This window comes from Lontra canadensis, unplaced genomic scaffold (genome assembly GCF_010015895.1).
Source record: "Lontra canadensis isolate GAN:19392208 unplaced genomic scaffold, GSC_riverotter_1.0 scaffold43, whole genome shotgun sequence".
NCBI classification, from domain to species: Eukaryota; Metazoa; Chordata; class Mammalia; order Carnivora; family Mustelidae; genus Lontra; species Lontra canadensis.
Window position 1 is genome coordinate 13,386,518 of NW_022631037.1, and position 288,358 is coordinate 13,674,875.

The 288,358-nt window shown below is 43.7% G+C and overlaps 5 protein-coding genes and 2 non-coding genes across 21 annotated transcripts in view; 3 read left to right on the forward strand and 4 right to left on the reverse strand.

Moving 5' to 3' along the window:
* Positions 1–12,903: 12,903 nt before the first annotated feature.
* On the reverse strand, positions 12,904–109,768 carry FBXL20 (F-box and leucine rich repeat protein 20). 4 transcript variants are annotated; one of them, XM_032871484.1, is made up of 15 exons: positions 109,387–109,768; positions 57,907–57,968; positions 44,893–44,947; positions 42,336–42,410; positions 40,529–40,623; positions 39,981–40,049; positions 29,848–29,943; positions 27,820–27,946; positions 26,466–26,540; positions 23,461–23,591; positions 21,399–21,459; positions 20,463–20,507; positions 18,379–18,435; positions 16,264–16,476; positions 12,904–13,744 (listed from the first exon to the last, which is right to left on the reverse strand). In XM_032871484.1, the coding sequence occupies exons 1-15, from the start codon at positions 109,432–109,434 to the stop codon at positions 13,715–13,717; spliced, it is 1,239 nt and encodes a 412-aa protein (XP_032727375.1). In that variant the 5' UTR covers positions 109,435–109,768; the 3' UTR covers positions 12,904–13,714. The 4 variants fall into 4 exon arrangements, with proteins under 4 accessions (XP_032727375.1, XP_032727372.1, XP_032727373.1 ...); XM_032871481.1 differs by lacking the exon at positions 12,904–13,744 and adding an exon at positions 13,752–14,738 and having other exon boundaries at positions 109,387–109,766; XM_032871482.1 differs by lacking the exons at positions 12,904–13,744; positions 109,387–109,768 and adding exons at positions 13,752–14,738; positions 108,567–108,893.
* Positions 66,928–67,071, forward strand: LOC116876119. Its single transcript, XR_004384338.1, has one exon. It is a non-coding gene; the product is annotated as a U4 spliceosomal RNA (small nuclear RNA).
* A 5,060-nt stretch (positions 109,769–114,828) lies between the features above and the next one.
* On the reverse strand, positions 114,829–140,598 carry MED1 (mediator complex subunit 1). 2 transcript variants are annotated; one of them, XM_032871486.1, is made up of 17 exons: positions 140,379–140,598; positions 137,784–137,890; positions 134,842–134,920; positions 132,293–132,347; positions 132,059–132,191; positions 131,332–131,360; positions 128,894–128,965; positions 128,387–128,461; positions 127,833–127,906; positions 126,373–126,462; positions 125,177–125,288; positions 123,781–123,905; positions 123,407–123,525; positions 122,410–122,611; positions 120,396–120,491; positions 120,178–120,283; positions 114,829–118,372 (listed from the first exon to the last, which is right to left on the reverse strand). In XM_032871486.1, the coding sequence occupies exons 1-17, from the start codon at positions 140,401–140,403 to the stop codon at positions 115,120–115,122; spliced, it is 4,752 nt and encodes a 1,583-aa protein (XP_032727377.1). In that variant the 5' UTR covers positions 140,404–140,598; the 3' UTR covers positions 114,829–115,119. The 2 variants fall into 2 exon arrangements, with proteins under 2 accessions (XP_032727377.1, XP_032727378.1); XM_032871487.1 differs by lacking the exons at positions 132,059–132,191; positions 134,842–134,920; positions 137,784–137,890; positions 140,379–140,598.
* A 6,290-nt stretch (positions 140,599–146,888) lies between these two features.
* CDK12 (cyclin dependent kinase 12) lies at positions 146,889–230,170 on the forward strand. 9 transcript variants are annotated; one of them, XM_032871493.1, is made up of 20 exons: positions 146,889–148,512; positions 153,517–154,401; positions 162,224–162,400; positions 164,006–164,145; positions 164,684–164,854; positions 169,691–169,880; positions 177,945–178,001; positions 178,352–178,453; positions 185,936–186,013; positions 186,924–187,040; positions 188,046–188,177; positions 190,054–190,265; positions 191,459–191,911; positions 195,759–196,176; positions 207,732–207,841; positions 208,349–208,492; positions 212,214–212,313; positions 225,538–225,632; positions 227,429–227,544; positions 229,987–230,170. In XM_032871493.1, exons 1-15 carry the CDS (start codon positions 147,464–147,466, stop codon positions 207,826–207,828), a joined length of 4,278 nt encoding a protein of 1,425 aa, XP_032727384.1. In that variant the 5' UTR covers positions 146,889–147,463; the 3' UTR covers positions 207,829–207,841; positions 208,349–208,492; positions 212,214–212,313; positions 225,538–225,632; positions 227,429–227,544; positions 229,987–230,170. The 9 variants fall into 9 exon arrangements, with proteins under 9 accessions (XP_032727384.1, XP_032727387.1, XP_032727382.1 ...); XM_032871496.1 differs by lacking the exon at positions 229,987–230,170 and having other exon boundaries at positions 212,214–212,317; positions 227,429–229,751; XM_032871491.1 differs by lacking the exon at positions 229,987–230,170 and having other exon boundaries at positions 227,429–229,751.
* LOC116876124 lies at positions 157,530–157,635 on the reverse strand. The gene has a single exon (XR_004384343.1). It is a non-coding gene; the product is annotated as a U6 spliceosomal RNA (small nuclear RNA).
* Positions 230,171–258,198: 28,028 nt separating the features above from the next.
* On the reverse strand, positions 258,199–262,587 carry NEUROD2 (neuronal differentiation 2). Its single transcript, XM_032871498.1, has 2 exons — positions 262,236–262,587; positions 258,199–261,084 (listed from the first exon to the last, which is right to left on the reverse strand). Exon 2 carries the CDS (start codon positions 261,077–261,079, stop codon positions 259,928–259,930), a length of 1,152 nt encoding a protein of 383 aa, XP_032727389.1. The 5' UTR covers positions 261,080–261,084; positions 262,236–262,587; the 3' UTR covers positions 258,199–259,927.
* Positions 262,588–280,922: 18,335 nt separating this feature from the next.
* PPP1R1B (protein phosphatase 1 regulatory inhibitor subunit 1B) overlaps positions 280,923–288,358 on the forward strand; it is an 8,936-nt gene continuing 1,500 nt past the window's right edge. The window contains exons 1-6 of one of the 3 annotated variants that reach the window (XM_032871500.1): positions 280,973–280,991; positions 281,338–281,518; positions 283,193–283,253; positions 283,582–283,604; positions 283,999–284,077; positions 287,306–287,512. In XM_032871500.1, coding sequence (XP_032727391.1) covers positions 281,438–281,518; positions 283,193–283,253; positions 283,582–283,604; positions 283,999–284,077; positions 287,306–287,512 — 451 coding nt within the window. In that variant the 5' untranslated portion in view covers positions 280,973–280,991; positions 281,338–281,437. Of the gene's footprint in view, positions 281,519–283,192; positions 283,254–283,581; positions 283,605–283,998; positions 284,078–287,305; positions 287,513–288,358 lie in introns of all 3 variants that reach the window. The other 2 variants (XM_032871499.1, XM_032871501.1) reach the window with 2 other exon arrangements.

Consider the following 288,358-nt stretch of genomic DNA (forward strand, 5'->3'; position numbering starts at 1 on the left):
CTCCACATTTTCTAGGTTGAATAGGTTTCCTTTTATAATCCAACAATATTGTCAAAATCCCCTGTGTGTCCCTCTTTTGAGTGCTCACCATGGTGTAAGCACCTGGACTGGGAGGTCAGGTGGATGTGGCACAATTTCATTTCCCCTCCTTAGTAGGCAGACCTTGCCTGGGTCACATAATCTTTGTTTCCCCATCCTTTCAAGTTCTTCTCAGGATTGTGGGAGGGTTATAGTGGGGAGTGGGGGTAAACAGAGGGGAAACCCTGCTGGCCCCTGGAATCCCAGTACCAGGCAGAACACAGGCTGTAGGCTGTGTGGAGTGCAGGCTGGGAAGGCTTCCTGGAATAGGCTCTTTGATTTAGCAAATAAAACACAGGACATTCGGTTAAATTTCTATTTTATTTTTATTCATTTATTATTTTTAAATGGATGTTTTTCTTTTTTTTAATTTAATTTCTTTTCAGTGTAACAGAATTCATTGTTTATGCACCACACCCAGTGCTCCATGCAATACGTGCCCTCCATAATGCCCACCACCAGGGTCCCCCAACCTCCCACCCTTTAAATGGATTTTTTAAAAAAGATTTTATTTCTTTATTTGTCTGAGAGAGAGAGAGAGAGAGAGAGAGAGAGAGAGAGAGAGAGACCACAAGCAGGGGGAGTGGCAGGCAGAGGGAGTGGGAGAAGGAGGCTCCTTCCTGGTTGAGCAACCAACCAGATGCTGGACTTGATCCCAGGACCCTCCCTGATCATGACCTGAGCCAAAGGCAGATGTTTAACCCACTGAGCCACCCACGCATCCCTAAATTTCCATTTTAGATAAGAACTTGTTAGTATAGGGGCGTCTGGGTGCTTCAGTGGGTTAAAGCCTCTGCCTTCGGCTCAGGTCATGATTCCAGAGCCCCGCAACTGCTCGATGCTCAGCAGGGAGCCTGCTTCCTCCTCTCTCTCTGCCTGCCTCTGTGCCTACTTGTGATCTCAGTCTGTCAAGTAAATAAATAAAATCTTTAAAAAAAAAAAAAAAAGAACTTGTTAGCATAAGAATGTCCCATGGGATGTGTGGGGGAGAATATCCCATGAAATATTTGAGATATATTTATACTAAATGATTTGTTGTTTACCTGAAATTCAAATTTAATGGGGCATCCTGTATTTTAACTGGCAATTCTACCCTGGAATGGGACATTTTGTCTTAGATAGGAGCAGGATTGCTTTCCAGGTAGAAGATTCTAGGGAGAACTATATGCAAGTGTGTTGGGAGCCATGATTAGACCGGGGAGGTGGGTCAGTGAGTTGGCTGATGAGAGAGAGAGAGATACAGAGAGAGAGAGTGCGCGCAATCATCCAAAAAGGCCTTGACTTGACTCTTTTTTTTTTTTTTTAAGATTTATTTATTTGACAGATCACAAGCAGGCAGAGAGGCAGGCAGAAAGAGGAGGAAGCAGGCTTTCTGCTGAGCAGAGAGCCCAATGCGGGGCTTGATCCCAGGATTCTGGGATCATGACCTGAGCTGGAGGCAGAGGCTTTAACCCGCTGAGCCACCCAGGCACCCCTTGACTTGACTCTTTAAGGGGCTCAAACCTGAGGGTCAGGAACTTTGCTTCTCATCCCATAACCATGGGGAGCTACTGAAGGATTTTGAGCAAGGGAAAGAAACTAATAAAGTTATGCATTAAGAAATAAACTCCAGCTGGGGTGGAAGGTTGCTGTGGTGAAAGGCTGACGGGTGACAGGTAGGTACAGTTTGTAGGTGGACTTTCCTGAATGTGGGTGGGACCTAGAGTCACCCTGCTTTCTCTTTGCTTCTTCACCTCAGATTCACTGCATCAGCACCGTGTTTGCTCCTTCCAAGATGGGTGGAGAGAAAGGTGTCCCCTTCCGCCCCCAGATCCACACCTTCAAGGCCAGCGACAAGGACCTTCTGCAGGCAGCGCACCTGCACTCTGCAGGCTGCCTCACCAAAGTGTTCAAGGTACAGGCGGGTCCCTGCCCCTCCCTCTCAGGACTGTCACCCTGCTTGGCGGCTGGGTGCACTCCCTCAGCCTGCCGCCCCCTTCCCTACATAGAGCGGGATGGAGCTCGAGCTCCTGCTTGCAGCCCCTTCCTTCCTGAGAAGGGGGCAGGTAAAGTGGGGGGCTCTGAACTCCCCTCCTCACTCTCCTGCAGCCCAAAGGAGCTGACCACAAACTGAAAACAGACCGGGAGAGGCACAGTATCAGGCTGCCCCTGAGGGCCTGGTGTTCACGGAGGTGTGGAGGTGTGTGTGTGGGGGGGCGCCGGATGGAGGAGAGCAGCTTTGGAGGAAAGATCCTTATTGTACGTGTGGGTAAATTGAGGCCTGAGTGCTGTGGCTGCTCCACGATCGTCACAGTCCTGGGTGATTGCACCTGCTTCCTGCAAGGACAAGCCGCACCGTCTGTTCCAGCCTCCCAGGCTACCTCTCCTGCACCCGCCATCGCCCCGCTGCACTTGGGCCCCCTCTGCCTGGAGCACTTCCCTTCCTGCTGCCGCTTCTGGCTGGCGGCTCCTGGAAGCTTTCCCTGGCTCCCCCAGCCAGACCAGCAGGCTAGTTGACTCTTCCTCTGAGTGGCGTTTTGTCCGAGACTCCTTAGGGCGCGGGGACCCTGGTCTGCCTCCTACCAGAAGGAGGGGAGGGAAGAGCCTCCTCTGGCTTCGGGATGTCTAGGCTGAACCTTGCGGCTTGCTTGCCCCACAGTGTTGACCATGCCCAGATCCCAGTGCAGGGCCCGACTAGCCTCTCAGCCCTCTTGCTCTGACCTCTCCGCACTCGGGCAAGCTCCTATCCCCAGAGAGGTGAGGTGGGGTGAGCGTGAAGAGCCCCTCAGCCCCGGTATCCGGGGAGGGGCAGGGTTGAGGTTGCGGCCAAGGGCAAGAGTGCTCAGTGCCCTTGGGGTAATACGCGGGGACGGGGGGAAGGGGGCGACCCCAGCAAACTCTGCCTCCCAGGGGAAGGGTGGGTGGGGCTGGGGGCCGGCTGCACTCCCCACTCTCTGCTCCCCCACAGGCTCTGCTCCTCCCCACCGTTCGCCTTGGATACCTTGCGGTTCAGCCCCGCAAGGTGCGTCTCCCATTTCCAGTCCCCCCAACCTCTAACTCAAAGCTTTCTCAGCCCCCAACCTCTATCTCAAAGACTTCTCGGGGCTTCAGTGCACTCTTCCAGAATGGGGTGGGCCTGCCCCCTGGTGGACAGAGCTTGTATGGCCACAGATGGCAAAACTGAGAGATCTGGGGTTCTTGGCTGGCAGAATGAGGCTCTGGGCTCTCAGACGTGGAGCCGCCAAGAGCGGGAGGCTGTGTTTCTCCTGCCCCTTGTTCGCACTCTGTGGGCCCATGGTGATAATCTGGACTGCCCTCCTTATGCCTCAGGACCTGAACCCTGGGGCCTCCATCCTAGCGCCGCAGCAGTGGTTGCATCAGCACCGTCCTCCAGCTACTGCGGGATGACCAACTTCACTGGTGAGGATGGGGTCTGGCAGGACCCTACCTGTAGGAGACTGAGGGCAGGAAATGTGCCTGTGGCCTGGCTTGCTCTGTGTTCTTCAGCTAACTTCTGTTTAGGACTAAGAATTGCCAGACACTATGCCTGCTTGGCTCTCTTGTCCTGTCTCACCCCATGTAATTTATATACTACCCATGAGGATAGGGCTCAGAGAGGTTAAGTGACTTGCCCAAAGACACACAACAAGCAAGGGGCAGAACTGGGGTTTGAATCCGAGTTTGATCCCCATCTGTGGACATACTAGGGCAGTCTGGAGACTAATGTTGGATTGTGTCCCTTGCCATGCTTGATTGCAGGCCTCTTTCCGCAATATGGCCCTGACTCTGCAGGTACTGATCGCTGAAGCTTACCCGCCAGGATCTCGTCCAGATCTGCAGGGCTGCGGATGGGATCTGCCCTCTCAATGCTCTTCAAGCCAATGCTCTTTCTGCTGGGCACTTTCCCTCTGTAGTTGTGTTGACCAACTCAGCTAATGGTTGTGATTCATGGCATAGTCAAGCTGTAAGGTAACTTAAAGACCATTTAGTCCCACACCCTCTTTTTACAGAGGAAGAAACTCAGCTCCCTGACAGTGACCTACCTGCTTGAGATCAAGAACAAAGCTGGCAGGGATGAGCTAAAAAGTTAAGACTCCTGTGACCTCCTTTTTCTGGACCCATCCCACCCGCATCACTCAATTTCTGAGGACAGAGATGGATTTTTCTCGTCTTCTCTTCTCCCAGGATCCACCATTCATAAAATGTCTAAGAAAGGAGTGGTGACCTCCCTCTCTGGAGACCTGGCAGGAGATGGGATCCCTCCCAGGGAGGGGCTGTTAATTTAGGTGTGAAGTGTTGATACATAAACTTCCTGGCCCAGGCCCATTAGTCACCAGCTGACTCAGGTGGTGTGGCTCAGCAGGCCTCTAGGCAAGAGAGCGAAGTTCCTAAGAACCCCAACTCAGGTGAGGTTCTGGTCTCTCTCTGCAGGTGAGACTCAGGTGTGGCTGCTCGGAACATCTTCTTGCCTGGGGAGAGGGTGATCCTCCATCATTCTTGGGACCTGAGATGCCTTAACCTGGCATTCCTCTGTCTTCCATGACCAGATTAGTCCTCTCCTTCCAAGATGTCCCCTGAGATTATTCCTCCATGTTCCATTCCCCAAACCTATCGTTGTCATTGTCGATATGCACCATTCGAACATTATAATCCTACTGCATTAGAGTTTCAGTCATTCATATGCAGGTGGCCCCCCTTTTTAAATTGGGGCTCCCCTCAGTCTGAGGCCTCCCCAAAGCTGAGAAATAGGTGAGGATTAAGTGGATTTATAAACCTTTTTCCTTTACTCCTTCCTGCCCCCGTCCTGCAAGAAGCTAATCAACTTGTCCTCTCCTTCCTTGTCTCTGGGGATCTCTCAGCCGCCCCCCGCCCCCCGCCACTGATTACCGTCCTGTGAGGTGTTCTGCTCACATCCCCAGGCTTTTATCAAGAGATCTCTCTAGATGAACTCAGCGCTGTGCCGCTGTCTGCGAAGCTGGCTGAGTTCTTGGCCCTCCCAGCCAATCAGATCTGCTGCCCCACCCTGGGGACATCTTTGTTCTCCTCAGTGACCAGGTATGGGAGCCCTGGCTCTCTGCCAGGCACCAGAGGGGCCTTGATCACAGTCCCACCAGAAGCCGAGTGTCGTCCTCCCTGCCCTGGCTTTTTCTGTTTGGCTCGAAGAACAGAACTGTCCGAATGACCCCTTCTCCCTGGCAGGTGGTTCAGAATCTTGAGAATGAGTCATACTTTGTGGCTGTGGGGAACAAAGGTAGGGGTTTTAGAGGAGAAAGAAGTCTAGCATGCCCTAGAAAGGGCAAGATTGTGTTTATTTTGTCTCCTAAATGGGACTAAAAGATGCTGTAAAGGTGCGTGTTCACTGGGGGTGGGGTGGGGCTTGTGCCGTTTTAGTCAGCTGGTAAACATCTGAATGCCCGTTTTGTTGGGACAGATCCCTGTGGCTGCAAGGCTGTTTGCTGCTCAGGGAGAAAACGTCCCAGTTTCTAGGCCACGGAATAGAACAGAGAGGAAGGTAAGGCACCCCTCTGTCTTCTGCCCCCGCCCCCCATACTACAAGACAGAAGATGCTTGCTGGACATCACCTGGCACAGAGCACCTCTGACCGGCTGCCCTGGGGTTCTCATTACTCAGAGATGCCTGCCCTCTATCCCTCCTACAGGACAGAGGGAGGCTTCCTCAAGTTGGGGGAGGAAGAACACCCGGGTGTGGGAGGCGCCCTGCCCGCTGCTTGGTTTGGGAGCAGCAGAGAAGCTGTGGTTGGCTTGTCTCACCCCAGTGGTGCCCTTCTCACTGCTTTCAGGGCAGAATCCGATAGACGGCTACTTCCTGGTTCTTACCTAGGCCCAGGGGCACACCGCTGCAAGAGCCGGAGACGGACGCCAGCCTGGTTCTTGGGGGCCCCACATTCACCAGAAGCCTTGTTTAAATCCTCAGCAGCTTCGTTGGGCTCAAGGTGAAGCGTCATGTCCAACCCCTAGAGAGGAGTGGAGCAGCCCCCAGGCCCATCTCTCTGCTGAGCTGGCCAAGGCCGAGAGGCACAGAACCTGCCCCTGTGGAGAAGGTGCCTTTGCCCCAAGCAGAGCCGCCCAAACACTGGGTGCAGGGGTTCAGGTTTGTTTAAAATTGTATTCACCATTTGCTTTTCTTAAAATTAAAAGTTAATTTAAAAAGGCATATATGTTTAATGTGCTGTTAATGCTTGCTCAGTTTTCTTGGTGTTTTGGTCCTTTTGGGGGGAAATGTTCTCTCCTTATAGATGAGGGCAAGGGATGGCGTCTGGGACACAGGAATAAATCAGCTTGGCTTTTTTTTTTTTCTTTTTTTTCCCAACTAGTTTAGACAAAAGGTAATCACTAAAGCCTCTAAAAGACCATTCAACTATCAAATCACTATGCTTATTTAAAACTTCTAGAGATGTAGGGGCGCCTGCGTGGCTCAGTCAGTTAAGCGTCTGCCTTCCACTCTGGACATGATCCTGGAGTCCTAAGACTGAGCCTCTGGTCCTGTCAGGCTCTCTGCTTGGTAGGGTATCCGCTTCCCTCTTTTCCTCTGCTCCTCTCCCTCCCCCTGCTCGTGCTCGCTCTCACTCGCAAATAAATAAAATCTAAAAGAACAAAACAAAAACCCAAACCTTCTAGGGGCGCCTGGGTGGCTCAGTTTGGTTACACATCTGTCTTCAGCTCAGGTCATGATCTCAGGGTCCTCGGATCAGACCTGCCCTGGATCACGACCTGAGTTGAAGGTAGACACTTGACTGACTGAGCCACCCAGATGCCCCTAAAAAATAAACTCTTAAAAAAAAAAAAAGGAATGGGCCATATCTTATTCTGCTTTTTTTTTTTTTTTGAAGATTTGAGAGAGCATGCATGCACACGTGCGAGAGTGGGGGTGAGGGGGTGGGCAGAGAGAGTCTTAAGCAGACTCCTTGCTGACTCTGGCTCAGGGCTTGATCTCATGTCCCTGAAATCATGACCTGAGCCGAAAACCAAGAGTCAGAAGCTTAACAGACTGTGCCACCCAGGAGCCTGCTTATTTTTTTTTTCATCCCCTTCTCTCTGAATAATATTACTATTGCTATTATTTAAGGATTTATTTGAGAGAGAGAGAGTGAGCGAGCGCATGCTAGCAGGGGAAGGAGCAGAGGGAGACTATCCAAGGCAACTCCCCTCTGAGCACGGAGCCCCACGCAGGGCTAGAGCTCACAACTCATGAGATCAGAGCCAGCACCAAAACCAAGAGTCCAATGCTCAACTGACTGAGCCACCCAGGTGCCCCTTCTCGGAATATTAATAAAAATCCCAAACACTTGAGGGGCAGTTGGTTGAGCCTCCAACTTCCGATTTTGGCTCATGATCTCAGGGTTGTGGGATTGAGTCCCATGTCGGGCTCTCTGCTTGGTGAGGAGACTGCCTCTTCCTCTCCCCCTGCCTGCTTGTGCATGTGCTCTTTCTCTCTCTCAGATAGGTGAATAAAATCTTAAAAAATTTAAAAAAAAAATTTTTAAGGCATTTCAAACACTGAGAAGAGAAAACCCCATATGCATGGAGTGGAATACAGGCCAAGGTGCCCTCTTAAAAATACCTGCTTAATTCCTTATTCATCATTTACCTCAGTGATCACGCCTGTAATTCCACAGGGTTCCCCAAGGGTGTTTCACAGCAGGGTACATAATGTGAGATTGAAATTCAGGTTGCTGACTTGGCCACTGCTCATTTCCACCAAAAGGCCTGGGACCCCACTGCATTAACCTCTGTCTCTCTCTCTCAATCTAGGAGCCCGTAGCACAGACTCAATACTAAAATATTTGGTGACGCAAAGGAAATAAAAGCAGGTAGGAAGTATCTACCATGTGGTGTTATTATCTCTTTAATCTTCACACTGTGAAGTGTAGGTACTGTTATCCCCACTTTACCAACGAAGAACAGAGACGGGAGAGTCAACCAGCCGAGGTCATCGTGTGTGGGAGAAGCCGGCCACTCTGGCTTGGAGCCTGTGTAACTATTACACTACTCTCACCATCATTCCTTCTCGTCAAGGTGAGGGCAGTGCTCTCCACAGATAGGGGACTCAGGCTGAACTGCTGCTGTCAATGAGTTAAAACAAAGGTTTTTTAGAAACTCTGATTTGTATTATGTATTCTGTTTTTCTCCGAGACAGGTGGAGTTCAGGGTATTAAGTAAAGGTATTAAAAAGGTATTAAGCCTATTAAATAGTAAAGAAAGGGTATTAATTAAAGAATACTAAAAAAATATAAGGATGCCTAAAAGGAGCGCCTTCATTCAGCCTCAGGAGCCTTTGCAGTTCTGGGGTTCAAGGAAGTTAAGAATCACAGCTCCGAGTCAGGCTATTTCCGCAGCAAAATGAAAAGTCTTCACAGCTTATTTCCTTTAATTACATCATAAAACAAAATTAGAACATACAGGAAACAGTAATAGTTACATAACAATTTACTTTATATATTTATATATAAAAAACATTTTTCTTTTAGTCCAAAGATTTTAAAGCAAAAGGAATCCTCTACTGCCACCTTGGATTTTATTTTAAATAACCCTCCCTCCCCCCTTCCTCAAGCGCCAAAAGTATGGGGTGGAAGCAGTCACGTGGACAGCTAATGGAGCCTGGTGGTCAGTCACCAAGTCGGGACCGGGTCAGCCACAGGGAGCGGCTGAGCGCAGGGGCAGGCCTGGCAGAGGAACAGGGAAGCGGCAGCTCCCCAGGCTGAAGTACTGGGGCCGGGGGGGGGGGGGGGGGGAGGCCGAGAGGCTTCAGGAGGCTTAGGCCACAGCAAGGTTTGGAATCAGGCCCTGCCAGTCAACCATCCTCTGCCTTCAGTCCCCTCAGGGGGAGAGGGGTTCAAGGGGGTTAGCTCAGGGATGGAACAGCCTGGTTTGAAGGTAAAAATTTCTCCTGCAGCACCATTTGCCCACCCAGCTCTGTCCTCAGGCAGACAGGTGGGGGTGGTCCTCCCAGCTGTCTGCCCTCTGCACAGGTCTGTGCTCTCAGGTGGGCAAGGCTGAGGAGAGCAGCCAGAAACCGCCTGAGGCAGGTTACCTGCAAACAATTCCTAGTAGGAAAGAGGAGGCAGCCAGGGTGGGAGGCAGCTGAAGGTTGAGTCATTAAACAGGAATGGAGAAAGGCAAAATGCAGAAGTCCTTTCTCCCCTGGACCGACCAATGGAAGAACTGTAACCCTTCTAACCTTCGGACTGGGCAGTCACAGATCCTCAGGGGCCAGCTCCGAGAGAGAGCAGAGGCACAGTGCAAAAACACTAACCATGTAGCTTCTGCTGAGCCCCGCCCCACGGGTCATGTGTGGTAGAGGTTAGCATGGAGTTTGGGGGTAGGGTGAGGAGGGGAGTAAGAGAAGAAATCTCAGGCTCACCTCATTCCTGCACTTATTAGAAAGTAACAGTCATCAGAGAAGCACAGGTAAGAAATTATTCTTAAGGGCAGGAAAAAACATGTAAACCCAGAAAAGCAGCAGCACAGGTTTCACTTTTTACAGATCTAGCACTAGGAAAGAAAATCATTCAAGTCTTTGGGGGCGAGGCGGGTGGGAGGTAAAGTAATTAATCAAACCATGCCAGTTAGAGATTCCTTTATCAAGTTAGGATTTTCTAAGACTTTCGGTTGTCGTTCACTAGTGCCATAAGAGAAAAAGGAAGGGAGGGAGGTAGAGAAGAAGACAGAAATAATGACTTCAGGGGCTAAGAAGGGTTAGGCTAAGGTAAGAAACACATGTGTGTGAGCAGCAGTGAGACACAGATTTGAATTAGTGAAAGTAAGTAGTTAGCAACAGTGACAAGCGGAACTTTGTGGGGCAAAGATTTCTTCTTCCACCTTAACAAAAAAGACATCACTTCAAAGATTTTCCTGGGTTTTTGAGGTGTGGCAAAAGAGAAAAGGTATGTGTCTGGACACCTCTCTTCTCCCATCACTTCTTGGGATGGGGATTCTCATTCACCACCTCTTTTGGGGTGCCCATTCCCATCTGGGAGACTCTGGTCGGGTGCAGGGTGGGTAGAAGCCCTCCGTGCCAGGGAGAAGGGCATGGAGTTCAATGGATGAGAGGAAAGCAAATCTACTCACGTGTGTGAGGCAGGTGTTTCTGCATATTCAGGACAGAGGCTTGTACCCAAAGCAAAGTGCCCCAGTTCCAGAACTGATTCTCTCCTTTACTTTCAATCTCATCTACCATTTCCCCACCCCAATTCTTCAAAACAAGACACTGAAAAACAGAAAATAGAGTCCATTGATACAGTTCTGGTTGCTCATGGTTCTTTTTCCTAGAAGGACAGTGAGACACCGTGTCTGAACTCAACCCCTTCGAACCAGACTCCACCGAGGGCTTACTCAAAGAACGCATGAGGCAGAGATGGAAGCACATTACGGAATTTCTCTTAATATCCCACATGTGAGCTTGTCCAAGACATTTTTTTTTACCCCCTGCTGAAAATTAAGTGTAACTCTGTTGGGCTCCAAAGATTCACTCAGACTCAGCTGAGAGGTTCTTACTTTCCTAAGAGTCAAAGCCTTCAGAGATGCAGATCTGATGTTCCTAAGAATAAAAATGGACAAATAGAGAGACTGGCCTTATAAGGGGGAGCTGCAGAAGCCCTGCATGCAGAAAAAGCATTTATGTGTCTCAAATGAGTTTCTGGCAAGTAGAGTTTGTCTCAAGTGAGAGGGCAAGCTTAGAGCAGCATGTTCTTTGCTGGAAAACCAAGCTGTTCAGTTAGGGCACCTGGATATAGCAAATACAGCCAAATGTTATTCCCAAATTACCTGGGTTAATTATAGCCTACCAACATGGTCTTATATAGTTTTCTGTATCTTCCAATATTACAATTAAAGTTTATGAAAGAAATAAAGGTGACGAGAGGCTTAGACTCCTATTTCCCCTCACCCTCCTACTGCTTGAGCGTTTTTTAGGTTCTTTGGTCCAAGGTCATTGTAAGGGGGAGGGTTTGCCTCAAGACCTCCAAACAAACATCCTCCCTCTTGTCTGAAACAAGTCTCGGCTCATTCACACTGCTTGGGTTTGAGGTGGTTAAAGATCCTAGAACTGGTGGGCAGATAGGAAGGCAATCTTTAAAAAAAAAAAAAAAAAAAAAAAAAGTTCCGGAAGCCCAAAGCATACCACTGAGAGAGTTCCTCAGCCAGGATGCACAATGGGGATGGAAACCTAATCACACCATGCACACAACGAAGGAAAGGCAGAATAGACCCGTTTCCTTTAAACCTCTCCTCTTGTACCGGTAGCACCTGTCATAAGCAACCCATGACTTTCAGCACAATAAACATTAAATGGCCAAGGGTCAACCACGACCCACACGCGTTCCTATTCTTCAAAACCACAGTCACCTAAAGATATGCTGCCCACACAGGCAGGCAGGCAGTCCCCTCTTCCTTCCGGTGCCACTCATACTTCCCTACAACTTCAGACCAGGACAAATTCCCACATACCTTGTTTACCCCTCATGGTAAGAGTGGGCTATCAAACCGGTAACAAAGCATTTTACAAGGCAATTAGGAGAAATAAAGGAACCTGAATGCTATAGCATCAGACCTGTATCGAACAGTTCAAATTGTTTGGAAAGCCCAAAATAAATCATCATAAAAATATTTGCCAGGTGTCCCTCTAAAATATGTGCTGGAGGTCTGCTACATCAACTTAATGAATGTGGAAATTTACAAAAGCCATTTAAGAAATACATCCACTGAAGGGCAGAGTAGGAGGAAATAATTTTTTTTTTTTTTTAACATAGAGCACAATGTGCTTTCATAGTCAAAATATTGGGGGGGGGGGAAAGGATAAAGCCTGATCCCCTTATTCCTCATATCCAACAGTATGATTTCAAATTTTGGTAAGCAAATGTCCAAGACCACCCAGTGAAAAATGACCTGAACCACACACAGTTACTGTATTCAAGGCTGCCCAGAGACTTTGCTTGGGTCAGGACAAGGGCCTAAAGAGGAAGTTAGAGACTAGAGACACTGAGAATAAATCAGCAGCATCACTGGGAGTAAGATGGAGGCTTTAAACAGAAGGCAAGATGAGTACAGGAAGAAAATGAGAGCACTGCAAAAAAAAAAAAAAAAAAAAAAAAAGAAGAAGCTGGGATCACCCTGGTAGAGCCAGTGTAGAGGCCACAAAAGATACTGATGTAGCAAATGATGCTGGAAAATGTAGAGGGAAAGGCTGCTTGGAAATAAGGAAATACTTTAATGGCCTCTACTGGCGGGCAATTTAAATCCATACTCACTAACCAATCAGGGTTTTATGGTCAATTTGTTCAGACAATACTAAAAAAACCTTAATATGTTAGAGCAGATGGCCCCTAAATATTTCTCTTTTTACTTTTGTCTGAATGAGTTACCTGGGGATCTGAATATTACCAACCACATCTGGAAGCATGTGTGCAAGTGTGTGCGTCTGTGTATGTGGGGTATAACCAGGAGGAGTCTCATTGTCCAAAGTATATCCCTATGCCAACTATACTCCAATAAGAAAAATTAAGTATATTCTTCATATGATATTTTGAAAAGAGAATAAGGGGAAGGAATAATGAAAAATGAAAGTAATTTGAGCTTTTAAAAGCACATAATAAAAATACAGGACTTAAAGTAAACTTAACATGCAAAATAATGGTGGACAGTACAGATTTCTAGCATCCTCTCATGGAACTGCTTGTGGAGAAGTCAGTCCTACTTTATTCTTACATATGCCGGTAGAGCCAGCACCTGCAGCATTATAACAAGTCTTATAACAGCCTGGATCATGCAAGAGATGATCTAAGATCATGGCAGACTGCACAAAAATGTCCTAAAGACAAAAAAAAAAAAAAAAAAAAAAAAAAAGGTGTCCTATTAAAAAACCACATAAGGTTTCTAACCTTGGGCTTTAGAAATCTACTTCTTATACTTTAGAAACTGATTTTAGTTTCCTCATCCTTTATGACTTTTTGGGGGGAAGGAAGGAAGCCTCTTCTTTGACTCTGAATCATGGGCACTGAATAGGCCTTCAGCTCTGCTGCCCATGCTGGGCAGAGACAACGAACCCCCTGCTTCCTCTCAAAGCCTTCATCTGGTTGCCCTTGTATTTCTCTCATGGGAATCCTGGAGCACAAGAGAGAGAGCGTTGACAGGTTTTGAAATGGTTCTGGTCCTTTGAGGCGCCAACATTTGAGATACACCATCAACACTGCCATACAGTTGACCAACTGTTCTAGGATCATTCTCGTATCCCTGGAAGGCTTGAACAGGGGGAAAAAAGAGAGAAACTGACCAGCTAGACGGCACAGCAACTCTAGCAGCGCTCTTACTAAAACAAAACAACCTCACAGATACCAATCAGCGATGGTACTGCTCACACCTAGATTTCAGTGAGTATTTGACATGTCTGACCTTGGGTGGGGGGTGCTTTCAGGCTCAGTTTCGGGATCTGCCATTCCACTCTTTACTAATAATGCACTTCTTTCTCCTTATTAAGTTAGGGGATTCTGATGGGAGGTGCAGGGAGAATACTGGGCATATCATGCGTATCATTATAATATCACAAGGTATAACAGAAACCAAAAGGCAAAGTTTGTTTTCATCAAAACAGTTTTAGCTCAATTTCTTCTCGTACCATATCTCGGTTTTGTGATAGTTTCCCTTCACGCTGGCAAAGATTCAGGCAGGGTCCCCTAATGGTAAAATTTAGAATTAAGAAAATATTTATTGATAATGTCTCTTTAAAAATGTTTGGTAACCCCAACTAATCATCCAAAATGCACACTGTAAACACAGCAACAGCAAAAGAGTAACAATCGAGTGTGAGTAAGCAGACAATGAACAGGTGACAGACTGAGCAAGAGTGCAGGAGGGAGCAACAAAGACCGAAAGACAGGTGCACAAGTGTGCTACAGAGAGCGACAATCTGAGTGAGTAAGTCATCACATTTGGACCACAGTGATTTCAGTGCAACCACTTAGGAAACCTCTGGGCCAAATACTTAAAACAGGAGGAGGAATGGATGAGCCTTCTTTGTGAGCATGCTCAGCATACGTTGGCATGGGAACGAGGAAGCACAGAAGCTCTGTAGTCATCTCATGATGGATGACTACCATTTATAGGATGCAAAGAAATTTTCTTTCTGGTCCCTGGATACAACATATATTGCTTTTCTATGCTTTCCTTGACCCTGGAGGACTGCAGTTGCTGTTCCAAAATCACCAAAGAAACCCCTTCACAAAATGAAGAAACTGCAGAAGCAGTAACACTGGGTTTGCTGGAATGCCCCCTTCCCTCCGCCTTGCCTATAATTTTCTTCTTGGCATGTCCAACAGGAATGGTTAAGTTTCACCAATCCACTTGATAAAGCCAGCATGGGCTTCAGTCCCCTGGTCACAGAACTAGAGTGGGTGGCGGTGAGGGTGGGTATGCATGTTATGTGCGGCTCTGGGGATCTGGACGCTGCCCTCACTTTGTAACCCTTGCCCAGAACACTGGGGTTGCTTCCACTGGAGACTCCATTGTAACTCTAGAAGTGTCATTAAATACTCAGTTCACCAAGGTTGACCACCTCCATTGTCATAGGATGATGCAGCATCTGCAGAATCGCTGTCTGCTGCCCCCTACTGATGGGGGTGGAGTGACAGGTGCGAAGTAGGCGTGGACTTTAATATTGGGCAAATGGGTCTGAAACAAGACAGAAACATTACTAAGAGAGAGGGCTTTGACAGAAAGAGCAACACTGCTTTTCAGAAAAAACAAAGGAGGTAAGTGAACATGAAAGCAAGGCAGAGGCTGAGTACCAGTCAGGATGTTGAGAGGCCTGGGTTCTGCTTTCTAGTATTCCAGGTTGTTCTAAATGACTAAATAGCTCCTAACTTTGGTATCTGCTTTTTAATAATAAAACTGGGGGTAAGACTTTATACTAATCTCTTAATCTGTCCCAAAGGGACTGCTAGTTGCATTCCCAAAATTGAAAGAAACTGTACAAGCTTAAAATGATTTTTTCCACATCACTGTGGACAACATTTCTTCTGATATTTTCTTAAAAAGTCCATTATCCTCTTTTAACAATACACTGTTTTTACTACATAAACAGTTTCTGAGTTCCTGGCACACTCAAGGCACTGTGCTAGTTACATAAGGGAGTACAAAGATGGTCAACACAGAGGTCCTGCTCTTAGGGAACTTAACAGTCTAGACATAAATAGCTAAATTAAAATGGAAAAGTGCTAAGTGATGATTTGAGAACAGATAAAAAGTCTTGAGGACTCAGAGTTGGAAGAGATTCTGTAAGGAGGCCATCCATAGGAGAGGCTCTCATTGGCCTGCGGCTCTCCTCTTTTGGTGTAGAAGGAATATGGCTGCAAGGCTTTCCCACAGCAGTTATGCTCTCAGTCCTCTAGGTCCAAAGGGAGAGGAAGAACTAAGACCACTGGAACTCAAGATGAGGTTTGGTGCTCCTTTATGTACTCAGATGCCATATGGCCAACATGGATGTTTTCAGACACTGGTTGTAAGGGCCTAACTAAGCACAGTGCCTTTCCCACAGCAGGTGTGAAACAGATGTTCCAATAAATGTCTGTTGAGCTGAATAACCTAACATATAGATTCATTCATTCTTTTATAACCTCCTTGCTGGCAACCTGTCTTCTAGTCATTTCACTATGCATGGGTCTCTTTAGTATGGAGGATGGGGCTAAAAGCAAGCATTAAAAAAACAAAAACAAAAACCCCCCAAAACCCCACCAAAACAAACAAAAAACCCTACTTAATCCATTTGTTGTCTTAAAAAAGAATCCCAGCAAAAGGGTCTGATGTGAAAGGAAATACAAATTAAATTCTTAAATCCCATTTAACTATTTTTCTTTATGTTATTTCTTTCTTTCCTGAATCTGGCATGTGTTTTTGACTGTGGGCATGTTATTAAGCCCTGGACATTACGGGAGAGACTCTGCTGGGAGAAGACCTACTTTCTTCCTCTCAGTGGGTATTTTCCCACTAAATTTCCATTTGGAACAACAGGTAAAAACTATCTACCCTTAGGTTTGCTCTCCATTTTTTTTCTCTTTGCTGAATGTCCAAGTCATAGAAATCTACATCTAAAACAAAAACAAATACAAACAAACAAAAAGGAAACGGAAGAGGGAAAAAAAGAAAGAAGGAAAGGTGCCGAGAGTATCAGAGCTGGAGAGTGTGTGGCCGTGTTTACCCTGAGTCTCTTGATCCCAGCCCGTGTGATCTGCTGGCAGTCATAGAGTTCTATCCGCTCGAGGCTGTGACAACTCTTCAAGTGCTCCAGGGAAGCATCTGTGATCAGTGGGCAGTTGTCCAGTTCAATCACCTCCAGCTGGTCATGGGCGCAGGCACCATTCCCCAGGTGACGAATTCCATCGTCTGTGATCAGCTCACAGTGAGACAGACTCTGCAGCCAAATAGAGCAAGGAAGGACACTGGAACACCTCATGGTATTTTTCTAGCCACCAGCCTGTACACAGGCAGAAAGGAAACCTTCTGGGTTGGATTGTGATGTCTATGGAGCCATCACCAGATCTACGCGGTGAAGTAAGAAAGCAAACTAGAGTTGCTGGGGTTCTGCTTTTGACTATCAGTGACTGACATTTCTGTGTGTGATTCTTTTTCAGGGAGGAAGCAGAGGGAGAGGGAGAGAGAGAATCTGAAGCAGGCTCCATGTCCAGCGTGGAGCCCGATGCGGGGCTCAATCTCACAACTCTGAGATCATGACCTGAGCTAAAATCGAGAGCTGGACGCTTAACCTACTAAGCCACCCAGAAGTCCTTCTGTGTGTGATTCTAAATATACTGTGTGAATTTATGCAAGGACTACGAAATAGTTCACGAACAAATCATGATATCCAAGCCCACATACAAATTTATACTTTTCTATAGGGATAAGAGGGGCTCAAGTTTTTTTTTTTTAAATACTTAAAAAAAAATTGGTTTATTTGACAGAGATCACAAGTAGGCAGAGAGGCAGGAGAGTGGGGGTGAGGAGGCTCCCGGCTGAGCAGAGAGCCCAATGTGGGGCTCGATCCCAGGACCCTGAGATCATGACCTGACCCGGAGGCAGAGGCTTAACCCACTGAGGCACCCAGGCACCCCTCAAGTTTTTCTTGAACAAAACCTTCTGGAATTTGGACTAAATACTGAATACCTGGTACAGGGGAATGTCCAAACAGTTAACTAACTGAAGATGATTCCTACACCTATCAGGTGTGGTCATCTCTTCACACAAATCCCTTTACTTTATCAATTTTCCTTAAATCCCTGGTTCCCCCACGTGAAACTCTGAACCCCCTTGTTCCAATTCTAATTAGTAACATACCATAAAAGACATACAAAAAATGAGCCTGGACACAAAATAATTAAGCAGAGTAGCAGACAACACCCCTAGTAAAGCCTTGATTAGTTCTGTTTTACAGGACCATTTAGTCTCAAGGTGAAGCAAATTGTATTTTGGGCTATCCTGTCTCCTGGATTGCTGAAATTTAAGATTTTTTTTTTTTTAATTTATTTGACAGACAGATCACAAGTAGGCAGAGAGGCAGGCAGAGAGAGACAGGAGGAGGCAGGCTCCCTGCTGAGCAGAGAGCCCGATATGGGACTGGATCCCAGGACCCTGAGATCATGACCTGAGCCGAAGGCAGAGGCTTTAACCACTGAGCCACCCAGGCGCCCCTGGATCGCTGAAATTTAAACATTATTCAGGCTGAAGTGTAATTCACGTGGGAGGGAGAAGTCATACCCTCCTTGTCACTTTTCAATCTCCAAGTACTGATAAATAATCCCTTGGTCCTCCGTAAGTTGGCAATTTGCAGAAATATGTTTTCCCAAAATGGTAGCCAGACACCAAGAAGGAAGTATGAGGTAGGTTTGATTACATAAAACTTGAAAAACATGACCTGAGCTAAAATCGAGAGCTGGACGCTTAACCTACTAAGCCACCCAGAAGTCCTTCTGTGTGTGATTCTAAATATACTGTGTGAATTTATGCAAGGACTACGAAATAGTTCATGAACAAATCATGACATCCAAGCCCACATACAAATTTATACTTTTCTATAGGGATAAGAGGGGCTCAAGTTTTTTTTTTTTTAAATACTTAAAAAAAAAAATTGGTTTATTTGACAGAGATCACAAGTAGGCAGAGAGGCAGGAGAGTGGGGGTGAGGAGGCTCCCGGCTGAGCAGAGAGCCCAATGTGGGGCTCGATCCCAGGACCCTGAGATCATAACCTGACCCGGAGGCAGAGGCTTAACCCACTGAGGCACCCAGTGAATACATAAAACTTTAAAAAGTCAAACTTACCAATACTTGAAGTCGAGGACAGTGTATAGAAAGTTGGATTAACGTGCTATCTGTTATCTGAAAGAAACACGTAAGTTTATTATAGGTATAATTCCAAAAAAGCTTCTTGACTATACCTCATTCTTGAATATAACTGTATTCTACACTGATATCCTGATATTAATCATAAAATAACAGATCTTAAGATTGAAAGCCCTTGAGCTACTTGAACCTGTTCTTTGAGAACCTATCTAGGCAGGCTTGAACACATCTAGTCATCTGCAGTCTTCCATCTTTGAACAGGTCTGTTGAAAATTCTCTTTTGTTTCTGAAATGAATGAAAATCTGTCCCCTTGTTACTTCTACCCACTGGACTTTGTTTTACCTCCTTAGAAAAGAATCAGGAGACACTGCTCCATTAAAAAAAAAATTTTTTTTAATGGGAAAATATCCTCAAATTATTAAGTATATCTGCCTATATTTTATAAGCCATGATAGAGCTCTGATAACCTGGGTGTCAGGTATTTTCCCAAAGACGACAGAATAGGGGCTGCTGGAATCTGGGTTAACTATGAACATTCAAGAAGGAGGAACTCTTGAAGGAAGAACAGTCTTTTAGAGTTATCTTAGGCTGGAAAGTAAATCAGTGCTTCTTTTCAAATGTTCCTCCAACTCTGAAATGATGATGATGACCGTAACACACAACTTCACAGGGGCTAAGAAATGGTGGGGGATGGAAGGCTGGGGAGAGAAGGTGTGTGCACATCACTGAGAAGGAGTAACACTGAAGAGGATGCGCTGCACACTCAAGCATGTGCGAGAGATGGATGGATGTGACCAAGTTCTAGTTTAGTAAGAACAGTTGCTAAGGAGTGTCTGGATAACAAGTAATTTAGAAAAAACTGACCTCTGCAGTTACTGGAAGTATCTTTATTGTTACCATTAAAAAGATTTACTAATCTATCTCCTTTTTAGGAGTCGCCCTTCAAAAATTTCTCTCTGATCAACTAGTAATCTTAAAGCTCTTATAATTGGTAATAAAAGAAACAGTTGCTAAGGCAATATTTGGTCTGTCTGCCCAAAGGGCAGAGTTGGATCTCCAGGGCTAATATTATAAGGGGTCCAGAGTCTCACTGAACTAAAAAAAGGGTGGGGGCAGTGCTATACTGTTCATGTGATGGGGCTTTAATTATTTACTACTGTTATAACCCTGTATGTCTTAGGAAACACTTTAACATCTTTATAACCTGAATGCTTGGACCTACTTTCTTTCCACTGGCAACCTTACTGATGGCATATATTTTCCTAGTTCCTTACCATGCATGCCACGAGTACTTCTGCCTGGATACCTGGAGGACACCTCAATAAATGAAGAATCAGTACTGCCACCAGGCACTACACTACATTGGGACAGGGAACTGAATGTTTCGATGTGTATGTATTATGTAAGTTTTTTTTTTCTTTTTTGCCAGTCTCTATCATACTGTATCTCTCTCTTTTTTTAAGAATTTGTTTATTTTAGGGGGAGATAGGTAGAGGGGGGCAGGTGAGGGAGAGAATCTCAAGCAGACTCCTCATTGAGCTTGAACCCCAGAGTCCGCAAGCCGAAACAAAGAGACTCCTAACCAACTGAGCCACCCAGGCGCCCCTATGATAATGTATTATTTTTAAACTTTTTTTTTTATGATTTTATTTATTTATGTGACAGAGATCACAAGCAGGCAGAGAGGCAGGCAGAGAGACAGAAAGGGGGAAGCAGGCCTTCCACTGAGCAGAAAGCCCGATGCGGGGCTCAATCCCAGGACCCTGAGATCATGACCTGAGCCGAAGGTAGAGGCTTAATCCACTGAGCCAGCCAAGCACCCCAATGTATTTTTTTTTTTTAAGATTTTATTTACTTATGACAGAAAGAGAGAGATCACAAGTAGGCAGAGAGGCTGGCAGAGAGAGAGGGGGAAGCAGGCTCCCTGCTGAGCAGAGAGCCCGATGCAGGGCTCCATTCCAGGATCCTGAGATCATGACTTGAGGGAAAGGCAGAGGCTTAACCCACTGAGCCACCCAGCTGCCCCGATAATGTATTTCGGAGTAGAAATCTACACTCTTACCTGAACACACTCTTCCAGGTCCATTTTTTCAAGCTCATGGCAATTCTACAGAATACAAAACCAAACATTATAGCACCAAGATTTAAAACATGGGAAAATTTAAAGCCAGAACACTAAGAAGCAGTATTAAATACATGGACAAAATCTTAAGTTTCAGAGCTGGTGTCATTCTAATGTCACTTTCTGCCTTTATTAATCACACATTTTAAAAGGCCTTGATCACATTGGAAATTTCTCAATTACGTATCTAATATCTTTTAAGTCCAAGGGAATAAATTTTCTGCACATTAATACCAAGCTAATACAGAATCCTTCCAACCATAAATAATGAAAATTATCTCTTTGAAAGAATGGAAGGTAAATTGTGTGTCCTCACTGAGTTATGCCACGTGCTGCCCCCTACCCATTAGTCTTCTATCAGTCTGCCTGAAAGCAAATGTCCCTCCCCAGAGTCCATATATGCTAAAGACAGTATAATTTTGAATACTATTATTATACAGTGATTTATAAAACTATTCCAAGTATTTATTCTGAAGAACACAATAAAATCTCTTAAACCATCTCCATTTAAAAGTAGGTCTATATGTTTCTTTCAATGTTACTCTCACCCACTAGTCACATACCAAATAACCAAGAAAGCTTTTCCACGAAGCACTAGGAAGGCCCTGCCTAGTTTACCATCTAATGAAAAAGTGGCAAATCAAGTCTCAAGAAGGAACATCATGGTCTCCAAGACACATCTGTATTTCCAGAGCAGTTCACGTTCTTTAGGCCTGTGGCTGCAGCACGAGAAGGCTCAGGCACACCAGCCAGAGAAGTGCCCTCACACTCCACACCCTCCTCCACTTTGCTGCCATTCCACGTTTCCCTTGTTGCTCACTCTTGTGAAATTAAAAAAAAAATTATTTTGTAAAGAACCTGGAGAAAATAACTTACCCTGGCCAGAGTGGTAAAGCCTACATCTGTTAATTGAGAACACCTCGCCACTTCTAATATTCTGTTGAAAAAACAAAACAAAACAAAAACAAAGTGAAAGTCAAGCCCTTGTTTTCTGAAAACTGGGTTTATTGAAACAGCAAGAATTTAAGAAAACAACCTCCTATTCCCTAAACACTGCATGATAGAGTGATATTAACAGCTAAGCAAGTCTGTATACAGATCTTGCCATTCATTTTCATGGAGTCATCATAAAGTGGTCCTGTAAATACCACATTTCAGGGTGATGCAATCAGAAGAATATAATAGAAGCTTGTAGTTAATGCCAAAATGCATTTAAAAGCCTTCTTGATGGCATACTGCTTACCCCCAGAGGGCAGCCTGCTCCTAGAAAACAAAGGAAATGGAGATAAATACTCTGCTTCAATTAATCTGTTGCTCAAGTAAATTATTCTCTTTCCCCATTTTACATGTAGGTTCACTCAAATTTAAATAGCTTTTAAAAATACTATGAAGGGACTGGTTAATTACAGGCCTGTCCCATGTATGAAATTCCACACTTATGAAAAAAATGCCCTTAAGCTTCCTGCCTCTTCCCACAGGCTCCCAGGGAGGCCCAGCGCAGAGGGGGGCTGAGCTGGCAGCCAGTCTCCTACTCAGGAACTGCTGAACACCAACAGAAATACTAACCACGGGACCTGGGAATCAAAAGTAGCTCTTTTCTGTGAAGAGTCTGGTGGTGTCTGCATGATAGTACCAAATAACATATCTTCATGTTTGCTTACGAATTACTTACTACATGAGTTGAAACAAACAAAGCTATAATAGAAGAAATCATTATCAACTAGCAATGAGAAATGAACATCTAAGGGGAAAGCAGGATCTGACTGAATCTAACTTTTGATTCTGATATTTGAGAGCCTTTCTGTCCGAACAATAAAATAAACCGTGAAGGAGTAAGAAGCTGAACACTCCTTGCTTTAAAAGAGAAAAAGGTCATGTGTAATATTTTTAGGGAGGAGTCTTGCTGCCTCCTTAGCCCCAGGCCTCTGATAGTATTAATTTTGACCAAGTCTATGATATATCAAGGAATTCTGATAATCTAGGCAACTTTTCTTTTAACAATTATGGTTAGGCCTCTGGCCAGGTGATAACAAAAAGCTTTAATAAAGTTATATGGGTTTATAGTGATTATTATATGTGGTTTCCTGGGTTCTGGACCAGACTGCCTGAGTTTGAACCCTTGCACCTGAACTCACTAGCTGTGAGACCTTGAACAGGTTACCTGACCTCTCTCTGTGCTTCAGTTTTCTCACCTGTAATATGGAGATAATAACAGTGCTTATATGCTATTATGGGGATTGAATGAATTAATATTTGCAAATCACTTAAAACAAGGGTTAACATATCTAGCATATAAGTACAATAAAGTTGTTTTAAGAACAAAAAAGGCATATGGGGATCATCCTTATTTATTACAAAACAGCATGCTGTGTGCTTTTACAGAACCAATATGGTTTTGAAAGCATGTGCATGCTAACACTGCATTCTTAGTAAATATTCAGCCAATGCTTCTTTAGGCAAAGAGGAGGAACCACAGAGAAATCAGGCTTTCTCTAAAAGACCATGAACACAAAGGAAGTATTCCTGCAGGGCTGTTTTTTTTTTTTTTTTTTTTTAAATACTTAATGCTAAGTAGCTGGCATCATTACCACAAGGTAAATAACCACAGGGTAGGCCTTTAAAAACTTTCTTCCGAAAGGAATTATATGAAGTATTAATAAGAGAAAATGCCTTTACTTCATTTCTCAAGTAGAAATAAAATGTGAATTTTTTTTTCCTAGTATGGATAGCAAGAAGTAGGAAACGGGGGACATTACCCCTTGGTTTAAGCCAATTATACACATAATCAAGTGAGGTAAAAAGCAAGCAGTTAGCACCTAAAAGGTAGTAACCTTGTAGTGTCTACCTTAAAAATCTCAAAGTTCCGAGCAATAAATTTGTGTGAAGAAGGCCTTTGTTCCTTTCCCCTGATTTTTTGAGCTAAACAAGAAATGTTTACCTAAGCCGTGGGCAGTTCTGACCTAGAGCATTCAGGATGGCATCTGTGATGTTGGAGCAGCCGGAGGCACAGAGGGACTGTAACTTATGGCACCCTCTGCATATAGTAATGAGACCTTCATCTGTGATTTGCTAAAAAATAAAAGCAAACCCCCCCATAGGTATTAGTAACTCAGCAGAAAAAAAGAAGGAAAAAACGTTACCTCTGAAAATAAGCACCAAAAAGAAATAAACCAATTTAATATTAATCAGGTAGCAAACCTAAAAGAAAATGAACACACTTTGTTTCTCCTTTTCAGTTCCTTTTGATTTAATGTGCTCATTTCTTTCTTTTTTTTTTCATTTAAGTAGGCTCAATACCCAACATCGGGCTTGAACTCACGACACTGAGATCAGAATCACATGACTGAGCCAGGCACCTCTGTGCTCATTTCTGGTGTAGACGGAAGAAGCTATAATGGGATTCTTTTAATGTAATGGGACTGCAAACAGTATGAGGTGCATCATGGGTTAGATTCAATTAAATTATTTTAAAACCCAGAAAATAGATAAGAATGGCAGTATAAACTTATTTGCAAGTTCAAAATTGACACCGACATTAAGTTAATGAAAAACTAAAACAACCTGTGGATGACAGTTTCAACTTCATATCAACCACAGATCTATTTCTTTCTTTTTTTTCCCCATTTAGTTCTTTATTTTAATTGTAATAGTGTAAAAAAAAAAATTTATGGAGATAAACAGCTGTATCCAACTCAAACATAATTTTATATGTTTTAAATTATTCTAAAATTTGAAAAGGACACACCAAAATGTTACGCTAAAAAAAAAAAAGCCATGTATAAACATCTTAACATGTTGGATGTGATTAGCAATTCAATTTGTCCTGCTAGATTCAAAAATTTTGTGTAAGCCTCAGAATAAAGCTCCCTATCATCTCTGTTCAATCAGTGTCCTTAGGTTGCCAGGACAATTAGAAAAAAAAATATCGAGCTTTAAATATTCACTGCTTAAAAAAAAAAATATTCACTGCTTAAATCAGTATATTCTCAATATTGTATAACTAAAGCAAGATACAGATAAAGAAGTGGATGCTAAGGCAGATACAAGATGTATTGTGAGGATAAATTAATGAGGATCAACACATGTGGAAGTAACTAAAAAGGTGACATGCAAGTGTGATGTATAGTTATAACTAAATGAGGATAATTGAAATGTAAAGGGGAAGCAGCAATCAATGAACATGCATATGTACCAGGTCAATGAGAATTTGTGTCACATAAGATCAGGAAAGTAAGTTGTAGGACTGTGCTGCCTTTTCCTTACCGCCCCCCCCTTTTTTTAAAGATTTTATTTCTTTATTTGACACACAGAGAGACAGCGAAAGAGGAGACACAAGCAGAGGGAGTGGCAGGCAGAGGGAGAAGCAGGCTCCCCACTGAGCAGGGAGCCCAATGTGGGGCTTGATCCCAGGACCCTGGATCACGACCTGAGCTGAAGGCAAATGCTTAACCGACTGAGCCACCCAGGTGCCCCTGCCTTTTGCTTCTTAATGTTTTCAAGTCTTTAAGGGATTACTGAGGAAGAAAGATGAGAAAAGTCATATATAACAATTCTTCAAATTTTAAAAATAGTAAAATTTACTGAACTTCTATGTTTTCAACTTAGTCAAGAAAAAGAATGGAATGAGAATGTACTTTGGTCACGTCAAGAGTTTTGGTCAGAAACGTGAAGTCTTAGGAATGAGAATCATTGCATCACATCCTACAGAAGGAATGACTTATGCCTTAAGATCTGGGTGAAAGGAAAGAGTAAAATAAACAGATGATAGAGCTGGTTCTTTGTGCTTACCCGCTGGGGTTTCTGTCTGCTGGAAAGGCCAAGGAAATGAAACTAAAACAGCAAACAGTAGGTATGGTATATATGTGTACGTAACATATATCCACACAAATACATACAGAGCATATCTGTGTGTATATACACATACGTAAGATCCAAAGATGCCAGAGAACAGTTTTTTTTTCCTGTCACTGTAAGATGATGATTTCATGCTTATAGCAGTTGTGTAAGCTCTTCCTGTCAGGTCAGATATTTCAGTTTCATAAATGAAATCAGGCAAATTCTGAGAGTTAGCAACTATGGCAATCAGAATTAAAAGGAAGCGGTGATCAGACTTAAAAGGCGTATCATTCCTTTAACTCAGTCTTTAGGAGCCTCCTAAGCAGATCATTATCAGCACCATCCCTTAAGGGCTGGAAGGGGGGTTGCTTCAATTGCACAAAACATGGCCCTATATGTGTCACCTTTCAACAACCACTACAGTCTCAAGTTTCAGGTGATTATACAAGAACAGGAGGGGATAATGAGCAGAAGTTTTAGCAAAAACAAGGCAAACCCTCATCAAGTCTTTTCACTTGCCATGAGAGGCTTTCACTCCAAGGCAACACATATTTGTAATTTTCAAGGCAAGAGAGAAAAGATAAAAGTGTATTGTTGATGTTCTAGGACCCTGAATAGTTCCAGCAAATTGAGCAAAATGCAGGGGTTTGGGGATACACACAAAAGAGGTGACAGTCTAAAAAAGCTGAATGTGAATTACAATACCACTTGGAAATACTTGAGTACATTTTGCTTGTCATCTGTTTAGATCAGTGGTTCCCAATAGTTATGACTCACTGATAGATCTTCATTGGCATAACTGCAATTAATTAACCAAAAAAATATTCTAAGTACTAAAGTCTGTGAATAATTCACTTCTAAAAGTAGAAAAGGGGTGGAGTTCTAGTTAGCTTATTTGGAAATCTGCATGGGCAATATATTCTATATTATCTATGTCAAAACCCTTAGGAGTGAGTGTCCTTAAACATGCCAAGAATCGTATCTGTGTGTCTCCTGTGTCCCCAGGGCTGAGGTGGAAAAACCACTGGTCTTGATGATGGAAGCTTGTACAATAATATTACTGCAATGAACTACTAATACAAAAGAATTGTGGGAGGGACGGCTTACTAAGCAAGTCTGCAAGTTCAAGGTTACCAGTTCAGGACAGTGTGCACCTATGTACTTCAGAGCTTCATCTTCTAGCTAGAAAAATTAAAAAGACAGAAAAAAAAAGATTACTAACACTGTTTCAAGAGATAAAGATATAGGAGTATACACATTTCGTCAACACATGCTAAATAAAGCCAACCAAGCTTCAAAGGAACAATGAACCAGAAACAATGACCCATGATCAAATAAAGGCATAATTCATGTCATTAGTATGGTTATCAGTATTTTTCATCAGTTCCAACCACGTCAAATTCACATGATCACCAAATCAAGGAAAAGATAAAATAAACACTGCTTAATGTTTATGGATTTCTCTTCTGATAAATTAAGTATGCCTCACAGCATTTTGCTCAGGGATTACGAAGCTAAAATAATTTTCACACTTCTGTACTTCCTATATAAAAAGTTTTTTTTTAAAAACAAACTTTTGGGAGCAGAAGCTGAGAAAGGAATCCGGTTTATCTGCTGCTGGAAGATGAGTGCCACGCGTACAGTGCTGAGAACAGATGGCAAGTAATTGATTATAATGGTGCATTCCAATCAATATTTTTCAGGATTCTATAAATAACCAGAAGCTCAAGCTGTTGTTTTAAGGCAGTCTTACTTCCAAAGCTCTGTTTCAAACAATGGAACTCCTCCCATCACAGTGAAGGAATAAGGGCACTTTTAACAGAAGCCAAGGCATGGTTTCAGTAACCATTAATAAAAGAATGTCATAAGAGCTTAGCCCTACTTTGTCAGTCACTTCTAAACTCACTTCTGATTATTTCCTTCGAGACACTGCCATGTCAATTCTTTTTTTCTTTTTAATCACCGTAAAATACAAAGATAGTAAAATTTTTAATAGCAAAATATGTTGGGATTTGTAATGTGACTCGCAGGAAGTAAACACCAACACTATAAAATGTAGGTTCTGTATACTTGGCACATTTAACCTGGTAGTTAAACAACTAGTGAAAACTGCTAACTAAGACTGCCTTCCTTGCCTCTCCAGTTCAAGGTCTCAGGCAGTGACGACATGGCAAGTTTTCTTCTCAGATTAAATTGTGTAAGATGCTTCCTGCCTATGGTGCATGCTCAGTGTGATCTTCTCTCCCCATCTTGCCTCCCCTCAAAAATTTTATCTTTGGTCAGATGTTAATTCTTTTCATATATATGTATTTTTTAACTCTAAGGAAGACACTTTAATTTTTGGTAAGCATGTATCCTTGGTCATTAATATACAACTACATATTCCTCCAGCCAACATCTTTGGGCTGCCTACAAAGTTCACGGTTCTTCTAAAATTCACAAGCACTACATGGAGTATTACCTGTGTGCAGCCTTTTAAGAATAAGGCCTTGAGACCCCCACAGCCTCTCACTAGTGCTTGGATGCCATCCTTGGTTACTTGGTCACACCAGGAAATGTTTAATTGCTCCAACAGTGGACATCCCTCACTTAGGACAAAACAAAATGAAACAAATATATGACTAAATCCAATTCCAAAGGCATCAAAGTCTCATTTTATTGGCTATTTAGTCAGGGAATGGCTACAGCCCCATGCTTTCCCACAAGAATACACTTATTTACTTAACATAGATTTAGAATACAGGCAATCTCACAACAAAAACAAAGCCTAGTTATCAATGTTGGTTGAGTTCATTCATGTGGGACTGTATCCTGAGGAGAGCTATCTCAAATCCAGATAAACTAATAAGCACAAAGCACAGTACTGTTTTTCAGATATATTAGACTGTTATGGAGGTTTATGCTTTTCAAATATATTCTTTTTGCACTTATCACATGTTTAAAAGGTCTCTGAAATGGAAATGGAAACTAAGTGACCTGTTCAAGTTAACAGAGTAATTAGTGAAGGGTTTAGATTCAGATTCTTTACCAAATAATTCTTTTACTTATCAAAGTAATAATGAAGAGGTTTAAATTCTTATTTAAAAAATTACAAAGGATCTATACATTTTCCTTATCTGTGAAGTCTCCTCAGTACAGTCTCCACAGGCTAAAATTAGGCTATACTATGTTTGATCTCTGCCTTCTATCAAATATCCATTTTATCTTTGATTTCACATTTGAACTATGCAAGAATCCCAAGCTCTATGATATTCTTTGGAAAATGTTGCTCTAATTGTTTTATAAAATGAAGGCAGGGGATCTTGGTTCAAGTCCATTCTTCAACATTAACAGTGTGACTTCAGACAAGTCACTTTAGGAAACCTGACTGAACTTCTCTTAATCCAAGATCAGCCATAGCCTATGCTCTTCCCAAATGGAAGCACTCACTTCTGTAATAGCACTGATCACACCGCACTATGCCGCTACAGGGCAGCAACAACAATACCTTGTTTAGTGAGGTTGAATCACATTCAAAAATGTTTTGGATTTTCTTATCTATAAGTGTCTGTCCTATCTGCCTCAGATGGTTTTCAAATAAATGAAATCATTTATGTGAAAATATTTTATAAACCATAAATGCTGTTATCTTATCCTATTTATTATCTCACCTGGCAAATGACCTTAGATACATATGTACTCAGTATTCATAAGGAAGGTCTAGAAGCCATTTTTAGATTACTTATACTCAACTAAATCTGCATTTCTTCTTTTAATAGCTTAATTTTTACTATTTATGAACATAACCAATACATGGGACCATAATTACCTGTAAAAGACTGATAAAAAAGTAAAGATACAAAGAGAATGGGCATTTCACCCTCCTTTTAAGGTATACCTTCTGTGATATGTTTTTAGAAAATAGGTTAATATTAAAACAAAACGTACTGAGTGCTTACTTAATATGCCAGAAACTCTCCTAAGTACTTTATATACATTAGGTTGAACCAATGAAGTTGTCATCTTTATACCATAAAAGCTGTTAAATACTGCCAACTTTGTATGGTTTGGCCTAATATTATCAAACAGTGATAATACTGTTTAATCCTAATCCTAAGAACAGAACTATGAGATGACAAGGAAAAGCTCATAAGGGTTATATTTGTCCAAGGTACCTGGCTAATCAATCACCTGACTCCAGAGCGCTGCTTTGATCACTAAGCTATGATATGTGGCGGTTTCAGTGGGACAACCAAGTGGGGGCAACCAAGCCTTCAGAGAAATCTAATTATTCGCATATACGCTATACCAGTCTGTTCAGAAATCCTAGTTATCCCTAGGCATTTCACCTGAATGTGTCCTGTAATTTGGGCAACTGATCTATTCTGAACTATAGTACATATCCATAAAACAGTTTCCTTCGATTCTAACTTTATTTCAGTTATTTGAAATTTTTTAAAAACTCAGTATTTGTTCCGATTATTGGATACTCTTGTTATAAGACATTTACCTCAGAGCTTTAAGAGACATGTTTGTGATTGATGTACAGGAAGCCAAGTCAAGGTGCCTGAGTTTGGAACAGAACTTGCTAAGGCTAGTACATGTACTGAAAAAAATGGAAAAAGGAGAAAATAATGAATAAACAAACAGGGACACATCTTTGTAAATCATATACGATTCTCATTAAACACATGTGTATACATAAGAACAGTAAAATTTCCATACCCCAAATAAAAGCAGTTACAAATCCTGGGATCTTTCACGCTGAGGAAGAGGCAGGTGCCATTCACAAAGAAGAAAGGCTGTGCTGTGTATGAGAACTAGCACGAGGGGATGATGATGCTTCGTTCTCGTTTGGAAATGTTTAACAGCAAACTACCTATGTGCTCACAGGAGACCTCTATGCATTTTGCAAATACAGAAATACCAGAAAGCTAGCTTAGAACTTGCTAGCAAGTGGTGCAACATGAAGACTGAAAACTGTCTCTGCTCTTTCATTTAAATCTCTACTCAAGATAACCTTTTGCATGGCAGTAATGAAATGGTTGGATTTTTGCAAGGTACATTGAAGATGGACTGGTATCAGGCTTGAACAAGTTAGTTTATGTAATAGCACTACCTACTTGTCCTTAGGACTTTTTAAAAAAAAGATTTATTTAAATTTATTTTTGAGAGAGCAAGTGAGCAAGTGTGAGTAAGGAGAGGGGCACAAGGAGAGGGAGAGAGAGAATCCTTAAGCAGACTCGGCAAGCGCAGAGCCCAACATGGGGATCTACCCAGGACCTTGAGATCATGACCTGAGCTGAAATCAAGAGGTGACCAATTAACCAACAACGCCTGCCAGGTGCCCCCTTTTTTTTTTTTTTTTTAAATAGTAATCTTGGGGCACTCAGTCGTAATCTGGGTGGCTCAGTCATTAAGTGTCTGCCTTCAGCTTAGGTCATGATCCCAGGGTCCTGGGATTGGGCCCTGCATCAGGCTCCCTGCTCAGCGGGAAGCCTGCTTCTCCCCCTCCCACTCCCCCTGCTTGTGTTCCCTCTCTCACTGTGTGTCTGTCAAATGAATAAATAAAATCTTAAAAAAAAATTAATCTCTATCCCCAATGTGGGGCTTAAACTCCTGATTCCGAAATCAAGAGCCACATGCTTCACCAACTGACCAGCCAGGTACCGCTTTATGAATTTCTTAAAGGCTTTTTTTTTTTTTTTTAAAGATTCATTTATTTATTTGTCAAAGAGAGAGAGCAAGCACAAGCAGGCAGAGGCAGAGAGAGAAGCAGGCTCCCCACTGAGAAAGGAGCCCTATTCGTGACTCGATCTCAGAACCCTGGGATCATGACCTGAGCTGAAGGCAGCCACTTAACCAATTGAGCCACCCAGGTGTCTCTTAAAGGCTCTTTTTATAAAGATTTTATTTATTTCAGAGAGAGAGAGAGATTAAGTTGGGAGCAGATGAAGAGGAAGAGGGAGAAGCAGACTCTCCGCTGAGCAGGGGGCAGGGGGCAGCTCGGTTCCAGGACCCTGAAATCACGACCTGAGCTGAGGGCAGACACTTAAACCCCCTGAGCCACTCAGACACCCATAAAGGCTCTTTCTCCACAATGGTCAAGTTCTCATTTAATTTTTTTAACTTCATTATGATGGAAAATTTCAAATATACACAAGAGTGAGAAATAGAAAATATATCTGTACCATCACTGAGCTTTGGCATTTATTAGTATTTGACTATTTCTACTTCATCTATTTTCCTCTGCTTTTTGTTCCAGTATTTATTTATTTTAAAGATTTTATTTATTTGTCAGAGAGAGAGAGAGAGCACAAGCAGGGGGAGCAGCAGGCAGAGGGAGAAACAGGCTCCCTGCTGAACAAGGAGCCCAATGTGGGACTCGATCCCAGAACCCTGGGATCATGACCATAGCCAAGGGCAGATGCTTAACCAAATGACCCACCAGGCGTCCCTGTTCCAGTATTTTATTTTATTTATTTTTTAAGATTTTATTTATTTATTTGACAGAGAGAGATCCCAAGTAGGCAGAGAGGCAGACAGAGAGAGAGGGGGAAGCAGGCACCCCACTGAGCAGAGAGCCCGACGCAGGGCTCAATCCCAGGACCCTGAGATCACGACCAGAGCCAAAGGCAGAGGCCCAACCCTCTGAGCCACCCAGGCACCCTGTTCCAGTATTTGAAAGCAAACCCACACATATTATCTCACCTATAATTACTTCAGGATATATTTCTAATAGATAAAGATTTTAATTCCTTAATATCTGATAACCCATCTGTGTTAAAGTTTCCCTGTCTTATAAATGCCTTCGTCAAGTTGATTTGTTCAAACAGGATCCAAACAGCAGCCATACATTCTATTTGGCTGATATGTGTCTTAGGTCTTTGTGTAGACCTATGTTCCCATTTCTTCTGGGTGTATGCCTAGGATTAGCACTGCCAGCTCCTACACTGTGTTTATGTTTGACTTTTTAAGAAATTACCAAACGGTTTTCCAAAGTGGCTATGCTCTTTTACATTCCCACCAGCATGCATGAAGGTCTCAGTTTCTCTACATCCTTGCTAACATTTGCACTTTTTCATTATAGCCATGTTAGTGGGTATGGATTGTAATCCTACTGTGATTTTATTCTGCAATTCTAAAATGAACACTCTTACTTGTACTTATTAGCCATTCATCTCTTTCCTTGGTGAAATGTCTAAGTGTTTAGCTCCCAGTTTCTTTTAAAAAAAGATTTTATTTATTTGACAGAGACACAGCAGGAGAGGGAACACAAGCAGGGGGAGTAGGAGAGGGAGAAGCAGGCTTTCCGCTGAGCAGGGAGCCTGATGTGATGCAGGACTCATTCCCAGGGCCCATGACCTGAGCTAAAGAGAGATGCTTAACCAACTGAGCCACCCAGGTGCCCCATGTTTAGTTCAATTTTTAACTTGATTATCTTATTGATCATAAGGGTTCTCTATACTTTTTTTTTTTAAAGATTTTATGTATTTATTTGACAGAGATCACAAGTAGGCAGAGAGAGAGAGGCGGGGGAAACAGGCTCCCTGCTGAGCAGAGAGCCTGATGCGGGGCTCGATCCCAGGACCCTGAGATCATGACCTGACTTGAAGGCAGAGGCTTGCTTAACCCACTGAGCCACCCAGGCGCCCCTATACACTCTTTTTTTTTTTTTTTAATATTTATTTATTTATTTATTTATTTATTTATTTATTTATTTGAGAGAGAGAGACAGTGAGAGAGAGCATGAGCAAGGAGAAGGTCAGAGGGAGAAGCAGACTCCCCATGGAGCTGGGAGCCCGATGCGGGACTCGATCCCGGGACTCCGGGATCATGACCTGAGCCGAAGGCAGTCGTCCAACCAACTAAGCCACCCAGGGGTCCCAACACTCTTAATACATGTCTAATTTCCTTCAGTAATGTTCTGTCATTTTCAGATACTTCTTATAGAATTATGTCATCTGAGAATATAGACAGTTTTACTTCTTTCATGTTGGTATGCCTTTTTTTTCTTTTTTGGCTTATTTCATTTGGCTAGACTCTCCAACAGAATGTTGACAGAAATGGTGACATTTAACATCCTCACCTTGCTCCTGATCCTAGGGTAAGGATTCAGTCTTTCGTCTGTAAGTATGATGTTAGCAGTAGGGTTTTTTTTTTTTTTTTAATTTTTAAAAAGATTTTTATTTATTTATTTGACAGAGACAGAGAGATCACAAGTAGGCAGAGAGACAGGCAGAGAGAGGGGGGAAGCAGGCTCCCTGCTGAGCAGATAGCCTGATGTGGGGCTCGATCCCAGGACCCTGAGATCATGACCTGAGCCGAAGGCAGAGGCTTAACCCACTGTGCTACCCAGGCGCCCCATATGTTTCACATTTTTAAATGATGCATCTAGATTTCTGCTTCTGGCTATGACAGCTTAGGTGGTATCAGAACAATTATAAAAACCAGATAAAAAAAAATTTAGTTTAGATCATGACATGAGCCAAAGGAAGAGGCTTAACCCACTGAGCCACCCAGGCGCCCCAGCAGTAGGTTTTTCATAGATGCTTTTTGATCAGATTGAGTGAACTCCTTTCTATTTCTAGTTTGTTGAGGATCTGTTTTATTATGAATGCGTGTTAGATTTTGTCACGTGTTTTTTCTGTATCTGATGATCTACTATTACTCAACAAATTACCCCAAAACTGAGCAGCTTATAACAATAAACATTTACTATCGCACAGTTTTTGTGGGACAGCAATACAGGCACAGGCAACTTTAGCAGGGTGCCTGACTCAGGATTCTTCACAAGGCTGTAATCAAGGTACTGGTCATAGCTGCATTCATCTCAAAGGTTAAATGGGTACGAACTCCCTTCCAAGCTTATTTAGGTTCCTGTTGGCAGACCTCAGAAGATCCAATTCCAAGCTCGCTCACTTGGTTTTTGGTAGGTTCCAGGTTCTTGCTGGCTGCTGGCCAGACCTCAGTTCCTTGCCACGTGGACCTCTCCACAGAGTTACTCCCAACAGGGCAGCTACCGCCCCCCACCCCCCCACCCCACCCCCGGCCCGAGCCAGAGCCCTGAGGGAAAGCAGAGCAAGACAGAATCACAGTCTCTTGGTAACCTAATCTTCAGTGTGACATCCAATCTCTTTTGCAGTATTCTATTGTTAGAAATGAGTCACTAAGTCCAGTCCACTTCAAGGGAAAAAGATTACACAAGGGTGTGAGTACTAGGAGGCAGGGGTTACTTAGGGGTCATTTTAGAGGCCACCAATCACACTGAGATGATCATGTGGTTTTTGTCCTTTATTCCAGGGGGCAATACATCTCACCAGCTGTCTATTTTCATATGGCTCACAGGTCCGGAATGGTTTGGTGTTTTTAAATGGTTGAAAAAAAATTTTTTTTTTTTTTAATTTACACTTTTTTTTTTTTTTTTTTTTAGATTTTATTTCTTTGTCAGGGACAGAGGGAGAGAGAGCGAGCGAGCACAGGCAGACAGAGAGGCAGGCAGAGGCAGAGGCAGAGGGAGAAGCAGGCTCCCTGCCGAGCAAGGAGCCCGATGTGGGACTCGATCCCAGGACCCTGAGATCATGACCTGAGCCGAAGGCAGCCGCTTAACCAACTGAGCCACCCAGGCGTCCCTGAAAAAAAATTTTTAAAGATATATCTTGCACATGTGAAAATCATATGAAATTCAAATTTCACTGCCCAGAAATAAAGTTTTATTGGAGCACAGTTATGCCTATTTGTTTATACATAGGCTATGGCTGCCTTTGGAAAACACTGGCAGGGCTGAGGAATTGTGACAGGTAACTGTACGACCAATGAAGCCCTAAAAATATTTACTTATCTGGCCCCATACAGAAAAAGTCTGCTGACTTCTACTTTATTCTACTAATTATTATGAGATATTATATTAACTGATTTTCATATATTAAGCCACACTTGTATTTCTGGGCTAAATCCCACTTGATTATGATCCAAAATCCTTTTATAAGTTGCTGGATTCAGTTTGCTAACACTCTGTCAAGTATTTCTGCAGCTGTTTCTGAGGGATCACAGTCAGCAGATTACCTTTTATTGTGATGTCTTTGGCAGCAGAAAAACACTGGCCTCATAGAATGAGTTATAAAATACTTATTATATTTTTTTTATATTTTTGGTCTATTTATCATTTACTATTTAATGTCTTCCATTTGCATTTTTCCCTGAAGTTTACATCATCTCATATTAATAACCACTCCAAGTTTCCTGTGATTAGTGATTGTGATAGTATATACTTTCTCATCCTTTTACTTCCAAGTCCGTATTATCTTTAAGTTTTCTTGCAAATTCTTGAGCACATTTGTACTTGCTATTTTTAAATGTTTTATTTCTAATCTCTATCATTTCTGGGTCTGTTTCTATTGACTAGTTTTTACTCTGGTTATCATTTCATGCTTTTTTGCATGTCTTTGTAATTCTCGCTGAATGTGGAAATTCTGTATGCTGAGTGTCTAGGTTTGTCGCCTTCTTCAAAAAAGAATGATGAATTTAAACTTACTTAGCAGATCACTAAATTAGTTATGGGTCAGTTTGGTTCTAAATTTTTTTCTTTTAACCTTTACTGGGACAGGTCTAGTCTAGCTTTACTACCAAGATGTGACCTTTCTGAAGTCTGTTATTAAATGTCCCAAGGTATTCTCTATTTGAGGTAGTAAGAACTTCTCCCAGCCTTATTTAAGCTCTGGCAATTTTTCACTTTCAACTTTTCCAGTAATTGTTCTTTCCTTATTAGATGTTCTTTGCCTGGCTCTGTGGGGTCTCAATATGTGCACTTACAGTTTACTGTCAGCCAAATCCATGTAGATTCCTATAGCCCTTTTTGAATAGATCCCTCATCTTGAGACAAAAATTCTAGTCACTTTCTGATCTCTTACTCTACAAAATATGTTTCTGATCTCTTACTCTTCAAAATATTATGTTTCTAAAGTCACTAGAACAAGCAAAAACCTGGACTAGTGGTTATTTGATGATTTTAAGACAGTAAGCTTTTTTTTTTTAATAGGAGTGATAAAGTTAACATGCTTATGTTAAAAGCTTTTATCTTCTAGAAATATATACTTACAGGTTATATAATATGATGTTTAGGACTTTTTTCAAAATAAGAAAAATTTCACGATATAGATGAAACAAGACTGGCCCTAAAGTGATTAATTTTTCGATTCTCAATTTGAAGCTGGGTGATGGGTTCATTATACACTTTTGTCTACCTTGGTATAGATTTAAAACTTTTTGTAATAATTCAGGGTGCCTGGGTGGCTCAGTGGGTTAAGCCTCTGCCTTCAGTTTGGCTCATGATCTTAGGGTCTTGGGGTCAAGCCCCACATCAGGCTCTTTGCTCAGCAGGGAGCCTGCTTCCCCCTCTCTCCCTGCCTACTTGTCATCTCTGTCAAATAAATAAATAAAATCTTAAAAAAAAAACCCCACTTTTTGTAAGAATGCAAAAATCAGGGGTGCCTGGGTGACTCAGTTGGTTAAGCGTTTGTCTTTAGTTCAGGGCATGATCCCAGGGTCTTGGGATTGAGCTGCACACTGGACTCCCTGCTCAGTGGGAAGTCTGCTTCTCAATCTCATGCTCCACTTGCTTGTGTTCCCTCTCTCTGTTAAATAAATAAATAAAATCTTAAAAAAAAATCAAAAGTCAGTAGAAGTAATTTCTCTCTGTGTGGTTATAGCTCCAACTTGATGTGATTGGGTTCACATGGTTTTTTTTTTTTTTTTATTTGACAGAGAGAGACACAGCAAGAGAGGGAACACAAGCAGGGGGGGTGCCAGAGGGAGAAGCAGGCTTCCTGATGAGCAGGGAGCCCGATGTGGGGCTCAATCCCAGGACCCTGGGATCATGACCTGAACCGAAGGCAGAGCTCAATGACTGAGCCACCCAGATGCCCCATGGGTTCACATGTTTTATTTTGTTTTCAATTTTTAGGGAGTGCTTTGATTTCTTTTTGACTTAATTAATATTTTAATTATGTAAAACATTTACATAGCTAGCTATTAAAGTAAAACTATAAAACATGACACTTCAGAGTCTCCCTTTCATCTCTCCCTGTTTTCTCTCTCACTTATAAATCACCATTTGATAAATCAACCATTTGATTATCTTTCCATTGTTTCTTTCTAAAAATGTAAATTAAGAGCACTATTTATTTATATTGTCTCCTGGCCCTACAAAAAGTATCTTTTTAAGAAGATTTTATTGACTTACTTATTTGAAAGAGAGAGCATGCACAAGTATGTGCATGAGCTATGGGAGGAGAAGGAAAAGGAGAAGCAGACCCCTCACTGAGCAGGGAGCCCAATGAGGGGCTATATCCCAGGACCCGAGATCATAACCTGAGCTAAAGGCAGAAAACAACCTATTGAGACATCCAGGCACCGCTACAAAAAACATCTTATACAAACTCCTTTGCAGTTCACTTTCTGAACAGTACGTCCTGGAGATCATTCCAGAATACTATATAGCTCCTCATTCCTTTTAATAGTGCTCTATGGAATGATATTTGGATTATTTCCCGTCTCTTGCTATTAGAAATATTGCACTATTTGGGGCACCTTGGTGGTACAGTTGCTTAAACAACTGTCTTTGGCTCAGGTCATGATGCCAGGGTCCTAGGATCAAGCCCCCACATTGGGGTCCTTATTTGGCGGGTAGCCTGCTTCTCCCTCTCCCTCTGCCTGCAGCTCCTCTGACCTGTGCTCTCCTGCTCTCTGTCAAATAAGTAAATAAAATCTTTAAAAAATATATTGCAGTATTTGTTATTACAAACAATAAAAATGAATAGCTTCGTACATAAATTATACCATATTTTTGTCAGTTTATCTTTGGTTTATGGGATAGATTCCTAGAAAAAAGTGTAAATCGTATGTCACTCATCTAGATACCAAACTGGTCAGATTCTTTATCTCTGTAACATTAAGTATTCAGGAGAAAAAAATAAACAGGTAATTTATCTGAAGTAAAGGTGGACTACTGGTATAAAGTCATAGTTAGGGGAGGAGTTAGATTTATTTCTCATGTTAAAGGGTCAAATCAATCCTCAGAAATAATACTTGCTTACTATTACAAGTATTCTTGTGATTCTACCACTGTAGAATTAATAACCATAGTTCTTGTCTTTCAGACACTTTCTTATACTAAAAGTTAACAATGTTGTGACCTCAAAGAAAGGAATGAAATAAACCGTACCCTGTGTCTGCAGTGTCTTCCACTTTATTTTATTTTTTAAAATATTTTATTTATTTATTTGACAGAGAGAAAGAGAGATCACAAGTAGGCAGAGCAGCAGGCAGAGAGAGAGGGGGAAGCAGGCTCCCCGCGGAGCAGAGAGCCCAATGCGGGGCTCAATGCGGGGCTCGGGGCTCGATCCCAGGACGCTGAGATCATGACCCGAGCCGAAGGCAGCGGCTTAACCCACTGAGCCACCCAGGCGCCCCTTCCACTTTTCTTTATTAAAGCAATTATAAAGATCCCATCTCCATGAGGCCTTTTTTCAACAGGAACATTCCCTGAATAATCCTGGCCCCACCCTGTATAAATATGCTTCCTAACTGCTTCATTTCACCTTAAAATAGAAAACAATTTCCCTATGTAATTTTAAGTGTTATCTGATACATCTTATTACCAACAGATAGCCTGGAACTGAATTTGGGAGGGGGGTGCTGAATGTTTTTTATGTCTATCTTCCATGTCTCTTATATCTGTGATAGTAAGCTCTCAAGGATGAAGGACTGATTTCATTTATACTGTAACTGAAACAGACATAGTACACTTAAAGGGTCATTTAATATATGCTCAATATTATTGCAAGTTGTTTAATTATATAAGATTTTATATCTTTTTAATAGAATTATCTGTTTACTTTTTTTTTTTTTTTTTACAAGATTTTATTTATTTACTTGAGAGAGAGAGAGAGAGAGTACAGGCGGGGAGGAGGGCAAAGGGACAAGCAGACTCCCCAGTGAGCACAGAGCCCAAAGGGTTGGGGGTAGGGGTCAATCCCAGGACCCTGAGATCAGACCAGAGGCAAAATCAATGCTCAAATGACTAAGCCATCCAGGCACTCCTGTTTACCTTGTTTTTTGAATGAAACCTACTAGTATCTTGAAATATAAATAGTCCTAGTAATTTGTATTATTAATATCTCTACTGCATGGTCTATAATTTTTAAGCTTCACTTTAAATATCAAGATAGAATTTGGGCCAGATTCCAAAACAAGTTACTTACGCCATTTCCATTTTAATGTTGTTTTTTCCTTTTAAAATATCTTCCCTCTGTAAGATGAAAATTTGCTAAATGTATTTAAGTGCCCACACTTAAAGCTAGTATAGGCAGGACACAAGGGGCTATGACTTACCCTTCTAAAACATAAAATAGGGGTGCCTGGGTGGCTCAGTGGGTTAGAGCCTCTGCCTTCGGCTCAGGTCATGATCTCAGGGTCTTGGGATCGAGCCCCGCATCGGGCTCTCTGCTCAGCGGGAAGCCTGCTTTCTCCTCTCTCTCTGCCTGCCTCTCTGCCTACTTGTGATCTCTCTCTCTGTCAAATAAATAAGTAAAATCTTAAAAAAATAAATAAATAAATTTAAAAAAAAAAACATAAAATACTTACGCATCTGTTGTCTTTGTACATCCATTTAGATTCAGTACTTCAATGTTCCTACAATTTTGTGCAAAAGTCCTTTACGGGAAAGAAACAAAGTTAAGTTAAAGATGTGAAAAGAAATGGGCATAATTCTAGACATTACAAAAAATAATAAAAGATATTACTATTGGTAATACCGGATATTTGTACAAAACTAGCTCACATTACAAATAAATTCATTTTCAACCACGAACTTTTAAATATTGACCTTTGTGTCAACCAAGGTTAAAATTACCCTAACTCTGAGTCAACAAATTAAAAAAAAATTTACTCAAGGCTCCAAAAGAGCCATTTATGATGTGAGGAATCTGGCTTTTGGTGGGGAATACTTATTCTTGTTTTATTCTCAAAACCATACCTCCCAATACTGGCTATTTTTGTGTTATAAGCAAGTATGTATGTTTGGGTTCTGAAGAGCTTAAGAATATAAAAATTATTTTAGCTTTTTCTGGGTGAAATAGTGCTGTTCCTTACTTCAGCCAAGAACATCAATTAATCAATAGTTATGTTCTTACCTTAATGCATTGTCTCCTACTCCAAGACACCCACGAAGACTTAACTTTCGTAAAAAGCCCCCACATCTTTTTGAAATATTCTCCACTACCCGGCCCTGTAAAAAAAGACAGGTAAAAAAACAAAATAGAAAATTAAGGTACCACATTGTTTTTGAAAAGAACACATCCTTGTTTTTAAATAATTTATAAGCAAAGAAAAAGCTTCTACTTGTTTTCAAAATCTAATTCAAGAAAGAAATTCCAACTTACTTTGAGAAAACTGTGATCAACTCATCTACTTGAAACAGGCTTACACCCTGTATTGTGCATTCTACTCAGTTTGAGAGACACTCTGCAGTTGAGGAAATGGTGCTCTGCACTTCCTAGGCTACTATAGTAACGCAGACTGCCCTTCTACAGCTACTGAAGGACATTAGCTATCTTTATTGCTTCTGAATCCTCCCCCAAGTGTTTACTACAGCATTCTAAACACAGCGGAAACTCAATGGACACTTAACAGAAGCTTGCTGAATGATGTTGTGGGTCATGTTGTTTTAAACATTTATATCCATGAAGATTAGGCAATTGTGAAAAACATGAGAATCTAGCAAGATATCAGTGAGGATTATTTTAAAAGCACTTTCTGTAGAAATGGAAAGTTCTGTTTTTTTCTTTTTTTTAAGATTTTATTTATTTATTTGACAGAGATCACAAGTAGGCAGAGAGGCAGGGAGAGAGAGGAAGGGAAGCAGGCTCCTCGCTGAGCAGAAAGCCCGATGTGGGGCTCAATCTCAGGATCCTGGTATCATGACCTGAGCTGAAGGCAGAGGCTTTAACCCACTGAGCCACCCAGGAGCCCCGAAAGTTCCATTTCTAATGGAAAGTTCACGTGAGGCTTTGAAAAACTTCTTATATGGATCCTCAAGACAAGTTCCCTGGAACTTAAAAATTTTTTAAATCTAAATATCATTTTATCCTTGTAATACAATGAGGAAGCTATTATTTTCACTCTGCTGACAAGAAAATCAAGGACCACAGAATTCAGGTTCATGTTAAAATAATTTAAGTTTAAGCCATTATCCTTCTCTGTTTTAGAGATAATAGGCTATACTAAGAGATGAAATAATGAGGAAGAAGTGAGGGGGGGGGGGGAAAGTCTCTCCCCAGCAAAAATACTTCATTAAGTTACTTTGGCTTTATTCTTTTTTCATTCTCCATAAAAATTGTCTGTAGGCTCCCCCAAAGCCAAATGTTCATCTCAATTAGAATTTATGCAAATACCATTCCCCAACAAACAGTTAACTCTATTCATTCTTCATCTCTCTCTCTTTTTTAAAAGATTTTATTTAATTTGACAGAGACACAGCAAGAGAGGGAACACAAGCAAGGGGACTGAAAGAGAAAGAAGCAGACACCCCACTGAACAGGAAGTCCAACATGGGGCTCAATCCCAGGACCCTGGGATCATGACCTGAGCCGAAGCCAGATGCTTAATGACTGAACCACACAGGTGCCCGTCTATTCATTCTTCAAAAAGCAAATATAAAGACTTCCTTAAAAGAGCAAATATATGTTCACATTTCCACCACAAAAAATAAAGAAAAAAATTTCTAGTCCTTTTAATACTAAATCATTTAGTATTCCATCAGTAAAATAGTTCTGCTTGTTCTCAAAATCTGAAGCTGCTGGTTCCCATGAAGTTCAGATGCACTGAAATTAATAGTTTCTCTCTCCAGGGAAAGGAGATTTATATGGTTGGGGCTAATCTGTTCCATGCTGTAATTACATTCTAACATGAGAAATGGGGCCACACATCACATAATTATACCTCAATATCCCTCTGGAAATCAAATAGGTCAATCCGCTGCCAGTTACTGCCATCCAGAGCCAGAACATTCCAGGCCTGTTTTGAAGAAAAAGAGACAAAATGAGCAGAAGCTCAAGGGGGAAAACCAGCAATATTCAAGTTCACAATTCAAGCTAATAAAAGAAATTGACCAAAAAACTTCTCAGCCCCCCCACATTAACCCCCAAAAGGTCTGCCTTGTCTCTGATTCATATTTTATTCAATTAGATTATATCATAAATGAACAGATACAGAAACCAGCAGCTGGGATGGGGGTGGGGGGGAGGGGATGTCGGAAGAGGACAGTCTGTGATAAGTATCCTAGCCAGAAACTCTTCTCTAACTGGAAAATTTAGTTTTTGATCTCCAAATGAGATACTTCTGGAGATGAAAAACAAGTCTCTTACTCCATCCTTCAACGAAAAGCAAGATGAGGTAAAACCAAAGAGTAAAACACTCTGAATATGGCCATATTCAATACACAGAGTTGCCAACCACAATCACTTGGTCAGACTTGAAACTGATACAGTGACCTGGGACTTAGATTCTGACACCCTCGTTTCTTCACATCCAAGACAGAATCTTATTGCGTTCCTCATTACCAATTTCCTCACTAAGGCATGTTTCTCAACTGGTCATCTTTCCCTCTATCTTGAGTCAGTGGAAATCTTAAAACAGTGATCATTTAAGACTTCTCATACATTTCTTCAATTAGGCTAAAGAGAGGCAAGAATTTCTACTTTTCAGGATTAGAAAAAATGACTCCAATAAGACTTGACTTGTGTATCACATTTTAATGAGAAAGCCTTTAAAAGCTTTCCTTATTAAAGTGTAAACAAAAGTCTTAATATTGTTGACTTATAAACTTAGAATATTATCTCTTACTACAATACATCAAAATGGAGTCAATACTGAGATACTAATAAGGAAACTGAATATCCTTGTAAGCTGCAGGATGTCACACAATCTGCCAGAAATATGTTAGGAGTATGAGGGTAAATAAAGTTATTATTCTGGAAATCTTAAAGGTTTTCTCAGGAGTTAATGTTGCTTTTCTTTTTGTGGTCTCATGGTTTCTTAAATGGCTAGCCATGTGAGACAAAAGATAAAACTTTTGAAGATCGCATGTTTACTAGATTCTTAGGCATAATATACTTCTGGTTTGATTTGATGTTTGCCATTTTCTTACTTTCTCCAGTAAGGAAACATGACAACCTGAGACTAAAATTAGGAATCACAAGGTCCTTTCTAGAGTCTTTGTTTTTTTAAACTAATTCGTTAAGTACTTTAAGTAGAGAACAATAGCATAACTACTGATGTACCAATTCTCCAGATTTAATGAAAACTGGGTGTTCTTTCCTTTAAGTTAAAACATTAATAGGGAAGAGGAACCTGCAAATGAAAACAATTAAAATTCGCTAAAATCAACACCCATGAGATGAGACTGCAACTAAACAAAAAAGTTAAGATACTGGCCTCGGTATTTTCTCAATGATGACCTCAGCTTCAAATGGAGATATTAAGGAAACCCTATTCATTTGTATCAGCCATATTCATAGCACAAATACAAGGGACAAAAAAGTCATGAAGAAAAAAAATCACCAAAATATTACTGACCGTTTCCAGAGTAGCTGATACACTGATTTAGTACAGCTTTTGGGATGCAGAAATTACCTTAAAGTTAGCAAGACACAGTGAATTTTCTATGGCAAGTTTTGTGGGTTTTTTTTTGAGGGGAGTAGTGTTGGTTATTTGAAAACCTGTGCACAGCTATAAAGATAAACACAGTATGGTATAAACCTGTTCCATATCCAGCACTTAGGACCATATCTCATACCCAGTAGTTTCTCAGTATTTTTTAAATGAACAAGTAAAAAGCCACTGTCTGGTTTATTAAAAAAAATGATGATTGCATGTGCTCATTCACTGTGAGTTAATCATTATAGATCTGTATTACAAAAAGAAAGCAATATTCCCACAACACAGAATCTATTCTTTGTTAGTGGCAGCCAATAAGATTATGATGTTTCAGTTTTATCATAAAAAATAGATAATTAAGTGAAATTAAAAATTGACTTTAAGAATGGAATCTGGTTTGCCCTATAATTTTAAAATAAATTATATTCTAGCTATTATCTTTTGAGGAAAGCAATATGGGGAAATAACATGAGAATTAGAGCCCTGAGCCTTCTGTGTGTGTGGGTGTGTGTGTGCACATAAAATGAACTAGAAAAACAATGAAACACTATTTTATTACAATTCTGAGTAGAGCCTATTCTTTTGATTTGCATGTTTAATACCTTTTCCTTAAAAATGTTTCCTCTGTTTGCATTTTACAAATAGTTAAGATTTCCAAAAAATTAGAGACAGTACATATTGCAGAAGGCCACTGCAGAATTTGGGAATGCCATACATAAAATACCATCCTCTGAAACATAACATACAACTAACATCTGAAGTAAACGGTTTGCCTACTAGAGAGGCTGACATCATCAGCATCAGGAAGGGGTACCCCTAGAATAATCTCAACCATTCTTACCCTGGAGACCTGAGCACAGCGACACAAAGTAACAACATCCAGAAAAGAAAATATCCTAAAAGAGAGGGAGACAAATTTTATTATATGATATAGTAGTTTCTCTTGATTTTTACCTAAAAATACCAATGTAAATACATGCATGAAAAGGGAATTCTTTTCAACAAATACAAAAAGCGGGGACAACTTACAACATAACGATGCCCACATAAAACATTGGAAGAGAAAGTAATCTTTTACTTGAGAATGTACGTATTAAGCACCACACAAGTTCAACTGAACTTGTATCAAGGGGTAATAAAATATTCTAACTCATACAATTTGTTAAAATTTGTTAAAAGTAAAAAAAAAAAACAATTTTCACACTTCTGGTCATCAAAGACGACTAGGGGAGGTAACTTTATAAAGAATTTTACAGTTATGAAGGAAAAAAGATTAAATAATATAGTAATATCTAAAAATTAATAACTATGTTAAATCTCTATATATTTAATTCTAATTCAGGAAATTATAAAACTCATCTAATCACTGTCAGGAAACACTGCCTAGAATTATTCTCAGTCTTGTAGAAGTTAAATATTTACTTTGTCGCATTATTATTTGAAATAACTAATTTGCTTAAAGTGTGATAACTCTCTAACTATAAGCAACCTGTAAACGCAGGTCAGAGAATCCTGGTAATAAGTGAATGGGTCACATCTGTTTAAAGTCCTCTTTACTCATGAGTATCCTTTAAAGGTCAGTTTAATCTGAATAATAAGTTAAAATCTTCTATAAGAGGCAATATAATATATAGCATGTGCTTCAAAGATTTAAGTAAATTAAATTTTGTCTTAAGAATTTTATAAATTCCTTGAGATAACTGGAGATACCTAGGATGTTACAAAAGGGAGGTCAGGAAACATTAATTTGGAGAATGAAGGCCAGATTTTTTCTTCCATAATACTTTAAGTGTTAAAACCTTCTGAATTAGCCTAAAAGAACAAAATTTTGTTGCTTGGTGATTAGAGGCTATCAGTCACATTTTGGAACTTGGAATAAACTCAGTTAATAATTACATCAGACAAGGGACACCTAGGTGACTCAGCCGGTTAAGCAGGACTCGTGATTTTGGCTCAGGTCATGATCTCAGAGTCATAAGAGATCCAGCTCTGGGTTGGCCTCCACACTGGACGTGGCGCCTACTTAAGATTCTCTCTGCCCCCCACCGCCTCACATGTTCCCTCTCTCTCTAAAAAAATAAAATAAAAAATAAAAAACTTAAATAGTCACATCAAATAGTGATGTGCATTTTGTAAATATATGGCTTTTTAATTTTTTTGTTATTTGGATAAATTATATACAACATAAAATTTGCTATTTTAATCTTTTTTTTTAAGATTCATTCATTCATTTATTTATTTATTTGACAGACAGAGATTACAAGTAGGCAGAGCGGCAGGCAGAGAGAGAGGAAGGGAAAGCAGGCCTCCGGCTGAGCAGAGAGCCCGATGACAGGGGGCTCGATCTCAGAACCCTGGGATCATGACCCGAGCCGAAGGCAGAGGTCCTAACCCAATGAGCCACCCAGGTGCCCCTATTTTAATCATTCTTAAGTGTACAGTTCAGTGGCATTAAGTACATTCACACCATTGTGCAACCATTACCATCATCCATCTCCAGAACTTTTTCATCTCTCCAAAATAAAACTCCATATATATTAAACAATTAACTCTTCAATCCCCTTTCTCCTAGCTCTTAGCAACTACTACTACTGTACTTTCTTTGTCTATGAATTTGGCTACTCTAGGTACATCATATGAGGGGAAACATATGGTATTTGGTCTTTTGTGTGATTTTTAAAAAAGATTTATTTATTTATTTTAAAAGATTTTATTTATTAGAGAGAGAGTAGGCAGAGAGGCAGGCAGAGAGAGAGGTGGAAGCTGGCTCCCTGCTCAGCTCCGATGCGGGGCTTGATCCCAGGACTGAGATCATTACCTGGGCCAAAGGCAGAGGCTTAACCCAATGAGCCACCGAAGTGCCCCTAAGATCTATTTATTTTAGAAAGAGACAAAGCGGGCAAAGGGAGGAGCAGAGGGAGAGGGAGACAGATAATCTGAAGCAGACTCCACATTGTCTGAGGAGTCTGCCGGGCTCGATCTCATGACTCCAAGATCATAACCTGAGCCAAAATCAGACACTCAACCAACTGAGCCATCCAGGCATCCCAGTATTTGTCCTTTTGTAACTGGCTTATTTCACTTAGCATGTAACATGTCACAGAATTTCCCTCCTAATGCTATATAATATTCTGCTGTAGGGGTGCATGGGTGGCTCAGTTGGTAAAGCAGCCAACTCTGGTTTCACTGAGCCCCACCTCAGGCTCCCTGTTCAGTGGGGAGTCCACTTGAGATTCTCTCTCCCTCTCCCTCTGCCCCCTCATGCTCTCTAAATAAACAAATCTTTTTTTTTTTTTTACCCACTGAGCCCTAAATAAACAAATCTTTAAAATAAATAAATAAAATCTTTACAAAATATTCCACTGTACTGCATATCACACTTTGTGTATCCATCCCTAGAGGGAAGACTGGATACCTTTCTTGTTCCAGCTAGCAGGTGGCCCCGCTCCCACCCAAGTAACTGGCTTTTATACAATCAATCTCCCATCTTCTTCAATACAGATTACTAACCACTTCCAAATAAATATAGATATCCCCAACTTAGGTACCTCAATTCCTAAAACAGTAAGTTTTTCTTATGCAACAAACATCCCTGAATTGCTAAAATGCCCCTGCCTTTTCCTGTCTTCTGCTATATGGTACCTTTATGTGGAATTTCATAATTGAAAGATCCTGTTTCTGTAAATTCATCACTAACCCCTGAGCAATTTGTGTAAATATAATATTACACCTGGGAGGACACAGGTGAGCAACTTTACAGGTAATGATCCCAGTTAGACTATAATAACCTTTTCCCCACTAAAGGAAGCATGATACACAGACATGGAACATCAAGGTGAAGGCCAAACGCAGACCTAGGACCCTCTGAAGCACACATCTTGGCAATCTTAATTCCATTCTTAAAAAGTACTGCCTGGGGCTCTGAATATTAAGATTTCAAATGAGTTCGGTACTTTTTTTTGACATTACAGTACATTAAATTTTGACATTACAGTACATTAAAAAGAGAGAAGACAAATAAAGCCACTATGCTCCTGTATTCAGTAAAAAGAGCTTGATCTCTCCAGTCCTGATTCAGCTCACTAGTTAGATGAATTAAGCCTCAGTGCTTAAGTTCCTTCTACCACTCCATACTAAATCCATCCATCTGAATGTCCGCTATTATTTTGTAAACTTTGATTTCTACTTATTCTACATACTTGATAGTGATGCTAATCATCTTTAGAAACCCAAATATATGGGGCACCCGAGTGGCTCAGTCATTGAGCGTCTGCCTTTAGCTCAGGTCATGATCCCAGGGTCCTGGGCTCCAGGCCCTCATCAGGCTCCCTGCTAAGCGGGAAGCATACTTCTCCTTCTCGCACTCCCCCTGCTTGTGTTCCCTCTCTCACTGTGTCTCTCTCTGTCAAATAAATAAATAAAATCTTTAAAAAAGAAAAAAGAAACCCAAATATAAGAATTGGTGGGATGGGCTGCCACGGTTTTAGCCAGAGTGATTTTTTTTTTGTTGGGGTGAGGGGCTTACAATGAGCAGTTATCCTTCCAAATATCATTATGTAAACTTAAATTAAAAAAAAATCAGCACATGTATAAATATTTACATACAGCATCTATATAATAAGCCAGCATAATAAAACTACATTATACAGAGCACCTTCCTGCTTTTCATCGTCTTCAGACTAAGTACCTTAGATCGCGTTGACAATGGTCCTTTCCAATACACTTTAACCCTTTACATAATTCCTCCTGAGATGTCTACATCCATAACCAGAATGGTTAAGTGATGCATGATAACAACACTTACTGTGGCAGGCATTTCATAATGTACGATTTGTCACATCACTATGTTGTGCTTTTTTCTTTTTTTTAAAAGTAGGCTCTGGGGGCACCTGGATGGCTCAGTGGGTTAAAGTAGGCTCCAGGCCCATGAGGCTCCAACTCCTGACCCTCATAACCACATGGTTAAGATCAAAGAGATAAGAAAACTGAGATGGAATGAAAGGTCTGCTATTGTCTAAGGATGGTCTTGATTACTTCAATAAAAGTCTTTCCCCATCTCTTATCAAGAGACTACTGAAAAACTGGGACTGGCTTTAGGCTGCCCAGGTTTAAGCAAAGTAAACCTCGCCTTCCACACACTTGATAAAGAATGCCAGGAAGTTGGGACGCGTGGGTGGCTCAGTTGGTTAAGCAGCTGCCTTCGGCTCAGGTCATGATCCCAGCGTCCTGGGATCGAGTCCCACATCGGCCTCCTTGCTCATCAGGGAGCCTGCTTCTCCCTCTGCCTCTGCCTGCCATTCTGTCTGCCTGTGCTCGCTCTCTCTCCCTCTCTCTCTCTCTGACAAATAAATAAATAAAATCTTTAAAAAAAAAAAAAAAAAAAAAAGAATGCCAGGAAGCAAAAAGACGTTATGGAAGAAAAGAGCGTCTAATTGTACATAAAACTCACTGCTGTACAAACAAACAAAACCCCTCAAATCCTTAATACTAAATCCCTGGAGAACATGGGGACTGGCTGTTAAAATCAATACTGAAAGTAGGGGCGCCTGGGTGGTTCAGTGGGTACTCCCTCTGCTCAGGTCATGATCCCAGGATCCTAGGATCGGGCCCCACATCCGGCTCTCTGCTCAGCGGGGAGCCTGCTGCCCCCACCTACCCCACTGTCTGCCTCTTTACCTACTTGTGATCTGTCTGTCAAATAAATAAATAATAAAAATCTTTAATTAAAAAAAATCTATACTGAAAGTAGATTTTGGGATGTGGATACCTACAGTATGGTTCTCTAAAAAGGATTTATTCCCAACTTCCTTTGGCTTTACAGTCTTTTTTTTTTTTTTTTTTTTTTTAAGATTTTTTATTTATTTGACAGAAGGCAGAGGCTTTAACCCACTGAGCCACCCAGGCGCCCCGGCTTTACAGTCTTATAACAAACATCCCAAACCCTCTTGAGCAACACTTCCTAATAAAATTCTCATTTAAAAAGTTAAAAAGCAAGGTTCCTCTGTGGTTAAAGGTCTGCTTTCGGCTCAGGTCATGATCCCAGGGACCTGAGATTGAGTCCTATTTTGGGTTCCCTGCTCAGTGGGGAGCCTTCTTCTCTCTCTCCCTCTGCCATTCCCCCAGCTTGTGCTCTCTGGCTCACGATCTCTCTCTCTCTCTCTGTGTCAAATTAAAAAAAAAAAAAAAAAAGTTAAAAAGCACAGGGGCACCTGGGTGGCTCAGTCAGTTAACTGTCCGACTCTTGATTTTGACTAAGGTCTTGATCTCAGGGTTGTGAGACTGACCCCCCTGTCAAGCCCTGCACTGGGAATGGAACCTGTTTAAAAGATTTCTCTCTCCCTCTCCCTCTCTTCCCTCTCTTTAAAAAAAGTTAAAAAGCATAGAGTGGCCCTGGAGAGTTTATAACTGGATAATTCCATTCCTATAATGGGGATATATCTATAAGCACAACTTTTTTGCAGAGTAATTTGACAGTGTCCATTAAAATAAAAAATATACATATTACAACCTACAGAAGCAAAAGTAGGAGTAAAAATGGTTTACAGAATGTTCACGGCAGCATTATTTGAAATAATGAAAAGAAACAAACCATACAAATAAAAATGCTTAAATGTGATACAGTCAATGAACTACTGTACATAGCTGCTTTTTTTTTTTTTTTAACATAGCTGCTTTTTAAAAGAATGAGGTAGAGGTACATAAACTGATCTAAAAAGAGGTCAATGATTATTAAATGACAGAAACAAAAACAAGTTGTGGAAGAGTATATGTTTTCATGTCCAAAAAAAATAAAATATGGATACAAGAAGACATGCATGCAAGTATTGTACATATAATATATCTAGATATAAGTGGATATATCTGCTACCTTTGGAGTAGAGAATAGGCACTTTTTGTGTGTGGGGGGGGATACTGAAAGAGCAGGGATTAGCAGCCAGCTGTTTACTTCTTTGTATTTTTCAAAGTGTTAGGCTAACGGGAAATTTATATATTATTTGTTAAAAATTTTTAAAGGCACTAGATGAAGATCTTTGGCCACAAGATGTGTTAAGGCCTGCTGAACTTAGAGTAGATTTTTTTTTTAAGATTTTATTTATTTATTTGAGAGAGAGTGAGTGAGAGATCACAAGCGGGGAGCAGCAGAGGAGAGAGAGAAGCAAGCTCCCCACTGAGCAGGGAGCCAAATGTGGGACTTGATCCCAGGACCCTGAGCAGAAGACAGACACTTAGAGTGAGGCACCCAGGCACCCCTTAATTTAGGGTTCTGATACTTACTTGCCTACTGTCTGACAGAAACTACACCAGATTTTCAAAATTGGAAACGTCTTATTCCTCACAGGAGACCATCAGTTTGCAGGAACTGTTCATTAAATCTGTATGCTAGTGTCTTTATTATCAAATTACAGATGCAGGTTTACTAGGCCCCTGCTCTAAGTGAGAGGACTTCAGGTACAATTTTAACATTACGGTTATTATCCATCGTCTGGTGGAGAATTCTGCTAAAAGCGTTGCATGTTACCTGTAGCTATCATGGACAAGAGCTTTAACTCTTTAGACAAGAATCCACTACAGATTAAATTTTAAGAGCTCTCTATACATACTTGGTTATTAACGTGAACATAAAGACCACATCTTCCATATTAGAAGTGAATCAGAATTGGCAGATATAACCACCACGAGATCAGATCATCTTCAGCATCTTAAATGAGGGCTGTGCTTTTTGGCTCCTTTTTAACCTGAATCTCAATGCAAAACTGCTCCTAAATAAACCAGATGCACACCCCTGGCCATTAAGAATAGAAAAATAAGTATCCTAGCTATTTTTTAAATGATCTTATTGTTACAAATCTGGAGAGGACGCATCAGACAACTGCTCTTCTACCCAGCTACTTACGGTTAACTATTTAACCAAAATTATACTGAGCAGAAATTATGCAAACCTAATCTACTCATATCCAGTTATCCCATGTAGCACACCAAATCACTTAGTTCCTCAGGTGTAAGAGTAACAACTACTTAAATTATTAACTAGACTGACAGGGAGGTTCTCTCTAAATGAGAAGCTCTATAAGAATTTTAATGAGGTTTTTTTGTGTATGTGACTCTGTTGAGCAACTAGCAATATCACCTTCTATGAAAACTTTCTAAACAAAAATCATCTTAGTTATGCTCCGCAGTACAGAATTTTGAGCACTTCATTAACCATTTATTGACATGTTGGAAATTTTTACACACTGGAAAGTTTGTAATTTTTCCTTGGGAAATAAAACTCAATGCGAAAGTAGGGTAGTGCTTTATTGGGGTGAAGTCATGGTTAGGCCTTTTATTTCCCATCAAAGGATGACAAATCTACTTGTTCTCCTAGTCTGAAGTACAGGACTCAATCATCCATGTGCAGCTAAAGATATTCTGAATACAGGATGTCGTAAAAAATATAATCCTTGTGCTACCCTAATCTTATGAAAATTCCAGCTAAGGTAAGTGAGATTTATAAAAGACTGAAGGACATTCATGATTCCTTTAAGTATGCTATATTCTATCTGTGGTAAGCACTGTAATTGACTCTCCAGCATCCACTTCAGCTCAGTTCATTAGTCTAAACCTGCCACAGAGATTGGTTCAGCCCTAAGCCAATTTGGGCTGATGAGATCTGAGAAGAGGCTTTATTGGAGTATAAATGGCTGCTTATCTCTCCCCTCAGAGTGAACAAAGACACATGTTGATCCAATATTCGCTGGCATCTATCCTATGCCGTGAAGAAAAGAGCTTTTAGGACCAAGCTAATGCTGATTCTAGCAGAACAGACAGAAAATTACTGATGACACTGTGGATCCCCTCAATCAATTAACCTTGGCATGTAGGCAGCCTGATCTTTTTACTTCCTTTTGTATGAAATAACTTCCCTTACTGTTTAAGCCCATTTCAGAGTTTCCATTACTTGCAGCCAAAAGCAACCTTGGATCAACTGGACTGTCAGAAGCATGAATTCATTTTTATATGTTATTATTTTGTTTTTTAACTATTACAAAGGTGCTAGAAGCCGTGACCATATGAAATCTGTGACTGGATTTTCTTTTTTTTTTTTTTTAAGATTTTATTTACTTATTTGACACACAGAGAAAGAGAGCAAGCACAAGCAGGGGGAGTGGCAGGGAGAGGGAGAAGCAGGCTCCCCAATGAGCAGGGAGCCCGATGTGGGGCTCGATCCCAGGACTCTGAGATCATGACCTGAGCTAAAGGCAGAGGCTTAACCAACTGAGCCACCCAGGTGCCCCTGTGACTGGATTTTCTATGTAACTTTATCCACAAAATATAAGCAGAGTCTCATTTGAGAAATACCTCTTAGAAAGTAGTGCTAGAAAGAGCTCTGATTTTATGGTATAATATATATATTTCTTCTTTTCTGTTAATAAAATTTCATTTACACCACCAAAAAATTCAAAGCTAAATGTGAGAATGACCTATAGTAATTGTGTAAACTCTTACAAGGCTACATGTGTTTCCTTTCTGGCTTTGGTTTTCTACTTTAAAAAAATATATGTCATGGTCCTCATAGTTTATTTTTATTTCTTATATTTGCTCCTGATCCATCTCAAGTAATCTGGAGACAAATTAAATTAATAAATAAAAATAAAATGGGTTCCAGAGTTTATAGCTGACATACTGATTTACGTATATATTAGATTAAGAGATGCCTGAAACATTGCTAAGTCAAAAGAGTTCAACTACCTTAATATAGAACATTTAAGCCAAGAGAAAGAATGTATAAGAGTACAATTATGTGGACATACGGCCAAACCTCAACATCTGCATACACAGCTCTTTTCTACACAGTTCTTACCACATCGATCGTGATCGACAGGTGGTGTCATGACTGAGCCTGGCTGGAAACCTAACCCAAAGGTTGCCATCTATAGGATACCCTCTAGGCTATATGATGTTTTGGCCCTAAACCTTTTCATTTCAGTGTCACAGAGGCTTCGTATTTTTTCCTGTTTTCTTTATTTCCATGGGCACCAGTAAATCCAAAAAGAGCTAAATATACACAATTTCTTACTCTTCTATGAATTTTAAATCATGCTGCTAAGCTTGAGAACTGTATATACATCTGCCTTTTGGCATCACCACCTGGATATCCACAGGTACCCGAACTGAACTAATTTTCATTTTCTGTCACTTAACCCTGTTCTTCCTCCTATTTTCTTTATCTTAGTGAGTATTCCCACCATCCACTTGCAGAAAGCAAAAACCTAGGGCACCATCCTTGCCTCCTTCCCAATACCCTCATTTGCAACACATCAAATCAATCAGCAATATACTGTTAATCCCAGCTCTTAAAAATCTCTTGACAGAGCCGATCACTACAGTGGGGTTCAGGCCATCAGCTTGGCCAATAAAGATTACTGTAACAATTTTCTATTTGCTGTTCTTCTCTTCAGCAAAAAACGTTTTTGTTAAATAAACAAGTATGGACTGAATTACCTGCTTCTTCAATACCACTGCATTAGAGGTAACCACTGGTAAGCTAATGGCTATGAAGAAATGCCTAAAAAGTGGGGTCACTCTTAACAGACAGAAGACTACAAATCGCCCACTTAAGAAGTCACCTATTAGTCTACCCTTCATGCTGTCTTTGGGACTGAATCTAAAGGAAGAGATACCAGCATCAAAGAAAATATCCACAAAACCTTTGCTACAATAAATCACCAAGATTGGGATACGGCTGAAGAATCAGTGAACATATACAACATAAAATAAAGCTATAGACTGTATTTGTTTATCATGGGGCTGAATTTTTTTTTGAAGGCTTTATTTATTTAAAAGAGAGAGAGAGTGAGTTGGGGAGGGGCAGAGGGAAAAGAAGACTCCCTGCTGAGAATGGAGCCCAATGCAGAATTCAATCTCAGGACACTGGGATCGCCACCTGAGCTGAAGTCAAATGTTTAACCAACTGAGCCACCCAGGTGCCCCTGCATTTTTTATTTTAAATCATATAATAAATAAAAACATATTATATAATTACATATTTTATTACAAGTGTATTATTGAAAATTTTATTATAAATTATTATAAACTGAAAATATATAAAATAATATATATATTAGAGGGAATTCACATTCCATGAAATTTACCCTTTTAAAGTACACTATTCAGTGATTTTTAGTATAACCACAATGTTGTGCAGCCATGGTCACTATCTAATTTCAGAATATTTCATCACTCCCAAAGAAACCCTATACCCATTAGCAGTCACTCCCTATCAACCCTCAACACAGCCCCTGGCAACCTCTATCTCCATGGATCTGTCTATCCTGGATATTTCATACAAGTGGAATTACATGGTATGTGGCCTTTATGTCTGTCTTCCATGGAATAAAACTCTAATAAAATATAAAAATGTAAACCATAATAGCAGGCAGCTAAATACCAAAGAATCAAATAATTTCCCTGAATCCTACTGAGTCTTTAGGTAAACTATTGTGGTCCAAATTAATGCCATTATAAAAAAATTGAAGTATGTCTTAGTGTACTCAGTTTATAATAACATTAAGAACATAACCTGTTTAAAAATATTTCTCCTTAAGATGGCTAAAATTTATCCAGGATACATTCTCCAATAGCCCTGGGTACCCTAGGGTATATTGCTGTTATTTCTACTATAGTAAACCAGCATGTACAAAAGCATTGCTTCCATGAAAAAAAATCCATTCCAAGTTCAATTCTGTTATTTTTTCTTAGTATCTCCAATGTATAAGGTATTACATGAAGATTTATAAGAAAACAGTCCCTGCTTGCAAGGTACTTGCAATATAGTGAAGGCCTTAGATGTGCAAATCCCTAGAAATGCCAGAAATTCTCTTCGTCACCAGCACTAGCACGAAATTACTTTCCACCTTGAGCAGGGACTGCGCTGGTTATGGGCTGGGGCAGTAGCAGCTAAGATTAAGAGGCAGATGCCCTTCAGTACAACTTGTTAACTCCTAACATTTGCAAAAGAAAATGTACCTTTCTTTTTTTTTTTTTTTAAGATTTTATTTATTTATTTGACAGACAGAGATCACAAGTAGGCAGAGAAGCAGGCAGAGAGAGGGGGGGATGCAGGCTCCCCGCCGAGCAGAGAACCTGATGCACAGCAGGATCCCAGGAGCCCGACCAGAGCCGAAGGCAGAGGCCTTAACCCACTGAGCCACCCAGGCACTCCTGTACCTTTCTTTCTAAGTCATCAGTGAACAAAGAAGAGCATGATTAAGTGCCCAAATAAGGGCACCTCGGTAGCTCAGTTAAGCATCTGACTCTGGTCATGATCTCGGGGTCCTGGGATGGAGCCCCGCAATGGGCTCCATGTTCTGTAGGAAGTCTGCTTCTCCCTCTGCCTCTCCCCCAACTTGTGCTCTCTCTTGCTCCCAGATAAATGAATAAAATCTTAAAAAAAAAAAAAAAAAAAAGCCCAAATAATGGGCACTGAAAATGACATCCGTAGTTTTTTTCCTAGGAAATTCTTAGGTTAGATGTATATAAATTGGGGGCTGTGTGTTTTATGTTGTGGGTGATCCCAAATGTAATTTCTACATGTTAAAAATAAGGAGGATAAAATTATAACTGTAATACAAGAAAAAGCTTCAAATAACTTTTACCGTATTACCCCCCCTTTTTAAAAAAAAGATTTTATTTTTAAGTACACCCAATATGGGGCTTGGACTTACAACTGTAACATCAAGAGTCTCATGCTCCACCAACTGAGCCAGTCATGTGTCCCTACCTTTTTAACTTTAAAGTAAAAGGCTGTAACTCTTCTCTACAGTTCCTCAGTATATGTGATATTTTGTCACAAATACAAGTCACTTCATGGACATATCTGATGTTGGGAACAGGAAACAAGGAAAAGGGATGGATTAGAATCACTTAAAAAAAAATCTGGGGTGCCTGGGTGGCTCAGTCATTAAGCGTCTGCCTTTGGCTCAGGTCATGATCCCAGGGTCCTGGGATCCAGCCCTGCATCGGGCTCCCTGCTCAGCGGGAAGCCTGCTTCTCTTTCTCTCCCATTCCCCCTACTTGTGTTCCCTCTCTCGCTGTATCTCTCTCTGCAAATAATAAATAAAATCTTAAAAAAAAAAATCAGCATTATAATAAAATAAAATATATGATCTCTTATATACATTATATACAAAAGTAAAGCAAGGGAAAACTAGTAAACAAAATCATATATAGGTACAAATCAGGTAGGAGAATTTAAACATTTAAAATTTTGATTCAGGGACGCCTGGGTGGCTCAGTTGGTTGGACGACTGCCTTCGGCTCAGGTCATGATCCTGGATTCCCGGGATCGAGTCCCGCATCGGGCTCCCAGCTCCACAGGGAGTCTGCTTCTCTCTCTGATCTTCTCCTCGCTCATGCTCTCTGTCACTGTCTCTCTCTCTCTCAAATAAATAAATAAAATCTTAAAAAAAAATTTTTGATTCATATCTAGAAAATGTAGAGTCAAGACTGTTTTTTTTTTTTTTTTTTTTTTTTTTTAAAGATTTTATTTTATTTATTTGACAGAGAGAGATCACAGTAGACAGAGGCAGGCAGAGAGAGAGAGAGGGAAGCAGGCTCCCCACTGAGCAGAGAGCCCGACGCGGGACTCGATCTCAGGATCCCGAGATCATGACCTGAGCCGAAGGCAGCGGCTTAACCCACTGAGCCACCCAGGCGTCCCGAGTCAAGACTGTTTAATAAAAGAATCAATAAATTTACAAATTCAGATAATCCAATTCCTTTACATCAAGGAAAATTAGCAGTAAGTCTAAAAATTTTTAAATAGGCAAATATGACACACACAACACACCAAATTAAAATTAGCATTCAGACTTACCGCAATAGGAGTTCTTTGGGAAGTTTTTTATTGATTACAGCTTCATCACTATTTGAGAACATCTGCAAAAACAAAATCACTTAGTGTTACTTAACATTTTATTACGTTCAACTCAAAGTTTAGAGACAGTCCTCTAAAGAGAGAGGTGAATAAGTATAGGGGATATTATAAGCTAAAGTAATATTTTTAGGGACTCTTTGGGCTGAAAAACATCTTTGAGACATTTAATTTGTTCCCTTTCTTTAGAAAAAATTAACAGCAATCAGAAGGATGACGTTAGGTAGTAGGTATTGTTTTAAGTATTTTTCATGTACTAATGTACTAAGTCTTCATACTATTCTCAATCTTCATTTTCTTGTAAAGAAACAGAATTGCAAAAGATTTATGTGCTTAAAATCACATCACTGCACAGTGACCATTTAAAAGTTAAGATGTGATTCTCCAAATCTAAGTCATATTTACTTGTTCAAGGAGGTGCTCGGAAACCATCCTAGGATAGGGAACACTCTGATTTTACTTAACATGCAGAAAACTGGTAATGCTTCATGACCACCACCACATGCATCCTTGATGCACGCAAGTGATCATTTAACAAATTAACCAAATAACCCACAATGGGTACTATTATTTATTTTTTTAAAGATTTCATTTATTTATTTACAGAGAGAGATCACAAGTAGGCAGAGGTAGGCAGGGGGATGTGGGGAGCAGGCTCCCTGCTGAGCAGAGCCCAGACGTGGGACTTGATCTAAGACCCTGAGATCATGACCTGAGCCGAAGGCAGAGGCTTAACCCACTGAGCCACCAGGCACCCAAATTAGACAATCTTTCTTTTCTTCTTTCTTTTTCTTTTTTTTTTTTTTAAGATAACTACTTTCTTTCTTTTTTTAAAAGATTATTAATTGACAGAGAGAGAGAGAGAGAGAGAGAGAACATAATCAGGGGGAGTGGGAGAGGGAGATGCAGGCTTCCCGCCAAGGAGGGATTCCAGGACCCTGGGATCATGACCTGAGCCGCAGATGGCTCTGGTGGCTCAGGCATTAAGCATCTGCTTAATGGTGCCCCAAATCAGGCACTCTTATAGGGAAAGAGATACAAAGAAAAGGAGATGATATCTCTGTATTTCAGGAGCTCTAGCTCTACAATGAACATAGAAAGTAAGTACTTTATTATTAGAGATAAATGACAAGAGCTAATATGAGAGCAAGGGAAGAAATAACAAAGTCTCCCCACACCTGACATCTTAAAGGAAGGCCAAAAGCTAATTAACAAGGAAAAAAGAGGAAGATAAGATGTATAAAAGCATGGACTCATACATGAAAGCCTTAGCATTTCATGATTCAAAGTAGAAAAAGTAAAGGGATAGGAAAGTAGTGGAAAGAATGTACTTCCCCCTCAATCTCAGACATTCAAAGAGTATTTACAATAGACTTTTAAAAAAATAACTATTAACAACCTACCCTCCAGCTACATGGAAAGCTCTATGAGAGAAGGGACCATGACTTTCATATCTGCCAACATATTTCCAGGACTGAGCACAGGACCCGACACATAGTAGGAACTTAGTACACTGAACTGTGAATAGTGGGGTTTGGTCATGAAGGAAACCTGCATACCAGGCTAGAAATATGAAATAATCCTGTAGAGAAGAGAAGAGAAACCTAAAGAAATTAAACTCTGGACTGGTAGTAAGGACATAAGCTAAGAATACATTGAAATTATAGTTCAAGAAAAGATGAGATCTCCAAGGCTGGTGAAAATTAAAAAAACAAAACAAAATGGAGAAAAGAAGGATATTTGAAGCAGCAAAAAGGATTTGGCGATGGAAAGCTGGACTCTATCAAGTTTCAGTGCAAAAGAAAATCTTATAATAAAAGTAATGCTGTTGACTGACAGTGACATGTTTTAGGAAATTATATGACATTAAAGAATAATCTGCTTTCCTATAATTTCTAACCATTAGTGGAAGCTATGAAAAAATCATATCCTCCTTCAAAATGAAGCTATCATATTTCCTTCTAAACAAGTTTAAGTTCTTCTCAAATGATAGTTTCTAAGATGCTACACCATGATCACTCCTCTCTGGGTACACTTAGAGAATAGAACACAGGGGGGAATTATAACCCATTTAAAAAGCTGAATACTTGGGCGCCTGGGTGGCTCGGTGGGTTGGGCCTCTGCCTTCGGCTCGGGTCGTGGTCCCAGGGTCCTAGGATCGAGCCCCGCGTCGGGCTCTCTGCTTGGCGGGGGGCCTGCTTCCTCCTCTCTCTCTGCCTACTTGTGATCTCTGTCTGTCAGATGGATGAATAAAATCTTTAAAAAAAAAAAAAGGTGATGACCTACCTTTAAAAAAAAAAAAACCTGAATACTTAAAAAAAAAAAAAGCTGAATAATCAAAGGTTGATGACATAAATAACAATGTCTTACAAAGAAAACTAAAGTATCAAAAAGAGACCTGGGAGACTTTTCAGAGTTAGATAGCACACAACATGTATCTTAAGCTTAAGATCTTTGGGAAAAAAATTTTTAAGTACAAAATAAACTCACTCAACACCCAATCTACTAGACTCTGCCCAACTCAATTTCACAAAAGGACAATGATTTATATATTAGAAATGCTAAGCTCTTTTTTTTTAAAGCTTTTATTTATTTATTTGACAGAGTGACAGAGATCACAAGTAGGCAGAGAGGCAGGCAGAGAGAGAGAAAGGGAAGCAAGCTCCCCACAGAGCAGAGACCCTGATGCGGGACTCGATCCCAAGACCCTGAGATCATGACCTGAGCCGAAGGCAGAGGCTTAACCCAATGAGGCACCCAGGTGCCCCAGAAATGCTACACTCTTTATCTTGTACACTCAAAGCACATTTATTAAATGCTACACATCTCGCCTCATAGGGCACTTTGCTCACTTGAATACACATAATAATTAAACTGTTAAAAAATATAAACCCGCCAAATGTAATTCACATGACTTCCAAACTCTAGATATAAAAAGGAACAAAAATCACATCCAACAACTAACTTCTTTTCTTGCATCAGTCTATATAAACTGAATGGTTTCAGCTCAGGTCACGATTCCCAGGTCCTAGGGATCAAACCCAGCACGGGGGCCCTCGGGGGTTAGCTTGTTTGCCCCTCCCTCACTGTGCATATGCACACACACTCTCACTCTCTCAAATGAATAAATCTTAAAAAAAAAAAAAAGAACTAAGAAAAAAAAAAAGACAAGTGGTATTGTATCTGTGGAAGCATGAAAGTAAGTGAGGGGAAAAACAGTGTCCTCAGAGGACCCAGAAAACTCCAGGCTTATAGGACATCTGTCCAGATTTACATATTCCTCCTCTCCCTTGTGGACATATACAGTCTACTCCAACGTTCCAAGAAAGAAAAAGATCCATGGTTCAAAACCTGTGGTCATCTGACCAGCAGCATCAGCATCAAGTGGGACTTTACCAGAAGTGCAAATTCTTGGGCTGTACCCCAGACCCATTAATATAAAAAATGGGGTGAGGAGGTGGAAAGAAAGAAGGGCAATCTGTAGTTTAAGAAGTCCTTCAGGTGACACCAATGCTTCCTGAAGTTTGAGAACCAATGGACCAGATGAAGCAGACTGCAAATCTCAGGATTTGATCTAGGGGTGCCTGGGTGGCTCAGCTGGTTAAACATCTGACTTCGGATTTCAGCTCAGGTCTTGATCTCAGGGTCATAAGATCAAGTCCTATGCTGGGCTCCATTCTGGGTGCGGGGCCTACTCAAAAAAAAAAAAAAAAAGGTAAAAAGAGAATTACAGTTCTATAAAATAATCAGAATATTTCATTATTTGAAGTGACATAACAATGGAAGTTAGAAAATACTCCTAGAGGTAGACACAATAATTTTAAATGTTTTCTAGGAAACCCATATGGCTCCTGATCCAGTTCATGGTATTGCTGGTAAAATAAACATTTCAATATACGTTTTAGGTATTTTACTGTTTCAGCTGAATCCAAACTTTGGTTTTCTTATCCAAAATATAAAAGCTGTCAAAACCAATTAGATCTAAAAAAAAAAAAAAAACCCAATTAGATCTAAGATATAATGAATTACAACAAATTTGTGAAAAGATTTTAGATATAACTGTTGTAGAGGAAGTGACTGTTCAAACACATGACATTCTTAGGTAATCTGGTTTCATATTAACACAGGAATATATCATTGTGTATTTTTTATAATCTATTCACAAACAGTTACAAGGATGTAGTCATGGGAAGAACAAGAGAGCAACTAGATTGTTCTCTATTAATTGTTTCATGAGAGAACACCATCCCCTGAACAGACAGACAGAAACTGCATAGCATTTATCTAGGGATAGAACATTCTTAAATATTCAGGTTTTTAAAAATCTAAGTGATGTGTTTTGTCATACATTAGCATTTATAGTTGCTTTGTATAAAACTGTAATTGCTTTTCTATAAATTATATAGTGAGAAATGTAATGGCAGGTAGGTTTAACAAAGAAACAAAGTACTTGCTCAACATTGACCCCTGCTGGTTCAACTGGAGTATAGTTCCCAACTTCAAAAATTAAAAAGATCTGATTCAGCTCTATAGAAGAGTAACAGAACTCCCAACTTTTAGCTAGTATCTGGCTGTATGGTAAGATGACTTTACTTCTCTTGGCAGCTAGATAAAGTCAGGTCACTAAGTTCTGGCCAAGAGGATGGAAGAAAAAGTGATGTGTGTAATTCCAGAGTGTCCTTAAAGAGAGATGTGCCCCTTCTTACTCCTTCCTACTTGAGCTGCTTGAAATGTGGTTAGGATGACCGAATTCCATCCTGTATCATGAAGTTGAAAGCCACAGTTTTAAAGATAAGCAGAAAACTAGAAAAAGCCTATTGATGACTGTAGAGACACCATGCCTCTGGACTTTATATGACAGAAAAAGAAACTTCTATCATATTTAAGCCACATTTAATTTGGGCCTCTGATACATGCAGCTAAATTTACTTACATTATTTTAGATTTTAAGAGGTATCATCTGTTTTGCAAGATGAAGAGTCCTGGAGATTACACAAACATTGTGAGTGTACTGTGCACTTAAAAATGATTAAGATGGCAAATTTTGTTTTATGTATTTTTCCACAATTAAATTTTTTTTATTTTTATGTTTTAATACTTGTGAATTTAGGACAGTTAAAATTAAGTTTAATTTTTAGCAATTAAAATCAAAAGCATCTTTTATGGTTTATGACACATTTTATAATTCAAAGCAAGTTTTAACTATATACAGTAAAGAACAACCAATGGAGGAAAACAAATAAAATAGGAAATTAAAAACCATTTGCTCCCTCTCAGCAGACTCTGTGCTTTTGTTTATACTGTTTTCTCTAAAGCACTCACACAACCAAACTTGCCTATTCTATCAGTAGAAACAGACTGATGTCCACTGGACATGCTATCTATACCATGAAGGCTTTCCCAATCTCCCTAATAGGATGGGATTGTTTCTCTCCTGTGAAACCACAAAATACCAGTTCTAAGTTGGTGTAGAACTCCTTATATCAGACTATGAGATCTGAGAGGAAAGCACCTTTTCTGTTTAGTTCACCACTGTGTAGTCGGCAACCAAAACAGAGCCCAAAAATTGGTGAACCAATGAATGTTATTTATACTGTAGGGATCTGGTAATACTCTTTTGATTATAAATCCCCATCAGGTTTCCATGATTTTAATACTCTGTATCTTTCCAGCAGAGTGCTTTGCCAATTTTTTTTTTTTAATAGGGGCACTTGGGTGGCTCAGTAGGTTAAGTGTCTGCCTTCAGCTCAGATCGTGATTCCAGGGTCCTGCGATCAAGCCCCCATCAGGCTCCCTGCTCAGCAGCAAGCCTGATTCTCCCTCTCCCTTTCCCCTGGCTTGCGTTCCCTCTCTGTCTCTCTGTCAAATAAATAAAATCTTAAAAAAAAAAAAAAAGAATCTAAGATGGAGAACTGCTGATTTGTATTTTAAGTTAAATTTTATACCTTTTTTAATTTTTATTTTTAAAAAAGATTTTATTTATTTGAGAGAGAGTGCATGCACACTAGTGGCGGCGGGGAGAAGAGAGGGAGAGAGAGAATCTCCAGCAGACTCTGCTGAGCATGGAGATGCTGAGCTCAATCTTACAACCCTGAGATCAGGATCCGAGCCAAAGCCAAGAGTCAGACACTTACCCAACTGAACCACGCAGGCACCCTAAGATTTTTTTAAGTGAATTCTACACCAATGTAGGGCTCGAACTCACAACCCTGAGGTCGAGTTGCACGGTCTACTAACTGAGCCAACCAAGTGCTGCAGTTTATTTTAAACTTTTAAAGAAATCACTGAATTGTTTTCCAAAGTGGCTATACCATTTTACATTCCCACCAGCAATGTATGAGGGTTCCAGTGTGTCTATATTGTACTATCTATCACTTGTTGTCTATCTTTTTAACATTAGCGAATTGGTATATCATGGTTTCAATTTGCTCTTCTGTAATTACTAATGTTAATAAGAGTCTTTTCATGTTACCCAAATGACCTATTTGGTGAAATACGTATTCAAATGACTTGTCCATTTATTTGGGTTGTCTTACCATTGAGACTTAACAATTCTTTCTATATTTAAGGACTTTGTATATATATAGGCCCTTTATGGACTATACAATCTGCAAATATTTTCTCCAATTCTGTCTCCAAATGACCACAAATGTAAACATTTATTGTTAGATTCTCAGTACTGTTCCATTACTTTATAGGTCTATCTTTAGATCAATAACTCACTATCTTGATTCCCACAGCTTTATATTATTTTGAAGCCAGGAAGTGTAACTCCTCATACTGTGTTCGTTATTTTGCAGTGTTTCCATACAAATTTTAGAACCAGCTCGCCAATTTCTGCAAAAAAAGCCTGCTGGGATATTGACAAAGACTGCACTGATTCCATAGAACAATTTGGAGAAAACTGCCATCTTAACAATACTGAGTCTTCCAAACCATGAACTTGGAATGTCTGTTTATTTTTTAGGTCTTGTTTCATAACAGGCAATGTTTCATAATTTTCAGTGTGTTAAGTCTTTTGCTATATTTATTCCCAAGTATTTTATTCTTTTTGATGCGATTGTGAATCAAAATGTATTTTTATAAGATTGATTTATTTATTTTTAGAGAGAGAGAGAGAGTGCAACAGAGTGCAAGCAGGGGGAAGGGAAGAGGAAGAGAGAGAGAATCTCAAGCAGCCTCCAGAGCCCTATGCAGCCCTTGATCCCAGGCCCCTGAGATCATGACCTGAGCTGAAACCAAGAGTCTGAAACTTAACCAACTAAGCCATTCAGGTGCCCCAAACTGTATTCTTAATTTCATTTTAGATTCTTCAAGGCTAGTACAAATGTAGTATATCTTCTTTCATTTATGTTCAATCTATCTGTGGCTTTGAGTCTGAAGTGTGCCTTTTCTACACAGCATAAAAAGTTGATTTTTTTTTCAAGTTGAATGTTTTTTTAAATCCAGTCTGACAATCTATGCCTTTTAAGTATACAAGTCATTCACATTTAATGTAATTATTGATTTAGTCGGATGCCTCTCATTTTGCTGTTTGTTTTCTCTATGTCTTAGGTCTTTTACTCTTCTTTTACTATCTTCTTTAAAGTTGGTATTTCCTAGAGTACGATTGTAATTTTTCTGTTGTTTAAAAAAAGTATCTTTTTTTTTTCCAAAGATTTTATTTATTTATTTATTTGACAGATAGATCACAAGTAGGCAGAGAGGCAGGCAGAAAGAGGAAGGGAAGCAGGTTCCCTGCTAAGCAGAGAGCCTGATGCGGGGCTCGATCCCAGGACCCTGGCATCATGACCTGAGCTGAAGGCAGAGGCTTTAACCCACTGAGCCACCCAGGCGCCCCTAAAAAAAGGTATCTTATCACAATCTATTTTAGATTATTACTAATTTAATTCTGGTAAAATAGAAAACCTTTGCTCCAAAAGAAATCTATTTCCCCCTCCTCCTTTTTGTTATTATCATTTGTTACATATATATCTTTTTTTTCTTTAAGATTTATTTATTTAGGGGCGCCTGGGTGGCTCAATGGGTTAAAGCCTCTGCCTTCGGCTCGGGTCATGATGCCAGGGTCCTGGGATCGAGCCCCGCATCGGGCTCTCTGCTTAGCAGGGAGCCTGTTTCTTCCTCCCTCTCTCTGCCTGCCTCTCTGCCTACTTGTGATCTGTGTGTCAAATAAATAAACAAAATCTTAAAAAAAAAAAAAAGATTTATTTATTTATTTGAGAGACAGAGAGAGCAAATGAGCATGGGGACAGGCAGAAGAAAAGGGAGAGAAAACTTCATCAGATTCCTTGCTGATCTCTGAGCCTAACCCAGGGCTTGATCTCATGAACCTGAGCTGAAATCAACAGTCAGACCCTTAACCAACTGTACCACCCAGGGGCCCCTACATATTTATCTTAAAAGCCCAGTAATACAGTTTTATCATTACTGTGTTACACAAGTGTCTTTTAATTCAGCTGAACTAATATGAGAGAAAAATGTATTTATAGCCTTCTGTATTTACTCCTGTAATTAACTTTTACAGTGCTTTTCCTTCAAGTTACCATCTGGAACCATATCCTTTCAGCTCAAAGGACTTCCTTTAGTATTTCATGTAAAGCAGTATATTTCATGTCTGCTAACAACAAATTCTCCATGTTTGCTATTCTGGGAATGTCTCTATTTTGCCTATATTTTTCAGTAATAGCTTTGCTGGATTCAGAATTCACTTAAATTATTTTTGAAGGAAAATTCACATAAAATACACCATTTTAAAGTACAGTTCAATGGCATTTAGTATTTACAATGCTACACAACTGCCACATCTCTCTAGTTTTAAAGTTTTCATTCCCCCAGGATACCCAGTCCTCATTAAGTAATCATTCCCACAACCTACCATCCCATCTCCTCCAACTCTTAGACCTAGCCAACCACTATTCTCCTTTCTATCACTATAGATTTCCCTATTCTGGATACTTCACATAAAGCTTTGCGCAGTGGCAGTATCATAGCCAATGAGGTTTATCTAAGGCGCGATTATCGCTAATTGGATACTTCACATAAGTGGAATCATTCAATGTAATCTTTTAGGTTTGGCTTATTTCATTTTTTAGGTTTACCCATACAGTACCATATCTCAGTAATCCATTCCATTTTATGGCTGATGAATCTTTCATTGTATGGATATACCAAATGTTTATCCTTTCATCTGTCAATGGATATTTGGATTGCTTCTACCTCTTGGCCATTGTGAATACTGCAGCTATGAACATTATTTGTGCACAAGTACTTTTGTGAATATTTGTTTTCAGTTCTTTTGGTATCTGTCTAGGAGTGGATTTTCTGAGTTATATGGTACTTCTAACTTTTTAAGGAACCACCAAAGTGTTTTTCAAACTAACTTACCAATTTATACTGCCACCAACAATATAAAAGTTTTAAACTTCTCCACATTGGGAGGACCTAGCTGGCTCAGTCAGTGAGAACATGCAACTCCTGATCTAGGGCTCATGAGTTTGAGCCTCACACTGGGTGGAATTTACTTAAAAAACACAAGTTTCTCCACATAATAGCCAATACTTATCTTCCCACTTTTTCTATTAATTATATTCATCCTAGTGGGTATAAAGTGCTATTTTATTATACTTTTGATTTGCCTTTCCCTAATGACTAATGATGTTGAGCTTATTTTCATGTTTGTTAGCCTTTCGTGTATTTTCTTTGAGGAAATGTCTATTTAAGTCCTCTGACCTCGTAAAATTGGGTTGTTCTGTTGCAACTGCTTTGTAAGGGTTCTTTAAATATTCGATATATGATTATTTAGATGTATGATTTACAAATAATTTCTCCCATTCTTTAGGTTGTCTTTTCAGGTTCTTGAGTGTCCTTTGATACGTGAATACAGAATTTTTTTTTTTTAAGATTTTCTTTATTTTAGAAAGAGAGAGAGAGCACGTGAGCAAGCAGACTCCCTGCTGAGCAGAGAGCCTGATGCAGGGCTCAATCCCAGGACCCCGGGACCATGTTCCGAGCCGAAGGCAGACCCCCAACAGGCTGAGCCACCCAGGTGCACCAAATATAGAATTTTTTTTTTAAATTAATTAATTTATTTATTCATTTTATTTTTTTATTTTTTATAAACATATAATATATTTTTATCCCTAGGGGTACAGGTCTGTGAATCGCCAGGTTTACCCACTTCACAGCACTCACCATAGCACAAACCCTCCCCAATGTCCATAACCCCACCCCCCCACCCCCCATCAACCCTTGGTTTGTTTTGTGAGATTAACAGTCACTTATGGTTTGTCTCCCTCCCAATCAAATATAAATTTTTTTTAAAGATTTTATTTATTTATTTGACAGACGAAGATCACAAGTAGGCAGAGAAGCAGGCAGAGAGAGAGGAGGAAGCAGGTTCTGCGGAGAGCCCAATGTGGGGCTTGATCCCAGGACCCTGGGATCATGACCTGAGCCGAAGGCAGAGGCTTTAACCCACTGAGCCACCCAGGTGCCCCACAAATATAGAATTCTTAATTGACAATTTTTACTTTCTACACTTTGACTTGTTAACCAACTGCTTTCTGGCTTCCATTGTTTCTGGTGAAAAGTCAGCTATCAATCGTATTGCTAGTCTCTTGTATATCATGAATTCTTTCTGTCTTGCTTTCCAGACTTTTTCTTTGTATCTGGATTTAAACAGTTCAATAAAAACATGCCCAGGTGTAGACCTCTTTGTGTTAGTCTTATTCACTCAGATTTTTGGATGTGTAGATACACATTTTTCATCAAATTTGGGAAATTTTCAGCTATTATTTCTTCAAATATTTTTTTCTATCTCTCCCATCTCCAACTACATATGTATTGCTGGTACAGTTGATGTCCCACAAGGTTCTGTTAATTTTGTTTCATTCTTTTCTCCAAATTGGGTTATTTTACTGTTGTCTTCAAGTCCACAGATTCTCTTTCTGTGTGATCTCCAATTTGATTCTGAGTTCCTCTGCTGGTAATTTTTTTAGTTATTTTACTTTTCAACTTCAGAATTTCCAGTTGATTCTTTTTTTTATAAATTTCTATTTCTTCATTGACATTCTCTATTTGAGTCACTGTCATCATACTCTCCTTTAATTATTTAAACCTGATTTCCTCTAGTTTTGTTTTTCTTTTTTTAAGTAGGCTCCATGCTCAGCATGGAGCCCAGGGCAAGGCTTGAACTCATGACCCTGAGATTAAGACCTAAGCTGAGACCAAGAGTCAGAAGCTTAACTGATGGATCCACGCAGGTGCTGCTCCTTTAGTCTTTAAACATGTTTATATTAGCTGCTTTGGAAGTGGTAATTAGTCCTTTAGCTGTATATAATAAAGTATGGTAAGAAATACACTAAAGAGAGAACTGCAGTTTGAAAGAAAAAAAAATTAGAAGATATATAGAGGGCTTAGATCTTGCTATACTGGAAACTGAAACTATTCCTCATCTTCTGTCTCTCAGGCCATAACATTCTCAAAATGAGAACTAACCACAAGGTAAATATCAGATAAAAGATTTGGCTATAGGTTCCTTTTAAAAAACCTCAGAAAATTTTGAAGCCATACCTAGCTGACTCTCTCAACTAGACAAGAAGCCCTCTAAGAAGCTTAAGGGAATTACGCCACAACAGCCTACAACCAAACTAGAGAAAGGCCTGTGTTAAAATGAGTTGTAATATTGTAGCTTTTGGGACAGAGAATAACACAAATCAGATTCATAAAAAATCCTAGAAGGTTTTTTTATTATTTTTTTTAAGATTTTATTTATTTATTTGAGAGAGAGCGAGTGAGCATGAGTGGGGAGAAGCAGAGGGAGGAGGAAAAGCAGACTCTGTGCTGAGTGTGGAGCCCAACACAGGGTTGGATCTCACAATCTGGTGACCATCACTTGAGCCAAAACCAAGAGTCGGATGCCCAGCCAAGCCCCCAGGGGCCCTAAAAATCCTAGAAATTTTAGTATATGTACTGCCGAAGCGAGCACGAAAAATCCTAGAAATTTTAAAAGAGTATGTACCGAAGAAAAAAAAAAAGGAACAGAGACTATTCAAAATGAAGAGGTCTCTAGGATCCCAACTTTCTATAGAAAGGAAGTCACTGAGAAAGATATTCAGCTTCATAAGACACTTCTTACGTAGTAGGAGAGAACTGTCTGAAAGCAGCATTAAGAGCCCGGAATGTGGTACCAAGAATCACAGAGAACAACAGATTAGGGAACCATTCCAAGGAAGCAGAACTGGGCCCCAGTCAAGGTACATTTCCTGATTCTGGAGTAGATGACCCTGACAACATGTGCCCAGCTAGATTTCAGAACTGGTAAGAACCCATAATTGCTACATGCCTCCTGTTATCACCCCCTTTTTAGAGGGAATATCTATTGTCATTATTCCATCCCTGTGACAAGAGTGTATATATTGTGTGTTTGGGGCAGATAACTTTTTAGTTCAAAGGTCTCTGGATCAAGAGGAACTGCATATGAGGACCACTGGAGGGGATATTTTGCATGTGATAAGAATGTGAATCACTGGAGTCAGAGGGAAGACCATGGTAGAAACTCATAATAATGGTTTTCAATAAATCTTAACTCTTTATGGCAATGCCTTTTTGCAATAGGATTTTGCTGTACCTCCCTTTAAAAGGTAGAGTCTGTTTTCTCACCCTCTGCATCTGAGTTGACATGGTGACTTAATCTGACCAAAACAATGTGGTGGAAGTAACAATGTGTGATTTCCAAGGTTAAGCCTTAAGAGACACTGAAGCTTTACCCTCTTGAAACACTCATGCCACCACGTTAAAAAAAGATTCAGGCTAACTCTCTGAATGATGAGAGACCATGTGGAAAAAAGAGTACTAGCTGACAGTGACACACAGGTGTCAGACTATAAGTGAGGCTATCTTAGACACTCAAGTCCCAGTCAAGCCACCAGACAACTGGAGCTTCGTGAGTGACTTTTCCAGCAACCAGCAGAAGTCCTGTTGGGCTGAATAATTAATTGTTTTAAGCCACTAAGTCTTAGAGTGCTTGTTACAGCAAAAGCTACAAAAACAGGCTCTTCATATAATGTTTATGACTCATGATTACAGATTTGAGTAAAACTTGAGACACACAAAGGGAGCCCAACACAGGTCAAATATTTTGGTAAGAGGAAAATTTTAGTGAAAAATTAAGAATGAAATTTTAGGAGGCGCCTGTCTGGCTCAGTCAGTAGAGCATGCAACTCCTGATCTCGTGTCATGAGTTCAAGCACTATGTTGGGCACAGAGATTACTTATAAATAAATAAATAAAATTTAAAAAGTAATAAAGAGCTCTTCCTCTCCTTAAAACATTTTTTTTAATAAAGAAATCCAGAGTTAAAGCTACATAAGATTTTCTTTTCACCGTTTTTTCCTATAAGTAATTTTTACTCATTATGCCATTCCTTCATTCAACTAACACCAGATGTTTTTCCAATTGGCTGATTTTCTTGCCAGAATCTAAGAGGAAAAACATTTTTGTATGGCTAAATAAACCTAAAACAAAATCAGTTTGTAATTCCTCCACCCTACATCTTGTCCCGAATAGAAATAAAATTGCATTTTAAATAAAAACTATTGCCAGTGCATTACCATCTCATAAGTAAATTTATCATAAGAAAGAAATTCCTAGATTAAAAATACCGAGGAAGGAATACACTTAGAGAACAGATACATAATTAATAGGTCAAACTTTCTGCTTTGGACACCTTCTAACATCTGACTCAACATTCTGAGCTTTCTTTTATCCTGACTTCTGTTTACTAACCAAAATCTGTATCTACTACCAATTCATTGCTCTCAGTATAAAATAAGTGTACACCTTTATTCTGTTTTCTGTTATTTCTTTCACTTATTCAGTTTTAACTAACCCCAGCAACATTTTAGGGCCCTCACGACACCATGAACTTTGGTGATCCGCTTGGTATGACTGGAACTCATTTTGGAAGCTGCTCAATCCAGGAAATCTTCCATGCCCTACTGAAAACATCTTTGGAGGTTATGAAGTGAAAGAAAAGAACTGATAACTCAAAGTAACAATATAATTACTTGTCCTTCTCACTCCTCCTCCTTCACTGCCCCAGCCCCACCCCATCTACTATATAAACACTAAAGAACTAAGAGTAGATACAGGCCAGGCAATAATGGGATCTGACTCAGGATTACCAAGTATTTAAACTCTAATCTCATATTCCAAAACACCGCAGGGATTGGTAAATCAAGGGAAAAGTAGAGTTTGAGTTCCTCATGTACAAATTCTAGTCAATGTGCCAGAAACTGAAAACTGGCAGAAGCTGTGGAATTTTCCAAGACATATGTCAGATAGTAATTTTACAATTCACTCACAAACACACATTCTAAATCATCTTACTGTTATGGAAATATTTCCAAAGCAATAGTATTTTAACACAGCCATGGTATTTATTTGTAGAAAAAGCATTCTCCTGTTTTAGATAACACAAGAATCAAATAAAGTACACAGCACCCAGGATATCCTAACTGCATGTCAGAAATATTTAAATTTAAAAGGAACCAAGAGAAGCAATGTTAAATTAGAACAAAGACTCTTTAAAGCAGAACTGAAGAACTAACTTCCTAAGAAAGTCATTCAGGGAAAGTAATACCAAGTTAATAGTTAAAGGAAATCTACTAGACTTCTTGGGCCATGATATGAGTCAGACAATGGTGTGATTATGAACAAGACAACTAAATAAAGGATGCATGATATAGCTAGATATTTGCCTGGTATTAATTAACTGATAAGTATCTGGAAAGAGGTCTCTACAACATAGTATATAATTTCATTGACTTTTTATATAAAAAAAATCAACCAAGACAAAAGGACTGGAAAAACAGAGTCCTCCTTACCACTACATCCTATAGACTCTTCTAGGAGGTTCTGGTTGCCTTTCTTTTTCTAAATAGGCTTGACTTGTCAAATTTAGATTTGTCTATTGACATCCTGCTGTGGAATGTAAGTATTTAGTTTCAACTTCTGCCTCCATTCTCCACATCCCATGTAATTTCATGGGTCTTCGTTTAAATCAAGAGTCAGAGTAAAAGGACTGGAGAGATACCAGTCAGTACTCAGCCAAGTAGAGCAGTAAGACCAGGTACTTCTCTCTGCAAATTAATGACTACCTCATTTTTGTTGTTGTTGTTTTGTTTCCTATGTATTTTTAGCTTTTCCTCAAAAGCTCCAACATCTGTCACATGTCTATCGATATTTTCCATATGCTCAAATACGTCAGATACGGTCTTTTTCCTGCAGCCGTACATTCCCGAAACCCTTTGTTCTTTCTTCTGCTTCACTCTGCTCCAGGATGCTCTGGACTGGCTACATAGCTGTCATCTTGGGCTCTCCCTTAGCTCTTCTGTTTGAATTCTGCTTCTTGAACCTGCTTTCTTCTTTCTTGCTATTTATGGGCAACTTATGAACAACAACAAAAAAACGCTCATGAGAACTAGAATTTTGGAGTCACTTGAGCGTCTGAAAATATCTTTATTTCAGACTCACATTTGATTGATAATTTGGCTGGGAATAAAATTATAGGTAGGAAATCTTTCCCACTGAAGATAATATGAAGACACAGCTTGATGCATTTCTACCTCCCTCTGTTACTACTGTGATATGTAATGCCATTCTGATTGGTCCTTTGAATGTAACCTCTAGTTACCCTTTCTGGAAGGTTTTAGTAAAGTTTCTGTATCTCCAGTTTACCAAATTTCATAATCACACCTCTTGGGTCTTTGCCTTTTTTACTGTTCTTTCAGCATTTTCTTTTTTTTTTTTTTTAAAGATTTTATTTATTTATTTGACAGACAGAGATCACAAGTAGGCAGAGAGGCAGGCAGAGAGAGAGAGAAAGGAGGAAGCAGACTCCCTGCAGAGCAGAGAGCCCGATGTAGGGCTCGATCCCAGGACCCTGGGATCATGACCTGAGCCGAAGGCAGAGGCTTTAACACACTGAGCCACCCAGGCGCCCCTCTTCCAGCATTTTCAATTTACAATCTATGTCTTGGACAATGTTTTGGAGATTTTTTAGGCATCATTTCTATTTTCTCTGTCCTCTCATATTTGAATTTCTATTAGACCACAAGGTCCAATAATAGACTATCTTGAATTTTAAAAATTATTTTTCTCTTGGGGCTCCTGGGTGGCTCAGTGGGTTAAGCCTCTGCCTTTGGCTCAGGTCATGGTCTCAGAGTCCTGGGATCAAGCCCTACATCGGGCTCTCTGCTCAGCAGGGAGCCTGCTTCCCCGCCCCATCTCTGCCTGTCTCTCTGCTTCCTTGTGATCTCTCTCTGTCAAATAAATAAATAAAATCTTTAAAAAAATTATTTTTCTCTGGTGGTACCTGGGTAGCTCAATTGGTTAAGCATCTGCCTTTGGCTCAGGTCATGATCAACAGGGAGCCTGCTTCTCCCTCTGCCCCTCCCCCTGCTCATGTTCTCTCTGCCTCAAATAAATTAAATCTTTTAAAAAAATTATCTTCTACTTCCCTCCTTTAATCTTTTTGTTCTAATTCCTAGGAAACTGTTTCAAATTTATCCACAGTCCTCCCATTATTTGGAGGGGGGGTGTAATTATAATATTTTCTATTTGCAAATGTTATTTCTTACCTGTTTCAAGATTTTCAAAATAACATCCTGTTCTTTTGAAGATGCAATATTTCATTTCTTAGAGATTAAAACTCTCTCCCCCCCCAACCCCACTTTTCTCCCTCCTTTGCTCTTTGCCCTCTCTCTTACTTGTTTGGCCTCCCATTTTATTTTAAAATATTTATCTATTTTGAAAGACAGAGAGCAAGGATGCATGCAAGGGGAGGGGTAGAGGGAGAGAAAGTCTTAAGCAGACTCTGTGCTGATCTTTTGACTCTGAGATCACGACCTGAGCAAAAAAAAAAAAAAACAAGAGTCAGCCACTCAACTGACTGTGCTACCCAGGTACCCCTGGCCTCTTATTTTAGAGGCTTCCTCAACTATCTGGTTATTCCTTGACTGTCAATTCCTATTCATGGCATTAAGAAGCTAAATGGAAGCTCATTTTTACTTTGAAGACCCACCAGTCTGTATGCAGATTTTCATTTAATTCCTTGGCTCCAAACCCCTATCCTCTTCATGCATCTGATGTTCCTGGATCCAGAACCCTCAGCTTCCATTTTCTTGGAGAAAAAAATCCCCAGTTTCCTAGAGGAGGAAGAAGTAGTTTGCATGATTCAACCACTTCATATAAGACTTTCAAATATTACTTTTTTTGTTTCATTTTGTTTTGTTCTTTTAACATTACCTACTTTTAATCTCAAGCCTCATCCTTGTCTTTTCAGAGACATTTTGCCACCAAGTGTTGAGTCTCTGGGGAGGCTGTGTTGGGTAAACTCATTTCCTTGTCTCTGCAGACAACCCAGGGTGTACCTTCCTCCCTTTGGCTAAATCACTTAACATTCTTCTATCCATTTTTTATCTTCTAAAAAATAGTTGAAATTTTTCATCTATGGTTTCTTCTTCTTCCACTCATTTTTGTCCCTGGGATCTTATGCCTCTTTTTATTCCTTTATTGTAATTTTGTACTATTTGAAAAGGAAAGGAAATACATATCCTCTCAAACCCCATGTTTAATCAAAACACTAGTTTTAGATGTTTTTGATAAAATCATTAAGCATATTTACTAAACTTGTGGAGACTACAAAACCTATTAGGATAAATAATACCTTTGTTAAAAGAATTAGGATTCAATATGATTTCTAAAGGACAGTATCAAGAGGAAACTAAATAGGGATAAGTTTAAAAAACTATCATTTAGATTAAGCAATTAGCAGTTATATAAATACAAAGCAGGAAATGTGGTTTCACAAAAAAAACTTAGATGAGTCACTTATGTTACTTGCTGGAACAAATTTTATAGAAAAACTATAATCGTAGGATACATTAAAGATCCTAAGATCAAGCAAGAAAACTATGCTACTGTATATGGTTGTCTCAGGTCATGCTCCCAGGAACCTTGGTTCAAATCCCACATTGGGCTCTTTGCTCCGTGGGGAGCCTGCTTCTTCCTCTGTCTGCTGTTGCCCCTGCTTGTGTGCACTCGCTCTCTCTCTCTCTCTGACAAATGAATAAAATCGTAAAATAATAATAACAAAATAAAATCTTAAAAAATAAAGTAACCAAGAGATGAAGGTATAATACATCATTATTATATAATGATAAAGGGGTCAGTTCATCGAGAGGATATAACAATTATAAATATTTATGCACTTAAATATATAAGACAAATAGCAACAGAACTAAAGGGAGAGATAAACAGCAATTTTATTTCTACTCTCTACAACAGAACTGCCAGACAGGGAATCAATAAGGAAACAGAATATTTGAACAACACTGTAGACCTAACGGGCCTAACAGACAATATAGAACATTCCATTCAAGGGCTGCAGAATATACATTCTTCTCAAGTACATGCAAAATCATTCCCCAGGACAGGGGCACTTGAGTGGCTCAGTCAGTTAAGCATCACACTCTGACTTCAGCTCAGATCATGATCTCAGGGTCTTGAGATTCAGCATCCCCCCTTTTGGGATCCATGCTCAGGACCAGAGTCTGCCTGAGATTCTCTCCCTCTCCTCACACATGCTGCATGCTCATGCACACACTCTCAAAATAAATAAATAAATAAATAGGAAAAAAAATTCTCCAGGACAGAACATGTTAGAGTACAAAAAAAAACTCAACAAATTCAATAATACAGATGTTCTATCAAGTATTTTTCTTGACCACAATGGTATTCTGATGTGTGTTTTCCAACACCATCAAGTAATTCTCCAATCCGTAGCAGACACTACCTGTGTATCCTACAAATTTAACTCAATTCTGACACTATCTACAGGAGACAGTATCATATCCCACAAGTTGAGGGCTTAGTCCCACAAAACAAGATTGTCCCACTTGAGATGCCAACTGCAAACCTAGGTTGTTACATGTGCTTCTAACTAACTGGCTATAAATTGATGGTTCCCATGATCCCTTCCCCAGGTTCAATTTATCTGCTTGAGAGGTTCACAGAACCCATAGAAACATTAACTTGCATCTGCCAGTTTATTTTATAGATATAGGTGAAGAGCCAGATGAAGAGGTACATAGGAGGAGGTCCAAAACTGTTCTGAGCACAGGAACTATTGTCTCCATAAAAACTAGGGTGTGCCACTCTCCTGGTATGTGATGCCACCAACATGGAAGATCTCTGAACCTCACCATTTTGAGTTTTTATGGAGGCTTCATTATACAGACATGATTGTTTAAATCACTGGCCATGTGCAAGTGATTCAACTCCCAGCCCCTTTATCTTCTCGGGGTTAAGGGAGGAGAGAGATGGGACTGAAAGTTCCAATCCTCTAATCAAGATTGGTTTCCTTACCAGCCTCTATCTTAGAGGCTTACTAGAGACTTTCCAAAAACCACTTTATTAACATAAATGCAGTGTGGTTGAAAGTGGCTTGTTATAAGGACCAAGATGCCATTTCACCTCTATGGCTCTAAACTGAGGATGAAAGATCGAATATTTTAACAAAAGAAGTTTCCATTGTTCTTATCATTTAGGAAATTCTAAAGGTTTTGGGAGTTGTGAGCCAAGAATTATGGACAAATACCAATATATTTATTTATTATAAATCATAATATAACAAGTATGAAACTAAATATCAGTCACAGGAGGAAAAATGGAAATTTCACAAAATGCATGCAAATTAAACAACACACTACTGAACACCACTGGATCAAAGAAGAGATCAAAAACTATTTTGAGACAAAAAGAAATGGAAGCACAACATACCAAAACATATGGAATGCAGCAAAAGCGGTTCTAAGAGGAAAGATTATAGCCATAAATACCTATCTTAAGAATAAAGATCTCAAACAACTAAACATTACACCTGAAGAAACTAGAAAAAGAAGAAAAAAACTAAGCCCAAAATTAGAAGGAAATAATAAAGATTAAAGCAGAAACGAAGGAAACCAATGGAAAAGATAAATGAAACTAAGACCTGGTTCTTTCAAAGGATAAACAAAGCTGAGAAACCTATAACCAGACTAACTAAGGGAAAAAAGAGGACTCAAACAAATAAAATTGTAGACGAAAGAGAAAACATTACAAATGATACCAACAAAAATGTAAAGGATCGTGAGACTACTATGAACAATTATACCTGACAAATTGGACTACCTAAAAGAAATAGATAAATTCCTAAAAACACATGACAACCTAATGTTAAAGTAATCAAATAAAAAGGCCACTGGCCTCAGGTGGCTCTAACGCCTTGGTATGGAAACCAAAACTTCAGTAGCCTCTGAATGCAAACCAAGACCTAAGCCAGAGTCAATGCACTGGAATCTGGGGAAAAAAAACAAAAACAAAAACAAAAACAAAAAAAACGAAGAAAAATCTCAAACAAGGTAACCATATAAAAGATAGCCAATTAAATAATTTCTTTATTTTTCTTCTGCATCTTATCTATAAAAACCTTGACTCTAGTCCTGTGGGTGGAGCACTTCTAAAACATCATCTGGACTGGCACTCTGTGATTTCAATCAGTGTTTGCTCAAATAAACTACACAAAATTTTAATGTGCATCAGGTTATTTAACACTTCCATGACTGAATCATGAAAAAGTAGAAAATCTGAACATACCAGTAACTAGTACGGAGACTGGATCAGTAAGTAAAAACCTCCTCCAATAAAAGTCCTTCAAGACCAGATGGTTTCTGGGGGAGATGAACCATGAGAGACTATGGACTCTGAGAAACAATCTGAGGGTTTTGAAGGGGTTGGGGGTGGGAGGTTGGGGGACCCTGGTGGTGGGTATTATGGAGGGCACGTATTGCATGGAGCACTGGGTGTGGTGCATAAACAATAAATTTTGTTACACTGAAAATAAATTACATTAAATAATTTTTTTTTAAAAAGACCAGATGGTTTCACCGGTAAATTCCAGGAAGCATTTAAAGAATTAATGTCAATCCTTCTCAAACTCTTCCCAACAAAACTGAAGAGGAGAAAATACTCCCAAACCATTTCATGAAGCCAGTATTACCCAGTTACCAAAGCCTGATAAGGAAACTCTAAGAAAACTATAGGCCAGGAAAGCCTGGGTAGTTCAATCCATGAAGCCGCTGCTTTGGGCTCAGGTTATGAACTCAAGAGTCCTGGGACTGAGTCCCACATGGGGCTCCTTGCTCAGCGGGGAGGCTGCTTCTCCCTCTGCCTGCCTTTCTCCCTGCTTGTGCTCTCTGACAAATAAATAAAAAAAAAAAAAAGTGAAAAAGAAAGAAAGCTATAGGCCAATACCTTGATGAATGCAGATATAAAAATTCTCAACAAAATAGTAAACCAAATTCAACAGCACATTAAAAGAATCATATACCATGATCAAGTAGGATTTATCCCTGGGATGCAATGATAGTTCAATATACCACCAGTCAATGTGATATACCACATTAATATGCCACATTAATAGAATGAAAGATAAAAATATGATCAACCTCAGCAAGTACAGAAACACTGGACAAAATTCAACAACCTTTCATGATAAAAACTGTCAACAAATCAGAAACAGACAGAATATACTTCAACATTAATAAAGACTATATATGACAAACCCACAACTAATAGCATACTCAACAGTGAACAGCTGAAAGCTTTTCCTCTAAAATAAAACAAAAGACAAGGGCACCCCCACTCTAACTACTCCTACTCAGCATAGTACTAGAAGTCCTAATCAGAGTAATTAAGCAAGAAAAAGAAATAAAAGACATACAAATCAGAAGGAAGAAGTAAAATTATCTGTTTGCAGATGACATGATCTTATATATAGAAAATCTTAATAAAGAAAACAATCCCATTTGCAACACCAAAAATAATACTTAATAAATGTTACCAAGGAGGTGAAAGATCTCCACACTAAAAACTGTAAGACACTGATGAAAAAAACTGAAGACACAAATAGAAAGAAAGCCCATGTTCATGGATTGTAAGAATAGTGTTAAAAATGTCCATACTACCCAAAGTGATCTACAGATTCAACACAATCGCTATCAAAATTCCAATGGCACTCTTTCACAGAAATAGAAAAAATAATCCTAAAATCCCTAAGGAACTACAAAAGACCCCAAATAGCCAAAGCAATCTGGAGAAAAAACAAAGCTGGAGTCATCACTCTTCTTACTTTGAAATCATATTACAAAGTTATAGTAATCAAAACAGTATGGCACCTGCATAAAAACAGACATATACACTAACAGAACAGAATCAAGAGCCCAGAAATAAACCCACGCATATATGGTCAACTAATATTTGAAAAGGGAACCAAGAATCCTCGATGGGGAAAAGACAGTCTGTTTAATAAATGGTACTGGAAAAACTGGATATTCACATGCAAAAGCATGAAGCTGGACCTCTATCTTATACCACTGAGAAAAATTAAATCAAAATGATTAAAGACTGAAATAAATGTAATACCCAAAACTGTGAAACTCTTACAAGAAAACAGTGAAAATGCTCAACACTGGTCTTGGCAATGATTTTTTGGATAGAACACCAAAAATTCAAGCAAGAAAAGTAAAAATTAACAAGTGGGACTACATCAGAGCACCTGGGTGGCTTATTTGGTTAAATCTGACTCTTGATTTCCCCTCAAGTCATGATCTCAGGGTAGTAAGATCCAACCTTATGGAGCCTGCTTAAGATTGCCTCTCTCCCTCTCCCCTGCCCGTTCAAGTGCACTAGCTCTCTCGCTCTCAAAAACAAAACAAAACAAAAACAAAAAACAGGTGGGACTATAAACTACAAAGCTTCTGGGGTGGGGGGGGGGGAGGACCTGGGTGGCTCAGTTGGTTAAGTGTCTGCCTTCAGCTCTGGTCATAGTCTCAGGGTCCTGGGATCAGGCCCATCTGGGGCTCCCTGCTCAGTGGGGAGTCTGCTTCTCCCTCCCTCTCTGCCCCTCCCTCATGCTTGTGTTGTCTCTCTCTGTCCAAATAAATAAAATCTTAAAAAAAAAAAAAAAAAACTTCTATAGGCACCTAGCTGGCTCAGTCAGTAGAACATACAACTTTATTTATTTATTTATTTATTAAGATTTTATTTACTTATTTGTCAGAGAGAGAAGCAGGTTCCCCACTGAGCAAGGAGCCCAATGCCAGACTCAATCCCAGGACCCTAGGGATCATGACCTGAGCAGAAGGCAGATGCTCAACCAACTTTATTAAACCTCTTTATTAAAGACTTTTTTTTTTAATTTTTAAAGCTTTATATTTTTAAAGATTTTATTTATTCATTTATTTGACAGAGAGAGAAAGGACAGCAAAAGCAGGGGGAGCAGCAGGTGGAGAAGAGAGGGAGAAACAGACTCCCCACTGAGCAAGGAGCCGGACATGGGGCTCGATCCCAGGACCCTGGAACTGTGACCTGAGCTGAAGGCACACACTTAACTGAATGAGCCACTCAGGTGCCCCGGATACACACACACACACACACACACACACACACACATATATATATTTTTTTCTTTTTGGGAGAGAGAGAGAGTGCGTGAGAGCACAAGTGGGGGGGAGAGGGAGAAGCAGGCTCCCCAGGCAGTAGGGAGCCCAATATGGGGCTTGATCCCAGGCCCCTGAGATCATGACCCGAGCTGAAGGCAAACACTTAACCGACTGAGCCACCCAAGTGCCCCTACAACTCTTTTTAAAATTTTTATTTGTCAGAGAGAGAGTGAGAGAGAGAGCACGCACAAGCAGGGGGAGTGGCAAGCAGAGGGAGAAGCAGGCTCCCCACCAAGCAGGGAGCCCGATGTGGGACTCGATCCATCATGACCTCAGCCGAAGGCAGACACTTAACTGACTGGGCCACCCAGGCATCCCAAGCATACAACTCGTAATCTCATGGTTATGAGTTCAAGTCCCACAGAGCTTACTTACTAAAAATAACTTTTTTAATAAAAAATTAAAATACCTCTATACTGCAAGAGAGATGATCAGCAAAATGAAAAGGCAACCTATAAAACAGGAAAAATTTTTGCAAACTATTTATCTGGAAAGGGGTTAATATCCAAAATAATACAGAACTCACACAACAATAGCAAAAAAGCAAATAACCCAATTTAAAAATGGACACTAATAACACATTTTTCCAAAGAAGATATATAAATGACAGCAAGTGTATGAAAAAGTGTTCAGGGGTGCCTGGGTGGCTCAGTGGGTTAAAGCTTCTGCCTTCCGCTCAGTTCATGATCCCTGGGTCCCCTCTCTGCTTAGCAGGGAGCCTGCCTCCTCCTCTCTCTCTGCCTGCCTCTCTGCCTACTTGTGATCTCTATCTGTCAAATAAATAAATAAAATCTTTAAAAAAAAGTGCTCAACATCACTAATCATCAAGGAAATGCAAATCAAAACTACAATGATAGAACCCTCACACCATCAGAATGTCTATTATTAAAAAGACATGAGGGGCGCCTAGGTGGCTCAGTGGTTTGGGCGGCTGCCTTCAGCTCAGGTCATGATCTCACGGTCCTGGGATCGAGCCCCATATCAGGCTCTCTGCACAGCAGGGAGCCTGCTTCCCCCTCTTTCTGCCTGCTTCTCTGCCTATTTGTGATCTCTCTCTTTCTCTGTTGAATAAATAAATAAAATCTTAAAAAAAAAAAAAAGACATGAGATAACAAGTGCCCTTGAGGATGTGGAATGGAAATCTTTGTGTACTCTTGGTGGGAATGTAAATTGGTGCAGCCACTAACAGTATGAAAAAGCAGTATGGAGGTTCCTTAGAAATTTAAAAATAGAACCCCCATATAATCTAGCAATCCTACCTCTGGGTGTGCACGCACACATGCGCGCGCGCACACACACGAATATTATTCAATTATAAAAAAGAAGGAACTCCTCCCTTTTAAAACAAAACAGATGAGGGCATTATGCTAAGTAAAGTAAGTGAGAGAAAGATAAATACTGTATAATCTCATTTAAATGTGGTGGTTGCTGGGGTCTTGAGGGGTGGGGGAAATTGATAAAGGTGATCAAAGGGCATAAACTTCCAATTACAAGATGAGTAAATTCTGCAAATATAATGTAGAGCTTGGTGAGTATGTTAACATTACTGTATTGCATACTTGAAAGTTGTTGAGAGAATAGATCTTCAACGTCTTCACCACACACAAAAGTTAACTGTGAGGTGACAGATGTGTTAACTAACCTTACTGTGGTAATCATTATGCAAAATATACACATACCAAATCATCACACTGTATACCTGAAACTTACATGCTTATATGTCAAATTACATCTCAATAAAACTGGAAATTTAAAAAAAAAAATGGGGGGAGGGCGCCTGGGTGGCTCAGTTGTTAAGCAGCTGCCTTCAGATCAGGTCATGATCCCAGGGTCCTGGGATCAAGTTCCACATCAGGATCCCTCTCAGCAGACAGCCTGCTTCTCCCTCTCCCTGCCTCTCTGCCTACTCAGGCTCTCTCTCTCTATAGCTCTCAGTCAAATAACTAACTAACTAACTAACTAAATAAATAAGTATCTTTTTAAAATTGGGCGGTGGGGGGAAATAAGGAAACCAAAAAGAGAACAGAAATTAAAAAATGTACTTTACCTAAGGATTACAGAATGTACTAAAACAGGCTTATATTTATGGTTATTTTTCTTAAGCATAAAAAAAAAAAAAGGATCAAAATTAAAATCAATACAGACTGAGGGGAAAAAAACAGGCCGGTGTCATTACTGTAGGTATAATCAAAGCAGGATTTAACCTAGATCCTAAGCTTGATAACTCTGTTCTTTGGCAGTACGCTTGATCCTATCTCCCCAAACCAGTGGTGACTCCAACGCAAAATGGAAAAAGTTAAGACAATGAGATTTTTCACAAATCTACGTGCATTGTTAAATGTTGGGATTATATCCTTCATATTTGATGTAAATTAATCTGTACTTCATTTTAAAATATCAACAGCATATGTTATGTTTTCTAAAATAATACTTGCAACCTTTTATTAGACCCCTCCCTCTTTAAAAAAATTTTTTTTTTCTTTTTTTCCATTTTAGGGGCGCCTGGCTGGCTTAGTCAGTGGAATATGTGACTCTTGATCTCAGGGTTGTGAGTTCAAGCCCCACACTGGGCATGGAGCCTACTTTAAAAAAAATTTTTTTTTCCATTTTATTAATCCAAGGCTTTTGTAGATTCCCCAGAACTTTTGTTCTATGGGGCAGTTCTATAAATAGTTTGGTCATGAATGACTTCATGCAGTTGTCTGCCATCAACTGTAAAGAATGAAGAAAAATATGCTTACAGATTTCTTTTAAAATCAACACTGAGGGGCACCTGGATGGCTCAGTGGGTTAAAGCCTCTGCCTTCGGTTCGGGTCATGATCCCAGGGTCCTGGGATCGAGCCCCACATCCGGCTCTCTGCTGAGCAGGGAGCCTGCTTCCTCCTCTCTCTCTCTGCCTGCCTCTCTGCCTACTTGTGATCTCTGTCTGTCAAATAAATAAATAAAATCTTTAAAAAAATAAATAAATAAATAAATAAAATCAACACTGATAGGCATGAACCTGTTGATATATAAGCATAATTATTAAATTCAGCTATCTTTTCTTTGGGGCCATTCTCTTAATAGGAAGATTCTTTAATCTTTTACCTAGTGGACAGAATTCTGGAACTAAGGGAGGGAAAGAGACTGGGAACTTCCAATATCCAGTGTAGCAGATCAGCTCCATCCTCCTCTGGGGCTTGGGGTCCTAGGTCCTGAAATTCTCAAATTCAATTCCTCCAAAGAATAATCTCCTGACTTCTGTAAGGCTGATAACAGCTGCCCAACTATTCAGAGTGAAAGGGATAAATACTGAGAGGAGGGAGGTGGGGCAGAGAGGGATCCATCTCCCAGTACAGACTTTCAGACAACCCTCCTGTTCTCAACCTCCAACTATGGTATATAGTACTTCCATGCTCTGAATTTCTCAGACAGATGTCCCGCGGACAAATCATGATCTGTCTCTTGCCAGTATTCTCCTCTATAGGCACTTGGGTTTGACCTTCCTCTCCTCTGCTAAATCACTATTTCCTTCTGCTTTTCCTCTTCCCATACAAGCAGGATTACAGATATCTCATAGTTTCAGAGATGGGAGTTTATATTCCTGTTTTTATGTGATTTTCAAATGAGCCAGGAAATAATTTTACTTCACTGTCCTAACCAGAAAGAGGCGATGTCTGTAATCTTTCAAGTCAAATAAACTTGAAAATGAGCCAACTACTTACTGTTCAAGGGCTAAATGTTTACGTTTGATAATTAATTCCCAAAGGGTACCACAACTGAAATCAAGAACTCAAATACTCTGTTAAATTAGACTACTTCTTGTTTTCAAAGAGAGCCTAAATTTTCTCATCTCTCTGGCTTTTTATTTTCTACCTAGAAATCTATTTTTAATGCTCTGCTCCATGGGCACCTGGGTGGTGCAGCTGGTTAAACGTCTGACTCTTGGTTTCTTTTACAAAGATTTTATTTATTTATTTGACAGAGAGACACAGCAAGAGAAGAAACACAAGCAAGGGGAGTGGGAGAGGGAGAAGCAGGCTTCCGCCCAAGCAGGGAGCCTGATGCAGAGATCGATCCCTGGGATTGTGACCCGAGCCAAAGGCAGACACTTAACAACTGAGCCACCCAGGAGCATGATGGGCTCCATGCTCAGTGTGGAGTCTGCTTAAGATTGTCTCTCTCCCTCTCCCTCTGCCCCTCCCCTGCTTGTGTTCTCTCTTTCTCTCTAAAATAAACAAATCTTAAAAAAAAAAATGCTCTGCTCCAATTTCATATCCTTCATGAAAGCTTCTTTGATCCTTTCCATTACAGAGGAATATCTCCCACTGCAGGTTTCCATGAAGAAGAACTTTTTTCTAAGCCCACCCCTGGCTTCTCTGTATTTCTTTACTCATAGAGATGGAATAACTTATCTGAACCTACCTGACTGGTTAATCTTAGAAGTGTGAAGAGCAAACTTGGTTCATCTGTGTTTCTACCTTTTCAAGGTTTGGAGCAAATGTTCTCAACTTCTTTAGGGAACAGACTCTCCCTTGTGTCAGAAGGCTTAATCCAGCACAGCACTGCTTGGAACCAGGAGGGCCTACCTAAAGAATTTAGGTTAAAAGGCAAAATTTGGGGCACCTGGGTGGCTCAGTGGGTTAAAGCCTCTGCCTTCGGCTCAGGTCATGATCCCGGGGTCCTGAGATCGAGGCCCACACTGGGCTCTCTGCTCAGCAGGGAGCCTGCTTCCTTCCTCTTCTCTCTCTCTGCCTGCCTCTCTGCCTACTTGTGATCTCTGTCAAACAAATAAATAAATCTTTAAAAAAAAAAAAAGGCAAAATTTGATTCATACACTGAAAGCTGTATCCTCCAACCTGGTCTCTCTCAGTAATATAAGTGATATTTTGGCTCCTATCAGCCACTCCTATTTTCTGCATATTTCTAGAAGTCTGGCAAGGATAAGGGGGATGCTTTATTTGAGACTACTTCAGAAGTCCCCAAATTCTCTAAGTAGAGAAGTTCTCTTGCTTCCCTGTAATCCGTGGCACACTGTTTACAGTTCTATTACAGAGGTTACATTTTACTTACTGTGTTGATTATCTTCTAACTCACTAAACTAGTGCTGCAGTTATTTGTCTTGACCCGTCTGGTTGCTCCCTGAAAGACTGGCTCAAAAGGTTTCTCTTTATTTTGCTGCACTCGAAAGGAACCTAGTACTAAAGAAACTACACTACTTTGCCCAAAACATTTATAGGCAAATGTATTAGTCACTGCTGTCTGAGGGACAGATAGCAGAGCAAACAGCAGACTAATCAAAGAGGGCTAGGGAGGAAAGGACCAGAGGAAGAGATGTCCGTAAGGGTGCTGAAAAGCCCCACCACATTCCTGGGAATCTAAAGGCCCCACACATGCCTCAGGTTGTATACATACTCAAGAAAGACCTGAGAAGTCCCTAAGCTGTCACTGCTGGCTGATCTTGAGGGTGTGCAAAAGCAGGAGGTGGTGGCTAAAGTGTCTGGCTGAGTGTTGCAGGCATGTCTCAACATGCACAAAGAGCCTCTCAGCAAAGACTGAAAATTTTGGTTGCAGGTGTTTAAGGAAATCTCTGTAAAATTGTCAGCTGACTACCACACTAATGGAACAGACATATCAGTGGCTACACACGACAAAGAATGCACACTTGACAGAATTAATTCAGAAAAGACACTCAACAAACAATACTACCATAAGCAGGATCAACAAACCCTGGAGGGAAGAGAATGTGATTTCTAGAGTTGCCACATTTTAATATTCAAGATGTTCTGTTTTCAATCAAAAACTACAAACCATGCAGAAAAAGTATTTGCAAATCATATAGATGATAAAGGTTTAGCATCTAAAATAAAGAACTCTCGGGGTGCTTGGGCGTCTCAGTCAGTTAAGCATCAAGGTCGTTGAGTTCAAACCCTGCACTGGGCTCCACACTGGGCATGAAGCCTACAAGAAAGGAGAGAAGAGAGAGAAGAGAAGAGGAGAGGAGAGGAAAGGAGAGGAGAAAGGAAGGAAGGAAGGAAGGAAGGAAGGAAGGAAGGAAGGAAAAGAAAGAAAAAAGAAAAGGAAAGAAAGGAAAGGAAAGGAAGGAAAGGAAAGGAAAGGAAGAATTCCTTCAACTCAACAATAAAAACATAAATAACCCCATTAAAAAGTGTGCAAATAATTTGAATAGATACACACATGGTCAAAAGCATATGAAAAGATGCTCAACATCATTAGTCATAAGGGAAATACAAAACAAAACCACAATGAGATACTACTTCACATTCATTAGGATGTTATAAGCAAAAAAGGGGGGAGGAAAAAGAAAAGAACAACTGCTACTAGAGATATGGAGAAGTCTGAACCATTGTACATGGCTGGTGGGAATGCAAAATGGTACAGCTGCTGTGGAAAAGTTTGGCAGTTCCTCAACATGTTAAACATAAAACTGCCACACGATCTAGCAATTCCACTCCTAAGTACATACACGTAAGAACTGAAAACAGATTTCAAACACATACTTATTCATAAGAATATTCACAGCAGCTGGAGTGCCTGGGTGGCTCAGTCGGTTAAATGACCAACTCCAGATTTTGGCTCAGGTCATGATCTCAGGGTCCTGGGATCAAGCCCCATGTGAAACCTGCTCGGGGGGGGGGGGTCTGTTTCTCCCTCTCCCTCTGCCCCTCTGTCCTGCTCATGCTTTCTCTCTTAAATAAATAAAATATAAAGAAAAAAAAAAGGTAAGAGAGGAATATCTTTAGGGTATTAAGGAAAATAAATGCAACTGAGAGCTCTATACCCATCTAACCTAAGGGGACCCCACCAATTAGGAGAAAAGAAAGATGTCCCCACATATATAATAACTGAGTTCGCCACCCATACATCTACAGTAAAATAACTTAGAAAGGATCTACCTTCAAAGAAGAAAAGTGTACCAGGTACTTCTGCCTCTGCTTATAGTAGTGATGGACTACATTATTCTCATGAATTCTCCTAACATGGACCACTAAAAAAGTTGAGTGAAGTAATGGGTGCCCAGGTGGCTCAGTTGGTTAAGCTGGCTCAGGTCATGATCCCAGAGTCCTAGGATGGAGTCCCATATTGGGCTCCCAGCTCCACAGGGAATTTGCTTCTCCTTCTGACTTTCTCCCTTCTCATGCTCGCTCTCTCTCTCTCTCTCAAATAAATAAATAAAATCTTTAAAAAAAAATTTGGGTCAAGTATTAAAAATGACAATAATAATAGTAGACTTTCTAAAAGCAGGGATTAGGAAAAAATAGTATAAAGAACTATCAATCAAAAATCTAGAACGTGAGAGCCCATACTCAAGAATAAAACTCGATGTCAGTATTATTAGATAAAATTTAATTCAAGGACAGAATCATTAAGAGTAAAAAGGAGGTTTTCTTTATAGAAGGAATTCACAAAGAAAACTTAACATTTGTTGAAGTTTATATATCTGAAAACAGAGCTTCAAAATATATGAAGAACTGCACTACAAGAAAAAATAAACAGGGGTGTCTGGGTAGCGCAGTTGGTTAAGTGGCCAAAGCTTGGTTTCAGCTCAGGTCATGATCTCAGGGTCCTGGGATCAAGCCCCGAGGTGGGCTCAGGGCTCTGCACTCATCACAGTCAGCTTATCGCTCCCTCTCCCTCTGACCCTCCCTCCACTCGCTCGCCCGCACTCGCTCAAATAAACACATCTTTAAAAAAAAAAAGGGAATAAACAAATTTCAACATGGCTGGAGAATTTTAATATTCTTATAGAAACCAACAGACAGACAAAATGTTAACAGAGACCTCTAGGATCTGAGTAACACATATATAACAAGCTTGATCAAAGAGATGTTTAATGAACTCAATCAAACAACTTACACTCACTGATGTCCCTTATGTGCCCCGCACCCTTGTAAGCCCTTTTTATCTATGACATCATTTAACTCTTACAACAACTCTGGAAAGGATTCTATGACTAGTTCCATTTCGTAAGTAAGAAAACTGAGGTGCAGAGATCAGATGTGTTCCAAGATCACACAATTTTAAAAAGTGATCTTAGCCAAAGTATGAATGGATGAAAAAATCAGCTTTGCCACAGTAAGACAGTGTGCTGCATGTTAGCAATTAGAAAAGATCTTGAGAAAATAACAGATAATAAAGTAAAATGTTTTACTGGACAAACACTATGATCCGTTTCAAAACTATCATCAGCCCTCTCAAAGTTTTCCACGTTTAAACAGACTTTTAAAGTTTTTCTAAGTTAGAAATACAAGGTCCGGGGGTGGCTCAGTGGGTTAAGGCCTCTGCCTTGGGCTCGGGTCATGATCCCAGGGTCCTGGGATCGAGCCCTGCATCGGGCTCTCTGCTCAGTGGGGAGCCTGCTTCCCTTCCTCTCTCTCTGCCTCCCTCTCTGCCTACTTGCGATCTCTGTCAAATAAATAAATAAAATCTTAAAAAAAAAAAAAAAAAGAAATACAAGGTCCGCTTTCCCCTCCCCTAGGAGGGGACAATCAGTACGCTTCTCCTTCTCCACCTAAAAGTCTTTTGTTTCCTCTACTTAGGTATCTATATCTATATAAATAGACACAATTTTAAGAAATGTTAAGAAGATGGGGTATTCTGGTCTCCAGCCTCTGGCTGATAAGCACTTCTTCCTTTCTGCAATTCAGTTCTTTAAAAAGACAGTCTCATTTTAAAATCTTTTGTCTGTGATCTTTTTTCCACATCAAACCCAAGCATTCAATAAACAGAAAATTCTACTGTCTTCCAACACAGAATATTTATAAAAATTGATGATGCTCTTGACCACAAAGAAACATCAAACACCTATTATCATAAGTAACTAATATACATATGTTACACAAACTAAATCAAAATTAGAAATGACCAAGAAAACAGCACCTTAAGATCAATATACCTGAAGTTTTAAAATTCAGACAGGAAATAGTGGAGCTGAGATATGAACCCAGGTAGTCTGGTTCCACAGTTCTGCTCACTGAACACTAAATTATGGTTCTAATTATTGTGTTCCAAGTCAATATTATCCAAAGTGTGATACTCACTTAGGGATCACCTTTATATTTCCTAGAAATGCAATTTTATGGGCCAGGTGACTTTCCAGTTTTCCAGGTGATTGTTAAGGAAACTGAACTTAGAAAACCCCTTCTCTAAACCATGATTCTTAATCCTAGAAAAAGCTCTGCTTTGGATTCCTTATAATGCGAGATAACAATCACCTTATTATTTAAGCTACTAAACAAGTTTCCTGTTACTTGTAGCTGAGAGCATCCTAACTGGATACAAAAATGAGCACACAAAAATCAACAAACTTCATAGCTGTCTAATGACAGTAAATCCTATCAGCTCTGCTTTCAGGATATATCCAGAACCCAATTACTTCTTAAACCTCCACCACAATCAACTTCACACAAGATACAACTATTACTTTTCTGAATTACTGCAAGAACCTTAAACACCAGTTATACACTACTTCTCCAAAAAGCAAGAATGATCCTTTCAAAACTTGAAATATAGCATGTTCCTCTTCTGCCCCCGAATCCCTCTGGCTTCCCTCGTCAGAATAAAATTAAGAGCCAATGAGCCCATTCGTGGTCTGCCTTGCTCTCCATCAACCCCTCTCCATTCTCACTCCTAACTTTGACCTCACTCCCTCCCACAGCAACCCAACTTCACCATCATCTGGCCACAGGGACCTACCCGGTGGCCATTCCACGAACACATCAAGCGCACTCCCACCTTCATTTTTCCATTCCTTCCCCTATAATGGTCTTTCCTTGCTTCTTTTTTAAATTTTGATTTTTTAAAAGATTTTATTTATTTATTTGACAGAGAGAGACACAGCAAAAGAGGGAACACAAGCAGGGGGAGAAAGAGAGGGAGAAGCAGGCTTCCCACCAAGCAGGGAGCCTGATGTGGGGCTCAATCCCAGGAACCTGGGATCATGACCCAAGCTGAAGGCAGACGCTTAAAGATTGAGCCACCCAGGCGCCCCTGTCATTTTTTTTTTCCTTTAAGTAATCTGTTCACCCATCATGGGGCTCGAATTCAGAAACCCAAGATCAGGAGTCGCATGCTCCACCAACGGAACATCAGGTGCTCTGTCCATGATGTCTCTAACTCTGCTCAAATGGTCACTTCAGCCGTCAGGTCTTCCTTAACCATTTTATGTAATTACGAACCATGCCCAATTCCCTTCCTCTTTTTCTTGTATTTATTTTTGTCCACAGTACTTATCAGCATCCGACATATTATATAATTACTTTTTAAAAGATTTTATTTATTTGACAGACAGAAATCACAATTAGGCAAAGAGGCACACAGAGAGAGAGGGGGAAGCAGGCTCCCTGCAGAGCAGAGCCCAGGACCCTGGGATCATGACCTGAGCCAAAGGCAGACACTTTACCCTGCTGAGCCACCCAGGCGTCTCTATAATTACTTTTAAAACCAGTTTTATGTCGAATTTCCCTCACTACATTTTAAACTCCCAAAGGGCATTTCTTGCATTTTGTCCACTTTTATACCCTCAGCATCAATAGCAATCTCATGCATGTATAAATTACTCAACAAACATTTGCTGACTGAATGAGTGATTAGAAAATATAACAGAAAAAAAGTCCACTTATAATATTATTAAAAATGATAAAGCATGCAAAAACAAAAACTGGGTAAAATCGTAAAGGAAGAACTCTATACAAATGTGCTAGAAAAAGCTAAATATGTATAATGTTCATGAATGGGAAAGAAAATATTATGAAGTTATGAATTTCCCCAAATTAACGTATAAGGCCAATTAACCAGAACTGTGGTACTGGCAATAAAAAATAGATGTATGAAACAGAACACAGTTCAAAAACAGACCTCTGAATTAATTAATTTTATGTTAAAAATGGCATTTCAAGGGGCATCTGGGTGGCTCAGTTAGTTAAGCGTCTGCCTTTTGCTCAGGTAATGATCCTGGGATCCTGGGATCGAGTCCCTCATCGGGCTCCCTGCTCAGCGCGGAGCCTGCTTCTCCCTCTCCCACTCCGCCTGCTTGTGTTCCCGCTCTCGCTGTGTCTCTCTATCAAAAATAAAATCTTAAAAAAAAAAAAAAGGCATTTCAAAACCAGTGGGGAGAAGATGGACTAAACCATGGTAGAATAACTGGGTATCCATATGGGGGGAAAGCTCATTTAGAATCCTATCTTACAAAATAAACTTCAGGAAGGTTAAAAACAGATGAAAAAAAATTTTAATGTGACAAAATAAGGAAGGATATTTATAATCTTGGAATAAGGGACTGTTTTTTATATAAACGCAGAAAAAATATAAGCAAAGAGACAAGCCCACTCAATAGAAGTTTTTGCAAATATGTAAGTAGACAAAGGGCTAGTATTCAATATCAGGAATGCCTAGGAAGGACACAACCCAATTTTTTTTTTTAAGATTTTATTTATTTACTTGACAGACACAGATCACAAGTAGGCAGAGAGGCAGTCAGAGAGAGAGGAGGAAGCAGGCTCCCCACGGAGCAGAGAGCCCGATGTGGGGCTCGATCCCAGGACCCTGGGATCACGATCTGAGCCGAAGGCAGAGGCTTTAACCCACTGAGCCACCCAGGCACTCCACAACCCAATTTTTAACACTTGACAAAGAATAAAATAGGTAATCTATGGAAGAAATAAAAGTGATCAATATAAAACATCAAGACTATAACATAAAACAGTAGACACTCAACTTCAGTAGTAATGTGAATACAAAATAAAGCAATAAAATACAACTTTTCACCAGTCAACAAAAAATTTTAAAGTTGGGAAACATTATTTTGAATGAAGGTATAAAGAAACAAGTTCACTCATACACTATGGGCCGAAACATAAATTCAGAAGTCAATTTGACAATATAAAATAAATCTAAAAAACATTCCCTATGACCCCAAAATCCCTCTCCCTGGTATTTGCCATAAAGGAACACTTGCACATATACACCAGAAGGCATATGTATGGGTACCAGAATATTTGTTGCATTTTTGTTTGATCTGCGAAGGAGAAAACCTAAAGGTCCATTAATAGCTAGCTTTATAAACTAGAATATTTATATAATACTATGTAGCTGTTAAAAGAAATACATCTACAGATCTCTTAAGACATACTATAGTGAGGTGCCTGGGTGGCTCAGTTCGTTAAGTGACTGCCTTCAGCTCAGGTCATGATCCCGGGGTCCTGGGATCAAGCCCTGCATCAGGCTCCCCGCTCAGCGGAAAGCCTGCTTCTCCCTTTCCTACTCCTCCTGTTTGTGTTCCCTCTCTCACTGTGTCTCTCTCTGTCAGATAAATAAATAAAATCTAAAAAAAAAAAAAAAAAAAAAAAAAAGACATACTGTACTTAAAATTACAGAATGACAGACACAATATGAGACTAATTATGTAAACACACACACAGAAAACTAATGCTATATAAAATCATAATAAAAGGTGTGTCTAGGTGGCTCAGTCTGTTAAGCGTCTGCCATCAGCTCTGGTCATGATCATGGGATGTCCCAGGATCGAGCCCCACGGTGGGCTCCATATTCAGTGGAAAGTCTGCTTCTCCCTCTCACGCTGCCACTCTACCTGCTTGTGCCGTCTGTGTCTCTCAAATAAACAAAATCTTAAAAAAAAAAAAAAAAAGGCACATACACGAAGAAAAGCACAATAAAAGAGTTACAAGGATATTGCAAAGTTTAAAACTGGTTCTTATTCTTTAGGTAGACAGGATCAGGATTATGGGCAGTGTAAGGGGAAATTTTTATCATACTTAAAATGTTTTAATATTTTAAGTAAGAATTTCTTAATGTATTGCTTATATAAACTACATAAAACTTATTAACTTAAAAGAGGGAAAAGATGCTAAAAAACTTAAGTCTAGTATAATCTTGTTTATTCATAAAATATGAACATAACCATACATAATTTGCATAATTTACAAATGTATATATAGTAAACAGTTAACAATGATTACCTCTGGAGATGGGGGGCAGAGGAATTACTTTTCACTTGAAACTCACTTTAAGTTAAATAGAAAATTATGGTTTTATTTCTCTTCCAGGAATAAGTAATTTAATTTAGCCTCTATTTTCAGTCCCAAATTAGACCACAGGCCTATAAGACAGAAGTGGGCAGAAACATGTCCCTGAAATATATTGAACTTAGGGACCTGAAGTTAGTTTAGGACAGCCAAAGAGGCTGATGCTAGTTTCCCTTGGCTAAAATAATGGTAACATTTCACAGAGCACACCATTTAAACAGTCATAGCCCAACTCAGCTGCTATAAATAAAAACTACATACAGGAAAGTTTACTGAACTAGTTTTGGTTAAGTGTTACTTAGATTTCCATCTGATCCTTTCCTTTTCTAAGGGTACTACTGGTGGGGTGCCTGGGTGACTCAGTAGGTTAAGTGAATGCCTTCAGCTCAGGTCATGATCCCAGGGTCCTGGAATCAAGTCCAATGTTGGACTCCCTGCTTGATGAACAGCTTGCTTCTCCCTCTACATCACTTGTGCTCTCTCATGCACACTTGCTCTCTAATAAACAAATACTAAAAAATTTTTTAAAAAAGAGTACTACTGGCACTAAGCATAACAACTACCTACAAATACTATTTGACTAGCTAATGTTCATCCTGAATGTGTATCCAGACTTAATTGCAGAGAAGAAAAACACTAAGTGCAATTACGATAATGTGGAGCCTACATATTCTCCCCTAGTTCCCAGACTAATGCTGCATTGAATCCTGCGGTTTATCATTCTCATGTTAATTCAATACCAATACTGTCACCAGTACTGTTACCAACAACACCCACAAAAACCCAGTCACCTGACTATACCCAGAGCATGTAAAACACAGAACAAAATTGGATCCTACGTAGGTATGTAATATTGTCAAGACTAAAAGGTGGCTGGCTGGCTCAGTTAGTAGATATTTCAACTCAGGGTCATCAGTTCAAGCCCACACTGGGCCTAGAATTTACTTATTAAAAAAAAAAAAAAGACTAAAATGAGTTAATTACACATTTCATTTTAACATGTATTTGATAGTGGTTAGAAGGGTCAGATAGATCCTGGCCATAACTCTAGAACAGCTTGTATTTTTATGGGTGAGATACTTTTTTTTTTAAGATTTTATTTGTCAGAGAACAAGCAAGCCCAAGCAGGGGGAGCAGCAGGCAGAAGGAGAAGCAGGCTCCCCACTGAGCGGGGAGCCAGAGGATACGGGCCTCGATTCTAGGCCCCTGGGATCACAACTTGAGCCAAAGGCAGACGCTTAACTGACTGAGCCACCGAGGTGTCCCTGGATGGGATCTTTTTTTTTTTTTTTTTTTTTTTTGGATGGGATCATTTTTTATGCAAATTTTACATTACTGAAATAAATAGAGATGGCTGAGCGGCTCAATTCAAAACTGAGGAAAATGCTGCCCAGACTATGTAAGTCAAACCAAAGAAAACACTTGCAAAAAGGCTTAATATGAAGCTTCACAAACTTATATTCAAGGTTCTACAAATACTTATTGAACTGTTTTAATAGCTCACTCCTAGTCTTCACGAAGAATTATAGTAAAGAGGGTAATCAACTCAGTTTTATTAGACCATATGGATTATATACTAAGAGCTTTTGGTCAAACCGTAATTTACACAAGTACCTTGATACTCTTTACACAGAATATTTGTTCATGGCTGTTTAAGGGAGTTATTTAAGTTGGCTAGTAAGTATGGCTAATAAGCCAAAGTACTGGTTCTATTCCCATACTTTGTAATCCCTCCACACAATTAGCTTTGCTCAGTTTCATGGCCACAAACTCAAGTGTTAAATCAGTTCTAACCAACATCTTATAAACGCCTGCTATGGATCAAAAGAGGAATAATGAATAAATTGTTCAAAACAACTGATTCTTAGTCAGCATACACTAGAGACAAGTATCACAGACTTCAAGTCAACTGGATTAAAGTTCTGGCTTTTATACTTAGCTATTTAATGTTGGGAAAATAACAGCCTTTCAGAGCATCTGCTTTCTTATCTATAAAACAGCAGAGAAACACCCTCCATCTAACACACAAGATTTTTTTTAAGTTCAAATGAAATCATAAACGGGAACATATTCTTTAATATGTAAAACACTGTATCAATTTGTTACTTGAGAAGTTCAAATCTCTCTCCTACTGAAGGAGGGGGTGAGTAGGATGCCACATATATATATATACACGCTGAAAAAAATATCTATATAAATTTTTTTTTCTTCAGCATTATGCAAAGTCATTCATAAATTTCTTAAGGAGATTTATTTATTCCCTGAAAAACAAATGGAGCACCAGTGTTTACCGACAAACTATACAATGAACTCCTGGAACTACTGGTCAAAGTGTTACTTTCCTGTTGTTTCTCTTTTTCTAACCTTGTTTAATTTCTGTTTGAATCTCAGAGGAATGTCCAGCTTTAGTGAGGAGCAGTGACTCTGATTAGCTCTATTATTAGTGGTGCTACTGTTTTGTTTGCCTAAAGATGGGTCAGCAAACTCAAAGAAATTACTAATAAAAACCTGCCTATCTTTTCCCTTGGTCCTTTCTTGTAAATATGCAGAGAATGTCAGAAAGAAGGGTAAGTAATTCATACCTGCACTCTTAAGAGTTTACGCCTGACATTAAAGTGCTAATATTTTTAAAAATCAGGGTCAATGAGTTTTGTTTTCTTTTAAATGCACTATGAATGCTTTTCATGAAATTGGTTCTTGTACTCTTCAATACCTCTAACCCTGCATTTACCAGAACCTACTAATTATCTTTCTTCCTAACTAGACTAGAGGCAGAGACAATGTTTTAGAGCAGCTTTGTACCTTTAACACCTATCAATATCGGACACACAGTTGGTAGCTAAGTAAATTTTGTGTAGTACTGAACTCCTACCAGCAGTACACCTTGATTTTCTATAGTGAGATTTTCTGAGCCCTAGACAAGGTCAGATACGCTTGCCTGAGCTCCAAGATGTTTCTCATAGCTTAAGAGGCTGTATAGTGTGTTCTGGTGGTTTCGCTGGTGAAACTGAACGTATCTGCTCATGTAAAACACCAAAGTAACAAATTAACTGTCTTTTAGGTGCTATATATTAGATACCGCATCTTGTTTCCAGGACTAAAACATCTAGGATAGGACAGAAACCTGACAGGTGTACTGATTTTAAGATGACAAATTCATGGTATGTTAAATCTATTTCTCCATGGAGTTCAGGCTGCAAATACAAGTTACATTTGTATTACTTATCACAGTTTTTAAAAGATTTTATTTATTTATATGACAGACAGAGATCACAAGTAGGCAGAGAGAGAGAGGAGGAAGCAGGCTCCCTGCTGCAGAGAGCCCAATGCGGGGTTCAATCCCAGGACCCTGGGATCATGACCTGAGCTGAAAGCAGAGGCTTTAACCCATTGAGCCACCCAAGCGCCCCTCACAGTATTTTTTTAACATAAACTTATATTATGTCTAAGGGAACTTCTGAAACTTGCATGCCAGATCCAAAGGTTTTAAGGGATCAGTATTGGGCAACTTCACTGGTAATTCTAACAGACATTCAGGTCCTTCCTTATTTATTTCTATTGTGACACTCAGTTTCTATAAATGAAATTTAGTTTCACTTATTCCTCCTTAATAATGTCCACGTAGGGAGTACTATTAGGAAGAGTTCTAGGTTTTATCTTTTTTTTAAACTGAGCTATAACTGACATACAACATTATATTAGATCTCACCTTTACCTAACAATCTCGTTTGTATTAAGTTACGTAATACACATCTGAAATCTTATTTTAGAGCTCTAAAGACAAACAGAGGTAAGTGGTTTTTCCCGGGCTCAGCGTAAGCTCCCAACAGTGCCGACATGAGGTGCCCTGGGATCTTGATTCCTATATTTGGCCAAACTTTTCTGTCTGGACCAGAGACTGATGAATTCAGATTAAATTTATGTCACTTAGGGCCTATAATCTACCTTTTGAGGCATATAATCTACATACAATTATTCTTTCTTAAGAAATGTTTTGAGACTGCATTTTTTGTTGTTGTAGAGATCTAGATTTGGGAAACTTCTTTTGTGTACCTGTTAGCTCTGGCTAAGAATACTATTAAGTCCCTTATCTTCCTGAAGTACTACTATTCATGAGAATATGTCAGGAAAGTTATAGTATTCAATAGATGTTTTAACTTATCCAAGGACAATTCCAAAAGAGGTCAAGTTTCTTTCCCACAAATGGGTTGCAGAAATAAGTTAGGATGTGATTTTTTCCAACTTGGGCTTCTTTACATGAAGGACATGTCAACATTTTCAAAAAGCTGATAAGGATGAGTGTGGGGAAAGAGTATCAGCAATGCAGACTTCTTTTTCAAAAATAAATACATCTCTACTTGTCTGTATTCAGTCATGCCATAGCTTTATTTTCTACAAATCAGGGAAGGGAGAAAGACTGGTTTCTGGGTAAAAGCTGACTGATCTAGTGTTTTAAATGTCAACTTACAATTTGGTGCCAGATTCTTCTCATCTTCAGAGGCATTTACCCACATCTGCCTAACAATGAATACAATACTGGTTGTAGTACAAACTCCAGATTGAAACACTGCTAAATTACTACTCTTCAACTACACTGATTAAAATTCATAGGTGTTCCTGTTTCATAAACCCAATACATAAAACTGAATCAGATGAATAAAGAGATAACTAGTTACATTATTTCCTTTGTAATAGAATTTTTCCTTAAAAAAAATTAAAATAATGATTTACAAAAAGTCTAATTAAAAACACTTCTACTTTAAATAAATATAATCAGAGTCATCATTTACTGAGTGCTTACTGTGTGGTAGATTCCACAAAGTAATATAATAATAGGCATTATTTACTGAGCCCTTATTGTTCAGTAGACAACTTGCTAAGTGCTAACATTACAGAATTAAATCCCCACAATCCAGTCAAGTAGGCATTATACCCATTTTGGATATTGAAAATTTGAGACTCAGAGAGATTAAGTAACTTGTCCAAGCTCACATAGATGGTTAAGTGGCAAGCCAGGGTTTAAAATCAGACTTCAGAGTTTGACTCAGAGCTCAGACAAAGCTAATGCTCTTAAACAGATTCTCTCTATATAAATTCCATACATCCTAAGAAACTGAATCACAGCCCACTAAACTCCAGGATATTATACAATCATTATATCCATTCTTCACTCCTCTGGCAAAGATGTTCGTTTGGACAGACATATACCAGTTTTTTCTTTCTCTAAGCCTCTACTTCTACTTCTATCAGAATTCAGCGCAAGAACAACCAGGATTCCAAAGTAGAATATGGGTTAAGATCACACAGGCTGTTTTGTCTTTACTAGCAGTTGTAAGCAAAGAAATGTAAGAACACTGGGAATAAAACTGAGTATCTAATCTCTAATCTGCAGCAAGTTAGGGGACTTATTTATAGAGAATCACAGAATTTCTATGATAGAAAGAACTTACAGTTGCAGCAATGGAGGTCCACAAAGGACATACAGATACCAGTACGCACACACGTTATTACATACATATCATTACATATACATATAATGCATATTTATAAAATACATGGATGTGAGTACTTATTTCAAAGTTCAGAATTATATTATTTCCATTTGTAAATCCTTAAGAAATCCTTAAGAAATCACCTTAACACTTTCATCCTCTTTTTACTCAAATTAATTTCAAAATTAGAACATTAAAATGTATAAATGATCTGGTTCAAAAAATAAGATGACAAAGAATGATTTAAAAACAAAACAAACAAAAATAACATGACAAAAAAAAGGATAATATTCTAACAGAGAACTCTGGAAAACTTTGTGGCTAACATTTACAGCTAACATTCAATTGTTAAGTTACAGGCAACTCCCCGCCCACCCTCTTTGAAAGAGGAAAAAAGAAAAAGAAAAACATAACAAAACTGGCTCTTTGTTGGTAAACTGTAATTCAGTATACACAGAGTTGGCAATGACCTTCCCCTGGGCCTAAACTGTCAACCAAGAGTGCCATATGCATAAGAATAGGCACTCTATATTTAAAAACCTGCCCTAATCTAGATAATTTACTGTTTTCTTTTTGCCTGTCTTCCCTGCCACAGAAATCACCTCATTCTGCAGCTCGTAAAGCAAACTCGAAGCACCCAGAGTACCTATACCTAGGGTTTCTTATTGTTACAAATTAGTAGTAAAACTGAAAATGCTTTTCCATTTTTTACTTTAAAACAATTTATGAAACTATATCTGCCTGCATCCTCTAGTTGATCAGGAAGCACACTAACCAACAAATACCATAATAGCTGGCATATCTAATTATATAAAATCGGGCAGGCATTTGATTTATTGCTTACCTTCACCCCCAAATTGTTAGATATGATTTGTCTTAGCAAGTAATGCATAAGATCAATTTGCTACTTGCTTTCACAGTATTCAATTTCCTTTTTAGTTTTTACTAGAAATTCCTGGGACATAATTCAAGGACAAAAATGGAAGAAGGGACGCCTGGGTGGCTCAGTGGATTAAGCGGCTGCCTTCGGTTCAGGTCATTATCCTGGGGTCCTGGGATCAAGCCCTACATCAGGATCCCTGCTCAGTGGGGACCCTGCTTCTCCCTCTCACCCCTCCTCATGCTCTCTCCCTCTCATTCTCTCTCTATGTCTCCCAAATAAATAAAATCTTTAAAAAAAAAATGGAAGAAATTGCCAATATATATTTCATGATTGACTAAATTCTTGTCTACCATGATTTAATTGGTGACTTTAACCTCACAGCAACTTAAGAGACTGAGCAAAAATGACTTAAATTACATTCCTACCTGATTACTACCGTCAGATATGAGGCTTATTAAATTCAAGAGAATATCATAAAGTCAAATTGGAGGAAAAATGATTAGGGAATAGAGGCTACTTAACCTATTGCTATAACTCACACGTCTGCTATATAGTTATTAGATTATGTGCTGAAAATACGCAGCAAAGCCATTCTTTTAAAAGAAAGTCTTCAAAAGCTAATGCAGATATATTTTGGATTTATTTACACCTGAATACATACCTTCATTTTTAAAAGTTATATAATTAAACAAGATGAATCAAGCACAAATACCATGGCACAGTTCAATACCACCACCTAATGTTAGTTGCTATTAAGTTAAAATCTTTTATCAAATGGGTCCAAATGTGCTAAGACATAAAACTGTACAACCAAGTTGTATGCCTGCATTTTTCTGAGTCAATCTTTGGGTAAGGGTCTGATCTAAGCATCCACAAAGTCTGGAAGACCAAGTAGGAAAACAGTATAAAGACAACTATGCACAAGCAGCTAAATTTGGTCAGTTTAAGGGCATTCTTTCTTCTTCCTCCCTCCCTTGGATTTTCCTGGTGTAACGGAATATTTTATTTTGAACATCTAAAAATACCCTTCAAAAACCACAGTACTAGTTAGATTACTGAAAATTTTAATTCAGTTCCCAATGTGTCACAGGTTGGGAAACTAATCTAAGGGCTGGGTATGGAATCCCTGGCCTGTAACAAAAGTACTTAATAATTTGCAAGAAAAATGAGACCAAGATTTGAAGAGAGACACTTGGGAGATAAAAAGAGGAGGATTTTATAAATTAAGATTAAAATGTGACATCAACACTAACAGCTAAAACTGACAAATGACCTAAAACATAAGAATATAAAAATTTGAAAGTGTAAATACTTCTGAACATTTCTTTTTTTTTTTTTTTTTTTTTAAAGATTATATTTATTTATTTGACAGAGAGATCACAAGTAGACGGAGAGGCAGGCAGAGAGAGAGAGAGAGAGGGAAGCAGGCTCCCTGACGAGCAGAGAGCCCGATGCGGGACTCGATCCCAGGACCCCGAGATCATGACCTGAGCCGAAGGCAGCGGCTTAACCCACTGAGCCACCCAGGCACCCCTTCTGAACATTTCTAATACTGATTCAATGATTGAAAATCTTCCATGCAGAAATAGATTACATCTAAAAAATAAGAATGTATGACTTAAATATTAAGAACATACTTTGTAAAGTTTTTGCCAAGTTAAAAATTTTTAATGACAATGGAAAACATAATTTTCAATGTGTAATGACTTATCTTACGTAGACAGTAGAAACATACATACATTGATTTTAAAATAATGAATTACTACAGTAAGTACATGATAACAATATACCAAACTTTAAAAGGTAAAAAGGAGGGACACCAGTCAGTTAGTTAAGAGACTGCCTTAGGCTCAGGCCATGGTCCCAGGGGCCTGGGGTATAGAACCCCACACTGTAGCTGAGCCACACATCAGGTTCCCTGCTCAGCAGGAAGCCGGCCCCTCCCTCTCCCTCTACTGCTGCCTCTGCTTCTTCGTGCTGTCTCTCTCTCAAAAAAAAAAAAAAAAAAAAATCTTAAAAAAACAACAAAACAAGGGGCGCCTGGGTGGCTCGGTGGCTTGAAGCCTCTGCCTTCCGCTCAGGTCGTGATCCCAGGGTCCTGGGATCGAGCTCCACATCGGGCTCTCTGCTCAGCTGGGAGCCTGCTTCCTCCTCTCTCTCTCTCTGCCTGCCTCTCTGCCTACTTGTGATCTCTGTCTGTCAAATAAATAAATTTAAAAATCTTAAAAAAAAAAAAAAGGTAGAAGGACCCATAATTACACAATAAACATTAATAACACTATTTTAAAAAACACAATATCCGAATAGGCCCAAATGCCTAGACCTCTAATCTGATCCTTGTATAATAATAGATAACTGCTTTCAAACTAATCTCTAAAGTGTTAAAAATAAAATCCCTTACTTTTACTAGTACACTTTCCCATTGCAAAGCTTTTCAAACATAATGAAGCAAATGGCTGTCACCCACTGGAAAAATGTACAACATTTTCCACGTGAACTAATTAGGAAAAGATGGTCATTTACTATGCAGAATGTTCCTATTTATTTATTTGACACAGAGAGAGAGAAAGAGAGAGACAGTGAGAGCGGGAACAGCAGCAGTTGGAGTGGGAGAGGGAGAAGTAGGCTCCCTCCTCTGCAGGGCTGGATTCCAGGACCCTGGGATCATGACCGAAGCCAAAGGCAGATGCTTAACAACTGAGCCACCCAGGGGCCCCCAGAATGTTCTTTAGAAGATAAAACCTTATGGGAGAAAAAAGGTAATTACTGCGGCCTTAGCAGTACTGTGCAACTCTGCCTACAAACTTTAACAATATTGGAGTGGCTGTTTTAGGAGAAACAGCCAAGGAAATGTGGTCCTCCAATTTTATTTTAAAAATTACAGATTCACAGGATTCTGGAATAAAAGGAACCACAACAACTGATTCTAACTTCTTTGTTTTTCAAAGGAGGGAAATGAGCAGACTGGAGAAATAAAAAGAAACAACCGAAGTTATAGTTAATTGGTGGCAAAAATTAAGATTAACATCCAGTTCTTTCAACTCCCAACACAGTGTATTCTTTCTGCCATACCAGATTTTATGATTTTTCTTGTTTTAGACAAACTGTCTTGATAAAATGAAGCAGGCAAATAAGTAGTACAATTTAATCTTACAGGCTATAATTTTATACATTTATCAAGGCAGCAGTGAGGTATAATGAAAAAACAGTGATGAACAGGGATTCAAAGTATCCCACTTGGAACTTATTTCCTAACTGTATGAATTGTAACATTTTCAGGCACTGATTAAACTGTCAATAGTATCTGTGATGTTGGTTAATGTTTTCATAATAGGTAACTAGACTTTTTAATGAACCCAAAAGGATAGAAATTTTACTCCGACAGTACTGTCATCTTATGATGGAGGTACTAAGACAACGATGAAATGGAGAGGCTTTACTGAAAAAAATCTAAACTTAAGATTCGAGGGCTAGCTTAGATATTTATACCTGTCTGTAACTAATCTGAGTGTTAAGGTAACACACATAAGGGCATCTGGGTGGCTCAGCTGGTTAAGCATCCAACACTTTTTTTTTCTTTAAGATTTTATTTATTTGTCAGAGAGAGAGAGAGAGAGAGAGAGCGCGCACGCAGAGGCAGGCAGAGGTGGAGAGAGAAGCAGGGAAGAGGAGCAAGGAGCCCGATAGGGGACTCGATCCTAGCACCCTGGGTTCATGACCTGAGCCGGACGGCAGCGGCTTAACCAACTGAGCCACCCAGGCATCCCAGCAACACTTTTTAAAAAAATATATTTTATTTATTTAGGGGCACCTGGGAGCAGGGAGCCTGCTTCCCCTCCCCACTCTCTGCCTGCTTGTGATCTCTGTCAAAAAAAAAAACAAAAAAAAACCTTAAAAAATTTTTATTTATTTGTCAGAGAGAGAGAGAGAGAGCAAGAGAGCACAAGCAGGGGGGATGCCAAGCAGAAGGAGAAGCAGGATCCCCCGTTGAACAAGGAGCCTGATGTGGGACACGATCCCAAGACCTCAGGATCAGGGCCTGAACAGAAGGCAGACCTTAATGGACTGCGCGCCACCCAGGCATCCCAGCATCCAATTCTTGATTTTAGCTCAGATCATGATCTCAGTGTTGTGAGATCAGCGCCCTAAGTCAAGCTCCACACTGGGCATGGTGTCTGCTCTTGCTTAAGATTCTCTCTCTCAGGGGCACCTGGGTGGCTCAGTGGGTTAAGGCCTCGGCGTTTGGCTCGGGTCATGATCCTGGGGTCCTGGGATCTGCCTGTATTGGGCTCTCTACTGGGCAGGGAGCCTGCTTCCTCCTCTCTCTCTCTGCCTGCCTCTCTGCCTACTTGTGATCTCTGTCTGTCAAATAAATAAGTAGAATCTTTAAAAAAAAAAAAATTCTCTCGCTTTCCCCTCTGCCCCTCCCCCTTAAACTTTTTTTAAAAAGGTAACACGCATTATAGTACTTCAAATGAAAGACAACTTCATTCTTGATAGCAAAGACAAAATAAAATATACTGGATGAAGAAATGTAGCAAAGTAATTGTCCACACATTTTATGGGTATTTATGCTATGTTATGCTAAAAACAGAGCAGAATGACAGAGAGCAGGTTGGAAGCTTGGCTCCCCCACTTACTAGCTGTGCAACTTGAGCACTTCTTAGGCCCCAGCTTTCCTCAACGGTAAAACAGAATTGTGAGAATTAGAAGTAACTGAGGTAAAACATCTATCTCAGGGAGTGACATGCAGGATTCAACTAAGTTTGAAAGGAAATTATCAATATTTGCCACAAAACAATGTATACTATAAGTAATGTAATAAAAAGTATTTAGATGAAGAATTTCAACTGAGAGACACATTAGTCAGCACTATGTTAGCTTATAAGAGTTACTTTTGTGGAAAGTTAATGCCAAAGTGATATAGCAAAGAACAATAAATTTTCACATCTCTTTATCTCTTTAGCTCTTTTACCCGGCTATCATCTACTCTGGCTATTCTACAGGATGCTACATATCTGACTCCATATCTGGAGTATTCTACTCCCTTTATTTTCACTTAAAATTTTTTTTCTCAGCTCCAGCCCTGAGCATGAGATTTAAAGTGTGTGGCCTGCATTACAACATCCAAAAGCATAATGCACATAATATTCCTTCTAAGATTTTAATGAATCAATCTTCCACCCAGAAAAAAAAGTGACCAAGAAAAAGAAAACAGTGATCTTTCACTTTCTGTATTAACCATAATTTGAAATGAGTTATTATTTGCTACAAAAATGTCCTCCCCTCAAAAAAAATTCTCAGGGATCAGCTATACTTACAATCATAAAACTATCAGTCGTTTAAAGACCATTCTGTAATTTTGAGAATTAAAAAAGTAACCTGAGGGCACCTAGGTGGCTCAGTCATTAAGTGTCTGCCTTCAGCTCAGGTCATGATCCCAGAGTTCTGGGATCAAGCCCCACATCAAGCCCCACATCTGGCTCCTTGCTCCCTGGGAAGCCTGCTTCTCCCTTTCCTACTCTACCTGCTTGTATTCCCTTTCTCGTTGTCTCTTTCTCTCTGTCAAATAAACTAATAAAAATCTTTAAAAAAGAAAACAAGGTAACTTGATGTAAATGTTTTAGATATGAAAAGACTGCCTTGTCTACATGTCTTATCCATTGAAACTAAATATTTAAAATGTTTTCAATGAATTAGCAGTAAGTTTACTACTTCATAAGAGACCTAAAATTACAATTTACTACTTGTAAATTGGACCCCTTCTTATTATAATAAAAGATTAAAATATTTATAAACCAAAAACTAATCATGAATACTGTAGAAGGAGGGTTTTTTAATCCCCTCTTATTCTTTATCTTATCAGGCACCTTTAGAAAGCTTCCATTGGTTTAGTTCAAGGTAAGGACATATACTTAACAAGGCAATCAATTTTATTATGATAGTACCACCACTACAGGTAAACTACAAATTAAAATATAAGGTAATTACAAAAATAGGATTCAGCAATTTAATTTTAAAGCACATACTACAAAAGAACTCCTTCCAACAATAACTCAGTCTAAAAGAAAATAGCAAAATGCACACTGCAACGGCAAAAGGCTATCCCCCACTCTGATCTTCAGTATCTGGGTTTCTCTTTCAAGATTCCTGTTAACTGCTAAAAGTCCACTCAATAATTTTAATGATGGTCTGGACTTTTACCATACAGTAGTACTACGTACAAAACCACCCTAAATTAAGCTTATTGGATCTCTCTACTTCAAGGCAACCTAAAGTTCTGTTCAAGTAAACACCAAATTATATCTACTATATTTTCTTCCTATGATTAAATTAAATACGAAAACTCTAAAGGAGCCAATTTCTTCATTTTTCTCCACTCCTCACCTCCAACAGTAATATTGTAGCACTCTGAATTTAAACTTCTCCCCAACACTTTCTACCCAGATCTCCTTGAATAAATCAAAATAGTCTCCCCATAAAAAGAAACCAAGGAACAGACTAAACTGAAGACACTTAGGTAACAGTTTCACACCCGGCACCTAGTGGGCAAGTTTCCTTAAACTTTTGTTTCAGGGTCTTACAATTTCATCCTTCAAATGGAAAAGAAGAAAAACACCAAGTGAGATGTACACTGAGCTGTGAGTGATCCCAGGTCAGTCTGATTCTCTGCCAGAAAGGGCTAGGTAACATTTACTCTTCCACCTGTAGAAGTTTCTTTCCCTTATCCCCTCAGTAAACACTACTGAAATTCACCCGCAGTTAGAATACCTCACTTCCCAAAGGAATCACTTCCTTAACACGGTAACTACTCACTGAAGACGCTTTCAGGTGTTTTCCTATTCCCTCATTCATTCCTCCATTCCATTAGCTTTATATAAACCCTTCTCGCCAAAGGAGAAAAAGTTCTTAAAGAACGGATTTTCTGAAGTCTCTCCAACCTTCGTCCCAACCTCAAAGACCGTACACATCTAAGAGTTCCCAGAAACAATGAGCTACAAAAGTACAGACTAAACGGGAAAGAAGAGGAAGTATTAGAACAATACCCAAACCAAACACCGCAACGAAAACTCGTGGTCGTCGCTATCATCCCTGTCTACCACCCCCCACTTCCCTAGTTTAACCAAGATCTCTGAAACTCAGAAATGGCCCTCTGGCTCGTAATTTCCCTCTCGCTTCGCGAAGAAGGTGGCAGAAAGAAAAGAAGCCAGCTCCGGTTGATCGGAGCCGTGATGCTTTTTCTGCCGGGTGGAGGGAGGCAAGCCAAGGGTTGTGTAAAGAATGGAAAGCTGAGTGATACTGGGGGGAGGGGGGAATTAGGGCGCCAGAGCTAATCCCTAGCCGGGGCCCGCTCGTGGAAAAGGCTGGAGGTGACCAGCCCGGAGGACTAAAAAAGCTGGGCTGCACCCGGCTTTCGGGTCGCGAAAAAGGGGGAAGAAGTCTGGAAACCCCAGCGGTCGGTGGGTGACGGCGCCAGACAAGGGAGGAGGCTCCGTGCGGAGCGAAATTTTCGGGGCACAAGAGCGGGAATCGCCTTGTTCACGCCGCCCCAAAACCCCACCACTACCACCAGGCTCACACCTCAAACCTGCTCTTGGTCACTCCGTTCACGTCCCTCCTCATGAGGCTGGCGGGTGCGGCCGGGGCCGGGCGCTGCGGCGTGTGGAGTGCAAAGACTGGGGCCCCGGGCAGGCCCCGGAGTTCCGGGACCGGGAAGAGGTAGAGGAGCGGCGGGCAGGGGCCGTCCGCAGGGAGGGGAAACCTCTCGGCTCCGGCGGGGCCTCCTCCACCTCCCGCAGAGCCGGCGGCGCCGACGACTGCTCGTCGCTAGCTCTTCTCTCTCCTCAGCCTCAACTTCAACCCAAAACAAAAACACTCCCCACCTGCCAGCAACGCCGCTCCTCATTGGGCAGAGCCGCCCGGGCCCTGGAACGGCGTGGGGAGGGGAGGAGGAGGAGCGCGCGGCGGCGGCGGCGGCGGCGGCGGCGCGGGGCCACCCCTCCCCCACTCCCGGGCGCAGTCCGCGACTGTCCGCCCGGGAGCAGCCGGAGCGCGGCGGCGGCGGCGCGAGCCGGCTCTTGCCTCCGAGCCACGCAAGCCCACCGCGAGAAGGAGAGGAAGGGAAGTGCCTATCTGTCTGTGTGTATTTGTGTATGGGAGGGGCTGTGGGGAGGGTGTGAGTACGCGCGTGCTCGCGAGTGAGGAAAGCAGGACAACTGCACATAGTACTGGAGCCCAATATAATCCCCTTCGCTGGCAGACAGCACGCACCCACCCAGCAAGCACTTGAGCTTTCTGTCAAGTCCTCCCAGCCCCCTAAGTCTTGTCGCTTCTTCCCCGGTAGCCTGTGCAGCCACATATGTCCTTCCCGGCCACCCAACTCCCTTTCCCTATCACTCACTGTCGCCTTGAACCCAAAGTGCAGCAGGCGGTCCCTGCTCGGAGCCATTTTCCTCCGCTTTCTGGTTGTCTCTAGATTGAGGCAGTGCTGCTGCTGCCGCCGCCGCCGTCGTTGCTGTCGATGCCGCCGCCTCTCCCGCCCCCGTGGATTGCATTACCCGGTGTTGCAGGGAGGCCTGGGGGGCCGCCGCAGGGCGTGGGTCTCCCTGTGCATGGATCAGGAGGACGGGGGCGGGGGTAACTGCGCTACCGTCTGCTCCAGGAATATACAGCGAGACCGCACCTCGCGCCTTGGGGTCAGGGTGTGCAGCGCAGGAGCTTGGCGACCACTCCTTTTAGCTGGGGGAGGGACGCGCTTTGGTGGTTGGGGGGGGGCCAGAGGAGGCTGAAGTGCCTTTGGCTTCCCCCGCCCCTCCGCCACCAGACTGCCGCTGGCGCCCAATGGGCTCTAGTGCCTTCCCATCCTCCAATCAGGGCTCTGGTTGGTGAGAACCTGATCCTGACGTCACTTTGGCGGGAGAAACAAGCGTGTCTTAACGAGTAGGCGGGGGCGCTTGGCCAGTGGAAATTACGACATTCGTCTGACTCCTAGGCTCCTTCCATAAAAGCTAGTTTGTGTCATCATATTATTATACTTTAGCAATGCCAGCCCTCAAGGTCTTGAAATTTATGATCGAATTTCCATGGATTAAGGAATAAGTTTACCCTCTTTTAGAGCGACAAACTGCAAAATTGTGTACCAAAGATGAAGTATTAGAAACTGTATCATAAATTCCAGCAGTCCTGGCAGGATCATTGCCCCTGATTGTATTTCCAAAGTAAGTATGTTTGTCTTCATACCTCTTTTAATTCGCTTTAGTGACTGGATTGTTATGAATCTGATTTAAGAGAGATTATTGGGGCACCTGGCTAGCCGGGTTGGTGGAGCCTACCACTCTTTATGTGGGAGTTGTGGGTTCAAGCCGCCTTGGGTGTAGAGAGTAGTTAAAAATAAAATATGTGAGGGCGCCTGGGTGGCTCAGTGGGTTAAAGCCTCTCTCTTCGGCTCAGGTCAAGATCTCGGGGTCCTGGGATCAAGCCCTGCATCGGGCTCTCTGCTCCGCAGGGAGCCTGCTTCCCTCTCTCTCTGCCTGCCTCTCTACCTACTTGTGATCTCTGTCTGTCAAATAAATAAATAAAATCTTTAAAAAAAGTAAAATATGTGTAAAAGAGAGGAGCTTATTGAAGAGCAACTGTGCTGGAGATTTTTTTTAAAAACAGGCATATTCTGGGACACCTTGGTGGCTCTGTCCTTTAAGCATCCAAATCTTGATTTCCCCTCAGGTCATGATCTTAAGGTGGTGAGATCCAGCCCTTTCTTAGGCCCGCAGCTAGGCGTGGAGTCTCCTTAAGATTCTCTTTCCCTTTGGGGCGCCTGAGTGGCTCAGTGGGTTAAAGCCTCTACCTTCTGCTCAGGTCATGATCCCAGGGTCCTGGGACCAAGCCCCGCATCGCATCGGCCTCTCTGCTCAGCTGGGAGCCTGCTCCCCGCCCCTTTGTATCTGCCTACTTATGATCTCTGTCAAATAAATAAAAATCTTTAAAAAAAAAAAAAAAGACTCTCTCCCTTTGACCCTCCCCATCTGCCAGCTCCACCCCTGCTCCTGCTCTTTAAAAAAAAAGTAAAAATTATAAAAATAAAATAAAATACAAAAAATAAAAAAGGCATATTCAAACCAGAAGCTTTATTACCGAACTCTTCAAGCATTTTTTTAACTTTCTCATGTTTGTCCTAGAAAGGCTTCTTAACCGAGGAACCTAGCTTCAGAAACTCTCAGGCCCACAAACCCAGGTCTAGGTGTTATATGCTCTCCTGCCTGCTACTTTTTAATGTTATTTCACTTCACTCAGATAAATACAGCTTTTTCAGTCCCATCTGATCTAAGAACAATTTTCTCCCAATTATTGATGAATTTGGTGACTAAGTTTTGCAGAAGATAATAAAACTGGCTCAAGCAGATAAATCAAATGAAGAAAACTTTCACAGGTCTTTTTCCAGGTTTCAATTATCTTTTTCAGCTAACCTGAGTAATACTCAGGAAAGACTTACTTTCTGATTGAATTTTTTCTGATTGGTGGACTTTTAAAAAGCCGAATAGGGGCACCTAGGTGGCTCAGTAAGTTGTGTTGCTGACTCTTGATTGGTTTAGGTCATGATCTCAGGGTTGAGCCACCCGCCTAGGTCCCTGCTCAGCGGGGAGTCTGCTTGTCTCTCTCTCTCTCTCTCTACCCTCCCCCAACTCCTCCTCTAAAAATAAACAAAATCCTTTAAAAAGCCGAATGAGGGGCGCCTGGGTGGCTCAGTCCATTAAGTGTCTGCCTTCGGCTCAGGTCATGATCCCATGGTCCTGGGATCAAGCCCCACATCGGGCTCCCTGCTCAGAGAAGAGCCTGCTTCTCCCTCTCCCTCCGCCTGCCACTCTGCCTACCTGTGCTCTCTGTCAAATAAATAAATAAAATATTAAAAAAAAAAAAGCCGAATGAAAATTACTCAAAGGTTAAAAGTTTACTACACGAAGGCATATTACTTTTTATCAAATAAGTTTATTTGCATGTAAATAAACAGGTTCTTTTGTAATGTTTTGGGGGGAAAAATCCCAGATTTTGTCTACTTTCAAAAAAATGAAAAACCCCAAAGTATTTACAGAACGGCCATACGCACAGAAAATCAAATTTGAAAGATTTTTTTTTTTTTTTAGAAAAGACCCTCCCCAACTGCTCCTGATGTACATTTCTAAAACACAAAATAATAAAGCCCAGCTTTTACAGCTAAGCACGTTTCCCAACCTAGTTTCTGAGATGTTACGTACTTCCTACCCCTCACAAAACTCACTCAAGGGTCGAAATAAGGGGGTAGAGGAGTTGAAAAGGGGAGGAAAAAAAAAGGAGAAAGAAAATGAGATTGCCCAGGGATTGTGAAAGTTCCCTATACTGTCCTCTGCTTTAAGTGGCTTGACTGGATACTGTATGACTCACTGCCTCCCGTGAAAGGGTTGCTTCTGAGAATTCATGATATTGCTGCACTAAATTTTCACACCTAGGCCTTAAGGAAAAATCTTTCCAAGAGTCACTAACCTCAAGGCCAGTTTTGGCAATTATATCCTGCTTCAAGTCTCCCCTGTTTATAAAATACGTTTTAAAACACATGGATCTTGAACCTGAAATCTTCATGTACATCAGAGCAGGTCTCGACCAAGAACCCCTAACATGAAGCCAAAAGACAGAAGAGGAATCGGGTCAAACTAAGAATACATTAGACACCAGCAGCAGCAGACAGGTAGAAGTTGACTTCATGTCCTTGCAGTCTTTTGGAACAGGAGAGTGAGGACACCTAGACAGGAGGGAGGTGTCCCAGGCTTGGTTTATTCTGCCTCTTCTCCTCCACCCTGTGAAGAAATGCAGTGCTCCCTGGTTCTCAGGCAGGGTGAAGTAGGTTAGCCCCGGCTCCCTGTTAAGCAAGTTCAGATGCTGGGTCAGTGTGTGGGGTGTGCCCATCGACAATTCAGGGGCTTATCCTTCATCCAGATCCTAACTCGGGATTCTTTGATCTGGGATGAAGACAGAAAGAGAGAAAAGCTTCCCAGTTTACTCATTTTGGTATCTGTTGGCTCTGCTTGGGGAAGCTGAGCCCCTGATATGTAGTACATTCCCCATAAGATCTTCCCCACCCAGAACAAACTTAAAAACCACGTAACATTTTTTTTCCTCTGCAGAAACCAATGGGATGGGATTCAAAACTAGGTGAGAAACCTGTGAGAAATCCAACCTGGTTATATGTTTGAGAGGCTGCTACTGTATCAGCATCACAAGATAAAGCACTCTGGTATCACCTTGCCCATGTCCTCGTTAGTGTCACCCAAGACATTGGACTCTGATACGGTAACCGATAACTTTTCTTGCTCCACTTTGCACTGTTTCGTTTCCTACTTCTTATTACCTTGGGACACAAAAGTGGCAGAGTTGTTGAGAGCTGATGACCAGAAAAGGGAGAACACTAGAGGAAATCAGAGACAGTCAGGAAAGAACGCCAAAGCTGATTTTCCAACTCTATGCTAACTCCAACCTGCAGAAAGAGCTGAATATAGAAATCTTCTTCAATATCTGATGAAGTCACTCCATTTATCACACACACACACAAATGAATCACCTGGCTTTTTTTTTTTTTTTAATCCAGAAGAGTTGTGCTGGGGACTGTGCCCCGTCCTGCTGATACAGATCCTGAATGGAATCATCAGGAATGGCACAGTGCAGGTGTCAAAATCAAAGTAAGGCCGCAGAATTTTGAGAGGACCCTCCAAATACTGAGAACTTGTGTTGCACTCAAATGGTCTCCTGGATTTCTATATTTATGAGAAGGGCTTCTTATTGATGTCCCCCAGAATCCAGACTCAGACCTGTTCCTCCAAAAAGGTCCAATTGGGTTGCTACATAGTAGCAAGGGTGTATCTTCATGCCCACCTAGCATTCCAGGCCCCCATTACTTCAAGTGAGCTTGAAATTGTTTTAAGTGAACTATGGCTGCAAATTTTTTACTGTTTTATTTAAGGGAGCATACAGTGGAGTGACTGAAGTCTGGACTCCTCCTCCATGTGACGCAGAGAAACAAGGAGCCCAGCTCTCAGGAATGGCATCAGTTCTCCTACAAACAAAATGCTGGGATGTGGACTTTTGGCACACTGTGGAAATAGGAGAACTATTAATTCTGTAATGGTTTTCATGCCCCTGGGTCAGGGAGGCTGTACATTAAACCTTACTGCATCTGAAAACATGTTTACTTCCCAAAAAGCCAGCCCAGCCTTTATTAAAGGAAAAAGAGACTATAAATCAGTACCTCCACAGAGAGGCAACTCCTAATATTCCTATGATGTCTGAACCCTACGATAAACCTCCTAAAACAAAAATACCATTTTGGTTTTTCTATTTAACTCCAAAGGTGGACTCTGACTAATCTGTTTGGGCTTAATGCTACAGTACCAGCACAAGCTACAGGCTCTCTACCACCAAATAAGCCTTGCTCTTCCACCTCCCATTATGTTGAACCCTGAACCTTATAGAATTAGAAACACTGTATAAAGACAAACAGATAAAGGGTTAAAATATTACAAATAAATAGCTAAAATTATCTTCCCTCCCCCAATCACTCCTAAGAAACAGACACCAAACATTACTTAAGTGTCCAAAATGACCAAAGTCCTTCATTTGCCCATGCCTCAAATGGACAACTATCCAAACAAAGTGAACAACCTTCATGCAAATGCATCAAGGAATGTATTGCTTTTTCATTTGCTGCCCAGCCCTTCAAATACATGCACTAAAATGAGTTAAAACATGGCCTAAAAATGGAAAAAGGGAGAAAAAAATATATATGAATATTTCCCACAAAACTGTTTCCCACCCTTCCCTCTCCCTATGCCCCACCCACCCCCTCCCATTCATAAGCAAGTATTTTAACTTTTTTTTTTTTTTCCTCTTTTTTCTCTGGCAAAGGAAAAAGTGATTCTTGGTAACCAAAATCAAACCCTATGGTCTCTTTAGTAGGGTCTGGCTATGCCTTTCTAAATTTACCCAGCTCGGTGTCAAAGCCATGCCATTTAAGATTCTTGAACACAAAATCAGACCTGACTCACCCCTTATGGTGGTTTGCCTATAAACTTATGTTTTTCTCTGGCCATTTTTGTCTTAAAAAATAAGGTTCCTAATTGCCAATCAGGGCCACATCCATAAGATCGTCATCTTCCTCCCCAATCATAAAGTCAGGGCTGAGCCTTGAGGGCCTGTCTGTAGATAAAATTGTGTTGCTTGTCATAGACAAGGACTGGTCTGAAGAGATGGGTGATTTAGACCAACTCTCTGGCTTGATGCTATGAGATTTTTTCTTGTCCCGGTCTTTGTCCCGGTCCCGGTCCCGATCTTTGTCTTTCACTTTCTTCTTTTCTTTTTTGTGCTTCTTGTGCTTTTCTGTGCTGTATTCTGGAAGCGGTCGGATACCATCATCTGAGCTGGGACTGTTCTGATAAGATTTCTCTGCTATGGAGGAGCCTGACTCACTTTCACTGTCCAGATTCTGGGGGGTATATGCTGGTGACTTACTATGGCTAGGAGAGCCACGCTCATGCTTTGGAGTGGAACCACTGATGAGTGGAGAGCCATAGTTTTTGGAAGAAGTCATCTGAGGCCTGAGCCCTTCTCCACTACTCTCCCCAGGTTTCTGCAAAGTCACTTTGGCTTTAATACTGGGAGAACCCCCATCATGCTTGCTGATGATAATTTTTGCCACACCTGTGCTCCCCACATTTTTTGACTCTGAGGTCTTCTTAGATGAATCCACTGAACCCCCCGAGGTGGAAACCTTGGATTTTTCTTTATCACTTTTCTCACGCTTACTCTGGAATTCTCCTCCTGACATGTTATGTTTGGAGGACATTGGATGGCTAGAAGAATTTGTGCTCACCCCCATCTGGCCATCCATTGGGTCTTCACCTCCAGGGCCACTGGTGACGACCCCATGCTTCAGTTTATCTATGACAGCTGTTAAGGACGGCTTCTTATTTCTGCTGGGAGATTTCCCTTTGGAACTCCCATGTTGGTTCTGAGAGGATGACATGGAAGAACCACTTGAGGAAAAGGAAGAGGAAGATGCTGTACAAGAATTAGATGATGGGGGAGTTTTCTGAGACAATGAGCCTGAGGATCCTAACCCTGAAGATGACTTCATGCCAGTGCTTGAACTGGTTCCAGACATATGAGAACCACCAGAACCTGAACTGATGGGGGACTTGGCTTTAGAGGATGGGGGAGTCCCAGGAACAGGCTTCATTGGAGAGGCAAGCTTATCAGAGCCTCCAGGTGGCCTTGAATGAGAAGGGGATATGTTTGGTTTACTTAAAGAAGGATTCATAAGTGATGATGGCTTCCCTTGAGGTTTCATCTTAGTGCTGCTGGAGCCACTGCTCAGTCCATGCTTGGTAATAGGAGAGGAGCCTGGCTTCCCCCCAGACTGGGATGAATTTTTGGACTGGCTAGATCCAGAAGACCCTTGGCTAGAATATACACTGCTGCTTAACTTGGAACTTGATGAACCTTCTGATTTACTGCTTTTCATCTTGCCTGAGTTGGAAGCAGAAGATGAGGAAGAGGAGGAGGAAGAATGGCTATGGTGGCTTTTACTGCCTGAGGAAGACACAGAACCACTACTGGTATACTGACTGTGGGAGGAGGGCTTGCCCACCATCACGGTGCCTTTAGGAATCTGAATAGTGATTTTGGGAATAGGTGGTGTGGCAACACCTGGGGGAGTCTGTGACCTTCCTGAACTGCCTGGAGACTTGGATCCGCCTGTACTGGTAGGTGGAGTGAAAGGTCGGTTAGAAGAACTGTGAGACGGAGACTTTCCTTCAGTGTCTGCCTTCTTCCGCTTTGGAGGTTTATCTTTGCTTTTGCCATCATTAGAAGGGGTCCTACTGCGCTTCCCTGGTTTGCTATCTAATCCTGGCCCTGACAGACTACTATTACTGGTGCCGTTGCCTTCCTTTACTCGCTTTTGAGTCTTTTCTTTCCCTAAGTCCCCAGTAGTCAATAAAGGACTCTGGCTGCCACTGTGATGCTCCATAAGATCCGCAGGACCCAAAGCCTTACCAGCCACTGATATAATACTGAAATCAACTGTGTCAGCTTGGCTGTTGCCTTTAAACTTAGTCTCCCCATTATCACCTCCAAGCATTGGCACTCCCAAAGTATTTAGTGCCTGAGATGCAAATCCTTTGAAATCATCGTTATCTCCACTTTGGCTGCTTTCATCAAAATATTCTTCTCCAAAACCACCTTGGCTCTGGCTGTTCAACAAATCAGGATTAAAATCTACTCCATCAGGAAAAAAATGATTGGTAGGAGAGTCACTACTAGGGCTTCCAGCAGCATCTGCAATTAGGTCAGCTGGATCTGTGTACGGATTTTCATTATTATTGGTTTGAAAGACATCAGGGTCAAAGAGGGCACTCTGAGAATGCCCAGAGCTTGAAGAATCTCGAACAGGGGTACCAATGGGTGGGCAATCGTCACTAGTGCTGGGAAGCTTAGAGGCTTCTTCTGCAATGTCTGAAAGGATATCAGTTACATCTGGGCCAATGCTGTCTGAACTGGATAGTCGGACCATCCTTTGAATACTGGGCTGGGGGTGAGGTACTGGTTGTGGGTAAGTTGTTGGGGGAGTACTACACTGGCTTGGAGCTGGAGTGATGTGTGGCGTATCCAGCGTATCTGCTGTCATGTTGACATCAAAGATAGGGTTCTGTGAGTCAACATCCATTGAAAATAGCTCCCTCTGAAAGTCATCTTCAGTCTGGTGCTTGGGTTTGTCAGGTGGTAATCTTGATGACTTCTTCTTCTTTGTCTTGTTGCTTCCCGGGCATATTTCCATCCGGGGTGAGCCAGAAGAAGAGTTCTGCCTTTCTAAAGGGCTGCTTCCATAAAGGGTTGAGAAATCCTGGGCAGGGTTATCTTTAAGAAGGTTCATGAGCATCGGGTGGTTCTTGGTGTTGCCGGCCATCGAAGAGACAGGTGGCGGCGTGTGATGAGGAGGGGTCGGACTCGAGCCAATGGTAGACCCCCCGTTCCCTGTGATTTGCAACAAACTGGTAAGAATTGGGTTCTGAGACACCTTGCTGAAGTCCTCCCCATGGCCCACCGACTCATGCCGATCTTTGATGCTCATGCTCATATTAAACAAGGTGGTAATGGGACCCCCCGGAAAGGTGTTGGTTGGTGTAGTGGTACCACTCATTGGGTTGTTGCCTGTGGTCATGCCATACCCTGGGCTGCTAGCCGGGGGCAGGTTCTTTTTCACCATGTCTTCAACTGTCTCTGCAATGAGTGACAGTGCTGGAGTGTCGGCCTGAATGGTTTCAGCTTTCCTCCGAATAGCCCTCATCGTCACAGGGATGGACATACATCTGAAAGATAAGATAGAAAAAACAAAATTAGCAGTGTATTAGCTGCTAAAGGAAAACAATTCTTATTGGGAAAGCAGGGTTTAATTCTGCCTAAGATTCAGATATGCCCTCAGAGGTTTGCAATACGCAATTCTCAGGTAAGGCAAATAACCTGAAAGACAGAAATAGTTCTATAAAATGCCAGAGCTGGGCGCCTGGGTGGCCCAGTTAAGTGTCTGCCTTCGGCTCAGGTTATGATCCCAGGGTCCTGGGATTGAGCCTCACGTTGGGCTCCCTGCTCAGCTTCTACCTCTCCCACTCCCCCTGCTTGTGTTCCCTCTCTCACTGTGTCTCTGTCAGATAAATAAATTCTTTTTTAAAAAATAATTAAATTTTAAAAATAAGTAAATAAAATAAAATGCCAGAGCTTTGAGCAAATTCATTCTAAAAAGAATCTGTATCAGTAGGCAATCTCAAAACCTCTTTTGAAGTACTACCAAAAACCAACCAAACCACAAACATAAACAAGAGTCCAAATTAGATGTCATACTGAACTAAAAGAAAACTGATAATAATGAACTCAGTAAGACAGGGCGCCTGGGTGGCTCAGTGGGCTAAAGCCTCTGCCTTCAGCTCAGGTCATGATCCTGGGGTCCTGGGACTCAGCCCTACATCAGGCTCTCTGCTCAGCAGGGGGCCTGCTCCCCCCCCCCAACCCTGCCTGCTGCTCTGCCTACTTGTGATCTCTCTCTCTGTGTCAAATAAATAAATAAAAATCTTTAAAAAGAAAATGAACTCAGTAAGAAAATGCCTTCCTTTGGGGTTTCACATGTGATTAATAGGAATTGCTATTTCTCTTAATTAATGAACCACTAGGATAATCCCTTGAGCCAACAAATTCTAAACCTTAATGCTTAAGATCATCCCAAACCTATTCTGTGAAAAATGCTATTATTGGTATAAAATCTTGATTATTTTAAAGCAAAGCACTTTCTATCTTACAGATAAATAATGTATTTTCCAAAACATTCTGCTCTAGAACATTTTAGCAACCTTTCTTAAAAGACCAAATAGTAATATTTTAGGCTTTTGAATATCACATGGTTTCTGTCCAACTATTCTGCCATCTTAGTTCAAAAGGCACCATAGGGGGAAAATAAAAAAAAGGCACTATGTACAATATATAGGGACACATGGGTGGCTCAGTCAGTTGACCTGATTTCACTTCAGGTCATAATCTCAGAATCCTGAGATAAAGCCCCAAATCAGACTCTCCACGCAGCAGGCAGTCTTCTTGGGATTCTCTCTCTCCCTCTGCCCCTCCCCACCCCGCACACTCTCTCACTCTAAAAAAAAAAAAAAAAAATCTTAAAAAAAAAAAAAAGCACAGACAATATATAAATGAACAGATGGGGCTATGGTCCAATAAAATTTATTTACAAAACAGACCACAAGTACCTACTCTAGAAAAATCCAAAATTACATATTAATGTTTCTGGGAAGCTGACTGGCTTAAGTATCTTCCCACATGCCAACATTTGACATACTACATATGTTAAAAAGTGTTGCAAAGTTCCGGGGGGGGACCCTACATCTTATTTCAGCTGTCTCCTCCTAAAACAACCTTAACACTGGACCTAAAGTTACCTACCTTATTTCCTATTACTCTCACAATCAAAAAACCAAAGCTCACATTGCTTTTGAATCTCAAAGCAGAGAAAGGTGAATTCAAAGCGGTGACTAAATTCTTTCTTCCTAAATTCCCATTCACTCTGATACTCAAAACAGCATTTTGGGACTCTGATGGAAAAGGGCCAGTGTGCTACCTTTGAACAACTTTGGCAATGAAGTCATCTGTGCAGATGAGTGCATCTGACAGCCCCTTGTACAGTTTACAGCTCACATGTGTTGAGTCCTGCACATCCATTACCACTGAAAGACAAAATATATAGGAGTTGAGAGAAATTCAGTTTTTGACTTCAAAAAGAAGATAAACGGACCAAACCACTGCCCTAAGAATAGTGCTAACCCCCTCACAACTCACCACACACAAGGGAGTCATTCACAGGGTGCTGAAAAGATATGCTGAAACGGGACTCTGAGAGAGGACATACTTCAAATTGGAGGAGGCCAGGAGAATCTAAAAGGCAAAGTAAAGGATCATAAAATAATCAACCAGATAAAAGACTAGACACTAGTAAGTAATAATCCCTAAGTACACAGAATGAAATTCTGTCTCCTTAGAAACGAAATCCCAGGGGTACCTGGGTGGCCCAGTCTTAAGTGTCTACCTTCGGCTCAGGTCATGATCCCAGGGTCCTAGGATCAAGCCCTGCATCGGGCTCTCTGCTCAGCGGGGAGCCTGCTTCCCCCTCTCTCTGCCTGCTTCTCTGCCTACTTGTGATCCCTGTCTGTCAAATAAATAAATAAAATCTTTTAAAAAAAATTTTATTTATTCATTTGACAGAGAGAGAGATCACAAGCTGGCTTCTCCCTCTCCCTCTACCTGCTGTTCCCCCTGCTTGTGCTCTCTCTGTCAAATAAATAAATAAAATCTTTAAAAAAAATAAAATCATATCAATGGGGTGCCTGGGTGGCTCAGCTGGTTAAGCAGCCAACTCTTGATTTTGGCTCTGGTCATGATCTCAGCGCTCTGAAGGGAGTCTCCTTGAAGGTTCTCTCCCCCTCTCCCTCTGCCCTTTCCCCTGCTTGCGGTCTTTCTAAAATAAAAAAATCTGTAAAGTAAGCAAGTAAATAAATAAAATGACATCCTTATGCCAAATACACATATAATACCTAACTATCATCATAGGTCGTTAAGCCAAACATACTGGCAGCCCAGAGAAAAGGATCACATACTTTCTTGGGAAAAAGCACACATCTTGCAGGACTAACTTCATAACTATCTTACAAAAACTATTTCCAGATGCCCTCAAACTACTTGGAGAATTCTCCCAGGATTCAAATACATGAAATAGAAAGGTCATAAGCACACCTGCACACACTCAGTGTCATTACTCTCTCTAATATTTCTCATTTCTAAAGCAGTCTTTTTTTTTTTTTTTTAAGATTTTATTATTTATTTGAAAAAGTGAGCAAGAGAGAGAGAACACAGCAGAGAAGGGCAAAGGGAGACAGAAAAGCAGATACCCTGCTGAACAGGGAGCCCAACATGGGGCTCGAACCTGGGACACCAAGATCATGACCTGAGCTGAAGGCAGACACTTAACTGACTAAGCCATCTAGGCACCCCTCTAAAACAATTCTTATTCCCAAAAAAGAGATCTCCTGATTTGCCTTCTTTGTTTCTTTTTTGCCTGCCATTCACACTAATACAGCTCTCTCACTGAAGTGCTTTACAACTAAGGTAAAAAATCAACTACAGTTCATTAGAGCAGCTAAAAGTTTCATCAGGGATTCTAACAGCAGACTGTTTGAAAAATACCAGCATTCCAGAATCTTAGGAGAAAAAGAAAAGGGCATGGGTCTTACCCCTTTTTAAGCTATATGCTTAAGTTCCCCCAAAGAACGGGGACAGGAAACACTCAGGCAGGACTAAAAGCTGGCAAGCACTGTCATAACCACCTAAAATTTAAATCTCAAGAAATCGTCTCTGGGCCACCTGGCAAAGCATGCAACTCTTGATCTCGGGGTTATGAATTAGAGATTCCTTAAGAAAGAGAGAGAGAGAGCAAGAAAAAGAAATCATCTCTTCCCAAAGCATCCCAAGTTCTACCTTCTATACCTATTATAAGATTCAGGCCTGTAGGTACCTAATTATATTACTGTATGCAGAAAAAGAGTTAAGTCCACTATAAAAAAAAAAACAAAAAACAGTGGTTTCCAAATGCCAATTTATGGATTAGTTCCTTCCTAATTATATGTGGAGCTTAAACTAGATTCCCAACTCCTCCCACTGAGGTTCTAATTCAGTTCACTTGCAAATGGAAACCAGTTATAAAAGCTCCACAGGAGATATGATAAGCCACCAAATTAGAGAACCATGAGAACAAACAGTTTCCATTTGCCAGTAGGTATATCAAAAGGAAAGGCAATACCTTCTTTCAGAATAGTTCTTTTGACACAACTTCCTATTAGGGTGTTATAGGCCACTTGATGTCTGATCAGATTTAGGATAAGAGGAACTCGGCCAGGGTGCTGAAAGGTGATTTTGCTAACCAGGGTTCCCTGTAGACTTCTGCCATCTGGAAGAGGAGCATCCTTGTTGAGGAAATAGCAGTGCTGCTGACCTGGAAGAGCCTGGACAAAAAGAACAAAGGAAATGAGCACTATTTACTCACCCATCGTGCTCCAACCACAAAATATCCTGGGAAAAACCCCTACTCCTCAAAAATCAGCAGCAGTTTCTCAGTGATTAGTAAAACTCCCCAGTGAATTCTTTGGTCAGCTAACATTGTAAAGGCCAATTACTCACTTGGCCGAAAAGACCCCTTTTCTATAAATGTTCTATCAGTGGTTTTCTAACCTAACAAAATTATAAACTATATAAAAATCTATATAAAAGAGCCCCTAAACCATATGTGCAAAATCCCTATTTTTAATAAAATACCTTGTATAATATATTTGTAACACAATCAGAATTTGGGAACTACTACTTTAGACTATCCTCAAACATTCAAATAAATTCAAGTCCAGATGAGGTTTTGGAACCCTCCTTATTTTATTCATTCTAGCACTTCCTTCTCTGTATGTACCTGAAAGATGTTTTCAGATTAAAGCTCATGACACTTGAAAGAATTACACATTAAGAATTCTTAACAGCTACTTACAAACTTATAAAAGTTCAGGATACTATTAAGAGACTTTCATCTGAAATGTTGGCCATGAAATGTACACTGTTACTTCCTGACTTGGAAGCTCATGTTCTTTTTCTTCAGTATGTTTCAGAAATTTCTGTAATTTCCTGCCTGAATGAGGAACTAGGATATGATCCAGTAGTCCAAAAGAACGTTTCTGACCTCAGTAATCCTATAAAGGAAGATTCTGATCATAGGTTCAAATATAACCTACAACAATCTATGGATCCTTACTTACAGCATAAAATCGCATGTTGTGATTCAAAGGTATGGGGTCCGGGTCCTTTGACAGCTCAAATTGAGTGATTAGTTCATAGAGGGGTACATAAGTTGGTTGAGTTTCAAACAATGGAATTCCTGGAAAAATAAGGATCAACATAATGATCACAGTAACATCAAAATGTTGATAGCTCAGTTTTCCCTTCATGACTTCTATTTCATTCATCCATTTATTAAAAAAGTACTTACTGAGCATTTACTAGTACAAAGCACCATGACATTTATACCCATCAGTACTTCTTTGAGGCAAGACTAAAAGTCTAAGATCATCTGAATTTGAAGTTTGTTTTTCCAATTTTTAACAAGAATTAGTTCTTGATGCTTAAAACTCACCTGTGCAGTTCTGAAGCTTCTGAACAAATGCTCTAGATACTGGGATTGGCTGGGGAAATTTCAAGAAGAAACAGGCAGGAAGATCAACACTGTTGGCACTGGTGATAGAGGAGAAGGAGGGGGTCCTTCAAAAAAAAAAAGGAGGGGGTTGGTTGGATTTTGACTTCATATAAAAATGAAAAATCTAAACACCCATTCTTAGACATGCCCATATTATTTAACAAAATCCTATCAAAGGTTCACTCTTTTGGGGCACCTGACTGGCTCAGTCGCTAGAGCATGGGACTCTTGGTCTTGAGGTCATGAGTATGAGCCCCACACTGGGTATAGAGATTACTTAAAAAAATTTTTAAAGGGGCGCCTGGGTGGCTCAGTGGGTTAAGCCTCTGCCTTCGGCTCAGGTCATTATCCCAGGGTCCTGGGATTGAGCCCCGCATCGGGCTCTCTGCTCGGCAGGGAGCCTGCTTCCTCCCTCTTTCTCGGCCTGCCTCTCTGCCTACTTGTGATCTCTGTCTGTCAAATAAATAAATAAAAATCTTAAAAAAAAAAAAATTTTTTTTAAAGGTTTAAAAAAGGTCACTTTTGGGGCACTTGAATGGCTCAATCAGTTAAGCATCCATCTGACTTTTTTTTTCAAGATTTTATTTATTTATTTGACAGAGAGAGAGAGATCACAAGTAGGAAGAGAGGCAGGCAGAGAGACAGAGGAGGAAGCAAGGCTCCTTGCTGAGCAGAGAGCCCAATACCGGGCTGAAGCCGCTTAGGGCTGAAACCTGAGCCGAAGACAGAGGCTTAACTCACTGAGCCACCCAGGTGCCCCTCTACCTGACTCTTGATTTCAGCTCAAATCATGATCTCAGGGTCATGGGATCAAGCTCCGAAATGAGCCCACCATCGGACTCTGTGCTCAGTGCGGAGTCTACTTGTCCTTCTCCCTCTGCTCCTCTTCCCTGCTAGTGTGCACACATGTGCTCTCAAATAAATGATAAATAAATCATAAAAAAAGTTCACTCTTTCAACTTTCTTCCCCCAGTTGCAAAACATCTTATTTATTAACCCTAAAGTATTTAATCAAGCATCTATCTTGAGTCTCTAGTTAGTACTCCAATCAACAGAAGTCCCATGATCAACATAAGAAAAAAAAGCAGTCATTAAACTGGTGGAATTAGAAGTAGTACAGTTCTTCTCTTTCTCTCTCAGGATAGACAATGTGTTCTATAAACATACTTCACAGAGGAACATTCAAATAGATGATGAAAAGAGAAATTAAATGGATAAAAGAAAAAGTCAATCTCTAGAAAGTCAAGTGAGGAAAGAGGCAAGTCAAAGTAATACCTGTTTCATACTGGGCTTGAAGTTGAAAAAATGAACTTTGCTAGGATTATACTTAACTTACCATTTGTTGTCAACTGGATGTGACCCCATAATTAATGGTGCAATTGGGAGTTTATACATAGCAGACGTTCCCTCGATTGTCACTGATGCGTTCATGCCCAATGATCGAGGAACTGAGAATAGGAAAGAAAAAGAGTATTCTCCAAAGTAACACAAATTACAAGGATCTTAACATTTAAAAGCAAAAATCAGGCTAACTTCTGCTAATTTGTCAGCCCTAATTTGCCAGATAATACCTCTACAACCAATGTTGCTGTCAGTAAATAAAACAAAATATAGGAAACAATGCAGTCCAAAGGAAAAAAAAAATTTAAAGGCTCATTATCAACACTTAATTATTTTCTCCAATTCCAGAATGCATTTAAGTAGAATTATGATTATAGGATAGCCAATGACTTAAGTTACAACAAAGGGACCAAATGAAGTATTAAGCCATTTCTCACTGTTTCAGTGTATTAAAATGCAAATGGGGGTGCCTGGGTGGTTCAGTTGGTAAAGCATCTGACTCTTGATCTCATCTAAGGTCTTAACCTCAGGGTTGTGAGTTCAAGCCCCACAATGGGCTTCCCCTTTGTTCTAATAAGAAATAAAATTTTAAAAATGCAAATAGAGGGGCACCTGGGTGGCTCAGTGGGTTAAAGCCTCTGCCTTTGGCCCAGGTCATGTCCCAAGGTCCTGGGATCGAGCCCCGCATCCGGCTCCCTGCTCTGTAGGGAGCCTGCTTCCCCCTCTCTCTCTCTGCCTGCCTCTCTGGCTACCTGTGATCTCTTGTCTCTCAAATAAATAAAATCTTAAAAAATAATAATAAAAAATAAAAAATGCAAATAGAAAATAATATTCATTATTGTATTCTTTAGTGAGCTGGCTAATCTCTTCACCTTTGAAGTAATGATTAAAGGGGATTATTTCAAGTCAAATGGTTTACACCTTTTCATTCATTCATTTACTTGTTCAAAAGCACCTGTTAAGCTTTTATTATTATATGTATGTACACATACATGTATATATACTTAAGAGTGTGTGTGTATGTGAATCAGATGCAAAATCTGATAGGAACAGCAAACTTTGGTAGGATGGCAAACTTATTACGAAGTAGCAAATCAGGAAATACACAGCCAGGCTCAGGCATTTAAATTATTTTAAATATTTTTAAAACACTGAACAAAACCTTCAGTTGCTTTTCAGTTAAAGTCTTACCATTATTCTCATGCAAAATGATGGGAGATGTAGTCTTATCATCCAGCAGGTCAGAAGGAGAGGCATAGTACTTCAAATTCATTAAATGACCTACACAAAATAAAACATCACTATTTTTATTGGGTAAATTGCAAACAAAAATGTTCCCATTTTTATAAAACTGTATATGAGAAAGTAATTTCATATGCTCTAAAACAACTTATGAAATACAATGGAAGCCTAAATATTGAATCTAGTAGCAATAATTTACTTCAGAGTTTAAAAGTGTAATGGGAGTAGAGGGCACCTGGGTTGGTTCAGTTGGTTAAGTGATTGCCTTTGGCTCAGGTCATGATCCTGGCATCCTGGGATTGAGTCCGGGCTCCCAGCTCAGTGGGAGTCTGCTTCTCCCTTGACCCTCTCCCCTCTCATGCTCTCTCTCACTCACTCTCTCTTGAATAAATAAAATATTTAAAAATATATATATAATAATAATAATAAAATAAAAATGTAACTGGGGGAAGGCAGGTATTAACACCTTAGAAACCATTTAAAAATACACAAATGACTGGTAATTTTCTCCCTCTGCTTATAACTCAAGGTATAAATGTAATGACTCCTTAACTAAAATAAAACATTTTTACATTTTTCAGGGTGCCTCAATGGCTCAGTGGGTTAAGTGATCGACTCTTGATTTCCGCTCAGGTCATGATCTTGGCTCAGTGCTCAGCAGGAAGTCTGCTAGAGATTCTCTCTACCTTTCCCTCTGCCCTTTCCCCCGCACATGCACTTGCACACTCTTTCTGTGTCTCTCTCAAATAAATGAATAAATCTTTAAAAATAAATTAATAAATAGGGGAGCCTGGATGGCTCAGTCGGTTAAGTGTCTTGTCGTCAGCTGAGGTCATGATCTTGGGGTCCTGGGATGGAGTTCCACATCGGGCTCCTTGCTCAGCAGGGAACCTGCTTCTCCTTCCCCCTGCCTGTGTACACGCTCTCTCTCGCTCTAACTCTCTGACAAATAAATAAAGTATTTTTTTTAAGATTTTATTCATTTATTTGACAAGACAGAGAACACAAGTAGGCAGAGAGACAGGCAGAGAGAGGGGGGTAGCAGGCTCCCTCCTAAGCAGAGAGCCCGATGCGGTGCTCGATCCCAGGACCCTGAGATCATGACCAGAGATGAAAGCAAAGTCTAAATCCATTGAGCCACCCAGATGCCCCTAAGTAAAGTCTTTAAAAAATAAAATGAAATTGGGACGCCTGGGTGGCTCAGTTGGTTAAACGTCTGCCTTTGGCTCTGGTCACGATTCCAGGACCCTAGGACTAAGTCCCCCCATTAGGCTTCCTGCTCAGCGGGCAGTCTGCTTCCCCCACTACCTGCTGCTCTCCCTACTTGTACTCTCTCTCTCTGACAAATAAATAAATAAAATCTTTTATAAATAAATATTTTTCAAAGTAAGCAAAGTAGGATCACGTACCCCCACTTCTTGGAGTAAGATAGCCAACACTTCCATGAAGAATCTTATCCAAGGGACCAGCATTAGTTGCCTTCCTGTGAGACAAATGATCTATGTTTGCTTGTATTAAAGCCCTAAAGGTATTAGTGCACAATGCCCTAATAAGAAGCTGTTAAAAGTCTTAGAATACTATCTTAATAAGTTGCTCTATAACTGGACATATAACAATTATATTTCACTTTCAAGGTAAAGGGATTATTTACAAGTATAAACCAGTTTGTAATATGGTGAACAAAAATTACAACTAGACTATTATTTATCAGATGTGAGGCCGGGTTTGACAAGTCTTCAAATAAAACTGATAGAGCATCAACCAACAACTCAGACATACTGATAAAATGAAATGCAATCACTTGGGAAGTAAAAGGAGATGGGCAAGATATACGATATAGGTAAAATACATAATATTATGCAGCTATAAGGTAATATAGTACCCTAGCAACCCCCTAGCTGAAGAGCTTTGAGAACAAAGTATCCAGAGGGTCATATGGAATTGACACTTGAGCCCGTCTTACCAATACATAACTGCCATTTTAGATAGGTCCTGTTCTAAGGATTGGAGAGCCAGGTACATTTTAGTCTTCAGTTTGCTAGAACGTAGATGAAGAGAACAAGAGTCAAACAGTTGAAAAATATATACTTATACATACATACAAACAAACATTAACATAGCCTAGAGGGCAAATCTGTTTGAAAGAGCCAGGCTAGTTAACAGAATCCCAGGTACGTTAAAAATAAAAATGATGAGCCAGTTCCACAACTAATTACTTTTCAGCTTAAAAATCAATATTGTTGAAGACATCTCAAGGATTTGGTGTCTTTTAGCATTATACCCATTAATACAGAAATTATTTACTTCAAATACCTTCGAAAGATATAAAGTTGGAAGCTATAGGTTGTCAGTATGAAAAGAAATCACAAATAAGATAGGGCAGAAGACTTGGTAAATTTCCAAGCACAAAATGGTTTTACATCTATACTGATTTTTCCAACAAAAGCAAAAAAATTTAAAAAATACTTACTTGTCCCCTGGAAGGTTATAAAGATTAACAAGACCCTTAAGGTGCTTAGAAAATTCATCAAAATTTTTTTCCCTATAAGGAGTTCAGGAGAGAGGGAAGAGAATAAAACATACAATTACTACTCAATCTTAATGCAAAACGCCAAAAATCATGGCTACCTAAAACTAATTTTAATAATTTGGTTTACTCTTTTCTCCCCAAAGTTTTCTAGAATCAATCAAAAGTAGAAAAAAAAATGAAATTATTTCCTTTCTCTATCCCATTTATTTAGAGAAGGTACTCGTAAGCACTATAAAAGACAGTCAAAAAGACCTAAGAATTCATATACTCCAATAATTCAATCCTAACCAATGAGACTTGGTTGAAATAAATCACTTTCTTTTCCCCTTATATGTAACTAAGATGACTGGATGTCATGAGGAAAACAAATTTTTGATTGGAGAGGAAATGGAAATAAATAAATGGGGAAGATAGAACACTTGCATGAATGTATATGGCAACCTAAAAGCAGAGAGGAAAATGAACACCTGGAGAGAGAGGGGAGACCTAAAGTAAAGGAGATGAGTACTATGGAGGCAAACCACAAAATGTTCGTATGACTAGACCTGCTCCAGGAAAAAGAAACTACTACCTAGACCCCTTGCATCCTAGAACTCAATATTCAGGCTTGGATTCTTAGTCAATTGGGTTCTGTGGGCAGGCTCAGGAATCCAACACAACTCAACAATTCTAATTCTCTGTATCTTTTTTTCAAACTAAAAAAAAAAGAAAAAAAAAAACTCTCTTGAAAGCTAAATTGCCCTAACAATGTCAGATATTTGGTCAGGCATTTACTGAGCAAAAATTGAATACTTAGTGCCCAAAATGCCATGAAGACAGTAAAACAAAACAAAACAAGAGCAGCAGCAAAAATACCCCCTACCTTAAAATCACTATCTATACCAAGTGCCTAAAAATAGCACGTAAAGGCTAATATTATTTCTGAGCTTCCCACTTCAAGACATACTTACAAATTAACTTTAAAACACCACCACTTCATAAATTGGTGCAGTTTCCGACTTCAGATTAGAACCAGAAATATTGGCTTTCTGGACTATTCTGGCAACATACCTTTGCTAGACTTAACTGATTCAATGAACTCATAAAAGGGTTGTTTTTATGTTGCCAACTTTTAAAAAGTGATTCAAATTTGGCACATTTGGCTATGAATACATTAAAATGATCACTGCAAAGGCCAAGTATAAAACTTATTTCCTCAACGTTAACATCTTAAGCCATCTCCATGTAGTATCTAAAAACTTTGCTGTATTTAAGACATAAAATTGATATCATGACTTTCTCAAAATCCCAGAAAGTAAATTTCTACTCGACTTAAAAGGAAAGGATAGGGGTGCCTGGGTGGCTCAGAGGGTTAAAGCCTCTGCCTTTGACTCAGGTCATGATCCCATGGTCCTGGGATTGAGCCCGGCATCGGGCTCTCTGCTCAGCGGGGAGCCTGCTTCCTCCTCTCTCTCTCTCTCTCTCTCTCTCTCTCTGCCTGCCTGCCTACTTGTGATCTCTCTCTGTCAAATAAATAAATAAAAATCTTTAAAAGGATAATCAGGGGGAAATACCATCAACTACTAAGAAACTCTTGAAGTCTGGCACTTCTACTATGTGAAGTAGTAGAAGATGGGAGTTTATCACACATATAACTTAAATGGAAAACAATTTTTCTCAAAGTGAAAAAAAGTTCTTTCCGTGGTATAGATTCAATTTTCTCAAGACTTCTCTGATTCAATAATTAGGTTCTATTAATTTTTGTTGCACACAGAATTCTTGAGGCTAGATCAGTAGTTTTCAACCCAAAGTGATTGTTCTCCAGGGAACATATGAAAATATTGACAGATATTTTTGATTGTCACACGTCAGGAGATACCACTGGCAAATAGTGGGGAGAGATGAAGGACGCAGTTAAACATCCTACAATGCACAGGGTAGCCCCCTAGAGCAAAGAGTTTTCCAATCCAAACTGTCAATGCTACCCAGGCTGAGAAACCCTGGGATAGATGGAGCAGGTTAAGAAGCCAAGGTAAGGGGCGCCTGGGTGGCTCAGTGGGTTAAGCCTCTGCCTTCGGCTCAGGTCATGATCTCAGGGTCCTAGGATGAAGCCCCACATCGGGTTCTCTGCTCAGTAAGGAAGCCTGCTCCCCCCCAACGCCTGCCTCTCTGCCTACTTGTGATCTCTCTTTCTGCCAAATAAATAAATAAAAATCTTTAAAAAAAAAAAAAAGAACCCAAGGTAAGTCAATTCTGAAGGTGAACAAATACAGGCTGAAAAATCCTGATCCAAGAAAATAAATATTTTCTTCAGGAGAGTAACTTCTGATCAGCCTCAAGACTAGCTATAAAGAAGAGCATTGTCTGTCAATATCAGAATATAAATGTCATTTGCCTACCTTAGCTGCTGTACAAGTTCTGGACAGCTCTGAAATTAAAGAAATCATGTTAAAACTTTAAACTACTTTAAGGCCTCTGAAGACATCAAAAATTTTTCTCTTTCGTTAAAAGCACATGCTTTATAACAAAAACATTAAAACTACAGAAAATCCTTATATTAAGATAGCAAAAAGCATCTTCTTCCTACTTAGTAAACCATAGGGTTGGGGTGGGAAATTAAAGATCAAAATATATGATCTAGTTTATAAAGAAATCAACTTTCAACAACTATTAGAACATTAGGACCTCCTTTTAATGCCATCCTTGGAGTCCATATTCAACTATCTGGTTACACACGTTAAACATTCATCTCTATTACAGGCTTTTTCAGAGACGTTAGTTATGTGTAAGATTATCTGTCCTTGATTATTAGCTCGTTGAGGACAGGAATTTTAAGGAACTTTGTATCCCCAGCACCTATTGTTCAACTGCGGCTCATGTTTGTTGATATGAAATGAAAAGCGTTCCTCTAGTGTCTCCACTTGTCAAAGCCTTTGGATGATGTCAGAGATGGACCCATGTTATTCTAAATTCTAGAGCTATGGGTATTATAGCCCATCACACCATCACTACAGTGGCTCATGAAAAAATCTAAACCCAAGCTATTTCAAACCCCAACAATTCATTTTAAAATTAATGTCCCTAAGTAAACCCCACAGATTCCAGTGAAATATCAACAACACATACCACAGGATTCTCCCCATGGTGAGCCACTTTTACATCACAAAGCTGTCCTGCAGGATCTAACTGCACTTCCACATAGAACATATCTGACGTGATGTAACATTCAGTGCCACTGGCACTGAGATGAGAGCCCAGTCTAGCAGGAACAAATCAAAACAAAAATTAATAGAAGACACAAATAAAGCCACCCAAAGTCAACACTAAGTTAAATACTTCTACCGAAGATAAACTACTTACCCATTCTGTCTTGCTATAGACTCTAAGCGGTCAGTCATTGCTGGTAAAGATGTTACTAGGAAAGGGTAAAAAAGGGAAATCACCAAAATGCTCCAAATAACTTAAATTTTATTCTTCAAAGACCAAAACATCCTAAGGATTATATCCATCCTTCCAAGCCATTACATTCAATAGTTCAAATGCTTATAATTTGTACAAGTTCATTAGTAAGACTCAGCTATGACCTAGGCAGTAAAAAGGGTCAAAAAAAAAAAAAAAAAAAAGATCTATTTGAGGGGTGCCTGGCTGGCTCAGTTGGTAAAGCATGTGACTCTTGATCTTGGGGTCGTGAATTTGAGCCCCATGTTGGGGGGGCTTATTTAAAAAAAGACCTCTATTTGAAAAAATTATTGAACCTTTCTCCTCTCCCTTCTGCATTGCTCATTTGGGATAAGTTATCTTTAACTTCAAAAAGACACATGTATCTGTTCACGCTAGAGTAAGGAAGATTAACCAAAACAGCATTAAAACAAATATTCAAGGGATGCCTGGGTGGCTGAGTGATTAAGTATCTGCCTGCCTTGGACTCAGGTCATGATCCTGGGTCCTGGGGTCGAGTCCCGCACTGGGTTCCTTGCTCAGCAGGGAGCCTACTTCTCCCTCTGCCTGCCGCTCCTCCTGCTTGTGCTCCCTCTCTTTCTGACAAATAAATAAATAAATAAAATCTTTTTTAAAAAGTTAAAATATTCATAGCAGCATTATTCACTATAGCCAAATGGTGGAAACAAACCAAATGTCCATTCAAGGATGAAATGAAGAAATAAAATGTATATACATAAAAATGTTATTTAGCTTTTTCAAAAAAGGAAATTCTGACACATGCCACAACATGAATGAACACTAAAGACAGTATGCTAACTGAAAAGCCAGTCACAAAAGGACAGATACTGTTTGATTCCACTTATATCAGGTATTCAGAGTAGACAAATTCTCGAAGAAAGTAGAATGATGGTAATCAATGGCTGAGGAGAGGGAGAAAGAAGTTATTGTTTAATGAGTCCAGAGTTTCAGCTTGGGAAGATGAAAAAGTTCTGAAGATGGATAGCGGTGGTGATGGCTACACACAATGTGAATGTACTTAATGCCACTCAACTATAACTTAAAATGGTTAAAATGGTGAAGTTTATGTTATGTATATTTTACCACAATTTAAAAAAAAAAAAGGTACCAGCTTCTGCCTCTGTATACTATGGTTATTTCCAAGGACTGGGAAGGGCTACCAGAGTTTTTCAACATTGAGACGCTGTGTTGAGATGGAAGAAGCAAAAGTGGGATCCTCTACATTCTGATGAACTAAACAAGGATTATTAACCATTAGAGAAGGAAATGTTAGAAGGGGAAATGAAGGTTGTAGGAACCCACTCTCAGACTCGAGATTTCAAAGGAAACCCAAGGGGGAAAAAAAACAATATTCAATTGAATCAGGTTCATTTGTGATGGATCAGAGTAAAATCGGTTTTTAATTTTTTCCCCGAAAATACACAGAATAATTTTAAGTATGAATATTTAAGCTCATGATTTAAATTTTATTTCCTTCCCTGAAAACACTGTCCATAAACAATGTAAAACTGTTTTATTAGATTTTAAATGTCCATCCTCTTACCGTGAGTTAATTAAAAGAGAACATGTGAAGAAAAAAAAGAACTTTTCCCTGCTATCTTTTTTTTTTTTTAAAGATTTTATTTATTTATTTGACAGAGATCACAAGTAGGCAGAGAGGCAGGCAGAGACAGAGGTGGAAGCAGGCTCTCCACTGAGCAGAGAGCCCGATGCGGGGCTTGATCCCAGGACCCTGGGATCATGACCTGAGCCAAAAGCAGAGGCTTTAACCCACTGAGCTACCCAGGCGCCCTTTTCCCTGCTATCTTATAGTTACCTTCCATCATTAACTTCTGAATCTCTACCAGCCTCCAAGATGGATCAAAAATAAATCTTTCGGGGTGCCTAGTGGCACCTGGTGGCCTTTGGCTCAGGTCATGATCCCAGCGTCCTGGGATCTAGTCCCACATCGGGCTCTCTGCTCAGAGGGGAGCCTGCTTCCCCCCCTCTCTCTGCCTGCCTCTCTGCCTACTTGTGATCTCTGTCTGTCAAATAAATAAATAAAATCTTAAAAAAAAAATCTTTCAAAAGTTCAGGTAAGGGGCGCCTGGGTGGCTCAGTTGGTTAAGCCACTGCCTTGGGCTCAGGTCGTGATCCCGGAGTCCTGGGATCGAGTGTCGCATCGGGGTCCAGCTCTGCAGGCAGTCTGCTTCTCCCTCTAACCTTCTCCCCTCTCATGCTCTCTCTCACTCTCTCTCAAATAAATAAATAGAATCTTTAAAAAAAAAAAAAAGTTCAGGTAAGAGCTAATCTCAACTCCATAGTGAAAGCAAGAATAATACCTAACATAGAAAGTAGATCTATCTCAATTTACATTTCTTCTATTAAGTATAAAACAGTCTTTTTATATTGGACATTTTAAGAGAGCATATTTCAAAAACATATTTCAAAACATATTTCATATTACAAACCTTTGAGAGCTTTCTGCAAAGTCTCCAAACAGCTGACCAAATGCTGGTGCCCTCCAGAACTCATCACAACCCTCTTCTCCTGTTAAGAAAACACTTGAGGTAGAAATTAACGAAGTCCACAGTGTTTCAGATAAATGTACTTCTCCTAGTGGTAACGTTTCAGGATAATCTACAGGCCAAACGCTATAGTCTATATACTCTATATACTCAAGGTAATCTATAGACGCCCTTTACTCTATCCATTCACCCACAAAGAGAAGTTCATAAACATGGATACTTCCATATCCATATACAAAGTAGAAAAAGGTATGCCCAGATCTTATTTTAGATTAGGAAGAATCAAAAATTAGGAAGAACAGGGACGCCTGGGTGGCTCAGTGGGTTGAGCAGCTGCCTTCGGCTCAGGTCATGATCCCAGCGTCCTGGGATCGAGTCCCGCATCGGGCTCCTTGCTCCGCAGGGAGCCTGCTTCTCCCTCTGCCACTCTGTCTGCCTGTGTTCACTCTCTCTCTCTCTGACGAATAAATAAATAAAATCTTCAAAAATTAGGAAGAATTAAATATAATAAATGAGATCAGCCTCCTGCAAAAGTAACTACATCCTAAGTTTAGTCAGTTAAATGACGTGGCTCAGGATATTTGGGAATTCCTGAATCTAACAAGGTGATTCGCATGTAATCTAATCAAACCAAACCTCAGTAAAATTGTACTGACTCTAAGAAACAGAATGTGTAGTATAGAAAAAGGGACTCCCGAAGAGCAAAAGATTTGACAGTTTTTCTAACCCTATCCAAGGAAGTTTCTTTCTGCACAACATTCCAGTCCCTAAAAATGTGAAAAGTTTTATGATACAACAATAGTTTTTCAGGCTTTTCTTTGCCCTAAATCCATCTCTTTGTTCTCATTCCATCTTCATAAAACAAACATCTGATGAATTAATAACAGGGCTTCTCTTGTACCTTGAATAGATAAGGGGTTGCTCTGGACAGTGAATACCAATATTTTCTAAGTGGAAAGATAAACCCTCTGTGGTAAACTAATAAATGGACAATCTGATTTCCATTTTAGTCTACTGACATTTTGTTACTAGGACAATTGTTGAAAACTTCCAAAGTCTCAATATACCAATAAAATTAGGTATCTGAGGGGCGCCTGGGCAGCTCAGTGGGTTAAAGCCTTTGCCTGCAGCTTAGGTCATGATCCCAAGGTCCTGGGATTGAGCCCCACATCAGGTTCTCTGCTCAGCGGGGAGCTTGCTTCCCTTCTATCTCTCTGCCTGCCTCTCTGCCTACTTGTGATCTCTGTCAAATGAATAAATAAAATCTTAAAAAAAAAATTAGGTGGGGCGCCTGGGTGGCTCAGTGGGTTAAAGCCTCTACCTTCGGCTCAGGTCATGATCCCAGGGTCTTGGGATCGAGCCCTGCATCGGGCTCTCTGCTTGGCAGGGAGCCTGCTTCCTCCCTCTCTCTCTCTCTGCCTGCCTCTCTGCCTACTTGTGATCTCTGTCAAATAAATAAAATCTTTAAAAAAAAATATTAAAAAAAAATTAGGTATCTGAATATGCAAAGTGAGAAGTAGACAGCGGAAGCTATGGTAACCAAACCAAACACTGGTTCCCCATGAGAGGATTTTAGTAACCACCTGGAATTCCTCTATCTCATGATGTCTCTCTAATGTGTCATTATCATTTACAGACCATATTTCAAAGTAGAATATGGCTACCTGGGAGTACAAAAATGACAACCTCTGAACCCCCAGACTGGAAAAACCGCCATTCTTTTATCTAAGGCATTAAACAAAATAATACAAACATAAAGCCACATCCTATGTACATAATCCTCAGCCAGAAGATATATATACATTTCTCAAATTTACAGTTACAGAAATCTTTTATATTTTTTTAAGGATTTTTATTTATTCGACAGAGAGAGAGAGAGAGAGCATGCACACAGCACAAGCAGGGGGAGCAGCAAGCAGAGGGAGAGGGAGCCTGACATGTGGCTCAATCCTGGGATCATGACCTGAGTCGAAGGCAGATGCTCACCCCATAGAGCTACCCAGGCACTCCTACAGAACTCTTTTAGCAACACAAACTATGATATCCATTATTTCACTTGATTCTTACAACAAAACTATGTGGAAAAGTAAACGGTACTGTGTGCCTCTACTTTTCAGATGAGGAAACTCAGAGAGTCAATAATTTGTTCAAAGTCACATAGGTATTAAGTACCTCAAATATAGGCCTTTTGACAGCAAATTTAGTTCTTTTGCTAGGGCTATACTGATATGATCATTTTAAACCTAATAAATCTACTAAACTGAACTTACTCTGGATCCAAAGTAAGATTTGGTAGGAAGGAGGGGGCACTTTCATTGAAGTATAAAATATATATATAAAAAGTATATGAATTTTAAGTGAAGAGATCCATGAATATCACAAAGTGAACACATCCATATAACCATCGCCCAGGTCAAATCATAGAAGTAAAGTTTTCCGGGGTGCCTGGATGGCCCAGTGGGTTGAGCCTCTACCTTCAGCTCAGGTCATGATCTCAGGGTCCTGGGATCAAGCCCCAAATTGGGCTCTCTGCTCAGCAGAGAGCCTGCTTCCCTCTTTCTCTCTGCCTGCCTCTCTGCCTACTTGTGATCTCTCTCTCTGTGTCAAATAAATGAATAAAGTCTTAAAAAAAAAAAAAAAATTGAGCCCCACATCAGGCTCCATACTGGGCACAGAGCATGCCTGAGATTCTCTCTTTCCCTCTCTCTGAAACTCCCGCCCTCGCACCGCCCTGCCCTCTCATGCTCTCACACTCACTCTTAAACAAATACACAAAAAACTGAGGACATACTATAATAACTAATCTGGAAAAAATCTACACAGGGAGCTTAGCTTATTAAATAATTATCTAAGCATGACACTTTATCCACCAGCATAATCCTCACCATGACTTGACGCACAAGCTTAATGGTTTCACTCCAAGGTCTATTTTGGTTAAATTTTGCATGGAGCCGTTCCAAGAGAGAACTCATCTTACTCAGCTTCTCCGACTCTACAATATAAATCAGAAAACAGCATTAGAAATTCTTCTTTCAAGACCCTCCACAATTTTACTTGCAAAAACCCCCCACATAATTCATCCTGGTAACAAACTCGGTGAAAATATTTTTTAATACCATTTACTTCAAAATATACAAATACTTTAGTTTTAATAACAAGAAGACACGGAAATTGGGGTCTAATCAAATGAACACCACAGAACATAAATGATTTCTATTCAGTCTTTTAATGAAAACCAAAAAAAGAACCACCTCTAATTATGTTTCAGGATTAAGACTACGTTTAGGGACAAAATCATTACATGATAATGCATGAAATCCCTTGCATGATATATGTAGAGCATACATGGCCTTACTATAGTTAGTTGGTTTTCAATGTGAAATACAGACTTTCTTAATTTTTTAACATAATTCTAAGAGATTCGTGTATAAATATTATCAAGAAAACAGGCTGTAGGGGCGCCTGGGTGGCTCAGTCATTAAGTGTCTGCCTTCGGTTCAGGTCATGATCCCAGGGTCCTGGGATGGAGCCCCGCATTAGGCTCCCTGCTCAGTGGGAAGCTGCTTCTCCCTCTCCCAGGCCCCCTGGTTGTATTCCCTCTCTTGCTGTCTGTCAAATAAATAAATAAAATCTAAGAAAGAAAAAGAGACAGAGAGAAAGGAAGAAAGAGAACAGGCTATATTTGCCATTTTAATTTTACCAGTTTGAAATCAAACTAGAACTATATGGATATGGAATATGTCAATGACTAAAAGATGAGTTTCCAGCAGAGGTTAGAGAAAGGTAGAAAAGTCCTTAGTTTCCTGGACTGAACAACTCTTGTGCTCTCCAGCCCTCCTAATTTTTATTACTGAATTATAATTTTCATTACTGAAATTTAGTTGATCTTTTATTTTTGAATTTGTATTACTTTATTGAATTAGTTTTAATTAAAATTTTTACTTTTGAAATACAGTTGATCCTTCCTCTAATTCTTATACTTCTTAGTATAAATGAGAACCTGTTCTAGAGACCACTGGCAATACAAACACACACAATACCCCTGAGATGGTATCTGTGAGGAGGTGTGCATAAGTTAAAGTGGAAATAACCATCGCAGAAAGTAAAAATGAGATATGGTGTTAAAAACAGACACATTACAATTGAAATGCAAAAAAGGAAAAGTTCAGTATCAGTCCTGGGGATGTTACAGAAAAGGTGACTGGTGATGTTGGCATTGAAAGATGAATAGAGGGGCGCCTGGGTGGCTCAGTGGGTTAAAGCCTCTGCTTTCGGCTCAGGTCATGGTCCCAGGGTCCTGGGATAGAGCCCCACATCGGGCTCTCTGCTCAGCGGAGAGCCTGCTTCCCTCTCTCTCTGCCTGCCCCTCTGCCTACTTGTGATCTGTCTGTCAAACAAATAAAATCTTTAAAAAAAAAAAAAGAAAGAAAGATGAATAGAATATCAGCAATCACAGTCAAAGCAGTGACATTTTCTAAATCAAGATTCAAATTCCTTCCTCCAATGTCCTCATCTTCTGGAAAACCAGTTTGGAGGCTGTTTCAGCCAGCTTACAGTTCTGGACACATTGTTGACAATTCCACTTTCAAGACTCACTCACTCAAGCATTATTTTATATGCTGGGGATACAGTAATGGGCAAATTAGACAAAATTTCTGCCTCATCCAGTTTCCATTTTACACTCACCAATCCCGCGCACCCAAGGAGTAAACCTTTCTTTTTCCTCTCCTTTAAAATACACTCCCCACCCCCCTTTTCCTCAAAAAGCCTGATGATAATTACTTTACCTGAATGCTCTACCACTTTTTGTGCCAGGGGACTACACAATGATGAGTAAGGTAAGCTCCCTGATCTAACTAACAAAGCTGAAAGTGGAGAAGACCTATGGGTAAACATTAATACAGTGATCCTTATTAACAGATCTATATCCAAAATGCTAAGGAAGCATTTAAGAGTGTAGAACTTCAGAGAATCTAAGTAAGGTTCCAAAGAAAAGTTGTTTTTTTCAGTAGTTGTGAGTTAGTCCAGCCACTGAAAGGATGAAAAGCAACGCATTTTACAAATATACAGTGTGATACAAGATCTGAACATTGTGACATGCTATGAAACTAGTGGGTTTTAAAATCATGAGGTCCTAATCATTTCACTCATACCAAAACATCCTCCAATACTTGACACCCACGAGGTGTAAGCAAGTTTTAGATTCACTCGCCTGGTCTTCCATCAACTTTAGGCTAAAAATATCCTGAGGCCCAACTGATAGCTAAGCAGGAAACCTTCACAGAACTTGAGAGCCCCCATCACACCAAAGTCAGAGTCCTCGATCACCAAAGAAGGCACAGTCAGAAGCTATCCCGCCCCCTGGACTCCACGACCTCGGGAGCGTTGCCCTCGCGGAAGCATCGGCCCCCCAGCTCCTCTCACAGATTGGCTCCCCCAAGCTGTGTCCCGCCCCCTGCTTTCCCCCTCAAGTCACTCACCCTCGGTTTCCCCCTGAGCCTTCATCCTGACGGTGGGGAGTTACTGAGTCCTACACAAGAGGATAAGCCCTTCCCCACCACTAACGAGGGAACCAAGTTGGTTCGGGCTCCCGGGACGCAGGGCACAAGCCGTCCCCACTCTTCCCGGGAAGGCTCAGTCTGAAGTCCCCGGCGGCAAGAAGAGAAGGGTGCTCCCGGCCGCCGCCATCTTCCCAACGGAACTTCCCAAATATCGCGAGATTAACCGTGATCCTGCGAGAGATAGGAAAAAGGCTGGGCACCAAAATATCGCGAAAAATAGTGAATGCGGTGCTTCCCGCGAGATTTTTCCAATCAACGCCTTTCCTTAGCTCTCGGTTGTTTCAAGACTTAATGCAGCTAGGTATGGTACTTGATGTCCGTCGGCGCTTGACTCTTCTTCGGAATGGCAAAGGAGTTTGTAAATTAAAATCCCGGCTCTTTACTGAAGGACTAGTTATTGGTATCAGATACGTTTTATTAAAGATAATACGCTTTCTTGAGATACTAGATGGAAAAACTGAAATGATATTGGCTCTTTGTAACCCGACGTTCCAAGTCAGCCCAATTCACTTAATTCCCATTTCCTAATTTTTTTCTCAAATTTCAGAAATATTTCTCACACAATGGCAATTTTTTTTTTTTTTTAAGATCTGGGAGATTTGGTATTAGGATTTGGTATTAGGATTACCTTTGGATTAAAGTAAATTGTAGCAGTTATATACCAAGGTGTATCACAATTGGTAGTGCCCCTATTTCGTAATCACAGTAAAAAGAAGTAGTTTAGTTTGTACTCCACATTACGATTTTCCGTAAATCGACACAAGGAGAAATCTGGAGTAATGCTGAGAAGTTTGTCGCCACTGCAACTGAAGAAGCTGGCTAAAATACAAAGCTAGTATTCGACGAAAGTTCTTAACATAGTCAAGGCTTGTTTGGTTTTGTTTTAATGTTCTTTTTCCAAACACGTCTTTGAAAATAGCTGCCATAAACTTGGATTTTACCTAGTTCCCTGCAGTGATATTAAGTGGTGAATCTCTACTGACTTCAGTCTCAGACTTGCCACATTTCAAAAATGTTATTCAAATATCTTCCAAAAATATTTCAGCAGATAACTACATATCAAGTGAGCAGGCACAGCACTGTAAATTTAATAGCAAATCTTTTAAGTGTCTGGGAACATGTTTACTACCACAGAGATATCTATAACCATGCTCCTTGAAAGTAGGATTTGAAAATTTTATTTCTTATATTTTCCTCTTTATCCTCATTCCTGTTAGTCACCATGTAGTGGGTTTCTTAGGGCAGGATTTGGCCTTCATTTCTGAATCCCCACTGCCTACCTACAACTGTACTTGGGCCCAGTAGACAAATATTTTACTGGGCCTACAAAATCTTGCTAGACCCACCTCTTCTTCCCTTGTCAGTCCCCAGCCATGCTAGCCTCCTTTCTCATGCAGAAAATTCCTGCACTCTGGGCACCTGGGTGGCTCAGTTGGTTCAGCATCTGCCTTGGCCCAGGTCATATCTCAGAGTCCTTAGATCAAGCTCTGCATTGGGCTCCCTGCTCAGTGGGGTGCCTGCTTCTCCCTCTCCTTCTGCTGCTCCCCCTGCTTGTACTCTCTTGTTTTCTCTCTCTGTCAAATAAATAAAATCTTTAAAGAAAGAAAAGAAAATTCCTGCACTATTTTCTCTCCCAGTGTGCTTGAACAGGACTTTTTAAGTGCTGGGAGAAGCTTACCTCCAACTGACCCCTTCATCTCACTAAGGCCTTCTTATTCAGATGTCAATTTAATTGTCTTCCTCTAGACTAGAGAAGCCTTCTCTAGCCCCTGACTTGATCAAGTCCTCTGTTACATTAGTTCAAGCCTCTCTCTCTTTTTTTTTTTAAGATGGTATTTATTTATTTATTTATTTTTGAAGATTTTATTTATTTATTTGACAGACAGAGATCACAAGTGGGCAGAGAGGCAGGCGGAGAGAGAGAGAGGAAGGGAAGCAGGCTCCCTGCTGAGCAGAGAGCCCGATGCGGGGCTCGATCCCAGGACACTGAGACCATGACCTGAGCCGAAGGCAGAGGCTTAACCCACTGAGCCACCCAGGCGCCCCAAGATGGTATTTATTTTTATGAGAGAGAGAGAGTATATGTGCCTGCGTGTGCAAGGTTGAGGGAGAGGCTGAGGGAGAAAGAGAGAATTTCCAGCAGACCCCAAACTGAGCGCAGAGCCAAATGTAGGGCTGGATCTCACAACCCCGAGATCATGACCTGAGCCTAAATCAAGACTTCAATGCTTAACCGACTGAGCCACCCAGGTGCCCCTCAAACTTCTCTTTAATAGCACTTTCGCCAATTAAGTGTATTAAGTACATGATGGTTCAATGCCTATCTTCCCTGTTAGATTGCTACCTCCAGGGGTGCCTGGGTGGCTCAGTGGGTTAAAGCCTCTGCCTTTGGCTCAGATCATGATCTCAGGGTCTTGGGATTGAGCCCCACATCGGACTCTCAGCTCAGCAGGGAGCCTGCTTCCTCCTCTCTCTGCCTGCCTCTCTGCCTACTTGTGATCTCTGTCTGTCAAATAAATAAATAAAATCTTTAAATCAAATCAAATCAAATGCTGACAAGCATCGATGGAATCCTAATACTTGTGTATTAGGTAGGAGCTGGTAATACAAACACAGCCCCAAACTTAGATGGACTCACTTGATTTAGAATTCTGAAAATATGATTGGTTACAATAATCAGTACCCCCAAATTTTTGTTAATTTGTTATTGTGCCCAAAATATCAATATTAGATATACAGCTACATTTCCTCATGGAAACTGTACACAATAATGTCTATACCAAGTGTAGCTAGGTAATTTTAAAGCTTCTAAGCTTGGAAATAATGTAAACTTTACCAAAATTTGGTTATGGAACAGAATAAGAAGTTATTTCTCATCTGAAAATGCAGATAAAATGACATTATTGAAAAATTTGTGCTCCAAAAGTAAAGAAAGGAGAGACATGTCATTAAACAAGAAAATCATTCAAGGTGCACACAGGAGCAGGCTTTGTATATGGCAAAAAGGGGACATTAGTCAAATTTTAAATGACTGGGTTTTTAAAAGATTTTATTTATTTATTTGACAGAGAGAAACACAGTAAGAGGGGGAACACAAGCAGGGGGAGTGGGTGAGAGAGAAGCAGGCTTCCCGTTGAGCAGGGAGCTCAATGCAGGGCTCGATCCCAGGACCTTGGGATCATGACCTGAACTGAAGGCAGACGCTTAATGACTGAGCCACCCAGGTGCCCCAATGACTAAGCTTTGAGGGAGATTTCACAGGACTCTTTAAACCTAAAATCTAAACTAATAAATTGATCCAGAGCAGGGTTGGGGGAGTTACTGACTTTAGTTAAATATTTCCTCTTGAGTACAGCCTAAAGAAACGCTTTCTGACTTGCTTTGAGGGATTTACAGGGAAAGTATAGCCTTCATCTAACTGATTACCTTGGGGTTCATAAAGTTGCCCTGACTCCCTGTCCTAGGACGTCATGCAAATAAACCAAATCATGCAGTCCTGGAATTTCTCAGTTCAAAGTTTTTCTGTAGAGTGAAGCAACCCTTATTTTATAAAAAGCACTATTTTCACCAATTGTTGGACAAATTTCTGCAGTTTACACTTGATTTTGTATTTATTTATTTTTATTTTTTTATTTTTTTTAGATTTTATTTGTTTATTTGACAGACAGAGATCACAAGTAGGCAGAGAGGCAGGCAGAGAGAGAGGAAGGGAAGCAGGCTCCCTGCTGAGCAGAGAGCCCGATGCGGGACTCGATCTCAGGACCCTGAGATCATGACCCGAGCCGAAGGCAGGGGCTTAACCCACTGAGCCACCCAGGCGCCCCTTGATTTTGTATTTAAACACTTGGACAAAATATATTTCCTAGAGTAAAATTTTTTTCCCAGCTTTATTTAGAGATTATTGAGACTAGAGTAGAAATGTATCGATCAAAAAGAGAAAGTGTACTGCAATAGAAAGAGTACTGGTCTAAGATTAAAGAAAGAGCTTTCCCTGATCCTGGCACTTCCTACACTTAATGGAAGCATATTCCAATTCCTGAGTCTCGGTTTTAACCTTTAGTAGATGGATGTAGTAATACCAATCTTGGCCACCTTACTGGATTTTTTGTTCAACTGATATCTACTGACAGACTTAAAAGAGTTCTGTGGAAAATTGAACAGTACTATAGAAATAGAAAAATTCAGTAAAATCTTCATTTATTCATTAATTCAATAGGAGTCTCTAGTCTTCAATAGGTAACCAATAATTAAGAAAGTTTCAACTACTGTTTAATTTAGATGAATTTTATTCAAGATTTCATTTGACACATTACCATTAATTCCTTCTGCTGTTCCCATTTTTCCATTTTAAGTAGGTGTGGGTGTATCCTGGGTCAAAAACTTAATCTCATTTAGAATACATAAAAACTCAGAGTGATTTTGCTGAACTCATGCCCGTGTTTGATAAGGTGGCTCAGTCATTTCATCTAGTTGGTTGCTAAGTCATTCCACTGGCCATCATGTCAGACACTGGTGGGGACTTTTATATCCAGGCTCTCTTGCAGCAATGAATGGTTCCAGTACTTATGTCTATACCTGAGTTCCAGTACTTATGTCTATCCTTTTTTTCTTGATGGCATTAAACTTCCTCCCATGGTTAATTAAAAAGTTTACCTTTTTCATTTTTTTAGCAAATGTTTATGGACTCAAACATCTAGGTAAAAAATTTTCTTTTTGGTACCCATGTGACCAAAAGCAACAAGAACATCTTTCCTTTTTTTTTTTTTTAAACTGTCAGCACTTGTTTCCTTTTTTTTTTTTTTTAAGTTTTATTTATTTTACAAAGGGAGACAACACAAGCAGGAGGAATGGAAGAGGGAGAAGCAGGTTTCCCGCCTAGCTGGGAGCCCAATGTGGGGATCAATCCCAGGACAGGGAGATAATGACCTGAGTGGAAGGCAGACCCTTAGCAACTGAGCCACTCAGGCTCCCCAACAAGAACATTTTCCAGGAGTAATTCTGAGAGTGGATTCTTCTGCCTATATTCAGGGTAATTTCTGGGCCCTAATTTACTGGCTAATCTTCCCATTTTTAAAAAAAATATGTTATTTATTTATTTATTTATCAGAGAGAGAGATCGCACAAGCAGGGGGAACGGTAGGCAGAGGGAGAAGCAGGCTCCTTGCCAAGCAAGGAGCCTGATGTAGGGATCAATCCCAGGACCCTGGGATCATGACCTGAGCCTAAAGTAGACACTAACTGACTGAGCCACCCATGTGACCCTGGTCTTCCCACTTTTGTTATACATATCCCATTTAATCTTCGTGATCCTATTCAACTGCCCTACATTTATAAAACTTTTTCTTAACACTCTCATCCTCCTTTAGAACCTTTGCAGTGCTCTGTATCATTCTTATGACATTAATCATCTTATATCCTGTGGTATGAATATTTTCTCTGTATCTTGCTTGATGACCTTAGAGAAAGGACACTATTTCACAGAGGAGGGCCGTAAAGTCTCATAGATAAATTTGATGAATAAATGAATGAAGAATTTCGGATAAGTCATTTGAGTCCTTGGTGCCTTAGTTTCTTCACATATACAATCCTATTCAGATGACTGTGGAGATGGAATGAGCTAATGTGTGCGAAGTTCTGAAAAATAAAATATGAAGGGCAGGATATTATTTTTTCTTGCTCATGAATACTATGTTCTACTTGTTCGTAATTATAATCTTCTGTGTGAAGATAAGAGGCTAAATGATTCCAGAAAAGCCACAGACGATCCGACTAGGTGATGAGTTTTCAAGTTAAGATTTTAAACAGAGTGGAAAGAGCAAGTGCCATATTATTTAAGAGCTGTGCTTTGGTGCTAGACCTGAATTTGAATCTCGTTTTTGGCACTTGCTGGACTAGCTTTGTTATCGTGAGTAAGTTATTTAACTTCTGTGACTCCGAGTTTCCTTATATGTAAAATAGGAAAGAGGCTATCGCGTTTTGCAGGGTAGTATGAGAATTAGAGATGAGGCGCATAGTATACGCTATGGAAGGAGGCATTGTTAATACTTAAGGACTTGGGTTGAAGTGTCTCCACACTCGCCCTTTGTCCCGTTGACAGTATTTTCATACTGGTAGTTAAAAGAGTTGTCATAAAGTAAGCAAAATTAGTTTTGTGCCGGAGCCTGGGAGTTTTTGTTCAATGAGTTACCAATAAAGTTTTGAATAAACAAAAAATTCTACCGCCGTTTCAATAAAGCTTTGCTCAAATGGAGAGCGGGGAGCTTATCGCGAGAATCTGGCGGAACGCGTTTCTTGTTCAGGACCTACTCTCGCGTTGTTTGAAGAAGCCGTGGTGAGAGGTGAAAGGGAAGCACGAAATACCGCGAGAGTCTTCAGGATTCTCGCGGTATTTCCTGGGTTTGCCCCCTCCCCCCCCCTCCTCTAAGTGCCGTTTCGGTTTAACCTAGTGTGTGACTGAGTCTGTGTGAGGGAGCGAGTGAGTGTGAGGTATTAAGGTGAGGCGGAGGCAAGAAGAGGGGCTCTCTCAGGAGCGAGGGACAAAGGGGGCGTGAAGCACCTAGGCCGCGGGACCCCAGCGACAGGAAGCCGCCCCGAGCCGGGCTACCGGGTAGGGGAAGGGCCCGCGCAGTCTTCACAGGGCCCCAGAGCCGGAGTCGGCCCCACAGACCCAGGCCGTCGGCTTCCTACTTCCTCGACCTCCCCGGCGCCCGGGCCTGAGGACTGGCTCGGCGGGGGGAGGAGGGGAAACAGACTTGAGCAGCTACCCGTTGTCTCGCAACTCCACTGCTGAGGAACTCTCATCTCTTTTCTGGCTCCTTCACCCCCTACCTCATGTAGGAGGGTGCTGAGGCGTCGGGAGGGAGGAGGAGCCTGGGCTACCGTCCCTTCCCTCCCCACCCCGTTCTAGGGGCGCTTTGGTAGGCGTGGGGTTGGGGGGGAGGGTGGGGGTTACTTTTTGGAGTGCTGGGGAACTTTTTCCCCTTTTTGAGGCTAGGGGAAAGGGAATGCCCAATCCAGAGAGACATGGGGGCAAGAAGGACGGGAGTGGAGGAGCTTCTGGAACTTTGCAGCCGTCATCGGGAGGTGGCAGCTCCAACAGCAGAGAGCGTCACCGCTTGGTGTCGAAGCACAAGCGGCATAAATCCAAGCACTCCAAAGACATGGGGTTAGTGACCCCCGAAGCAGCACCTTTGGGTACAATTATCAAGCCTTTGGTGGAGTATGATGACATCAGCTCTGATTCAGATACCTTCTCTGATGACATGGCCTTCAAACTGGACAGGAGGGAGAATGATGAACGTCGTGGAACTGATCGGAGTGACCGCCTGCACAAACATCGTCACCACCAGCACAGACGTTCCCGGGACTTACTAAAAACTAAACAAACAGAAAAAGAAAAAAACCAGGAAGTCTCCAGCAAATCGGGATCGATTAAGGACCGGGTATCAGGAAGTTCAAAGCGTTCAAATGAAGAGAATGAGGACTATGGGAAGGCACAGATATCCAAAAGCAGCAGCAACAAAGAATCCAGGTCATCCAAACTCCATAAAGAGAAGACCCGGAAAGAACGTGAGTTGAAGTCTGGGCACAAAGACCGGAGTAAAAGTCATCGGAAAAGGGAAACACCCAAAAGCTACAAAACAGTGGACAGCCCCAAACGGAGATCCAGGAGTCCTCATAGGAAATGGTCTGACAGCCCCAAGCAAGATGATAGCCCGTCAGGAGCTTCTTATGGCCAAGATTATGACCTTAGTCCCCCAAGATCTCACACCTCTAGTAATTATGACTCCTACAAGAAGAGTCCTGGAAGTACCTCAAGAAGGCAGTCAATTAGCCCTCCTTACAAGGAGCCTTCGGCCTACCAATCCAGCACCCGGTCACCCAGTCCCTACAGTAGACGACAAAGATCTGTGAGTCCCTATAGTCGGAGACGTTCTTCCAGCTATGAAAGGAGTGGCTCTTACAGTGGGAGATCACCCAGTCCCTACGGTCGCAGACGGTCCAGCAGCCCTTTCATGAGCAAACGGTCTTTGAGTCGGAGTCCGCTCCCCAGGTGAGCTATTTGCCTATAGCCCTTTCTTACTTAGGCTGGGTCATCAGGAACTGGCAGTTAGTCTTGTTAATGTTTTGTTGAAGCCCCCAGTCTTCCTCATGGAGGAACACCTTGCTATTGGCTAGTTATTCAAGTAGGTGAATCTGGTCTTCTCTTACCCCAGAATTTGAGAAGTGGAGAGTTCGAATACCTAAAACTGCTAAAGGTAGGTACTTCCAGTGGTGAGATCTTCAGTTGTAAGCTCCTGTGAGAAAAAGAAGCTCCAGCTTATTGAATACATAGGGTTGATAACTGAGCTTATCCAGAGCTTATCAAGCAATTTCTGTTGCATTATCTTAACTGTTTTAAAATCACCTTGGTATTCGTGCTTTAGACCTCACTGGACCTGACTGGAGATGTAAGAAATTATAAATTTTCATTTGCATTATCTTGAAGCTGTTTGCCTAGGTCGTCTATCATTTGTGCGTGTGCTATCCACTGAGTCTTCAAAGCTGTAAGTTTATTTCCTAATTGACAATGTTTTGATAACTCCTGTCTTTTAACTGATGTTTCTAGTGGAAATTCAGCTGTTTAGTCCTTTTTCCTTTTGTTGATATATAGCTTAGCAGAAATTGGTTCTAAGGAGAATTCGATTTTTTTTTAACAGCATCACCATTTACCTATCCTGTGACCACTGGCAATTTTCAAAATCTTTCTCTAAAAAAATGGTAATAGTGCCTTTACCATATTTTAGCAAAAAAGGCAGGTTAGTTTGAAATTTAATTGTTAAGATTAATTACTACTGAAAACTGTTCTTATTCCTAGATGATGAGATGTGTTTCTTTGTGGACTCACCTTTGTCCACAAAAGAAGATGGGTTTTGGAGTTATACTTGAGTGGAATCCTAATCTTGATTTGTGAACTTTGGCAATAATTTAATTTCTCCCTGCCTATGTTTCTTCATATGTAAAGTGGGAATAATAACTACCTACTTTGAGAGTAGTTGTGAGGATTAAATTAGCTAGTAAATAAGAAGTGTATAGCACAGTTCCTGGTTACCTGGTGCAAGTCAGTAAATTCTGTCTTATGAGTGAGGAAATGTTGAATACTAGGGGAGAGATTATGCTAATTAGTAAAAATCCATGCATATCTGCATATCTTTTACATGTCAATATGAGTAATTTTTGCTGACTTAAAGTGATAATTATTCATAAATTAGTTTGAATTAATCAAACTGCAGAGTTCTTAGCTGTGAGGGTCTAAAAGTTCCTTAGTCCTTCCCTTCACCCCTAAGCCTCCCATTTTATCACAATTTTTCAAACAGAAAAGTTGAAAGAATTATGGTGAGGATCCATATATGTACTACCTAGATTCTACAATTAATATGTGCTATATATTTTATCATATCCATCCATCTCTCCATTAATCCATCTTTTGTTCTGATTCATCTCAAATTGCAAACATCAGTATACTTCACTGTAAGCATTTTAGTGTGTTGTGTATAACATTAGCTGGAGTTGACTTTGAAGGGGTAAGAGTAAAATTTATATACAGTGAAATGGATGTTTTAAGTGTTTTAATTTGTAAAGTAGCTTAGTCGTTTAAGGGAACATAAGAAATATTCTCAGAATACTTGTTTTCTTGAGGGAGTAGTTTCATTAAGGCTGTTTGGAGAATTTTTATTGTCATGAGTTTTGGGAATATGGAAGTGCACTTGAGACTAAAACACTAGAGTGACTTTTTCAGCAAGAACTTGCTTTGCAGTGATTCCTTTTGGATTCATATCGCAAGTTCTCTCTTCCTCTACTCAGTTCATTGGAACTAGTGCAGTAATGGTAAAAAGTAAATCAGGAAAGAATTGGAGACACAGTATGATAGCATAGGACACAATATGTAAACATAATTTTAGAGTCAACACGCATATTTTTAGTTGGGTTTTAGAGAGCATTATATGTTTGTATGTGTGCACTACAGATTTTTTCTCATTCGCTGGACTTCCAGACAGTAAATACAAAAATTTCTTAGAGTAGAGCATACAGATCCCTTCTGTGATATCTCTGTTTTTTCCTTGGGAGACAGTCAAAATTAAACAAGCAATATCATTTTAAAAGACTGAAAATGCCTTGCCAGAAAGGCAATGTCTTGACATCCTCCAAATTAATAGTGATTAATGGTAGCAATTTCTTTTCAGATGGGTAGAACCTAACTCAATTCGGGGGAATATACACTTGTTTTTGAGAACAGTTTTTATTATTGCCTGCATTTACCTATTGGTTGTCTCCTCTCACCACCTTGCCCCCCACGTTGGTTTTTTTTGCTTGAAGAGTGGATCTTGCCCTCAATATAGCATTTGTATCACTAAAAATGCCATAAGTATATGGCCATCAGAATGTTCTATTAACAATAGGCTTCTGTTCGGAAATTGAAGGATTTGTAGCAGAGTTCCTTAGGAAGATTTAGTAATGCTGAATGATTAAAGAAACTAGTTTTTAGAGTACGTGGTTCTGACGTTACTTAGTGTTTGGGACTTTAGAAGTTTATCTTATCCTGGGATAGCAGAGGTGGTAGTTTTATCCCAGCTCCAATTCAGTGAGAGAAAACCTCTGGTTTCATCCAATTATTTACAAGAGATGTATTAGTTTGATAAATCCACTTAACCATTTTCAGCGTTGTATATTCTTATGTTCATATATATATTGTTATTGCTGTTTTGAGTACTTGTATTCCAATAATGACCTGTATTTTAACTAACTTTGTGGAGCAAACTTCCAAAAAGCAGTGTAGGTATAAGAAAACCATTGCTAATACCATGTGAGTTACTTTGCCTACACATACGAACTATTTGTTTTGAAACATTTTTTGAAATATGTCAGTATTACTAATGACCAAAGATAAAGGGAGATACTGAAGATCTGGAGTGGGAACAATTTATTTTAGACTACTGGGCAAATAATGCTTTGTTTAGTCAGGTTTTTAGTGCTATTTTTTCTCCCTTCACATTGAGGTCTGAGCACATTAGGCTTTATGAAAAGGCAAAAAGAATGAGGGTTAGGTTTCAATTTAGAGTAATCTGCCTCATGGATTTCCAAATTCTTAATAATGAAGAAAATAAATTGAACATACAAAAGTACTTTGCTTTATGAGTTCCTATAAAGTTAATGGAGGGGCACCTGGGTGGCTCAGTGGATTAAGCCTCTCTCTTCAGCTCAGGTCATGATCCCAGAGCCCTGGGATCAGCCCTGCATGGGGCTCTTTGCTCAGCAGGGAGCCTGCTTCCCTCTCTCTCTCTGCCTGCCTCTCTGCCTACTTGTGATCTTCGTCAAATAAATAAAATCTTTGAAAAAGGGGCGCCTGGGTGGCTCAGTGGGTTAAGGCCTCTGCCTTCGGCTCAGGTCATGATCCCAGAGTCTTGGGATCGAGCCCCACATCGGGCTCTCTGCTCTGCGGGGAGCCTGCTTCCTCCTCTCTCTCTCTCTGCCTACTTGTGATCTCTGTCGAATAAATAAATAAAAATCTTAAAAAAAAAAAGATCTTTGAAAAAAAAAAGTTGATTTGAAATCATTTTATATTTGAAAGTACTAGAAGTCATTATAGTTTTGGGAACTTCTGATAAATTATTTGGTAAGACAACTTTTTCAGCTTATTTATCTTGCAAGTCCTAATGAGTCTTGTATCTTAGGGGTTGTTTAGTATAGGCACAACTTAATTATCGACTGAGGATACAAGGAACAAAATTTTCCTGTGATCTGTCAATTAAATAGCTCCCTAGTTGAAACAGTTAGGTTTTGGTGAAGCATGCCAGTTACTTCTAACTTCCTTATTGGTATAACCCACATTATGATGTATGACTTTTTTTTTTAATCATGTTTTCATTTTATCAGATTTAAACCGAAATTCAAAAAAAGTAATCATTGTGAATATGGGTGTTTTCCAACATGGGAAAAAAATACTCACCCATCTTCTTGTAGTAAGTAAGTAATGGATAATTTTAGTGTTATGTGATTGAAATATGTTGTTCCTTGTAATCTACTTTTTTAAAAGATTTTATTTATTTATGACAGAGAGAGAGAGATCACAAATTGGCAGAGAGGCAGGTGTGGGGGTGATGGGAAAGCAGGCTCCCTGCTGAGCAGAGAGCCCGATATGGGGCTAGATCCTGAGATCATGACCTGAGCGAAGTCAGAGACTTAACCCATTGAGCCATCCAGGCACCCACCTTGTAATCTATTTTTTAAGTAAACTTTATTTTTTAGAGCAGTTTTAGATTCATAAAAAAAAATTGTGAAGATAGTACAAAGAATTATTATATGTCCTCGCATCCAGTTTCCCCTGTTATTAACGTTTTACATTGAACTGGTACATTTGTTACAGTTAACAACAATATTGATATTATTATCTTAAAGATTTTATTTATTTATTTATTTTTTAAAGATTTATTTATTTATTTGACAGAGAGAGATCACAAGTAGGCAGAGAGGCAGGCAGAGAGAGAGAGGGGAGGAAGCAGGCTCCCTGCAGAGCAGAGAGCCTGATTCGGGGCTTGATCCCAGGATCCTGGGATCATGACCTGAGCCGAAGGCAGAGGCTTTAACCCACTGAGCCCCCAGGCACCCCTTATTTATTTTTTTGAGGGAGGGAGTATGAGAGAGAGAGCACAAGAGGAGGGGGGGTCAGAGGGAGAAGCAGACTCCCCACCAAGCAGGGAGCCTGATGTGGGACTCGATCCAGGGACTCCAGGATCATGACCTGGCCAAAGGCAGTTGTTCAACCAACTGAGCCACTCAAGTGCCCCAATATTGATATTACTATTATCATCATCATCGTTATTTTTTGATGGTACCTAAGTCTACAGCCATACCACCCTGAACGCGCCCGATCTTGTCTGATGGTACCTAATTCATTTCTAAGATTGCTAAATTACTCAAAGTAGGTTCTTTAAGCTACAGTGCTCCATAGTTTAACTGATGTATTTTCCTGCATATTGTTGTCAGCTAATCATTTTAAACTGCCTTTTTCTTTTTACAGTAGGAAATCCATGAAGTCAAGAAGCAGAAGTCCTGCATATTCAAGACACTCGTCTTCTCATAGTAAAAAGAAGAGATCCGGGTCACGCAGTCGACATTCCAGCATCTCACCTGTCAGGCTTCCATTGAACTCCAGCTTGGGAGCTGAACTCAGTAGGAAAAAGAAGGAAAGAGCTGCTGCTGCTGCTGCAGCAAAAATGGATGGAAAGGAATCCAAGGGTTCACCTATATTTTTGCCTAGAAAAGAGAATAGTTTAGTAGAGGCTAAGGATTCAGGCTTGGAGTCTAAAAAGTTAACCAGAGGTGTAAAATTGGAAAAATCTGCCCCAGATACTGAACTGGTGAATGTACCACATCTAAATACAGAAGTCAAAAATTCCTTAGATACAGGGAAAGTAAAATTGGATGAGAACTCTGAGAAGCATCCTATTAAAGATTTGAAAATGCAGGGATCAAGAGACTCTAAACCCATAGCATTGAAAGAGGACATTGTTACTCCAAAAGAGACAGAGACATCAGAAAAGGAGACTCCTCCACCTGTCCCCACAGTTACTTCTCCTCCACCTCCTTTACCAACTACTACCCCTCCACCTCAGACACCCCCTTTGCCACCTTTGCCTCCACTACCAGCTATTCCACAGCAACCACCTCTGCCTCCTCCCCAACCAGCATTTAGTCAGGTTCTTACTTCTAGTACTTCAACTTTGCCCCCTTCTACTCACCCAAGGACATCTACTTTGTCCTCTCAGGCAAATTCTCAGCCCCTTGCACAGGTTTCTGTGAAGACTCAAGTATCCGTAACAGCTGCTATTCCACACCTAAAAACTTCAACGTTGCCTCCTTTGCCCCTCCCACCCTTATTACCAGGAGACGATGACATGGATAGGTAAGTCTTCTAGTTAACTGGGAAAACTTGACCCTCTTGATGTAAATGTTTTGCATTTTCTCTTCTCAAACTGTCAAAACTGCTCTAATACATGGCTGTTTAAAATGCTTTTATGAGTAGGAAAGGCTTTTGGTATTTGATTTTCAGTGGAAAAGTTTTTTTTTTTTTTATAAAGATTTTATTTATTTATTTGACAGAGATCACAAGTAGGCAGAGGGGCAGGCAGAGGGGTGGGGGGGGCGGGAGTAGGCTCACCACTGAGCAGAGCGCCCACGACCCTGGATTCATGACCTGAGCCGAAGGCAGGGGCTTTAACCCACTGAGCCACCCAGGTGCCCCAAAAGTTCTTATTTATAACATTATTTAGGAGGAGAAAATTATAATTTGAGGCCTAGTAACCCTTTTTGTTCATAAGTTTATTTGATAAGGCTAACATTTGGTTCAAGTTTTTAAAAATTAATGATGTTTTTCTCCCTAAAGTTTTATGTTGAAAAATTTTTTTTTCCTGTTAATTTTTTCTTTTATTATTTTTTTCTTTTTTTAAGATTTTATTTATTTGAGAGGAAGAAACCACAAGCAGGGGAGGGGTAGAGGGAGAAGGAAAAGCAGACTCTCTGCTGAGCAAGAGGGCCTCAATCCCAGGACCCTGGGATCATGGTCTGAGCCAACAGCAACAGCTTAACTGACTGAGCCACCCAGGCGCCCCAAGATCTTTGTTATTTTTAAGCAATCCCTGCACCTAGTGTGGGGCTCAAATCCATGATCCAGAGATCAAGAGTTATATGCTCCACTAACTTAGCCAGCCGGGCACCTCTGTGTTGAAATTTTAATAGCCGTAGAAAAATTGAAAGAATAATACAGTTAACTCCTTTATACTCCTCACCAAGATTCACCAGTTAACTTTTTGCCACATTTGCTTTACGTTAAGATATCATGACACTTACTTGTGAATACTTTAGCATGTCTCTTCTTCTTCTTTTTTTTTTTTTTTTAAGATTTTATTCATTTATTTGCCAGAGAGAGAGAGCGAGCGAGCACAGGCAGGCAGAGTGGCAGCAGAGGCAGAGGGAGAATCAGGCTCCCTGCCGAGCAAGGAGCCGGATGTGGGACTCCGATCCCAGGGCGCTGAGATCATGACCTGAGCTGAAGGCAGCCGCTTAACCAACTGAGCCACCCAGGCGTCCCTAGCATGTCTCTTCTAAAACTAAGAACATTTTCCTAAAGAATCACAATACCTTAATCACCAAGAAAATTTATTACTAATTTAATAATATAATATCGATAATGATATCAAATATCCTTAGGGGCCCCCCAAAATTTTATAGCTGGGTTTTTTTCCTCCTAATTCAGGAAAAGAATAAACCAGGTTTATCTTGAAAGGCACTGCTCAAAAAAAAAAGCAATCTGTAAGAACCAAAGAACAGTATGTAGAATCTTTACTAATTAGAATACAAATTCACAATAGGATGATGGGAACAGCTCTAATTTTGATGAGTCCTCTGAATATTGAGAAGTGAAATGATTATGAAACATGAATCTGATTTTATGGAAGGCATTAGGAAATGTATTTATATCTTAGCAGGACTAGCTAGGCAAATACCATCAAACATACGATTTAGTGGTGACATATGCTATGGTAGTCTGTGTTAGTGTTTTTTCCTAAGGAGATCCTACCCTCTTGTTCTCTAGGATATGAGTTTAATTTTAGTATGTGCTGGTGAAGCAAGCATGTGTATGAGTTTAATTTATTGCAACAAACTTTTATTGTAACCATAAAAATAAGTGCTACTGATCTTACATCCCAGACCAATTCCCAAGCTTCCATTATTTTCCAAGTGACATCAGTAATTTGAATGATGATACATTTCAGCTCTTTACATCTGTATTTTTCCGGACTATACTCTGTGCCTTTTTTTTTTTTTTAAGGTTTTATTTATTTATTTGTCAGAGTGAGCACAGGCAGACAGAGTGGCAGGCAGAGGCAGACGGAGAAGCAGGCTCCCACTGAGCAAGGAGCCCTATGTGGGACTCGATCCCAGGACCCTGGGACCATGACTCGAGCCGAAGGCAGAGGCTTAACCCACTGAGCCACCCAGACGCCCCTGCTCTGTGCCTTTTAAGAAGGTGTAAATGCAATTAAAAAAATTTTTTAAGAATGAGTCCATTACTATTCATAGTGGTAAATCTTATTTTAAAGAAAAATTCTACCTGTTCTTTCTAATATTAATAATTGTCAGTTCTGCCATATCCTAAGATTTACAAAGGAGAAGGATAAAACCTGAAATTTATGTAAAAAAAACCTGTTTAGGTATACAGTATACTTCTCACAGATACAAACTACATGTTTCTGTGGGTTTTGTTGGAAAAGGAAATATCAGATGAGCATTATCCAATAGGACTCTGGGCCATGATCTGTCTATAGGAACCCTGTTTAAATATTAGTTTGCCTAGTGGCTAGAATAGTTTCAGTGTGGCTGAGAATCTTCATTTTGAAATGTTTACTTGGCTAAACAAATAATTATTGAACTTATCTACCTTGTGTCAATATAGAGTGCAGATTTCCAGAGGTGTAATAGTTTTGATAGGCACATAGGAAACATAGGAATTTCTATCTTTTAGGTTGGGATGAAAGGTAAAGTAAGGGGCGCCTGGGTGGCTCAGTGGGTTAAGCCGCTGCCTTCGGCTCAGGTCATGATTTCAGGGTCCTGGGATCGAGTCCCACATCGGGCTCCCTGCTAAGTGGGGAGTCTGCTTCTCTCTCTGACCACCCCTCCATGCTTTCTCTCTCTCTCTCAAATAAATAAATCTTTAAAAAAAAAAAAAAGTGTATGAGAGAATGAAGTGAACAGAAGTATTTTTTGTTATATTATCAGTTCTGATTGTCAAAGTATAACTCATAGTCCAATGTACTTAATTTTTAATAGTATGTTAATTATGTAAAAGCTCATACACAATAAAAACAAAACATCTAGTTTCTGTGGAGACATAGATCCATATATATCCATATAAATTCACACCAAAAGGTCCAGAAAGATTTCTTTAAGCTAATAATAATGGTTATCTCTGTGAATGGGACTTAAGATGAGGATCAAAAGTAAAGGATCTTGTCTGCAAAATTTTAATATTTTAAAAATATTGAATGCTTCACAAATTTCCTTGTCCTCCTCACACAGGAGCCATGCTAATCTTCTCTGTATTGTTCGGTTTTAGTATATATGCTGCTCAAGTGAGTACCAATGTAGTAATTTTTAAATGTATGATTATTATTAGTTTTCCATATAAATATAAATAAATTATTAAAGGTAGAAAAATAGAAATGAAGATATCTTCCACAGTCAATATTATTTTTTCACTATGTGTTTTAAATTCAGGATGGTTTTTGTTTTTGTCTTTAAAAAATTTTTTTTTTTTGTGGTGCCACAGTACCCCTGTATCATACCAGCTGCACCTGTTTTTACATGAAAAATAATTTTTATGTCAGAAAAGTTTTCAGGAAGAAATCTGAAAGTTGCACGTGGAATTCATATATATATATATTTTTTTTTTTTTTAAGATTTTATTTATTTATTTCACAGATCGAGATTACAAGTAGGCAGAGAGGCAGGCAGAGAGAGGAGGAAGCAGGCTCCCTGCTGAGCAGACAGCCTAATGCAGGGCTCGATCCCAGGACTCTGGGATCATGACCTGAGCCGAAGGCAGAGGCTTTAACCCACTGAGCCACCCAGGCGCCCCTCATTTATATTCTTGATCATCTTATGTGAGGTTGCAGCAGCTTAATTTTTAAGACTGATTTATAGATCTTTTTGTTGTATACAGTGCTTTGAACATAGATCACAGAATGTGATCAGTAAATATTGCTTATTTAATGAATAAGACTACTGAAAAAGACAGGCTCAGGACTTATGTGGATGACACTGGGAGTGTAGTTAATTCGCTCGGCACATGGATGATGTAAAGCTTGTATCAGGATTTGTCTTCTTTTAAAGTCCCTTTAGGAATAGATTGAAACTTTTCTTTCAAACATATCTATAGGGCCCGGAGTGTATTAATCCAGGTATCAAATGCAGGAGTGGATTTAACTAATGGTCTTGCCAGAGCCTTTCTAATTCATGGTCTGCAGTTCTTTGTTTCAAGAAATAAAGGCTGCTAAACTATCCATTCTTCATAATATAGTACATTTATCATGAACATAGCTATTCATCGGGATCACCTGCTTTTTTTTTTTTTAAGATTTTATTTATTTATTTGAGAGAGAAAGAGTGGCAGGAGGGTCAGAGGTAGAGGGACAAACAGACTCCCCACTGAGCAGGGCTGTGTACCCCAGAACCCCTGAGATCATGACCTGATCCAAAGTCAGATGCTTAAGCCACTGAGCCACCCAGATGCCCTAGGGATCGCCTGCTCTTAAGGAGATCATCTGTGTATTCTTTTTTTTTTTTTAAATTTTAGATTTTATTTATTTATTTGACAGACAGAGAGGGAACACAAGCAGGGGGAGTGGGACAGGGAGAAGCAGGCTTCCTGCTGAGCAGAGAGCCCATTGTGGGGTAGATTCCAGGACCCTGGGATCATGACTTGAGCTGAAGGCAGATGCTTAACGACTGAGCCACCCAGGCGCCCCTGTATACTCTCTCTTAAAATTTCAGTTAACTGTGGCTCTTGGCTGGCTCAGTCAGTAAACCATGCAACTCTTAATCTCTCAATTTCGGGGTCGTGAGTTCAAGTCCACATTGGGCATGGAGCCTACTTCAGATAAATAAAATAAAATTTCAGTTAACCACACAAGGTTTTTAAAATCTTTGTTTTCAGGGCACCTGCCTGGCCCAGTTGGTAGAGGGTGCAACTCCTGATTTCAGGGTTGTGAGTTCAAGGCACACTTTGGGTGTAGGGCTTACTTAAAAAAGAAATAAATAAAATCTTCATTTCTGATCCATTTTTTTGTGGTTTGGTTCATTTGGAGTTTATCAGACTTAGTAGAGTCTATATTATTCTTTAAGGCTTTATCTTGGGGCACCTGGGTGGCTCAGTTGGTTAAGCGTCTGCCATCAGCTCAGGTCATGATCCCAGGGTTGTGGGATCGAGCCCCGAGTCGTGCTCGCTGCTCAGCCGGGAGCCTGCTTCTCCCTCTCCCTCTGCCTGCTGATCCCCTTGCTTGTGCTCTCTATCTCTGTCAAATAAATTAAAAAAAAAAAAAAAAAAAAAAAAGGACTTTAAAGTATTGTGCTCTTGTAGAAGAGAAAGGATCTGTGTGACCATTCAGATTTGATTTAGAATTTTGCGAATGGAATGCTTCGTTCTCATTTTTAATGTATACAACTCAAATTTTTATTTTTTTTTAAGATTATTTATTTGACAGAGATCACAAGTTGGCAGAGAGGCAGGCAGAGAGAGAGAGAGAGAGAGAGAGAGAGGAGGAAGCAGGCAGAAGGCAGAGGCTTTAACCCACTGAGCCACCCAGATACCCCAGCAACTCAAATTTTTAATAGAAGTTTGTAAAAGTAAATCACTTTTTAAACAACCTGCTTTAAGGGGAAAAGGGTAAATGATTGTATTTAAAGTTGTTTATGCTATTGTGAAAAATATTAGGAAATCAGTCTTTTTAAATAGTTGTTATGTAAATTCGTATTCTTTATTAACAATAAAGACTTAGTAGTGGTATGATACTATAGTACAGATTAAATCCCATAATCATAAATTTGAAGAGACTATACAGATTTTAAAATTTGAGCAGTTGTGGAGCTTGGCAACTTTTTTTGAAAGAAAATTATTATACATGAGCATTTATGCAACTACTCACCATATGTGAACCGAACTACAGACATAAATGGGGAACCAGGAAATACTGACATTGGCAAGATCAGCTCTTCTTGGTACTGAATCCTCATAGTAATGACTTAGATGTTCAATATCTGCTCTCCAGTGTTAGATCACCTCTGTACCACATGTCCTCAGCACTGTATAGAGCTGTGTTTTACTGAGTGCCGTATACCGAAGGCTAAAGGCCGTAATGTTAAGCATTGCAATTTTATGAGTCATCATTATTCCACGATGTTTGGTACATTGAAATTTGTTGAAATAGGATTTGACCTGTATTCAGTTTATATGCTCTAAACTGGTAGTACATAGCAAATACTCATGCTTTATGAAATAAACATGCTAAACATGTAATTTTTCAGAAGCAGTATACATTTTCACAGTAGCAAACTGAACATGAACTTGTAAAACCAACCTTGGAGAAAACAAGATCTAAATATAAAACATAGACTGAACTTACATGAAGTGATGGTGAGAAAATTCAGATATTTCAGTTCTAGTGAAGCATAACCAAGAAGTATTCTATTTCTGAAGCATGAAGAATTAAAATTTATAAAGAGTATTCTGATATTAGTAGTTGCAAAATTAGGAATTTTCATTCCCTGAATGTCTTAAAAATTGGGGAAATTTTAAAAATCTATATTGTGTCCTGCCTGGAGGTTTTCTGGAACAGGCTTTGTTCCCAGGGTAGAAAAATCTTCCGTGCAGATTGTAATAATGTTTTGTATTCATCTCTGTCATTAACTGAACAAAAAGTTTCAGATGATCCTTTTGAACTCAGTTGACTACTCTAGTTCTGGATGATATGCACAAACTAATCTAGATTCTATTCTGCCTAATATACAAGAGATTAAAATGATGAAAGTTGGTAGAAAGTTATACTTTTTGCAACTGTTTTCATGTGCAATCTTTAATAAGAAACATTGCAGTGGATGGATCTTTATGGTTCTATAGAAGTATTCATGACAGAATACATGTTTTTATAACCACTTGTAAAAAAATGTGGAGGAAATGCCTTCTGTGGTTAGGAGGATTCTCAGCTTGTTTTCAAGCTTCTGATACTGTGATAGACTAGAAAAGACTTATTATGTAGCATGGTTTTATTTGTAGGCATGCATTAGTATGTTATCTTTTGAGGACATGCATAGCACAAAATCACTTTTTATAAATAAGTTGAGATGCTTAAAAAATTGGATCTGAGCACTGACTTTACTACTGTTTTTCAGAAAAGACATCCTTTCTTCCCACCCCCTCACCCCCACCATTTTGTTGATTTTCATAAGAGGCCTGCTACCAGCTGCTTTAATGATTCTGAAATAGTTTGCTGGACTCTTGACTTAGATTTTTATTTCATCTATCTATCTATTTATTTTTTTAAATTGCCTTGGAAATGTGGGAAACCATTGCATTTCCTTTTTTTTTTTTTTAAGATTTTATTTATTATTTGACAGAGAGAGACACAGTGAGAGAGGGAACGCAGGCAAGGGGAGTGGGAGAGGGAGAAGCTTCCTGCTTCCTAAGCAGGAAGCCTGACATCTGGGATCATGACCTGAGCCAAAGGCAGACGCTTAATGTCTGAGCCACTCAGGCACCCCAACATTGTTGAACTTTGATTCCTTATGCTGGTTAAAATACATGGAGTAGGTTTGGTGACTCCATGACTTGCAGTGGTACTTTGGAAATTCAAGATAATTACTTCCTGTATTTTATTTCATCTCAGTAAAACTCCAATAGAATCTTAAGAAAAACATTAAAAAGTTTGTCATAGGACGTACAAGTAATATCCCAAATTTTTTATTGTTTTATGTCCTATGGATTTCTTTTTGTGAAATCCAAGTATTTTTGACTGTGATAAACTCCATCTCCTTATGTTACATTACAGGGTTTTATCCCTTTAAATAAAATCTTTATAATCTTTTTAATAGCCAGACATTATAAGCTTTAAAAAGTTTTATTTTCAAATTTTTAAGTAATTATGATCTTTTTCTTCTTTTCCTCTTTTGTTTAGTCCAAAAGAAATTCCACCTTCAAAACCTGTAAAGAAGGAGAAGGAACAAAGGCCACGTCACTTACTCACGGACCTCCCTCTCCCTCCAGAACTTCCTGGTGGGGATCCATCTCCCCCAGACTCTCCAGAACCAAAGGCAGTTACACCACCTCAGCAACCATATAAAAAGAGACCAAAGTGAGTTTTTAGAGGGTATTTTATTTTATTTTATTTTAGAGAGAATGAACGGGGGTAGGGGTGGCAGAGGGAGAAGGAGAGGAAGAGAACCTCCAGTAGACTCTGCACTGAGTGTGGAACCTGACTTGGGGCTCCACGACGTGAGATCATGACTTGAGCTGAAACAGAATCTGACCCTTAACCAACTGAGCCACCCAGGTGCCCCTGGAGGGACCTATTCTTAATTATAGCTTCCTTCTTCCTTTTGGGTCTAGATCTCATACTTTCTTCCACAAGCTACACCAGTAGGATTATATAGAATTGGGCCTAATGTGTATAGATAAATTTTTAAAGATTTTATTTATTTGACAGAGAGAGAGAGAGAGAGATGACAAGTAGGCAGAGAGGCAGGCAGAGAGTGGGGGGGAAGCAAGTTCCCCGCTGAGCAGAGAGTCCGATGTGGGGCTTGATCCCAGGACCCTGGGATCATGACCTGAGCTGAAGGCAGATGCTTAACCCACTGAGCCACCCAGGCGCTCCCCCTAATGTGTATATTTTATATTAATGGATAAAAGCCTTTCTGGGAGACCTGTTCATCTGCACCCTCAGATACCTAGTGTTTTTAGAAAAACAACGATTTCTCAAATCCAGGTATACCATGAACATTGATCCCATGTGTCTTTTGAGTTTGATACTTAGAATATTAAAAAGTAAGACAGCTCTTTTATTCAGGGTATATCAACCGTATACACATAAATAAAAAATTAATAGATGTGGGATGTTTTTTTCTTAAACCACATAAATTGCCATTCCATAAATGTAATAGAATCTGGGTTTGATTTTAGCTCAGATCTTTTGATTGTTAGCTTTCCTCTTTTTTTAAAAAACTAGACACCACACCCACTGTGGGGCTGAAACTCACGATCCTGAGATTAAGCCAGCCAGGCATCCCAGCATTCCTCTCTTAATAATAAAAATAATTACCATTTATCAAGTACATATTATTGCCAAAGTTTTATATGTATTTTTTATTCTTTAAAAAAAAAATTTTTTTTTAAAGATTTTATTTATTTATTTGACAGACAGAGATCACAAGTAGGTAGAGAGGCAGGCAGAGAGAGAGAGGAGGAAACAGGCTCCCCGCTGAGTGGAGAGCTGGATGTGGGGCTCGATCCCAAGACCCTGGGACCATGACCCGAGCCGAAGGCAGAGGCTTTAACCCACTGAGCCACCCAGGCGCCCCTAAAAAATTTTTTTATTAACGTATAATGTAGTATTTGCCCCAGGGGTACAAGTCTGTGAATCATCAGGCTTACACATAGTAGCCCTATGATGTAGGAATTCTTTTCCCATTCAGTAGATAAGAAATTAAGCAGCACATCTATTATTTGATCTTATGCCTTCCTGAAGCAAAAATCTGTCTTAGCCACTGTGAGAGACCATTTATTTCATATCATTTGATTCCTGCCTTTTTAATAAAGAAATTCATACAAGATTCATGAGTCAGAGAATCATCATAAAAGAATTCTGTTTTCTTCTTTGAATAGACTTAAGTTTTTAAAATAATTTTATTTGGTTTGTCTTGGGGGGGCTCCTTTTTTTTTTTTTTTTTTGCCTTTTTTTTAGAATTTGTTGTCCTCGTTATGGAGAAAGAAGACAAACAGAAAGTGACTGGGGAAAACGCTGTGTAGATAAGTTCGACATTATTGGGATTATTGGAGAGGGAACCTATGGCCAAGTATATAAAGCCAAGGACAAAGACACAGGTAAATATTGCCACAAAATTCTAGATGTCAGAAGTTTAAAAATTTTGCAGTACTAATGTAGTAGACTTAGCAAAAGTAAATTTCGAGTTCTAATTTGGTTTCCAAAAGTTACTAAAAGACTAAAATTTTCCGAAAGAATCGTATTATTATTACTGTTTAAAAACCTTCCTCTTTATCTCTTGTTCATTGTTAATATTTTATAATAAGCTTGCTGGGAATTTAAGAGAGTGGAAATAAAATTTATAGGTTGCTCTTTGGTAGGGGTTAGTCCTTAAAGATAAAATGAAGTAGTTGAATTTTTGGCATATTTTAATAATTCAAAATTTTTAGGTCTAGCTGAATACTGAATTAAGAAATACAAGTCTTTAAAAAAAAAGGCAAGAAAGGAAACATGGGGTTTGGTTTTGTTTTTTGAGGTATAAAAGTATCTGGTATATAGCATTAAAGTAAGCTAAATCTGTCAGAGCAACTCTGGGCATATATTTGCTGGCCAAAAAATGCTAATTGATAATGTAATAGTTTGAATTTGTTGTAACAGGAGAGCTAGTGGCCCTGAAAAAGGTGAGACTGGACAATGAGAAGGAGGGCTTCCCAATCACAGCCATTCGTGAGATCAAAATCCTTCGTCAGCTAATCCACCGAAGTGTTGTTAACATGAAGGAAATTGTTACGGATAAACAGGATGCACTGGATTTCAAGAAGGACAAAGGTACTAGCAAGGAATCATATTTCTACAGGGTAGATTGGTACATCTTATTTTTTTCTCTTAGCTTGTTTGCCTGTTTGACCAACTTCTTGAATCCATACTGGAGTGAAGATGTTAGTTTTGAAGTCTCTCTCTCTCTCTTTTTTTTTAACAAATTATAATAATAGTAATGGAAATTAAACCCAGCTTTATCAGTTACTCTTTTTTTTTTTTTTTAAGATTTTATTTATTTATTTGAGAGAGAGAGGCAGTGAGAGAGAGCATGAGCGAGGAGAAGGTCAGAGGGAGAAGCGGACTCCCCATGGAGCTGGGAGCCCGATGCGGGACTTGATCCCGGGACTCCGGGATCATGACCTGAGCCAAAGGCAGTCGTCCAACCAACTGAGCCACCCAGGCGTCCCTCTTTTTTTTTTTTTTTTTTTTAAGATTTTATTTATTTATTTGACAGAGATCACAAGTAGGCAGAGAGGCAGGCAGAGAGAGAGGGGGAAGCAGGCTCCCTGCCGAGCAGAGAGCCCTATGTGGGGCTCTATCCCAGGACCCTGGGATCATGACCTGAGCCGAAGGCAGAGGCCTTCACCCACTGAGCCACCCAGGTGCCCCTCTCTTTTTTTTTTTTAAGTAGGCTCCATGTCCAGCATGGAGCCCAGCATGGGCCTTGAACTCATGACCCTGAGATCAAGACCTGAGCTAAGATCAGGTGTCGAATACTTAACCGACTATCACCCAGGTGCCCACAGTTGCTCTCATTTTTACATCATCCCTTCTGGTTATTTTTTATAATGCATCCATATTTTTACATGGTTTTGCACTTACACAGTCTAGAATTCAAAGCAGATATTTCTAAAATAATCTTCAGATCACATACTGGTTTGTTTTCCTGGATTTGTAACTTTTGCCTCTTTGGGGGATAAAATTGTTCATTGATACTTATGCTTGAAATAGTCTATATATGTCATTCAACCTACTTTTATTAAGGCAAATCTGAAGATTTCTTTTATGAAGAAATGACATCTGTGAATATAGTCTGGAATGTTAAGAGAGAACACAATTGAAGTACATAAAATTAGGGAGGTAATAGGTAAAGTTAAGCTGGGTTTACTTATAAACCCTTAGAGATATTAGCACTAGGAGAGTAGCACTTCTCTAGTTTGGTAGAAGTAGTTTTTGTTTGTTTTTAATTTTATTAAATGGTAGAAGTAGTTGTAAGGAAATGAAAAGAAATTCTGCTTATATAACAGTAGTTAGATAAATTTATGGATGTTAGACCAGAATAGAATTAAGAATACTGGTATTCTGGTAGACTGGGTGTGTCTTAACTTCTGATTATAAGAATAGTAAAATCTGTAGGTAGTTTCTCTAAAGATAAACAAGAATATGTTAATTGGTTTCTTCTGGAGTGGAGTTTAATTTTCCTTTGCTGTTCTATACTGTTTAAATAGTTTACCGTGTACTGTTTAAATTCTTTTTTAAAAAATCATAAAATAATAAAAGTGAATAAATGGATGTGATGCATAAACATTGTGGTAAAATTAAAAATGTGGAAGGGTAAGAAAAAGAAAATGGCAATCATTTCTCTCCTACTCCATCCCAGTCTACCACCATCCATAGAAAACCACTATAGTATTAGCATTTTGATGTATTTCTTTCTAAGTACTCTAAATATGTTATATTTATTTTAGCATAACTGAGATCAAAGTATATTTAATGTTTTGTAACTGGTTGTAAGTCATTTCCCATGTCATTAATGTGCTTTAATGACTGCATAAGGCTAGATGAATCTACATTTACTTCATCAGTCTCTCTTGAGCAGTTAGTTGCCCATTTATTTTATTTATTATTTATTATTTTTTATGTTTATTTTTTATTTTTTTAAAGACTTTATTTATTTATTTGACAGAGTTCACAAGTAGCAGAGAGGCAGGCAGGGGGCGGGGGGAAGCAGGCTTCCTGTTGAGCAGAGAGCCCGATGCGGGGCTCGATCCCAGGACCCCGAGATCATGACCCGAGCCAAAGGCAGAGGCCCCAACCCACTGAGCCACCCAGGTGCCCCAATTTATTATTATTTTTTAAAGATTTATTTATTTGTTTATTAATTTTTTTAAGATTTTATTTGACAGCAAAATCACAAGTAGGCAGAGAGGCAGGCAGAGAGAGGGGGAAGCAGGCTCCCTGCTGAGCAGAGGAGCTCGATCCCAGGACCCTGAGACCATGACCTCAGCCGAAGGCAGAGGCTTAACCGACTGAGCCACCCAGGTGCCCCAAGATTGATTGATTGATTGATTTTTTAAAAGATTTTATTTATTTATTTGACAGAGCGAGAGAGATCACAAGTAGGCAGGGAGGCAGGCAGAGAGAGGGAAGCAGGTTCCCTGCTGAGCAGAGACACCCCCCCACCATGCGGGGCTTGATCCCAGGACCCTGAGATCATGATCTGAGCTGAAGGCAGAAGCTTAACCCACTGAGCCACCCACGCACCACCCCCCAGATTTATTTTTAGTGAGAGAGTATATTTGCGTGAGTGGTGGGAGAGATAGAGGGAGAGGCAGAGAGATTCTTTATGTCAAGCAGACTCCTTGCTGAGCATGGAGCCCAACTCAGGGCTCAGTCTCATGACCTGAGGTCATGATCTGAGCCAAAATCAAGAGACAGACGCTTAACTGAGCCACCCTGGCGTTATTATTACTTTTTTTTAAGCAAGCTCTATGCCCAGTGTGGGGCTTGAACTCATGACACCAAGGTCAAGAGTGACATGTTCTAGCGACTGAGCCAGCCAGACGCCCCAATTAGTTACTAGTTTAAAAAATGTAATAGTTCTGCATTGAACATTTTTGGTCATAAATCTTTGTGTTTTGATTTATTAATATAGGTTCTTAGAATTATTTGGCGGAATGGATTTAATATTAGATTGCTTTTAAGATAGTAAGTATATATGCCCACCTGTGAGTGCCCATTCCACTTTATCCTCCCTAAGATTGAGTACATCTTTTTAAAAAATTGTCATTTCAGAGGTGCCTGGGTGGCTTGGTCAGTTAAGCGTCTGTCTTTGGCTCAGGTCATGATCCCAGGGTCCTGGGATCAAGCCCTGCGTTGGGCTCCCTGCTCAGCGGGGAGCCTGCTTTTCCCTCTTCTGCTGCTGCTCCCCTACTTGTGCTCTCTCCCTCTATCAAATGAATAAATAAAATCTTTCAAAAGATAAAATATAATAAAAAAAGTAAATTGTCATTTTGATAGGTGGAGTATGATGTCATTATTTTGGATTACATTCCTTCTGTTACTTCTGAGTTCTTTTCCATGTTTATCATGTTTATCAGCTTAAACATGTTAAACATGTTTCCATGTTTATCAGCTTCACTTATTGTCTCTTCTCTGAGTTGTCCTTTTGTGTCCTGTATCTACTTATCTTTTGCATTTGGGTGTTTTTCTTATTAGTTTGTATGAGCTCCTGACTAAATCTAAGATATTCCTTTAATGCAGTGTTTCTTAAGTTTTGGGGGGTTATGGACCTCTTTAAACATCTTACGGATCCATACTTTAAAAAAATAAGTTCAAAATGTTGCATATTATGTGTTTAAAATATTGCATACTCTTTCAGGGAGTTCAAAGAATCCTTGAAGCCTACTCTAGATTAAGAATCCTTGCCCTTATGCTGGTAGGAGACAGAATTTTAGACTGGATAGATAATTGTCTAACCTAGGTTTAAAACTGCTTATGTCACAATATTTGTCTTTGTCATATACCCTGCTAAAGTGGAAAGACAGCATGGATTTCAGATTTTTTACAATTCTCTTAGCATAATTATCCTTTTATCTACTTTTTTTTTTTAATACAGATTTTACTTATTTGAGAAAGAGAGTGAGAGAGAGAGTATGAGAGGGAAGAAGGTCAGAGGGAGAAGCAGACTCCCCATGGAGCTGGGAGCCTGATGTGGGACTCGATCCCAGGATTCCAGGATCATGACCTGAGCCAAAGGCAGTTGCTTAACCAACTGAGCCACCCAGGCACCCCTTTTATCTACTTCTAAATTTAAGGAGTTTAATTAGAAGGTTCACCTTTCTTTCAATTCTTTCTCTTTTTTTTTTTTTTTTAAGATTTTATTTATTTATTTGACAGACAGAGATCACATGCAGGCAGAGAAGCAGGCAGAGAGAGGAGGAGGAAGTAGGCTCCCCGCTGAGCAGAAAGCCCGATGCGGGGCTCGATAGCCAATATGGAGCTTGATAGCCCGATGCAGGGCTTGATCCCAGGACCCTGGGATCATGACCTAAGCCAAAGGCAGAGGCTTTAACCCACTGAGCCACCCAGGCACCACTCAGTTCTTAAATATTATGAATTTCACCAGTAATTTATACTGTATATACTGTGCTATCCCTGACATATTATGTGAGTCCTATTAAATATAACTGAGGTAAAGACTTAAACAGAAGTAGCCATAGACAATATTGGCATAGTAACAAATGGGCATAGTTATAACAAATAAAACTTTATTTTACAGTGACAAACAGAAGCCTAGATTTGGCCAAAGGCCTGTAATTTGCCAACTGACTTAGATCGTAGAAGACTAGTAGTATCAGCTTGATCAGGGCAGTTGTTCTCCTCAAGTAAATAGATCAAAGAGCATTGGGTTAAAAGTCAGAAGATTTAATAAAATAGTATTTCTGTTATTTGTTATTAGAAAGGGCAAGTTATTTAAGTTCTCTGAGTTTCTTCATTTATAAAATTAAGTGGTTGTTTCAGAGAGCCTTATGGTACACTCCAAAATTATATTAAAATTTGAGGCATTGTTATTTCAGTGTCCTTTTCCTCTTGTTTTTAATTTTCTTTTTCATTTTTATATAGGTGCCTTTTACCTTGTATTTGAGTATATGGACCATGACTTAATGGGACTGCTAGAATCTGGTTTGGTACATTTTTCTGAGGACCATATCAAGTCATTCATGAAACAGCTAATGGAAGGATTGGATTACTGTCACAAAAAGAATTTCCTGCATCGGGATATTAAGTGTTCTAACATTTTGCTGAACAACAGGTAATGTAGTAACCAAATAAGGTTAACCATTTTCTCCCTCTCTTCTGACCCAGCTGGTTAGTTGGGGTTACAGGTAGACCCAATGATGCAGTTTTTTGCATTTACATACATCTGATGATTGTACTATAGGAACATCTTACGATAGGGTTATTCTTAGGAGCAGAGTCTTGAGACTTGTTGTTGGTAAGGAATTAAGAAAGGTAGGATTGTAAAGGTTTTTTAATTGCAAACATTTTATGAAATCACACATCCTTCAGGAATATTCAGAGAGCTTTTTGCCATAGTTAGTAAATATTATTGTGGTTCTTGGCAAATTAAAACACACGTTGAGTTCTCAGTGAAATTCTCTCTTGTTTAAGTGGGGAGAAACATGCCTGCTCTTACAGCTGTTCTTGAGACTTTCTCTGTTATCAAATTTCAGAGTAAACACAGGTGTAGCTGGTGGTTGACCTTTCTGCCAAGCACTTACTCCTAAGTCTGATACTATTGAAGTTATACCAGTGTTTGGTTCTTTAGGTAACTGGGCTGTTTATAGCCATCTTTGTCTGATTCACCCATTTTTTAAATACATTTCCGTTCAGTTATATTTAACAAATACTACTATCTGTATAGAGTTATAGAATGATTATGACTTATTTCTCATCTTTGGGGAGTGATACAACCAACTACACAGAGTTGCCCAGGCACTGTCTTGGTTCTACTTATTTAAGTTTTGTTTTGTTTTGTTTTGTTTTAAGAGAGCAGGCAACCAGGAAGAGGGAGGAGCAGAGAGAGAATCTCAAGCAGGCTCCATTGCCAGCGCTGAGCCCAATACGGGTTTAATCTCACACACTGAGATCAGGCTGTGAGCTGAAATCAAGAGTCTTGTACTTAACTGAGCCACCCAGGTGCCCCTAGAGATTATTTATTTATTTATTTAAAAAAATTTTTTTTAGAAAGATTTTATTTGTTTATTTGACGCAGAGAGAGAGAGATCACAAGGCAGCGCAGCAGGCAGAGACAGGGGAAGCAGGCTCCCTGCTGAGCAGAGAGCCTGATGCGGGGTTTGATCCCAGGACCCTGAAACCATGACCTGAGCTGAAGGCAGAGGCTTAACCCTCTGAGCTACCCAGGCATCCCAAGATTTATTTTTTATTTTTTTAAGATTTCATCTATTTATTTGACAGAGACACACCGAGAGGGGGAACACAAGCAGGAGGAGTGGGAGAGGGAGAAGCAGGCTTCCTGCTGAGCCGGGAGCCCGATGTGGGACTCAGTTCCAGGACCCTAGGATCACGACCTGAGCCGAAGGCAGCTGCTCAATTACTAAGCCACGCAGGCACCCCAGATTTTTTATTTTTAAGTAACCTCAACACCCAGTGTGAGGCTTGAACCCAGGACCCCAGGATTAAGTTACATGCTCGACCAGTTTAGCCAGCTGGGTAGCCCTGTCCTAGTTTTAGCACTGGAGGTCCCACATGGGATAGTTGGTCCCTAGAAAGCTTAGAGTTTAATAGGGGAGCTAACAAATAAATCACTCAATCCAGTAAATATTTATTAAGACTCCTCCCCACACACACACATGTGATGTCTAATTAAGTAATGTCTCAACCCCAAGATCAAGAGTTGCATCTTTACCCACTGAGCCAGCCAAGTGCCCCTAAGCCCCACCCATCCCTACCTTTTTTTTTTTTTTTCCTTGAATTTGGGAGCATCTGGGAAGATGCAATTTTGATGAGTAAATCAGAATTTATCAGAAAGACATACAACAGAGGGTTAAATTTCTAAGTAAAAGAAATTACATGGGCAAAATCACATAAATAAGAAAATTAACGTGTAGTGTTTGGGAAAAATGTAAATAGGTAAATATTACTAGAGCAAGAAAAGTGAAGCACATAATGACGAGGTGAAGCTGGATAGTTGCAAGGAGCCAGTTTAAGGATCTTGTATATCTTGCTAAGGAACTTACACTGTCTGTAGGTGAAAGCCATTGAGTGGTGCTGGTTTGGTTCGTTTTTTGTTTTTAAATTATACACTTAGGGGCGCCTGGGTGTTTCAGTCAGTTGGGGATCCAACTCTTGATTTCAGCTCAGGTCATGATCTCAGGGTGGTGAGATCGAGCCCTGTATCCAGCTCTGTGCTCAAGGTAGAGTCAGCTTGAGATTCTCTCCCTCTGGCCTTCTCCCTGCTTGCTTGTTCATGCTCTCAAAAAATAAATTATACAGTTAATTTGTATTTTAAAATTATACAGTTAATGCATTATTTTAAATTATTTTCTATGATATATATAATTATTATATATTGTCATACTTAAAATACTTTGTGAGACAAAACATGATGGTAAAAGATTATCCTGTCAGTATCTCTGTACCCACAATTTTCATTAGAGCTGGATTTGGTTAATCTACATCCATAGTAATATTGCTTCAAGAACTTAATGATGGCTATCACTTTGCAGCATTCTGGACTATAGCATATACTTGTCTTGGTTCCTTTTGCTTCTCTAAGGGGGATGTCTCAGGTCAGGGAATAAACTGCAGTCCTGTTTGGTGACCTTTCTGTTAGGTCAGGCCCCCTCCCTGTCTTCCCATATTCAGGAAGCTGATGAGATTCTAGACTAAACTGAACTTCCTCTTCAGGTTGCTAAGCAGGATGCAGGAGTCTTGTGATCTAATCTGATCCATTCAGCCTTTGCTCTTGCCCATTTGGCTCTGTTTACATAGAGAATTTGGGGTGAGATGACCTGGAGAAAATGGTAAGGAGCCCTCACCTGGACAAGGAAGTGAAGGCAGTTGATGAGAGAGGGAGGAAAGCAGAGCTGGGCTCCATGATGTTCATTATATCTTCCTTACACAAATATAAATGAGACCAAGTCATTTTAGGTGGTGGAGAGACACAGTTAGTCTCTCTTTTAGAAAAATCACTAAATGGTCATTCTAATATGGTATATACTAGAGGCAGGGAGACATATTAAGAATATGATACGAAATTGTCAGTGTTTCAACTAACCAAGGCCTTTCTAATAGAGATGGACAGGATCAACTTTGTGGATCAATAGACTTTGGTGAGTAAATGAGTGGTAGAAAATGAATGAGAGTACTTTAATAGAACTCACAGATTTCTGACTTAAGAAAATAACTAGGGGCGCCTGGGTGGCTCAGTGGGTTGAGCTGCTGCCTTCGGCTCAGGTCATGATCTCAGGGTCCTGGGATCGAGTCCCGCATCGGGCTCTCTGCTCAGCAGGGGGCCTGCTTCTCTCTCTCTCTCTCTCTCTCTCTCTCTCTCTCTCTCTGCCTGCCTCTCTGTCTACTTGTGATCTCTCTCTGTCAAATAAATAAATAACATCTTTAAAAAAAAAAAAAAAGAAAATAACTAGATGGGTGGCATAATGATCAATATAGGTAATGTAAAAGGAAAGGCAGGACAGGTGAGTGAAGAGTAAATCCCTTTTGGATATGGCTGTTGCATATCCAGGGTAGTGATATCTCATAGACATATGGTCACATTGAAGTTCCAGACTAGCAGTATAGTTTAGGAGTTACAGCAGAGAAAAAGTGTCAGAAGATGGAACCTAAGGGAATGGTCAGAAAGATACAGGGAAAATGAGGAAATATAATGAAAATGAGGAATATCATATTTAAATACTAAAATAGGCAGGTTTAGGAGCACCTGGGTGACTTAGTTGGTTGAGCATCTGACTCTTGGTTTTGGCTCATGTCAGGATTTCAGGATCCTGAGATGGAGCCCAGTGTCTCGCTCCAGTGGCACTCAGTGCAGAGTCTGGTTGAGATTCTCTCCCTTTGCTCCCCGTCACACTCACTCTCACTCTTTCTCTCTGTGTCAAATAAATAAATCTTTAAAAAAAAAAAAAGGTTTAAGAAGGGATGGTCATATATATCAGGTGATGCAGCCAGATGATAAAACCAGAGAAGGAATCTGAAAATTAAAAGGTCAGCATTGACACTGTGTGGTAAGTTAGTGGGTAGCACAGTTAATGGGAAGGTGATGGTAGGTGTGTCTTTAAGTTTTACTATTTATTTATTTATTTAAAAGTGTACATGCATTTATTTGACAGAGTGAGAGAGGGAACACAAGCAGGGGGAGAGGGCAAGGGAGAAGCAGGCTTCTTGCTGAGTAGGGAACCTGGTGTGGGCCTCCATCCCAGGACCCTGGGATCATGACCTGAGCTGAAGGCAGACGCTTAATGACTGAGCCACCTAGGCGCCCTACTTTCTTTTTTTTTTTTTTTAAAGATTTTATTTATTTATTTGACAGACAGAGATGACCAATAGGCAGAGAGGCAGGCAGAGAGAGAGGAGGAAGCAGGCTCCCTGCCGAGCAGTGAGCCCGATGTGGGGCTTGATTCCAGGACCCTGGGATCATGACCTGAGCCGAAGGCAGAGGCTTTAACCCGCTGAGCCACCCGGGTGCCCCCCTACTTTGTATTTTTTAAGGATACAGAGGTTTGAGCATATTTAAATACTAAGGGAAAAGAAAATCAGTAGGGAGAAATTGAAGATTCAAGAAAGAACAAAAAATTAATTTTTTTAAAAAAAGAACAAAAATAATTTAAAGGATCAAAGTTCTAGAGGAGATGGAATCAAGGCCACAGGTTGTAGTGGCCACAATTATAGGTATTGATTATCCTTGAACAAGAGAAATTGACACACTTTTTCTGTAATTGAAAGAAGAAAGGTTATATATGTGTATATATATATATATATTTTTTTTTTTTAATAAAGCCTCCTTTTTTTTAAGATTTTAGAGAGAGAGATCACAAGTAGGCAGAGAGAGAGGGGGAAAACAGGCTCCCTGCTGAGCAGAGAGCCTGCTGCGGGCCTCCATCCCAGGACCCTGAGATCATGACCCAGGCCAAAGGCAGAGGCTTAACCCACTGAGCCACCCAGGCACCCCTATATATGTGTATATTTTAAAGATTTTATTTATTTACTTGAGAGAGAACACAGAGGGAGAGAGAGAGAGAAGCTGACTCCCCGCTGAGCTCCAACTCTGGGCTTGATCCCAGGACCCCGAATTCACCACCTGAGCCAAGGGTATGCACTTAACTGAGCCACCCAGGCCCTCCAAAAGGAAAGTTATAGATGCAATTAAGGTTATATGGGTAAAAGGATGTCAAGTAGCTCCCACCTGATGATTTCTGGTTTTTTTTTTTAATTTCCTTTTTTTTTTTTTTTTTTTTTTTTAATTTTAAGACTTTATTTATTTGTTTGAGAGAGAGACAGAGATAGCAAGAGAGCCTGAATGGGGAGGAGAGAGAGAGGCAGGCTTGCTGCGGGTTGCGGAGCCAGATCCCAGAACCCTGGGATCTTGACCTGAGCCAAAGGCAGATACTTTACTGACTGGGCCACCCAGATGTCCTACAAAGACTTCTCTTTTTAATGAAGGAGGTCATTTACTGGAGATAAGAGGGTAGATTACAAAATACGCTAGGTGCTTGGTGATGTTTAGGTCTAGCCTAGCTTTCCGTAACTATGTATCTCTTGCCATTTTAACTTTTAGTCCTATGTGCTTTCAGGCCTGGATTATCTCAGGTTCTAAGAGTGAGGATGCTGAGAAATTTGAGGAACTCTTTATGTCTCATTATAGGGGTCAAGTCAGCTAGTCCTTTTCTTTTTGCTTTTCTTTGAATTTGCTTGTAAATTGAACTTAAAAATGACATGATGTTTGGGGCAAGTGAATAAGGTGCCCAATGATCTTTACTAGGAATGATAAGGGTTGGTTTAATTTAAAATTGTATAGCCGGTAGTTACTTTGTATGTATATATTTATTTATTTAAGATTTTATTTATTTATTTGAGAGAGAGAACATGAGCATAGGGGAGGAGAAAGCGGGAGGGAGAAGCAGACTCTCCGATGAGTGGGAGCCCGATGTGGGGCTCAGTCCCTGGACCCTGAGATTATGACCTGAGCTGACGGCAGACACTTAACGAACTGAGCCACCAGGTGCCCCAGATTACTTTTTTTAATATTTTGTCCCATTGCTCATAATTTGAGGGGCACCTAGCATAGCCCTTTTTTTTTTTCCTACAGTTTCACTTTTCTATCTGATCTCAGCTATCCCTAGTATCTTAAAAAGAGTGAACTGGCTTTTCATTACCCAAGAAGTTACACAAGCAGTAAATGTGAAAAATTTAGATAAATATGATTAATCCAGAATAGTTAATAGTTTAAAAAGTTTTCTGACATTTTATGTTATAGTTTATTAAAGTATTATTTGACATCACTGTCAAAGAATGCTTAGGAGAGTGAAACTTATGTGTGATCCCTTTAAGGGCATGGTTCTCAAAAGTGTGGTTCTCGGGGATACCTGGCTGGCTCAGTTGGTTAAGTTCTGCATTCAGCTCGGCTCTTGATCCCTGGGTCCTGGGATCCCCGTATTGGGCTCTCTGCTGGGCAGGGAGTCTGGTTCTCCTCCTCCTACTGCCTGCCACTCCCCCTGCTTGTGCACTCACTCTCTCTGTCTCAAATAAATAGATAGACTCTTTAAAAAAAAAAAAAAAAGTGGTTCTCAGACCAGCAGCATTGGCATTATCTTCTGTCGGCTTCTTAGAAACGCAAGTTGGGGGGCGCCTGGATGGTTCAGTGGGTTAAGCCTCTGCCTTCGGCTCAGGTCATGATCTCGGGATCCTGGGATTGAGCCCCATAGGGCTCTCTGCTCAGCAGGGAACCCGCTTCCCCCCTCTCCCTCTGCCTGCCTTTCTACCTACTTGTGATCTCTCTCTCTCTCTGCCAAATAAATAAATAAAATCTTAAAAAAAAAAAAGAAAGAAAGAAATGCAAGTTCAGGGGTACCTGAATGGCTACAACTTTTTCTTTCTTTTTTTTAAATAAAGTTCTTTTTTTTTTTTTTTTTTTTAAGATTTTTGTATTTATTTGACAGAGCGAGAGTGAGAGAGCACAAGCAAGGGGAGCAGCAGAGGGACAAGGAAAAGCAGGCTCTCTGTGCTGAGCAGGGAGCCTGATGTGGGACTTGATCCCAGGACCCTGAGATCATGATCTGAGTCAAAGACAGATGCTTAACCCACTGAGGCACCCAGACACCCCTAAGGGTCTGACTCTTGATATTAGCTTAGGTCTTGATTTTAGTCATGAGATTAAGCCCCATGTTGGGCTCTGTGCCAGGTGTGGAGCCTACTTTAAAAAAAAAAGAAAAGAAAAATGAGCCAGATCTTCTGAATTGCATCTCTGGGAATGAAGCCCAGGAAACCTTTAATAAGGTTTCCAAGTGATTCTTATTTCATATTAAAGTTTTTGAGAACCCATCTAAGATTATAGTTGTATATTTTTATGGTATAGGAAGTGATGGCAATATGTTGGTAAAAGGAGCCTCATTCACCCTAAAATTGTGTGCTCAGTTCAAAGTCATGTTCTCTGAAAAAATCTATAGCCATGGTATTATTGTGGTTTACTTTTTATTATGAAAAAATAAATTACAAGGAAAAATTGAGACATTAATATAGTAATTAACATGTACAGTTAGTATTTTACTATATTTGCTTCCTTTCAATTTTTCTGCTTGAATTATTTTAAAGTAAATTACAGACATCATTATGTTCGACCCTAAATGCTCCAGAAGATTATTACTGATTATCTTCTAACACTCAGTTCATATCTTGTGTTTTTTTCACTTACGTTAAAATGTCCTTTAGATAGCTGGTCTGTTCAAATCAGATCAAAGTTTATAAACTGGATTTGGTTGTTAGGCCTCTTAAATCTCTCTTAATCTAGAACAGTTCTTTACATTTTTCCCCAATAATAAACATTTAATCTAGCAGGTTTTAGTGACTTATTTGCCAAGAAATAAAAGAAATATTTATTTAAGGGTCAAATCCAAAAACATAGTAGTACTCAAAAAAGAAAGCCATAGGGCTTTGTAAACCAAAGTAGTCAAAAGAGGCTTAATCTGGAAGAGTGACTGACCATTAAGAACAGGACTAAGAGAACATAGGTTAAAATTTCGTTGTTGTAATTCCTTTAACTCCTAAATTCATGCCTTACTGTTTAGGTATAATGAGGAGGCTGCTATTGTTACTTTTGTAAAAATGATTTTTTTTTCTTTTACAGTGGGCAAATCAAACTAGCAGATTTTGGACTTGCACGGCTCTATAACTCTGAAGAGAGGTGAGGCATTCCTCGGAATTACTGTGTGAAAAAGAATCCTTTTTATTCTTGGATATTCTAATATTCTGCAAGTTGCAATAATTTTCAGAGTTTCTTTATTTTCTAAATGTGTCATTTCTGTCTAAATTCTTGAATCAGCCTTAGACTGAAATAAATCAACCCAAATTGGAATGCAGGTTACTTTTTCATCTCCTACCTTCTGTCCAGTTCACTTTTGAACTGTTAGATTGCTATGGAGCTGTTTTGACAATCCCCTTTTCAAGTTCTATTTGCATTTACTTGTACAAGTTTTTTTTTTTTTCCATCAAAACCCATTGTAAATTTATGTCATGGTTGTTTTTACATTTCAGTCGCCCTTACACAAACAAAGTCATCACTTTGTGGTATCGACCTCCAGAACTTCTGCTGGGAGAGGAGCGCTATACACCGGCCATTGATGTTTGGAGCTGTGGGTAAGTCTGTGCTTTCTCTTTGGGTTGTAATTTACATGTTGAACTTGTACCTGTTTTCTCTCTGCAATGGCTTTTTGTAGCTTTTTTTAAGCTTGAAAGGATGGGGATAAACTTTTAGCCAGAATTCAGAGAAATCTGTTGAATATTTCCTTTTTTAAAAAGATTTTATTTATTTATTTGACAGAGAGAGAGATCACAAGTAGGCAAAGAGGGGGAAGCAGGCTCCCCACCACGCATAGAGCTCAGTGCAGGATTAGATCCCAGGACCCTTAGATCATGACCTGAGCCGAAGGCAGAGGCTTAACCCACTGAGCCACCCAGGCACCCCTGTTGAGTATTTCCTAATAACCGAGACATACTTTTTTTTAAAAAACATTTCCCCAAATGTCTTTTTCTTTCTTTTTAACTGAGTTTGAATTAAGGTCCAAATACATTCAGTTAAGGTCCATAGATTACAATTGATTGTTTCAGGTCATTTTTTTTTTTAAGATTTTATTTATTTATTTTTTAAAAAATTTTATTTATTTATTGGACAGAGATCACAAGTAGGCAGAGAGGCAGGCAGAGAGAGAGGGGGAAGCAGGCTCCCTGCTGAGCGGAGATCCCAATGTGGGGTTCGATTCCAGGACCCTAAGATCAGGACCTGAGCTGAAGGCAGAGGCTTAACCCACTGAGCCACTCAGGCGCCCCCATCTCAGATTTTTTTTTTTTTTTAAGATTTTATTTATTTATTTGACAGAGATCACAAGTTGGCAGAGAGGCAGGCAGAGAGAGGGGAAGGGAAGCAGGCTCCGCGCTGAGCAGAGATCCTGATGCGGGGCTCGATCCCAGGACCCTGAGATCACGACCTGAGCCAAAGGCAGAAGCTTTAACCCACTGAGCCACCCAGGCGCCCCTCAGGTCTTTTAATTATAGCTTCTTCCTCCATCTCTTGGAGGAGCCTCCCTGTCTTACAATTTTGTTAGAAGAAACTGGATCATCTGTCTTACAGAGTTTCCCACAGTCTGGATTTTGCTGATTACATCCTCACTATGTTTTTTGTTGTTACTTTAGCGTGGTCTCTGTTCCTTTTTATTTCCTGTAATTTGTAGGTGAATTCAAGTTTGATTACCAATCACCCACTGACCCTGAAACTACTTTACAGGTGGTTTTGTGTAATTATAGCCAATAATACATCAAAGTTGGAGGTAGGAGGCGTTGGGAACCTCTGCCTAGAGTACAGACAATAACTGGATACATTATCTGTAGAGAATTTAAAAGCAATAAAATAATCCACTACAAATTAGTGTGCTTTTTATTATCAGATTATAGAGGCAGTTCTAAACAATGTATGCTAAAATATTCATTCATAACAGGGCAGATTTATACACACACATACACACACGCCCCACTTTATACAATATACAGTTATCTCTTTTTGAAGTGTTATCAGTTATTAATGATTCACTGTCACTCATTCATTTGTGATTGTTTTGTGATGGTGATATTATAATTATATTATTCCTTCCTTGGAATAAAGAGAACATCTATTTTACTAACCCTGGGTACAAATCCTATAGAAAAAGTAGAGAGAGATAAAGCTTTAATTCTTTGATTTTATTTACCAGTTTTAAAAAGATAGTGAGGAGGGCACCTGGGTGGCTTGCAGAGCCTGATATAGGGCTTGTCCCATGACCCTAAGACCATGACCTGAGCCAAAATCAAGAGTCAGATGCTCAACTGACTGAGCCACTCAGGTGCCCCAATTTTTTAATGTGTTTTAAACTTATGATTATCATCTTATTCCTATTTACATTTTCTAGTCTTTGGCCCGCAGAAGTTTAGTGGGTCCTTCCAACACTCCGAGCACTTGATAAATAGCCTTGCTTGTTTTCTGGTTCCAAGCTCGTCCTGTTCATTTCACGCCCCACACCTGGAATCAGCCATTCTCTCAAGAGTCTTTTTTTTTTTTTTTAAGATTTTATTTATTTATTTGACAGATAGAGATCACAAGTAGGCAAAGAGGCAGGCAGAGAGAGGAGGAAGCAGGCTCCCTGCTGAGCAGAGAGCCCGATATGGGGCTTGATCCCAGGACCCTGGGATCATGACCTGAGCCGAAGGCAGAGGCTTTAACCCACTGAGCCACCCAGGTGCCCCTCTTAAGAGTCTTAATTCCTTTTGGGAAAATGATATTTAGAGACCACAATTTGTGTTAGAACGTAGACATTTTGGGGGTGCCTAGATGGCTCAGTAAGTTAAGCATCTGACTTTTTTTTTTAAGACTTTATTTATTCATTTGATGGAGAGAGTGAGAGCACGCAAAAGCAGGGGGAATGGCAGAAGGAGAGGGAGAATCAGGCTCCCTGTAAAGCAAGGAGCAGGACACCGGGCTCAATCCCAGGACCCTGGGATCATGACCTGAGCCAAAGGCAGACACTTAACTAAGCCACCCAGGTGCCCAGACATGACCCATTCTATACACAGATAGGGAACCTGGACTTCAGGCTTAAGAGAGCTTGCCCTGGGTCTCCTGGCGGTAGAATTATAGAGCTCACATTTGAACCCAGACCTTTTGGGTGATTTCATTATATGTCACTGTAGTGTTTAAGCCTCCCAACACACACACAATTTCCCCCTTACCTAAATGGCCTCACCAGCTGTTCCACCCCAGCCACCACTGACCAAGCACCTATATACTTCTTCCTGACACTTACGTAAATGCCGGCCCTAGGAGGTAGCAATTATAGTTGTTGGGTTTTGTTTTTCTTTTACTGTAGGAAGATATACAGAGGCCTAACCACCTGAGCCACCCAGGTACCCCAACAGCCAACTCTTGGTTTCTGCTCAGATCATGATCTCAGGATTGTGAGATCATTTTATGTTAAGATTTTATTTATTTGAGGGAGAGAGAGAGAGAAAGCACACGAGCAAGGGGAGAGAGAGAAGCAGAGTCACCACTGAGCAGGGACCCCAATGCGGGGCTTGATCCCAGGAACCTGAGATCATGACCTGAGCCAAAAGCAGACACTTCACCAACTGAGACACCTGGGTGTCCTGGAAGTTAGTTAATTGTTTTTGATACTGTATGATTTATGCGTATACATTCTGTCCTTGACCTCTATATCTTAGGGTTCTGACATAGATACTTGCAAGTGGAGCATATCCTTTTTTTCCCATTCATTCCCTCCTGTATTGATGTCAGTCTTTAAAAGGAGCACTGCAGGGATTTTATTTCAAAATTCAAAAGGGTGATAAGGAGAGCATAATCTCTATGGTAGCCTACCCAACTCCATTGAAGCTTTAGTTAAATTTTACTAACTCAAGCTGGGTGTGTTTGTGTTCTGGACTATTTGCTTTAACAGTATTAGCATTTAAATTGTCACAACTAGGCTCTAAAGTTAACGCCCCATTAAGATACACAGGGAAAGTTCATAGCTCCGTTGGTATTATTATTTCAGTGAGCAGCCTGCCACCTCAGTGTAGTAGCAGAGTATTGATTACATAATAATGTCTTCCCCACCAAAGACCTAGAAACTGAAATAAAACAAAAGAAAATTAAAATTATAGATTAGACTTTAAAGCCCAGTAACTTCACTAAATTAAGAATTTGCTAGATGTGAGCTTACTACTTCAGTAATCCGTGGATATCTCTGTGAAGGAGAAACTAGAAAAACTAGTACAACAAATTATGCCTAGATTCTGAAAACCACCTGGGTTTCTTTTTTTTCTTCCTTATGTTACCAGTTGTGACAACACTATTTGGAATTTGATTTAGTGGTTAATGTTGGAAATAGAGTTAAATTTTACTATATATATATTTTTTTTAAGTTTTTTTTTTTATTTGACAGACAGAGATCACAAGTAGGCAGAGAGGCAGGCAGAGAGAGAGGAAGGGAAGCAGGCTCCGTGCTGAGCAGAGAGCCCGATGTGGGGCTCGATCCCAGGACCCCGGGATCATGACCTGAGCCAAAGGCAGAGGCTTTAACCCACTGAGCCACCCAGGCGCTCCTACTTTTTTATATTTTTAAAGATTTATTATTTTAGAAAGAGAAAGAGGGAGGGGCGTAAGGAGAGAAACTCAAGCAGACTCTGCTGAGTGTGGAGTTTGACGTGAGGATCAATCCTAGGACCCTGAGATCATGACCCAAGCCGAAATCCAGAGTTGGATGCTTAACTGACTTAGCCACCCAGGCACCCCTGCATTTACTTTTCTAATTTCTAGATAAGGTTTGAGTGAATATAAAGTAAGAATTTGTCATTTGAGGGACACCTGTGTGGCTCAGTCAGTTAAGCATTTGCCTTTGGCTGAGGTCATGATCCCAGGGTCCTGGGATGGAGTCCCACATCGGGCTCCCTGCTCAGTGGGGAGCCTGCTTCTCCCTCTGCCTGCCACTCCCTCTGCTTCTGCCATTACACTGTCTCACTTGCTCTCTCTGGCAAATAAATAAAATCTTTAAAAAAAAGAATTTGTCATTTGAGGTTAATAAATGCTAATAGAAAGGTGCTAATAATTTTGAAAACTAGATTTGTTTTGTTTCTCAAATTTAGTTAAGCTAAAGAATTCAGAGTGAAACGATAAGTACTGCTTTTGTATTTGTAAATGTGATTTCAAAACACAGGCCAGAGAAGAGATTTTTTTATTCATTTTCTTTGTTTTCCCACTTTTCAAAAAAAAATTTTAGGAACAGAAAAATGTAGAGTATTCATGGCTTTTTTTTTTTTTCATTTGTTTTGAATTTATATTGATAGGGATGATAGGTTAAATAGGTGATGGAAATGAAGGAGTTCACTTGTGATGAGCACTGGATGTATGAACATGTTGAATTACTATATTGTACACCTGAAACTAATGTAACACTGAAAAAAAACTTAACTAGATTAATTTTTATATAATTTCATATGTATAGAAAGTTCCTAGAAAAGTACAAAGAACTTTAGTATAGCTTTCATCCATATTCACGAAAATTTTTTAACCTTTTGAAGTATATAGTAAACTGCATGTGTTTAAAATGTACAGTTTAAGTTTTGACATATACACCAGTGAAACCATCACCACAACCAAGATAATGATGACTTCTAAAAGCTTCCCTCTGTTCCTTTGTAATCTCTCTTTCCTGTCAGGACTATCCCATTCCTAGGCAACACCTATTCTATCACTGTAGATTGATTTCCATTTCTAGAATTTTATGTAAATGGAATCATGCAATATATGTTCTTTATCCCTCTGTATCTTTTACTCAGCATAATTATTTTGAGATTTATTCATGTTAGATTCACTAATTGTGAACATCTTGCCACATTTGCTTTTATATTCTTGTATGCACACCCCATCTTTTTTCCAGAACTGTCCAAAAGTAGTTGTATATATCATACTCTTTCCCTTCTTAATGTTTAATGTACATTCTTTTTTTTTTAAGATTTTCTTTCTATCTTTCTTTCTTTCTTTCTTTCTTTATTTTTTAATTTATTTATTTGACAGACAGAGATCACAAGTAGGCAGAGAGGCAGGCAGAGAGAGAGGAAGGGAAGCAGGCTCCCTGCTGAGCAGAGCCCGATGCGGGGCTCGATCCAGGACCCTGGGATCATGACCTGAGCCAAAGGCTGAGGCTTAACCCACTGAGCCACCCAGGCGCCCCAAGATTTTCTTTATTTATTTGACAGAGATCACAAGTAGGCAGAGAGGCAGGCAGAGAGAGAGATTGGGGGAAGCAGGCTTCCCACTGAGCAGAGAGCCTGACTCGGGGCTCCATCCCAGGACCCTGGGATCATGACCCGAGCCAAAGGCAGAGGCTTTAACCCACTGAGCCACCCAGGCACCCCTAATGTACATTGTTTTAAAGATTGTATTCATTTATTTGACAGAGAGAGAGCATAAGCAGGGGGAGCTGGAGGCAGAGGGAGAGGGAGAATTAGACTCCCCGCTGAGCAGAGAGCTCAGTGTGGGACTTAATCCCAGGACCCTGGGATCATGACCTGAGTCGAAGGCAGATGTTTAACCACCTAGTCGCCCTTGTGCTCACTTCGGCAGAACATATAATAACCATCTAGTCGCCCTTCATGTACATTTCTTAAGAACAAAGATATTCTCATGTATAATCACAGTACCATTATCAAATTCAGGAAACTTAACCATGATACTCTGTCTTTTAAGTCCTATAGCTTACATTCCATGTTCTTATTTTTTTAGTATACTAATAATATGCTAGAAACAATACCTCACCTCACAGAGGATTTAATCCAGTATCATGTATGACATTTAGTTCTCTCCTTTTTTTTTTTTTTTTAACTTTTTAAAGATTTATTTATCTTGGTGAGAGAGTGCGTGAGTGGGAATAGAGAGAATCTCAAGCAGACCCCATGGTAAGCGTACGGAGCCCAATGCAGGGCTGGATCCTAGGATCCTGAGCTGAAACCAAGAGTCAGATGCTAACTGTGCCATGAAGGCACCCCTAGTTCTCATTCTTTACTCTGGAACAGTCCTTAGCCTTTGTCTTTCGTGACATTCACATTTTTGGGGTTTTTTTTGTTTTGTTTTTAAGATTTTATTTATTTGACACAGAGAAAGAGAAATCACAGGTAGGCAGAGCAGCAGGGAGAGAGAGAAGCAGGTTCCCTGCTGAGCAGAGATCCTGATGTGGGGCTCCATCTCAGGCTCAGGACCTGAGCTGAAGGCAGACACCCAACTGGCTGAGCCACCCAGGCACCACTAGATCTCAGTCTTTACTCTGGAACAGTCTTTAGCCTTTGTCTTTCATTACATTTACATTTTTGAAGGTCACACTAGCTCTAGCTACTATATAGATTCAGATTATAAAGTTTTGGCTGGAATATTCCGTAAGTGTTAAGTTACCATGTTTGTATTTATGTAAACCCTTTTTCCCTCTTATTGGTGATACTAATTTTGGACACTTAATTAAGGTGTTGTCTTTTTCCCCATTAAATAGTTACTAGTTTTCCTTTTGTAATTAAGTAATTTGTGGAGACATATCTGGGGACTTTGTAAGTATTTCAGTATTATTTTGGAAGACATTTTCAAAATGGGAAAGACATTTAAGCATAATGTGTTTGAAAGTCCTGTTAAAACTGATATCTGATGACAATAAGAGGGCAATAGTATATTGCATATTCTATAGAACAAATGAATGGAAAAGCTAATTTCTTTATAGGAACTGCTGAGGATCCTTGTAAAATTGAAGTATGAGTTTTTTTAGTCTTTACTTCCTTAATTTATAATGGAATTGGTAGAAAAGGATTCTGTTCATTTTCTATGCTTATAGACTTTATAGGTGGCAAAAATTTGATCTCCTGGCAAATATAAATTCTTTATACTATCTATTCTCACTTCAAGAAATATTTTCTTTTACAAAACTCAAGACACTGCAGTTTGGAGCTTATTTACAACATGGTATATCAGATGCAGCCAGATAGACTACAAAAGTCTATTGAGACACAGGTTAGGCTCCAGGGATATCTCTCTTGACCTCTCAGTTTTACTCTTTCTAGATGCATCCTTGGGGAATTATTCACAAAGAAGCCTATTTTTCAAGCCAATCTGGAACTGGCTCAGCTGGAGCTGATCAGGTACAGCTGTGCATGTGCTCTGGGTGCCCAGGTGTGATAGGTGATCTTATTTTCTAATTTCTAATATTTTTTGTTCATTCTACTAAGTAAGTTTATGCTTCTTATGTCCAAGTAAGTTTCTTAGTCAGATTCACCACGTATTTTGTCATGGGCTGTAGATGTAAAGAAGTTGTAATCCCCTTTTTTAGGTCTTACTAAAGGTGTTACCTCTTAGGTTCCCCCTTTTTAGACTTTTTAGATCTTTGCTTTTTTTTTTTAATTCTTCATATTAAAGCATGCCATTTTCAATGTGGCTGTTTCATTCCTAGGTTAGATTAAGATCAGATTAATTTAGCAAACAATTATTGTGCCTGATCTATAACAAATTCCTTTCTCTGTTAAACTTTAGGATTTAGAAATATATAAGATAGGTCCTTGCCTTCAAAAAGCTCAGAATTTAGTAAGTGATAAAGCATGTAAACAGATAATTAAAGGTAGCATATAACTCATTATTTGTTAAGCATTAAATTCAGTTTTCTATCAAAATTTCTTTAGCCTCTCTTCTGCCAGTTTTCCCTATAGGGACATTATAGGATCAGCTTATCACTTTGAAATTAATACTATCTGAACAGAACAAAATTGATAATGAAAATCTTTATGGAGGTTTAAAAAATGTTTTACAAAACCAAGTGTATGGTTAATTTTGGATTCTTTTGCCAGATTTTCTCTTCACTATCTTGTAACCAGTTGTTTCCTATTCCTTCTGTTCTTAAAGCAGTGAGGTCAGGTTTTATCTTTCTGCATGCCCTCTAATTTAATAAGCCAAGATTCCCTCAGACTTCAGGAGGTAATAATTTCTGCTTCTGTAATCTCCAGGATTCGCAATGCTGACTCACTCACTTCTTGTTCTGGCTTTTTGCTTTGTTTTCAGTCGACTCTGTGGTAGCCCTTGTCCAGCTGTGTGGCCTGATGTTATCAAGCTGCCCTACTTCAATACCATGAAACCGAAGAAACAATATAGAAGGCGTCTACGAGAAGAATTCTCTTTGTAAGTTTGGCAAAAATGTACATCTGGTTTCTGTGTTTAGCTGGTGTTTAGACTTGACTTTCTCCTGGCATAGGGAGTTAATGTTGTCAACTTTTTATGGCAGCACACCACAGGAAAACATTTTATCTTTGAGCAGTATATGAATTTTACCATAGTGCTGTTGTAATTTTCTCTTACGGAGGCTTTATTTTTTATTTTTTTATTTATTGATTTGAGAGAGATTCAGAGAGAGACAGACAGACAGACAGCAGGGGGAGAGCAGCCTGACATGGGGCTCAGTCCCAAGAGCTGGAGATAAGGACCTGATCCAAAGGCAGACACTTAACCATCTGAGCCATGCAGGCGCCCCTGCTTTATCTATTTATTCATTCATTTATTTAGATTTTATTTATTTATTTGAGAGAGAGGGAGTGAGAGAGAGAGCACGAGTAGGGCAGAGAGGGAGCTGGGCTGGGCAGAGGGAGAGGCAGAAGCAGATGCCCCGCTGAACAAGGAGCCTGATGTAGGTAGGACTCGATCCCAGGACCTTAAGATCATGACCTAAGCCAAAGGCAGTTGCCTAACCAACTGAGCCACCCAGTGCCCTACTTTTTTTTTTTTTTTTTTTTTAAGTTTTGATTTTATTTAAATATTCTCTACACCCAACATGGGGCTGGTACTCATGACCCCAAGATCAAGAGTTGCATGCTCTTCCAACTAAGTCAGCCAGGTGCCCCTGAAGGCTTTAGGTGATAGAAAATCATTTTATTGTGAACAATATGTAAGATTTCTCATGGTCCTTTTGATCTTCCCACAATAAAAAAGAGAATGGAACTGCTGGCTTCATGTTTTCTACCTGTAATACAGCATTGCATGAATCCTGTGTGGGAGCAAATCTGCTTGCTTGTTTAGCCAGCTTCTAGCTCCTTTCCACAGTTATACATGGAGCTGGAAATTCAGAGACCTTTGAAAGAAGGTTACAGGTTTAAGAACTCTGGGATCATTTTGAATTTGTTCTTTCCACAGCATTCCTTCAGCAGCACTTGATTTACTGGACCACATGCTAACACTAGATCCTAGCAAACGTTGCACAGCTGAACAGACTTTACAGAGTGACTTCCTTAAAGATGTTGAGCTCAGCAAAATGGATCCTCCAGAGTAAGTGCTGCTGGCCAATTAGTGACCCTAAACCTCTCATTAAGCCTCAGGAGATGAGAAACTCAAAACAATAGGTTTTTAGGAGGAACTCCAAATGACTAAGTCCAGAATGGAGAGATACCCTTGAATATTATGATTGATAAGAGGTTTGTTTTATTGCTCTATGTTTTCTTTTTAAATAAGGAATAGATTTATTTATGATAATTTGTTCTAATTTGACTCGAGCTGTCTTTTGTCCCTGAATCCCCAGCATTTTGCCTTGTACAACTTCTTTGAAAATATTCTTCTAGTTTTTGCTCTTACCTTTCTCATTTGCTTGAATCTCCAATGTCTGGTGACCATGTATATCCCATATTTGGAAAGACAATCCTAATTTTAAATAGTTTGCATCACTGTCAGGTCATATAACCCGAATTTTGATGTTGAAAATAGAGTGTTTGAATGTGTGTCTCTCTCAGCAGAATCTTCTGTATTTTCTATATTCTGTAGGATCTTCTAAGGTTCTATACTCATGTTTCACATTTGGCAGATAAAAAGTCTTATATCTTTGAATTTATCATTGACAGTGTTATAGCTTTCATGTCAGAGTCCTTGGGTATTTTTTCTTACATAAAGAAACTGTCTTAAAGAGATACATTATTTATTTATTTATTTACAAAAGATTTTGTTTATTTGACAGAGAAACACACAGTGAGAGAGGGAACACAAGCAGGGGAATGGGAGAGGGAGAAGCTGGCTTCCCGCAGAATGGGGAGCCTGACGCACGGTTGTATTCCAGAACCCTGAGATCATGACCTGAGCCAAAGGCAGATGCTTAATGACTGAGCCACCCAGGTGCCCTGAAATACACAGTATTTAAAGACTGAGTGGGTAGTAACTATAAATCTACTTGTTTCAAAGAAATGTCCATATTTATTCATTTTTATTTACTGCACTAGAATTTTGATAACATTGAATGTGGATTGAAATACATAAACTTTTTACTGAAATTTGGGAGCTCTTATTATAGGGAGATTTTGACTCTGGTAATCTTTATTGTAATAAGATTTGCATAATCAAATATAAGGAAATCTGGAAATATATATCAAATTTTACTAATAAACCCCACAAAATATCGAGCCATGGAAATTCACTGGGTAGAAAGAAGAAAAGAACCTGTTTTTTGGTCCTCACAGATCAAATAAAACATAAATTGATTTTTCACAAAGGTGATTTAATAATACTGTACTTTAGTGGTCCACCACCTTGCCTGGACTTTTTTGTAGATACTAACAAGCTGGTCATCTCTGTCCTGCTTATTCCCAATTGAAACTTGACCAGTAAAGTTCTCCTTTATTCTTGTTATGTAAAGCAAGAATAGTTGTAAGACTTAACTATTTGGAATGTGGGCATTTATATAGTAGGTATGTCACTGATATTAGCAAGACCCTCATTTCTCACTGTAAATGTGTCTTTTTTTTTTTAATATTTTATTTATTTGACAGACAGAGATCACAAGTAGGCAGAGAGGTAGGCAGAGAGAAGGGGGAGAAGGAGGCTCCCCGCTCCCCGCTGAGGGGCTTGATCCCAGGACCCTGAGATCATGACCTGAGCCAAAGGCAGAGGCTTAACCCACTGAGCCACCCAGGCGCCTCTTCATTTCTCACTGTAGAAGTCTCTTGGGCTTTTGGACTTTTATTTCCTTAGACTACCTACCATATGCCATGATCCCTTTTACAGTGCTACTATCTATTTACTAATATTTCTAATTACTTTTATTTATGTCATTCTTTTCATTTCCTTCTGCTCTTTACCTTCACATTTTAATCTCTTGTTCCTCCATTCACTCACTGTTGCAGTCCCACACACATTTCCCCTTTGCTTTCTCTTTTTGCAGCCTCCCCCACTGGCAGGATTGCCATGAATTATGGAGTAAGAAACGGCGACGACAGCGACAGAGTGGTGTTGTGATAGAAGAGCCACCTCCTTCCAAAGCCTCTCGGAAAGAAACTACCTCAGGGACAAGTGCTGAGCCTGTGAAGAATAGCAGCCCAGCACCACCTCAGCCTGCTCCTGGCAAGGTGGAGCCTGGGACTGGGGATGCAATAGGTCAGTTCTAGGATGGAGTTTTTGTGCTTTAAGGACATTAGGGCAGGTTTTGATGGTCAAGTGCAAGAATGCATGCGTGCGTGTGTGTTTTAGTTTTTAGCCACTGAAGCATTAATAAATTAATAAAGAAGTGACCTCATTATGAGGAGAAGGAGCTAAACCAAGTTTTGTGCATATGGTCTAGAAAGTCTACAGTAGACTATTTTCCTTTCAAGAAAGTGGGAATGCTATATCTTAACTAGATGTATAGTATAAATCATTAAATAGGCCAAATATAAGGTTCATTTACCCATGGTTTTCTTTTCTTTTCTTTTCTTTTCTTTTCTTTTTTTTTTTTTAAGATTATTTATTTATTTATTTGACAAACAGAGATCACAACTAGGCAGAGAGGTGGGGAAAGAGAGGAAAGGAAGCAGGCTCCCTGCTGAGCAGAGAGCCCGATGCGGGGCTCGATCCCAGGACCCTGGGATCATGACCTGAGCCGAAGGCAGAGGCTTTAACCAACTGAACCACCTAGGCGCCCCTTACCCATGGTTTTCTAACATGTAATTTGGAACCCTGTTGATGTTAGATTTGCTAAGCCCTTCTTAGAGTCTAATCATTTAAATCACAATTGCTATTAAATGTAGTTAGTTCTGTGGAAGGTTATTTGATCTAAATATATCCAAAACTGTGTAATAGTGAACAGTTATAATAAAGTGGTTGTCCTGTGGTACCATCAGTTTTTCTGAACTATAGGTATTCTTTCCATGGCTCACTTTCCTTTCCCTGTCCACCTATAAGATTGGTTTTTAACACTGGCTGCACATTCAGATCATCTGGGAAACTTGAAAAGCAAATACTCCTGAACATTTGCCAGATCTCTGGGGGTGGAAACTGAAGCATCTGAATTTTACAATCTCTCCTAGTAATTCTGATGTGCAATAAGGGTTATAAGTCACTGATCTTGAAGAATATAGATAAAATGAGATCAGTTTTACTCACAGTACAGAGATGTTTTAGCTTGTTCCTGTATTTTGAAGTGAAAATATAAAGAATAACAAATTGTCATGACACTTTGAGGCATGAAAAATGAGATATTCAAAATGAAACTTCATACTTTGAATATTGTTAAGTTGCCGTTGCCAGTTGAAGAAGCCAGAGGTCCTTAACCTGCCTCATCCTCTTATATTGGCTCCACTGTCTGTCCACAGGCCTCGGTGACATCACACAGCAGTTGAATCAAAGTGAATTGGCAGTGTTACTGAATCTGCTGCAGAGCCAAACCGACCTGAGCATCCCTCAGATGGCTCAGCTGCTTAACATCCACTCCAACCCAGAGATGCAGCAGCAGCTGGAGGCCCTGAACCAATCCATCAGTGCCCTAACTGAAGCCACTTCCCAGCAGCAGGACTCAGAGCCCTTGGCCCCAGAAGAGTCTTTGAAGGAGGCACCTCCTGCCCTAGTGGTCCAACCTTCAGCAGAACAGACAAGCTCTGAAGCTTCAAGCACACCAGCTGACATGCAGAATATGTTGGCAGTTCTTTTGAGTCAGCTGATGAAAACCCAGGAGCCAGCAGGCAGCCTGGAGGAAAACAGCAGTGACAAGAACAGTGGGCCACAGGGGCCCCGAAGAACTCCCACAATGCCACAGGAGGAGGCAGCAGGTAAACAGACCGGTCATGAATCTCATTGAGCTCAGGTGCTGTTGATCCTCTTAAAAATCTCTTTAACATTTTCTTTTTCACATCAGTGGCCTCAGTTTCAGTTTTCTGTAACCTAGCCTACAGGAGAACGTAGCACCCAGTGATGTATTTCTTGCCTGGCTTCTATTTAAGTCTCAGAGCTTCTCAAAGCACTTTTCATATACTGATTGTTTTTCCATTTCCTAGGAGGTAGGTAAGTAAAGCCTCTGTAGCTAACCCAAGGAAACCACAACCATACCTAGTGATACATCTTGAATCACTGTGAGAATGGTGGCCAACTAGTACTAGCACTTGAAAATCTGCCTTCCAAATAAACCATCATCAGATTGTACAAATAGTCAATTTTACTGTAGTGTGTAGTGAATACTGGATACGAGTCTTACCTGAAAGATATAGTAAAAAAAAAAAAACCTGATAAAATGCCATTGTTAATCTCCTGAGGAGTAATATAGAAATATTTCTAAGTAGATAAGTAACACCATACATTTCCTTTCCCCCAAAATTAGAGTGTATAAAAATGCTTTTTAAAAACCTGTGTTCCTAAAAGAGACAGTTGAATGGACCCCAAATTAGGAAGTGAGCATTACATAAAGAAAAATCTAAGAAAAGGAAATATATTATACCTTGGTCTGGCATGACCACACCACACAATTTTATTAGAGGAAAAAAAAGTTTAAATTTTCTAATTCTCATTCACAGTCTTTTTGCAAAATGCTTACTTATGTGAAAGTGTTTTCAACTTGTTGGAAATTTTCGCTGTCCATGAAGACCCCATGAATTGGGGAATGAGAAGAGGCACAAGGGCTGAGGAGGTACACTAACCTTCAACTTTAGGTTGTCCTACATTTGCATTTCATACGGGATGGTGCAGAAAGTATATGCCTTTTTTCAACTGGTATACAAATATATAAGTTATTTTTCACACATGCAAAGCTTTTTAAAATTGGAAGATAACATAAATAAAATTAACCCCTTTACAGATAGGGAAACTGAAATCCAAGAAGCCTGCCTATGGTCTCACTGCTGGAACCATATTATTGGCAGAGGCAGAATTAGGACTGGCATACTTTTCTTAATATTTTTTTTTTAATGTGTTTTCTAATTCACTTTGTTTTCCTGTCATACTGATTCCAGTTGCTTTTAAGAGACTAGAACATGGAATAACAGAGAAAGCTAATCTAGAATCAAAGCAGGCCTTTTTGCCTCCTCTCCCACACCTTCCTTCTCCTCCCTACCCCAGCAGAAAAATTCAGCTATAATCAAAATACCTGGAAGAACTCATTCAAATTAAATAATACAGGAATTGAAAGAAATTTACCCAATAATTGAGCTAACAAGCCGTCAGCCAAATGGTGAGATTGAGCTAAAATTAAGGCCTGGCATATGGCCAGAAATTGTTGGGTTTACTTTTCAAAGGAGAGTGAAAATACCAATCCTTATTATTACCCACGGATTATCCAGTGTTCCCTATCTCTCCTGTTTCTGTTTCTCCCCTGCTGCCTCTCTTTTGGCCGTTTTACTGTTCATTACCATTTCCACCAGAGGGCAGACTGAATAAGCCAGAGAAGGTGAAAATCTATCACTTTGGCTATGTTTAGCTACTCCTTTACTTGTGTGGGGAAAGGGTTAAGATTGGAATTTAATAAATCAATCAAAATACTTAAGTTATTTATACATTTCATTAATAACTCCCTCCATTAGTACAGACTGTTAAGAATTGGAAATATTATTAACACTGAATGTTATAATAGTATGATTTTTTAAATGTGCTCTTTATTTTTTTAAGAAGTTTTATTTAATAGTTCTTTACAATCTGCTTTTCTACGTTGAGGTAGTTTCTATTCTCATACATGTGAATTTTAACTCAAGAATTCGTTCTCTTGAAACACAGCTAGAGTGTTTACATAAAAGGCAGAGTTCAAGTATGAAAAGTAGTATAGTTGGAAGAATAAGTTTAGCTTTGCTTACTTTTGCAGTAAGGCATTTTTAAAGTTGTTTACAATTGGTATTAAAAAAGCTGGTGTTTTATGTATAGTCCAAAAATACTTTTAAATATAAGTGGTACTGAGATGTCTTATGTAGTGAGATATATAGTATGGCAGCAAGGAGCTCCAAGATCTATAGATGTTTGTAGTCCAGTTAGCGCTCCTTTCTCAGTATATCTTCTTTTCAATTGTGAGTTTTCTATAGCTAATTTTTTGTCCTTAAATTCATTTTTACCTACCACCTAGTCAAACAACCGATCTGTCAACAAGCAACTTGGGTGGGTACGGTATACAGGGTGACCAACTCATCTCTGTAACTGTCGTGGTTTTAAAACTGAAAGTCAGCAACCTGAGAAACCTGCTCAGTCCCAGGCAACTTGGGACTGTTGGCCCCCCTACTTGTATGTTACATATAGCACCTGAACTTATCTTTCCAGGGTACAACATTACAATATTGTGTTTTCAGAGTACTTTCACCTGCATGCTGAAAGAATACATACTTAATTTACTGATTGTCTTTGCAAAATATAATTGTGGTAAATATGCTACCAAAATACTTTATAACTAAAAACTATTTTTGGCTTGTCTGAGTAATGACTCTTATATCAGTAGCTCAGATAATAAAGAATTGACTATATGGGCATTTAAAAATACAGTTCCATAGGGAACAGAAAAATCAGTCTTTTGGAAGATAACCCAAAACATTAAACCTTTTCTTCAGCAGGGTGACTCCTAACTCTTTAAAAACACTGTTCTGATTGTACTTGCTTTTGTATGTCCTCAAACTCACACCATTTTACATCTCTACTCTCCAGCCTTGGCAGGAGTTACCAGACAATGATTGCCATGCTTAGGTAAATTTAGCCAACAGGGTGGTTGGGGCATGCGGGTGTGGGAATGTGGGGAGTGGTTCAAGAAAGACAAAGATCTTTGGAAAGACAGAGTGTAGTATATAAGTTCAACATTTCTAAATACTCAGTTCTTGTCACCATCTCCAAGATAAACAGATGTTTATCAATAGCCCATTCATTCTGCATGACATTACTATAGTGATTTTTTTCATAGCATGGAAAAAAATGCAAGAGGTTGGGAAACAAAATAGAAAATATGATAGATTAGTCTTTATCATTACTGTAACATAGAAAGCTGAATGACAGAATGGTGGTTAATATCCCTTTCTTCAGAATGTGATTATGGGGAAAGGGGACTAAAGTTTGGAGAAGCAAGTGTATATTTAAACGTGACGGTGATGAAAGGTTTTTACTTTATTTCATCTCTCCTGTATATTCTTTTAAGTTCTATTTCAGGTGTTAACCTTATATCATCAAATGTTCTGTAAAATGTGTTAGCTAAGTCCGTGCAAGGTCTTCTATTGTACAACAAGATTATGTGCTAGAAATGTGACCACAACATGTGTATTATTTCCTCTCATCTTCCTTCTTTCTACGTTATTTTCATTAATGTTTTGATCCAACAGCAAAAAGGGGTGGGGAGGCTGCTAACAGCCTACATATTAGAACAGTTCCTTAAGGAAGGAAATGGAGGAAATCTCAGACAAAAATCAGGACAATCATTTGAAACATACGAGCTTTTTTACACCAGCTGTTAGATTCATAATGCAACTGTTTTATTTTATTCACTTGATTTTATTTATAAATTGCAATTTCCTGATCCCAAGATTTTATTCTTTATATATATATGGTTACTTGTATTGATATTTGTTTATGTTGGGCAGTGTATGTGTGTGTATGTGTGTGTGTGTTTGTGTTTATAATCACATGTGATTTTTAAGATGGTGTTTAAAAGAAGTAACCCTTCCACAGCATGTCCTCCTCACATTCTTCCACCAGAGAAGAGGCCCCCTGAGCCCCCCGGACCTCCACCGCCGCCACCTCCACCCCCTCTGGTTGAAGGCGATCTTTCCAGCGCCCCCCAGGAGTTGAACCCAGCCGTGACAGCCGCCTTGCTGCAACTTTTATCCCAGCCTGAAGCAGAGCCTCCTGGCCACCTGCCACATGAGCACCAGGCCTTGAGACCAATGGAATACTCCACCCGACCCCATCCCAACAGGACTTACGGAAACACTGATGGGCCTGAAACAGGGTTCAGTGCCACTGACACTGATGAACGCAACTCTGGTCCAGCTTTGACAGAATCCTTGACCCAGACCCTGGTGAAGAACAGGACCTTCTCAGGCTCTGTGAGCCACCTTGGGGAGTCCAGCAGTTACCAGGGCACAGGGTCAGTGCAGTTCCCAGGGGACCAGGACCTCCGTTTTGCCAGGGTCCCCTTACCATTACACTCAGTGGTCGGGCAACCATTCCTGAAGGCTGAGGGAAGCAGCAACTCTGTGGTACATACAGAGACCAAATTGCAGAACTATGGGGAGCTGGGGCCAGGAAACACTGGAGCCAGCAGTTCAGGAGCAGGCCTTAACTGGGGGGGCCCAGCTCAGTCTTCTGCTTATGGAAAACTCTATCGGGGGCCTACAAGAGTCCCGCCAAGAGGGGGAAGAGGGAGAGGAGTTCCTTACTAACCCAGAGACTTCAGTGTCCTGAAAGATTCCTTCCCTATTCATCCTTCCATCCAGTCCTCTGAAACATTAATGAAATCATTTGCCAGAGCGAGGTAATCATCTGCATTTGGCTACCGCAAAGCTGTCTGTTGTATTCCTTGCTCACTTGCTACTAGCAGGCGACTTACAAAATAATGATGTTGGCACCAGTTCCCCCTGGATGGGCTACAGCCAGAACAATTACTTCAACTCTACCTAGTAGATACAAGTAGAGAATGTGGAGAGGGTCATTAAATTGAAAAGTAAATGTTGTATTAGTTCATTTGCCTGCACTTCTTGAGCAGAAGAAAAGGAGAACAGTTTTAATTTTGAGATGGCTCAGGAGAGGCTCTCTTTAGGTTTTTAAAATTTGGGGATTTTTTTTATGATTTCTTTCTTTTGAATTTTGTTTTTGTTTTTTGTTTTCCTTTAAAGATAATAGTGTTCACGATATTTGAGCTACTCTTAGGCTTTTGCTATAAGGGAAAGAGAGTGACTGGCTGATTTAAATAAATGTTTCCTTCCTCTCTACCATCTCACATTTTTGCTTTCAAGTGAACTCTTTTTTTCCCCATTGAGCATCTTGAACATACCTTTTTTCCAAATAAATTACTCATCCTTAAAGTTTGCTCTGCTTTGGCAAAAGACATGCCCCTCTCCCTGCACATGAAGCAGGTGGTAGAAAGAGGCACTCTTGGGCATGTAGGTAGATTTACCCCATCTCTTCCCTTTTTTACCCCCTCTTTATAGAGTTTCTCATTCTCTCTCTCTCTCTCTGTCTCTTTTTGAGGCATTTGTTTGGAAAAAATTAATCGTTGAGATGCCCAAGAACCTGGGATAATCTTTACTTTTTTTGAAATAAAGGAAAGGAAATTCAAACTCCTATATTGTTCTCTGTAACTTTTCAATTCTAAAATGTTTTTGTTTTTTTAAAACCATGTTCTGATGGTGAAGTTGATTTATAAATGCAGACAGTCTAGGTCATTGCTGTTGAGCTGGGGTTTAAGATGATGCCTCCATAACTAGAGGGCTAGTAAGAGCAGTTAGCATACTGTTTACACATATATTTTTATGTCAAAAAAACCTTTGAAACAGAGCATTATTGTCAAAGAGAAAAGAAATACATCCTGAAAATACATGAAAATGTAACTTAGTTTAGGGTGCATATTTTTCTGAAAATCTATCAATATCTGAGACCTTTTTTAAAAAATTTTAAAAGAACAGGCCATGAGAAAGAAACAGTATTGATATATACACATCTCAGCATGTATATCCTGCCAATTCTTTGGGGGAATTTCTTCTAGAGAGATTTGATTTTGCTTTTGTTTTTTGGTAAAAGGGGTTAAATTATGACTTCATGGCAAGAATTTTGCCTTATTATAAACAGGAAATGAAAAAGGGAAGGGCTTTCAGGGTGGGATAACTTGGGAGACTTCTCATTCTGGCTTCCATTTCTATGTGAATACCAGCATATAATGTGTTTTAAAAACATACACATTCATATAAATTATCTGCACAGACTTAGACCTTTGTGAAACGTAGATTAGGGCCCTTTTACAAAGAAAAGGCAAACATGCTTCAGCATCTTGGAGAATAGTTCTCAGAACTCAAGTGAAGTTTTGTGTTTCAATGCCAAGTTCTTATATTAAAAAATAAAAACTACTTGTAAGAGAAAGGTGCACTAATAAAAAAAAAAAAACTTTAAAGAAAGAAGAACCCTCTTCAGATACTTACATGAAGACTATTTTCCCCTGTTTACTGAAATAGGTAGATATCTGGTGTGTGTATTTCTTTATTACTCTCTGGGTTTTGGTCTGGCCTTGCCCTCATGGGCAAACATTGGTTAGAGGAAGAACCTTCTAGCCATTTTGGCATTGATGGCTTTTTATACCAGTGTGTCCAATTAGATTTGCTAGGCTCACTGACATGCTATTGAAAAATTCCATTACAGTTCACCTAAACGTTTTGTCTGTTGACTTCTTAGTCCTCAGACATGGGCCTTTGTATTTTAGAATATTTGAATTTGAGGCATTGGGCCCTACTCCCATTTTTGATTGAAGAACTTAAGCCTGGGATACTTTCAAAGGTATCTATTCAGTGAAAAGAATTGGTCTCCCATCAAATATGAATAAAATTCTCTATATTTTAATTACATTCTGGTTATCAGCAATCATCAATGTTTTTCCTTCCCCCTTCCCATCCCTTATTTTTAATTATGCCAAATATTCTAAATAATATACTTAAGTCTCCATTCCCTCATCCCTACTACTAGGGAAGGGGGTGAGTGTATGTATGGGGTGTGTGTGTGTGTGATTCCATCTCACCCCCTACCCCCATTTGGGGATTGTAGCCTTTACAATGAAAAAAGTTCAGTAATTTTGACTATTTCTAAAAGCAGAGGAAAAAAGAAATCCTGGAATCTGTGTGGAGGAAGAAAAGGTATTTGTTAATTTTTCAGCTATGTTATCTATAAATGTGGTAGAAGTAAAGTTTTGGCAGAATTTCAACTTGACTGTTAGAAAATTACAAACCCAGATATATTCAAAAGTGGTTTTTGTTTTGTTTTAATTATTGTACCATGGGAGATAAGTCCATTAAATACATTATTTTGAACAGATGAGAAATCTGATGCTGTTGGTGAATGAGAGGCAAAACTGGTTTGACCATGATCATTTTTGTGGTTTTGAAAACAATTTTGTTCGACCCAGTTCCTTAGTTTTTTCTTCAACTGTCCATAGGAATGATAAAATGACATCAGATACATACTTTTCAAAGCAGGGCAGTAGCACAAATTTGTAAGTAGGACTTTTTGTTAGGTTATGCCATAGACATCACCCAGCCACTGTGTGTGTGTATGTGTGTGTAATATGCATTTATAGTTACAGTACTAAAATGGTTACCAGCAGGTTTTGAGAGAGAATGCTGCACCAGAAAAGTGTCAGTTGCCACCTCATTCTCCCTGATTTAGGTTCCTGACACTGTATTCCTTCTCTCTCTTGTTTTTGCCCCACATCGGGTGTACCTTGTCTATGTACAGATATTTTGTAATATATTAAAATTTTTTCTTTCAGTTTATAAAAATGGAAAGTGGAGATTGGAAAATTAAATATTTCCTGTTACTATACCACTTTTGCTCCATTGCATTTACTTCTTAACCTGTAGCCTCTGAGCAGATCTAATTGCACGTAAAGGGTTTTTTCCTCCACTTTATCTTAGGAGTTCTTTGTCTCAGAATCTCTATAGTCTCATAAAATATTTTAAAAAAAAAAAGTTCTCAGGGTTTGAAGAGGTGCTTCAAAACACAAGGCTAGGAACTAGAGAAGAAAAAAGGTTGGGGAAACTGTAAGGTGATTTTTTTTTTTTCTTTTTAAGTAGAAATAGTTACACAAATGATGGTGCCAGGCCATTGAAAGAGTTGAGCCTCAGTGTGCCCTGACTCCTCCTGAAAGGAGAGATAAGTGGGTTTGAGCTCAACTTGTCAATGAAATTTGTCAATGGAAGTTGGTAAGAGGCTGTTTAGAATAGTCTCTTAAATATAACGACCCCCCACTACTTCTTATGTGACCATGAGTAGAGTAGGCATGGAGATTAGTGTTCCTAGCTCTGTTGAGATTTCCTGATGTGTTGCCAATCCAGGAAATGAGTAAAGTTGTTTATAAGGGTAAAATTCCTATTATCTTCAAAATCTTTCCTGTCTCCAGGAGAGAATTGTTTTCCCATCTCTTTCATGGTTTAGGACACTGAGAACTAAAATTTCCCTTGTGTATGCTGCAGTCCTGCTGGTTATGACCTAAGTAGGCAGACAGCAAATAAAACCCATTAGAAGACAGGAAGAGGAGCGATAGGTTATCAGGAAGTTGTTGGTGGGGTGAGCAATCATATAAGGTTAAAGGGTACACCAGAACAAGGAAATTTAGAAGATGAATTCAAATACTGGTGATGAGAGTTGCCAATCTGTTTATAAATCCCCAAAGTTTATGATGTTCCCTTGCCTGTGGGCTGTCTTTACCCAGAATGAGAATGGAGAGCTCAAGATTGTTCCAATTCTTGGAATCCTGTGTTCCTGGTTAGCCTCCAGAGAAAAGGAATTTGTTTTTAGTCTTTATTATAATTTCAGATTCATGACTAGGAGTGTGAACTTCAACCTATTAGATAATATTGTTTCTACTTCATAGCAGTGACAGTCTTTTTATTTCTGGGCCTAAAGGCTGAGGACCTAACTAACATGGACTTTTTTTTTCCTCTATCACAGCCAAGGCTATTTCTAATTAAAGACCATGCTGTTTTGGTATATACATTTCTTAAGCACTGTCTTTTCCCAGACAGGTATCCTTAACTATAATGGTAAAGTTAATGCCTCCAGGAAGTTAACAGTTAATGTTCTTCATGCTGGGATTTCCTTTGTTATTAAAGATTTCCCCATAGTTTGACTGTCTCAGGTATGGAGTTACTTTTCAGTTCACAATTTAGTAATGCTGAAGGGCTAGGTGGAATGGAAGTGGGGAGTTTCCCAAGTGAGTAAATATTCAACCATTCCAGGGGAGAGGTGAAACTGCTAAGTCTTTTGGTTGTCTGGGAGGCAAGGTGAGCATTTCTGGACACGCTGGTTAAGTTTACTGTCCAGGTGTGGCATTTCTCATCTATAGGAATACTTTTAATGTTCCTTTAACCTTAAGAATACTCTCAAGTGAACATTTACTTCAAGGTAGGGTTGAAAGACTTTGGGGGAAGTATGACACCCAGAGGAATTGCTGGTGGTACTCTACCACTCCTCCCCATGTGCAGCCATCTCCATTTCCTGTCCACCCACTTTTCATTTCCTGTTTTTCACTCACTGCCCAGCTTGCATGCATTAGGCCTACCAGAGGTATTGATTGCTTAATCCTACAGGATATTTAGAGTTACTCGTGCTTCCTAGTTTTGAAGGGTAATAGAGGCAACTGCGAAGACAAATGTCTATTCCAGATCCTCAACTTACTGGGCAAGAGGTGAGGGAAGAAGCAAAATAACCATGCTTTCTTACTACTAAGGAGATTTTAATTTATGTTGTGTGGGGTACAAGAGATTCCTTTACTGGTCTAGGAAGGGCAGGAAGTCTCAACACGTCAATTCATCCTCTTCCCTCATATCCTCAGACATGCTTTTGGTGATGACGTTTCTGAGCTCAGCTGCAGATGGTGTCTGTGGGAAGTAAAGCTTGGTGAGTGAGAAGAGGGCCCTGCTATCCATAAGAAAGCAGATGAGGATTGCTTTGATGCCCTGGTGATTAATCACTAAAGTGCCAAAACGCTTTGGCCACTGAATTGCTCTCCTACCTATTTCAAAAGTTAGTCCAAGGCTGAGAGAAAGGGGCTGATATGAAGTTTGTCTTTAATACTCTCTAGATGGGTGCTTGTTAGTGAAACTTAACTCAATTTGTAGCCCATAGCCACAGCATACTTCTCTAGAATAAGAGGATATAGCCATAAAGCAAGTTCACTTAGACATAGTTTTCCTAGGACTTGGAAATAGATGGATTTTTAGGTGTTTTGCTCTGGTGTGGTTGTAAACAATAGATAATGTTGATAGTTCCAAAGGAATGAAGGGCATTTTATCCAAACCAAACCATCTGTACAGGGATGCAGCATGGAGAAACCCCACAAAGGCTACAATGTAACAGAGCTAAGTGAAAAACAAAGCTTGGGTCTTGGAGGATGTTTTTTTCTTTACCTTCAGGAGCCTGTTCTGATGGCTGTCTGAGGGAGAGGATCCTTTTACCTCCTGTGTCTCAGAACTACAACAATACATACCTTGTAGGTGAGGTGAGGATCTGCTTGTAGACAGATAACCCTCCCACCAAGGGTAATGCAATTTTGAATGCTTTTGGGCCCTGGAAAAAAAGAAGCTGAATTCAAAGACTTAGAGAAAACTTAGAGGAGTCTGATCCCCTTTATAAATTCAGAAACTTCTGAGTGTGGCCTTATTACCACTATTTGTATTTTATGTTAGGGAGCCAAAGGCCTCACACAATACGAAGCAGTATGAGAAGGAGATGTAAATAAGGGGAAGAAGGAGATCTGTAGAGCAGTCTGTTAGCTGGGCTGCAGAAAGACACTTAGGGTATACTTGCTTTTAAAGAATACATAAGAGATATGGGGTGGAAGGAAGAATTATGGTTGGGCTAGTTAAAAGGGATAACTGCCTTAAGTTTCACAGTTCATTTTAGGGAGGCCCCATTAAAGGAACACATGGAGTAAAGAGTTCCTTTTGATTACAGTAGTGTTACCTTTATGGTTGGAGGATGGGCTTTAGAACCTTAGGTTGGGAGATTTTTTGAAGATGTTTTCACTTAGGGAAGCTTGATTATATCAGGCAAATAACATTTGGGAAATTTTGCCTCCCACTGCTACCTATGTAGTTCAAGAGAATAATTAAGAAATGAGGAAGGGATGATATGGATGCATCACTTTAAAAAAGTTACTTGTATTTTTGGAGTTTTAAAACTCCTGAAAGTGGTTTTGTGTATTTTAGGCTAACCTGGAAATCCGGGTTATTCCTCTCTCCTTTTTTTTAGATCCAAGTGAAGGCTGTGCATAGAAGAGTAAACAAACCAGAATATGTGAATTATGAAGAGTCACAGACTGTTAGAACTACAAAAGGACATTAGTTTGTCTAGTTCAGTGCTGTCCAGCCAGTTAACAAATAGGCCCAGAAAGGTTGAGAACCTGTGGTTTGGGGAAGAAGGAAGGAGAGAATAGGAACTAATGTTGTCCGGGAACTCACCATGTGTCAGGCACCGTGCTAAATGCTTTACTTTTATTATCTTGATCATCAAGCACCTTGAGGCCAAAGGATGGAAGGAGTAAAAGGAAAATCCCTCTTATTATTCTGAGCAGTAAGTAGGTGATAAAGGGGAGTGGCAGATCACTATTTCCTGTCTAACTACATAGGGTTAAACTACAGGAATTGAAGAGTCAGTGTTTGAGAGTGAGGTTAATCTAAGGAAGTACTCACTAAATAGTTGAGATTCATGATTAACTTCTCTATTTCAGGGGACGTTCCAAAAATGTGATGGTCAGAGGTAGGCTAGAGGCAGAGCTAGTAGAGAACAAGATTACTTTTGGCTTTGGGGTTGATTTGCATTCTAGGAAATCAGTCCACAACCTGAGAATATAGATTAATCTTACAAATAAGGAACAAAGTGGGGCATCTCATCCTATGGGGTGGTCAAAGAAAATAGTGTTTATATCCTAAGAATCAAGGAGATAAATGTCTTTGGTGACTGTGCTTGTTTTGGGGTTTTTGTTTTGTAGCACACTTTGAAGTCATGAAACAATTTATAATTTTGGAAAGACTCGGTATCAAGTTCAATGTTGACAGGAGCAGGTGGCAGCCTGAACGTTGCTATTGAGAATGAGATTTTATTCCTTGTAGTTGTTTGATATGATATCCCAAGTGTTGTACCATGAGGGCTGCTTCGGTAGGGACCAGTAATGTCATTAGCAGAGTCATGTCCTGAGTACAGGACAACTTCTGGGGAAGATTAAGGGAGGATCTCAGTTTTTAAAGAAGCTTCTGGATCAAGTGAGTTGGGTCTTATACTTGGGTGAGAAGTAAGGAATCAGTATTTATAAGTCAGCACATTAATGCAGGCTATAAAATAAAATAGTAACCTAGTACAGAAGTAGCCAGAGCCAAGAAATAATTCAAAAAGTTAGAGTTAACCAGAAAAGATTCTTCGAAAGTAAAGAAGATAGGGGAACAGATGAGGTGTTCAGATGAAGAAAACTCACAGAAGAATGTTTATGTGTGTTTTGTGCAGAAGGCTATGAATGAGCTACTCAGGGTGGTAAAGGAGAAGAATATTAAGAAATAAAGTTGGAGGAGCAGTCTTGTGGGCCTGAATGAGGAGTTCGGATTTGATTTGGTAAGCATTAGCAGGAAGCAGAGTATGATGGAATGAATATGATGTTGAGGACTTTGGCAGATGTACTGGGTCAAGGAAGCTGTCTATCTTGGTAGGATACTTTTGTTCTTGTCCAGATATGGGGCCCTGAGGGCCTGCACTAGAGTGGAACAAAGAGAATGAGAAGAAAAGAAGGGGGTCCATAGGAGTTAGCAAGGCTTGATGATAGTTTGGATGTGAGAGATGACCCCAGGACATTAATCCTGTTGATGGTGATGAGAGCTTGGAAAGAGGTAGCTGCTTTGTTTTTAAGAATTAGGAAGTGTTTACTTCATTAACCAATTGATAGGATACGTCTTTGTTTAGTATTTCAAGGTCTAGGGGGGAGCGGTCAGCACCCCTAGGAAATAGCAAGTGTGTGGTGTGCATCCAGATGATCATCTGCACTCTGCCCTGGGCAGGTGGGAGATCCAGGTGAAAGAGAGCTTATTGCTGGGGTGTTCCCGCAGACTTCAGGAAGGCTATCCCTCTCCAGATCTAGGAAAGAAAATAGTTTTTTGCCAGTTTCTTCCCCTTTAATGCTTTGAAAATGGGATATGACTAGCCTGTGGCAGCATGTGCCTGTGGATGCACAATTCTCTGGCTTGTTTCTTGGAAGGCCTTTTTCTGTCCCTCCCTGGGGGTCATTTGTATCTCTGGTTCCTGCTCCCAGAGCCATAAAGTGGGAGCCCCCATTTATTAATTGGGTTGGGATTGGGGAGGGGGTCCACGGGGGACTCTTTAGTGCAGCAGGCGGGGGTCTTCCCGAATGAGCCCATTAGCCAGCCCCAATGGCAGCTGAAACGGGGCCGCAGCCAAGTCCTCTCCGTTTCAAAAACCCTCCATTGCCTGCGGCAGATCAGAACAAGGCCTGCGGGAGCCCTTAGCTTCTGATTGCAGCTGTGAGGAAGGACAAAACAATTTATAGGAAGCCAAGTAGCTCCTGTCTCACTATTTCTTCCTTTCTGACTTTGGGGAGGGGCAAGACTGGGATGTGGCCCCCCCACACACCATAGCTTCTTACAAGGCAGGTACAGGCCTATAGTAGGAGAGAACAGTAGTGAGTGTGTTTGTGCTGATGGGACATCTATGTCAATGCTCTGGATCTGTTTACACATGTCTTTGCTTTTTTCTTCCATCCACATGCAGTTGTATTTGATACATGGTCCTCCCTAGGGCAAAGCCAAGCGTGTGCTCAGATAGTCTCAGTTGTATGTCGGGCAGCATGCTTATCACACTCTTTCTCCATACATCTGCCTTGTTCCTTCTCTGCCTTGTCAAGATTCAGGGTTAGAGCTAGATCACCTTCTTAACATCTCTTCATAATAGAAGGAGTTGGGCACTGAGAGGAAGGCCTCCTACTGGGACTCCCTCATTTGTCCCTTTGGTTAAGCCAGCATGAGAAAAGCAGGCATCTCTAGGGGAGCTTCTTTCTGCAGTGGCCCAGAGAGAAGGTGGGAAGGGCAGGAACCCCTCACCTGATAAAAGGAGGGGTTTCCTTCCTCACAGAATCACAGAGGGCCAGACCTAGAGAGGAACCCTAGAGATCACCTAATTCACTCTTTCAGTGTACAGAGTGGGAAACAGCTTTGGGGAAGGGTAATGTGTTGCCCACTGTCTCATAGTGAGTTAGTTGGTGGCAGCTAGCCAAGACTGGAGTCCAAGAGGCCAGAATCTTAACCTACTTGAGTATAGAGCCCCTGACCTTAAGACTGCCAACTCCTGTGAGCACTGACCTTCCTCAGGAAAGAAAGGTGGGGCTGTGAGGTTTTGAGGGGGAAAGGTAGATTTGAAAAACATTAGTAGAAAAACTAAGAAGTTTTATGTGTTTTTACTTCAAAGACTCATCTCTCCATGACCAAATTGTACAATTGTAATTTTTATGTAGTAAGGAGCTCTGTTCATTGGGGATGCAAGTGGCAGCCACTGCCAAAGATCTTGATGCCCCCAGAGTTACCCCCAAGTTCCAGGAGCACTTTGCCACCAGCTCTGGGGTTTGGAAAACAGAAGAAAAAAACCCTCTGAGGCCCAGTGAGGAATTTACCCTAAATCTCAACTCAGGCTCTTTTGCATTACAATATAACTATAGAAAAGCAAAATCTGAAGGAAGGGAGGAAGAACATGCCTCACCTTCTAGGAAACTAAGTGGTCTCTGAATGAGAGAAGGCATTATGGAACTCTGAGTAAAATGAGTTATCCTCTGAGATTACTGGGAAATGAGGTTGGAGGAGGGACCCCCTACTCCTCTCCCTTACTAAGTTTGAGTTGTCTGTTTTTTCTCCTTTGATGAGGCAGAAGGAAGGTGGTGTGGTGTCCCACAGTGACCTAAGCCTTAAATAGTGTGTTTAGTGAACTGACAAGCACAGCAGGTTCTGAAGTTATCTCACTTTGATACTAAGACTATCCCTCTTTGGACCTCTCCGAGAGGTATCCCTTCTAGTGCTTATTTTCTGAGCATATGAGTGTGGGAGCCAGTGATGTGTATAGAGGGAAATGCTAAAGAATCTCTAAGCTGGAATCAGAGTCTTGGAGAGAGAAAGGTACCACTGGGCAGCTTAGAGATAGAGTTGTGAGCCTCGGTCAGAAGGGTAGTGGGTCTGCAAAAAGAACATTGTATGCTGATGACAAAGAAACAGATCCTAGTACATAACCTTTACATTTTCTCCATCACACCCCAATTGATAATATTGGGGGTACTTGAACTGGTCCCCATGCAGATTCCTCCCTACATAGGGAGTATGTATGTTAGACTGACTTGTCCAAATTGCATCAAGTCTGCTGTCCCCTCACAAACCTCCTTTCTGTCTGTTAGGATTTTCTTGTTTGTGTGTGTGTGTTTGTTTGTTTGTTTGTTTGTTTGTTTTTGCCTCCCAGTCTTTCTTAAAGAAGCTGTTTTGGACAAGGCGATAATGATCTGATCTAAAACTAGATGGCCTCCTCTTGAGTAACCTTCTTGCATTAACTTTACATTAACCTTGAACCTTCATTACCCTTTATAATTCTGAGTTTCTGGTTCTGTTGAATTTCTAATTTATCTCTTAAGTATAGGAATCATTGTTTTTAGTTTATCAGACTGGGAGCTGGTTCCCAGGAGGTATGACTGTTAGAGCAGTTATAATTCTCTCTGAGAGCATACTTAAGGTTCATCTTAATCCTTCCAGGCTTTGCGAATTCAGGTTTGAGGGAATTGGAAGAGTGGTGACCATTACCATCACTGTTACCTACTAAGGCCATATTCCCTGGGGGAAAGACCAAATTTCTCTTCGGTGTCTAGTCCCTTGTCTCATGTCTAAAGTAACCTGTTATTTTCCTTTACAGGTGGCAGCAGCGGCAGGAAGGATGGCCCTTGAGGAATTTGGTGAAATCCATCAGTTACCTGGCATCTGGAGCTCGTGACGAGTTCAGTTTTTCATAGACTCTAAAACCAGGTAGGGACCTAAGACCAATCAGAGGTTTCAGGTACACTTTTTTAAGAAATTCCCCACCCCCACATACAACTAGTTTCAGGGAAGTTTCTTATTCCCAAGGAAGTTTCTTATTCCCAAGATCTCCAGAAAAGTTTCTCTGACTTTTTATTTGACGCTATTATGGTATCCTACCTTCTCATTAAGAATTTCTCCCCCTGGTTAGAGTAGGTGACCCTCTTTATTAATATTGACAGTCATTTCATTCCTCTTCTTTCCTCTTGGCCCACTTTGCTAATGGGTATTCCTCTTTGGTGGGATACTGATGTTGGTTACTCTTATCCTCTCCTCTACAACACTCGTCCCACTTACCCATCACCACCACCACCACCACCACCACACACACACACACACACACACACACAGCCTTGCCTTCTTCCCCAAGAAGCTATTTTCTCTCCCTTTCTGAGTGGGATTGGGCATGCTGTCCCTTCTTACTGCCTCTCATCAACTTCTCTACCTCCTTTCCAGATTTGATGGGAGCTCCCACCTGTCCAGACAATATACAAGACACAAGAAGTAGAGGCCCACAAGCCTGCTTCTCTCTAGCCTCATTGCCCAGAACCAGGCAGGTCATGAGTTTCCAGTGCTCACCCCCACCCTTCTTGCTGCCAGGTAGGTGGCTCTTCTGTCTACCCACTAACCCCAAACAGGGTCGTATTTCTCCCTGGAAGTATTTTTCTCTGTTGTTAAATATCTCCAATAAGGGGAAGACCTTAGTGACTCACCTCTCTGCCTTGTGACTTCCAGTTTTAATCTTTAGCTGGATTAAATATCCACCCCTTTCCAATAGTTCAGAACAATTTCCCCCTTTTAGTTGGTGTGGAAATAAGGGACCAGTGAATATGATATTTCACCCTGGAGTGTAAGGGTCCAATGACAGGCAACACTTCTCTTGGGGCTGAAAGTCTAAAGCCCCAGATATCCATTCTGCCCAGTGGCCTGGCATACTTGGAGAATACGTGGATCTCTCGAGGGAAAGCTGTATTTATCCTGTGTCTATTCCCAAGGACAAGAATCTCAGGCTCTGAGAATCTGTCTTTATTCATTCGCAGACCTCTCCGGGGAGTAAGAAAGGATTACCATATAGCAGAAACCAACCATCAGGGGCGCCTGGGTGGCTCAGTCCATAAAGCATCTGCTTTTGGCTCCGGTCATGATCCCAGGGACCTGGATCGAGGGTGGAATTGAGTCCCACATCAGGCTCGATGTTTACTGGGGAGTCTGCCTCTCCCTCTGCCTGCTGCTCTGCTTGTCTCTCTCTATGACAAATAAATAAATAAAAGAAAAGAAAAGAAACCCATCATCAGGTGATAGTGTCTGGAGTTCAGGTGGCATAATTCACGTGGCAGGTCTTATCCAGGATCTGTAAAAAGTTGGTAGGGATGCCACAGCCGCTGCTGCCATTGGATGTGACATCAGCTTACCTTTTGCTTTTAGGCCTCCTCTCTCAGCAGTTCCTCTCTTACCCCTGCAAGCCAGACAGCAGCCCTAGCAGGTGCCAGCCCTGGATAATGTACACCCTCCCTGGTTGACACATACCTGGGATGCAGGATGGATGGGAATGCAGGAGATGTCCCTCGAAGTGGTCGAGTGATAGTACTTTCATGACTCAGAGATCATCAACATTCATAATTCTGCCCTTCCAGACGCCAGTCTTGGTGTCTGATCCCTCAAAGCTGCAGGGCCACTTGGGCAGCTGCAGTCTTGGTTTCTGCCACACGAGGGTGCTGCTGACCAATTAAAACTCCTGCCCCTTAGCAGACAGGAGTTTGGGTGACAGGGGCACCCTTTCCTCAAGACAGGGATCAGAAACAATCTGAGAGAGCCTGAGAGCCAGGCCCCAAGAAGCCAGAAGAATGATTAATATCACTTTCTCTTCCTTAGAAATGGCCTGAGGCTCTGAACAGTCTGCCCTAGTGGCCTGACATCTCAGTATGTTTCCATCTGAATTCAGGAAGCCTCCAGCTCTGGGCACCAAACATCTTGCATAGGTGCTTTTCTCCCTCAGGGTGTAATAGGGTTCAGCTGTCTCCAACACCTTGACTGTCTCCCTGCCTCTTAAACAGTCACTTTCTAGTCCAGAGGGTAGGGGTACCTTTGGTTTCCGGAGAAAAAAATCTCACAATTGTTGGGAGAGAAGTATCTTTCTTAGTGAGAGAGTGTTGGGGAGAGGGCTGAGAATGGGAAAGTTCAGCCTTCTATATGCCATCACCTCCCCTATCACAGACCTGGAGAACTGAAGATGGTCCAGTGGACGTTTGCAGCTTGAGTGGCTGGAGGACACCTCAAAAAAAGGTGTCAGAAAGCCGGGTGGGGAAGAGGATGCCTTGGCCCGTGAGCTTTAAACTGATCCTGTATGGGGCCCTTTTGGGGGTGAGGTATCCCACAATTGATCCTCAGTCTTCATGAAGCCCTTCCAGGCTGAACAGGCTAAGGGAGATGACAGAGGTTCTCCTCCTCCCTCCTACCCCCGTGCCCGAGGGCCCCTCCCCAGGAGGACAGCTTGATTAAACAGTCGGTGCTGCTGGAATTACTGCACAGCTGGCGCTCCCCCCAGCACCCTGAGCAGAGCAGCAGCGCAGATTAAAATCTCCAATTAGCGTTAAAGTGAAGTGAGGAGGTACTGAGGCTGCCAAGGAGGCCAGGCGGGGGCCCTGGATCGGCAGACACCCCCACTGGTGCCTGGGTTCTGAGCTCCACCCCCCAGTCATCCCTTCTTTCCTAGCTCCTCTCCCAACAGCTCTCAGTGCCCACTAGCTTTGCATTGCTTGGGGCCACAGGACTTTCTGGGGGCAGAGGGTGGAGCAGATGCCTTACCTGACAAAATGCTGGGGACACTGTAAGTGTGAAGGAAAATGAGCAATCAGTGCTTGTCAGGGGAGATACCCTGCTCACAGCGTGCCAGGCAGCCAGGTTGAGGTGACTTCACACGCCTGCCACTGCTTTTTGCCTAGAGAAAGGGCAAACAGGACAGGTCCTCCAGACGCAGACCCTCTTACCTCTAAGGTGCTGGGTGTTGTGGTGCCCACACAAACATCCATCCTTGTATATTTTATACTATCTGACCCATCTGCTCCCACCCAAATTATGGCTCTGTTCTTCCTCATTCCCTCTTTTATTCTCAGCTTTCTTGTAGGTAGGGGTAGGCACAGCCTAGCTTGAGAGCATCGCCATGCCCTGCCACCTGGGTCCCAGCCGGCTTCTCATTACCTTCTTTGCAGTTTGGGGAAGAGCGGGGATATGCCAAGAATGGAGGCCTCAGACTCTCCCAACCTCCAAACATCATACCCCATCCTAAGGGCCCTCTACCATTTACACTTCCGCCCTTCACTCACCAAGCCCAGAAGGAGGGCAGCACAGCAGCCACACCCTCTGACTTCCCTCTGCCCCTTTAAGGGAAATGGAGGTGGGTACCCAGCTGACTGAACCTACTCACACCTCCAGAAATTAGACACCAGGGCACAGTGCCACCCTCCCGGGCTGGCACATGCTACCCTGGCAGAGGTTCAAATAACGCCACCCCCCTTCATTCTCCCACCCCGATGTCTTCCTCTTCTCTCTCCCTCTTTCTTCCTCTCCCTCTCTCTCTTTTTTTTTTCTCAGCTCAAAGCACAGCTGAGCCTTAAAAGGAAGGGGGGAGACCAAGCTGGGGCAGGGGGGTGGAGAGCTCCAATAGCACGTTTTCACCTGCCATTTAATTGGATGTATTTTTAATTAATGGGACCTTAGGGACCAACATGAGACAATCTGATCTCTGAATAGGGACAGGGGAGGGATTGGGTTAGGGAGGAGGATTGGGCCACTGGGTGCGGTTACTGGGAACCCAGGCCCATCAATCACTGGCCACTTTGCACTCTGGCATGGGGAATAGTGAGGTGGAGGAGGAGGGGTGGTGCTGGGGTTAGTTGCCAGGATTCCTCCCCAACTGCCAGGACCTCCAAAAAAAGGATAGAACTATACTAGTTGACTTGGGTCTGAGGCCCAAAATTGCAGCCAGGATATTAGGTAAGGCAATTTTCTTGCTCTTAGGATTTTGTCCAGTTGGGCCAGTCCCTGTGAATGATGTAAAACTGAAAGGAAAGTAGGGACAGAGTTTTGAGGTCCTTGAAGAGAGAGGGCAAGAGCTAGGGACCATAGAACCAGAGACTGTGTGAGAGGAAAGAGGAGGGCAAGGTTTAAAGATATTTCTGAATGTTTAGACATAGGAGAAGTGCCCTGGAGGTTACATGCAAAGCATGTAAGGCCTGATGCCTTTGGGTTGTGACTCATAGAAGCTTACTGCTGTAAGGGAGAGAACTTGGGAGTTCATCTTGCCAAACACTTCACTTTACAGATGTGGAAATGGAGACCCAGAGAGGAAAAATCAATTGAATCCTTTCCTGGAGTTGCTTTGTGTTCCTGGCTTCAGAGAGTTCCTGGGAACCCAAGGAAAGGTAGGTAGGTAGGTAGGTAGGGCTTGGGGAGGGAAGTCAAGGGAAGAGGTTTGGCAGGATTATTACTGGAGTCTTATATCTCTGGCCTCCAAGACAGAAGCAAGTGAGGGGAGTCAGGCAGACGCATTGTTGGAGGAATGTTTCCCTCATACACGTACTTTCCAGAGGTCATCTCATCTGTTCCCCTGCTTCCAAGTAGACAGATCCCTGAGATCCCCCCCACTCTCTTGGGATTTTACTATATTCTGTAAAGTCCACAATGTATCAACTACCCTAGTTCCTTAACTAGGAAATAAGTTTCGCAAAGGTGACTAAATATTGAGCTCTTTTGAGATCTTATTACAGGTTTCCCTGTCACAGTATAAACTTCTAGAAAAAATTATGCTGAAGAGTGGTCTTACACCTCTTGTCCCATGTCTAGGCCTAAAACAGAGAGGGTTAAAAGTCAAGGCTCTGAAGGCTGAGTCAGAAATGCCTCTGTATTCATGCGGTGCCAAAGCACTTAGTCAAGCCCTATCTGACTTTGTGCAGTGTTGGTGCACAATGGAGAGGAAGGAGTGTTTCCAGCTTTCCACATCCCCACTCACTGTTCAGACACTAGGGTTAAGGAGGCAAAGAATGAAGGAGAAAAGGGTCTTTCCCACCAGGTTGCCAAAGGTGGCATTTCCTGGCATTTTCTTCCTTCCTTAAGAAAATTCAAGATTCTTTGTTCTGTGCTTCATGAGACTAAGCTGGAGTCAGGCAAGGGTGGGCACAGAGCGTGGAAAGCAGTGTGGATGGAAACTTCATCACACTTTCCAAGCCATCACACCTTTCCCCTACTCCCAGAATTATCTTCTCTCTTAGTATCCCATTTTTTTTTAAAGATTTTATTTATTTATTTGACAGACAGAGATCACAAGTAGGCAGAGAGAGACGGAGAAGCAGGCTTCCCGCTGAGCAGAGAGACTGATGCGGGACTCGATCCCAGGACCCTGGGATCATGACCAGAGCCAAAGGCAGAGGCTTTAACCCACTGAGCCACCCAGGCACCCCTAGTATCCCATTTTATATCCCCAAAGTCCCTGAGGAAAAGCAGGATGTGCCTCTGTAAGTGACCCACATTCACCCTGTCTTACATTTAGACCTTCAGGATCATCTCCTTGCCTTCTCTACAAACAATAAATAAGAAGGACCCCTCACATCCCCTCAAGACAGTCTGGAAAGAATCCATCTGCCTCTTCCCCTGCTTCCAAGGGCCTATAGTAGTGGGATCTGGGAGGAGAACTGTGCCAGGAAATTGAAAAGGAAGATTCTCTTGTCTGGGAAGGTCCAGGAGGAGCCTGAAAAGGGGGAGAATATGGAGAGGGGAAATTTGGGAGCTGAAGCCGGTAGTCCCATCTGTGGGGCTGGCTGCCTAACCCATGGTAGGCTGTTCATACTGACTATTATTCACAGGATTTATTAGAGGCTCTTGTCTACAGGGCTACTGTTTCTCCTTTGAAATACAGAGCAGGAGCAGTGGAGAAGAACAGCAAAGAAGAAGGGGAGAGGGTGTCAGGCTTCGGTAGGCCCTTTCTTACCCCTTTTCCACCCCTGCTCCATCCCTGCTCCAATATTGGAGGGTCCAAAAGGCCCTTAAAGCATTCAATCTAGGGGTGCCTGGGTGGCTCAGTGGGTTAAGCCGCTGCCTTCGGCTCAGGTCATGATCTCAGAGTCCTGGAATCGAATCCCGCATCGGGCTCTCTGCTCAGCAGGGAGCCTGCTTCCCTCTCTCTCTCTCTCTGCCTGCCTCTCCATCTACTTGTGATCTCTCTCTGTCAAATAAATAAATAAAATCTTTAAAAAAAAAAAAAAGCATTCAATCTAGATCCTGGATGTTTCTCTAAGGAGCAGGGCTTCCCTCCCCAAAGTCCCACTGGCCCTGCCTCACAATCCCAAGGTTTAGGCAAGATGCCAGATCTATAGCCCTGGAGTCAGAGCCTGGAGCCTGGAGTCCAGAAAGATTGCTGAGCCTTTGCTGGGAAAGAGGAACAGACTTGAAGTAAGTGGGAGGCAGAGGTAGCAGCACCCAGAATGCCCCGCACTTAGGAGAAAAAGGAGCTCTGTATTGGCCCAGGGTCTGACGGGACTCCTCCTTTCCTCCTTCTCCCTCAGTGTATCCCATGGGTTAGTGAGAGATCTGGATGTCTGAACCTCCCACCTGACACATCAAAAGTTGTTATACATATCTCCTCTCTAGTTCCCCAGGCCAGGGAGGAGGGGAAAGAAGGCATCTCAGAGGTGGCAGTGCTGTGCTGTCAGCACCCAGGGAGGCCAAGGAGAAGAAACGGTGACCAGAGAGGGAACCAGGAGGTGATGCCTGCTCTTGAAACAGTCTCTTTATCCCATCCTCTCCAGCACCCCCTCTCACATGCTGACAAGGCTGTGTGCCCAAGTGTGCCAGCTCTCCTGGCTGGCAGTCCTGCTCTGCCATGCAGGCATCCGGCTCTCTGCTCCGGCACAGAGCACATGCTGGGGTCTCTCACACTCCTTTGCTCACTCATCTCAGTCTGTCTGTGTTGCAGATTCCTAGGGATGAAAGAGGAAGCTGTGGCCCTGTGAGTAGGAAGATGGTGGGCTTGGGGTCCTTTGGGTGCATATCTGCCTCACTGGAGGGCAAGGAAGGAGAAGGCTCCTGGCAGCTCCCCCGAGCTCAGGGTTCTGGTGACTCATAGCAATGGGGGCAGCTCATGAAAACATCAGAGGGGAAGGGGGCCCAGGCTTGTTGGAGCTCTCTTTTTACCCCAGTTCTCCCCAGCTCTGAGCTATATGGATGAGGTTCTCTCTTCTGAACTGTGGGGCAAGGAGAGGCTCCAGCTATGAAAGAATAGAGGGAAATGGGACAGAAGAGATTAGAGGAGGTTGAGCATTCCCAGAAAGAGGCTTTCCATTGAGGAAAGGATAGGTGAAGCTGCTAGTACCCTGTATATTCACTGGCTGCCCAGAGGGTCCTGGGCATTCGGATGTGCAGGCAGACACAACTCCTCCTCGGAAGGATTGCCGCTTAGTCTCACTACTCTCTTCCCTGGAAACAGATGCTGTAGATCATCAAAGATGCCAATTGCCTCTTCCCTCACAGGCCAGGTGGGCGGTGTACATCTTCCCTACTCTGAGTCACGGGGATGAGAGGATATTGTATTTGAGATCACATCAGCAGAAAGGGGCCAGAAGGTGGACCAGGAGAACCATTCATGCCTCTGACCTCAGTCCAAGGGACCTCCTTGTTTCAGCAAAGGAAAACAGGGATCTTTGGTACAGGTGTATCCAGACAATAGTGCAGTGAAAGATGGGCTAAGTAGGAGGAGAGTTCTCTGACAGAGCCCATTTTCATTTGCTTATTTCATTGCTCGCAGCCCTCCAGCTTGGAGTGAGGGGGTGCTCTCTGTTGGGCTGCTTCTGGAGATCCAGAGATGGTTTTGGTTGGAGAAAGTGATAGACCAGCCACTTTTCATTCTTCACTCTTCCTCTAGGGAGACAAACCTTCTCTACTCCCCTAGCTCTTCCTGGCAACATTGGGAGCCCAGGGCCCCCCGCTGGAATACTGATAATAAAGCTCAGTCCTGAACTGAGCCAACAAATCACTGGGCTCTGGTATAGAAATGGTGCTGTGAGGGGAGCCTGGGTGCCCCAGGTGGGTATAGGCAAGTGTGGGGAGTTTAGACCCAGGAGAGATAGTAGAATCACTCCTCAATATCACACACTCTTCCTCTTTCTCAAATTTTCTCTTTGGCCTCCCTTTTCTTCTACCTTCCTTCAGCTAGCTCCACTCCTGGCCACCTCACCCCTTTGAGTCTGAGAAGATATGGTAAATAGTTGTCTGTTCCCTACACTTTTCTCTCTCTTCCTCTACTCCCAAGTTCCAGCCAAGAGTTACCCCATTTGAACTCTTTGTACTAGTGAATGCCATCAGGATCTGAACCCAGAATCCCCAGCCTTTGCTGCCGCCCCCCAACTCTGAGAATGCCACTCTGACTCTGAAACTGACTCTTCAGTGCTCACCCTCCCCACCAGGGTAACCAGGCCAAGACTGGTATGTCCACTAACAACAAGGCCCCTGACCTGAGGCAGAGGGCTGCTCCAAGGGTGCAATGAGGCCCGGCCCTAAATGCAAGTATGCCTGTGCATTGGGCACACTGGTTTATTAGTGTTATTTCAGCATTGTGATGCAGAGAGAGTAAGTGTAACAGCTGCTCCTTGCTTGCAGTGTTTATTGTTACCTAGAGACAACCTCCTGGCTTTTTCCCAGCTCCCCCTCCCCCCAAGCCCAACCCCCTCCCTGCCAACAGTCCTACTCTCCCCACACTGATGGGAAATTTATAGCTTGCCCATACCATGCCTTTAACCCTCTCCTGTCCATAGGGTAGGTGGGGCAAGGGAAGCCAAAGAGAGCAATGGGCATGCTCGGGCCCCACCAGGGTAGAATGGTGTGCAGAGGAAGGGAGGAAGGGAGGACACTGCCCCTCCCCAATCTATGTGTCCAGACTCAGGCTCTGATTGCCCTCCCGGCTCTCATGTTGAGAGAAAAGAGCTTTGGACCCCAGCATCCTCCTTATAAGATGATTCTCTTCCCTGGGCATCTCTAAGCCCCCCCAGTTGGTCTGCCTGGTCCTGAACAAGCACAGTGAGGTAGTATTAAAACAGGATTAAATGTGGAGAGGCAGAATCCCCAGCCCTCTCCTTTCTGTAGAGATGTCATATCAAGACTAACAAGAGACTGTGGCATGAGGGATGCTGGCCAGACCTTCCCAACTAGGTAAATGTCAAACATGAAACTGGTTGATGAGTCAGGTGGGAGAAACTACCTACTCTATCTTTACCCCAAGCCAGCACTCAGGTCCCAAGAGATTCCCAGACCATTCTCCAAGCTGGTCTCCTTGGTCTGGTTAGGCTACTACTCCCTTCTGCTCTTCTTCCTGACCCATTTTCTCCCGCTTATCTTTGGGTTTGATAGCTTGGATTAAATCCAAGAGACCAAGAGGACTGAAACATCTTAGTCATAGCCTCAGCAGAATTGGGGAAAGAGAAGCTCCTCCAGTCCCTCCTGTATAGGACCTTTCATGGAAGGGTACCATGTCATATATTCAGCTGTTCCCACTGGAAATAAGAGAGTTTGAAGAGGGATTGGATTTTAGCAAAAAAAGAGAGGGCAGACATATGGAAAAACTTACTCAAGGATAGGAAACTTCAGAATGGGGATACTTCAGAGATTTTTTTTTTTTTTTTTTTTTTTTTTTTTTTGCCTGCCTGGAATAGGTTTAAGTCTGTGCCGACCAAGGGGAATTGAAAAAACAGGATTATTTTTCTGTGGCTTCTCCAGATTTGGGCCTCAGTGCAATTTTTTCACTAGCTCTGGGATTGTACCCCTTCTCAGTCCTTCTAAATGTAGTAGCTGATGGTTAGATCACAAGGTTGGGAGGCAGGAAGCCTTGGGTTCCAGCACCAGCACTGCCATTAAACAACTGGGCTACCTTGTAAGTGTTCTGGGTTAACTTCTCTGAGCCCTACTTTCCTTGTCTACAAAATTCAGATAAGCAACCTCTTAAGGTCGTAGAGAGCATTTAATGAAGTAATGTGTGTAAAACACCTAGGACACTACCTGATACTTACTAGGTACTCAGTGTTTGATACAATAAATTGTTACTTTTATGGAGTCAGCAGGGTTGACATTGCTTCGAAGACTCCATGAGTCCTCTGAAATTATAGGCCAAGTAACTGAATGTAGGTATGCTGGGAAGAATGTCTGTGATTGTCTTCATGATGTGGAGCAAGGGGTGGCAGTCTCCTGGAAAGGAAATAGCCCCAATCCCTTGACTCAGACTCTGCCATGCCCGTGCTTCAAACCAGGAGCACATTAGGCAGTGTTCTGCCTGGAAGTACAGCTTCATCATCTAAGATGGAGCTGTGAGAGATAGCCATTAGGATAGCAACATCTAGCATTTGCCAGGCACTTTACAGTTTGTCAAGCACATTTACCTGCATTAGCTCTTTTAATACCCAGCATATCCCAGTGAAGTGAAGAGAACTACCATTTATTGAGTGCCTACTATGTGCCAGGCATTGTACTGAATGTATTTTTTAGGCATATTTAAAGTCTATGGAGTATCATCACCCAAATATGTCATGATTTAGAAGACTCATCCCCTATTTTTAATCATTTAATTATTTTACTGTTATAAATAATATCAGAATGAACATTCTAACACATAAAACTTCATGCATTTTTAAAAAGATTTTATTTATTTATTTGTCAGAGAGAGAGAGAAAGAGCACAAGCAGAGGGAGAAGCAGGCTCCCCGCCAAGCAAGGAGCCCAATGCAGGACTCGATCCCAGGATCCTGGGACCATGACCTGAACTAAAGGCAGACACTTAACTGAATGAGCCACCCAGGTGTCTCCCTTCATGCATTTTTATAGTAAATTCTAAAAAGTAGAATTATTAGATCAACAGATACAAATATCCCCTCTTCCCTATGGTTATGGTCACTTTATAGATGTACACTAATGAGAATAATGTTTTTTAAATTTTTCTCTTTGGAATTCTGCAGTGAAACACAAGGGCAGCCCCTTTTCTCTCCTAGGCCCAGCAGAGAGACACTAGTAATGTAGCTTTTTTTTTTCTTAATTGAGATAATTATAGATTCACATGCAGTTTTAAGAAATACTACAAAGGGGTGCTTACATGTGTAAATTTGTATATCTACCTCTAGAGTCAAGGCACTGAACAGTTCCAACACCACAAAGATTCCTTATGTTGCCCTTTTATAATCACACCTACCTCACACCCTCCTTAACCCTTAGCAACCACTTATCTCCTCCACTTTTTGAAATGTTGTCATTTCAAAAATGGAGTCATACAGTGTGTAAGTTTTTAGGATTGGCTTTTTTCACTCACCAAATCCATCCAAGTTTTTGTATGTATCCTAGTTTGTTCCTTTTGTTTATTCCATGGCGTACCATGGACCACACGGACCACAGTTTGTTTAACCATTCACCTGTTAAAGGGCACTTTGTCCTCTTACTTTGTACTCACTACCAATTAATGAAGTAGCTCATTTTACTTGGTGTGCTATTTTATACTCACAATTATTAAGCTTCTTTAACCCTTCACGCATGGCACTATTATTATTTTCATTTCATAGATGAGAAAAATTGAGGCTCATAGTAAATAATTTTCCCATGATTACACGTTAAATGGCAAAGAAGAGCTTGGAATCCAAGCTAATAGGGCTCTTTCTACTGCACCAGACTTTCTCAGACCTTGACAAACATTGCTGGGAATCGGGTGTGGGCAGAACCAAAAGATGTTGGAGGCAAAAAGAGCAGTGGAGCAGCTTGGGTCAATTCAGGTGTTCACAGCTAACTTTGACTCATAGGTTAGAAGAATAGCAGTGTCATAGAGCAGGGAGCAATATGGCATGTGCCTTTGAAATTGTTTCCCCTGTACCAGGGAAGAACAAGGCTGAAGTGGATAGAGCCCATGACCAATCTGCCCACAGACCTGGGACCTGGAATCAGACAGGAAGCCTTTGGGTGTCTAGGAGAGGATGTGTGGCTAAGGTCCCCCATGGAAGTGTGAAGCTGAATGTGCCTCTGATGAGGTCTGAGGAAGCAGGCCGTGATGAGTGAGCTCTGTTCTAGAGGAGCAAGGGCAATAATAGCACTTTTTTTGGGGGGGGGGAGCTACAGGTTATTTACACACACACACACACGCACACACACAAACATGCACACACCCCTTGGGCAGGCCCAGTGTCTAGGACATGGTACAGGGGGCAAGCAGAGTAGAAGCAAAAGGCCAGTTCAGCACTTAGTCCTCACTTTACAACTGTTCTTTACCTCCAGCTGAAGTCATGGACAGCGAAATCAGAAGGAGTTGGAGAAATCATTTGGTCTGTCCCTCAGCCTGTGGGCACTGGTTGAAGCTGACAGGTGGAAACCTAGAGTTGGCCCAGACATGATGGGTGGTAGAGATGCCAACTTGTGGGAGAGAAGGTTTGGCTCCTCTCCTGGGAGCTATGTCTGGCCAAAGGCTGCCTCTTCCCACCTCCTGCTGGAACTGGCTCTTTTATAGCTGATGTTATCATTGCTCCATTGGCCTATTCCAGTGCCTGTGGACTCATAACAATCTTCCCTATGTAGTCATGGCTCTAGAACCAGGCTCAGAGCACATATCACTCTTCTCCATCTCCCCTGGCCCATAAGCAATGGCCCATCTCCCAGTCACACCCACCACCCTTGCCCAGTAATTCCAGCCATGGAGGATAAACACTGAGGCCTTCAGAATGTATAAGAACTACGCTGTATTATTGAAACAACCAGAGATACTATTCTGAACTTGTGTCTTTTGGCTGGAAGTTCTTAGACAAAGGGAGATCACTCTTTACTGAATCTTACTCCCACTGAGATTTCATGACTGTCGGAGGTCCTGAATGTGGCTGGGAGACAGCTCCTTTTTCTCCAAGCCAAGATGGCTTCTAACCAGGAAATCTCAGAACGCCTGCTTATTTCCTTCCCTTGGCTGCCCCTCTACTCCAGGTCCCCTTCTCTCCTGCCACCACTGCCTTCCCATTCCTTCTTTCTCTTCTCCTCTCTCTCTCTTTCTCAGCAAGTTTTTTATGTGATTACAGGCACTGCATGGTAATTAGTGCTAAACTCATTTGCACAACTACAGTTAATTGGCTACAACAATTAATTAATGTGTTGGAAATTTGGCACTGGAAAAAAAAAAGTTTGTCATCAAAAAAAAAGGGCAAAAAATTGTAGAGTGAGATACCCATAAAAATCGAGGGCAGGCTTCAAAAGCCCAGCTGGGCCTCAAACTTCAACCCGGCCTCAGATGCCTTCCCACTCTCAACTCCAACACATTTTCCTCTTTCCTCTTTCATTTTTTCCGTCTTCCTTTCTTTCTCTATTTCTCTTCTCACTCCCATCTTTTTTTTTTTTTTTTTTTTTTTTTTTTTTTTACAACTTAAGCAAACTCATTTCCCTGATAAAATATAGCATGACTAATGGCTAGAGCATGTAAAAATCATTGGGAAAATGTCCTTGGAAGACGAATGCATTTTCAGCAGAATAATTAACTTAATTAACAAATTCACATGCATATTCATCAGGCTATTAATGTCTTCTCGGCTCAGCTTGATGAACATTGCGGTAATAACCATCTCATTTACATACTGCATTCTACTGCGATCCAAAACAGAGACAACATACAGGCGTATACACACACACACGCACGCACACACACACACTTGCACGAATACACACAACATGTCTGGGCCGCTTTGACTTCCAGGTTGGCTGGGCGTGTGTGTACGTGTGTATGCGCGCGCACGTGTTTGGTGTGTGTCGGTGGTGGGTGTCTGGGAACTCCAGCTGGGTGGCGTGATCTTTAGAGGGTCCTGAGTTGAGGTAGGCTAGAGTTGCCCACATGTGAATGTCTGAGAACTTTAATTCTCTCTGTCTCTGCCTCTCTGCCTCTTTTTCCTTGTTTCTTTTTCTCTGTGTCATTTTCTCTCTTCTTCTCTTGCCACCCCCCCCCCACCATGTCTCTAGGGAAAAACTTGGTATCCGTGCCAACTTTTCCCCCCCTACCCTCCTCCCTCTCTCCTCCTTCCCCTCTCCCAACTGCTGCCAGCCGGCATCAGCGCCGAATTGCCATCTCCTTGAGCTCTCTGTGGAGCAATCTCAGAGAGCAGTAAGGTGTGACGCGGGGCTCTGCCGGCTTCGCAGCACCGCCTGCGGAAAGAGCGCAGGATGGCGGAGGAAGATTAAGAGAAATCTCGAGCAGGGCTCGGCTGCCATTGGTGTGTGCAAACGCCGAGGAGGAAGGGAGAGGGAGAGCGAGGGGGGGGGTGGAAGGGGGGGGGCACCAGCAGCTGTCGGCCTAATTCTCCTAACACTCTGCTTGTGGTCATATTAGAAAAACAGATTATGCCCCTCGGTGCCACTCACTTATACTTGACATACGTTAATGTTCTATATCTCCATTCTCGAGTCTTGACAACAGTGGACTTTAGGTCGAGGAGAGGATAGGAGTCTGGGTCGCCAAGGGGCACAAAAGACCCTGCCCTCTCATTCTCTCCTGACCTTCAACCCCAGCCTGTACTCGCTCTTTAGAAAGCAAGCCTGGACATAGAATTTGCATCTGATGCCACCATTTGCCCTTGCTTTTTTGCAGTCCCTTAGGAGGTGCAGAGGTCAGAGGACGCTTGAAAGCCCTTTCCCCAAAAAGTCACTCCTCTTTAGAGTCTTAATAGGTCACTTCAGGGCCCAGTGAGGCCAGCTCAACGGCACTCCCACCCTTAATATTTCTATGCCCCCCCCAAATCGGAAGTTGGGGGTCAGAGAAAGGAGTCCATGACCGTTGGTGCTCCATGAGGGGTTATAGAAAAGCCATAAGCAAAACAAGGCCAGGATTGTTTCTGGGTTGCTATGGAAACCAGGTTCCCTCCTCCTGGCAGGAAGGGAGGAGAGCCTGAGGCCTTCCTCCTTCCACCAATCCGGAAGGCTGTAAAGGCGGAGTTTACCAAGGCCTGAGGGAATAGAGCTGTTCTTGGAGGAAGAACCAATCATTCCCGCAGCCCTGCCTGCCAGTCCATAGCCCTTTGACCCCCACCTTCCCTACCCTTTCACCTCAATATTCAAAAGAGGCTTTTTCCTCTGTGCCTTGTCCTCTATGGAGACCTGTTGCTTAGCAACCACAAGTGCCTTCTTCCCAATAACTTGCAGGGACTAAGAGATAAAATATCTGTCTATATTCAGTTCCCCTCCCCTGTCTATTTATATTTAATAACCCAAGCCCTGTCTTGGGTTCCCTTGGCACCTGTTTTAGAGGGATTCTAGAGGGATTAAGCTGCAGCCTGAAGGAAAAAAGTTACATCCGAGGAAGAACTTCCAAACAGGGAAGAGTGGGAGAAAGGACTGGAGTAGGTAGGGAAGCCGTAGAATCATATTCTCTTAAATATAGGCAGGGTGGGGGCGCCCGGGTGGCTCAGCGGGTTAAAGCCTCTGCCTTCAGCTCAGGTCATGATCCCAGGGTCCTGGGATCGAGCCCCACATCGGGCTCTCTGCTGGGCGGGGAGCCTGCTTCCTCCTCTCTCTGCCTGCCTCTCTGCCTACTTGTGATCTCTGTCTGTCAAATAAATAAATAAAATCTAAAAAAAAAAAAATAGGCAGGGTCGGGGGGAAGTATTTAGAACTTGGAATGTGGGGAGGGGATGTCCGTAGGGATTCCCAAGTGTCCACTTAGGACCTGGAGTGGACCCTAACAGAACAACTAACTGGGCTGGCACTTTTCAGTCCTCCCCCCCACCTTGCCCCCTTTTCCTGTCTAGAGTCTCCTCATATTTATGTGAGAGGCCCATCCCTCTGGAGATGTCCAGTTTCCTAGTGTCTAGAAGTTGGTTTCCAAGAGTGAGGGCTGTATAAATTTATGTCCACCAGGCCTAGGTCTCTCCCAAAGTTTGTCAGTCACAGGGAAGGAATTCTTCTGAGTTATCTACTAGAGAACCCCAACTGACCCAGCAGTGGGGGATATAGAGTATCACCAAAAATGAGGAGCAAGGAAGGTATAAGTATAGCCTAGTGGTGCATGTCGGAACACCTGGATTAGGGCCCCCTCTCCTTATTCTCCTGTGATCCAAGTTATTCACTTAATCTCTTAAACTCCTTGTTGGGGCACCTGGTGGCTCAGTTGCTTAAGCATCCAACTTCTAATTTCGGCTCAGGCCATGATCTCAGGATCGTGAGATTGCCTCACTTTGGTCTCGACACTGGGCATGGAGCCTGCTTAAGATTCTCCCTCTCCCTCCAACCCCCCCAAACCCCCCAACCCGCTTGTGCACATGCATACTCTCCAACAAAAATAAAAATAAAACTGCTCATTGCTTTGTCTATAGATCAAGAATAACAATGTTTACCTCCCTAGACTTTAGTGAGATCAGTTAAAGCGATATTGAAAGGAAACACTCTGAAAACTGCCAAATTTAAATAAATATTATTTTAAGGTCTGGAAAAGGTCTGACTCCTGGGAGCAGGGGGGCATCATGAATCCAGCCCTTGCCTTGGCCTAGGAACACCAATAGTTTCTTGGCCAGAGGGGTGTGATACTTTGCTCTATGGTCAGTCAGATGGGGAGCTATAAATCAAAATCAGAAACACAGGGCTCTTTAGGGAAAGTAGCACAGAACATCCCTATCATCTTCCCCACCTCCAATCCCAGATTCTGACCTCTAGTTCTCCCAGCCGACACCCCACCCTGACCCCTCCCAGTCAGCACCTTCACTGTCGTCATGCTAGATCACAGACTGTACAATTTCACCCTCCATACCCCCCTTTTCAGCACCTCCTCCAACCCGAGCCTTCTGTGGGAGACAGATGGGGTGTCTGCGATGGAAAAGGCTCTGGGCTGTACGCCGCCTTGGGTGAGCAGCCCCCCTTCCCATCTCCCCACTACTCCCGCTCCCTACCTAAGACACTGAGATTCACCCCGGGCAGCTTTGGGGAGCTGCTGAGGATTCCAATGCTCTTCCCTTCTCAGACTCAGCCCAGAAGCAGAGCCAAAGTGACATCTTTCTCTGAGACCTAGACCCCAGCCCGTCTTCATGGAAAACCAATGCAAAGGAGGAAGTATATTAGGGAATGATAGGGCTCCATGTGAAGGGACTAGTAGAGGAGAGGCCGGGAGGGGGGGCGGGGGGCACGCACAGAGTCCCTCACTGAGGACTGGATGGCTGGGGTTTGGGGCCTGAATTGACTGAGGAGGCTAAGACTAGGCAGCTCCTTTGTTCCAGAAATCTGGGGTCCCTGGAGGGAGGCTCAGCTTGGGGAGGGGGAGAAGGGAGCTAACATTATACAGAGCACCAACTGTGAGCCAGGCACAATGCCAGAGCCTTCCCATACCTGTACTCACAACTAGCAGGTGAGGAGTCAGGGTGAATAGGTGTCTCATGAGCTCTCAGCATCTCTCAGCACAGTTGACCAACTTCTCTGATTCTATGATTTCACTCCCAATTCTTCTACCACTCTGGCTGCTCTTTCTCTGTCTCCTTTGCAAGCTCATCCTCAACTCCTTTGGCTCAGCCAAGTCCCCTGATTATATACTTTCACGGTACTATATATTCTTCTTTCAGAGCACTTAGCACAGTGATTTCACACTTATTTGTGCAGTCATTTGAATAATAATCCTATTTCCTCCACCAGATGGAAAGTTCCACGAAGACAGTGACCACGTCTGTCTATATTCACCAGTGTGCTCCCAGTGCCCAGCACAGTGCCTAGCATAAAGCAGCTGTTTGGTAAATATTTGTTGAATGAATGAATAAATGACAAAAGGACATTACTCTGGCCTAACCTCAGTTCTTAGCCATATCCTCACCCCAGAGTGGATGTACCCCTAATGTGTGGACCAGAGAACAGGGTGCCCGGGAGGTCAGGCCACCTCATTCTCCTTGGGGAAAAAAACAAAAACATCAGGACTGGAATAAACCAAGTTCCAGAATATGGGCCCCCTGCCTTACTAGCACCTAGACCTGCCTGTATGCTCTCTAGCTTCTCCAAGAATGGAGAGAATTCAAAGTCCCAATAACTTCTCTCCATTTGTGCCTGAAATCACTCGTGAGCTGGAGGAGAGGAGTTCCATCGGAAAAGAGTGCTCTGCAGAAAACCCCTCTTTTCTCCCTTAGCTGAGACTGGAGAGACCATCTGTTGCCACTCCTTTGTTTGCTTCTGTCCTCTTCCCCTGGACTTCAGGGAAGGGGATCGTTTGATCAAGTGGGAGGGATAGATGGTGAGAGCAAGACAATCTGCTTGTTCCTTGAAACGTCCGGGGTAATGTTGATGAGCCTCAGCCAGGTGATCGGATCCGAGGAACACAGGACCCAGCAGCCTCAAGTCCTTTGAGGCTATACTCTGGACCCTGGGAAGCAGGGAGTGGACAGAATGACCTCTGGGAGGTGCCCAGTGTTCACCCCAGGGGCTTTATCTGACCCCTTTGCTTCCCTTGCCATCTGACCTCAAACAAAATACCCAAATCTGCAAGAAGTTAATGTTGGGCCACGGGTGGCAGCCCCTTGTTCTCCCTGGCCGCTTCCCATTCTAGCCAGCAGCCCGTCCCAGAGCATCTCTCCCTCCCAGCTCGGCATCAGTACCCGGTCCTCACCCAGTCCCTTGTCCTGACAGTACCCCTCAGCACCCAGGTACTTGGGGTCATGGATCTGGAAGCCACTTTAGGCAGTGTTGCTCTCTCTGACCCCACCTGTTCTTTGGGCCCCTAATGAAGTAGGACAACTCAGGCTCTGGGCCAAGTCCCTATGTCCTCATCAAACGCAACATCTGTCTCCTCGAAGAAGATAAGCCTGGAGGGAGGGAGGTGGGACAGGCACAGGGGAGAAACCCCAGTCCTGTCTGGGCCCTCACCCCAGATTCCACTGCAGGCACAGATTGAGGGTGAGGGGGTCAAGACAGCCACAGAGGCCTATTCTCACGCATGCCCCTGCACAGATCTTTATGCTTCTGAGCCCCCAAATATGAGGGCCCCTCCTGGGCTCACCCGGCTACCTGGGCTGCTGCTGCCGCCAAGCCGGCCTTCTTTTATTCATGCGTTGTTTTATTGCTGGCAAATGCTGCTGCTTGCTGCTGTTGGAGGCGTTCCTGCCAAATCCATCCCAACATCTTGGCCTGGCATCAGGGCGGCATGCTAATGTGGAAATTTAAAGAGCCGCTCAGCTTTAAATCGGAATTTTAAATGAGCAGCAGTGCTCCAGAGGGACCCAGGCAAAATCGAGCAGTATCTGATGCACCCTTCCTACTCCCACTCCTGTAGCATCACCCTACCTCTTCTTGCCTCTCCCCTGGACTTGGACACTAGATGAGGGAGAAGCATGGGACACACTAGGGGACGAGGGAGTTACCAGGGCAGAGGAATTGATGCAAGACGGCCATTGAAGCCAATAAGGAGCTGTGATCCCTCAGCTCGGACCAAGAAATCCACCAGTTGCTGTCATGGGCAAATGGAGGCAGGGACCTTCAACACAAGGGAGCAGGGTTGGGGATGGTGAAACTGACATTCCTACCCCTCTTCCCATTTTACCAGGAAACAAGAAGAGAAGACCCAGAGCAGAGAAGAGAGAAGGTGGGACTCCATAAGGACACTCACGTGCAAGCATACACTTGCACACGCCGGATATGTGCATACAGCTGTGTGTGCAGGTCAGGATGCTTGCTGAGGCCCCCTGCAGCACGTGCACACACGCTCACTTATCACCCATGCATGGAGAAGAATGATTCACGTATGCAGGGCAGTCTTCCCACATCCAGACCACTGATCTGCAGGTTGTTAGCCTGAGCTATGCCCCAGGTTTTCCATGAATCCTAATGCACCAATGTTCCCCAGCTCCTGGCAGCTACCTTGAGTCAGCCACGGTGATGACAGAGCCTCATAGTGGCTCTTCCAGGAGAGGGGCTGGGGATACCTGTGCTCATCCTATGCACCTGTCCTGGCTGCAGTGTGGTCCCTTCTCTGGTGGCCATCAGATGACAGGCTCAGACATCTCATTTGGGAGAAGCACCGGGCACAGACTTGATTTCAGAGAGAAGAGGAGGCTAATGGGAGGTGAGAGAGGCAGAATCTGTGCCTCTCTGTGACCCCCTTTCCTTCTTACCTGTTTCCAGGAGACAAGTGGCCCCTCGTTATAAAGAAAACATTTGTCAAGTGCCTACCCTCAAGGAGATACTGTTTAGCACAGTGCCTCACAATTTTCTGAGCTGGGCTGATGACAGATGCAAGAATCTGGATGTGCTATCCCCATTGGAGGATCCACAATAATTCTCATGGTAACCTCAGCCTTACCCATGTTAGACTGCGAGACCAAGGGATGCTTTCTGACCTTCCCCAGGAATCCCCCCTCTCTCAAAGAAGCCAGCTCCTTCACGGATTGGTGTGGCTGCCAGCCAAGAGGCTTGGGGCAGGCCTTGGGGCATGCAGCTGGCACCTGCCCACCAGATCCCCAAGGAGGACCTCCTCCCTCATCCTATAGCCCCATTCAGATGGCCCCTGGGCTACAGGGAGGCAGGGCTCCCTGCTCCCCACTTCAAGCTGGAGCACCCACCACCTCCCTTTCCACTATAACCTGCTCCCAGATCCCCCATCCAGACTAGATATACCAAAGACCCACCAGGTACTTCTTCTAGTCTGGATCAAACACTTAATACAATAGGAGTTGTACTGGGGCTGGGTAAGAGGCCTTGAGGGGTAAGGCTTGGGCTAGAATTATGGGAGAAATTGCTGAGGTCAAGAGATGGACGAAAAAGCTCTGGGGCACCTGGGTGGCTCAGTTGGTTGAACATCTGACTCTTGATCTCAGTTCAGGTCTTGATCTCAGGGTCGTGAGTTCAAGCTCCCCACTGGGGTCCATGCTAGGCATGAAACCTACTTTAAAAAGAGAGAGAGAGAGATGGATGAGGAAGAACTCAATGCGAGTGACATAGGACAGGGGGACATGAAGGGAGGAGGCTAAGTGAGTCTGCCTCTCTCATCTAATTAGCAACATGCAAATAATATGCAAAGCACTCCCTCTTTGTTTAGAGACCACTGTGTTTTTGGATGTGGGCTACAGAGGGGCCACCAGGCAGCATCTCTGAGACCCAAAGACATGGAATACCCAGGCTCAAAAGAGAGGCCAGAGTGCAGCCATCTTGTAGCTTATTCCCTGGATGCACTCATTTTCTATGGGCCTCAATTTCCCTGTGTGTGAAATGGGAGGACTGGCCTGGATGGTCCTAAGGCCTCTGACCAGTACTGACAGTCTCGGGTTTTCTGATTTGGGGCCCAATGCTGCATGAGTTGGAGGGTTGATTCCATTCTGGGGTGGAAACTACTTGGCCCTCTTGCCCGTGCCACTTACCTCACCAGTCCTGCAATGCCATGCCCTTCATGCTCATGCACCCGCCATCCCAAACGTGGACAGTCTCCTGAAGACAATATTCTCTCCCACTCTCTTACCCACAGGGTTTCCTCTCCTTGGAATGGCATTCCTGCTTTAGCCTCTACCCTGGCTAGCCCCTTCTCCAACTCTAACAGCCCTACCTACCTTCCTCTTCCACCTCTGGGCATCCCTATGCACTGTTTACTTCTCTCATTTCCCATTAGACTGTGAACTCATAGAGGGAAGGTACTGGGTTTAGTTCAAGACGGAATCTCCAGTGTAAATGTCTTAGTTTTCCAAGGCTGCTGTAACAAATCATCACAAACTTGGTTGTTTAAAAAAAAAAGAAAGAAAGAAATTTATTCTCTTACATTTCTGGAAGCCAGGAGTTCAACATCAGTTTCAATGGGTGAAAATCAAGGTGTCAGCAAGACTGTGCTCTCTCTCGGGCCCTAAAGGAGAATTTGTTCTTTCAGCTTCTAGTGGCTGTTGGCTTTTTTTTTTTCTTTTTTTTTTTTTTTTGATGCTTGTAACTGCCTCACTCCCAATTTCTACCTCTGTCTTTACATCACCTTCTATTCTTCTCTTGTCTGTATAACCTGCCTTGCCCTCTCTCTTATAAGGACACTTGTGGTAGCATTGAAAGCCCACCCAGATGATCCAGGATAATCTCTGCATCTCAAGATTTTTAATCACATCCACAAAGATCTTTTTTTTTTTTTTCCAGATAAGGTAAAATTCACAGGTTCCAGGGATTAAGAGGTGGACATATCTTTGGGAGCCACTATCAGACTATCAAGATAAATGAAGACATCTTTAAAATTACCATTTGTTAAGCAACTACCATGTGCTAGACATCATACATTAATTTTTCTCAATCTTCAATAGCCCTGAAAAATCGATTTTCTAAAAAGACTCATTTACTTATTTATTTATTTATTCATTTGTTTGAGAAAGAGAGGGAGCGAGTGGAGAAAGGGCAGAGGGAGAGAATATCCAAACAAACTCCCACTGAGTACAGAACCTGGCGGGGGGCTCAGTCTCATGACCCATGAGGTCAGGACCTGAGCCGAAACCGAGTTGGATGCTTAACCTACTGAGCCTCCCAGGTGCCCTGAAATGTAGTTACCAATGCCTCTACGCTACAGAGGAGGAAACTGAATGAGGCTCAAGGAGATTGAATCACTTCCCCAAACTCACATAGCTGAGAAGTGACAGAGCCAGGATTTGAAAGCAGATGGGTCTAGCTATAAAGCCAGCATGATTTTTGCCTTCCCAATGGTCTCTGAGCCCATCCCAGGTCCTAGCACTAATTTCTCACCTGAATCGTGCAGAAAAGAGGTGGACAAAAGAAGGAAAGATGAAACCCAGTCTTCCTAAAGATATTGACTCAAGCTTTCTTTTGCCAAAGCCCCTTCCCACTCCTTTAATCCTCCCCATCACCCCTGAACCCTTGTTTCAGAAGCCTGGAATCTCCCCCAGTTGGCAGCCCCCTGCCAGCTACAGCTGCCCAGAAGGGTGGCACAGTGCCTGAACTTCAGACAGGAGACATCAAATTGCAGAAGCAGAGGGGCCTCTGGATGTCACCTCTTCTGGCTGTCTCTGCTCATATATACGTCTGCCTGTGAGGACAAGGTAGATGGGTCCGGCTAGTGGGCAGCAGAAGGGGAAAGTAGCCATCTCTTCCTTCAGGTACACTTTCTGCTCACTTCCTACATGATTTGTATTGGGAAGTCCTTACTTAGGTCTAACCTTCCAGATACCATGCTGTAACGAAAGCTGGCCAGAGTCAGAAGTCCTAGATTGTCCAAAACATAAAATTGGATTTTGGATAAGTCTGTTTACTTCTCTGAGCCTCTGACTCTTCATCTTTAAAATGGGATTGAGGGTGCCCCTCAGTGGCTCAGTCAGTTAAGCACCTGCCTTCCGCTCACGTCATGATCCCAGGGTCCTAGGATGAAGCCTAGAGCTCCCTGCTCCCAGAGAGCCCGCTTCTCCCTCTCCACCCAGCTCAGTGCTCTCTCTTGCTATCTCTGACTCTCTCTCCCTACCTCTCTTAAATAAATAATAAATAAATAAATAAATAAATATTCTTTAAAAATAAAATGGGATTGAGAATAATGGTAATGGCAGTAGTACCCGTAATAATAACCGTCTCCCAGGGTTGTTGGGGGGGGATAATAGCACAGTCCAGGCCTAGAGGAAAGCAGGTGCCACGGGATTATTTTGTAAGAGTCCCTCGGCCCTCCAGACGAAGCCCCTTCATCCTGGGTAGTACAGGGTTTTGCTCACCTCAGCCAGTCTGGTCTGCCTTGCGCGCTAGACTGTGAACTCCTCTTGGCAAGACTTCGTTCATTTTTTATCACAGCCCATTATCCTCCCCGGTGTCTAGCCCGTGCTTGGGTACGTAGGTTCAATCTACATTTGATAAATAAAGAAGTGAGGGTATGTCCCGAGAGAAGTGAGAAGTCCCGAGAGGCACAGGGCCGAACTCCCACCACTGACCCTTTGGACACGACCCTTCCCCCCCGCGCCCCGCCCCGCCCCGCCCCGCTCCGCCCCAGGTCCAGGAGGCGGTGGCGGCGAGGAAAGGAGGTGCTGCAGCTTTAAGATTCCTCTCGGGCGTCCCGGTTGCCAAGGCGCGGTTGCCAAGGACCTGCGCGGAGCTGCGTCCGGCCTCCGCGCGCCGGCCTCGGGTTTCCTCCGCCGCCGCCGCCGCAACCGCCGCGGCCGCCGCCGCCGGGCCGCGCCGGGCTCGGCTCCTCCGAACCGTCTGGCGGACTTGGCACCGGCCCCGGCTCCTCAGTGCCCCCGCGGTGCGTGGCAGGCTGCGGCTTCATTATCCTGATTGATTCCTCCTGCTCCCCGACACCGTGGGGGCCCCGGCCAGGGAAGGGGGGCCGAGGCGGCATCTGCGGGCCCCTTCGCCGGCCCTCGCCCCCAGCCGCTCCTCGGGCTGCCGTCACCTCGGAGCCCTGCTGCGGCCAGGCCAAGGAAGGAGGGCCGGGCCAGCCTATGCCTCCCTGGTGGGCGGGGAGAGCCCCGAGGAGGAACGGAGCTGTGTCCAGCTGGGTTCGATGCAGTGGCCCAAGGCGCCCGCCCTGGGCCATGAATGCTGCAGGTCTCCGGGTCTGCCCTCAGCAAAGGTTTTGCGCCTTCCCCAAAAGGGAATGCAGGATTTGGGGTGAGGAGGGAATACAGTGATGGACTGAGAACTTCAGGAGAATAGGCTTTGGCAAAATGGGAAAGGTGACATCTTCTAGGAGCACTGATCACGTGGACCAAGCCCGGGTGACTCCTGTCTTATCCCATGCCTCCCTGGATGCCTTAACTGCAGTTCTCAGGGGAAGCAGGGACAGGGTCTGCCCAAACAGCACAGGAAACGGCAAGGATCTGTGCTCGAAGTTAGGTCAGGGGCCTCTGTGAGTTACAGAACCTGTGCCCAAATATAGCAGCGGGTGGTCGGGCCACAAAATCGTGGCCCCCCCCTAAAAAGCCGAGTGTTGAGGTGAGGTCTCAGTGGAAGGAGTATCTGGGGCCACGCCTGAGATTGGAGGGTCTTCCTAGTTCTGCCACGGGGTTTGTGACTTGGGCAAGCAGCTACCTTTTTTAGCCTTTGTTTATTAATCTGTAAAATGGGGTTAAGACCTCCCTGAGAGTTATCAATGGCTAAATGGGATAATATGTTGATGGCAGGATCCTAAATTCTCCCGCAAGGGGTAGAAAGGGAAATGGGGGGCTGGCTTCCATCCCTGCTGCTGTGTTGGATGAAACCCTCCTCTCTCCTTGAAGGAGGTAAGTCTCCTCCATATGCTTAAATCCCTTAACTGGAAGATGACCTGGAACCTTCCAATTGGATCTGCTTCCTTGTCAGTGTAGAAGGGCAAAACTGCTCTCCCATCTCATTGGTATGGCATGGATTTAATTTCTAAATTCACATCAGGCTCTCTACCACCCCTATCCCTCTCTGGGTGGGGCCTATCTTTCTACAAGACTTGACAGTCTCCCTCTAGTGCCTTAATGTTGTTCTGTCCAAGGGCCAGACCTGAGAAATTTCTTCTGTAATCTTGGGCCTTTTGGCTAACTCCAATCTTTAGCTCCCCTTTAACCCTTGCAAAGAGGGGGTGGAGGATGAGAAGCCAATCTTTTTCCAGAGCCGTATTTGATACTGGGCCACTCTGGCTACTCAGTGTCTATCTCTGTTTCCTTTTCTGTAAATTCATTAATTTATTCTTCCAACCCGTATTTCCTGGGTGACCACACTGGGGCAGCATGGTGCACCCAGGAGGTAGAAGTGTGGAAATAACAGAGTGGGAAGAACTCTACTCTGAAGCTGCTGATCTTCTGAGGGAAAACAGACACACATATTGATCTCTCCAATACAGGGCTATTTGCCTCAGGAGGACCTCCAAAATTCTAGAACTTTCCACAGTGTCATGCTACCTCCGCCGTCCCCCCCTCCCCCACCGCCTTTCCTGAGCAGAGCAGACCTTGCATTGGACTCTTCAGCCAGAGGCTAATTGCTTTCCTATGGAAAAAGATCCTAAAATTTGAGTCTGGAGCTTTTGTTCATTTGGTTTTTTGGAATTATCTATTTTTGTAACAATCATGCATTACTTTTATATTCAAGATAAAAAAAACACACACACAAAAACATTCCCAGTTTGGGGAAAAAGATGTCAGGGAGGATTTTTTTTTGGGGGGGGGGGTTCCCCCTCTGGTGACCAGAGGCAGGTCAGCACACAGATCTAGGCATGCCAGGCTGCCCGGGGCCCTTGATCAATGTGGTTCTGGGAGAGGCTGCCTCAGTCTACCCAGTGGCCTGGCTCCTCACCCCCTCCTGGCTGGCCTGCTCCATCCTCAGCATCTATAGGCCTGAGCTCCACTTCCTATTAATACAAACCACGTGGCACCCTTGCTGTGGCGTCTCTAGGCAGAAAAGGGAGCCACAGCCGCCTAGTGGCTGCCAGGGAGGCTGGCAGGAAGGGGCATCTCCACCAGGCGTCTCCTGGGAAACAGCAAGCTCCCCAGAGAAGGGACATTTGGAAATAAAATTCCTGCCGCTGTGTGTTTGTATGTGTGCAGGGGCGGGAGAGGGAGTTAAGAAACCTCACCGGCCTCTTCTGCTTTTCTCTCTCAGGGAAAGCCTCTTCCAGCAGCTCTCTGGACTCGCACTCCCAACTCCAGCCCATTCCCCAGAAACCACATAGGGTCTGCTGCTGGGAGCAGACATGAGGCCTAGAAATGTACCTTCAGATTCATGATGTGGGTGGGGAAGAGTGCTGGACTGAGAGCCAGAGACCCACGTCCTCAGCTGCCCTGCCTCGCCCTGTGGCCCTGGTCCATCAGACCCTCTTCCTGAGTCCCGCTTTCCTCTGTGAAGTGAGGGTACTGCGTGAGATTGCCCCATTAGTCTTAGTCTTCATACTGGCCTCCTGCACAAGGGTCAAGAATACAGTTGGGGCATTCTAGGCCATTCTTTCTGGCACTTGGAGCAGACACCTGAGAGTAGTTAATTATTCCTTGTGTGACCTTGACTGGTCCCTTAAATCAGCGGGGTCCCTGCCCCTTGCACATTCACTCATTCAGGTATTTACTGGTCTTACTGAGACCGAGGAGAAAATAGAGACCATCCTGATTGACAGGAAAGAGGCCCTCAGCCCCTCCACGCTGTCCTGTGCCCCAGGCCAGCTACATGGCCCATTCCTTCCACAAGGACCCCCTTCACATGGAGCCAGAGGGCCCTGGAAGCTTCTCTTCCCATCATGCTCAAAGCCACCCAGAGGGAGAAGCCGTGGTGCCTCTGAGGGAGTAGGGATGGGCGTGATGTCCCTGCCTCCTCCCGTCTTTCACACCTCCCTAGTTCTCTTTGCCTCCTTTGCTCTTGAGGGACAAGCCCCCACTCCCAGCCCAACACCCCCGCCCCCGGTAAAATACAGGGTGATCAGACTGGAGACAGGTGCCCTTGGGAAACCACATGCAGAGGTCAGAGATGCCTGAGTAAAAGCCACTCTCCCAGCTGGAGTGCCCTTCTTCCTGGCCTCACCTCTGAGAGCTCCCTTTCCTCTAGAGACCCAGGCAGGGTGGGAGGTGCAGGGGGAGCTCTCCAAGCAGGAGATAACCCCCCATAACTTTAGGAGGAGGGCTGGGATCCCTGTAGAGACCCAGGGAGCCTAGACCTCCTTTGGTGTCCTCTTAGGAGAAAACATTGGCTCTCACAGACCTGGCCTTGTGGCTGCTTAGACCACATCTGCCTGGGGGCCAGGCAGTTGAGGTAGAAGGGAAGAAGGGGGGTGGGAAGGGAGGTCAGGAAGTAGAGGTAGTAGGCAGGAGGAGTGTTGATCTGGATTCTGACTGGCACCTTTATTGGGCACCTACTGTGTGCCAGGCGACAGGCTCTGTCCCAGCTTTACCTGGATTATCTTCTCCAATCCTCACTCGAGCCCTGTGCCAGTGTTATTATCCTGCTCTGACAGAGAAGGAAACTGAGACTCAGAAGCATTATGTAACTTGCCCAAGGTCACACAGCTTGTCAGGAGTGAAGCCAGGATCCCAGCCCAGGTCTGTCAGCCTCCAGTGGGTTCTCTCTGCTGCCAGAAAGTCCTCCTCCTGGAAAGCAGGTCTGGGGTTGGGGTTTTCAGTTAGAGCTCATCAGGATCCCCAGAGGTAAATCTATTGTCATCTGCCCTCCTCCTCCTCACCCATCTGCCAAGCAAGTCGCAGGTGAGCCCCCCGCCAAGGCCCCTGCCCCAGCCCCAGGTGCTAGCTCAGCTTTGCCTGGCTCCCGGCCTCTCTCTGGTGCCCCCAAGGTGGCTCTGAGGTCACCCCACACCCCAATGCCTTTCATTCTGCATTTCCAGATCTCAGAACACAGAGGAAAATGCAGGAAGAGAGAGGAGGTCACTTGAAGGTTGGAAGCAGGGGCTCTGGTATTGGGCAAAGGATTGGGGGTCCCAGTTATCTCCTTGATTCAAATGAACCCTTTCCCTAACTCCCACCCCTCACCCCCAGAGACAGCCAGAGCTTTGCTTAGTTAATGAAATACAAAAGAAGGAATCGGGGTGGGGGTGGTCGATGCGCGCTGGAAAGCAAGGGAGAGAGGAAAGTTGGGTCTCTTCCAAAGAGTTAATGTTCCACAGTATGATCGATTAGGTGTCAGATGTAATTTCAAACCAATACAAGATGAATGGCATAATTTTCCCTCTCTCATTTTAGACAGAATTAAGAATCCATTAGCTAACACAAATTTTTGGCAAGTTTAATAGGAGCTCAAATCTACATTCGGAGGAAACGCTCCCCAAAGCCTGTTTCAAGCTTTTACACCTCAGGCCCCCCAGCCTCCAGTATCCTCCCGACCCTCACAAGCCCTCTGTCTCTCCCCACATGCAGCCCCCTCTCCTTTCCCCTAGCCCTTCCACGTGCCCCTCCCTGGCCCAGCCTGAGATTAACTGGCTTGACCCTTCTGACAAAGGCCGGGCCTGCCCACCATTGTCTTCCAGTGGCAATGGGTGGGGGGAAGGGGCGGAGGGGCTGGCAGTGGGCCCAGGAAAGGAGGGAGGTTGCTGAATTGGCCCCAGGCTGCAGACAAACCCTAGGGAGAGGGGTGAACTGGGGCTTTGAGACTGTTTGTGTCTCAGCTACTCCCCAGTTTCTCCCCCAGAAAAGTTCTTATTTTTGTCCTAGACAAAGCATTACCCGGTTGATGAGAGGAGACACAAACCCCATTCTGCCTTTTACATTGACATGTATTAGTGTACCAGGTAAACCTGAGAGATGAAAAAGAACAGTTACCATTCCATTCTACAGATGGGAAAACTGAGGCTGCGGGAGGTGATTAGAATCAGCTGGGTCCAAGGGTAAAACTTAGCTTTGCTACTTGCTTGCTTACTAGGGCCCTTAGGCCTTTCCTCTGGGCCTCAATTTCCTCGTCTGTAAAATGGGAGGGACCTTGGTCCCCAGTGCAGAGTATTATCCTGAAGGCCAAAGTCAAGGAGAAAGTCAGGTATCCACTCTGCAGGAGCTTCCTGAATCAGCTCCAGCGCACCCCTTCCAGTCTCACAGCCTGATCTGGAAGACCAGCCTGTAGACTGAGCTCTGTCCTGGAAAGCAAAAGAGGCCAGAATAATGATTATGACAGCTTCCCCTTACTGGGCACTTATTTTATGCCGAGAAAGGGAACCAAGCTCATTTACTCCTCAGACATTTATCAGATACTAGTATCATCATCTCACTTTCCAGGTCAGGAAACTGAGGCACAGATAAGTGAAGTAACGACTAAAGTGCTAGCAAGGGGCAGAGCTAGAATTCCAACCCAGGCAGCCTAGTCTTAAGGCCTATAGCTCTCTACCCAAGGTGAAGCAGAGGCAAAGGTCTGGTGGATGGTGGAGGCCCATGATTTGATCCCAGACCCTGGGTCTGGAAAGGCTTCATGGAGGACGGTAGGCTTGACTTAGATTTTAACTGATGAGTAGGAGTCTACCAGGTGGGCAAGGAGAGAAAGAATGTTCTAGGCAGTGAGAACAGCATGTGCCAAGGCACCGAAGGAAGTCTCAGCATGGGGATGGTGAGTGACGCACTGTGCCAACCAAAACATGGGGTTCATGTGGAGGATGGCAGGAAACAGGTGGGATAGGCAGGTCAGGTGCTTCATTCTGACATTCCTGCTCTAGAAATTGGGGATTCTAACTTCTATAGCTAACCTTGCATGTCATGCTCAGGAGTTACGAGTTTTTCATGTTGTTGTAATAATAGAGGTAGCATTTTTCCATGTGCCAAATGCTTTATAGCAATTGCTTTGTTTCTTCATTACAATAACCTCACAAAGCAAACACTGTTATCCTGTTTTTCAGATGAGTAAACTGAGGCTCAGAAATACTAAGTTACTTGCCTAAGAGACACAGCTAAAAATTGAGAAGTGACCATTCGACCCAGGTATAACCCCAAAACCCAAACTCATAATCACTGTGGTTCTGGGTCCTGGGAGGCAGTGGGGAACTGGGAGGGATTTTGGCAGGGAGTGATGGGTTGGATTGAGTTATAGGAAAAGAAGAGGTTCAATTGGGGCACCTGGGTGGCTCAGTGGGTTGAAGCCTTTGCCTTCAGCTCAGGTCATGATCCCGGGCTCCTGGGATCCAGCCCCATGTCAGGCTCTCTGCTCAGCGGGCAGCCTGCTTCCCTTCCTCTCTCTGCCTGCCTATCTGCCTACTTGTGGTCTCTGTCAAGTGAATAGATAAAATCTTAAAAAAAAAAAAAAAAAAAAAAAGAAGAAGAAGAGGGTCAATTGGACCAGAGTGTGATTGGAGGCTCCATCTGGAATTTTCTTTTTCTTTTTTTTAAAAGATTTTATTTATTTGACAGAGAGAGAGAGATCACAAGTAGGCAGAGAGACAGGCAGAGAGAGAGCGGGAAGCAGGTTCCCTGCTCACCAGAGAGCCTGATGTGGGGCTCGATCCCAAGACCTTGAGACCATGACCTGAGCTGAAGGCAGAACCCACTGAGCCACCCAGGTGCCCTTCCATCTGGAATTTTCATCTGGACCAAAGCACTGGAGAAGGATGGGGGGAAAGGCCCTCCCCATCCATGAGGATGGAAGAGAGGGCCTCCCACAGCCTAAGTAGTAATAATCATAACAATACCAACTCTTCAGCAGCCTCTACCCTGTGCTTGGACCTTCCCACTATCTCCAACTCACACAGTGTTGTAGGGCAAATACTGTTAGCCCCATTTTACAGATGAGAAAGCTAAGGCTTAGAGAGCTTGACCAGTTTCTCTGGACCACACAGTTGTGATCTGGCAGAGCTGGTACTGGCCCAAAGTCCTGGCCTTCCCTCATACCTCACTACCAGAAGGTGGCTGGGCTACACACCTGATGCCAGCTCTTCCCTCTTAACATGGCTTAATATTCCCTGAGGTACCTACAGAGCTGTCTCCCCATTTGGGCCCCAGCAAATGGCTTTGAGCTAAGGGAGATGGAAAGGGGATGAGGAAGAGGGGAGGAGAAAAGAAGTTGGAGAGAGAGGAGTTCCGAGGGGAGAGCCGTCAGTCATTTTTCCTGTTTCTGACCACTCAGGAAGATGTCCAGGGCATGTTAGAGGAAGATGAATGCATTCAGTTATCCTAGCCTTAAAAGTGGAAAAGAGACTTCATGCCTTTGCCTCATTTTCTAACTTTCGGGAAGTCCTTCCTGTTACCTAGCTCCCATCCCTCCTAATGGACCCACAGAAAATCCCAGTTGCCAGTTCCATGGAAGAGCCCATGGACCCCACCATGAGGAAATATCTTGTCACCCTTCTCATGCAGTACAGAGTCAAGGGGTGGAGGGATATTGTGCCTCCTTAGCTTTCTGTCACTGCACACCCAGAGGTGGGGGGTGGGGGCGGAGGAGGGACTATGTTCCCAAGTTATCCCTCTGGAAGAAGGAAATGACTGGTCCAGCCTCTCCTCAGCAGAGAGGAGAAGGACAAGCAGTATCTGGGGTGAGGGAGGGGGAGTACCTGCTGTGGCCACAGCCTGAAAAACAGACCCAGGGCTCCTGCCCTGAAGAGAGGAGATCTCTGAGTTTGGGTAAAATTACTTCACTTGCTGGGTATCACAGCCAAGAGTATATAAAGGAATTCATATCCTTGCCTAGGCCAGAAATTGCATGAGCCCAGGGCCACCCTTAAGGGAGAGAACTTGGGGAGGCGACTGGAGAGAATGCTTAAGAAAAAATGACTTTGAGGGAAAGAATTTGGGCTTAATTTTTATTTATTTATTTGAGAGAGAGAGAGAAAACAAGCAAGGGGGCAGGGATAGAGGGAGAATCTGACTCCCCACTGAGCAGAGAGCCCGATGGACTCAATCCTGGGACCCTGGGATCATGACCTGAACCAAAGGCAAGCACTTAACCGACTGAACCACTGAGGTGCCCAGAATTCAGGTTTCAGAAGCAAAAGACCACAAGTTAGAATCTGGGCCCACCCACTGTAAAAGGTAAGCTACCTGGGCAGACTTGTTCACTTATTCGACACATGTTCATTGGTATCCCACACTGTGCCAGGCACTGAAGATCCTTACCTTTGAGGAACTTATATCCTAGCTGGGAGAGGCATCATACATCAGTAAACTATATGTTAGAAGGTAGTAAGAGTTATGGGGGAGGAAGTTCACAAAAAGGTGCTCTAGATTGGGGAGGCGGATCAGGCTAGACCTCATCTGGAAGAGCAGCATTTGAACTAAGACCTGCAGGGGATGAAGAAATCCACATGTGGGTATCAGGGAGCAACCAGCAAACAGGTGAGCCAGGGCCTGAAGGGCCCAAGGGGGCCAATGGACTGGAGGGCTCCAGGGAGAACAGAAGCAGGTGAGGCCTGAGCTGGAATGGAGAAAGGCACAGACTGCACGGGGGCCCCATTTGTATAGGCTTTGTTTTTCTTTGTATAGGCTTTGGTTTTCTCCGGGAATAAAATGGGGAACCTGGCCAAATTTCCAGTGAGGGAAAACATGATCAGACAAATGTTTGAAAGGATCACTGTTGCTCCTATAGAGAGTATAGACAGGGGTTGGGGGAGGGGAGTAGGGGAGAGGTGAGGGAAGAAGGAGGGAACAGGGAAATCCGGTAGTTGCTTAATCTAGCTGAGTCTCAATGTTCTCATTTGTCAAATGGGAATGAAAAAGTGTTCCAGAAGATATGCCATAAAAGATTTGTGCGTATATCCCCAGCCTTTAGCAGATGTGGTTCAACAAAGTCTCATTGAGTGAAAGAATGAATGATTATCTTTCCATGCCCTCCTCACTTACATAACTCCTATCCTAAGCCCAGAAACAGCTCCTTGGAAGGTTCTAGAAACCAGCAAACGTGGATTCTCATCCTGATTAACCACTCTCCTTCATCTGTAAAATGGGGATAATATTATCTATTCCCCAGGATAATTGTAAAGATTAAATAAAATAACGTGTGCCAATCTGCATTGCCCAATTGGAAGCCACTAGCCACATGTAGCTATTTAAATTTAAATTAATTGAAATTAAATAGAATTTAAAATTCATTTCCTCAGTCACAGTTAGCCATATTTCAAATGCTTAATAACCTCATATTGGCTAGTGACTACCATACTGAACAGAAGAGAAATAGGACATTTCTATCTTTGCAGAAAGTTCTGACAGTGCTGGTCTGAAGCACTCAACTTAGCCTGGCCCAAGTCGTAAGCACAGGAATGCTACCATTCTTGGAGGACTCAGGCAGTAAGACTGATTATTCTTCCAATAGTTTGCCAGAGGCCATCCATTTGATGTTCTCCAGTGTTGAGTCTAAAGATGAAGATCAGGGAAGAGTCAGGGGCTAGTCAGGGCAGAAGGAGAGAAGGAGGAAGAACAGGTCCCTTGGACAAAACCAAAAGAGTTGGCACTAAGTATTGCCCGGGGGGTGGAAGTGAGTGGAATATTGTGTTGGGTGCAGGAAAGAAAAGAAGACCAAAAGAGAAAAAAGAAGAGAGAGAGAGAAATTCAGGCATCCAACAGCTGGTCACCAGGAATGCAACTTTTGAGATCCTTAATTTCAATATCTGTATTATTGAGTTCATTCATACTGCATGTGTTCATTGAGCACCTATTATGTACCTGGTCCTGTCCTACATGCTGGGAGTGCTACTATTAAAAAAAGACCCCACCCACAGGGAGCTTGTGTGTGGATAAGGGGTAGGAAAACTAGAGGAGGAACATAAGCCATGTGTAACATACATAGCATGTTAGATGGTGATATGTACTAAAGAGAAAAATAAAGCAAAGAAGGAGAGGGAAAGGAGGTGCAGTTTTTGATGGGGGTTTGATGGGAAAGTTTCTTAGAGAAGGTGGTTTATTTTGGTTGCCTAGAGCTGTGGGGATTGAGAGGAATGGGGGAGGACTGACGGGTGATGAAATGCTCAAAATTGTGATAAAGGTCACACAACCCCATGAATATACTAAGAAACCATTGAATTGTACATTTTTTTCTTTTTTAAGATATTATTTAGGGGCGCATAGGTGGCTAAGTTGGTTAGGCAATGCCTTCGGCTCAGGTCGTGATCCTGGAGTCCTGGGATCGAATCCCACATCGGGCTCCTAGCTCCATGGGGAGTCTGCTTCTCCCTCTGACCTCCCCTCTCATGCTGTCTCACTCTGTCTCTCTCTCTCAAATAAATAAAATCTTTAACAAGAACAACAAAAAGATTTTTTTAAAAGATTTTATTTATTTATTTGACAGAGAGAGATCACAAGTAGACAGAGAGGCAGGCAGAGAGAGAGAGGGAAGCAGGCTCCCTGCTGAGCAGAGAGCCCGATGCGGGACTCGATCCCAGGACCCTGAGATCATGACCTGAGCCGAAGGCAGCGGCTTAACCCACTGAGCCACCCAGGCGCCCAACAAAAAGATTTTATTTATTCATTTGACAGAGAGGGACAGCAAGAGAGGGAACGCAAGCAAGAGAGGGAACACAAGCAGGGGGAGTGGGAGAGGGAGAAGCAGGCTTCCCACCGAGCAGAGAGCCCGATGTAGGGCTCCATCCCAGGACCCTGCGATCATGACCTGAGCCAAAGGCAGATGCCTAACAACTGAGCCACTCAGGTGCCCCAAATTGTACACTTTTTAAAAAAAGAATTTATCTGGGGCACCTTGGGTGTGGCTCAGTTGGTTAAGTATCTGCCTTCGTCTCAGGTCACGATCCCAGGGTCCTGGGATCACACCCCACGTCAGGCTCTCTGCTCTATGGGGGACCTGGTTCTCCCACTCCCTCAGCCTGCCACTGCCCCTCCTTGTGCTCTTGCTCTCTTATTATCAAATAAATAAATAAAATCTTTTTTAAAAATCTATTTATTTATTTGAGAGAGAGAGTGCATGAGGGGCACAGAGGGAAAAAAGATGGAGAGAGAATCTCAAGCAGATGCCTTACTGGGCACTGAGCCCAATGCAGAGACTACCACCTGAGTCAAAATCAAGAGTCAGACACTTAACCGACTGAGCCACTCAGGCACTCCAAATTGTACACTTTAAATGAGTGAATTATAACTTAGCAAAGCTGTTATTAAAAGAAAAAAAAATCACTCTGCCTGCTGCACCACAAACAGACTGAAGGGACCCAGGGCCGAGACTGTGGTCATCTAGGAGAGAGGGGACGGCAGCGTAAACCAGGGTGGTAGCAGTGGGGTGATGAGAAGTGCTCAGAGTCTGGATTGATTTTGAAACAACAGACAGATTTGCTTTTGGATCAGGTATGAGGTGTAAAAGAGCATTGTCAAAGATGACTCCAGAATTTTCTTGCCTAGGAAACCGCAAGAGCCAAGGAAGTAGAGGCCTGGAAAGGGAGAGGGGCTGGCCTGAGGGTACCAGTCACCAAGGGCACCTGAAAGGGACTCTGAAAGGAGGCAATGTAATTGCTTAGATTGGCAGACCCTGGCCTTTGACTTTGAATTCTAACCATACCACATTACAGAACCTCTCCCAGCCTTGGGGCCGCAGGCTAGGATCTACTAAGACTGATTAGGACAGATCCAACTCATTTAAGGTGCTGCGAGAGCATTTGCTCCTTCTGTTTCCCCTTCCTTCCATGGACCTGAGACAGCTATGGGGCAGGAGCTCAGGAGAGAACCAAGAGGGGTGTATTGCAGACCTTAGGCCCCTGAGGGAGAGCTGGTTGGAGTGTGGGCATTGCTCCCAGCTGTTTGCATCCTGTAATGGAGAGAGAACAGGGAGAACATGCTCTCCCGCCCTGAGCCTGAAGGGTAGGCAGTCTAGGTCCTGTGACTCCACCCTCTCTAGGGGCAGGGAGGCTGGGCCCTACACATCTGGGCTCAGAGATCATCCTCTGAGTCAGTTCTCCCCAAGCTGGTGAGAGATTCTAGGAAGCTTTTAATTACCGCCTCAGAGTGGATGCTAGGTTAATGTGATGATTCGAAAGGTGTATTTTTCAATTATATTTAACGAAAAGATTTATAGTGAAGTAAAATATAATTAGGAGGCTGCCAGCAGACAGACTTCCTGGGAGGAAGAGAGATGAGAGAGACCCTTAATGGGGCAGGTTGGAGCCCAAGCTATAGGACCCGCTCATCCCACCCCCACCCTGCAAGACGTCAAAACATTAATCAATTCTGCCATTCAAACACACTGACTCAGTGTCTATGCCATGCTGGGCTCAGAGTTTACCAGGGGGACAGAACAAATACTATGGTCCCTGTCTTCAGAGAGCTTACAGACCAGCAGGATGGGCAGACAAAAAAAAAAAAAAAAAAAGGGCAAGGCAACAGTTAAATACTGCAAAGGAAATAGTAGAAAAGGCATCAGAAAAGGTTTCTCGGGTGGACGTGGGGGTGGACAAAGTGAGACTTGAAGCATGAAACGGAGCCAGCCATGAAGAGTGGGAGAGAGGTGAGAGGACTGATTGGACCAAGAAAGCCATCCAGTTCCTAGGGTGAGAAGGTGATCTTAGTGTGTGTAGAGTGGAAAGAAAGGCCAGTGAGGCTGGGACATGGAGAGGGAGAGGCAGGGGCCAGTGTGGGACTCTGCGGAAGGAGGGAGGGACCAGATCCGGCTGATAAGGAGTTAGGATTTTATTCTACATGCGGAGGAAGCCACGGGGAAATTTTAAGCCAGAGAGTGAAAAGCTTATTTTTTTTTAAAGATTACCCTCGGGGCGCCTGGGTGGCTCAGTGGGTTAAAGCCTCTGCCTTCAGCTCGGGTCATGATCCCGGGATCCTGGGATTGAGCCTGCTCAGCAGGGAGCCTGCTTCCTCCTCTCTCTCTCTCTGCCTGCCTCTCTGCCTACTTTGTGATCTCTGTCTGTCAAATAAATAAACAAAATCTTAAAAAAAAAATAAAGATTACTCTAGCTGCTCTGGGAGAATGGATCAGATTGGGGCAAGCTGGGAAGCCAGAGAAGACACCCAGAGGAGAGGTGATGTGACCTTGTGTAGAGGGAAGCAGTGAGGAAGGATAGAAGAGAGGGACAGGGGGCTATTGGAGCAAGGATCAGTGACTCTTGGTGAGAGTCTGTGTGGAGAATGAGAGGAAGGGGGAACTCAAGGATGAGTCCAGGTTTTTGGCTTGAACAACCAACTGGATGCTGCCCTTTACTGAAATGAGGAAGCCCAGAGAAGAAATAGGTGGGAAGAATGTGGATAAAGAGTTCAGATCTGGGAGTGCCACGATGGTTCAGTCCGTTAAGCATCTATCTTCTGTTCAGGTCATAATCCCAGGATCCCTGCTCAGTGGGTAGTCTGCTTCTCCCTCTCCCTCTGCCTGCTGCTCCCCCTGCTTATGCTCTCTCTCTGCCAAATGAATGAACAAAATCTTTTTTTTAGATTTTTATTTATTTATTTGACAGAGAGAGTGAGAAAGCACAAGCAGGGGGAGCAGAAGAGGGAGAGGGAGAAGCAGGTTTCCTGCTAAGCAGGAAGCCTGATATGGGGCTCAATCCCAGGACCCTGGTATCATGACTTGACCCGAAGGAGAAGCTTAACTGACTGAGCCATACAGACGTCTTGAAATCTTTATTAAAATAAAAAAGAGAGAGTTCAGATTTGGAATGGAGACCCTCTAGGAATTTCCCTGGCCCTGAATGCTGGAAGTCTAGATGTTTCACCCCAAGGGGGTCCACTTTTATCACCTTATTCTATTTCTCCCTGCATTGTCCTTCAGCTTTTTTGTATGTCTAACTTCCATTCCTCCTTTTGCACTTGCGAGTGCATGCTTCTCTCTTTGGAGAGCGAATTCTGTCATTCTCAACTCCCTTTAACTGCCTAAATTCTTGAAATGCTACCACTAAGTTCGCACTATACTCGTATTCACTGAGAACCCACTATGGGTCAGACAACATGCTGTAAGCATTGGCTACAGTATTTCCATCCAATCCTGCTAACCACTCCTTCCATGGTATTAATATAACAATAACAAGGGGTGCCTGGGTGACTGGGTTGTTTAGGCATCTGCCTTCGACTCAGGTCATGATCTCAGGGTCCTGGGATCGAGTCCCGCATCGGGCTCTCTGCTCAGCAGGGAGCCTGCTTCCCTCTCTCTCTCTCTCTCTCTCTACCTGCCTCTCTGCCTACTTGTGATCTCTCTCTGTCAAATAAATAAATTTTAAAAAATCTTTAAAAAATATAGAACAATAATAATAGTGACCATTTAAAGGCAACTCTCTCGAGCTAAGCCCTTTACATGAATTATATTTAAAATTTAAAACAAAATTTTATTTACTTAAGTAATCTCCACACCCCATGTGGGGCTCGAACTCACGACCTCAAGACCAAGAGGTGCACACTCCTCTGAGCCAGCCAGGTGCCCCTACATGAGTCATATTTAAATCTCACTGAGAAATAACCTGCCCAGGGTCACAAAGCCAGTTAGTATTGAAAATGAGATGAGAAATCTAGGATTGCCTCCAGTACACCAGACTCTCTGGGGGACATAAGAACTGCATGGGTGATGAAAGGAAGGAACCATTTGACTGCCTTTCCTCTCCCCCTTGCTCATTCTTTCCCAGATGAAGCACAGAGGTGACATTATTCTCTCAGACTTCCTTCCCTGGGTACAGAGGGCAGGCATCCCTGATGACAACTCCCAGGCATGCACTGTGTTGGGCAAATCTGCACATTTGTTGGGGAGGGAACAATTGTGGTAGGAGCTACCAGGTCCTAAGAGGCATTGCCTGGTGTCATAGGGGTGAGCGCCTAACCATGTAATGAGGGGTCCTGCTCTGTGATCCAGAGAGGTGATTCTTTTATCCCCCATCCTCTGAGGAAGGGTTTTGTTGTATAGATGTGTGTGCATTTGTGCAGGAACTGATGTGCACATGTATGTGCAAGCCAGAACAGGCTTGTCTCCTATGCATTTCCCTCCGAATATGTGTGTGGCATGATGGTTTTCTAGTTGTCTGGGCCCTCATGAAGGCAAGTAACTTGTACATTTTTTCATGTATAGGCCTGTGGTTGGAGTTCACGCAGTATAGAAAAGGCCTGCCCTAGAGTTGAGTTCGGAGCTCAGCTCCCCACCTCTTCTTGCCTGTCCCTAGCTCCCTGCTTCTTCTCCACCTCCCCTCATGCTGGGCAGAATGCCCTTAGCCTGTGCCGGCTGGCACACATGCCACATGGTGCCTGGCGCGCGTCTGGGCAAGGATGACGCCCCCAGGCCCGGCTGGGATACTAAGCCACCCGCTGCCTCCCCCATATTCAGAACGGAGCGTCCCCATCCCGTCCCCTTTCTCAGCCAGGGACTCGGGGAGCAGGCGGGGACACGGCACAGACAGATACGAACACACAGATGCACGCAGAGACGCCCACAGGCGTGTGCCCCAGAGAGGCACAGGCGTTCACACAGCCTTGGGCACACTCACACATGCGCATTCACAGACACCCAAAGAAACTCGTAGGCACTCACCACTTGCACAGATCCCGACCTGAAGTAAACCCTCCTGTCCATTTGGGTTCACCTCCAACAAAGTCCATTGTGTCTCCGTCCATGGTGCTGAAAGCAGACTTTTCTCCTTACAGAAGGCCAAGACAGGGAAGAGATGAGAGGAGACCTGGAATGGGTGGTAGAAGACACAAGAAATGGAGGAGAGAAAAGAGACAAAAGGGAGAAACTCACAGATAAAGGAATGAGAGAGAGAGAGAGAGAGTTGAAAGGATACCAGGGGAACAAAGCAGTGTTCAAACACTGGGCCTGGGAGAGGCGGGTGATGACGGAAGTTGATCTCAGACCCCATCGCTGCTTTAAGTGCAGGCTTGGGTTCAAGGATTTAGCCATCTTTGCCCTTCAGGGACAATTATGGGAAGAGTTTGGTAAGGGTACTGTGACAGGTGAGGGATCCTGGATGTGTGGTTCCTGTGGCCTCCGGGTGTCCTTTTCCAGGTACCCCCTTGCCTTGGAAGACCTTAAAATAGTAATGGAAGGAGACAGATACCAAGAAAGTTCTATCATAACCCCACAAAAAGCTTCCCACCTGATTTCTTATCTCAATTTGTGTTGGGCAAGTGGACAGCAATGTTGATCTGGATTTGTTCTGAGGATTGTAGGGATTTAGTGACTGCTTAATGCTTATCCGTAAGATTGGATTATGGGTTCCTATCTCCCTCTCTTGAGATAAAAACTTCTCTCTGGTGGGATTGCCTAGTAGGGATTCTCCCCCACCAGCAGCCCCCTCATTGTGAAATATATAGAATATAAAGAATGCCCACTTTCCTGGTGGAGGAGGAGGATTTTCAAGAATGAAAGGGCTTTATTATTTAATAACTAGGCAAGAGGGGATGAAGAAGATGAGGAAGGATGAAAGAGGAAAGGGGGAGAAAGGATGTGTAAAGATGGATGAAAGGAGAAAGGGGAGAAGAGAGAGATTGGAGGAAAAGGAAAGGGAGAGGATAGAGGTGCAGATGGCAAAAATGAGAGAGGGCATGAGTCACTCAGACAGACTCCAGTGTCCAGGGAAAGGACAGGGGAAATATGCCAGGTGGAGCAAATTGCTCCCAAGGGGCCCAGATTAGACTGGAAGTCCAGGCTGGTCCTGCAGCTGTTCACAATGGCATTCTCCACCCTGAGCTTCGGGCAGAGAGACCCCATGGGCCAGGAGTACAGATGTGAGGAGAAACTTCCCTAACACAGAAAGTGGGATCAAATGCAGTCAGGTCTGTGTTTAGGTTTCCTCATGTGTGGGATGGGGACAGTGAGTGCCTTCTTGGGGGTGTTTCCACCTATTTGCATGTGAGCAGTGGCAGAAAGAGAGCCACATGTATGGGAGTTCACAGGAGAGAAGGTATTGGGTTGACTGAAGGTAAGGAGCAGGCAGAGGAAGAAGAGAGGCAGAAGAAGAGAAGTGAGTGAAAAAGAAAGGATAATGTTCCTAAAAATTTGTGGACCTCCTAATTATTCTCTTATTCCTACCAAGAGAGAAGCCAGGAATAGGATACAAGTTGGATGTATGTGCCCCAGTGTCCTTTTCTGTAGTATGGGTATGACAACCATCCCAACCTCAAAGAGCGGTTGAGATAATTATATATATATAATTATAATATAATGTTTAATTTAAGTCAGTTATGGATACATAATAAGATCCACATATATGTTAGTTTCCATTGTTATTGTTGTTAGATCTTGGTTTTGCACTGGAATCAGGGAAATTTTTCTTCATGTTTAACTAGAACTTCCTGCTACAAATTTGGGTCCAACCTGTGGGTCTCCTTTTGAGCACCACAGAGAACTGTGATTTCCCAGCTCTCCAAATTTACTCCTGAAGACAAACAGAGTCAGCAGATTTTCTGGGGGTACAGAGGAAGACCCCCATGGTAAGGAAATGACAGGGTCTAGGGAACAAGGTACACACCAAGGACCGTCAAGGATGTTTTCCTGGATTCGTGAAAAAGCTGGATCCTGGGCTTACATCAGTGTCTCCCCGCCCAGACCAGAGTCTCAACACTCTACCCTATTTAGAGCTAGTGCACGCCCACCCCACTCAAGCCTGTACAGGTGTGAACATATGGGTCATTTCTTCCAGATTGCTCTTCCAACCCCAATCCTTTCTCCCTTTTTTACCTACACTTCTGCTCTTTTCTTCCAAGGAATCTAGGTAGGAGGAAAGAAATTCCCTTACTACTTAGAGGGGTGGTATTTCCCCACCCTGCACAGGCAAAATAGATGGTCTCATTCTGGAGGTCAAGGAAGCATGTGGGGACTGGCACAAGGAGGGGTGAGGGGTGGCAGGGCAGCCCCCATGTCCTCCCATTCCCCCCAGCTCCTGTCTCATCACTGTCACCATTCAATCATAGCAGATGGGCTGCAGCTGTGAGCGCCAGCCCGGCACACAGGCTGGTCCATGCCACTTGGGAGAGAAGGAAGAGAAAGGGAGGGAGGGAAGGAGGAGGAATGGAGGGAGGAGGGAGAGGAGAAAGGGAAGAAGAGAAGGAGGAGGAAAAGGAGGAGAGTGGAGGAGGAGAGAGATAGCTTGAAGAGAAAGGGACTTGGTACCTTTTATGCCTCTCTCTTCCCAGCAGGAGAGCAGAGGCCAAGGCTGGGCTCACAAGCTAGGCAGTGCCAGGCGAGATGGGCATATGCCCTTGATTACTACCAGGACCGCAGGCCAAGCCTCCGCAGCCGCCACGGCCTCATAAATCAGTTTTTAAGTAGCAACCACATGGACATTTCCCAGCTGAGAGGCCTGGCCTCCTTCGGCCCAGCTAGGGCAGCCCTGGTGGAGGGGCAGGTGCCAGGCCAGGGCATACGAAAGAGAGAGGTGGTCATCAAAGCTTGGTGGGAAGTGGGTTAGGAGCTTGTTCAGGCAACGTCTGAGGGCAGGGTCTCCTGCCAAAAGGGAGTATGTAAGAAGGTGACAAGCGGCTGGCAGTGGGTCCAGAGCCCCCTGTTGGGCTCCTAGACCCTGTCCTGGTTTCCCCTGGGGAAACTGTCCACAGACTTGGAGGATGGTGTTGTTACTCGAGTTCCCTCCCTACAGATCCCCCTCCCATTTAGAAGAGTCTCTGTGAGTGTGAGGGCAGTGTGGGGGCATGTGCACTTGGATATCCAATGTGCTCACTGCTCCTGATGGGTAGGAAGATATCTCCCCAATATCTAGCCCAAGCCCAGCGAAGACCAAGCATCTAGTAAGATGGCTTGAATGAATAAATGATCATGTTCGAAGGGGGCCAGTTATGTGCGTTCACAGGAACGTGAGGAGTATGTATGATGGCCAAGTCTATGTGCGTATATAGGGGGGGTGTCTGTGGGTGCTCTGGGGAGATCTGACAGACCCCTCCACACCCTCCCTTTCAGCCCTCCCCTGAGCCCTGATTCTCCCCTTCTGAGGACCCAGTAAGACAGCAGCTCCTGAATCCCACTCCCCCCAGCCCGATCCCTTGCTAAACACCCCCTTCTGCAGGCCACCGTTGGTGGTTGGAGGGTAGGGGCACGGGGAGCGCGGGAATCCCGCCCCTGAAACGGCGGGCAGAGCGGGCGGGGTGGGGGCGCCCAGCCTTCTTGCGCCCAGGGTCTCCTCCCTGGGCGAACAGATGTCTCGGAATTTTAGATGTGCTCTCCGCCCCTCCTCGCAATAACTACCCCCACCCCCAGCTGGCACTGGCTGTGGAGTAGCGCCCTCCCCTCCCCCACCTCCGATAGCAGAACCGGCTGATGGATCAGGGAGCACGGCCGGAGGCCCAGGCCAAGAGGCGGGGGAAGCCGACCGGGTCGCGGCAACCGGCTGGGCCGAATTCCGGAGACTCCTGGTGCGGAGAGAACAGGGTCGGCGCTGCCCCCGCCTCTTGCCTTCTTCTCTCCTTCCTTGCTATCTTCCGCATTTCCTCAGCCTTATCTCTCCTTCTGCGATCCCCGTCTCTCTGTCCCTCTCGCTCTCTGCCCCACCTCAAAACCCTCACATCATCCCGTCAACCGCGTCTACGCAAACCCTCCACACAGAGCCTCACACTTCGCGACAGAAACTCCTCCTGGCAACTTCGGCGGAATTCTTCCCTCCAGAGACCCCTTTCCCTGCATTCCGTGAGCCACCCCACCCCCAACTGGCCGCCTGCCTGCCCTCGGTGGAAACCCAGAGTTAATCCGGAAAACAGGAGGGAGGGCAGGAGGGGAGTGGGGATCGAGATTAGGGAGGCCAAGGATACCCGGCTTGGCCGGGGTTTGAGAGACACCCAAATTTTCTAATCACTGCTAATTAAGGAACAATCCAATTCCGTGGACCCCCAATTCGGGGAAGGGGGCGGGACCCGCTGAGGGCAGGAGGGGGCCTTGGCAGGGCTTGGCAGCCCGGGGTGGTGCCAGGCACCCTCCCCCACCCTCCCCCCACCCGCCAGCATTCCGAGGTAACAGGCATTTGTTACCCAGCTCGTGCCAGGAGCGATTGGCAGGTTCGAGTAGGCACAGTCATTCCGCACACAGATGTCCCTGCGTTCGCTCTTCTGATATGAATTCTGTCAGCTCCCAATCTGAGGGAGATGAGGAGACAGCCCCACAGAGTTACAGACAGACAGAGCAATTGTCTGGAGGAGACAGAACTGCACAGATATTTATTTTTTTTCTTCTCTGAAAAAAAAATTAAAGAAAATTAAGAAAGACACTCACTAATTTGGGGGGGGGGGCCATCTGAGCTCCTGAGAGTGGCCCTCACTTTCTCAATCCTCCCCCCAGTTGCATGCCCACACTTTTCCAGTCTCCCCAAGGGCTCCAGAAATCATCCCTGAACTTCAAATTCAAGTCTTTGCAACCAGAACCACAGAAGTCTAGGAGGTCTCCTTCCTCCTACAGGACCCAGAATTCCCGAATCCCTGCAAGTTCTAGAATACCACCAACCTGGTGCAGGTTCCAGCATTCTAGAATCTCTGAAAGTAGAAATTCCAGAACTCCTGCTCCTGGGCAAATTGTGCTCAGGGATCAATTACTGTATCACACTCTCCATCAGAGAGGGGGAAGTGGGTGCTGTCCCATGTACAGGAGTGGGAGGCCCCCACATCGCCTGGTCCTCACCAGCTGTCCCCAGCCTTGGCAACCAGCCAAAAACACAGCCTGCCCTTTGAATTAGGAATGCAGAAAGGTCGAGCCCCCTGACTCCTACCCCTTTCTGGCACTCTCTCCCAGCTCCAGTTTCCATCCTGACCCTCCACACCTGACCCGGCCATTCTGCCTCTGCCCGCCCCAGCAGCTGTGGGAGAGAGCTGGTTGGTCACTGGGCATCTGTGAGCAGGCTGGGCTTGAAGAGCCGCTGGGGTTTGGTTCTCCCTGGGCAGCCCGTGCTGGTGGAAGAAGGGGAAGGCAAAGGGGCCAGAGTAACTCACTGACATCAGAGGAGAGGGGCACAGAGGGATTCGGGTTGTGGTTTGTTGGGTTGTGTTTTTTAAATCTTTCTTTCTTTTTTTTTTTAAAAAGAAAAAGCCCCCATCCTGTGTCATCATTTTTATGGGATCTGCAATTCTGGCAAAAATCTGTCTTTAATTTAGCTGTCCATATAAAAATCCTCACTGTATAATAATGAACAGATGCCATGGAATTTAAGCTGGAGCCTCGGCTCCGCCCCGCCTTCCCCCCGCGCCTGGCACCGGGCACCGGGCACCGGCTGAGTGGCACAGACTGGCATCAACACGGGAGCAAAGGGTGGGCAGGGGGCGACCTGGGCTCAGCGCCAGGGCACTGTGGTGGTGAAGGGGTGTCCAGGCGCTGGTCTTGGCCAGGCGGGAGCTTTTCCGTGGTGGCACCAAAGGAGAAGTGTCTGAGGGATGTTTCTTTTTCTACAAAATGATCAGTAGTTAAGGATTTTGGTTTGTTTTTGCTTAAGGGCTTTGTGGTCCTTCTCAGGTTTTAAAAAAGCACCGCCCTCCCCCCAATATAAATCCAAATGTTCTCGAAGTTTTAATTGAGTTGTGTTTAACCCTTCCCCTGCGCGGCGCCCCCGCCTCGGCCTCCGAGCCCAGCCGAGCGCGAGTTCGCTGCAAGCGGGATCCGTATCGCTTCCCGCCGGCCCGAAGCCTCCGAGGTATCCTGGGCGCCGGCGCCTCCGGAGGCTCCGGGGCAGCTCCCGCGGGACAGGAGGACCCTGTTGCCCTCCAGGAGTGAGGTCCGATGTGGTATCTGATTGTTAAGCAGGAGAGACGGAGGCAAGGGAGAAAGCCCCCACTTTCCCCCATACCAATTCTCTCGCTTTTCCCGAGGGGAAAGAGAAAACTACGCGAGTCGGGTGTTCCCCTCTGCCTCCGCCTGCGGTCCAGAAAGCAGGCATCGGCTCAATGGAGAGGTTGGTTCTGAGCCCCCCACCCCCACCCCTTGCCTTTAATGCGACTCTGGCGAGAACAGATGTCCCAAGCCGGGCGGACTGCCCAGACCCCGCCCAGCTGTGCCCTTGGCGAAGACTTGGCTGAGGGTAGGAACTGGCACGCGGGTCCCCAAAGGGGCTTGGGGGGTCCTTCGTCCCGGCGGGACCTGACCTGGCAGCCTTGGCCTCCTGGCCAGCGCAGCCTGGGGCGGGAGGCGGAAGCGCCCCAGAAAGACCGGTTTCTAATTCAATTAATTCCAAAAAAAGGAATGAGACGAATACCGAGGTGGAGAGAAGAGGAGAGAAAGGTTTGAATAACAGCACACCGGGCAAACACTCCGTGAACGGAACCCTGCTCCTGTGCGGGAACAGGCGGTCAGAGTTTCCAGCACCAGAGCCACACCCTGGTGCACATCTGGGCAGCAGCTCCACCCAACGCAGTACCCCAGCTTTCTTGGCACAGCCAGTGTCTAGGGGTTCCCTTGCTCTTTCTTTTGTGAGCACCCCAGGTTCTCCTCACACGGGGTGGGGGAGTCTCCCCCACCAGTCCTTGGCATGTCCCCCTGAGAAACTGGTTGCCTTCCTGCCTGCGAACCCAGACTTCCTCTCAGCCTTCTCCTGTTGGCCCTCGCTGGGCAGGCTGCTCCTATTTCAGTGTTTTAAGATGGAGAAAGTTTCAGAGGGCAGCCCAACCCTTCCCAGGTCTGTGCCTTTCTTACCACTTCCCACCCAGCACAACTTTGTCCAGAATTTTTCAAGAGGCAGGACAGAGAGGAAAGAGGCTGATTCAGGATTTGGGAGGGGAGCAGGGTTGCCAGGTTTCTTAAGGTCCAGATCTTCACCTCCTTTCTGGTTTGTGGCCAGTGCCTTCATGCCCCAGCCCTAAAGAAAGAAAAGTGACAATGACTTGGGCTGTGAGCTAGGAAGCCTGTTGTGACAGCTGAGACCCGTCTGCCCCTTTCCACATCTCACAAAAAGCAGCTTTCTCCTTTGAACACATAGGAGCAGGTCAAGTGTGGAGTCCTGGTTTGACCCCTGCTGTAACATGCGGAGCCTGGGAGTGGAGGTGGAGACCAACACTGATCAGGCCCGGCCCACGCTGTCCCTTTCCTCCCACCCCCCTTAAGAACTAAACTGTGGAATCTAGAATTATCCCTCAGTCTCAATGTCCCCTCAGATCAACGGATTTCTCCAAGGAGCAGGCAACTTCAAATTTTAAGATTCTGGGGAAGAGGAGAAAGCAAAGGTCATCCAAGAGGGAATGAAATATCTGACTCTGTGGGAGATCCTTGCATCCACGGACTTCCACATAAAACAGAGAGAAACAAACACGATCTGATGGAGTCTAGGGGGTGTCAGGGGTTCCCTGTTGTTGACTCCCATGGGGTTTAGTTTCCCCGGACTGTACTCAGTGGTTTATTGGACTGTCCCACCAGGTGACAAAATGAGAGCTGGGGGTTCACTGGGCATCAGGGGCTCATGGTCCAGATTATGTCTGGTTAAACAGAAAAGAGAAAAACAACGAGCCTTTTCCTCGCTTTCACCCGATGGAAAAATGGCCTGCACTCAGAAACTTCTCTGTTGCCCTGTCATTTCCAAATGCTTGACTTTGGATAAGGGTGGGAAAATCAAGGGGAAGACACCCTCCAGATTGATCCTGGGGACAGCTTCAGGTTCCGCAGTCCAGGGGTTGAGCTATGCCTGCATGCTTGGAGATTCCGCTGCTCAACCTAGGGCAAGGAGGGCATCCTCTCTTGGACTTCTCCCCTTGCCCCCTCCCTCCCACTGTTCTGGCCCCTTTTAGCTTTCTCTGTCCCCCCCCCCTCCTTCTGTTCCTGGAGCTTCTCTCTGTGTGTGCGTGCAAGCAGGAGAGCCAGTGAGAGGAAACGACCTGTGAGGGGGAGCTTGGGGCCGGGTGTCCTCATGCATCTTCTTCTCCTGCTCATCTCACCATCTCACCAGGGAAGTTGAGTGTTGGAGAGGAGGGTGATGGGAGAATAGAGCACAGCCAGAGTGCAGGGAGTGTGGGGGAAGGGTCAGGAATTGGGAAAGGGGTAGCTCAGGTAGCTGCTGGAATTCACAGGAAGCAGCGGCGGTGCTCCAGATCCCCCCCCAAAACGGGGCACCCCCAGCCCCCTGCCAGCCCAAAGTGACCACAGACTCGGTGGCCCGAGAGTCATCAACATCTTTCCAAAGGATCTGGAATCCAGCTTCAAAAGCCGAATCGTGCCGCGTGGAGTAGCCGGAAGAGGGAAATGTAGGAGTCTGTGATCTGGCCAGGGAAGCCACGTGGAGGGGTCTTTTGCTTCCGGCCCCAAGCCACCTGGATGCTACCCAGCCCGGGACTTCAGAACGCGTTCTAGGAAACAGGTTGAGTGGGAGAGAAGCCCAATTAACCTTGTTCCAGGGCAGGATAAGACTCAGGCCTTGGGATGGGTGCCGAGTTCCTTTTCTCTCTAGTTGTCCCTGCCAGGCCTGTCCCATGCCATGAGCAGACCAGACTCCAGATTTGAGTCTGGGATTTGCGCCTAGCTTCATACACCATTTGAGAAGTGGGGGAGAAAGGTGGGTCAAGTCCTTTCTCCCAAGAATAGGGATGATTCAGAGGTTTATTAAATTCTCTTAGACCACCAAGAGGAGTGAATCCTAGGTGGAAGGAGGCAGTTCTTAATCTCACTTTAGAGATATGATCCTATAAGAATTCTAGAATGAAATTTTGAGAAGATTCCAGTGAAATTCTCCAAAAACTAGGAAAGAATTCCGCTCAGAATTCCGGTCGGGTGTCGGAAAGGGCCTCTCTCTGTGCGGCTTAAGCAGCGTCCCTCTGCGGCCAGAACGCTCAAGACTGGACGAGAGTCAGCACCTAGGAGCGGACAGCTCCAAGGCCCCAGACTCGGGCCTCCAGCAGGAGTCCTGCGGTGGAGGAGAGAGGGCATCCTCTCCACTTAAGTGGTCACTTAAGGGGGACGCTGAGCTGAAGGTCAGACAGTATAATCCGATCTACCCTTTCACATTTAAGGCTTCCTTCTTCAACTACCTTCTCCTTTCCAGATTTTGTCAGGGTGCTCTCATTTGGGGGCCTGGAATCCAATCTTTAAAAGCCTTAGCGTGCCTGACCACAAGCTCCAGCCCCAACAGCAACCCCCCCCCCATTTCAGTCCTAAAACAAGCAACAGCATTTGTGTATGTTTAAAATAATTTAAGTACGCCGTGTCAGTAACAGCTCAGTTTCAGAATTCCTAACCGTGTTCAGGCTTTGGGATGGTGGTCTTTGGGGTTTAGACCCCCCCCTTCCAAGTATTCCAGGGGTCCAGTGGGCACCGGTGTCTAAGGGAAGGTCCTTTCAGGGAAGTCAGTTCAGAGATGCCTATGCCCCTGAGGCTCAGAGAAAGAAAATTCTGGGCAGAGCAAGCTCTTCGGCGGTGTCCTTCTTCTACCTTCCTAGACTGAAGGTATCCCTCGGTCTGGAGCTGCACCGGGCAGAACGGAAGCTGTCCAGGTATGCACCAGGGGTTTCCTGCTGTCCTGTCAGGGGAAACTCATGGCGACCTCATGCTCCATTCTTCCAGGTGGGCACCTCCATTCTGACCCCTCCTGCAGCTCTGGGAACACCTGCAGCCTCGCCAACATTACTACAGATTTCAGTATTCCTGAGACTAAAAAGGGCCGATGCCCCTGAGTCCACTGAAACACAAATTTAAAACCAAAAAGACTTCCTGCTTTAATAGTTCATCCTCATAACCTTATAATTTTTTTTTATTTAAAAATATCCCCGTCTGGTTCAAATGGTTGTCTCTTTATCTCTATGCACTTATTTTTTGCAACAGCGGACAGAGGGTTGTAAAAAGAATGGCTGCTCCCAACTGGGTCATTTTTTAAGTGATGAAAAGATATTTTGTTCTCAAAGGAGGTGCATGTGCATGTTTGGGAACTGAAGGAGTGCAAGGAGATTAGTGCAACGCTTTGTTCTAGGAGCGTGTGTGAGTCTGTATAAGGTCTGGGAGGGGCAGTGAGTGTAGCTGTTTTGGTGCCCAGTGGACCGGTGTGAGAGAGGTTATAAGGTGGAAATCCCACCCGGCAATGTCCAGGGTAACTGTACCCGGCCTCTGTACAGTCACTCGACTCTGTGTCTCCATCCCCCAGAGCCCCAGCTCAGTCCCCCAAATGAAATGAGGCCACCGTGAGAAACCGGGTCCGGCTTTGCATCTCATTTACATAAATATTTATTAATCGTCATTAAACTGAACAGAAACACGCAATGCACTTCGGGTGTCCGACGGGAGTTTCATCTTCTCTACAAGAGGAAGGTAAAATTGCGTGTGAGTGTGTGGGTAAGTGTGTGGGTGTGTCGCCTGTGGGTTTGCATTTTTTGCATCGTGTATTTGGATGCCTGATCTCCTGCCTCCGGTGGGGAGAGGTTCTCCTTTTGCCCCTTTCTCTGGGAAACTTCCAGAAAGAGCCTTCAGCCCTCTCCCTGCCCACCTGCTAGCCAGAGCCAAGAGGACGCCTCAGACAAAACAAAAACAAAAACAAAAACAAAAAACAACAAAAAAACCTCTCCAGCCACCGGAAATCGCCGGGCGCCTGGCGCCCACCGAGGCACATTTGGGCAGGGGCGGGGCTGGCCCTAGGTCTTGGTCTCCACCCTCAACCCGGGATGAGGATTGCCTGCAGGGAGCGAGGGTTCGGAGAACTCTCTTCCCTCTGCCCCCAGACGCCCGCGCGGGGCCTTGCGTGTGCGTGCGGTGTAGTGTGCGTGTGTGTGTCTCTCATGCAAACCCTCCCTCCCCAAACCGACCCCCCCAACAGTTTGCCATTCCATACAAATTTGGAAACAGGTTTTTAAAAAACAGCATGACGCACAATGGGGACGGGGCGGGGGAGGGCAGTGGCACTGGGGCCCCAAATCTCCGAGTCACTGATTGTAAGAACCTGGGGAGGGGAGGGGGCGGCGCCGGCCCCCATTTCACCAAAGTGCACAGATCCGCGCTTGGGCGGCGCGGCCCGCGGGCCGGGAGGGGCATCCCGGGGCCGGGCCGGGCCGCTAGGCTCTGTCAGAACCTCCTTGCATAGATATTTGTGTCTTTTTATTATTGGTAGTAGTATTTTTTGCCTTTTATTGCTTCTAAAAGTTCTTACTGCGTTTTCTCTCCGATCCGGACTCTGCGTTCGGCCTCCGTCGCCTCTCAGCTTTTTTTTTTTTTTTTTTTTTGTATGTTTGTTTGTTTAAAAAAAGGAAAAGGGAAAAACGGATTCTAGTTACAAATTGTCTTGGCTTCTCTCTTTCCTCTCAATCCACACTTCCTCCCGCCAAAATTAAACTCACAAAACGCTGAGACTAGGGGTTGGGGAGAGGGCGTTCCAGGTCCAGACTCGGGCGCCCTGACTTATGCCCTCTTCAAGAAAGAGGGGGCGCCCGGCTCCTTTCTGCCTCGGCAGCTCGGTGTCTGTTATAATAATAATAATAATAATAATAATAACGATAATGATAATAATAATAATAACAACAACAACGACAACAACAATAGGGGGAAAACAGTATCCCACAGCTCAGCTGCCCCCTTGCCAATGCCTTTGGGCCTGCAGGGGGGAAGGGGAGGAGGAAACCTAAGTGTAGGGGTTAGGAAATGTGGGGTGGTCTCCTGGGAGTGCCCTAAGATGGGTCCCTGGAGAACCACCCCTGGGAAAGAGGAGGAAACCCCTTGGGGAGAGAGAAGGCGAGTCCCCTGGGGGAAGCGAGGCCCCTGGGACGGGCCACCCACAGGTAAGAGGACTGCACTGCCCAGGAGAGGGTCAGTACCGGCGGCCCGCTCCCCGCGCCCGGCGCCAGGATAGGTGGGGGTCCCCTTGCGCTGGGAGGGGGGGGCTGGGGGCAGGGTGCGGGCAAAGGCAAAAGAAAAAGAAAGGGGCAGGCGCGAGGTCTCAGTTATGGAAAAACGCATTGAGCTCCTCGTACATGGGGCCCCGGTCGTGGTGAAGGTGCATATCGTAAGACAAGAGATTCTCCGAGTGGACGCCCCCGCGCACAGCCGACGAGCCGAAGACCAGCCCGTGGCCCGTGGGCCGCGAGCCGGGCAGCGCCGAGTAGTGCATAGAATAATGGTAGCTCTTCTCGTGGTCGGGCGACGAGTCCTGCTTGAGTGAGAAGTTGCCATTGAGACAGAGCGGGGGGCTGAGCGGGCCCTCGTACTCGGAGCTGTTGTAGTCCGGGCTCGCGCCGCCGCCGCCCGCGGCCGCATACAGCGTCTCGTAGGCGGCGCAGTAGCCGTGGGTCCGCAGGGCGTGCGCCGCTCCGCCGCCCAGGCCGCCCGCCGCCTGGCACTGTGCGCCCGCCAGGCGCGAGCACGGGTATGGGTAGGGGTGCATGGCGAACGGGCCACCCGAGCCATGGAAGCGGCCCGTGCCGTCGGCGCCCTGCTCCGTGAGGAAGTTGCGCGAGTTGAGCTGCAGGCAGCCGGCCACCAGGTTGGTGGTGGGCTGCGACAGACCCTTGCACAGCGTCTGCACGTAGGACACCAGGTCGGGCCGCTTGCCGGAGCGCAGGATCTCCGAGAGCGCCCAGATGTAGTTCTTGGCCAGACGCAAGGTCTCGATCTTGGACAGCTTCTGCGTCTTGGAGTAGCAGGGCACCACCTTCCGCAGGTTGTCCAGCGCCGCGTTCAGGTCGTGCATGCGGTTGCGCTCCCGCGCGTTCGCCTTTTGCCGCCGCAGCTTGGAGCGCTCCAGGCGCGCCTTGGTCATCTTGCGCTTCTTGGGCCCGCGCTTCTTGGGCCGCTCACCCTCTGCCTCGTCCAGCCCTTCCTCCTCCTCCTCTTCCTCCTCCTCCTCGCCCCCCAGCTCGCCTTCCTCCTTGACCTCGGCCAGCGCGGCCTCCGGCACCTCGTCTGCACGGAGAGGGACTGGCTTGGCAGCCCGGGCGGGCCCCGGAGCCCCGGGCCCCGGCGGAGGCGGCGGCGGCGGCGGCGGCGCGTCGCCCTTGTCGCTCCTCGGCTCGTCGTCGTCGCCGTCGCCCCAGCTGGCGAACTTGGGCACGTCCGAGAGGAGACCGGGCTCGCTGAACAGGCGGGTCAGCATGGTGCCTGAGGGCGCCCCGCGGGCGGGAAGGGGAGACAGCACTGAGTGAGGGGCGCGCTGGGGTCACGCCGCCCCCCTCCCCCAACCTGCTTCCACCCCCGAGTCCGGTGTGGGTTCCTGCCCAGGGGGCCCGGGATGCCTACCTCCTCCGCCTGCCCCGCCCAGAGCTGGCCCAGCCCTGCCCCGGCGGCCCGCCCGGGATCTCGGCCCAGGCCCTCTCCCCAGCGCTGGGCCCCGGCTCCGCCCCTTGCCTGAATGAGGGGCCGCTGCCTGCGCTCAGGGCTTCTCGGGGTCAGGGCAGGGACAGAGTCGGGGCTTTAGGAAAGCGACATCTTCGCCGGGGGAGGCGGCACGCTCGCTCTGAACGCCGGTTCTCCTCTGGCGGTGGAGGAAGCCTGGGCGGCCGCGGGTGGGGACAGCTGTCCCGCTCGGCAGCTCCGGCGGCCCGGGCCCCTCGGCCCGGCTCCCCCACCCCTCCCGCGGCTCTCACCCCCACGCTCCCTAATCCAATTTGCAACTTGGCCGCGCGCCGCCCTCGGCTCGGCCCCCACCCCCGCAGCCCAATTCCAGGGGCGGGAGGAACGCTCTTCTAGCCGTGGCGTCCCCAGCTCCCCGAGCCGGCTCCGGGCGGCGAGGACCGAGGAACCCGGGCGTGGGGAGGAGACGGAGAGAAGCGAGCCCTGTCCGTCTCTCCTGCGGTCAGGGACCCCTTTCCCCCCTTCAAACTGCCTCCCTCCTTCACGACTCTTCAGATCTCGTTGTATTTCAGGGTTGATGAGGGAGGAGAATCAAATTTGTTTGCTTTTTTTTCTTTTCTCTTTTCCTTTTTTTTTTTTTTTTTTTTTTGGTGGTAAGGAAAGGTCGCAGGTTCCTCTGGGACAACCATGGGGGGAGTCCCATCTCAGTCTCTTCATTGCCCCCCCATGATCCTGCTTTTCTCCCCAAACCCATCGCAGGCAGAGACACCTCTCTCCGCATCCCCCTGAGCTGCAGCCCCTAGGGGAGAGGGAACACAGGACACCTCTGATGCCCACCCTATGAAGGGGCATCCTCCCAGGAAAGGGGGATTTGGGGACCCGCTTGTCGGCCGCAGCAACCGCCCTCCCCCACCCCCCCACCCGGCGGGTCAGATCCAGCTCCCTTTCGGACAACTTACCTCGGAGAGGAGTCAAGGGGAGAGGGGAGGGGAGGGGGGGGAGGGGGGCAAGAGAGAGAGGGGGGAGAAGAGGAATCTTCTCGCTTATTTCATTGTTCCCCCATCTTCAGGGAGCGGGGGCAGCGGCTCCTCAAGGCGGCGGGCGCCGGCGTCTTCAGAGCGCCATGCGAACCGCGGAGCGAGTGTGGCATCTCTACCAGGCGGGGTACCAGCCTCTATGCCAGGCCATATGGGCTTGGCACGTCACGGGCAGCAGCTATCACATGAGAGACGGTGATTGGCATGCGTCTGCATTGGGGGAGAGCCGGCTCCCCCGGGACCCGCCGCCATCTGTCACTCTCTACTCCAAAAAAAAAAAAAAAAAAAAAAAATTAAATAAATAAAGGAAATAAATAAATATCTCTGCCGCCCTCCCCTCCCCGCCCAACGCAGGGAAAGCAGGGATTGAGAGGGAGGTGGGAGGAGTTGCCCCCCTCGGATGTAGAGCCCCCCACATGGGAACAATGGGGTGGCAAAGCTGGAAATTGGGGGGGTGTGGTGGCCCCCAATTCTATGCTCCTTCCAGGGTCCTGCTCTGTCCATTTCCTCCCTTGCAGGCCCCCAAAGGTGGGTCAGGGACCAAATCCTCAGGTCTGGAGAAGGGACCTCTATGCTTGCCCCCACTCCGCAGGAGGATCCCCTCAGCCACAAAGGGACAGCTGAGGCCCCCTCCCAGGGTGGGCGTGGGGGGCGTCCCTGGCCCAACCCCATAGGTAGATGTTGGCACCATGCCATCCCTCATCCCTGTCTGCCCCTCCCCCACCCACCCTCACGCACACACAACATATGTGGCTGAACGAAATTCAAACCAAGGGAAAGACAGAGAAAAGGAAAGACTTGCCTGGATGTCTGTGCTTCTGCATGGGCGTGTGTGTCTGTGGGGACATGTGTGTATATCTGTGGAGTCAGCCTATGGGAGAGATTTCCTTGGGTGTTTGGGGGCATATGTATGTTGAAGTGGGGGTGGAGAAGAGCCTCTGGAATAACCCTAAGCCTGTGCACCCCCCACTGGGAGAGAGGGAGAGGGTCTCAGTCCGGATTCCTAACCAGAAATCTCTCATTCATCGCCCCCCCACCTCCTCCCCCTGCTAGACAAGCAACCATCCCACCAGTGGCTTCCTCTCCTGGTCTTCTGACTTATTGAAGGGAGGAGGAGGGGGCTGGGCTGGAAATTGCCTGAAGTTCTTGGAGAAGACTCAGCATTCTCTTCCCCCTACAAAAAATACTGAAAATACTGAAGCCAACTCCAGCAGGCTTGAGAGGGACAAAGGGGAGGTGGGTCAGACAGGTGTCTTGATAGAGAAGGTAGAAAATTGCTGTTTTCTCTTACAGCTCACCTTTCAGCTCTCTCACTGGGCCAGACACAGATGCAAATGGCACAAGTTGAGGGAGGTAGCTTGATACACGCGCGCGTGCGCGCGCGCGCACACACACACACACACACACACACCCCTGTTTCTCACCCTGCAGTGCAGAAAGTGGAGAGACATCCCGAGTGTGAGCAGGTAATCACAACCAGGTGAGAAAGACCCTTGCCCACACCCCGCTTCAGCATTTGTGTGTTTCAGACCCACATTTCCTGTCCCTCCCCAGCCTCTGGCTTACACAGACAACTTCAGTTCTATCTTCAGCACACACACTTTGATGTCAACCGCGTGCCAATCGCTGTGGTGGCGCAATGACGAGCAAGGCAGGGCTTTGCTCTCAGTCTGGGCAGGGACCGTTTTTCTCCCATAGGGAGCCTCCAAAGGGGACCTTGGGCTGGTAAGACAAGGATTTGGTCCTTGGTAGAATGAATTAGGTTTTGGATCAAGGCACATAAGATGGCTAAGGAGACCTTGGAGAAGGGGGGCTGGTGCGGTCTGAGGCTCTCAGGGATAGTTGGCCAGGAACTGAAAAGAGCCTCAGAATAAATAGCCCCAACTTGTTTTTTTCCTGTGGCCCAGAGGGGGACTGTCTTGCCCAGGAACACACCAATGGAGAGCAGAACCAGACCTAGAACATAGGGGCCTAACTCCCAGCCAAGTGCTCCTTCCACAACCTCACAATCTGCCTAAGTGGTCGACCAAGGCTGAGAGGCCAATGCTAAGTTCTCCACCATTCATGCGTGGATCTTAGGTCTGGGAAGGTAGAATCCTACCTCTGGCTGATGGCCTAGGGTGCTCTGGGCATGGCCAGAGGGAGAGGCCAAAGGATAGGCCTCAGGTGGGGCAGAGACTCAGGAATGCCTCCCAGCCCCTCTCCAAATGTGAGCACAGCCTCAAAATCTTTGCTGTGGCTTCACCAAGGGTGAGGTCTTCAATCCTGACATGGAGTCCTTCTCCTCAAGGCCCCCGAGCCATATGATATTTTGGTTACATTCACACACTTTGGGCTTTGATTTCTGCCCAACCCCACTTACTAGCATCCAAGAATGCTAACTACTGTGAGCAGGTTGCACACTGTCTCTCAGTCTTGATTTCTCCATCTGTAAAATGGGGATAATAATACTGCACCTCGTAGAGCTGCTGTCGGTACTAAATGGGATAATACCTACAATGAGGTAGCACAGGGCCAGCGATATCGTGAGCATTCAATAAACAATTAACAACATCTCTTATTTTTATTAAAGCCCTTTGTAAACTGTAACGTGCTCAACCATATTCATTTCTTACACATACCCACGCACACATTCAGAATGCTTTGTCTATACAGAAATTGAGTTTTTGTTGAATTAATGGGGGAATGAACAGATGAGTAAGTGAGCGAATACTTCCTTGGGGGAGAGAGACCTCCTCTGCCTTCTCCTCTGGACACTGAGGGAGGGGTTAAGCCACCAGGGGTCTCATAGACCCCTACCACCTTTGCTTTCTGCTCAGGGCGGGAAGCCATACCTTGCTCAGGATAAGGGGGCCTTTGGGAAGTCTCTCCATCTCTCCGGGTCTCCTCTCAAGAATGACCTCAGCTCTCTGGGTCAGAGAAGGCCCTCTCAGCCCCCGCCCCCAACAGGAGGAGGTCTGGGGGTGGGGGCTGGGCATACTGGAGGGTAGGGCAACTTCATCCCTCTAGGTCTGTTTCCTGCCCCTGTCTTTTCTTCCTTCAGAAAAATGGAACAAGTTTTTCTCACTCGACACGTTTCAACTTTTTTTTTAGAAGATACAATAAAAAACAGGGGAAAATTGGAACAGAGGGAGGTGTGGGATGGGCCAGCCCCAGACATAGGCTTGGAAGAGGTACAACACACACGTGTCCACATCCACACGAGCAAGCATGAACATACAGGGACATACATGCTTCTCTCTGCTCACCCAGAGATGCGGAGATGCAGTAACGGAGAGACAGAAAGAGCCAGAAATGGAAGGAAGGAGACGGAAGGAGAAGGACACCCAGAGATGCCATCTGTTCCTCCCCCTGGCATTGGGGGAAGGGAGTTGGTGAGGGGCCTAGTCCCCTCTGGGTCTCTGAGAGGGAAAGGGGAATGGTGGGTACCTCAGCCAGACCTGTAAGACTCCCTTTCTGCTGCCCACCCCCATGGAGGGAGCTGGGAGCTGAGGGTCTGAGGTTCCCATGGAGACATAGCCCCATCCCAAGGGAGGCCACAGTCTGGGCACCTAAAATGGCTGCCTCAGAGGGGTGGCGGCCATTTTGTGCAGGCTCAGGTCCTGATGGGGGGTAGGGGGGAGGCAGGCAGAGAGAGGGAGAGGGAGGGGACAGGTCATTCCTGAGCAGTCTAGGGGAATCTGGCTCAGGGGACAGGATGAATGTTCTGTAAAACTGATCTCATTACACCCCCTGCTCCACCAAGGAAAAGACATACACACAGACCTGTAAAGGCTCCACTCCATTCTGACACCCAGAAGGACACCCAGCCAGCCACTGCCGCCCCGCCGCCACCACCACCATGCCCCAAATAAGACTGGTGGGGGCAAGTGTGATGGAGCAGGAGACTTGATTTCCCACCAGAGTGCCAAGCCATAGGGAGCAGGTGGATTAGAACCCAGGGGTCCCTTTTCTGGTCGAAGCCATCTAAAGCCATGTCCTAGGGTGGCCCTCCACTGAGGTGGGCAGGCAGGTGGAGAATGAGGGTGGGAGCATGGGGAGGAGGGGGCAGCCTGTTCCCCTCACCCCCACCTCCAGTCTGAGGGGACGGGCAGGAATTTGGAGATCCTCTGAGGGCCCATGCTGCTGGCATGAGCTGTGCTGTGGGGGGAGGAGGAAGGGGAGGGGGCAGGCTGGCACTGCCCAGACAGCGCCTGTTCCATCAGCTTAGGATGCTCGAAGCTTCCTCCTGAAGCATAAGAGCACCTGCCACCCTCTTCCCCAGCTCCCTGCCCCACCTCAAGTCCAAAAGGGCTTTGGGGGAGGGGGACCTGCAGCTTCTTCCTGGCTCTGGGGTGGGCACCTGCCCCGCTGCCCCCTCCCCCGCCCGCCGCAGTGTTCTGGGGAGCGGCGGGCACGCCAGATGGCGTGGCTGAGAATGCGGCGACGTTGCCGGGAGGTGAGGGCTGGCACGGGTGATATGCGGCTGCGTGCCTTGTGGTGCCACGGGGGGGGGGGAAGGGGAGGACCAGTGAGGTGTAGCCCCCCTCCTCCGCGCTGACCTCCTGTCCTGACCTCTAGCTCACCAGCAGATTCTCCTTCGCCCGCGCCCTGGGTTCCCATTCGGGGCCTAGGCCGCACCCAGAGCTGGGTGGGCACGCACGCAAGGGGCAAGGCATGATACTGAGAGTCTTGGGGCAGAACCCTGCTGCACCCTCACCCCTCCCCACCCTGCCCTCCACAAAGGGTGATGGGGTGGGAGACCTTCTCATCCTCCTGAAAAGCCGGCCCCCTCAGGATTGTTCCCTTGCTCCAAAAGTAGAGCAGCCTTTGCCCCATAACCTTTGACTCCTGCCTTCTGAGCCCTGTTCTTGTAAGAGCTGCTTCCTTGATGGACGCTGGTCTCTGATTCTCCCTTTCATCAAACTTTCCCCCATTCCTCACAAGTTGGTTCTTGGATGGACACCTCCTCCTGGGAGCCTTCCCAGACACTTCCTGGGCAGGGCCACTTCAATACTTCCCACCCTCTGTTGGGAGGATCCATTTACTCAGGTCTCCCTGACTTGACTGTGGTAGCTACTTGTTTTATATCCCAGCAGTCTCGCGCTTCGCACGGGCTGTACCGAGTTGGCGGTCGATATGTGCTTGTTGCATCAGTGCCTGGCTGAGAAAGCGGGAGGGTGCTGGAGCCTTTCTGCAGAGAATCTTCTCAAGCAGTAAGGGCCAGTGTCCCTGGTGAAGCTCAGAACTCCCTGGCCCTTCCTCCAGCCTTTTGCACAAATTTCAGTCTGGGGAGCTGGACTTGAGATAGGGGGTCACAGATTTCCCCCGAAGTGGCCCTCAGAGACAGGGCATGGGGGGTGAGGCTGAGCCTAGAAGTGTTTGGCTTCAGTTCACTGGGCACCAAGCTCTGGTTCTGAGGTCACAGGGGCCCACAGCGCCCGCCCCCACCCCCGAGTGGTCCCTGCCCAGTATAGATCCCTTTACTCCAGCCTTATACCCCATACCTCTCAGCAGGCTCAGAGCCCCTCCCCTCCCCTGTCCACCCTGTCCCACCCTGACCCTGCATGGGGGTAAGTGCAACTGCCCAGAGAGGAGGGCGGAGGGTGCGGGGCAGGGAGATGAGGTCCAGGGACAGGGCTGAGGCCCACTCCCACTGCCTTTTCCTCTTTGCTGATGCTACTCCCCAAAGCCACCCCACCACCACCCAGCAATATCTCAGACCCCTTCTGTCTCATGGGCCCTGTCCAGGCTCTCCTCCCCCATGAAGCCCCTACTGCCCATGGGGTCTTGGTCCTCAGGCTTCTGGCACAGGACCAAGGCTGCCCATCCCTGCCCATCCTCTCTGAAATGTGGTATGCAGGCATCTTCACTGGCTTCCCATGCTCCCCAGAAGCAGGCCACACTCCTGAGGGACAACCCTGACAGGGCTGCTGCCCAATTCTCACCAACACTTGTCCCTGCCTTCAACCCTGCCCTTCAGCTGCTCAAAGCTGCTTTTGCTTTCACAAGCATCGTGCCTGTGAGCCTTTGTCCCGGTTGTTGCCTAGGTCTGGTCTGGAACGCCCTCAGCCCTCTCCTACCCTTTTAAGCCTAAGCATCACTTCCTTCAGGAAGTCTCTCTGGGTTAGATGCCCCTACTCAGTCTTCTCTAATGCTTTCTGGACACTTCTCCCTAGGCAGAGGTATTGACCTTTGCCTAAAGGGTCTCTCCCATCTGATGGCGCATTTGTTCCTTGAAGGCAGGAAGTTGGCCCAGAGCCTGGCACACACGATGTCCTCAATACGTTGTGGTCCCAAAGGCCTGCCAGGCACTATTGGAGCAGGTGCCAGCTGGAGTCCAGAAACTGAAGCCTGCAGGGGGGCAGAACACCCACCCACAGGAAGCACCTCCTTGAAACCCTCCCTCCTTTGCCCTCAGCCTCTCCCACCAACCCTGGAGGCATGTCAGCCTTCCTCTCTGTACAATGGGCATGATAATGGCAATAAAACCAGCCTGCCAGGACTGTGTGTCCAACAGGCTAACAGGTGTGAAAATGCTGCCTCAGTCCCCGGCCCTGTCCAGATATGGCTGATTCTGCCCCCAAGCCCTTGGTCAGCTCTCCTTTTCAAAATCTTTGTTCCTGGAGCTCTGGTCCTCAGTGTTCCAAATGAGCGGTCGGGACGTCCTGCTCCTGCTCCTCCAGGGGTCCACAGAGGAAGGCAGTCAGATGAAGAGGGAGCTCAAGGTGGTCAAAAGGGCACCCATCTTAGCAGCGTCTTGATCTTGGTCAGATCCCACAATTCTCTGCTTCATCATCTGTAAAATGGGACTAGTGCCACCTGCCCACTTGCTTACCTCCCTCAGGACCTGGGAGGACAGAAGAGACAGCCAGTTATGAAGTGTACTTGGGGGTGGTTAGGTCCTGTTTGATGGGAGACGGTAGCCCCCATGGGGTAGTGAAGGGCATTGCTAAGAGCTGAGGACAGCGTGTGTGTGTGTGTGTGTGTGTGTGTGTTGTCCTCTCTTTCCCCCAGGTGGGCTCTGCAGAGAACTTCCTTGAGACCTGGGCATATCCTGGTTTCCTCCCCTGGAAATCAGAGCTAGACATCTGGGTGGGGGACGTTCAGGAAACCTGATACTGGACAGTTCTCTGATGCCGCTCTTGAGCACAGCATGGGTGGATGGGGCACCAGAAGCTGGCCGTGTTCACAGGAGGGCAGCCCCAAGGGGCCATGGTGGGGGGTGGGGTGTACATTGAGGAAATGGCCAGGAGGTTTCTATTTAACCAGATACCTCTGGCTCAGCCCCTGGAAGACTGGAGCCCAGGACTTAGCCATTGCTTCCCTACTTCACTACCCTGTAGGGTGGGCACAGGGAGGGAAGGGTCTAGGGGTAGGAGCCTCATGGACCAACACCCCATTTGACAGATAAGGAAACCATAGCACGGGCAGGAAGAGTAACTTGTCTGATGTCACACAATAAATGAGTGGCAGAGCAGTAGCTAGAAACTAGGACCCCAATTCCTGCTTTGGGGTCCTCCCGTCCCTGGGACCTCAGAGTCCCCTATAATAATGTAACGTGGGAACCAGAATAATGTAAGCACAGCACTGAATGTTGTTTGTACCAGGCACTGGGCTTCCCATGTGTTATCTTACTCCATTCTCACTCAGACCTCAGAGGCAGGACTACTGTTATTTTAACCCCACTTAAAGACGAGAATGCTAAAGCACAGAGACGTTGGCATGGAGGTCGCCGTGCCAACGTCACACAGCTAGTATGTTGCAGGTATGGGATTTGAACCCAGTTCTGACTCTGTCCGTGCCCTCTTTCACTATTACAAACTACTGCCTTCTCTGAAAGTCCCGCTATCGACACACTGTGGGACCAGCAGCCCCTGTGACAGAGAGGGAAAAGGAGGGTGCCCTGGGAAGGACTAGTGCCCACGGTTTGCCCTTCGTCCAGTCCCCCACAGGAGCCAGTGTCCTGGCGGGTGTCTCCACAGTTCTACTTATGGGTGCGTGGGGGCTCCTTCCATGCACAGGGAGAGGCTGTCACATTACACATGCTTCCCTCTTCCCTCGGCTCTTTCAGAAGCTGCCCTCCTTGCCCTTGCAATTTAGGTGAGGCGCTTCTTCCATCAGGAAGCCCTCCCTGATGTCATGCCACTCCCTCTTCTGGCCCTTGGCACCACGTTGCGCGCGTGGGGATGGACGGACCAGCTGGATCAGCTTTACTCCTGATCACCAGCGGCCTGTCACACCTTTCTGTTCCCGTCTGCAAAATGGGAATAAGGAGCCCTACCTCACAGAATCTTTGTGAGATGAGAAGCGAAGCGGCATCTTATGAGGAAGCCCCTGGCACCCAGAGGGACCCTGCCGCTCGCTCCTTCTCCTCCTTGTCCTTCTCCTCCAGGCTTTCTCCCGGTTCTCTCCTCACCGCCCCCGCCCGGCGCCTGGCACAGGGCCCGGAGCGCCCCAGCCGCCCAATCCCCGCTCGCAGCCTGACTTCCTGCCCGCCAGGCTCCCTCGGCACGTGCCCCGCGTCCCCCCCCCCCACCCCCCGGGGAAGTGCCACCTCCGGAGCGGCCCCGCGCGCGCCCTGTGGTCCTCCGCCCGGCTCCGGCCGCCGCTGGGCCTCCCGATGGGGGTGCAGCGGGCGCCTCGCAGGTGGGGTCGGCGAGGGCGGAGGCGGGCCGGCGGCGGCGGGAAGGGGACGCTGCCCCTTTAAGGTGCCACCGCCGCGTGGCAGGGAAACAGCTTGTGCCAGCCCCATTCCGCCCGGCTCCGCTCGCAACAAGAAACACAATGCATAACAATCAGGCGCGCGCTTGGAGCCGTGCCACGCGGCGGGGGCGGGGCGGGGCCGCGGGCGGGGCGGGGGCGCCTGGGTCGCGACCCCCGACCGGCGTCCTGCGGCCGCGGGCGGGCCCAGGCCTGGCGCTCCCCTGCGCCGCGGCTCTGCGCCCCAGCGAGGCGCCCCTGCGCCCCGGTGCCCCCCGCCTCGCCCCCGCTCGCCTCCCCCTCCCTCCCCGCCTTCGCGCTCCCTACAAAGTTCATTCCCACTAACTCTTTTCCAGGCCACTTCCCCCTCACATCTGACAATCCGGGGCCCCTCATTCTCCCAGTAATCACTCCACTGCACTAATTGCACATGCAAATATGCAAATGCGTATTAATTAATTACTATACTAATTAGTTCTGTGGTATTTGCGAGTAATAAATCATTGGATGGGAGCGAGGAAGCTGGAGACCTGGCCCATTTTCATTCTGCATAAAATTTTAATGGTCTCTCTGGCTGATCCGGGACGGCAGCGCGCGGAGAGGCTCTTAAAGGGCCAGTGGCGGCGGGAAAGGGGCAGAGGCGGGGAGCGCGGGGCGACCCGGGCGGGGCTGGTGCCCGGGGCGGTCTTGGAGATGCAGCCCAAGACCTGCAGAGGCGGTCTCCGGCCTAGGGTTGGCTTTTCCCCTCCCCTCTGGGGCTCAGTATCCTCCCCGGTGGCTTCTAAGGAGAGAATCTGGGCGGTCGGGAAGGAGGAGGCTGAGCTCGTTTTCTTTAAGAAAGGAAAGAGGGCAAGGAGCTGTGAGAGGCCAATGCCAAGGCCCTTTGGGCCCCAGGGAGACAGAAATGAAGACTCCCTCCTGAGGATGACTGAGTAAACTGAGGCACTGGACAGGCCAAGGTTAGTTCTCACTCCCTGCCTGTCCCCAGGGGACGGGAGCTCCTGGGACCGCTTGGGTGCCCCAGTCCTTCCATGTCTCTGGTGGGGGCCACCCAGGAAAGCCTCCAGCTTTCCCTTTCCACATGCTCAAACTGCTGCCCCGCCCCCGTGGGCACCAGCTGGTACCCTGGCAGAGCAGTTCTGGGCCTGAGTGGGCCCCCGGGACCCTGCTTTATTTCCAGGAGGTAGTCAGGACCTGGGCACAGGGAGGGGTCTGGCTGCTTTGCAAGACTATTGACTCGGGGTTGTGCCTCCCAATTGTGCCCAAGCCAGAGAATGCCAGAAGAGGGAAGACTAAGTAGGGGCTGCAGGCCCGCCCTGAGCTGGGGGCCCCCAGGAGCAGGGTCTCCAGTCTGGTTCTGCTCACCTTCCAACCTTCTGCCATCAACAAGCCCCCCAGTTGGGGCAAAGCCCAAAGGGGGTCAGTGCTCTAGGGGGGGCCAATAATAATAACAACAGCAACTAACAATGCCATTAAATCAGGCTTTCTGAGAGTTGTAGGTATCTCACGACTGTCCAGTGACATAGGTTCTGTTACAGTGTCCATTTTGTGGATGGACAAACAGGGGCACTGAAAGGTTTAGTGACCTGCCCCAGGTCACTCAGTGACAAGTAGCAGAGTGGGATCTGAATGCAGGCGGTCCAGCCCTGGCATCTGGGTTCTTTCCACCGTACTCTGCCAGCTCTACCACCATGTCCTCAGCACCTGCTGAGAGCCAGGCCCTGGCTGAGAACTTCACGGGCAGTGTCTTAGCCAACCCTCCCAACCGGCTGGGAGGTAGCTTCTGGGATCTTCCCCATTCCAGGGTCGGGGAACCCATGACTCAGAGAGATTGACTAAGTTGCTCTGGCCACACAGGGAGGATGGGGCAAGGCCAGGTTTGCTTCCAGCCTGTGTGACAACAGTTGAACAGGTTTTCTGATGCCCTCTTCCCCACATCCCTCTGGGGGTGAGGAAGGATGGGGTCACTGCAGCCCTTGCTGAAGACAGAAACAAGAGAAGGAAGGGATTTCAGTTAGACTCTGGGGAGGACTTTCTCCCAGAGAGGTGGGGGCTCTGGAGGTGGAGGGACCTGGAGGTTCTTCCTTCTTTCCCAAAGAGCAGGCTTCGGAAGGCCCCTGGCTATTGGAGGTGGGGGAGGGGGTGGTAGAGGGATGGGAGGAGAACAGAACGGAAGGAGAAAGTCCAGTCACAACCCTATTACTCCAGAATCCCAGTTATTGTTGTTGTTTCTTAATTTTGGCTCCAGGACTCCAACTTGCCCCCGCCCCTTCCTCTGGAAATCTCCTGAACTCCTCCACTCTAAGATTTGCTCCTTGAGGGGACTCAAGAAATCCAGTCTCCCCTCTTCCTAGCAGGGGGAAGGAGAAGCTAGCCCTGCCACTCTGTACACACTTCCTCTGTGCCAGGCGCCTGATGTGCACCAACTTCAATTTTCACAATTTTATAGTCAGTATTCCTATTTTATTAATGGAGGCAGGGTAGAAGAAAAGAGAGGTTAAGTTACTTGCTCAAGGTCACACAGCTGGCCAGCAGGAGAGTAGAATCTGAACTTCTGACCTGGTGTGCTTTACCACCCTGCTCCCCCTTCCCTGCTGAGCTCTTGCGGCTACAGGGGCATGGCCACACTGACCCCCTTGCCCAGTGGTCAGGGCTTTGGGTGGGTACCTTTGAAACTGGCAGATGCAAAGATAAAGAACGTTCCTCACGCCTATCATTCCCATGGCCCCCAACCTACACGAATTTTCATGGAACCTTGTACATGCTGGCAGAAGCTGGATAAGATGAATGTTCAGGAAGCCCAGATCCCTCCTCTCATTATCCTGGGGATGGACAGCCCCCCAGAGTGTGATGCTATCCCAGCACTCCCCTCTCTCAGCCCACCCTGGCCAGAATAGCAGGGTCAGGGAGTCCATTGGCTGCTGTCTGGCGGACCACCCTGATTCAGGGAATTGAGATTCCCACTCTCAGGGATGACCCTAGGGTCCTTTTACCTCCCAGTGTCTCAGAGGAACTCCCTTAGGGAATCTGGACACCCTCACTCCCCAGCCCCAAGAAAACCTTCGACACCTACCTTCTGAGCCTGGGAGTCCTGGGGGAGGAGGGACGTAGGGCCCTGGGAGGAATGGCCTTTGGGCTGCAGCCCTCTAGGAAAGAAAATCCATCCTCACCCCTCTACTCCACCAAAGCCCAGAGAAGCTGGGTTCATCAGGGTCCCCCCCCCACCCACATGCTCAGTTCCGAGGAGAATGGGGGCAAGTTGGGGAGTTGAGGGAAAGAGGCAGGAGGCTCTGAGCTTCTCCACGCAGCCCTCAGGGCCGGGTGCCTGGGCAGGAGGAGGGGGCAGAGCAGCTGCTGGCGATTTATTAAGCAGTCACGGAAAAATTGGTTTATAAATTAACAGCTGTTTTAACTTTAGGGCCTCTTCTTCAGGGAATGGAAGCAGCCGACTGGACCGGGATCGGAGTGTGTGTGAGGGCTGGTGGAGGGGGTAGGAGGCGGCGGGCTCCGGCAGCTGGCATTCTTCGGGGGCAGCCTCAGCTGGCACCTCGGGGGGCACCAGGCAGTGGCCAGAGCAGGAGGTCTCCAGGTGCCTGGGGCTGAGGCTGCCCCCACCGTGGGCTGCCTGCTTGCTCACTCTTCTCAGAGCCATCCTACCTGAGGGCGCCAGAGGGCAGAGACACCGCTGTACTCATGCCTGCCACCAGAGGGCAGCCTCCACACACGGATTTCTGCTCCCCAACCCTCTGCCCCTCTGTGTGAGTCCAAACTGGGCTGGAGAGAAACCGGGTCCAATGCCGGGCAACAGAGAGGGCTGGTCCAGGGCAAGTAAGCAATCTTCTACTCACCCATCTTGAATGTATTAAAGGCAGCAGTAAAGAGTGAGAGCTCTGGAGTCAGACTGTCTTCTCACAAACCCGGTGAACCCTCTGGGCAAAAGTTCCGAGCCTCATTTGCCTAATCTGTAAAATGGAATGATGCTAACGAGGTTTAAATGAGATCATACATATAAATGGCCTAGTTCAGTGCCCAACACAGAGTAAATGCTCCATATATGTCACCCGCTGACAATTTCTATGACTTGTGTATCCATCCATCCATTCATTCCTCAGTCCATCCCCTGCACGCAGTGTCTCCTGTATTCTGGGCACTCTGGCAGGCAGGTGATGGTGCAAAGACAAATGTTGGGAAGGACACTTCTCAAAACAGTGTGTTAAGAGTTGTGATACAGGGGGATGCCTGGGTGGCTCAGTGGGTTAAGCCTCTGTCTTCTACTCAGGTCATGATCCCAGGATCCTGGGATCAAGCCCTGCATTGGGCTCTCTGCTCTGTGGGGAGCCTGCTTCCTCCTCTCTCTCTGCCTGCCTCTCTGCCTGCTTGTGATCTCTCTGTCTGTCAAATAAATAAAATCTTTAGAAAAAAAATTTAAAATATTAAAAAAAAAAAAAAGATTTGTGATACCGGGACGCCTGGGTGGTTCAGTCAGTTAAGTGGCTGCCTTCAGCTCAGGTAATGATCCCGGGGTCCTGAGATCGAGCCTTGCATTGGGCTTCCTGCTCAGCAGAGAGCCTGCTTCTCTCTCTCCCTCTGTCTGCCGCTCTACTTGTGCTCTCTCTCTCTTTCTCTGTCAAATAAATAAATAAAATCCTTAAAAAAAAGAAAGAGTTGTGACACACACACTGAACAGGGAGGGAAGATTGACTTGGATGGGCAAAAGAGAACGTTTTGGGGTGATGAAATGTTCTATATCTGTGTTGTGGTAGTAGTTGTATGTTGTTAAAAATTCTCAAAAACTCATAGAATTGTATATTTTAGGGGCACCTGTGGCTCAGTTGGGTAAGTGACTGACTTTTACTATGACCTCAGGTCTTATCTCAGGGTCCTGGTTCAAGCCCTGCATTGGGCTGTGCACCGGGAGTGGAGCTTACTTAAGAAAGAAGGAAAGAGGGGCACCTGGGTGGCTCAGTGGGTTAAGCCGCTGCCTTCGGCTCAGGTCATGATCTCAGGGTTCTGGGATCAAGTCCCGCATCAGGCTCTCTGCTCAGCAGGGAACCTGCTTCCCTCTCTCTCTCTCTGCCTGCCTCTGTCTACTGTGATCTCTCTGTCAAATAAATAAATAAAATCTTTAAAAAAAAAAAGAAAGAAAGGGAGAAAGGAAGGAAGAGAGAAATGTATGTATTTATATTTATATTGATGGGGGGGAGGAGCAGAGAGAAAGGGAGAGAAACTCAATCGGGCTCTTCAGTGAGCATGCGCCTAGAAGCAGGGCTTCATCCCACGACACTGAGATCACCACCTGAGCTGAAACCAAAGGTCCAAGGCTTAACCGACTGAACGTACCACCCAGGCTCCCCTAAATGTAGATTTTGAAATGATGCATTTTATTGTATATAAACTCTGATTCAAAAAGGTTGATTTAAAAAAAAAAAGATTTTATTTATTTATTTGAGAGAGAGAGAGAGCAGGGGGTGGGGTGGGAAGAGGGAGAAGCAGGCTCCCCGCTGAGCAGGGAGCCTGATGTGGGGCTCCATCCCAGGACCCTGAGATCATGACCTGATCCAAAGGCAAATGCTTAACTAACTGAGCTACCCAGGTGCCCCCCAATAAAGTTTTTTCGCTTTTGGGGTTTTTTTTTTTTTTTTTTGGTGAAAAATGGTGGTTTATTAAAGCATGGGGACAGGACCCATGGGCAGAAAGAGCTGCTAAAGCTGATTTTTTATTTTTATTTTTTTAAAGATTTTATTTATTTATTTATTTATTTATTTTTTAAAAAGATTTTCTTTATTTATTTGACAGACAGAGATCACAAGTAGGTAGAGAAGCAGGCAGAGAGAGAGGAGGAAGCAGGCTCCCGGCTGAGTAGAGAGCCCGATGCGGGGCTCGATCCCAGAACACTGGGATCATGACCCCAGCCGAAGGCAGAGGCTTTAACCCACTGAGCCACCCAGGCGCCCCTATTTATTTATTTGACAGACAGATCACAAGCAGGCAGAGAGGCAGGCAGAGAGAGAGGAAGAGGACTCCCCAAAGAGCAGAGAGCCCGATGTGGGGCTCAATCCCAGTACCCTGGGATCATGACCTGAGCCAAAGGCAGAGGCTTTAACCCACTGAGCCACCCAGGCTCCCCTAAAGTTGGTGTTTTAAAAAGCACCCACTTCAGTGGTCAAAGGGATGGGTATAGATGAATAAATGAACGAATGAATTAATATGTTGAATGAATGTTTCAGATGATTGCCCATCTGTCCTGATATCACTATTGTCCTGGCCGAGAGTGCCCTTGCCCTCTCCTCTTCTTGTCCTTGGTTTTCCCCAGAGGCGGGCCTTGGAATTTGCCCCTCCTCCCATCTCTCCACCAGCAGCTTCGACGGGGAAAGATGCCCCAGTGTGCCCAGCTAGCGTTCCCCGGCTTCTCTAAGGTTACTTCCCAGGGCTTCCAGGGCCTCCCTTCCAGCTGCCACATGCCAACCCGGCAAGCTCTGCCCAGCTCCGTGGTGCCAAGGTCACGGGTGTGATGTCCAACTACAGACCCGCAGCGCCAGCAGCTCAGTCGCCCAAACCCTGGCCGACTCCGCCACCTGCTGGCTCTTTTTGGAACCGCACCCCTGAACTCCAGGGAAGGGGGGATCCGCTGCAGACCTGCTAGGAGTACAGCACTGGGCTGGGGGCTTTACTCGTTTTATCTTATTGAATCGTCACAGCTACCATGTAAGGTGGGCTTTGAAACACGAGAAAACTGAGGCACAGAGATAGTAAGATTTTATCACAGTAAATTATAGATTCCAGGTTTCCTACCCAGGTCTGTGCAACTCCCCAGTGTGTATGTTCTGTCCACCTGACAGTATCTTGCTTGGGGGAAGGGAGGGAATATTCTCCATCTTCCACTCTCCCCAACTCCCAGAAGGAATTGCACGGCTTCCCACCTCCCTTCCAAAATCATCTTCCAGAGAAGGTGAATGTTGTGCTTCTTCTTGTATGCCGGGCAGTGGGGCAGCAAGCAGGCAAAGTGAGAAGGACAGGTCTCCAAACAGTAGGTTCAGACCTACCATACATTAATGCACATGCTACAATTCTTATTTTTGTCTGTCCACACAGAAAGACCCATAGTTCAATCAGAGTTAAGTCAAACAAGGTCTTGATTTTGTTTCTTGGACCCAACCGCCTGTGCTTCTAACTCAAGAATAATAACCGAGGAGTGGCACATTATTTTTACATCTCATTTCCATATGATTAATTCTAAGTCGAAGAGAATGGAGGTCACCCTGGCCCCTTGCTTCTTAGTTCCCATCCCCCATGTGCCTGATCCTGGCCATATCTCGCAGCTCCCACTGGGCTCCCCCACCCTCACTTAGGCCCACCCCAACCCTTGCCCCTGACTGCATCCCCCCAGGTCCCAGAAGTCCTGTTCCCTTCCTCCTCTGTCACCCACACAGCCCCCGCCACCTGGCCGCCCACCTGAAAAACTTTTCCCCAAGTTCTTGAGAAGTCGCGTAGGATCCAGGAGAGAAAAATCAAAGTAATAAAACCTCATTTAATTCCTAGCGGAGGGCAGAGCTGTGAGCAGCAATTATCTTAATGCTGAGCTATTTTTACTCTCTTTCCATCTCTGTCTTCTGCCTCTCTCCATGGTGAAGCTTTCTTTCTCCCTTTGTCTCTCCATCTCTCACATGTGTTTTCTCTGTCTCTTTTCACTTTGTCCTGCCTCCCCACCTTCTCTCTCTCACCTCTTGTCCCTGTCATCCTTCTTCCCTTCCTCCCCCTTCCTCTGTCCCTATACCTGTTCTTCTGTCAGGCTTCCCCACCCCTCTTGGCCCAGGTTTTGTGGCCAGAGCTGTGGGGGCCTGGGCAAAGGCTGGGGGAAAGATCCTCCCCTCCACCCCAAGGACCCTATCTTCCAGGCCTAGGCTCACAGGGGGAGTTTACCTTCCCGGCTGCCCCAGCTTGGGTCAGGGGAATTTTTCCAATATGGCCTCCCAGAGCGCCAATCCTTTCGCCAGAAGCTCCATGGCAGAGCCCTCCCTAGTCAAATCAGCCTAGCTGCCAAGGTCCCCAGGGCCTTCCCATTCTGAAGCACACCTTCTCATTCAGGTGTGACTGGTGGTGAGGCCTCCCTGTCCCTGTCCTCTTGTCACCCACCCAACTGTCCTCTGTCCCCCTTCACTCTGCTCCAGGACTTTCCTACTTCTCCAGCCCTGGAAGCCACAGGTCCCTCACCCTCACCTTGGCCCAGGGGCCACTCAGGTATACTGCCTGTGGAGTGCCTTTCCTGTGCCCCTTTTGACTTTCAGGCCCTCCTTATTGACCCTCTCAAGGCACTGCCAAAGTGCTCTTTGCCACTCCCCAGCACACCCCACCGGGAAGAGGGGTCCAGCCCAAGCCAGGGCTGCCAGAGATGCCCAAAACCCTGTGTCACGACCTGGCCTCTGGCTGTTTCCCTGACAAGCATATATGTCAACAAACACAGTGGGAATTGAACCAGGCCTGGGGTTGGGAGAAGTGGAACCGAGTGGCCAGGACTCCCAGCTCATAAGCCAAGCTCTGCTCTCCTGCTTCCCTCTGGGTCACTCTGGGGTACAACATTGTGCCCTTGACCCCATTTCCAGGAGACTTCTCTGGTCTCTTGCTTCCTACTGCCAAGGACCCAGCATGCTGGGGCTAGGAGTGGAAAAGTGGCCCGAGGGGGTGGGGCAGGGGCGTGCTCCTGACTGTTCCAGGTCTGAGCGTGACCAGCAGAGAAGACAGCCAACACAAATAGAGCCCCAGGAAGACGCACTCTTATGTACACGTCTACACATGCTCCCTCTTGGAGCTAAGGAGAAGCGTTTCCATGCTCTCCCATAGGCCTGCAGAGACACCGAGGGCCTGTACACATAAACAGGGACACTAACCCACAGGGCCAGCTCCTCCTTCTCCCCCTCCAGAGACACACACAGACACCTCTACAAAGAGAGAGAAGCTCACACCTCAGAAATGAGCACACGCACCTCTCCCCCCAGCTCTGTTCCTGAATGCACCAAACTCACACACGTGATGGCACGTGTACTGGTCCAGGCAGCCCCCCAGCTCTGTCCCCCTGGGCTGGCTTGGCTCCCCCCACCCATTTTAGATCTGGGGAGAAAAGGCGGGAGACACGTGACCCCAGGGTATATCAGGGCAGGGACACATTCCCTCTCCCCAGCCCCTCAGGACTACAACCTCATCTCCCTCTTCCGCATGGGCTAGAGCTGTGGATACAGCCCCTCCCCCCCCCCCCCCCCCCCCCCCCCCCCACCAGCAAGCTGCCACACGCCAGCCCATCACCTTGACAGCCTCTGACATCCTCCCCCACACCCACACCCTCCCCCAGCACACAGCCTTCCCACACCCTGCCACTCACACCCGCATCTTTGACACTCTGACACACTTACTCACATAGACTCACACACACTCATGCCACACGAACCCCCCCCCACACACACACGAGCTCCCTAGCTACAGGCACCACAGGGCCCCCGGCACTTATACACTCCCTGGCATGATGACTGACATGTGTCCTCCCCCACACACCCGCTCTTTCACACTTTCTGGCTCTCTAGGACACCCCCATTCACAGCGTGACATGCTGGTGGTAGTTTCTCGAGGACCTCTCAGACCTCCTCGTGGAACTCCGAGGACCCAGGCCACGAAGGGGTTAAAGCCAGAGTCCTGTCTCCCCGCTGCCCCTCTCCTCCCCGCAACGGCCCCCCCCCCCGCCCCGCCCCGCCCCGGCCTCCCCCGCCCCCATGATCCTCCCCGCTGGACTCCATCAATAATGCAGCTTCAAGTTCTCGGGAGACGGCAGGGGGGCCCCCAGCCCGCTCCCGCGTCCTGGCTCACACTCCGCACCCCCCTCCGGGCCCGTGGAGAACACGGTTCTCGGCGCTCATTGGCCACTTCCCGCTGGGCCCTCCCACCCAGCCCCCGGGCGCCAGTCCCAGGCGGAGGGGACGGGCAGGGGACCCCCAAGGCTGGGGCCAGAGGGTAAGACCTGGAGGGACGGAGCAAGGCTGAGACAGAGGCGCAGGCAGAGGAAGGGAGGGAGAGAGAGGGAAGGCGGAGACACCCACGGAGACCCTCAGGGAGAGCGAGGGAAGGAGGGAGAGGCGAGACTCGGGGAGAGGGGCAGAGACCCAGAGCGGGCGAGCCGGGAGCCCAGGCTGCAGGCGCCCGGGGACCAGCGCGGCCGGCGCGGCGGGCGAGCCCGAGAGCCGAGAGTCGGGGGCGCTCGGAGCCGGCGCGACCCCCTCCCGCTCGCGCGCCCTCCCCTAGCCGCGCGCGGTATTTTTATCTGAGCGTGAGCCGCTCGCCTCCCCCTCGCCGCGCACAGCCAGCCCTCGCCGCCGCGCCTGGAGCAGCGCGGGGAAGCCGAGTAGGGACCGCAGCCCCGGACCCCGAGACCCCCAGCCCCGCCGGCCACCCCGCCCGCCATGGACCCCAAGGACCGCAAGAAGATCCAGTTCTCGGTGCCTGCGCCCCCCAGCCAGCTAGACCCCCGCCAGGTGGAGATGGTAAGGGGACCGGGCCCCACCCCCGGCAGCGCCCCCCAACACACCCCGGGCTCCTCTGGCGACGGGGCGCTGCCGGGGCGGGACCGGCCTGGGGGTGGGGGAAGACGGGAGCGGCTCGGGCCGTCTCGGACACGCGGGGGCGCGGGGCAGCGCGTGAAGTTCGCTGAGGACTCTGGCAACTTTTTCCCCGGGCCGCAGACTGCTGTGCGGCGAGCGCTGGGAGGCCTGGCCGTTCCGGGCCAACACCGGGCGGGGAGACTGTGCTTTGGACCCTGCACGGTGTCCTCCTGACCGAGGCTGCCCCGGGGACCGCGGCGCCTTTGGCCCCAGCCAGAGTCGATCGGAAGTGAGACGCGTGGTGCCCTGACCCACGGTACAGAACGGGCCTCCGCCTTGCGGGTCCTGGGCTCTGCCGCCTCTCTGGTCCCACCGTGTGTGCCTGGGCCGGGCCGCCAGAGCCTTGTTCTGACCTCCTTCTGCTGCCGGGCCCTACCCAGAGCCACAACATGGGGTTGGGGGGCACCAGTCATCACAGAAGCCAGACCCCTTCACAGAGTACTGAGTTCTCTGGAGAGCCTTCCTGGGGGTCGAGGCGCCTGCAGCAGTGGTGGGAGTGGACAGAGGAGAAGAGGGACTCCGCTCACCACCCCCCCCAAAAAAAAGTAGCGTGTTCACTTGTTGCTGAGCTACGACTGACACCCAGCAGAGCAGTGAGAGTGGAGCCAAGTCATTCTGGGGGGAGAGGGGGAGGCCATAGGGGGAAGGGGAGGGCTGGATCCTGGGTCTAAGCAGCTTTGGATCTGGAGGGCAGTTTGGAGAGCTGGGGGGGGCGGCGGTGGCAGTTTCAGCTTCATTCACCTGGTTCTCTTTGTGCATTTCCCTGGAGCTTGGAGAGGACCTAATTAACTGACAGTTGGTCTGATTGCCAAGCTGGGGGGGCAGGTACTGGGAGAGTTCAGTGCCCCCCCCCCCACCGCACCCTCTCACTCTTCAGCTTGCCTCATGTACCAAGGAGGACAACTTTTTGTTTTTTTATGAGCTCTGGGCCAAGAGTTTTTCAGCCTGAGAGACACTGCTAGAGAGACCCAGACGCAGCCTTCCAGGGACACCTCCCCGACCGGGTGGGTCTGGGGCTCAGGCCCATACCTGAGCCTCAGTGTGGGGTTGCAGGTGTCTGCCTTGCCCAGACTCAGCCTCCCTCTGTGACGGGATCCGGTTTCTTTGGAGCCCTTGAGCTGACCTTAGGTGGGTGGGGACAGGTGGGTGCCACGGCCCACAGGGCATCTCCCACAGCCAGCTTCTGGTTCCTGAGGATTGACATCTGGAAAAGCAGGAGAGGACAGGCCTCCTTGAAAGTGAAGGTGGAAAGGGAGATGCCATTCTGGAGGAGCCATGGAGTGGGACAAGCATGGACTAGGAGTAGCGATGGGCTTTTCTTCTTTCTCTGCCACTGCGAGCTGCGTGGCCTTGAGCTCTTAGCTCTTGGAGCCCTGGGTTTTCACCTCTAAAATGAGGGGGTTGGGTGAACTATAGAGTTCCTTTCAGCTCTGACACTCTGATTCAAAGGCACCCTGGGGATTTCAAAGCACTGTTCCCTACTGCCTGTGGATGGGGGGTGCAGGTGTCTGTCCTGCTCCCCTCCCCCTTGCCCCACCTCTTTCTCCATCTCCTTAGATCCGGCGCAGGAGGCCAACCCCTGCTATGCTGTTCCGGCTCTCAGAGCACTCCTCGCCAGGTGGGCCCTTCCCCCCTTCCCCACTGCCCCAGCCCTTGCCCCACCCTAGCTCTGATACCTTCTCAGGGCCCTTGCTAAAGTTCCAAGAGTAGGAGACGGAGCAGAAGATGAGGGGGAGGGGGTGAGGTCTGGGAGCGCAACTCTGCTGGGTTCATTTATTGCCCAGGCACCTTCCAACACCCAGAAGGAAAGGGCACACTTTCCCTTTCCCCAGAGCTTGAGCCTTTGGGGAAAGTAATTCAGATTCTCTTTGTCTCTTCCCTTTCCTCCCCGTCGTCTTCTCTCTTCTTCCCTTGGTTTCCCTTGGTTCATTCGTGGCCTCCCTCAGAGGAGGAGGCCTCCCCTCACCAGGTGAGTTTCCAGGGGCCCCTGGGGGCCCTTTGTGGTGGGCTGGACAGGATTCCTCCCAACTAACACAGGGTGCCTCCCAGAGGACACATTAGCATATCCACTGGCACCTTGGTAAGAAGGCCTGGTGCCAGTGTCCCTCTGGTACAGACTTCCGAGCCCTTGTCTCTCCTCTGCTCAGACTCGAGCTGGGACTCCAGAACCCTGGATTCTGCCCTGAGCCAGACCACAACTTATGGAAGACCCCCCCCACACACACACACACACAAAGCAACAGGGCAGCCTGGCTGGACCAGAGCAGTTGTGGGTGGCCTGGGTTGCCAGGGTGGGGTGGAACGGAGGAGGAGTGAAGGGAGGGGGCCTCTGGTGAGCCTGTTTAACCTGGCATTTACCCCAGCAGAGAGCCTCAGGAGAGGGGCACCACCTCAAGTCGAAGAGACCCAACCCATGTGCCTACACACCCCCCTCGCTGAAAGGTACTATCCCCCCCACCCATCAGTCTGGTTGGCTCCTTCACCCCCGGAACCAGGCTGACACTGGGGGAGGGAGGTGAAATGTTGAGCTTTTGTCAATGGGGAGGGATTGTCTTGTACCCCAATCATGACTTAGGGACCAGATCTTTCTTAACTCGGCCTTGTAAAGAAGGGGCTCAGGGGCTGAAATGGGTGGCTGAGGGCCTCCAATTCAGGCTGTGGGGTTCAAAGAAAAGAGGGGACTGGCCTGAAATAACAAGTTTCATCAACATAAAGAGATACAGCTCTCTACCTCCTCTTTGCAAACGTGTGCCAGACCACCTGTCGGGGTCCCCCTCGCTCCCCCCACCCCGGATCTCCCCCCGCCAACCATGACCTTTTCCAGGCGCAGCCCTTGTTCCCCTCTCCCACTGGAAGAACATTTGCAAGGTCAGCAGACTGGTTCCTTCTTGGTCCTGCTTCTTGTTTCTTTATTAAAACACAAGTCATTCCTAGAGCACGCACTTAGAGAACACCTAGTGTGTGCCAGGCCTCATAGGTGGGCACTGGGCAAGATGGGAGGAGTCAGATTTGACCCTCGCCCTCCTGGGGCCTTTTGCCTCAAAGGGTGGTGGGCGAGTTACAGAGGAGAGGAAGGTTAAGCCTGGATTTGAAGGATGAGTTGGGATTCCACAGGCAGTCAAGGCGTGGAAAGGCATTCTAGGAAGAGGAAAGGAAATGTGCACAGGGGAGGCGGTGTGAAATCGCAGGGAGTCTTTAGAGTCTGTCTGGAGACTTGGCTTCTCACGGGGAAGCTGGGGAACCTACACCTGGAGGAGAGGGCTTGGAGCTGGGGGCCTGGGGAAGGTCTCTTCCTAATTTAGCCAAAGAATGCCTTCCCACCCCCATCTCAGCTCTGGCCTGAGGCTCTTCCTGCCTGGCCAGCCCCCTCCTTCCACAGAGGGAGGAGACCGGAAGGGTGTGCTGGGAGCTCCCTCTGGGGTGGGTTTAATGAATTCCCAGCAGCAGCCAAGGTCAACAGGTGCACCTGTCAGCCTACCTGTCTTCCTGCCTGCCAGGGTTAGGAGCAGAGAAGAGAGGGTGGGAGGAGAAGGGAGAAGGGCAAGGGCATTTTCTCTTCCCCCTAGGACAGAAAGAGGAAGGGACAGCATGTGGGCAGTGGGTACAGCACCAGGAAGGACTTCCCACCTGAGCGGTGTGGGGGAAGGCCAGCCCCTGAAGGAGGGATGAGGGAGGTGGTGGCATCTTCTCAGGAGAGAAAAGAAGTTCTCTCTTTCCTCCCTACTCTGGGCTGAGGAGGGCTGAGTGGATGTGAGGGGCGAAAACTGTACCTTGGACTCTTGGTCATGAGCATGGGGCAGAAGGCTGGGGTGAAGAGGATAGGGCCCATGGACTTCCCGAGTACCCTGCAAGGGCTAGAAATGGGTTCCCCCTCATTGCTCCTTTGGGCTACCCCTTAGCAGGGCCTGCGTTGGGAGAGGCAGGGCATTCTGGGGGCTGTGCTGGAGACCGTCTAGCTTTGAAAGGGGAGCTTGGGTTGGGCCCCAGAGTTGGAGTCCAGGGCCCCAGAAATGGGGACAGAGAAGAGGACAGCCAAGGTCGAGGGGGAGACCGGAGAGGCACAAGGGGAGGCGAGGTGCGAGGGAGGCTCACGGGGTGCCAGCATGGGTGGGCTCCGAATACCTATTGTCACTGTGGCTCAGGAACTAAGCTCTCCTCCCCCGATTGGGGGAGAGGGCATTGGGGGAGAGGGCGGTTGCTGGAGCGGCCACCTCCTCTCCGCCCTTCCCCCAACCCTCAGAGGACCCTTCTGTACCTGGAGGGCCCTATTTTGCAGGCTTTAGCCCCTTTCCAGGCAAGGGAAAGCTCCTGGCAGGGTTGGGGGTTTGTAAGGGGAGAAGCCGAGGGTTTCCAGGGGAGGGTGGACAACACCGGGTCTTGGCCTGAGGGGGACTCTCCAAGGCCAGGCTCTCACTTGGCTCAAGGTGATGCTCTGCCGCGTCCCCAAGGCCAGGGCAGGGCGATCTATTGCATTTTTATTGCCTGGGTAGTTTGCCCAGAGCCCGCAGGAGGCACTGGGCTGGGAGCCTGGGGCAGGGCGGGGCAGCGGGCCCACACAATGCGCCCTCTGTGCCTGTCCCAAGTTGGCAGGAGTGTGGTGCCCTGTTCATTGCACTGGAGGTTTCCAGCCTGGCCCTCCCACTCTGGGCTTTCTGAGGGGAGGGGCTGCCTGCCACCCGAGAAGGAGCTGTAGCAACCCCAGCCCCTAGCTTGTCAGCATCCTGTCTGTGAGCTGTGAGGTCTGTTCTGGTCTCCCCTCTCAGACCCCCCAGTCCCCCTGCTGCTTCTGCCCCAGACACTCCTCACAGCATCCCCTCAACCCCTGCCATTCCCCCAGAATCCCCCAGCCCTGGCCCCTTTCTCCTAAGCCCCTGGGCCTTTACATCTTTTGGAAACTTCTCCTCAGCTGCCCACACTGTTCCTTTCCTATCCCAGCAGGCCTTGCTGGTGTTGGGGGGGTGGGTGGTGTTTGCTGCTTTCTAGGTCACCACAGAGGGAGCTGGAAGCTTGGGGATGTGGGTCAAGATTGTGGGGGCTGCGTCTGAGCACGCCACATCCCCAGGCACCAACTTGACTGGCTGTAGACTGTTCTGTCCTCAGTCTCCGAATTGTTCCCAGCTCAGCACCTGGGGCAGAGATGTGTGGAGTGGCTCCTCTGACAGGAGCAGTGCCAGGAGGTGGGGACCAAGCCCACAGGATCGGGGTAGGCAATGAGCCCTAGGCAGTCTCCACTAGAAACTGAGAGGGACAAAGCCCACAGGCCCCGGACCCACAGGTCGTGGGCCTTCTAGCCCGGGCTGTACTAGTGGACACAGTCTCCAGTACCAGGTCCTTGGAGAAGCAAGCATCCCAGCCACAGAATGTTAAGCTGCTGCTCTACCTGCCTGGTCTTGTCTGGCTTGGTACCCTGTGGTTCTTGGGGGGGCCCCCTGGTGCCAGCCTCCAAGGAGGTCTGCCTCACAGGACAGCTTAGGAGCCAAGTGCAATTAAGGGTCTACCCCCTGCTGCTTCTGTCCTGGTCTGGCCACCAGCAAGACTGACCTGTGACCTTTAGCTTTTGAACTAGACCCCTGAGTGAGTTAGCCGTGCATCAGGCCACGTGCCTCTCCGGCGCCATGGGCCTCTGGTCGGCCTGGCTCACCCCTGCCTTCCCGGGGCCCCATGTGCCAGCCGTGCAGCGCATTGCTGAGTCGCACCTGCAGTCCATCAGCAATCTGGGCGAGAACCAGGCCTCCGAGGAGGAAGATGAGCTGGGGGAGCTGCGGGAGCTGGGCTACCCAAGAGAGGAAGACGAGGAGGAGGAGGAGGACGATGACGAAGAGGAGGAAGAGGAGGAGGACAGCCAGGCTGAAATCCTGAAGAGTAGCAGGGGGCCTGGTAAGCTGAGGGGGTGGGGAAGCCTGATGGGGTCCTCCCTGAGTGACCTGGGGCACCCCTCCCAGTTCACAGCTTTTCACACATGTAAACTGCCATCGCACGGCGAGGGCCTCCCCATCCTCCCACCCACAAGGTGCCCTACCGGATACCTGGACTTCTCCCATCCTGACCCAGTCCCTCTCCTGCTCAAGTCGTCCCCAGTAATTCCTCTCTTCCCTGAGGATTACAGCAAGGCCACATGAGGTTTGAGACTAGACCCAAGAAAAGACTTCCCGGCCATGGCCCTGAGGGGCTACAGGAGATGCAGGGATAGAAAACTAAAAGGGTCCAATGTCCCCATTTCCTGCATTTTTAAACGTAGGATGTGGTTTCTGCTGGGAGGCTAAGAGTGGGTTCCTAAGTCCTCCCCAGGAGGCTGTTTCTCCCCCTTTTATTTCCTGGGTTGGGGTGAGGGGGTGGGGGTGGTGAGAGGTGCCCTCTAGTGTCTAGATGAAGAATCTGGGATTCAAGAACAACCTAGCCTTCTGCGTTTCAACTCCAACTGCGAGGCAAGAGAGGGGTCCAGAAGGAACCTAAAACCTACACAAAAGACCTCAGAGCTAGAGGACCCAGACCCAGAAATCTCCACCGAGGGTCCCAAGGCCCAGAGAATTCCTAGGCAGAAAGATCTCTGTCCCTCCCATAGCTGTGTTTTCTATGCTTAGCTATGGAAAGCTGTGCCCTATCTATCCCTCCCGGTGCATGTTAAACTTTCTGGTCCCATTATTTATGGGGATGAGAAACAGTCGACCACCCCTGCTTGCAGTGTCCAGCCCTTGCACCCAAACAAAATGGCTTGGACCTCCT

Bases quoted from the DNA above. Each gene is read 5' to 3' on its own strand.
- FBXL20 (XM_032871481.1), bottom strand. From the start codon at position 109,434: ATGGCTCCGAGCAGGGACCGCCTGCTGCACTTTGGGTTCAAGGCGACA. The intron at 40,624-42,335 runs GTATAATTATGT...CTTTTTTTACAG, and splicing joins ATTTCCAGAGGGATATTGAG to GGCCGGGTAGTGGAGAATAT. The intron at 27,947-29,847 runs GTAAATGTCTTA...TTTTGTCCTAAG, and splicing joins ATGTCTCTTAAAGCTCTGAG to TGAGGGATGTCCACTGTTGG.
- MED1 (XM_032871486.1), bottom strand. From the start codon at position 140,403: ATGAAGGCTCAGGGGGAAACCGAGG. The intron at 123,906-125,176 runs GTAAGTTAAGTA...TTTTTTTTGAAG, and splicing joins CATCCAGTTGACAACAAATG to GACCCCCTCCTTCTCCTCTA. The intron at 120,492-122,409 runs GTATTGCCTTTC...TTTGCCTTTTAG, and splicing joins AAGAACTATTCTGAAAGAAG to ATTCTCCTGGCCTCCTCCAA.
- CDK12 (XM_032871488.1), top strand. From the start codon at position 147,464: ATGCCCAATCCAGAGAGACATGGGGGCAAGAAGGACGGGAGTGGAGGA. The intron at 154,402-162,223 runs GTAAGTCTTCTA...TCTTTTGTTTAG, and splicing joins GGAGACGATGACATGGATAG to TCCAAAAGAAATTCCACCTT. The intron at 162,401-164,005 runs GTGAGTTTTTAG...CCTTTTTTTTAG, and splicing joins CCATATAAAAAGAGACCAAA to AATTTGTTGTCCTCGTTATG.
- NEUROD2 (XM_032871498.1), bottom strand. From the start codon at position 261,079: ATGCTGACCCGCCTGTTCAGCGAGCCCGGTCTCCTCTCGGACGTGCCC.